Genomic DNA, 288,358 nt, shown 5'->3' with positions numbered 1-288,358 from the left:
CTTTGAAGACCCACTCCTGGGTTACCATGAGCATTACTTTGGTATGTTTGGGGTAAACTCAGATCTCTCAGAGTTATTCTAGTCAATCTTTTTTTCTTCATATAAATCTTCAGGGTTCCATATATAGACCTTATTAGTATTTTTTTAAAATGTTTTTTAAATGCTAGTATCTAGTTACAGTAATTTTTAAAAAATACTACATGTACCATGGAGTTGACAAGACTTTCTGAACTGTCACTTCCAAATTTGATATGGTTCCTGCAATTTCTGAGCTGCTCAAAGACTTATTTCTGAAACTGGGCCAAAAACTGCAGAATATTTGCTTTAGCATGTTTTTTGACAAAACATAAGCTATATGTGTGCAACCCACTATCATTCTGGACTGGCTGTTTCTTCGCAATCCCTTTGAGGATAATTTTTCCATTTCCTGTCACTACAGATTGCACTCTTGGAGGCACTTTTAAATCAGTAATGTCTTTGATGTTTTTCTTTTACCATGCCAGGAACATTCCCAGAGTGACACTGATGCTCTCCCAGGCTGTCCAAATGTGTATTCATGGCAGGCTTCTGCTAAGCTGCTGTAACACTCTCTCACTCTGTTTGCTGGCTTGCCAGATGTGAATAAGCTCCAGTTAATTGAAAATACCAGATTTTGAATAGGTTGCAGTCAATTTAAAATGCTATGGACAGATTGTATATGTGGCTAAACATTATGTTGCTAAACTTTAACCACTGCACTGCTCTTCTGTGAAAATCACATGACAGAAACTTTTCTCAAATGTTTTGAATGTTTTTGTCTCAGGCTTCCAGTGCCCATAAAGAAAAATATTCAGCAGGTCTTTCCAAAGCTAACTGATTGCATGTGACCTAACTAGAGGCCAGGTAGAGTAAAAGGACAAGCTGTTTTTAAATGACATCTGGAAATGAGGTGCTAACATCCTGAATTGTTTTCTGTCACTGCTGTGGAGTTGCATACCTGCAGATGGGAAGAATTAATTTTCTGTCTGTCACTATGAGAGCTGCTTTTCTTTTGCTTATGGTCTCCAGCATGTTAACCTGGAATTTAGAATGGAACTTATGTGATTATGACAAAAACAATTTAGAAAAAAGTTTTGTTGTCATTACTTATATGTTATATTCTTCATAGTATTTCTTTTCCATCCATCTTGAAATTGAATGAGGCTATTTGTGAAAACCAAATATGACCACTCCTTAAACTTTCTCCCAGGTATCGTAGTCCTCTGAGTAGCCTCATTGCTCAAGGCTGTTGTCAGAACAACTGCTTACAAAAAGAGAGAGAACTTCAGGTCAGCACAAGAAGAAAAATAAGTCCATTTCTTTTTAAGCAATGTGGCAAATGTGTAATTCAGAAATGTCAGTTTCCTAGTATTTTTGGAGGAAAATACTTCTTCTCCTATGTAAACCACTTTGGGACCTGCCTTCACTGTTTCTTTTCTCACCTGAAAGAGATTTGGTGGGATGGTGATACCAGATTTGTGATCTGTTTTAGGGACCAGGCAATAGGAATGTCTTCACTATTCATTTTTTATTCTTACTGTTTCTTTGTAACAGTTCCCTTATCTATCCAATCATCAGTCTGCTAGCACAACTTTTAAGCAATAGAGTCCTAGTAGCTAGCCAATGTTTAAAATGGAGACATAGAAATTATAAAAGAAAGCAACAAGAAACTTTTTGGGTAAGAAACCTGAAAAGCATTCAAATAAGAGCTCACAGGTCTACAAAATTGGAAATCTCCCATATCACTGCTGACATCGTAGAAGAATAATTAAGCAACTACTGTGCATTTTAAAACAGAAAAAGTTTTCTGTGTCTAGGATTTTGAAGTCATGCTAACATGAGGATCGCTGCATATGCTAAATTTATAGCATTTTCTGCCTTCCATGATGTTACTTAATAACACAGCTATAAATATTCAGGAAAGGATACTGTGAAGAATTTGGAAAGTGTGTGCCTTTTAATATAGATAGATGAATCTATTAATACCCTAGGGCTGACATAGAAAACCCAAATTATCTATCTGATAGCAAGTAACCTCCAGACAGGAGAATACACGCTAAGGCCATGCAAGTAGCTGGTAATGGCAATCAGAGTGACTGAAAAGTATTAGAGCAGACAGGCTGACATCAGTCCTAGACAGAAAGGTGAAAATCAGAATGCTGATATTGGATTTAATTATTTAAGATGATACTATGAGTCAACCAGCTTTTGTGACATGTGGATCCAGTTTCATTCCTCTGATAAGCTTTGTTCATTAAGGCAATTGTTTACATACCACAGGAACTGTCTTTTGTAAAGCACTGAACTGTGTTACTGTGATTAGAAGTCAACACTATCTGATATTGGTTAAGTGCAAATTAAATGGATTTAGGCACTTGGAAGCTGCTATATATCAAAGCGGTGTCATGAAAGATTTATCATTGAATAGAAATATTTCAAATGGGATTTTGCAAAGATCAGTTACAGGTCAGAGCTATTAAATACTGTTTTATAAATTACTGGAAATGTAAATACAAAAGCAGTGTGAATAAAATTTATGGATGATATAAAGTGTGTCAAAATATTGACTAAGCAATCTGGATATCTTAAACTGGTAGGAGACAAGCAAAAGCTCAATTCAGATGTTAGGGTTCCTGCCTGTAAAGTCTTGCATGGGAAAGTACATAGGTTGAGGACACAGTGCAGCTCCTGTGCTACACAGTCCTCTTCCTTGGCATGCGAGTTTGTCTGAGCAGATCGACACACAGACACTGCTTCTGGCACCCAGTCAGTATCCCTCCTTGGCTCATTCTACCTGCTGTTGGGTCTCTAGTTACACAGTTCTTCTATAACTGTGGTTACAGACTACTAGAAATAGATGCCATCAGCAAGGTTCAGTTTAGCCTGTGTCAGAACCATTCCTATTAGTAGATTATGAAAGCAATATTTTGAGGTCTCAAATTAGGTCTTCACTGTAATTTGTGATTTATATATCAGCACTAACTCTCAAGAAAAACAAGAGAACACAAATAGTCCATATTACATAAAATTAATTATGAGAAACTAAGTCTACAGAGATTACAGTAGTTGTACAGAGTGGGAGAAAATTGGGATTTTGAGCTGAAGGTTGATAAATGTTTTCCAGTATTGTTATGAACTAAAGTTGAAGTATTGTAAAAATAAGATATTTGAGACTGCCAGGGTCTATAACCTTAGTATAATTTTGTGTGTGTATACACATAATTATATGTATATGTCTATCTTCCTGTTTTTTCCCTGTCATACAACTGGTACTAAATTTTACAAAGAATTTCAGGCCAATTACTGGCTTGCACAATCATTTACATTAAGATAAATCCATACAGCTACTGAAAGGAGGGTATGTAGATCTTGCTTCCAATGCATCTTGTGTGTTGGCACCAGGATGTGTACTGCTCCATAAGGGGCAGCAGGGTAAGGAACAATTTTTTCTAAGGTAGATTCAACCAGGAAGGGTATATTCTAACTCAATCACTTCCCTGACTCATCCTGTTGTGAGGCCATTTTGGGCTCTAGTTCTGGTGTCATAAAAGCACAAGGGAGGTATTGCCTCTTCATGCTGATGCTGCAGACTTTCAGGGTCAGAGCCTGGAATTACCTCAACAGATAGTCAAATTTGGGTTTGTAACTTCTTGTCATGATCATGATTTGCTGCTGCTCTCCTTCCTTCCAGGTAGAATTTCCAAATCTGTAGGTTGCTTACCCATCCAATCCTTTTTTTTAACATCTATTCCTCTTGAGGTTGGTAGTTTTATTTCTACAGTGGAATGTAGTTTCCAAGGGACAAAAGCCATCTTATGCATTGTTAAAGATGGCATAAAAGCTTCACAGATAAAAATGGATCAGTTTCTTCATCTGTTTCATGCCATAGTTGAAACATTCCAGCATAATACAAAGAGAGATTAAACCAGAAATGGATCTGTTTTTCTTTAAGGCTATCTACACACTTTTGGATTCTCCATAACACATCTGGCAAATCAGTCAGTCAAAAGAACAAGAGTGAAAATTAATGGTTTGACTCCTCAAAGCAAATATAATCCAAGTAAATTGCTACATAGTACACAGCATGAAGCTATCGGATGAAAATTCCCCAAACTACGTGAAATAAATACCAACTTATTTTGAATATACATGACTGTCCATGGGGAAAGCCTGACTAGCAGTACCGTTGACATCTCCTTTTGTACAGGAAGGTTTACAATTCACATTTTCTGATAGCTTTAATCCAGCATTACTAACACCTATTACATACAGTAATGCCTTGCACGAGTAACAAAGGAAATATTGAGACAGGTAAAACGAAAATAATGTTTATTCAAGAGTTACTTGTCTGCCCTGTGTATGCTGGGCACAGGCTGAAGGGAGCCTGTGATAGCTGCATTTGGCTGGTGACACAGGTTGTCTCAACTATCTTGTCAGTACTTCAGTGGCTTTGACCAAGCTTCTTTCTATGTCTACAGTGAATAACTGGTTCTGTAGATGCATCCCACAGATACTAACGACTCTGTTCACAGGTAGTGTGAGACTGTTCTATGCATCGCAGTCTTAAACAGCGTCTCCTCTTTTTTATGACATTTCATTATGGGACTTGAAAGTGGCAAGTCAGTGGACAAGGAGCTACAGTGAAGATGGATCAGCCCTCTGATGGAGGAAACAACTTCTGTCAGTGGCATCTGAATGATAGTGGTCTGTTACTGTGCCACCTAAAACACATCATACTGAAATGACTCTTGTATTTAATGATACACTTCTTGTATGAAGTGTTTCTCCTCCTGTGTCTTGAGGTAGGTAGCTTTTCCCACTGCTTATATATGAATTCCATGCCCCTATTGTCACTGTGCAATTATTGGTGCTCTTGTTTATGCAGAGACATTTTCCCAACATTTAGTCCTGAACTGCTCAGGAATTGCATTGTATTTTTTATCATTTAGCCCTGTAGTTTATCCATAAAATCCAATCAGAGAATAGATATACATATAGTACATTTAAACGATATATATTTCTGATTCTGATATATAAACTATAAGTAAAACTAATTAAGCTTTAATATAGCATCTTAAGTTTTTCTACTGGTGGGAGACCAGGGTTCTGCAGTTGCACTCTATGGGAACATTTCTGCCTTTGGGAGGGGATGTATAGGATGATGCATTATACATCTGATGAATGTTTGAAGCTGTGACCTGTGAAGTCCTAGCACAATAAAAAAAATCACAGAATCATAGAATGGTAGGGGTTGGAAGAGACCTTTAGAGATCATCTAGTCCAACCCCTCTGCCAAAGCAGGTTCATCTAGATCAGGTCACTCAGGAACGCATCCAGGCGGGTCTTAAAGACCTCCAAGGAAGGAGACTCCATATCCTCCCTGGGCAGCCTGTGCCAGGGCTCCCTCACCCTCACAGTAAAATAGTTTTTTCTCATGTTTAAATAGAACTTTTTGTGTTCCAGCTTCATCCCATTACCCTTTGTCCTGTTGCCAGATACCATAGAAAAAAGGAATGTCGCAACCCCTTGACATTCACCAATTATATACTTATAAATGTTAATGAGATACCACCTCCACTTCCTCTAGACTAAACAGCCCAAATTCCCACAGCCTTTCCTCATAAGGAAGAAGTTCCAGTCCCTTGATCATCTTGGTGGTCCTGAGCTGAACTCAGGAGAGAACTTCCCCAGAAGTTCTCTGTCCCTGTTGAGCTGAGGAGCCCAGAACTGAACACAGGACTCCAGATGAGGCCTCCCCAGGGCAGAGCAGAGGGGGAGCAGAACCTCTTAACCAGCTAGCCTTCCTGATGCATCCCAGGATGCCATTGGCCTTCTTGGCCACGAGGACGCATTGCTAGCTCATGGTTAGTTTATTGTCAACCAAGAGTCCCTGGTGATATTTCAAAGGATAGGGTATCAACTGTATGTATTGAAGTAAAAATTCTGTGATTCTGTGAAAATTGTGGTAGCTGGTCACTTTGAGTTGTCTCAGCAAGAATATCTATCCAGTCTGGATGCAGATGTGATGGTCTTATATATCAAGCTTAATATGGATATATGTCTTATACATCAAGCTTAACATGGATTGCAGAACCATCTGAAAGGCTTGAAAACTAGTCCGCTCAGATTGCTGACTTGGTAAAATATAGATTTAACCATGCTGGCTTAGTTAAAAGTAGACATCTATAAGAAAGCAGATCTTCTTCACATGTACCTATTGAGTACCTGGAGTACCTACTGGAGTACCTACTGTAGGTGCTCCATAGGACTAAAACTGGACTACCTCAAACACCAACCATGAGAATGAAATGCTAGTGTGGAGATCACAGTAGCTGGTGCCAAGGACCAGATTGGTGTGGGGCCTACTCTAATGAGATCTGTGACTATTGGTCTGCAGTTCTAAAAATTATTCTTCTGCACTTGCACATCACTCAAAATATGCTCTCTTGTTTCTGCTGTTGACAGGTTTTGCTTGCATGTTAGTAATTGAGTGATTCCTACATAATTTTTCCTGTCTGAATGTGTCCTGTCAGGATATGGCTTCTTCAGTGTTCACACACTTTAGGAAAACAAAAGGTTTGTTAGAAATAGCCGATATTTCCCTTCTCTTCTTCCACCACCTGATAAGCTGCTTCATTACTGTTTTGGACTAGATTTTCCAGGATACAAATTATGTGCAGGACTGTCTCCCTCTCTTACTTTTTTATGTTATGGTTTCAAAATTCTTTTTAGTGTATTATTCACTCACATCTTTACTCATTAGACTGTGCATTTAATAACACAATTTATGCTAAAAAATAATACATTTAGGAAATGCAGTTGCATATTTATAATTTGTAGCTGATTTTCTACTGGTTTGAGGTTGTTAAATTATTAAATCTTTCCTATCCATCTTCCTCTTACAGTCAGCTAGCCTTTTTAAACAGATACTAAAAAGGCACACTTGGACTCACTGTTTAGTCTGAGACTGTGAATGTTCTTCTCTTCCCTTTCTAGTTCATGGTAGAGTGTAATCTTTATTATTATATTAAAAAAAATCCAAGTAATTTCAAAATATTATTTTTTCTTTTATGCAAATTTCTGTATGATAAACTTAAAAGAAATATTACAAATTCATGAGTCTGTTTACAAAGAATGCCTGGACATGTTCCTGTGTGACCTGATCTAGGTGGGCTTGCTTCTGCAAGGTGATTGGACTAGCTGATCTCTAAAGGTCCCTTCCAACCCCTACCATTCTGTGATTCTATGATTGTAACTCAACGCAGGTTAAAGAATTGAATAAGGTTGCTTTATTTGTGCATGCGTACTTGAATATGTCTACAGTGTAAGACAGAAACAATCTAATGCTCAAATGACCTTTTCTGTTCAATATTACAATGGGAAAACAGTGCTTCAGTGCACTTTTAACTTTTTACTGTCATATAAAATACAGTGAATGCTATTTTGTCTACTGTAATCTTTGGGAAATCTTACCTGTAGTTAGCAAAGCCTGGTTACGAACTTGGTAGATAACTCAAATCTGGAATTTCTATAGTTTACACTTTATCCAGCATAGTGCTGGTTATTCTGTATGCTTCTCAAATAAGTCAAAACCTGAGGCTGGGTCTGAGGTTTCCAAATCAAACCCTCAGAGAAATATAGGTGTCTGATGATGTAAGAGATACAGACTCACATGAAGGGCCATGCTACAGAGGCTCCTCACCGAGCTCAGCCATATAACACCAACTCCCACAGAGTCCCATGGCTTATCCGGCACAGCACTGCTGCTCTGCTTGATTAGCTCTGTTCTGGACATCCCAAGGAACAGTAAATTTGTGTTGCTGCTTGCCAACAGATTCCTCTTCAGATTGTGAGATGGGCATAACATGAATACAGACTTGATAGGTCCGTATTTGTTACCTAACAGCTGGCTTTTTCATTTGAATACAGAATCTGTCTGGAGTACAGAGTTTACTGGCAAGTAAACACTTGCCAATAAAATTTTCATTTCAGTGAAAATTTTTTGTTTCAGAGGGATATACATATTTCCATTTTCAACGAAGCAAAAAAAAGTTCCCCAGCTCAATCTATTTGCTACCTGCACTGAGCCTGAACGTTCCTTACAATCCCATCCTGACAGACAAAAATACATTATACCCTAAAACCGTATCAGATTTCTGTAGTTGCCATGTCTCACAGATGGGCTTTACATTATGTCCACCTGGTCCATGGGGTAAGGTTTATTGCAGATACACTAGGAAATGAATGTTCCACCATAAAAGGACTAAGCAGAGAAGATCCCAGTTTGTCAGAGAAGCAGCTGGAAAGCCAATCAATCCCCACAGTGGGGATATCCACACCACTCATCCTAGGCAGGTGTTCCTGGCACAAACAAACCCGCCTCTACAACTGGCAGGCGGCTGTAACAACTATTGGCAGAGAAACCAGGTGGTGAATGGCCATGGGGTCTGCAGCCCCCCCTTGCCCCTCAGCAGCCAGGCTGGCATGCTGTGCTATAGGCTGGTGTGTTTGGCACTTCCACCGATGACAGGAAAAGGAGAAGTTTCTGCCTCTGTTTTTCAGGGATCTCTTGCTATTTGCCTTTTAGGTCGCATAGTCTGGTCCAGTGAACTGTTGTCTACATTAAAAGTATGAAGGGAATAACATGGCAAACTCAGCAAAATGCTCCACTTTTTCAATGTCCTCTGTGCTTTACTGGATCTGTCAGTCTCTCCAGCAGGAAACATAGCTGTAACTCAGGAAGGGTTTCAATTATCTTCTTGTTTGCTGGAAATAAAAAGAAACCTCAAGCTGACATATTTCTGAAGAAGAATCCCTAGGGATACATACTTCATACCACAGAAACCAGAAAGATGAAAAAAAAAAGAATTCCTAACTATTTCCAAAGCCTTCACAGGCCAAACCAAGGAGGAACAGAACATGAGTAGTTTTGTTACATATTTACTAGTGTCTTACTGTCACTCATGTTTTAAAACCATAGTATCATCCATGCTGGGATACCTTACTGATGAGCTGGTCTGTCATATCTTCAGAGGCCTAAGAAGAAAAAAGTCAGAAACAAGAGTGTGTAAATATATGTACAATCTACTACAGGAACATGTGGACCTCAGGGATTTGTGCACTGTGGATGATTATACAGAGGTCAGTTTACCACCTGAGCAGTCTCCCCTGGGTTTTAACAGGGGAAATACACCTCACTAGCTGTCATTGTTACATGAATAACTACAGAAAAGTATATAACATTTTTTTTTCTGCAAGTTAGCACCACCATTCTTTGAAATCAGAGGAAGTTCTGCCTTCTCCCAGCCTTTCTGAAGGCATTGCCCAGGGATAAACAATGCTTGAGTCTAAACAATGATTGAGACTAACAGTGTCACATCCATATTTTGGGAACAAATATATCAAGATGGGTTGAGCCAAGCAACCATTTAATACATACACAATCTTCTCCAAATAAGATGAATATTGGAAAGTGTTTTCATGTTATTCCAAATAACTTTGAAAAGAAACCATGGTCCACTCTGTTGCTCTAGTGACGACTTCCCTCCTTGCTGCTGTTATTCATATGGTGTGGACAGCAAAAAAGGGCTTCTCCCTGCAATTTTTTCATTCACAGAGGTCTTTCTTTTTCAGGCTGTACTGGAAGCCATAAGGTATGGTATATGTGTCACTTGAACTCTGCAGGGGTGAAGAGAATATCAGCAGTATTGTCTCTTTTCCAAACAGTTCAGTAACATGTCAGTAAACAAACAGCTGAGGTCATCCCAGCTACCAGCACTCCAGCCCAGAGTTAACGGGTGAGCCATTGTTCCTGTTGCTGGCAAAACAGAAATTTGTTGCAGATATCTAAAAAGATAAGTGTAAGGAGCTATCTTTTGGTCTTATATCGATAAGCAGATGACACCAGACAACAAGCCTTGTATCAAAAACCCTAATGCCAGCCACCTACGCAGATAACAGCAGCTCCAGATGATGATGTAAAACAAGATCACTTAGTTACTGAAACCATTTAGGCTGTTGTACTGAGGTTGCTCCGGGGACAGTATTGCGTTGGGCCAGCTAGATACCTCACATCTCTTAACACAGAGCTGTTAACCATGGAGGTATGCTGAGAGAAGAATTGTAGAAGAGAAAGACATTAGGAAGTCCTTCTTAGAAATGAGAGATGTTACAGACCTGGGAGCACAGTGAGGTCTGGTGCAAAATTTTCTTGTGGTCTAAATACAAACCAAAGCATTATTTTTTTTAACATCCCTGATACAAAATCACATTTTCAAATGTTGCAAAGTGACTCTCCTGGTGATTTTTACTGTTGAGAAGTCTGCTATGAATTTTATTGGACATAGCCATCACATATGGTTGCCCAAATAAAGAAGTAGAAGGTGGCTGGGATGAACAAAGATGTAAGGAAAATGTCAGGCACAGAGTGGATTTATCTGAACTGGAACTTTGCTTGATATAACTGTTAATATTGCAAACCTTATAAATAATTGTAAGTAGAAGTGCTCAATGAATGTAAACTGCTAAAGCTTTGCTTACCTGTCTGCTCTAAATTAACAAGTTGCTGACACTATAGTGTCATGATACATTGTACTCTGCTGTTGATTCACTAGGAAAGCATTTCTTCATTATTAAATGACCTCAAATGGTCATACTTCATATATAAATCTGCCATTATAGGTACTTTATATAGGTACAATATAGCATGCTTCTGCTAAGCCTGTAACAGATGATGAGATCATAGCTTCCTCTATCACTAACCTTCCTATTTCAGGCTTTCAGCACAATCTGAATGAAGAATGAGGGCATTTTTTTTTTTTGTCTAAGTGCAAGTTACCTTTAAGTACAGGCCTTCCAAATGGGAGGAGACAGGCCTTTGAGACACAGCTTCTTTTGTTTGCATGTCTCTTAGTATTAAAAAAGGATAAATTTTACTAATTTTCTTTTTTTGGTGTGCCAACTGAAGTATATTCAACTACTTCAACACCAGAATTAGTTATGTTATACAAAATGAAATAAGTATTTTAAAGGCTTTATGTAAATTCCAATGCTCCATTTTGGAGTACATGTTTCAAGTAGTAAGATGTCCTATAAGCTTTTTTTAAAAAAATCAATTTTGGTGGCAAAGCATGCAGAACGCTTCTATTCTGCCACAGAAAGCTGAAAAAAACAGGTTAGGGTTTTGGGGTTTTTTTTCCTCCAGGGAATTACAGAATCACAGATCATTTAGTCCAATGCCTCTGCTAAAGTTCTCTTCACTTCTTGGCCCTTCTCATATGTACTGTTAAGCATTTGGAGTTAAACCTTCAGGTTATAAGAAACACATATTCCTTTAAACCTCCTTTCTCTCCTATTTTCTACAACCTATGAGATCCTAAAGTAATGAAAATTTCCATTTTCTTCTGTAAATGCTGTCATTCTAACATTGTTTTAAACTTAAAGCTCTCTTGTTCAAGAGAAAATGGCAGTACCTTCAACTTTTTAGAGATAGTTGGTGGTGTTTCCAAATTCATGAAAACATGTGCTGGAGCATTTTCCATTAAGGGCTGAACAATTTTGTCTGCTTCTTCCTTCAATTACACCCTTAATATTGCTGGAAGAAAGAGCAATGAGAGGTGGTTAAGCAACAGAGGGAAAAGGGAAGAAATAAAAGTAGATGTTGTTGCCAGAATAATGGAACCCCAAGGACAGTGACTACATTTTCCTAACTATAGATCAGCTTACAGTCTAAGAGTTTTCTTAATGGTTAGATTTAATTAGACTTCTTTGATGTACTTGCCATTAATTGAGTGGTTTTTTTCTGCCTTTGTGGAAAAGATGGATTATGCCAAAGTGTTTGTGCAATATTCTGTAGCCTTTTTAAGTGAGAATTTTTTAAATAATCATTCAAGCATTTCTAATTCCTTTTAGAATTAATCACAGTGTAAAGCTGAACAACAGCCACAGACCTATTTTTTTTCCACTTCTTAGAGAAGTCTAGTTAAGGAAGGACTTGTAAAAGAAAAGAAACAAACACAGAATTAAAAAATAGGTAGAAAAAAAAAAAAGATTAAAAAAAGATAACCAGCCAGTCAGCCTCTATCCATAAAATATTTACAAATATGAATATATATAGCCAAAATAACCAAATAGCCAAACTTTATTCATTAACTGTAATCTCAGCTCCTGCTAGCTCCACAGATCCTGGTGGCAGAGATCACTGGTTACAGGCTATTTAATGATTTGATTCTGTTTCTCCAGTAGCAGATGTGCTACTTTCATACTGTCTAACTATTTGCAGTAGATGCTAAGATGTTGCCAAATTTTACGGAAAAGTAAACATCCAAAGGTGGGAATCATCTGACAAAATGCCTGAGCCGGCAATCAATATTCACTTTACAGTCCTTGGAGAAAAACAGGCACTTACAGGGCATAATTCCTAAAGCAGATGCCTAAAATAGCTCAGCTAAACTGAGCCCTGGAAGTGCTGATTTCCCTCCATTGAATACAGCAGCAGCCTATGGTGCTTTGCTCAACAGTGGAGGCAGCCATACTGTGGATGTCTAGGATCTGGTAAGATGTTTCCATCTCAGGTTCTGATTTACAGAAGACACTACTATAGGGTAAGGTGGCCTTCGTATATGCAAAGCTGATTATTCTTTTGCTACTTGCAACACAGGTACCTGAGAGCAGAATTGTCAAGTGAATTTAAGCTTAATTCCAACCTGTCCCAGTGTATTGTACTAGATGTTAAATGTTTCTTGAGAGACCAAGGAGCTTGACAGGGCAATGGCTTTCCTTTGCCTTGGGTTTGTGAATGGCAGTGCAGATCCCACGTGAAGGAGCCACAACAGAAATAGCTGGAACAAAGGAGATCAGAATAATGGTAGAGTGGCCTTGTATGATAAAGTCTTCCCTCTTTCTTTCTGGGGGATCTCCTGAAGTTGCCAATTAACAGTATTTAAAAGCTATACCAGAAGAGTGTTTATGGGTAAGTGCAACAAAATCCTTGGGAAGAAAGCTCCACTTTCAGGAGGTTCACATACCACTCAGCAGCAAGCCTTGGGTGACAGGTGACAATGGATGAATGGGGGAGACATACTTCCCTTAAAGTAGACGAAAATTTTTCTGTGTTATCCTTTGTCTGCTGTTCACTGGCTAGAATCCTTCAGATAGATTATTCAGAAATAATTTTCAAACACTTAGGGAGCAGAATCATCTGAATATTTCTAGTCACTCTGGTAGAAGTTAAAACTGAATTCAGAGAGGCTATTATCATAGTTAGGGAGTCTTAAAATTACTAAGGCTTTGCGGGACTATATCCTTTCCATTATCACAAGCCAAATACTGTAAGGCGATTTTTATATGTAAAGTCCTAAACAAAGACTCAGAAGTATAGGCTGACACAAGTTATTCACTCCAGCTTCTTAGATATTCTACAAGTTTATCTACTGCACTATTTTGAGTATATTATCTAATCTCCTTCTAAGTATTTCCTCTTCTGATATCTCAGAGTTTCTCTTGGCAGACTGCTTCATTAATGAATAACTCTTATTTGGAGGTTTGTCCTCACATCTAATCTAAAGTTGTTACGTTTTAGGTGAATATTCTCCATGGTCAACCATAATCAAGTCTCTCTCTTTCATCCTGTCTTTTTTCCCAAAACTCCTTAAAAGTTCCATATTTTGTTTAAACTAGATGTCTTTTCCATCTTGTTCCTTATATCTTGCAGCTTTCTTAATGTTCTTCATCTTTCCTGCTTTCTCATCTTTGCAGTGTGAGGGTCAAAGGACATTCTAAGAGAGGCCTCAGCTGCCATGTGAATACATGATTTATCACCTGCTTATTCTTAAGTACAGTTCTTCGAATGTGTTCTTTATATATCAGTACCATTTCTGATTTTCATTTGTACAGACACAAAGTCTTAAAATGTATTTTAAGAAGTTATTTTCCCTAAGTTTTGGAACAAAAATAATTCACTATACACCGTAAGTAGTGATTGGGACAGATCATTTTTTATTAAAAACATTTGGTTTTGCAACATATACACATTCCTCCTTATGCACTATAGAGTGATATTCTTTACCTTTGTGATCTAGGAACCCGTGACAAAAGTTGTTGAATAGTCCTTCAGTGTCTAAGCCAGGTGTGTAGGCAGCCCTCTAGAACCAGTCAGGAGAGATGCACCTATCCAGTATCTGAGAAACTGTAGTGTTTGTCTTCCAGAAACTGTAGAAGAGCTTACTGTGACTGGGCTCCAATTTTCAGTACTTCACTGCCTTTGTATTTAGGTAAAGTTCACTCATTGAGAACAAATGAAGTTGCCAAGCCGCAAGTCCTCCAGAAGTGCTAGGAAAAGTGTGCCAACAAGCCATGAGTTTTATGCTGTTTTCACAACAAATAAGGGAGCGTGCAGGCCTGAACTGCCTTTCCTACACATGCATGCTCTGTACCACCTCTCTGAACTCATTCAGGATCTTCTGATTCAAATGCTTTCTTCCATCTTCTGCAGTGTTACATGGAGTGCAATACAAAAAGCCAGCTAACAGTAACTTTCATTTATAGAATCATCCTTGTAGCTCAAGATCATGTTACCTGTTTAACTAATCTGATAGTCCTGTCAGTTCAAACAGTAATGAACATTTCTAATAGCCCCATCAGTGGCTTAGTATGCTTAATATGAAAGGGTACTGCAGTTGAAGACATCTTGAAAGGACTAAAACAAAGCCTCAAGTACAGCTGGTGGGCATTAAGCATCACTGTGCTTACAATTCCCAGTGTTGCTGTTGACATGAAGATAGTTTCTGCTGTCTGGAGTGCCATGGCATTAAGAACTAAGTGTTTTCCAAATGTCTTTCTTAGTACAGGTATTCTGAGCATTTTTACCCTGGACCCACACTTCTGAAAGCTTATTTGTCTGGTTTATTTTCCGAATGCCATTTTAATCCGTCTCTAATCTTTGTTAATAACAACATTATAATTACTTCATTAACTTCTCTAGTTAAAGCATTTAAACTCTTAAGGAGAAAATAGCTTTTTGCTGATTCTTGTACTCATTGCTTCATCTAACACCACAGCCATGAGTTTTAAATGTATTTAATGAAAACATGAAGCTTTTGTTTATGGTAAGGAAGTTACTGAAACCTGAAGGACGCATGGAGCAAAGGTAAAGATAGTAACTTGTTGTATTACATGGCTTTCAATGATGCATTTCAAAACACTGATGAGAAAGAAAGCTCAATTCATTTCCCAAGAGTGAAAATAATACCCTTAGACATTAGCCTTTAACTTGTTTTACCATTTTTGTTCATGTGTAAAGGTTAAGTAATATGGTCAAATTTTATAAGTAATGCTTTATTAATGAAGTAACTTGCATTAAGGTTGTAAAATTGAACACCTGATCAGGAAATAATAAAAAGTAAAGGTTGTACCATAAAGTTAACTGATCCATGCAGCTAGTGTTCCCCAGATAAGGTACACGCTCAGCTGCCTACAGTATGTGCAACTGTGAGTTACTGCTTCTGAATACCTTATCCTTTTAGTGTTTTCTGTCTTGAATCTTTTCAATTGTCACCTGAAAGTTAAACAAATGTAAATTCTTGCCTGAATTTTTCCTTTGCATTTGTTGGAAGAGACGAGTAACATATCAAAACCTTGTGCCTTTTTTTAGCTGAGCATACAAACTACATGTTGTTCTACATTGCTCTTGGTCCCAAGTTTGTTGCTAGTATACGCGCTAACATCTTTTGTTTTCTACTGAAGTGCCTGTGTATCTATAGTTGCAGCCAGGGAATGAGAGTCTGTGAGAGAAAAACTTCAGCTGTTTCTCAGATGTGTAATTGCCATTTAGATACTTCTAGTGCATTTCAAGGCAAAGTCAAATGACTTCTGTGGGCCACTACAGAAAGTAATGTAGCATGACAGGTTTTGACTTTCCCCTGAAATGAGATGGAAGCATTTACACAGGCTATTCCAAAGTATCTTCTGGAAGACAAAAGCTGAGAGCTGATGAGTAGTAAAGAGCCATTTCCAAAACTACTTCCCTCCTGAGAGTCTCTGGATTGGGCAGTTAAATTGCTCAGCATGTGCCTGTAAATCAGGAATGACAGGATTACTCCTAGTATTTCAGATCTGCTATATTTTCATGAGGCAAGTTGACCTCAGCCAGCAGCTAAGTACCCACACAGCTCCTTACTCACTTTCTTACACCTGTCCCAGTGAAACAAGGTAAGAAAACAGAACAAAAATGAGAAAATTCATGAGTCAAGATAAAGATAGTTTAATAGGTGAGAGTGGAGGGAAGTCCAGCAAAGTAATACAATCACCACCCTCTAAGGCAGACTAATGCCCAGACAGTCTTGAAATCACAGTCACCTTGGAAGCCAATCCTTTTCTTCTTACTCTGTCTTGGATTTTATTGCAGAGTGTGATGTTATGTGCTATGGAATAGCTCTTAGGCCAATTTGAGTCAGCTGTCCTGGTGGTCTCCCTTCCTAGTTTCTTGCTCACTCTCAGTCTACTCACTGGAGTAGAGCAGAATGGGGAAAAAAGGCAACATTGCACATTGTGGTGGTTCACTGTTCAGGACTAGCTAGACATTAGTATGTTATCAACACAGCTTTAGCCACAAGGCCAACACACAGTACCATACTGATTGCTACAAAGAAAGTTAATTCCATCCTAGCGAGATCCAGTCAGCTAGGTTTCTCTAGCAGTCAGCTTGCTCTGAGAAAGCTGTATTCCGCAACAGAGCATTGCGTTCATCACTTTCTTCAGGTGCCCAAACCAAAAGTTTGAGTATTAATAAACATCTGTGCAGACTGCAACAATATTTTACAAGGCAAAGTTAGCATTCTGATTTTAATGACAGTGCAGAAGTAACACTTGAAACAGTAATATATTGAGAGTTTTAGGTTTTTAAGCTAAAGAATCTTTTGACATGGAAAGAGAGATGCAATTTGACGTTTCACATCTTTGAAGAGACTTAGAACTGAAGCTACCTTATTTGTAAATTACTCACTGCTGCCATTCTAGCTGAGCACGTTACTTGATTTGAGGACTGAGTAACGTAGCTGAGAACAAACAATGAACGATTGAATGAATGATCTTGTTGCACCCCACAAGAACAGAGCATGCATTGTGGAGTGCTCGGTGATGCACATCTCTGAAGGAAACTGAAGATGTAAAGATGAGGATACCAAGATAGGGGCATGAAATCTTGTCCATATCAAAGTGAAATGAAGTTCTCCTACTGCATGGAAAGAAATAAAACTTTGAGAATGCATTAAGAGCTTAATTCTCGAAACTCTGGGGCAACAGTGCTATGCAATGAAACTTGAGAGATCTCTGTTGCTTTAAACATACCTAGCTAAATTTAACCAATTTGTTTAGTCACTCAAGTGTGGACAATTTCAGTCTACAAAGAACTTCAGAAGCAAATCTTGTTACTGAGTAAAAGTTCAGTAAAAGAAGGCTGAATCTGCTGTGTTTCCCCCCTGAGCTTTTAATATGGAAAAAAACCTTCAGATATTTAGGCAGATATTTAGACACATGTTGCAGGACTAGTGACTAGCCTTATTTGTTTAATAGATAGAAAATGCATATTTTGGAAATGTATGCATAGGAGATACATTTCTTAGTGTACTGCACTTATCTATTCCGTTCAATCAAAATTCACCATGGAAATTTACACTGCGTTTCCATTTTTGCTACAGCAACGTAAACAATGGCAGGACTGTGTATTTAAAAAATGGGTAGGAATGTGAGAAGGAAAGTCCATCAGTCTTTTAAGAAGAGAAAATATTTCTTATAAACTGTCTTTTGAGATGAAGAAAATATGGATAGCAAGACATGCGACTTGAAGTAAAGAGAAACACAGTAACTGTCTGGGACTGTGGTTCTCAGCTCTGCTGGACAAAGGTCATTGGGCTTACAAATAGTTACTATCTAAATGACAGGAACTAAACTAACCTCAATAAACCATTTATATAAAGTGTATGTAGGAAACAAGCCAATGACACAATGAATGAGACTGTCTATTTAATGCTGAGCTTTTGCTGGAAACAACTTGGAGAACTGTAACAAAGAAAATATCACACTATCACAAATTGCATTCATTTATAATGAATCTTTTAATCCCTATTATTAAAAATAACGTATTTTAGAGGGCTGCTCAGAGCTTCTCTGCCTCCAACTGCAAGTTCAAACCTACTAGGCCTCTTCCTGAAGAACAGACGAGAATGGTTACAGGGTAATTAATGTTATCTTGGCATTACTTGCAGACAATGTATCCGTGACAGCAAAGTAAATAGAAGTAATAAGTCTAGGTTACTCTCAGTTTCAAATATTAACTGGATTGTTTCAGGATTATATAGGTTTTATACAGAAATAAAAAGGGTCTGACTATGATGTCTATTATGATAATTAACTGCTGTTAACCCTTTAGCAGACACATGCATTGAAAGTATAGATAAATTTAATTCTGGTTTATCTTTGACAAAAAAATTACTATTTATTACCAATGTTTTGTAAATAAAGGAATTTTCTCTTACATAGACAGCATATATAGGACTTGGGAAAACTTTTCATGCTTGTGCCAGTGATCTAATGAAATCATGGTTTGGGGGTGTCAACAACTAAAGCGTGAGATTTCATGCCTTGCTATATGACCCAAAGTCCCATGATTGGTTCACAATATAGTGTTTGGGTCAGGGGATGGAGGTAAGGGGAAGATGTCGGGTGTAGAATACAACACCTAGTTGAGTTTTCTTCTTGAAACTAGGGGAAATAAAGCATGTGTACAGACATTGAGGAAGCAGTAGGAAAATCTTTAAATGAGCAAATGGTTTTGGTTAAATGAATGTAATGTTTATTGTGAGCTCTGAGCTGGCTAACAGAAAAAGTTCTACCCTGAGAACAGAAAGTTAGCTGTACTTGAAGGGACATCTATTTTAGCCTAATAGCCCTTTTAAACTTCCTTTGTTGTTGCAGTTTTGGGAATCTGATGTATTTTAATTGGCTTGCTTTGTGTTAAAAAAAAAAAAAAAAGACACCCATTCAGGAACTGGTCACAAGCTGACTGGTGATAGGGGAATATATAGCTATATAGTCCCATGCAAATGGTTTGTCACAGGAGCATGAACTTGGCAAGGCCAAGATACTCTTCTTATGCAGTGAAGCCACAAGTGAGTTATGTGTCCTGAAAGAGTCCCAGAAAGACCATTATAACATGCCCCTGGCCACATATTCCTGATTTCCTATATATTGTACAGAGAGACTATTTTAGATATATTTATTGAGTGTCTTACAACTTTTATTGATGTTGTTTTCCATTTTTCTCAACTTCTAAGCCAAGCTCCTGCAGTATCGTCAGGTTGAATGTTTATGCCTCAGAGGAAGAGGAAAATTATAACTAAAGAAGTATTGAAACCATTAGGAACAGTCATTACAAATAGCTTGTCTGCACATTATGTTATTTGATGATATTTAAGTCACTACATGAGGATAAGGAAAGCTGTAGTCCACTGAATAATGATAATTCTCAGCTTTTGAGTGGTATTGTTTCTAATTCTTCATAGGTCACCAGGAAGCCACATTTGTATCTCCTGCCTGATTTGAGTTACAGGAAATACATCTGGAGGAAAGCATAAAAAAAAGCTATATGACTTAAAGGTCAATGTTTGAGGTTTGGGGTTTTTTTTAATATCAGATGGTCATCACTTGATTAAGTTTTTTAACTTTGCTCATTTTCACTTTTTTTTCCCTTTAATTTTGGCTTCTTCCATCATTTGTTACATTTGTTTTATTTGGTCTTTTTTTTTCCTTTTCTCTTTTATTTTTTTTTTCCTGTCTGTCCAGTTTGTATATTGACATTGTTTTAGCTTGTTAAAGGGCCATAATAAATAGGTGAATTCTGTCTGAAGAAAAACATATGACATGATTTTTCCTGTAAGTAATTAATTGCCTGCTGAAGTGCTTCAAGACATCTAAGTGTTCGCAGAAGGAGGTTAGTGAGTAGTGAGCTGGGAAGAGGATTTAAAAATATATGAAATATATGTGTCACTGTTTTGCAGAGTACAATATATGCTTGTCCTAGGTACTTCCTGTATCTCTGTTTTCCTCTGTTTAGATAGGGGCGTGTCTGTTAGTATATTGCAATTACACCTCTCTGACAAAGACAGATCTATCACCAGAAGCTTAACTTACATCATATAGAAAGCTTACCTCATACAAAAAGCTTACATCATATAGAAAAGAGATTGGAAAAGAATAAGTCAAGCTTTTCTTATGCCGCTGCGTTCTGTTGATATCAATATTGCCATGTTCAATTCCCAACGTTTTCACACAACACTTGGTATATAGTAGTCTCTATGTGACACCTCTGATAGTGCTGGCATTATTTTAACGCTATCAGAATGTGCACACAGGTACCTTTGCCATCTTTTCTTGGAGTAAAATGTAAGCTGAGGAAAGTGCTCTGTAATAATGTAATGCTAACATAACGTTATTATAGCTTTAAGTAATGGAATAGTTTCATAGGTGCTAAACCGCAGTAAGGAAAGTGTTGTTCCCTCCGAAGACTCTTCATAGTGCCGTGCTAGCCAACTTTAGGCGCTCAGAGCCGTTTGGTATCTGTGGAGTTAACTAAGTTAAGCTCACCGCCACTTAGCCTCGTTCACCAGGAATGCAATTGGTGTTTACCTATATAAGGAAACCTGTTAGACCTAAAGAGCTCGGCGAGGCTAGGGCGGGCTGGGAGAGGAGAGAGGGGCGAGGAGCTGATCCCACACCCCGGCTGGCGGGCGGGGCTGGACAGAGCGCGGCTCCGGCACCGGCAGCTCCCGTCCGGGAAGGACTGTGTGCTTAGCACATCCCTCTGCTTCTTCAACTTCGGGACAGAAAAAGAAAAACTTACGGGAGTGGAAAATGGAGAAGCAGGTACGTCCTCGCAGCTGGCGGGTGGCAGCGTTAGAGCGTGGAGAGACTCGGAGTGGGACTTGTTTCGAACAACTGTTGTTCCCTTCTAAAATGGCTTGCGTGGTTCAGAGGGCTGTAAAGCAAAAGCTTCTTGTGTACAGCAACATCTGTGTGCACAATTACTCCAACTTATCTGATGTTTCATGTGCTTCTAATTCGGATGCACCTTCTAACTGGAGAGTTTCTCAAACTTTCTTATATCTGAGGGAATACAGATGTGAGCACAGATTGGTGATAAGGCTGAGATGCTTTGCTTAGCTGGCTGAAGCTCCACAAGCGCACAATGTTACTATCCTACTATGTCTGGGAAAAGAATTTATTGATTGGTTAATTTATTTAACCTTAAAAAGTTTATTTTGTAAAAGGTGTGCTCCTTTAGCATTCCCAGGACTTTGATGTACTTTATTTTGATGTGTATGAATGTAGCCAGTCAGTGTTGGAGCAATGTGTTTGACAGAATACAGGCAGTTCCTGAAGTTAAAAAAGGGGCTTTTTTAATTAATTAAAAAGACATGCGGCAGGTACTGCTCTAGGAAATGTAAGCAAAACTTGTTCTTCTACAGGAAAGATTACTCTGGTTCAACACAAGGATATGTGTTTCTTAGGAAGTATTTGCATATTGTGACAATCTTTACAACAGATTCCGGTTAAAAGCCTCACAAAGATAGAGAGATTGTTCCTTGCAGAGTTTAAACAGGACATAATGAAAAACAAAGATGAAAAGTTACTTTGAACAGTTTTCTAGTTGGAAGGAACTGCTGTGCAGTCAGGACAGTTGCTATTAAATAACAGCATTTTAATTGTGGAGTCCATTCAAGTTTTATGCAGCTGTGATGTAAAAGGTAGGGATGGAAAAATACTTTCAGTTGATTTCTCAGAGTACCTTCTAAGAAAAAAAATGAAGTGCAGAGAACTACTCAAACAGGTGGAGTTCATTTTCAGAATGAATTTGCTTTTCTTATCTGGGCAACTGACAGTCACCTGATTGCTTTTTCACAGCATTTCATGGTTACTCCTACTTATGTATGCACACACGTGTGAATGTGCTAGTTATTTGAGATGTAGCTACATCTTTCCTAGTGTGAAAGTAAAATACATTTCCACACCTAAGGGTTTGGAAGCTTAGAACGAAGATGGTGATAACTTAAAAATCCTCTTCCTTCTAAATGTTTCTCGTTCTTATGAATAACTGTTTTCTTGAAATTAGTGGTATATTAGCTGTATTTTCCTTATTCCAAGTAAGGAAATCTCAGAATTAAGATTTACTTGTGTTGATATAGATTCTTGCTCACTTGTACGTAAGACTTCCAGAAACTCCTAGCTTGGCATGTTTAGGAAGGTTTTAATGGCAATGACACAAAATTACCATGGTAGTTTCAATAGAGAATATTTTAGGAACATCAACATTGCAAAACAGATAGCAAGTTCCTCAACACCGCTTCAGAGCTGAAGCTAATGTGTTCATTGTCATGAAACATGTTGGTTTTGGTGGAAGTCACTACAGCAAAGAAAGCAGGGTTGGTAAACCAGAACCAAAGATTTCACTTGTCTCGCTTCCCATCCTGGTTGTTTTGTGGATAACCTTAGCTATTGTGAATTGAGTGGGAGCACAGAGGAAAGAGTTTTAGGAGGGAGGTTAGTATTCAAAGTGTGAAATTAAAGGGCAGGAAGAAGACCCCAGGGAAATGTGTTTTTTAAAATCACCTTTTCTCAAGTCTCTCCAATAAACTGCATTGCCCCCATCAGTTTAGTGTCCAGCTATGCTGCAATCATTAATGGTCTTTTGATTTCCCAGTGCAAAGCGAGGTTGAAATCTGGTTCAAAGCGTGCACAGCATATTCTGGATTGACATAAGCTTATTCTGCCCCAGGATCTGAGCAGCCATCTGTGTGACCACACTAGTGCAGGGCTGTTCCTGGCTGCAGCCTGACCCTAGGCAAGATTTGCATATCTGACTCTTCCAGAGAAACATGGGCTGGTATAGGGTCTCACCTCTTTTCAGCCCCAGTATGTGTCTTGCACCTTCCTCTGACACTCAAAACGTATAATGGTGTGACTGCAGAGCCTGCAGCATCACAGTGGGACCTGCTAAGAAAACAGTGGCTGCCTTGTTTTTTTTACCTCTGCTCAGTGCTGTATCTGTGGTGTTGCATGAGTTTCCAATGGTCTGGATGCACAACAAGGAAATTCTTTTCAGACCAGGATACAGGTCTGGAAGATATGTCCCAGGGAAATTTTATCCCTGGTTACAGTCAGAAGAGAATTGCAAAGTTGACAAAGACATTTAAAGCATGTGTATTATCTCAAGTCACAAGAAAATCCAGTAGCTCTGACTGGGTTTTACAATGACCCTTCTCCTGCCTGGGCTCCTGAAAACCAGACTCCTTCCCTAGGCACTGGTCTCTAATCCATGTTAATAGATGATGTGTTTCATTCACTGATTAAAGCAAAAAAGCTAATGTTCATTCTAGCCCTATTTAAAGATTAATTTTTCATTCATTCAAGGATTCCTTTTATATCAGTTTTAATGACAGGGTGGTGTTCAGGATGCACTAATGGTATTGTGTTGGATTGTGTATTTTGGAAATGAATGCACTGAACCCAGGCAAAGGCACTGAGTGCACCAAATCTGCGTGTACATCTATGGTACCATCTGTAGTTGTGTAACTGAGACAAGACTGAAGTGAAACAGAAATACTTGAATTTGACATTTTGAAGTTTAATGCATGATTGAATTGGAATTTTTGCTTGTATGCCAGAGATTAGAAACACTGAAGTATTTATAGGTATGACAAAAATCCTGATTACTTGAACCAGAATTATCTTTTGTCTCCCCCTTATATTACTGTTAGGTTAATTCATAGGGACTATTTATCATTTGTCACTTTTAAATCAGAGAGTGCATGATGTATTTAGCATATAGTGTCATAAAAAAATTGTTTAGAAGTGAAAAAACATGCTAAATGTCTTTAATGTTTTTCACAGTAACTGTCTCGTCCTATAAACAAAGGGGATTTTGTATGTTTGCTTAACTTACAACCTCATACTTCCATTTTCTGATTTGCATATAATTTGAAGCTGAGTGCTCTTACACATTAGCAAAAGGCAGTTGGGCACATTATTGTTTGATATATTTTTTAATTCTGGTATCTTTTCACTTATTCAATAATTAAAAAAAAAAATTAAAAAAAAAGATTAGGCTTTCAATAAAGAGCTTGAAATAATAAAAGAACATGCTGTACTAGTTGCATGCTGCCTTTAGGGTTTTGTTAAAGGTTTTAACATTCCATTATGCTATCATTTCGTGGTGTAAGCATTTTATGTGGCATATGTGATTTCATTGCCCTTAAGTGACCTTGGTAAATTCCTTATTTCCCCTGAAGCACATGCCTAATTGAAAAATGCCATCTGCAGTTGCAGAGCTCTAAGAAAGAACTCTAAGAACAACGCAAGATGGGAGATAGGTGTCTAGAGAGTGAGGCAAGAGCACTTCTTTCATTCACTGTATTGTAGGATGTTAAGTCTTTGCTTTGAAGACAAATGATAAAGAATTATAGGAAGGGCATCTTAATCTATCTGCCCAGTTGGTCTGCCTAACGCTGTTCTCTGCTGATCATGTGATTCACAAGTGTGTGATGCTAGATTACTTTATAGTTTTTAACTTTTTTTTTTTTAGTGTGTATATGTCTCTTGTTCCACCCTTGGATAAGTGTATTTGGAATTTAAAGCTAAAAATATAATTCCAAATCTGAGCCTTGCTTTCTAGTCCAGCTGCCCTCCTCATACCACAGTGTCTTGCTTGGCTCTGCTGCAGTGCTGGGTTTGAGGATGTAGTTATGATGATCATAGTCTGCAACCACAAGCTAAAAATGAGACATTGTGTTCCCCGCTAAATGCCTGTAGCTTAGGATTGCATTACAGCTTCTGTGAACACGTGTGCTTGAAAGTCATGCAAACGAAGAAGGCAAAAAGCTGGATAGTGTAAAGCTGAGGAATGGCTTAAAAAGGCACTTTCTCAGATGAGAGGGCATTAAACTGTGTGAAAAAATAAGTCTGCAACATCTGTATATTTTTTTACTAATGTGTAATGTAATTGTTTAGGACAAGAAAAGTGCAAGTATTTTAATTAAAAAGGGTTGAGAAACATAAAGCATGAAAAATCTATAATGAAGATATGAAACTACAATTTTATCATGCCTTCTTTTATATTTATCCTGTCTGAAAAGTTCAGAAAACATCTGCGCTGAAAATTAAGCCCCCAAAGTTCTCAAGTCCTCTGTTATCTCACAAGAAGCCTTATTTATGTAAGCTTATATTTTGATTTTTTTTTTCCCCCTGTGTCAATTCAGTTATATTTCAGAACTATTTGTTAGAGCTTGAGTTTTAGAGTACACACTACTTCGAGACTCAGACAGGAAGATACTGAAGATATGCAACATGTGTTAGGATCTGTGTTTACCAGCTGCTTAGAATATATTTCCCTGCTGTTTTGGTGGTTTTTTTCTTTCATTAAAAATATTAATATTGAATCTAGGTTTTGAGGGTGTAGCACATAATTAAGGGAATACATAAACACTTGGTAAATTTTGTGTGGTTCCATATTTTTTTAATGTTAAATATATGCTCAGCAGCATAAGAATATATTAGAGTCTGAAAATCTGTACATAAGCAGATGCATGTTTCCCAATGTATCTGTGTCTAGGTTTGTAACACGTTCCATTTCATATGTGTCTCAAGTATCTGCTGAAATTGTCAATAGAAAGTTACTGTTCTCATGTCATTGCATGTGCAGAGGCTGAAACAACTGGTATTTGGTTTTAGGTAAATGAGTTAATATTCACAGGACACATTTGAAGAGTAAATTGAAAGTTGTACTTTCTTCCTTTGCTAGATTCATTCAATGCTGGTTTTAATATTGGGCCTCTTGTTGCCAGATTTAGAGAGACGGCATTAAAAAAGACAGTTGTTCTGTTAGATATTGTTATACTAAGTTCAGCTTCATTTAGGATGTGGTGATGTTCACATTCAGTGGTATGAGTGAAATGTCATTTTTGACACCTCGTGCATAGTTCCAGTCATTCCAGCAGGCTGAGAGCACTCTTCTTGGTAATGCACTGGATTACAGAGCAGAGTCACAGCTTGGAAGTGCCACGACTTGTCTACCATGTTCCTCCAATCATGCGTGTACTCCTGCTGCTGAGTTTCAACACTTCTTGTAGCTGCCTAGCCTGGAAAATTCCATATAAAACTTTTTGGGACACAATTTCACTATGAACGAAACATCAGTAGTGTTCCTGCTATGTTAATTCTGTAAAATGAACAGTTGTTTTACAATAACTTTTGTATTACTGTCTCCTTCACAAGAAATTCTACCCTATTTTAGATGAGGAGTTTAGGCATTAGCAGTTCATTTCGAATTCTTACGTTAAGTATGGCAACATACCCCAGAGTGATTTGGGATATCCCATTGGTTGTGGATTCAAAGTTATGCATCCATGCTTAACACTCCAGTGGACAATTCTGGCTAGGTTGAGTTTTGCCTTTGATACTTTGCCATATCACCACCATTAGCACAGTGTTCGGGCTGCAAACATATGTGTGCTTTTACTGCACATGTATTGCTTAAGATGCTTTGCTTTTATGTGTTGTAAGTCATTGAACTGAACCATCATGTATGGTTCATTTACCAAATAAACCTTAAATTGTGCCAGAAAAATGCATGTCCTATGAGATGACATACAGAATAGAAAACTGATGAGTTTGTGTCTGGATTCAGCAATTTAATGGTTTGAAAGGAGTCACGTAAACATCAATACAGAAGAAAAGACTACTGTGGAACTGGCATTCACACATCAAACAACGATGATGGGGACAGAGAAATGCCCTTTATATTAGTAAACAAACTGATGAAACTGTTTACTGTACCTATTCTACAGTGCTGTCATGAATGGCAGGATTACTTGGATTTTGAAGAGAGACCTAACATCCCTATTCTAATGTATATCATTTCATGTTTTTGAAATGCAGAACAGTATTGTTTTGGTTTAGATTAATGAAAATTAACTCAGTGAAATTAGTGCATATTTTAATTTTGGAGGTTAATGTAGTATGTCTTGAAGGTTTTAATTTCTATGTTTCTATTCCATGAAGAGTTCAATTTGAACCTTTTAAGTCACATGAGAACTAAAGAAACAAAATGTGAGGAGAAAATGGAAGATTATAGTCAAGCAGAATCATTAGCTGAACAGGCCTTTATTCACCCACAAATACTTTAAAGTTTCCAGTTATATGGTATTGCTGTAATATAATTAAAACAAAAATCTCTCTCTAGAAAGGCCTTACAAAACTGAAAAGTTGAATTGATGGAGTCAGTATCATCTGCCAGATTTCCAGTACATCACCCAAGCTGAGGGAGCTAGAAATAAATTTGAAGTAGTTTGACTAACTGGCAGGTTGGTCTGAAATCAAAAGGATGTAAAGGAACCAAAAAAAGCCCAGGTTTCTATAGTTAGCGAACAAAATGAAACTTATCTATAGAAAATGAGGAATAAGTCAGTCAGCAGGAGTATCTGTGGGCTACTGCAAATTAGAAAATTAAAACGAGTCATCGATGTAACTAAACACTTAAGGGAAGAAGTGATTCTGAGAGTTGCTACAGAAGGTATTTTATATAAGGGTATGAGAGGTAATTATTTTGCCGTGTTCTACTGTGATAAGACCTCAAGCCTGAATCTTTAATCCAATTTTAGATGTAATACTTTAAGAAATATACAAACAAATTGGAGAAAGACTAAGGGAAAGCAAACTAAAAATTGTAACAGGAAATTAGGCCATAGATTGCAGGAACTGAGTCTGGTTTTATTGATAACCTGATTTCCCAGTGTCCTGTACAAGGACCCCTATGAACTGTCCTGCTTCCTTCATCCAGAGGACCAAGGAGGTTGAGATTTCCCTGCTGCCCACTGCAGCCTTCACATAAGAGCAAATGGGGAATTTGCCAGAAATGGGGATGTCTACCTCTACTGGACAATTCATTGCTATTACTATTAAGGTGCTACTTGCAGAAACTCAGCTTGGTGAATTGCTGTCTAGAAAAGAAGATAAACTGTGCTGTACCACACAAGCATGATTATAAATATGACATGCATTAATTGTTTTTCACTTTTGCTGAGAATGGAACAAAAGTTCATTTGCAGGAAAGATGTTTTTGTTAGATTTTTAGGAAGAACTCTACAGCTACAATGGTAGTTAGGCACTGGAATGGGTTACCCAAATAAACTGTCAGATCCGTCTTTAGAGGCTTTTCCACAGACTGAGTACATACTTGTTAGGGGTGATCTACTTATAGTTGATACCTCCTGTGCTCAAGGAAATGACCTCACACAGAGATTCTCAGACCTGTATTTCTGTGATTGCTTCTTATAACTCTGTCTATGATTCTAGTGTGGAAACTGGAAATGTTTCCCAATTTCAGAGCTCAGCATGTTTCGTGGCCCAATCCCAGTGCTGCAACAGTGCCTAAACTGGGGTTGCATCTGTCCTTATCTCCACCATCTATTTAGTTGTAAAGCAAGCAAGAATGTAACTACTGCAAATAAATGTGGGGAAGTTACAAACTCCCTTGTGTTAGTGCAGGAGAGGAGATTGTTCCCCCAAGCACTGCACCTAAGTAGAAGGTAGATAGGAGAGTTATATAATAACAATCTCATTGGAGAGAACAGTGTGGTGTTTGTTTTGTTATATAAAATGTTAGTGATGTGCTATGGGCAGCAAATTGGTACATCTCCCATATTTATGTAGCAGTGCTGAATCATTGATTACTGTTGATCAATGCTGTACAGCATAGTCTTAATGGATCCATTAAGCTCGTCATGAGAATACAAGGCATAGCATTCGATCAGTTGGGTCTCAAATTAAAGTCAATGATCCAAGAGAAGGAGAATGTAAAAATGGAAAAAGAACAACAGGGAAATGGAAGTGAGATTAATTTCTTCTGCTTGGTACTTCCTGTAACCTCATTCTCATGACTCAGCATTTCTGAGGTCAGCTGTTTCATAAGATTGAGTAAACTGAATTCATAAATGACAGTGGATTTAATGGTTAGTGTCTAGGTCATCAAATGACAAATACTGAACTGCTGACCTTCCTAAAATTAGAAAAATTGTTAATACTATAAATTTTAAAAGATAGGTGAATATTTTTAGTAGCAGAAAACCTTTTTTTACTATCACAAGCATCCACTTAAGCTAGTCCATCTATTCACTTGTCTGTGAATAGATTATTTGCTCTAACAGTGAGGGTGCAAAAGGGTTCCATCAAAAATAGTTGTTAACAGAAGAAATTGCTTTCCAGCACACTGTTCAAAGTCCTCTCTAAGCAGCAGAGGCTGAATATGCTTGCCTCTTCCTTACTGCAGTCAGGGGCCTATACTTTAGAGTTGCTCTTGAGATCAACATTCACCCTAAGTGGTGAGACAGCCACTGGGAATTTCATAGCTTTATGGATAAGACCATGTGGTTGATGACCGGGGACCATCTTGCAGAAGGGATGCCATAGTGCATTATGCTCATTGCTGTTGAAAAATTTCTGTCTTCTGCAGTGGTCTCTGACTTAATCCAATCCTTATTCTGAGCACATAAGCAGAGAATAATGTCTTGGGCAACCAATGTGTAGCTGTTAGTAAATATTTCCTTTGTGATGGCAATCATTCTGTGACTTTCAATTACTGTCTTTGGAGATAGAAGAATATTACATTTTATATTCACAGGCAACATAACTATCTGAATCTCATTTCTGAGGTTCAGAAGTTCTTCATCTAAAAATATTTTTTGTAAAAATTAAATTGAACCAGGCTACAAGAATATTTGGTAATTGTAGGCAACTATATAGCCATATGTCTATTACCAGCTTTTAACATTTTGTCTAGAGGAAAATCCTCTTTGAAATGCTTGGACAAGCTAAATCTAAAGCAAAAAATTGCTTGAAGGATGACATTCTTCTATGCAGTTTTCAGTAATTCTTCTAGATCAGGACCACTTCAGTGGTTTTTCACGGTTTTAAATTCTGAAGATTGATATCTAAGTAAAAATCAAATGGAAATATGACAATCTCTTGTCCAGTAAAGTTCAAATATGGCACCAAAATTCAACAAAAATCAGTCTATTCTTTCTTAAGATCTGGGCCTCAGTGTTTTTCCCCACTGAAGTCTTCAAACACTAAACTGAGAAAGATATGTGTGTTAATTAGGTTTTGCTCACCTTCTAGGTGTGTGAAGTGTGATGTTAAACTTTGCTGTATCTTTCATAAATGATACCTCAGAGTAAGACCTACCTTAGAGACACTCTGGCTTATGGGCCTTACTAACAAGATTCTTCATATGGTTTATATTATGCAGATCAAATTATGTTGAGAAAAAAAATATCCTAAAGCACAGTATCAGGGACTTTTTCATCTTGTATGGAGTTTGCAAATGTTTGGGAGATGAGACAGATGGAAAACTAAGACTAAATTAAAATAGGCTTTCAATAGCTCCATGTGAAATTTAGCACCTCTGTGGCTTCTGTGTTTACATTAGTTTGGGCATCCTGAATTACAAATAGATGAAAACAGCAGTTAGGTACCAAGATATTGATATAAGTACTGAATGAGATTGGATTTTACCTTGGATTTTTAAAACCAGAATTCGTCCAAATTAATCACAATCTTTTGCAATAATTGTTTGTTATGTTCAGACTCTGAAGAAGTCAGTTTTATCATTTACAGGTGATTCCCAGTTTAAGCCACTGTCTGTTTTTCAGTATGGGGTGAACTGGATTGTATCTGTCAAATGCAGTGCTAGGAAAAGGACAATGTTACACTTTCCCAATGAAGAGAAACTGTTCTCAAGGCTTTTTCTTGCAAGCCCATGAAACTGTATGATCTAAATCCCTTGGAGGATTCTTTCTGGTGATACATGAGGCACAGTTATGGCTTTCTTTGTCTGAATAATCAACAGTTTCAAAGCAGAATATTAGTCCCCCTGCATTTCCTATGGAAGAAGTAGATAATTGATGAACTATTAGGAGCAGAGATCTCTGTTCATGGGACTAAAAGATTTCAGGACTCTGAAGGCAGAAATTAATAGGTTAGTCTGTGGAAAGGGAAGTTGCCCTCATTTTTAAAAACTGCAGATTTGTAATGAAATCTGTTATCAAAACTCATTAACAGAAACAAATACACTGAAGAGATGAGGGCAATTTTCCTATGGTTTCCTGTGTCAATCTTTAAAACCTGTCACTGCTTTCTCATACTCTCATATAGGCAGAAGTTGCTCATGTACTGTTTGTACTGAAGGCTACTGAGCATTTATGTCTGAAGCATGAATTCTCTGTTCTTTGTTGCACTGATTTAGTTTGTCTTTTAAGTTTCTGTGAAACTATAGGGAGAAAGAAGCTTTTAGATACTGTAAAAAGAGAAACGGTCTTGACTTGTTGTCATGCCTTGTTAGAAGCACACACTTGGTTTTGGACAAAGGATTCCAGACAGTTGGCCTGTCTCCAAAGTGACTAATGGCTTTTCTCTTAAAGATAGAGTTCCCAGCTGCAAGAGACTTAAATAACAAAGGATTTAATGTTAAGACTGTCATTTAAAAAATAAGTAATGTTCCCCTTTTCTCCTATAATGTAAGATAGATATAGTTCCAATCCAACAATTGTAATCATGAATGCTCTTTCCTTGCCACTCCTCAGGTGACAAATACTGCTGTGCCAAACCCTGCTGTTCATGCATCTTGCAGAACACAAGATCATTAATTTCTCTGCCTTCCCACAAAAGAGGCAAAATGTTTCTTTCTGCTTCAAGAGGTATTCTTCACCATATATGTTGCTCTAAAGTTGAGTTGCAAACTAATAAACTGAAACAATAAGATCAAGACTTCCTTTTTCAGTATGGTATAGCTTTTCCAAGGCAGTCTTTATGTGCCTAGTATTGGAAAGGGTGGGTACAAAGAATAGAACTGTCCAAAAAGGCATGAAGAAGAGGAATTGTTTACAGTGTTTCATCTCAGCATACATAACAAAGAATGTTGAATGAGTTTTACAGAAGCACTCAAATTGTACTGATTGACATACAGAAATTAATATATAGCATGTGACAATATTTGGAGAACTGTATCCAATTATAATTTCCTCTTTGGTTTATGTTATGTGGAATAGTCTTCCAAGGGAAGTGATGAAGCACTATGTACTAAACCATTGGCAAATGAGCTGTACAAAATGTTTGAAGGCTCTTCAGAAAGCTGATCTGAGAAGAGCGTCTATGTGGATGTGATAACATAATGGAGTTCCTATGTCTCAGTTCTGACTTACATTTTGACAGTTGTGAAAACCAGAACGTGTTGTCTCAGTAGCATCAAGATGCACTAAACTTACAGCACTTAGAGCATAAGAACTTCCTCCATCCCTGTTATTAGAGAACTTTCCGATTGAGCAGTTTTTTATTTGTAAAATATGTACTCATTGGAGATTCAAGAAGATGTGTTCAAGCTTAAGAATAGAATCAGTGCAAAGCACAAGTAACAAGTTCTGAAACAGCAAAATTCCCAACAATCAGATCACTAGTATGGGTTATGAGAAAGATACTCAGGTCTATCACTTTTTTCCTCTGTTTCATGAGATAGCACTAGAAGCCACTGTGGGCTTCATAGTTCACGTATAAAGAACATGTCAGCCACCAATGTTGGCTAATATCGGTGATCATGATACTCATGTTGTATTCTGAAAGTAGCTTGATTCTACTTAAGTTGCAAAGGAAAATTAGTTATTTAGCTATTTCTCATTTGTGTTTTATTTATTAATTTTGTCTTTGTTTTTGATGGAAAGTGTGAGTTGGTAAAAACACCTTTTTTTGCAGGACTGGTTAGTTTTGACTACACTGCCATTATTAAAAGGCTCTTCAGTCTTAAGAATAGCTGGTGAAAGAGGGGATGTGGAGAAGAAATGTAGAGGGTAGCTTCAAAACTGCAGATGGGTTTGTTTTCTGTTCTCTGAAATAGCCTCTCACAGAATCATATCAAGTTATTGGCAGAATGGGATCTTAATCCTGAATCTGTCATGTCTTGGACAAATGAACCCAGATCCAGGCTGCATTGGGCTGCTCCCAATAGCTCCTAATGTTCCATTTTGTATAATAACAATGATTTTGCTTCTTTTTCAAAAAGGCTCAGTGCACACACCTCAGGTAGGCATCAGAAGCACTTTATGAGAGTCTGAAATAAACGAGCCTTCCTTTCTGTCATCTTTTCTGTTTCAGAAAACCATAAATTTATTTAGTGTATAATGAAGTATTTATGAAAGGAAAACTTTTTTTTGCCTAGTTCTAACTTTGCCAATACAAAGCAATTTATTTCCATAGTATTTCTTATTCTGCCTGCATTGTTTGTAGTAACTTTAAAAAACCCAATTTGTTGGAATTGCTGAATGATGAAGCAGGCAAATATGGTCCTATAAGGAAAATGGTTCTGCTTCTGCAACAATTACTCTATAAGGGAAGTGAAAGAGACCTTGTTTTATGTCAGACTAGTGCAGCTGCCAGCTTCTTATACAATGCTGTATGTTTCTGGAACGAGTTCAAAAGGCTTCTAGTGTGGGGACATTTATCCATGTGAGCTACCAGCTTCACTTTTACAATGTACCACTCAAATGCAACTGGGTTAATAATAGGACACCAACACTTCTCATGAGGCCTGTCTCTTGAAGAAAATAGCTATCCTGATTCATCCACAATTTCATCAGCCTGTCTCCTTGTCTGGGACCCTGGGCATTTGTCCACACTGTTGCAGATGTGATTCTTGCTCAAGCTTTGATCCCTTTTTCCCAGAAACTTGATCAGTCTTTGCTGAAAGCCCATTGATTTGTTAAACTTGAGCTCTGGCTAAGCAATACTTGCAGCCTGTTAGGACCAAGGAGCTTTGAATCTAACAGCTTTACCTGTTATTTTTCAACTGTGTGACTGTATGGTCACACTGAGAAAACTAGCTTGTCATTCCCACTGTAACGGAGTGCTATAGCCTACACGAAGCATTCCCATACCAGCCATGTAAGCTATCTGAGGAATTCTTCTCTCTGGCCACTTCTACAGCAGTAAGGGATTTGTTCTATATCAGAATTAAGTGGTGTGAAGAAATTGCACATCTTGCTATGTTTCAATGTTTAAATGATTTAAAGGGGTTAATGAAAGCATAGCAGATGTGTGTATATATAGTTCTAAAAAGCACTGAAGCATCATTCCAATGGGAAACAGAAATGCAAGTAGAAGGAATTGGATTTATTGTAGATATTACTTGCTATGTTAGGACTACAAGAGGGATCTAAAGCCCTCAACCTGCAAACAGTTACACACTTGCTTAACTTTACTACATGGCATGGTCTCATGGAAGTTAGTAGGACTGCTCATGGCAATAAAACTAAATGTGTAAAAGTATTCTTAGGACTGAAGCCTCATATTTGATTCTCAATACATCAGAAAACCAGTGAAGGATTTTGTAGACTGACTTAACGGACTGTATGGGTAGCTAGAGGATTTTTTTCATCTGAATTTTGAACAGATGGCAGGGAGCCTATACCTTGTAAACTGAAAATATCAGTAATACCTCCCTGTAAGTGTAGCAGTGAGTGAAGTTTCACTGTGAGAATGCAGAAAGAGTGGAATATGAAATATTTTATAGATGCTACTTTTTTGTTCTTCTCTTCCCACAGTTGTTCTGAGATTGGCCTCAAAATGTTTTGACAGTGTGAAAAACTATTCCACTCTCTACCCATCATGATTTACTAACTGGCATTTTCATGCAAGATTTGAGGTGGAATGTTGTAAAGTTACATGCTTTTAGTCTGCAAATTTCTGGACTCTGTCCAGCAGACCATTTTTACATGGCCTGGATCCTTTTCAGACAAACAGAACCTGTATTAGGGCACAAACTTTTAGACAACTGATGCATTCTTTAAAATAACGGCAAGTTGGCTCGCCGCCTCTTATAGGAGTTAAGACTCCCCCACTGCTGCCTAGGAATACATTTGTGAAGATGTGAATTGTGAGTGTTCACAAAGTAACAAATTTAAAGGTAAGCTTTCTTTCCTCCAGCCCTCAAAATTTCCTTGTAACTTATTACCCATCTAAGCAAGACAGGTAAAAGCACTTAACACTTCTGAATCAACATTATCTGTAATGTCAGGGAATAAATATTTTTTAATTCGTAAAAGACAAAGGTATCATGTGAGGGTTTTTTTGTCTTTAGTGAAAGACTAAATTCCTGCATCCATGGTGTTATTCCCAGCAGAAATTTGTTCCTTGATATTCTGAAAAATAAGTCAAACCTTCCCCAGTAATGTTCTTCTACAGGCAGCAACTCCTGTGAGCATATCTGGGCAAAATCTACTGTCTCCTTGCTAGGGCTTATTTCACTGTTCCCACACTATTTCTCTGCTCCTTCACATTTCTTCCCTTGGTTTTGCAGCCCAGAACTTCTGGACCTTCATTATTCTCTCTCCCTTTTAGCTAATGAGATCACTTCTAATTCCTTCTATTAAGTATTTGTTCCTCCTTGTAACTATGGTGGTAGCAGATGAAGTGTCTTAACACATCTCCACTATTGGATTCAGCTGGGAGATACCTCATCAAAGGAGAAAAGGATCAGTCCTGGTGATAGGATGGACAAAAGCGGGCTGGGTGTATTCCCAAGGTAAAGGTGCAGGTCTTCCTTAGCTGATGATGAGAATGGGGAGGAAGTTCCACAGAGAAAGACCTCCTACAAGAGAAGAGAATAATAATGTTTCCGTGTTAGCAAAGAAACATGTGTTCAGATTGTCTCTTATTAACATGTATTTTTTGGACTTTGAAGGACTCCTGCCAAATTTCCCATCTAAATACAGCTGCTTCTTCAAGAAGAGCAGTTTGGCTTACCTTTCTTAATCCTCCTTGCTTAGACAGCAATCCTAGAGATGCTATCAGAGACTGAGTGAACATCCTCTAAGTGTCAGATGTTAAATATGAAAAACTATGGCTAGAAAGTGTGTCACATTTAAACTCAAAGCAATTTTTCATTCCAAACTTGCCCCACAAGTGAATTTTGTTAACACATGCAGATTTTTGTCCTCAAGTTGGCAAAGAAAAGGTCAGTCTTCAGTACTGTTAGCACTACAAGTGTCCTGCCTGCAAGTGCCATGAATGGATTGTGCCAATTACAAAGTTACAAAATTACACACCACATGTACAGGTATATGTTTTATCATTTTTTTTCCTCGCAGCTAAATGAAGTCACTTCAGACTAAGACCTCTTTGAGTTCCTTTTGATGTGCATCATAGCTCTAGAAAGAGCTCAGGCTGCTTTTAAAACCTTGGTGTGAATGGTGTAGCCAAGCTGAACCTTTGCAGAGGTTGTTAGGTACCCTGGTACCTCTGAATTCATAGAGTGCACTGTTAAAAAACTAAGAAACATAATAGCTCAGATGCTTGTCAGCGTTTGTTATGCCTCAGGAGATATTATTTTCTTTTTTCTCCTGTCCTCCTGAGTATAATCTGGCTTTGATCATAGTGAAAACACCTTTGTACTGGACCCAGCTAGGCTAGAGTAAATTTTTTGTTGTTGTTAACAGCTCATAGGGTGTAGTGATTTTGTATTTTGACTGAAATAAACAGATAACACACTAATATTCTAGCTTTTACTGAACAGCGTTTGTACAGCATCAAGGTATTCTGTTTCTTACTCTGCTACCCTAGTGAACAGACTGAGGGTGGGGGGACGTAAGTGGGCAGATGATGTGAACATCTACAAAGTGTTATTCCAAAATCTATAACTTCATGCTTGACAATAAAAAGGAAAATAGAGGGAGTGTTAGAGGATTAGCCATCTTCTGCTCCAGAACCGGCTGGACATCAGTCCACCCTGGGAGGTGCAGAGTGATTACTTTTGCATTGCATGTTTTCTTTCTTCTTCCACTTACCATTCACTTATTAAACAATTATTTGGTTTTGTTTGTTTTATCTTGACCTTCCTCCTCCTGTCTCACTGAGGGTAGTGAGGGAGGAGTGAGTAAGCAACTGTGTGGTGATTACCTGCTCACCAGAGTTAACCCAGAACAATGAGGGCTGAGCTATGCATCCTTAAAGGATTCTGGCAGCATCATTGTTTTGATGCATCTATATGTTCACTAATTTGTGCTCTTTTTCAAAAATGTGTACAAATGCAAATATGCAAGTTTGTGTGAGAAAAGGAAAACAACTGCTGAAGTAGAGCCCAACCGAACAATCTTTTAGTATTTTCAATTCTTTTCCATACATAAAAATCTTGTTTACTATCTTCAACAAAGGGAAAATTCCCTGTAGAGGTTTATCACAAAGTGAAAATGAGATGTTGCTTTATTTATGGAAGTAACTTTGGACTCTTTAAAGTCTGAAGCTGTCTTGCCTTACTAGATTGCAAGTAGGACATTTTCAAGAAATTTATTTCCATGATTTTTCCTTTTTCCTTTTCTAATTGTTATCTATTATTTTGTAAAAGTAAATATATCTTGGTTATATCTACGTTCTTTAAGTGAGATCAGTCAACTAGAGTGAGCTAAATGTAACAGTTTTTGGGGAAATTACTAGATAAGTAGATTCAGGAGGAATAGTTGTTGCTGGGTAGGCATATTTGATTTCAGCCTTTTTGCAGTGGAGTCATAAAGACAGCAAGGACAGTCTGAAAATGTTTTCTTTGGAGCTGCAGTATTAGTTGTCTTGTGAGCATTCTTTCTGAGCACTGTCAAATCAACAGTATCTTTTAAAGCTTGAAAACCAAGCTAGACAATTATTTTCACGGTTTATAGAGTTGTAGAGGAAAAATATGCTTTGAATTTTTCTTTAATAAATCTTAGAATAATTAAGTAGGGATGTGCCTGCCGTTCCTCTGAGTATAAAGAGAAGACATGCATGTGTAATGAAATACAGAATTTTCCTCTTTACAAATTCTATTTAATGAAGAAAACAAAATTTCTGCTCTTTTTTTTGGTCTTTTCTAAGCTCTGTATAACAATCATTACAGGAAGTGTTTTCCCATAGATTGACTATCCAAAAATAAAATGACACAATCAATATGAAAATCTTATGTTAATCAACTTGACAAATTTGATCGTTAACTTTTTTATTAATGTACACTCCCACATCTCCCTCAAATTGTGGAAAGTGGTGGTTTTGATTTCAACATTGAAAACAGAAATGCAGTAAGTTGTAAAAACAAATTTCTGAAAAAAAGTAAAATTATTCTTTTTCAATATTTTTTCCCTGAGCATTACCCAACATGTTAAGCAAGCAAAAATGTAGGAACATTTATTGCAGTGTTTTGGCAGGAAATACGTAGCTTTGGTTGTACAAAATGACAGTGTTCAGGAAGGTAAATGTATTGAATTACTCCATTAATAGGAAGGAGATGGTGGTACAGTAGTTTTCCTCCAGGCATAGTTTCACAGGTGTTGTAATCATGGTGGGCTACAGGATTAGTACAATCATAGTACTGTAAATGCAAAAATAACAATTTGCAATTAGATGCATTCTTGGGTGAAATTTGTCAGGTATCAATTCCATAACAGAAAGAATGTTTCTCTCAAATACAAGAACTTCACATATGAAGTCACTATTTCCTCATGTTTTCACTCAGTTCACAAGAGAAATATTAAAACACAGTTCTAGGAGGAAGCTTTTTGGTTTGTTTTTGCATTCCTTAGAAAAGATTTGTTATTTAGGCATATTTTTGGCAATATCTATACCTTCATCTGCCTACTTTCTAAAAACTGATGGCACTTACATTGGTACTGCCTGTCATTTACCCCCCAATTTGGGGTGGTGTGGTGGTTTAACCCTGTCTGAGTGCCAGGCACTCATCAAGTTGTTCTATCACCCTCCTCCTAAACTGGATAGGGGAGAGAGAAATATAATGATATGTTCATGACTTGAGATAAGGATGGGGAGATGGCTCAGCAATTACTGTTATGGGCAAAACAGACTCAACTTGGGAAGAATTGGTTTGATTTATTAATGAACAATCAAAACAGAGTAGGGGAAAATGAGAAATAAAACTGACTCTTAAAACACCTGTCCCCACCCCACCTTCTTCCTGGGACTCTCCCTCCTCCTCCACCAGCAGTGCCAGGGGATGGGAGTTGTGGTCAGTTCATTACAGATGGACTTTGCAGCTGCTTCCTTTCAGGGGGAGGCCTCCTTACACTTCCCACTGCTGCAGTGTGGGATCTCTCACATGGGAGACAGTAATCCATGAACTTCTGTAATGTGGGTCCTTCCCTCAGGCTACAGCTCTTCATGAACTGCACCAACATAGGTACTTCCCACGGAGTGCAGCTCTTCACACGCTGCTCCAACATGGGTCATCTCCCAGGAGAACAGTTCCTCAGGAACAGACTTCTCCAACATGGCTCCCTCACAGGGTCACAAATCCTGGCAGCAAACCTGCATGGGCTCCTCTCTCCATGAGTTCCCAGGAGCTTGCTCCAGTGTGGGCTTCCTGAGGAGTAACAGCCCTTTTCTGGCATCCATGCACTCCAGTATGGGGTCCTCCATGAACTGTGAGTGGATCTCTGCTCCACTATGCACCTCTATGGACTGCAGGACAGCTGCCTCATCATGGGCTGCACCACATGTCACGGGAGTCTTTCTTTCAGTACCCAGGCACTTCCTTCCTCTCCTTCTCCACTGACCTTGGTGTCTGTGGAGGTGTTCACACATTCTCACTCCCCGTTGCTGCTGTAGTTCAGCAACTATGCAGCAGCTTCTTCCCTTTCTCCAATACATTATTCACAGAGGCCTTACCTTCATCACTAATTGACTTGGCCCTAGTCAGCAGCGGGTCCATCTTAGAATTGACTGGCACAGTTCCTATCAGTTACGGGGGAAGCTCCTGACAGCTCTTTGTTTACAAAGAGGCCATCCCTGCAGCCCTTTGCTACCAAAACCTGGCCACACAAAACCACTACAAGAGGGTAGAGTTAATAGATAGTTAAAGGAGCTCTTGGGAAGAATTCTACACACCTATCACACTTAGTGAAATGTGTTTCTTTGAGAGAATTCTGGCATTAACTGCAGTATACTAGCTAGGTATCACTGAATTATCTTGGATAATGCTAGGAAATTTGTCATTCAAAAACTATCTGAGGAACTGTAACTCTGCAGTGATAAAAAAGTTACCTTACCTGTGATATAACACTGGAAATTGCAACTTTCCAGGCAATTCCACTTTGTGAATTTAAATATTGTGGGTCTTGGGTTGTTTGCTGAAGGAATATGTGTCTGTTTTAAAAAACAGAAGTAAAGTTACTGAATTATGTATGTACAGAAGTGCGATGTGAAAGACCTCCTCCAGTTTCTCTGGAGAAGTGAGGTCTGGCCTTAAGGAAGTGACAGAGGAGTGCTGTAGAATTGGAAGAGGAGAGCTGTTGCCAGGCTCTGATGATGTAGCTTTGCCTGTTACATGGTTCTGAGATATCATTCCTGCCTGTGCTGATGGTGCTGGCTGTGACATGACCCCTCAGCCCTGGGGTTAAAATCTACCCATCCTCTTCCTGGGTGCATATAGGGTCAGAGTCTACAACTATGCAAACACTGAGCTTGTTGGAGCCTCCCTGCTTAGCTCCTCTTCAGAACTGATTGAAATCCTTCAAAATGCAACTCCTCCACAGCACTTACTGGGATGTCAGATGAGCACAACTACTGGGGTAACAGGAGAGTCTGTAAGTACAGATGAGGCAGAGTGATTAGTAACAGTAATATTTTATGTTTTGCAGCATCATTATTCTTTAGAGACTGCCACATATGGGCTAAAAAGATAATCTTTTTTCTTTGGGTTTTTTTTTCTCCTTTAAAAGTGAAAGATTAAACTGCTATGGAAACTGTCAAAACACCAGACAGGGCCTCTCTCATTTTCCTTTTCTCTTCATGGAAGTGTATGAGTCATCCACCTACATAGCATTAATTTTTCTTCTCCTGATGGAGAAATTTCTGTGGATTCAGGGTTGAAGTTTAGGGTACATTCAAATCTCAGGCATAAGATTTTTGTACCTTGGGCTCCACCCAGGAAGCTTGGGCAGTAGAGGACAGGATGATGGAATTCCCCAGAGGCTGCATGATGCCAGGAGTGAGGAAACAGAGTTCAGGTCCATATCTCACTAAATACAGTGCTCTGAGTTATTTACCCCTAGGATCTGTGAGGTGTGGGACCAACCCTATGGTCTGCCTTGCAGGGAAGTTCATGGAGTAAGACCCCAGGGACAAGCAGTTTGCTTCCCCATGAGACTTTCCCAGAGACCTGGCTGTAGGAGTGGTTGACCTCGGGCCAAGGTTTACTACCCGGCATGTTCTTGTCTGAAAGTGGTTTGTTTTACTGGAGTGAAATAAAATGCTAGTGCTTGAACATAAAGTGTAGGTGAAGCAGCATGGTTAATGTGTGAAGTGTTAACCAGAGTCAGGCAACAAATGACTGCGGTGGGTGCAGGAGTCTCCTGCTAGCCTCTGCAATGGAAATAAATTTCCATTCAGTGTGACTGTGAGTGACAGCTAGGACATAAGGAAAGCAAACAGTAACTATTATCTTCCTGCGAAAGCAGCTCCAAAGTGAATTTAAACACTGATTGTTTAGAAGCAGTCAATTAAGCTAAGAAGTATTTAGAACAGGTGCAGAAGAGATAATGAATGAAAAGAGAACTTTATAGTCTTGTATGTTTAAAACAGTTTGGCTTTTTATGTTGTGTTTACTGGAAAAGGTATTGAATTAGTAGTTGGAACTTGAGGTTCATTTATGAACAGTTTTCAGGTTTATAAACACACTGCAAACATCAAGAGGGAAGGTCTAAATAATGGGAACTTCAATGCCAGAGGATGTTGTCTTTGTGACTGCAATAATATTGAAAGAACATTTGAACTTATGGGTAGAAGTTTATGGATGTTCTTGTTAACCTTTGTTTTATTCTGCAACCTTTTGGATACCTAACTCCCTAGAGGTGTCTAGAGGCATTGCTGAGAATGAGGGTTTTTCCTGTTAGCCACTTTGTATGGATGTGGTTCCTGGGAACTTGAAAAGCCATTTCAGACAAAGGGTAAGAGAAAAGGAAACATTCATTATCTTCACTTTACGGAGGAGAATTTGAGAAATAGAGGACCAAGGGACAGAGATTTTACAAAGAGGCACACTGCTTCTACCAAAAGAAAATTTAATTGGCTTTTCATAAAAGAATCCTGCACATGAAACAAGAAGCTGAACCCTCATCTCCCAGTAGCAATTGAGGATAAATGTGGATCAATGTATCTCTTTCATCTCTAATCTTGGCGGTTTTATATGTGCCTTCCTAAAGTAGATATGATTTTTTTTTTTCATTTACTTGTTTTTAACAACTCGCACCCTTTGTTCTCCCACAATTTAACTGTTATACTCTGTACTTTCACGCTGTCCACAATTTGTTTCCTCACTGAGATTTGAAGCATCTTTTAATTAGTTTCTTAACTTTTTCGGTTTCTGTTCTGAAAAGGTAGCTTTTTTATTTAGTGCTAAAGGTGGTAGAAAGAAACACTTTGAGTTTTAATCAGAAGTGTAGCCCTGGTTTACAGAATAGCCTAGGGAAAACAATTTGATCCTTTTAGCCAACTTAGTTATTAAACTGGTAAATAGAAATGTGTCTTCTCTGACCACTAGATCCTCCATCTAAGCTGAACACCCCCTTGGTAAATACATTACCATGTTAAAACTAACTGCTATTAAGAGATGTGAAGCAACTATATAAGCAGTGCCTTTGTGAGCTGCCACGGCACCTAGATCATGACTGCATCACGTGAGGATGACACCAATATCAGGGAGTGCTCTGCAGAGCAGAGGAGTGGATATGCTTTTGAGGCAGCATATGGCACAGGGATGCCAGAGCGCTGCATCACCAGGTATCACTCATGCAGGGGCATCTTCCAGCACCTCCTTCCCATCTTGTACAACTCTGCATGATGACTGAGCTGTACTGGGGAGAGTTATGGCAGAGATATTGTATGGTGCATCCTGTTTCATACATCTTGTCTTGTGAAAGCTCCCTCTGATAAGATCAGCCAATCTGCCCAGAGCAACTGAAATATGGTATTGTTCCCTATGGGAGAGAGGAGATGAGAAAAAGGAGGTTAATGTTGAGAAGCTTGAGATAGTCACATTTTTTATTTCTTGTCCCTCCATTGACAATCTCCCAGCAAAATCCCAACATGATATTGTTGAGTCTGAATTATTGAGAAGAAAGGCTTTTCAAAACTAGTAACAGGACAAAGGGTAATGGGATGAAGCTGGAACACAAAAAGTTCCACTTAAACATAAGAAAAAACTATTTCACTGTGAGGGTGAGGGAGCAGTGGCACAGGCTGCCCAGGGGGTTGTGGATTCTTCTTCCTTGGAGGTCTTCAAGACCCGCCTGGACATGTTCCTCTGGGACCTGATCTAGGTGAACCTGCTTCTGCAGGGGGGTTGGACTAGATGATTTCTAAAGGTCCCTTCCAACCCCTACCATTCTATGAAACTGGCAAGGATTTAAAAGAAATAGAGTCAACTGCTGATACGAACAATGATGCAAATGTTTCAAGTGATTTCATTCCATATCTCAGTGGGAAGAAAACAAATCCTTCATAGAGGCAGCAAGGTTACCTGAGCACCCCTGTGTTGACCAAGTGGGAAGATGAGGCTTAAGGCAAACAGAAGCTGAAGCCTCATAGAATGGTTGAATTGCTTAAGTGTCACCTTATTTGTAACACAAAAAGACATGCATAAAGACACATGGGAACATACAGTTCTTTACCATGGTTGAACATATGTCTTTACTAATGTAAAAAAGACAGAGTTCTATTTCAGTCAAGCATAATATAGTTTGCTGTTAAATTCACAGTTACACTGAACTTGTATTTGTACATTTGGTTTTAGTTTATCTCAAATTGCCTTGCCATTTGTTTTTAGTTGATCTCAAGCTGCCTTGCCATTTTTAGGCCTTAAATATTTATAAGATCTATAGAACTCCCCCTTTTTTCTTCTTTACTTAAACTAATGATTCAGTGATGCTTATCTAGTATATTTTTATAAAACACATAACATTTTTTACATAGAACTATCTCCAAACCGTCTCTCTCATCAATACAGCTGATGAAGAACCCCATAATCAAAAATCTTATGTATAAAAGGAAGAGAAATAGGAGTGATGAAACATTTAGATTTGTACTTTCAGTGTGTCATAAACAGGAGATGTGAAACTACACAAGTGAGACAATTTTTTATGTATACTGGTAGTTGCTTTGAGTTTGCTTTTGAATGTAAATATGAATTTAATTAGCTCTTGAATAAAATGTCGGATATAAATATACTATTACTGAACACCAAGGTTCCCTTTGAAGGAAAAAAGGATTTCTTGAAATTTCTACAAGGATGTGCCAGCCTAGATGGGGATTACAAATTAGCTGTATATTCTAATATAACTATATATATCTTGCTATATGAACTCACAAAACATGGTGCTAACTGCCATGAGGATATTATGCACTTCTAAAATTCGGGCATTCATTATTTTGCTTTCCAGAGTGCCAAATTATTTTTCCCCATGCAGATGTACTTTAAATCCTTAAACACTAAAACAATTAAAGAATTAATGCTAAGATTAAAATTGTCCCAAAATTAGTTTCCTGGCATGATTTTAATTAAATTACAGAGGAATTTTTAATGAATCTTCCATTGAGAAAAGTTTATTGCTCATGGTTTTTTGTGTGCCTGTCATATAACACTTCAACATTCTTTTAACTTGCATAATTAACTTAAATTTGTATTGCTTTCTCAAGACATTTTTCTAAGCCTTGAGAATTTTGGAATACAAATACCATTTTAATTTGTTTAAGCTATTAAAAACATAGGCACTCTTTCTTTTTTCTTTTCTACTCTCTTTCTCTTTATTTTTTTAACCAACCTCAGTTTAAAGTAACTGTTGAACTGGAGTGTTTTTCCCCAAGCCCTCTCCTCAAAATATGACATCAGCTGTGACGTTAGACTTGAGAAGTCATCATGTAAAGACTTTCCATCCCCGGAACTCTTGTTTATAGAAGAAAACACTGTTTTCCTGATGTATCGTTATAGTGTGTGGTGAAGCCTGTGAAAGCTATGAGCGGCAGCAGCCTGTAGGTAAATGCCACGTGCTACCACTGCCTCACAGGAGGGCTGATTTGGGGGTGGAGAGGACAACCCTGAAGCTTTAATTTTCTTCCTCTACCTATCTGTAGGTCATGGCTTGTGTCCTTTTGGGATTGAGTCACCAACAGCCAATTTGCACCCTGTAAGAGCAGAATGTACTTTTTGCCACCTGGTTTTGCTGCAGTTGCCCATTGATGGTTTTCAAAATGTCTAGACTTGGAGGACAGACTCTTCTTGACAGGAGTTGGCTTCCAGTTATTGAAAAATTCCTGCTGCAGTTGTGGCTTGACATAGATACTATGTGGACTTCTCATTTTCTTGCTGTTTAGATGTTCAAATCACACAAGGTGGTTCATTGGTTAGATGGCACTGCTTGTTTCAGTCACTCACGCTATGTTAAATTGAAAGTAATTAACTTTAAGGAGGTGTGTTTGTTATAAAAAGCAGTCTCTCCATGTGGGTATTGGTTCTTTGTCCTAAACAGACTGAGGAAAACACTTTTTTCCTCTCTTCTTTTTTTTTCTTTTTTTCCTGTTTGAATAGCAGTACTGGAAATACAAAGTAGCAGAGTGTCCATAGAGGATGCAGGTGAGAACAAAAACTGTATACACCTCTTTTTTCCCACTCTGAAATCCAAAGGGATTTTACTTTCATATAGGTGATTTAATTTGAGTACATGTGACTTGAGAAACCAAACATCTGGACAAAGTTTATTCATTATTAATGGCTGTGTTACAGCAAAAAAACCCCACCTTCTCTCCTTAAATTTGGAAGCACACAAAATTATAGAGCTGGCCATGGCTCCCAGACCTATGAAAGAGGTGTGGATAAATACCTGGTTTCTTTGTGATGGAGCTGGAACCAAGATATTACATCGACACAGCTGCTATTTGATCCATCTGTGTCATTAAAAGAGAGAGATCAAGGGAAATGGTCTTTCTTTAGCTTGGACAGAAATCTACTTCTGAACAAGAGGCCAGCAGGAAGCCAGGGCAGGTCTCTGCTAAAAGGTAAGGTCCCTTGGTGCTGGGGTGTGACTGGAAAGGTCTCAGGCATGATTTTGGCCTAGCAAACCATGACTGCCTTTTCTGTTCCCAGGCATGGTTTGGGCACTAGGATGAGCCAGGGATAACCCCTGTAAAGGGTTATTCCCTGTGGCCACCCTGTTTTGGAGGGTGGTAGAATTTAACAGCGTGAATATGAGTTATTCCATGCCTGTTGGCCTCAGTGCTGGAGAACAGTCCCAGGCTTGTTTAATGAACTCATATAATTGTAGGCACCATGTCCCAACAAAGCATTAAGCAAACAGAGGAATTTACCCTTTCTGGATTTTTCAGCCTTATAGAGGCAATGAATAGCAGTGGTGTACCTGATGGATATTTTACTAAACTGTTTTTTGAAAGTGCTAATGCTTTGGCTGCATTTACAGTGCTTGTGTAAAAAAAAAAAAAAAAAAAAAAAAAAAAAAAAAAAAAAAAAAAAAAAAAAAAGGTTGCAAAAACTAGTTAAGAAAAATAACAGCAAGTGAGATTGGAGCTCCATGTTGTATTTAACTGAGAAGATCGTACAACCTTCTAGGCCAGATTGGGGTAAGGGAGACATGGATCACTACCTGGCTACAATATTGACTCTTGATGTGACTTTGAGCTAACTACTTCCTTTTCAGTTTTCAGAAACAAGTAATGTGTTTTCCTGGTAGCTGGGCATGCTTCCTCACATGTCATAATTCAGTCCCTAAAATGGTGTCTTACCATACAGCTGAGCCTGTAATTTTTTCAGGTTTGAATCTATAACATAGGACAGATAATAACAGCATTTTTCCCTATTCTTTTTCTGTCTTTTCTAATGTAATGAAAGTTTCTTGAAGTAGAAGTGCTTCTTACTCTATGTTCCTGGTAGTGAGTAATGATCTGACACATCATTTCACAATCACACTTGCATCACAGTTTGGCTGATAGTATACTTCTTATCCTTAAAATAGTATTACTTATGTTAACAACATCATTGATTTTTATAACCTATGCATGTAAAACAACATACAAGTAATGAAAAAAAAAAGTTTGATTCTGATAAGCAATGAAAAAAACAAATGTATGTTAATAATACACTTTACACAACAATAAACTGTTAACAGTTCAGCTTTTACAAAGGATTAGAAAGGAATTCAAGCAGGTGTGGTAAATTATAGGTTAAAAGAAAAAAATTCTATAAAAATACAGACTCCTTATTGTTGAATTTCTACTGAATTTCCAAAACTTGAATTAGGGCTCAATTTACATTATCATTGCAAGCAATTTTTCAAGACCATATTAAACAACTTCAGACTATAAAGTAGTAAGTAAGCTCTATACAGATGCAATATTAATTTTGGAAATCAACTTTTAAATGAGACACTTCTCACCAGTAAAATTCTTCGTAAAATAACCACGATAAACTTTAAACAGACGAGGATTAAATTTTTTGTTGGATTTTTCCATCAGTAAAAGTGATTTTTCTATGATCTTGGCTAGAATTCAAGTGTGGTTATGCACTTTTGCAACGCATAGTAACTGCCAGACATCACATGAGTGAGAACCCTGCATGATACCCAGTGCATTAAGAGGTGGAGGGGTGGCCCTAACCTGCCCACTAGCTAGCATTTCCAGGCTACTTAGTTTCAACACTAAAAGCCTGTTGTTGGGAAACTTCAAAATTGCATGTCTATTTTTGTTTTACCCTAGTGTCATACTTAAAACCATAATGACTTATTGCATTGGCTTGTTTAGATGGAAGGTAGTTCAGCCAGAGAATTGGTCTAGTCTTCTGTAGCACTTGGTGATAAATTCAACTGCTTGTTATGAGTCTGGATGCAATGCCAATTGGTCTAATTAAGATGATCTTTATAAATATCGTTTCTCACACTTCCATGTTTGGAGCCTGATCTTGCATTCTTCCTTAAACTGAATTTCTTGAAAAACCTAACTATGCAAAGAGTAAAAAACAGAACATTTTGAGAGCAGTGGTTGCCTTATAACACCAAATAACATTTTGCATTTTTTTTCTAAATATGATATTTCTTTGCTCATGAAAAGAAAGTGAAATTTGAGAGATTCTGATACTAGACTTCATCTGTGAGGTAGCAGTTATGTGCTAAATTATATTTAACTGGAAAACAGTATCCATAGAAAAATATCAGTTTTCCCAAGTTAACATAGACTTGCTGGCTTCATTATCACTATAAGTGTCTTTCCCAAATCCTCACGTGAATTAGGAACTTCTGTTCACAACAGAAAACCAAAATTAGGAATTACGGGAAAGTAGTGAAAGAAAAGGAGGTTATGTCCATACAATGTGAGACAGACTAAAAAGTAGCCTGACACAATTTAATGAAATTTTGTCTGGATTTACCTCTCTTTCCTTTATGTGGGATAGGGAAGAAGCTCAGCATGACATAAGCCCAATAAAATTTTTCTCTATATGCTTTGCTTGCTTTTCTCATCCGAACTTAGTATGAAATGTACTATAAAATTAAAATATATATCTTGCAGATGCCAGTGACTGCTAAAATCTGTAGAAAATAGTACTATAGAAACATTATTTGATAAAAAGAATTGGAGAAATTACTCTCGGGAGCAAAGACAAATAGATAGATTTGCATATGGAAGAAAAGAAAGGAAAAACAGTATTCAAAGTTAACTCATTAAACCAAACCTTCATGTCCAGCATCCTTAAAGATTACTAGTGATTTCAAAAGGAATCTGATTTTTGTCCATGAGTTCATGAAAGAGTGGAGCCTGCTTTAAACCTGTAGAAATCAAGTGAAATGCAGGACTATGAAGAGCATGTCAGATGACAGTGGTGAAGAGAGGAGTGACAGGCGGAAAAATGTGAAGGTCATATCTACAAGAAGGATAGGAAGAGAGAAGGTTCTACAATGTCATTCAGAGTATATCCATGGAGAACCACTTAGAAATGAATAGGTAGTCAGCAGATGACCAGGACAAGAGGCAACAGCATAGGATGAGAAGGCTCTAGCACGCAATAGCTGGAAGGTGCAGAGCTCTACCTGCTAACCAGTTTTATTAGCTCTCATGCAAAGGCATCTAACGATATATCATTTGCAAAACTAATTTCCTTTGAATGGATACATATTTAACACTGGCATCAAGAACTGAAATTGAGTGATGCAGTTGTACATTTCTCTGTAGGTAAAAACAAGCAGGGGCTAGCTTTTGAAATATTATAGCATATATACACTGAAAATACTAAGAATTTTTTCCTGAAATAACTTAAAACATACTGATTTAAATCACAGGAGAGATTTTTCTTTCTTTAGAATGTGAAATATTGTCACATTATTATAACCCCTAGAATGCAGGGTACACATTGAATCTGTGCTCTTAAGCCGTGTGTGTTTGCAGGACTCCTTTTGCTGGTAAAATCCCATGTCCACATCTGATATTTCCTATAAATACAAATAAGATCAATACAGGCTTGTAAAAAAGGACAATTTTCCCCCTCTTCTATGCTACCAGGAGAGAACTTTTTCTCTAGCACTGTGACAAAAGCAGGACCTGGCCAGAAGAGTGAGCTATGGAGCTCTAAAATCCTTGTTTTCCATGACAGTGCTGTGATTGTTGTTTGGAACGTTCTTGTGAGAGTGACTGGAAGGAGCTTATTGCCCAGGGAAGGGACAGTGGGCTGGCTTTGTATGTTCAAGCCAATGATACTGCCTCAGGATTTGCACAGCCTACCCTCAGCTTAAATACATTACAGGTGTTACATTACAATTTACAGTCAAGTAAACACAAATAGAATGAAGTCAACCATGAAAGGATATTCAAGAGAGCTCTGTGATTTTTTTTTTATTGTCATCTCAATATAACTTCTGTTTATCATAAAACACTTTGACATGTTTGAAAATAATATTTTAAAAAGGTGACTAGACGTATTATGGGCTTGGGCTGTCATTTCCTTTTTATTATTGCAAGGATATTTCTCTGCCTTTCTTTATTAAGCTAGCTTAATTGAGAACCCAAATAGAACCCTTGAGATAGGCATAGAGGCTGATGGCATCATCACATTAGAGTCAAAATCATCCTGTTATCAAAAATAAATAATGGTCTTTCTTATTCACAAGCTTTCTTTCCAGTGTTTTCTTTTAATTATTATTTTTCTTCTGTATGAAGACTTGACAACTGATAATGAAAATAATTTGTAGTTCAGATTGCCTGCAGAATGAGAGGTAGACAAAGCTGGCTGCATTTTAGGAATTCAATATTTGGGAGGCTATCATGATGAAATGCCTGTATTAAATGCACACTGCACAAAATTGTGATTTTTAGAAGAACCTGTTATTGACGGTTATGTATAACATAAAAGACGGTGCCAGGTCAGAATAGCTTTTGTATAAAATAACTGATCACTACTCATGTGATCAGTAGAAATACTGAAACATTTATAAATAAGTCAAACATCACTGGAAAGCTGAGGCTTCTCTTTTTCGAAGCAGAATGAACTGATCTTATAAATCATTGATAGAGTATTTTCTCTTAAATGGCAATGTTGTGGTGTGAGGCCAGAAAATTACTCTTGTAGATAATTTATTGCCAAAGTGAGAGGTTTTTTTTCCATCTGAAATTGTTCATTACAGGAAGTAATGAGTATTATTTTTTTTACATCAGACAATGCTTAGTTTTGTAAATGAAAAATAAAAATTGGCCAGTATCAAGACCAACATGATAAATATGCAAAATATCTTTTATGTCTTTGTAAGGACTATGAATAATAGTTATGGATTATTAGGCCAAATATTGCAATTCTCTGTTCAGTACAAAAGAGAGGGAAGCCACTCACTTAAGGGGATAAAACAGTAGGTGGGAGGAAAAGCCCATGTGGTCAGAGTGTCTCTGTTGTCTTACATGCAATGTCTTGTTTCTTAGTTGAAATTCACTCTGTCCTGACTCTGTAGTTAATCTTCTGAAGATTCTGTACACTTTTGGGATGCATGTGGGTATACATGCTGCTGAAGAGTAGCTCTTTGATGCAGCAGAGAAGAGGGGAGGCCAAGCAGCACTATGTAGAAGTATGTTTGTCCTCTGAATGGCATGGAATTCAGGGAGCTGGAATCTGTTTCCTTGCACAAACTTTTGGTGTCTGCTCTTCTTCTTGCTCCTTCATGTGGCTACTGCTTTCCTCTTCTCTTTTCACTGGATTGGGATGAAACAGAATGGGATTCTGCTTTGCTTCTTCTCCATCAGCCCTGACACACCCCCACGTTAGATGTGGTACTTCACATTAGCATTCCTTTATCCTACCCTGAAGTTGCTTTCCAGGGGTGGAGAAAATGTATCAGCCACTGAGATACTGTTTGCAGAAGAGAGCCTTCTGTGTGCCTCGGTGAGACATAGTCCATATTCTGGAATCTATGACCTCTGACGTGAAAACCTGGAAAGGGTTTGATTAATCCCTGCTTCAAGTAGGAGGCTGGCCCAGATGACCTCCTGATCTAAATCCACCTATGGTCTGTAATTCCATGGTGGGTGTTGGGATGAAACAAAAAACTCTCACCAAAACCATGAAACAATAAGATAAAGATGCATGAAAGATAAGGCTACAGAATTTACAGTTGTTAAATGTTAGTGTGATGAGGCAGCATTATTGTTGCAGTACTTTCCTGGCAAATGGAAACATCACACTCCTGGGTGAAGCCTGTGGTGGGAAGCATTCTCAGCATGTCACACATTACTCTTGAGACACTGATGATTTGATTATTCTCACAATTTCAGCCACACCGCATTGCTTAATTAAATAATCTAAACATACACATGCCATGTCTGTGCTTACCATTTGGGGAAGCTTTTTCAAAGCAGATGGTGCTTGAAGTGGGAATTTTGTCAGTGCAAATTCTAAACATGAACTGGGAGGAAGGTTACATCTTTTTTGGAAACATCTGTAATCATTTGTCTGTCATGTAAGTTAATTAGCTGTGTATGGATTTTAAGTTGTTAACTCCCTTTTTGTTATGTTCAGACATATTGCGTGTTTTGCATTCCTGAAACCTTTATAGTTTTTCTAAAGTTTGAGGAAAAATAGCCCTGAAATCTTCCTAAATTATGTGCAAGATTCAATAGCATAGGCATTAGCATAGCTATATCTGCCTGCCCTTTATTTTTTTAATATGTCCCTGGTGAAAAGAGAAAAGGGGAACCAATATAGGTTAAGACCTAACTGCATGGCTTTTAGGTAATGTTATAAAAAATGCAGAAGAATATTAGTGGAAAAGCATCCTTCAATCCCCCTGCATGGTAAACAAAACTGTGTGTAGAAGTATGTAGTCCATCCAGAAAAGTAGAGCATCTGTTTTTGCTACAAAATATAAGTTTTCTGTAGGCCCTGATGTCAAATTAGGCAAAATAAAAGCCTTGGGGTACTAGGTCAAGGGTGTGTGCAAAAGGGTCTTTCTATGCCTAAACTGAAGTTAACTTAGAAATAATTCACATAAAAATTACAGATTTTGGTAAATAGGAAAAGTATCTGGGCAGAAAAATATTTTATTTTTTTAAAATACTTTCTTAGCTTATGGTCACTGGTAACAAACACGTTGTTTTCCAGGCATTAAAATACTTTCTTGCTCCTTACTCCAATTTCTTTCTCCTGCTGTTTTGCGGTGTTGTTTTCTCTGCCTATAATCCTGTGCTAACTGCAGTGAAAGACGATGTCTTCAGCTGTGCTGCTTTCATTTTCTTAAATCCTTCTTTCCCTTGAGCAGCAAGATGATTGATTCCTTCTCTTTAAATCTAAATCTTACAGCTATCCTTGTCTCAATTTAAGTGTATCTACAGTCACTTTAAATAGAATAAATGTACTCTACCTTGGTGTTGCATGTTCTCCTTCCTGGATCTCTTTATCTACATTGTAATTCAACAGTAATCTGAAACTGAACAGTCATTTGTGCATAGTATGAGTATGGGATCATATGTTCATCAGTTTATAGAATTTGGAACTTGATTGTATTCAACATCAAACTGGAAGGTACCGACAGGAAAAAAAATAACTCAACCAGTTGCCTTACGTGAAGTTAAGAACAAAACCTTCCACTGTAGGATTTTTAGTTCCTATCAAAGTAGATTGACAGCACTAATAAACTGATTCCTGTTTGGTGGCTCATGTACAATATGTAGTTATGAACATTTTACACACCATAATCTGGCAAGCTCTCAAGAAGAGTGTCATGGAAATGAAAAGGCAATGAGCTGAGGTGCTTGTCCTCAGCTGCGTCTCAGCCATGGTAGATGCAAGGTGTTAACAACCCCATGTTTCTGCTTGTCAGGCCATGTGACTTGAAGGGAGAAGTAACTTCACTGTGCTGTGTCTCTGGCCTTTTTCCTGGGTGCTTCCGTTTTTTAGAATGTCAGAATAAAGCACCTTATGGTTTTTGAAGTGTTGAACATTGGTGGATTTCGACAACATCTAAGAGAATGGCAGACTGATTCAATAGCTCTTCAGTGATTGAATTTGAGCTTTTGGTTTGGCCTGTGTTTTGTCTCTCCATCAGTTTCTGTTCTGTATGAAATCAAACTCCACCTGTCACTCAGGAGTATATTTGTAGTTTTTTTTACTGTGTGCTTTCTTGAATAATTTTTTTTTTTGCTGGGTATATTTAATGAACTTTCACATGCACTATATGTAAGAGTGATGATTAGCTGAAATCCTGATATGCTCTAAGTCCCATCTGCTGGTGAATAGCTGAAATTATGGGCAGCTGAGCTAGGTTCTCTTGCTGCCTGGTAATTGATCTGGAATATCGTATCTGCCACTGAGTGTTTGTATTCTCTGTAGTGACTGATGACTTTGTGTCTGGTAATAGGACAAAGTCAACCATCCAAAACATTTCAAACTCTCAGCTAGAATTAGTGATTAGCCTCTGCAAGAGCACAGCAATAAATTTCCTCTATTCCTCTTTGGTCTTTGTGATAGCTAGAGAGTCTCTAAATGTAACTGTTATGACTAGTGTGTGCCTGAGCCTTTTCTCTCTGCTATTTGTTCATTAAAGATGAGTGCTTTCTGTCACTAAGATTGGTTGAATGCTGCTGTTTTCAGTATCTTATTGTTTGTCTTTCTTGTGTTAGCACTTAAAAGTTTTACGCTCTGGTCCAGGTATTAGCTCCCCTCAGAGTGTACTCTCAGGTAATCCTTCGAATGCCTCCCAGAATTCATATTGCTTTCAGTTTTAATTTTGAAATTTGTTATAGAAAAACAAAATATGAGTAAGCAGCATCTGACTTTGCCCTAGACTCTCAAGTAAATGGGCATCATCACAGCTGGAACATTTCTTGATTCTCTGTCCTCTCGGATATTTTCTCTCAGATGTCATAGCTGTTTGACGTCTGCAAGAACATAGCTTTCAAAGCATTAACATTTACTTGGCAGCTTTTCTCTACTGATCGTGTGATGAGTCACAAATACAAGCAGTGTCCTGGGCCACTGGACTTTTATGCTGCTGTGCATATGCTACTTGTCAGTCCTGCATGTCATGAAGATCATCTCTGCTGGAACTGTTGTTTTTACCTTTTGATACCATGCAGAATATGTCTACCTGGAGCCCTGGGAAACCTGGGCCAAAAGAGATCAGGTCGTCTTTATATCCATAACTATAAAATGTGAAGGACAATGGGAATGCTTTCCTTTGTGAAGTACCTCAAGAGCTGTGTAGGAAGTTGGCTGAGCACTACTTCAGAGCTTCCCAGTGGTTTACTGGATTTTTATATCCTCTGTTCTTGGGAGCAAAGAGAATGATAAAGCTATAGGTCCATTGGTGTTTTAAATGGTGTAATTCCTATCCTTAACTGAAGTAGGATGACTGAAGCATGTATTGGTATATTTTCAACATTTTTTCTAAAGCATGAGGCCCTACCAAATGTATATATCTAGGAATAATTTTTGAGAAGACAAAAAATACTTAATAAACAAATGATTATTGAAATTAATTGCCTGTTTTAATAAATAATCTTTTAAAAATTACATAACTGTGCTGTGACAGACTTTTTTTTAATTTAGACTGATTACAGAGATTTAGATGCATTGGTAAAAAACAATTCTTTCCTCTCAGAGGTCAGAATTAATCGTGTATGATGTTCTGTACTGTATGTCCTAGGCAAAAGGAAGGGGTATATTATGAAACACTGAAAATAGATTTTATTTGTTTCTATTTTTAAGCTGTTTAACAACTGATATAAGGATTCCAGGACATAAAATTCCATTAGTAATACAGTGTAAATATATAATCTCTTCATTACAAATGAAAAAGATATATAAAAATAGTTTTGGTGGGTTTTTTTCCATCCTATATCATGGGAATAAAAGTCAAATCTTTTTTTGTAGGATGCTCAATAGCATCCTGGGCAGATTCTATTAGGTTTTTTTCAACTGTCTGGATTATTGTGTTAAAAGTGTTCTTTGGTGTCAAATTGTGGAAAATGAAAATTCAAGGCCATAAGTCAAAGAATCTTTATGAAATTGAGTTTCCAGAGCCAGAAACTTTGAGCAACTTACTATGTTTTCATTGGAACGGGTGTTGGCCACCAACTTCCTTGCAAAGCCTTCCATGTGCAATCCATCACAGAAAGTTCAAAGTGGCTTCAGTTTGTGCAACATTTTGAGGGATTTGTAACCTGCTTAGGAAAGGTTTAACTGCTTATTTGTAATATAGATCTTTATTACAAATAACGCATGTTATGAACATAATGTGGTTGTGTGTAATCTGCTGAATTCTCAAAGGTATGTTTTGCTTGGTCTGTGCTACTTAGGAGTCTTTATCCCTTATAATCTCAACCTGTACAGTAAGGTTAAGAAAATCCTGCTCCTCTCCTCTCTTTCACCCAAAAACTTCTAACAAACCCCAAACTTTAGCTTAGCCATTTGCTTCTGTTGGAGCAAACATGCAGTTTTTTCATGATATAAATGATTACCGAAATGCAAAATAACAGATACTTTCTATAGTGTATCTCTTTAGTGCTATCAAAAACATTATCAGAAGACGTAACCTGGAGTTATTTCCTCACAATAGTCCAATGTAATTTACAGAGCTTATTTCATGCATGTGATGATCTGCTCTTTTCAGAATGATAGTTGTTTTGGGATAGAAATGGAAGTTCTAGTCTTAAGGTTTTATATAAATACCTGTACTTGCACTGGGCTTAGTCTTATGTTTATCTAAGATTATACTTATAAAGGTATTTACATTTAGTACTCTTGGAAGAGAGACGGTCCTCTTATGATTTTAAATGACTACAGAGGAGTCAGAACTAAGATTTCTGCTCTTACAAAGATTGTTTTTGGAGGACTATTATTCATAATGTATTTATTCATAGAGAAAACCAGTTCTGCTTAAAATGCACAAACAAATAAACAGACATGCATGTGATTTTGTTGATGTATAAGTATCTGTAGGTTTTATGTAGAAATCCTACTGACTTATTAAATCACTTAACGACTTTATGGATATAAGGCAGATGTGTCTATTTAGCAGCATCTTATCACAATGCAGTTCAATATTCTGATTGAATGTTCTGGAAATGAAATGCATGGTTGGTTGACTTTTTCATTAGGAGTTTGGTGTTAGACTGGGGAAGGTGTCTGCCTTTCTTCACCGCTTTTCTACCTTCATTGTGGACACTGATCTGAATTACAGGCATATGCTTTGTAATAAAGGCTGTTTATTTTCTGAAGATTTAGTTAACCTTGTTCGGATAAGCAAAAAATGCTAGAATTGAACAGGTTAAAAATTTTGCTTTTTCCATTTCTAGACATTAGGGGAAAATCTTGCAATTAAATTAATGCCTTCTGGAATTTCTTGGGGGAAACAACTCATCTAATTTGGGTGAATACAAAGAATTTTTCTTTAGTTCATATCTCTCATTCTTTTTTATCAGTAATTAAACACACACAGTAAGAGAATAATGTTGCAACATTTTGTTTCTTTGAGACTTTTGGCAGGAGAATAGAGTGCGCATTCATGACAGCTGGATACGTGACTGACCACAATAGCTGCAAAAGAACGATTACACTATTACTTCAGTGATTTCTGCAAGCAAATATCCATTGTAGCACAGTGGATGAATAGCATGCACCAGATTCACAGCTTCAGGGGAACATCATTTTTCACGTTAGCTAATGTCCAGGAACAAGAGTTTCACTGTCCTTCTGTATAGCCTATTCTGGAAAAAGCCACTGGCATGGGATAGAGAAGTGCTGGGAAAAGACCTTCTGCAAAGGCAGCATGTAAGATGACTTTAAAGTTACCTTTCAGTGTGATGTTGCAAGGGAAAACAATGGAAGTAGCGTTATTTTTAGTTTCTAATTGTAAGGAATCTACTGTTTTTTTTTCTCTAGAGTGAAGTTGCATACATTTCTTATATGAATTTAAGTAACAGAATGTACATCTGTGTACTGGATCTGGGTAAGCTCGTATGTTACCTAATCCAGATTAATATTTGATAGGACATGGGTCAATGATTTTAAGAATCAGACTAGATGTGAGGAGGAAATTTTTCACGATGAGAGTGATGAAACACTGGAATGAGTTGCCCAGAGAAGTGATAGATGCCGCATCCTTGGAAACATTCAAGGTCAAGTTGGACAGGGCTCTGAGCAACATGATCTAGTTGAAGATGTGCTTGTTCATCGTAGGGCTTTGGACTAAAGGGACCTTTAAGGTCCCCTCCAAAGGAAACCATTCTATGAATACAACTATATGAGTGCAATTAATTTTACCAAACTGTAGCAATGTACAACTTTGGTGACTTGTTTCAACTAGTCATGTAGTGACCTATTCTAGCCAGAGAACAGATAAATACTTTTAGAGGATGCTGAAACTAGTTATAGATGCTGATGATTAAGCAGGAATGTATTAATTTAGGATGGTTGGTCACTACTCACAACTCCTGGACTGCCTACTCTTCTGCTTGTTTAGGGAGATTAAAATTTTGGGGAACAGGTAGAAGAAAGGGAGGACAGAGAGAAAAGGAATACATTTTTAATTATCTAAAATATCTGAAAATATTAGGGCAAAGGAGCTGCAGGAGCAGGGCCATCAATTCTCCTTACAATATTCCTGAAGTGCAATGAATAGAATAAATACGGAAAATAGACTTCTAAATGGAAATTTATTTTTTTATAGCTTCTTTTACAGTTGTCTGAATCTCGTAAATGTTGAAACAGCCTGCTTATTTGATGCTTGTAATGTTCAGTGTTGCCTTTTGTCCAAGGTGAAGCCCAAAGCTGGCTGTTTTCTAACAAGAACCCTATCGGTTAAAAGCTTGTAGACAAGAGTGGTGTTCTATCTGAATATCCCATCCAGCCCTTTTAGTTCTTGAATTATCAAGCTGGTACTGTTTCTCTCCCATGCTTCAGTGTCACAGAAGTTTGTCATTGATTGTAAAATAAGTATTAATGCCAGAAAATTAGTAATAGAGATGTAACTTACCACATGAGTTTGCTTGCATAACTTAAAAGCATATGAGGAATTAATAAATTCAAAGGATTTGAGGTTTCAGGACATTTTATTCTATTTAGGCATTTTTACACTTCAACTTAAAGAGAGGCCTTATCTACAGCTATTATGGTATTTTACACTCAGTAAATGACAGGCATTATTGGTACATAGAGATACGTTACATATTCTCTCACTGGAAAACCTTTGTTGCATGCCATTAGATAACAGCATGCGCTCAGTTGCTGTGGTCTCTTAGCAACTAACTCCGTCTCTTTCTTTTGAATTCTCCTTTTGTGACCCAGAGGCAGGTCTTAGACGTAAACCTCAGCCCATATTTTTGTTTCCAAGACAGTGAAAACTGGAATGTTTTGGGGTACTTGTATGAAGACTATGTAGTGCAGGAATATGTCCTTCAAATATATTGCATGTCTTGAAACGGGAGATAAAGTTGTTGATCTTAATTCATTAATTTTATAACAAGTGTATTATTAGAACCCTGCCAGCTTATAGGAATTTCTGCAGATTTGGCAGTGTTATATAGAAAATGTTTAAATGCTTCACTGATGCAGATTTTAAAGTATCTGGAAGGTTGGTTTGGTTTTGGGTTGGATTTTTTGTATCATATCTGTGTCTCAAGCAAGGATGGACAAAGAGGAGCATTTCTTCTAGGCAGGCGATGTGGGGCTATGCTTTCAAAACAAATAGAGATTTAAATTCAGATCTTTGCGTATATACTCCTAAAACTGCCTTTGGATATTTTTCTTATTGGAGAATTTAATTTCTTTTTACTGGCAATATGTACAGGAAAACCTTTAATTCATAAAGAAAACCCCAGGATCAAGAAATATTTTATTATCTATATCTTTCTACTAATTCACTACTTACTCTGGTATGGTGGTGAATTAGTGTAATGAATCATGGTCCTTCTAAACTCCAGAAGTATTTTCATGTCTCGATGGCTCTGTAGTGAAGAACATATGACTATAACAGAATATATCAGAATGCACCAAAGAGATTTTTTCATAAAAACCTTTTGGATTTTGGGTTTTGTATTTTTTAGAAATCAAAGCATGAATATTGTTTAGAAAACTTTCTGAAGTGACAATTCTATTTGACTCTTCTGTGTTAAGCTGATTAACTGTTTCTGACCTTTCAAAGTATGTCGTATATAATCCTAGAAGACCACCAAAGTGGAAACTATTCTGTTAGTTTTGACATTCCCATCAGTCTTTATGTCTGTATCACAAGCAATCCTAATTCACTTGTTTTTAGTTACTTTGACAGGTCATTGTTAACATCACTAATAGCAAACTGCTACAAGTTATATATGTTTTGACAAGAGGAGTCTTCAAGACTAATACCAGTTAATTAGAAGAGAGGGAAAGTGCTTATGTCTTTTGCCTATGAACTGGATATAATTTTAATATTTTGGGAGTAAAGAAGGGGAAGGGAGTACGTTTACTTCATAAACAAACTTATTTCTATCTGTCTGGAATCAAGAACTGAAATGGAAACTATCAACTGTCAGAAACACATTTAGAAAGTTTCTTTTTCTAGTAACTATTTGTCAAACAGATTTTGAGTGAATCATCACTCCTCTAATTAGAGCTGCTGCTATTTTATGCAGTGTGCTATGACCAATATGTACGTGCAACCAATTTTGTCATTGAATGTGAAATAAGACCTTGCCTGCAAAGCTATTTCCCTTCCTCAGGAAAAAAAGTTAAGAAGACAGAGATCCTTATCCAGTGAATACAACATAACCCAAATGTGAGTCTTTTGAGAAGGATTCAAAGACCATTCCTGAAAAGTCTTTCAGGTGAGGCACAGTTTAAGGAGTTATTTGAGTAAATGTTTCATGGCTAAGGGAGACTGACATTGATAAAGAGTAAAGAAAGAGAAAAGCATGAGATTGTGGTTTAAGTGGGAGAATATTTCAGCATGGAAGAGGGAATGCAGGATAGGAGTTTTGGAGAGAAGCTTGTGTAGATATTTATTTCTACTTCTATTCACCAAACAAGAAAGCACACAAATGTGAGACTGGTCTGAAGCCTTAAAATACAGTATCTTATCAGTAAAAATGGTCACAACCTACTCTGTTTCCTATTTTTGTGTAAAATTTATAAGTTATATGTAAAGAACAGTTTTGTTTTAAAGCAAGAACAGTGCAAATCTTCAGGAGAAGCAAGCTCACAGTTTGGTACAATACTTGGAATGAATATTTATACAAGTCAATCTTAAAGTGTCCTTATACAAGGCACTGAGTCAATGGCACATCTCAGAAGATGTTCAGCTATTCTTGACTAGGTAAAAGCATTTGAATAATTTGTGCAAGATTATAGAACCTACCTCAAGGCTGTACTTTGAGGTCTCACTTGTGGTTCTCAGCCACTGGTGATGTGAGCCAGAGGAGTGCACAGCACTACATGCCCACATGCCTGACTTGCTTTCCACTGGATATCTCTATATGTGTGGGGAAGAGAATTGATGCCTCTCATCCTAAGAGTTACAGGCAAAACTAAATGTCACTATTCTCTTCATAATAGAATGATAGGATCATTTCGGTTGGAAAAGCCCATCACTAAACTGAAGTAATTTGTACCAATGCTAACCAATAGCTCCTGTGCCTGATCCACTGTGCCTAGAGGAACTTGATGGAAATGGATATCTTGCCACAGATGTAGTGACAGGGCTAGTATAGAAAGTATCTGGAAGGGTAATTTGGAGGCAGCAGGTCCGGATATATTTACCTACAGTGATGAAACAGATTGCACTGGCCTTGGTTCTCTCTGTCCAGGGAAGAGAAAGAACAAGCCTCTTGGGTTGCAGCTGCTTTGTTTGAAAGGTCTGGCAACAAAATGTTTGTGGAAAATGCTTTTAGACAGTAGGAAAAAAAAAGGATGTTGATGGTTTCAAAACTATGTACTTCCATTCTTTGAACTGCAAGAAAATTATCCTTCTAAATCATTCATGGGGTGGATAATAACAGTGGTTTCCTTTGTTCTATGCTAGGTCATGTTTTTTCCCTTGTTTTAAGCTAGGGAGAGTTCTAACTTATTCTGCGCTCTCTCCCTTCGCCAAGCCTATTTTTGTTGCAGTATGATTGATCTCTAATCTGTTATGTCTTAATGTCATCATTTGTTTTATTCTTAATTATTTTCAAAAAAAATTGTGTTAAATTATACATCTTATTAACATTATATACCTGTTATACCCATATAGATACATATCTACTATAATATTACCCTATGATATTTTTCTTCTAAAAAGAAGAAAATGAGGAAATCAAGGTAATGATAACGTGAATAAGAACGGGGTGCAAACTTAAATAGTAGCCTAAGCTGGAAAGTGTGCTGTAGTTTGGCATTTAAAGAAAAGAATGACTCTGAAATTGTTCTCTTTAGATAGCAAAGAAAATGCCAGTGCAGCAATTTCTTTAATAACAAGGATCGACATTTACTTTGAGATTGAGCCTGCCTGTTTTTTTAATTAGCGTGGTGGAGTTGCATTGCCTTCAGCCCTGCATCTCAGTAGGCCCTTTCTGCAAGATTTACATTTCACAGGGAGAAATGGTCTCGATAATGAAATGGTGCTTTGCAGAGATAAGTGCAGGGAAGCACATCTGGATTATGTAAATATGATTTATCCGAATATGTAGGGCACAGAACTGTTGCTCAAATGCCAATCTATAAGTCACTAATGGCTCTTGTGATTTCACATATATGGGCTCAGTGATTGATATTAACTTTTAAGATCATTTATTTTTATGTATGCCATAAAAGGCTTACATCAAAGTTAATATGTACCCCCTACATCTCCCCTGACAGTGTTTTGTGATGTTTATCTTCTCAGTCAATGGTTATGTTTTGAAAGGAGAAGTATTTCTACCGTATGAATCCCATTTAGCACAAAAATTAAGTCAGAGATGATCAGGAACCAAAATGGAATGTGCAGTATCTAGTTCATTATGGTGTCCATGTTTCCCTTTCAACTGGGAGAACTTCTTATGTTTTTCTCATTATCTGGGGAAAAAGCAGAGGGATGGGATTTGTAGCTTTGGGGAAAGCTACTTTAGTACCACTGCAGTAGCTGAACTTTTTGAGCAGGCTGTGAAGTACCAGAGAGCAATCATCTTTGTTGGGATCTGCTCCTAACTCATTTGACCCATGCTTCATTCCTTGTGCTTCACCAGTTATTTGTGAAAATGAGGAGTTGGGACTTTGTGTTGCCAAATCCAGGGCAAGGGCTTGGCTTTCCATCATTTTTCTCTTTCTTCCCTTTCAATCTTGGAAGGATCAGAAGATGTTTTTAGCCTGGTTTCCTCATTAAACATTGCGTGCCTGATTTCACTCTTTGCCATTTTCCTTTTGATTAACTTAAAAATCTTCAAGCCTGCTTCAACCAGGCTTGTCAGAAAGGTGCAACCCTCTGACTGGATTAATTTCTAGGGGGTTTGTGAGGAGAATGTACTAGGTAGAGGAGAGTGACCCAGCCAAGAGGCTGATGCTGGCTGCTGCCTTCTTCTGTATGTGCAGCTCTCAGTTGGCTCTGGGCTCTGGCACAGGGATCCCCTCCCAATGTGTGCACCTGTCAGTGTGGAGGGACATCAAGGGAACAAAATGAAATCCCTGAAAAATCATCTTCGGTAACCAGCTTTTTAATTGCTGACAGAACGCAACATTCTTCCAAGAAAATTCTACTTGTTCTTTACTTGAAAAATCAATACATTAATGCAAATAATATCTCCACTCCATTAAAGTAATCTGTAAGGGAAAAACAAGAGAATCAACCCTCTGGTTTTAAGCTCATCACTTTGAGGAATTTCCTGAAAGCAATTGAATCACTAAATTCAAACAGAGAGGAAAACATGCTTTACAGCATGTTGCTTTTCTGTTCTGCTTTAGCAACTAAGAAGATTTGGGTATCTAAAATCCCCATTGTATATTAGGAATGCAAGATAGGCACAGGAATTGTAGAAAACAGGCATGGCCATTGTTAGCTGTTGACCTAGGAGCCTGTTCTGCTGATTTTTTTTTAACAAGTGGGCAGGCACTGACAAGTCATTGAAAGAAGAAATTTGTAGGTGGTTTGAAAACTTCAGCCAGAGGTAGAGAAAGTAAGGAGCTAGTGTAACTTGTAAGCATGGGAAAAAAAATGATACATGTATGCATTTTTCTTGAGGGAAAAACTAGAATACACATGGAGTCATTTAAAAAAATATGGTTTATAAACATTGTAAGTTCCGGTCTCTTTTGTTTTAAAAATATATAAAGCAGGATGGGATTTCAGCTTCTTCCACACAAAAAATCTTCAGGTTTTAATATTCACCTCCAATAGGAAAACATGCTTTGGAGACTGAAAATTGTGAGCTATGATAGTGTAACAGGGCCATAGAAATATATTAAAAATAATTAGACCAGCTCCAAATCTCCCAAATCTGACTTCACAAATAGTAACAGGAATGATAGGCATAGATTCGGTAATTGCTTCGGTTGTTCTTAGAGGGGCAGAGGCCCCAGATGTCTTCAGGACTTCTAAGTAGTTACAAGCTGATTCTGTGGGGAATCCCTGTTTATATAGTTTCAAAAGTACTTCTAAGTAGACAAATCAAGTGCTTCTCATTTTTCTTCAAACTTGAAGCACCTTTCAGTTTGAAATTCTTTCCTTCAAGAAAAACCTCAACTCAGTAAGTACTTCAGTGGTTGGTTCCTCAATTGAAAATGCCCAGAGGGCTAAACTGCAGTGATGTTTTATTGGATTGAAGGGCTGAACTCACATGGCTTATGCTACTGTAAAATCCACTTAAGACTCAAAGAAAATTGCCTATACTGCTTATTGATTACAGGACAACAGAGAAACATTTTGTTTTGCCTTCTTTCTCCTTACATTTGAGTACTGAACAGCTTTTGCAGTTCAGACATTTTGCTTCCTTGGAGGTTGTGAAAGAGCTGCTAGGCCAAGGACTTCTTGCTGCATTTTTCACATATTTTTGTGGAGGATCAGCTGCACTTAAGCATAACTATTCATAGGTATTCTCTTTCTCCTTTTGTTTTCCTCCTAGAAGAACAAAATAACTGAAAAATTAGACTTGAAGGCCTATCCTTGCCCAGTTGCAGAGGTCCTCACTTGAAAGTCTGTATCTTTATTCTAATAGAATAATGCAGTATTCAACCAAACTGATTTTTATTTACTACATACAATGTTCTTATTCTTCCCACAATACTAAAAGACTGATATTTCACAGATGATATCAATGACTATATCTTGTCCACGCTTCTCCTTTAGTGTGTTTAACTGATGTTTCCCTTTATTTCAGTTTTTTATTATATTTCTTGCTAGCAACTTATACAGCCAACAGCATACAGCTATAAGTATACATTAAAACTTGAAAGATTAATGAAATTTAGAATTATTCTGAAGTGATTCATACTGATAATTTTTCATCACTCCGGTCAATGCTTGGAGGTTAATACAGCCCACTGTGATGCTGAAAATTAGGTTCTGTGTTTTTATTTTCTGCATATATGTTTATCTAGAGGCTTTGGCTTTTTTAATCAACAAAAGAACATGGGAATATTGTAATGGTGTCTGCAAGGTATCAGTTGGATGGATCCTCATGTGCCTTCACTGCTATATGTCCATTGAAGTGATTCCCCTGCCTCTTCTTGTATTTATATAAGGTATAGACTGTGACAATGGACTAAAGCAAGTTGCCTAATGCCACACTGACTGTCTGTGGTAGAGGCAGAGACTGATCACATATTTTACTTTTCGAAATATAATTTCTCAGGTTTCTTACTATATCTGTTTTTGTATACACTTTCAGAATAATGCATCATGATGAATAATAGAAAAATAACCAAATCTGAAACATATGAATAGTTGTCCATGGTACTACTTTCTTTAGAAAGCCATTGGTATGCATATCACAGGCTCTATCCAGCTGCTACTAGAATTTCTGTTAATATTTCTGTTTATTTCATTATGGACTGGAGCAGACTTTAGGACTAAAAGTGTATCCTGTCCATTTGGAGTATCATTGCAATTTAAAGCAGACTGACATACAGTTTTTAAACAATGGAAGATGGGGGGGAATAGACAAAATACTTAGAGGAGAAAATTCTTTGACTAAATATGCACTGGTGTTTAATTTAAAATGAGGGTACAAAGCTATTGGCTAAGGAAATGAGTAAATGACATGTGAAGCCTCAGGAAAGGCAGATGTTTAAAAATATCTTCTTTCCATTTTATGTCTGTATTTCCTGCAGAGTAAAACCAAAAATATTAAATAATGTGTCTAGGATCTTCCACAAGAATGAATTCAGATGAGAACGAAGTACATGAAATTTTCAAAATTTTTAACATCTGTGAAAGTTTGTTGTGTGCTTTGGAATAGAAAGCAACATTAAACAAGAAACATCTAGTTGATACATATGTCCCTCAAGTCACTAGGACTTCAGCTAAGATGAAGCCTGGAATCCAGACATCAAAACAGATAATGTCTTACAGCCCTGTCTGATCTTGCCCAATTCTGGATCTTACTTTTGATTCCATGAAAGGGGAATGATAAAGTTCTTATTCCTGTTACTGGGAGACAGCTGAGCCCTTCTATGAAGTTGACATCTGAAATTCGATCAAGAGTATATGGACCACACTTCCTGTCATGAGGGAATTTAGGATGAAATTGAACATAGTGATTTTTCTTTGCATATGTACTATGAAGCACCAAAATATCAATCCAAATGGTTTGTAACAGTAGCTGAAAACCGTGATGCTTCTATTTGGCACAGCTGGTGCACAGAAACAATGAGTGTTGTGTTGCTCTATGATTACAGCTAGGAAGGTATCAGGACACCTCAAAAAACTTGTCTTTCTGTACACTTATTATCTTAAAAAAAAAAATACATTTAGACAATGACACTTGCTTTCACGTTGCTATAGTGACTATCTGGTAAAATACAAAACAGCCTTGCACAACTGGACAAACGGCTTCTATGCATCAAACTTCTCAGCACTGCATGCTTCCTATAGATTTAAAAGAGTTGAGCTGCAGCTTGCTGCAGTCAACCTTAACGATCTCAGCTATCTTCCTAAAATGAAACTGATTGCACTTTTATACACATTTTGTTGTGAATCTCTTCTCCAAATATTCTTAAAAACCATCTAGTAGTTGACAGTATAAAAAAAACATTTCTGGAGAACGATGTAGGGAGTAGAGCCGAAAAGCTCGTCCTTAAACTGTGTATAAACCTTCGAAATAGTGAGCATTAAGTGGCTATAGATCTTTTACTAGCTCTGGGAGAGTGTCATGGTTTGACATGACAGCCTTTTCTGGTAAGGGGGAAGGGGCTGTAAAGATGGCTTCTGTAAGAAGTTGCTCACAACTCTCCCCAGCTCTGAGCCAGACCCACTTCTGGGGCCGAGCCAACTAGATGCCTCCATGATCACTTTTTAAGAAGAAACTGGTAGAGGAGGTTTCTTCCTCCGTCTTCTTACTTCTTTTCTGTCCCTTCTTCTGGCTGGTGGTGGTGCAAGGAGTAGGAACAGTGAGAGAAACAACCATGTGTACTCCAAGGTCAGTGAGGAAAGAGAGGAGGAGGTGTGCTGTAGCAGACTCCCCTGCATTCTATGGAGAGGAATGGTGAAGCTGAGATTTATTTTCATTTCTTTAAAGTGGTAGAGACTCATTTTGCTAAAGCTGGCCCCAGACCAGGGGCAGTGATTCACTTCATTAAAGGCCCCAAGCCAGGGAGATTGACTATGGCCGGAGGAGGCTGTCCCCTGTGGGGGGGACCCAACCTCTTCACTGCAGACCCTGAGCCAAAGGCAGTGATTTTCTTCTTTAAAACTATGGCCGGAAGAGGCCGTGTCCCAAAGGAGGGACCCTTTATCACTATGGCCAGAGCAGACCGTGTCCCGAGGAAGGGACCCAATATCCACAGCTGTAACTGGGGAGGAACCCACAACAAAGCAGCTCATTAAACTTATGCCCAGAAGAGACCTTGTCCCGAGAGATGGACTCTGTAACTGTAGAAACTGCAACCATGGCAAAGAATCCACGCCTGGGATATTCACTAAGGACTGCATCCCGTGTGAGGGACCCTGTATGGGCAGAAGCTGCAGCTGCTGGGAACAACCCACACCAGAGAAGTTTGTTAAGGACTGTGTTCCGGGGCAGGAACCCCGTGTTGGAGCAGGGGAAGAATGCCAGGAGTCTTCTTCATCTGAGAAGACAGAAGTGGCAGAGCCCATCTGTGAGAGACTGACCACATCCCCCACTCCCTGCCCCACTGAGCCATTGAGGGGGAAGGAGGTAGAGATATCGGGAGCAGTGAGCTGGGCCCGGGAAGAAAGGAGGGATGGGGGAGGGAGATCTTAAAATGCTGGTTGTAATTTTCTCAACATCCTGTTCCCTTTTTGCTTTTATTCCGTTCTGTTTCTTGTAGAATAAACTTTCCTACTTTCCTCTTTAAGTCGAGTACTGGAGTCTGTTTTGTCCGAAACCATAATTGGCAGCAAGCCCTCCCTGCCCTTGTCTTAATCCACAACAACCTTGCTTATCTTTTTACTCCCATTTTGCTGGGGCCTCCACCATTCTAACGAGGGTGGGGGGAATGGGGCCACCGAGCAAGGGACTGTCATGGTGCTGCTGTGTTAGCTGGGCCAAACCACAACAGAGAAGGCAGTTGGTTTCTTTCTGAAAAGGAAGTATTCAGCCTGGAAAAGATTTTCAGAAATATAAGCATCCAACATATTGCCTGAATATTAACCAAGAGCATAGCTGTTGGTCTGGATAATTCAAGAATGTAATTTGAATTCACTAATATTGGTTACCAGCTTACTGCTAATTATCAGAAGAGATCAGTAGAAATGGCTTAATGAATAAGTTTGGGAATTGCATACAGTTGTACTGTTTCATTGTTGTTCCTCAGTGTTTTTGGACAAAAAGTAAAATTTAAGGAATCTCTTCTTCAGTGACAGGTGTCTTGTGACTTCTAGTTTTCAGATAAAATATACACAGATGTATATTATAATGCTTATAAATCAAGATCATTTGTGCCAGGGATATATTCCCTCTTGCCTGATTTAAACTGAAGCAATGATCTCATGCTGAACTCATCTGTTTCATGTTTCAGTAAGCTTGGTTCTTTGAAGCATAAGTTGTTACTTCAACCAATGTGATACTCTGGTCGCTCTGGACTCTGGACTATTTCTGTGGCACATATCTTTAATTTTTAGTTATTAAAGATGTTTACAGATATTAAAGTATTTTCCTTTCTCCTAACACTTTCCTTCAGAGTTTTCTGGGATTGTATCATTCTTGCTTTAATTAGATCATTTCAGAGCAGTGCACGCTCTGAATAACAGCCTATGTGACAGAAGACAACACTGGAAATTTTGGCATTACAACAATTTTTTTTTTTTTTTTTTTTGTCTCGGGCAAAAAAAGATGCTCAGCTGTATCTGTAGATATTCATGCCTCTCTTTTTTTTTTTTTTTTTTGAGGGAAAAGTGACCACTTTCCATAATTTCTACTTTTCATTGTTTTGGCCAAAGGAATCTTTCTCAACTGGCATCTCATTAACCCACCACAAAAGATATTTATTTTGCCTAATTTTCAAAGTCTGATAAACCACGTAAACCACAGACCTTTCCTGTTTATCTTCAGACAAGTGATGTTTTGCTCTTATCTGTGCGCTTAGCCTTACAATGAAGCTGATCAGCTCACTGAAATACAAGATTACTTGTGCATATTTCATTTTAGTACAGTCAGGACTGACATTTTTGGTGCAATTGTTTGATCTCTAAAACAGAATATTTACTAATTGATTTTACTGAAATCTAAGCTCATAAATGCTCTTAAACACATTCCTTTGCAGATTTTTTTTTTTTCTGAAGTGGTTACAAAAGTGACTTTGGTTCTTGAATAAGATAACACTACTTATCCCTGTAATCCTAAACTCATTGTCCTGACAGCTGGGAAGCTGGAGAGGAGCAGCATTCTCTTTCTTTGTGTTTCTCTTCGGCAACTCTTACTGATGCATGGTGGAAACACTGAAAGGAATATGTCTTCCAAATGACACTTTCAACTCAGCCAAAAAATAGAGAGAAAGGAAATTCAGTAGATTAAATGAAAATACTATTTATCATAACTGCAAATGATTCCATTAGAATTTTAGCAAAGTTTAGTTTTCAAAGGCGCAATAAGTGAAAGTTAATAACTTCCAGAACTGCTTTGAAAATTAGAAATATTTCTAAGACTAAGTGAATTAAGAGATCATCTAGCAGATGAGTGAAAGCTTTGCATTTTCTTCCATGCTGAGGGCTTGACATCACATTTGGAACTAAACATTTTGTATTTTCTCCATGAGATGCAGGTTCATAAAAGCATGTGTTAACCCATTTAATTACCTACAAAATTAGAACAAACTTCATTTGTAGATACGGAGTTCAGATCTTGCCTCACATCTGTTGGCAGCTGTTAAATGCCTACCAATGAAAGTATAATTTGCTAAAATGTATTAGTTTAACAAAAGTTTCTATTTGGAAAAACTAAGGCTGAAAAAAGATTCCTGATCAAAACTGAACAGAAGTCTTTCCCACGGTAGCTAGTCTCACACCTGGGTTGTGGCAGATAGTCTGGAGTCATTGCTATGCCTGATCTGCTGCACAGATGTGTAAAATCAAATTACATCCTTAGTGATGGTGAGAAATGAAAAACTTTACTTACAACTTTGAATATGTAGTGCCATTGTTAGCTTTTTCTCCATGTATCTGTCTGCATATTTACACACTCCTTATGTCTGTGTTTTTGGGGTACCTGCTATATGTATAGGGGCTTGTGGCATGAAGCCATCAGGGTTCAGATGCTATACATTGGCTGACAGTTGGTCAGAAAGCCATACTGTAACCAAGTATGCATAATGATACTTGGAGCACCAAAGAATTAAGATTAAGATAATCTCTTTCCTTTTTCTCCCCTTTTTTTTTTTTTTGATAATTTATTTCTCCATTTACAGTTTTGGAAAGGCATTTTTATGAGAGGCAAGGAGTCTGTGATGGTTCTGGGAAGAAAAGTCAGAGTTCCTGGCTACAAGTCATGTACTTTGACCACAAACTTTTTGCTTCTCAGAAAATCCAATTTTATCCTGGCTTATATCCTTGATTATTGTGTTTTTCATTGTTTTTTTAAAGAACCTTCAAATTTTTGTTTGGTTTGCATATTGCATAAACAATATGACTATTAAGAGACTATTTTAACTTTCTTCACATGTTGTGGGTTTTTTAAGCAATGACTACAGTTATATAAGATCAGACACATGATTGCTGTTTCATTTCAACAGTCATAAGTATGTGTCTTTTTTAAAGGTATGGAGGTGTTTGAGTATGACAAGAGGTCCTTCAGCTACCATTTAGACTTTTAACATGCTTGTGTAAGCAATGAAAGCTGTGAAAAAGCTCAGTAGGTCAAGAAGGCTTTAATTTAATTGGATTGTTTTGTTTTGAGGAAGATTCTATGATGCTTCTGGGCTATTATAGTTACTAAAGGTATGTCTTCCACCTCTCTTGGTGAAATACTAGGAGGAAAGTGCTTCAATATTATAGTCTTTCTGGATGCTTACCGCTGTTCTTCAGTTGAAGTTCTTAAGGTCCTAAATGCTATATTTTCAATATATAAATGCTCTCAAACCTTCATAAGGATTTTTACAGTCTGGTTTCAGTGTACAGTTCATCTGTGGAAGAATAAATAGAACCTTAAAGAAGCTGATAGTCTTCATTTACAGTTAAGCATTTAAGTACTCAAGGGGGTTAAAGAGGTATGCAGATATCCTTTAGTTTTGCATTTCAGCACTGATTTCAGGTTGTGCATGTTCTTTTTTGGAGTGTCATGCTCCATAATATCTGGAATTTGTTCTAAAATTGGAGCAATAATAACAGCACTTTGCTGTTCTGTGACATTCTCTCTTCTCAGTGCCTACTAAATACTGTTGTGACAAGTACAGCAGCACATCAGCAAAGCAGGGAACACTGTAAGTAGGATCCCAAGTCAAGACTGACAAATATCTAGTTTAAATTTCATGATCAGCGATATGGTCCCTCTTTTCTGATCTGCTATTATGTAAAATGTTTTTTCCTTTCGTTTCTATTGGGCCATTTACATAGAAATGCCAAAAGATTGACCTGAAATGTGTCTGCAGGCTTTCACATGTGAACATGTTTGAGGAATCAGCTGCGTTTGTGAGTGGAGATATGGGTGCTTAAACATTTGCAATATAGCCACTAAATAAAATATTTGAAATTGTGTTAAGTACAGAATTATTGTTCTCTCAACACCCAGGAAGTAAGTGAAAGATGGCTAGAGTGTTGGAGGTAGAGGGAGGTCATTGACTCTCTGTACTAATATAGACATCTTAAGCTGTTTAGAAAAATTATCTTGTTTCTCATATTAACTGTAATGTATGTGCATGATGTTAGAGTGTGGGGCAGGGATTCTACTCTCTGCATAGAATTCTTAAGGCTCAGCAAAATGCAGCTTCTATTGTGACTGACTTTTAGACATGAGTTCGTCATATTTATAGGTCACTGGTATTGAGTATATAATCAGAGCTCTTCCTGGGGTATGCTCACTGCTTTAGGCAGGTACTGTCCAGTAATTAAGAGAATGGGAGGACTTTCAGACTTCACACTCAAGGCAGTGTAGCATGTGCTTACTTTTAGCAGCTCATTCTGTGGAAAGCAGTGAATTGGTTAATTATTTTCTATGATGTATCTGTTCTTACACATACATGCTATTCAAAGTAAGGAGTTAAATGCAAAATGTCAAATGTAATTTGTGACCATGAACAGATCAACATGAAAAAAATAATCCCCCTGAAAAAAAATTTGGGGTAGATTCATGTGAAATGTGGAAAATAAATAAAATGTGCTTGTGAGGAAATGACCTCCATAATTCATTTGAACTGCACCTTTCTATGAGCAAATTTGTCAGAGATATTGCTCTGTATCCCCAAATCTCCAGCATACCCCTGATATAACTCTCACTTTTTTGCTTGTTTTTCTCATTCTCTTTAGCAAAAGGAGTGACAAAGGAGCAGAAAAGCAAAATATGTTTCAGATAAGCTATAGATGCAAAGTATAGGACCTGCAGCGGGGATTACAGAAGAATGTAAATTGTGCAGGACAGCAGTTCAATAGTCTCTGTGCCTGCTTGGACTGTTTATGCTTTATTCAACTTTTGTTTAATTTGACAAAACTTGCTGTAATTGTAGCATCATGTTGTTTTATTACACACACACAAGGATCAAACAAAGGCTGATATCATTCTGTTAACAATTTATTTTAAAAAAAATTTTGTCATATCTTTAACTGAGGGTAGGAAAGAAGCTGAGAAGATAGGCTCACAGAAAGAAGCTGGAAGAAGCCTCCCTGGTTGAAACATAATTTTTCTGCCTTTTCAGTGTGGTGTACAGGAAAGCATCTTCAGAAAGCTTTCCAGTGTAACATTTGCAGACAAAAAGCTACTGCATCTGAGCTTCAGTCTTCATTAAATTCCTTTCTATAGACTTGGATTATTCAAACAGGAAACTGTAATTTCATCATTATAAAGTGTTTTCTCATTCAGTGGAAAGGTTTTGTGGTTACTGTTACATTAGTTTATTAATTCCTATTCTTAGACATTAATTTTCCACAGTCATAGAATCACAGAATGGTAGGGGTTGGAAGGGACCTCTAGAGATCATGTAGTCCAACCCCCTGCTAAAGCAGGTCCACCTAGATCAGGTCACACAGGAATGTGTCCAAGTGGGTTTTGAAAACCTCCAGAGAGGGAGACTCCACACCCTCCCTGGGAAGGAAGTTTCTCCTCATGTTCAAGGGGGGCTTCCTTCATGGTCACCTGTGAGAAAAGACCAGTCTAGTCCAATAATCTAAAATCCTGCCTACAGTAAGAAATCTGTAAGTCATTTTGAGTCATCCAGACCTGCAGTATTGTGTCTTGATCACATATTCTCCAGTTTACAAACAGGTTTCTACCCCTGCTCCTATTACCCCTTTCTTTAAAAAGAAATTGGGATCACTGTGTGGTCTTTCACTGTGGCAGAAAGACTGACTGTGAAGATGCCACTGTGGAGCTCACCAGCAGTACACCAAGCTCTTGCTTGATTTGCCCAGTTATCTGAGAGCTGCAACATTGAAGACTACTGTAAGGCCAGTGCTACATTTTGGTGCTGTTGAAATGATCTCCCTTTCCCCTTCCCTTTCCCCTTCCCTTTCCCCTTCCCTTTCCCCTTCCCTTTCCCCTTCCCTTTCCCCTTCCCTTTCCCCTTCCCTTTCCCCTTCCCTTTCCCCTTCCCTTTCCCCTTCCCTTTCCCCTTCCCTTTCCCCTTCCCTTTCCCCTTCCCTTTCCCCTTCCCTTTCCCCTTCCCTTTCCCCTTCCCTTTCCCCTTCCCTTTCCCCTTCCCTTTCCCCTTCCCTTTCCCCTTCCCTTTCCCCTTCCCTTTCCCCTTCCCTTTCCCCTTCCCTTTCCCCTTCCCTTTCCCCTTCCCTTTCCCCTTCCCTTTCCCCTTCCCTTTCCCCTTCCCTTTCCCCTTCCCTTTCCCCTTCCCTTTCCCCTTCCCTTTCCCCTTCCCTTTCCCCTTCCCTTTCCCCTTCCCTTTCCCCTTCCCTTTCCCCTTCCCTTTCCCCTTCCCTTTCCCCTTCCCTTCTTTTTTTTCCTTTTCTTTTCTTTATTGTTTCATATAACCTTAGTAGTGAAACTACTTTTCATTCTTTCTAGTGGCTTTAAACTTAGTCAGTTCATAGGATCATAGGACAGTTCAAATTGGAAGGAGCTTTTTTTCCAGGTTGGAAGAGACCAATCCCTTACTTAGTTAAAAGCTACAAGCTTACATGAAAAAACAGTTATTTAAGGGGTCTTTATTTTAAAGTACATATTTTTGTTGGATCCTAACTGATGATATAAATCACCTTATTTAAGTAAGCTTACAAAACCCCTTCAGCTAACATAACCTTTCCCATGTCTATAAAAATTCAATTTGTGTGTGTGTGACTTAGCAAAGCTGACAATTGCAGATTTGTTATATGTTCATCGTTAAAGTTTCATCTGCTGCTTGATCTTTCATTCAAACTGGAATCTTTTGGTTCTCTGATAATACCATTAGAGAAAAAACACTACAATATTACTTGGAAAATAGTGTTCTATTACATGATGTTGTGGAAATGCTTATCCTAACCGTTAACTTCAGTAATGTGGTGGGATGTATATAAATTATACTTAAAGTAATGGATTTTAGAAGGCAAGATGACTGGAGGGTCATTTCTTTTGAGGTAGAATGTGTGTGTATGTCTTTAGAAGATGTGTTCTCTTTTACCTGTAATGATTTTCCATTGAATTGTGCTGCTGGTGAAACGTGTTAGGTAGTGTTCTACCTAAAAAATAGATTTCCTGTTGAAACATAAATTTGTATTTTCAGAAATGTGTATTAGTGCCTTCGGTTTTATTTTTTGTCAAGTAATAGTATGTCAATAGGACAGTTTAGGGATCTGCTGTGTTCTCTTGTATTTATCTCTAAAAACAGCGAAGCACAGATCATTACACATCTATGTTAATTACAGTATGATTAATTAATCTATCTGTTAAGTGGGTGTATGATGTGCCATGTTCCTTGATAGTCTTATAACTCCATTAGTGCCAGATGTCTGTCCTGGAGTCTGGAAGAACTCTTTTTACTGGTGATTAAAGTATCTGGTGCATCCACAATGGCATTTCATGGATCTGCTAAGTGCAGTGATTGAATCCAGCTGTTTGCATTTTGTGTCTTGCTATCGTTTGCCAGCCACTCACCATGAGAGCTGGGCAAGAAACAATTTTCCCATCTCATTAAAATTTTCAGAGATGGGGTGGTGGGTGGAAAGAGGAAGATTAGTTTAAAACTGTTCCCCAGAAGGGGGAAAAACTCTCCAAGATTCACCACCAAAATAGCTTGTCCTTACAACAGTCACTTCAGATGAGGAGACTCTGATTCACAAAATCCTAAGGGTTGGAGGAGACCTCAAAAGATCATCTAGTCCAACCTCCCTGCCAGAACAGGACCACCTAGAGTAGGTCACACAGGAACTCATCCAGGTGAGTTTTGAATGTCTCCAGAAAAGGAGACTCCACAACCCATCTGGGCAGCCTGTTCCAGTGCTCTGTCTCCCTCACAGTGAGGAAGTTTTTCCATATGTTTCTTTGGAACCTCTTATGTTCCAGCTTGTACCCATTGCCCCTTGCCCTGTCACTGGATATCACTGAGAAGAGCCTGGCTCCATCCTCCTGACACCTGCCCTTTACATATTTGTAAACATTAATGAGATCACTCTTCAATCTCCTCCAAGCTAAAGAGCCCCAGCTCCCTCAGCCTTTCACATAAGGGAGATGCTCCACTCCCCTAATCATCTTGGTGGCCCTGTGCTGAACTCTCTCCAGCAGCTCCCCATCCTTCTTGAACTGAGGGGCTCAGAACTGGACACAATATTCCAGATGTGGTCTCAAAAGGGCAGAGTAGAGGGAGAGAATAACCTCTCTCAACCTACTGCCCACACTTCTAATACACCCCAGGATGCCATTGGCCTTCTCGGCCACGAGGGCACATTGCTGGCTTATGCTCATCCTGCTGTCCAACAGGATCCCCAGGTCCCTTTCCCCTATACTACTCTCTAAGAGTTCATTCCCCAACCTGTACTACAGGTACATGGGGATATTCTTTCCCAGATTGCCCTTGCTGAATTTCAGTAGATTTCTCCCTGCCCAACCCTCCAGCCTGTCCAGGTCTCGTTGAATGCCAGCACAGCCTTCTGGTGTGTCAGCCACTCCCCTCAGTTTAGTATCATCAGCAAACTTGCTGACAGTGCCCTCTGTTTCCTCAAGGTCATTAACGAATATATTCAACAACACCAGTCCCAGCACTGACCCCTGAGGGACTCCACTAGATAGAGGCCTCCAACCAGACTCTGCCCCATTGATCACAACTCTCAGCCAGGATGCTATGGGAAGTGATGTCAAATGCTTTGCTGAAATCAAGATAAACCACATCCACTGCACTATCACCATCTGGTTACATCTTCCTAAAGGGCTATCAGGATGGTCAAACATGACTTCCCCATGGTAAAGCCATGCTGACTGCTCCTAATGACCCTCTTGTCCTTTAAATGCCTGGAGACAGCACCCAGGATAACTTGTTCCATCACATTTCCAGGGATGGGGGTGAGGCTGACTGGTCTGTAGTTACTCAGCTCCTCCTTCTTACCCTTTTTGAAGACTGGAGTGACATGTGCTTTCCCCCAGTCCTCAGGCACCTCGCCTGTTCTGCATGACTTACTGAAGATGATGGAGAGTGGTCTAGCAATGACTTCTGCCAGTTCCCTCAGCAACCAAGGGTGCATCCCATTGGGGCCCATGGATTTATGCACATCCAGATTGCTCAACTGATCCTTAACCCAGTTCTAATCAACCAAACAGAACTCCTTTAACCTGACTTCCTCTGGAGTCTGAGGACAGTCTCCAGAAGTATAGACAAAGAAGGCATTCAGATGTTTATCTTTTTGAATAAATCTTTTGGCATGATAATTTCCTGACGAAAAGCATTTCATGTCCTAAATTTCTCACTATTTCTTTGCTCCAGAGCCAATATTTGCACATAGCTCATCAGTCCTAGTTGCAAAGTGTATTCTTTTCATTTCAGTGACTGACAAGGCTTTGAGAAAAGCAGACGTGGCACTATGATTTCACTCTCAGCACTTCATATCATCCATGATTCATATAATATTATTTAAGATAGCTTCTGAGAGTATGGATGGAACTTACTGTCCTTGGTTTTTTTTGTAGTCACTGTCAGCAATACAAATCTAATAGGAATAGTAGGCATATATTTGCTCTCACAGTGCTTTTTTGAAAAATGAGAAGGGTGTACACCCATATCCACTTCCTATTGTTTACCCACCTAAATGTCAATTTGTGCTCTAATTTTAGTGCTTCATTTCATTATTCATAATTTCATACTGCGTTATACACTACTATTTTTATACTACATTGTACTTGAAAAGTACATTATTTTAAGTGTTGTACCAGCATAATAGATGACTGTTTTTCACAGCCTAAAAATAAGGATATAAGAATTTACAGTCCTACTGTATTTAACCCAAATCCCTGCTGTAGTATATGACTTAAAAGGACTACTCACTGGAAATTTTGAGCTAACACATACTCTATGGCCGTGGAGGTGTTGGCTCTTAAGGGAAAGTGGGAAAGGGAAAGAAAGGAAAGAGGAACTTGAAGTTTGTTTTTTTTTTTTTTCCCTCAGCAAAGTTGGGTATATGTTAGGGAGCAAAGGCTACAAAAATCTAGAGATCATTGGCATAGGAATGAGAAATAGCAACATCCTCATACACTAGGTAACTGTGAGTTATGCAGATTTTCACAAGGCAGTTCAGCAATTGGTTGAACACTAAGACTGCAGCAATCAACTACCCCATGACACTTCAGGCTGTCTGTGTGTGCAGAAGCAGCTTTGGTGAATGCAGCATATGCCTACTTTGGCACAGAATATGATGCTGTCCCCACTGAATGCAATAATAAGGCTTCCAGCTGTTTTTCCCATGGCTCAGATTTTATCTGTTGGCTCTTAGACATGTGCTTAGAGTGTGTGTGGCTGTTCACTCCTCCTAGACTTTTCTTTGTAGTGTTACAAAGAGTGTGTGATGTTTGTCAATAAGTTGGCAGTAATTGGCCAGTCTATACGAAAAACTGAACTGGCACATCTGGTTCTTGGGCAACTGGCATATTGAGAGGGGTTGTGCAATGCTGGTTTGCTATATTGGTACAGCTCTTTGGTGTTTAACGCATCACATTTCTCTGTTACTGCAGGCAATGTGATTTGTGGAATGTGATTTGAATGTCTTATTAAATTGAAAGTGAATCCTTTAAAAATGAGACTCTGTTTAGGCAAAATGACTAGGAAATTTCTACATACTATAAATCCCTCTTCTGATTTATGGTTATTTCTAGTCATTCTGTGAAAAGATCAGCAGTAAAAGGAACACACCAATGAACAGCTTTTTAGATATTTTCCTTGAATAGCAGTGTATAAATAATGTCTGAAAGATACTATTAATTTCCCTGGTGGGACAATAAAAATGCTAAATAATTCTAAAGACTGGAAGCAGCCCTAACCACCCATTTAATTCTTATAATACAAATAACAGAATTGATGACTTCATGAATATTTTCTTTCAATAATTAAAAAACAAACAAACAAAAAAAAATCAAGGTATAACTGTAGGATAAGATTCTCTCATATATATCTTTTATTTATAGACTCAAAGGCTCTTTTATGATACTCCTCTACAGTATAGCTGGGTATCTCATAAAGTTTAATGGCTTTTTCCTAACAATGCTTATCTTTTGAGGGAACAATATCTTCGTTGTAAGGAAAGAACAGTGAGTTCAGGATTACCCAAGGTCACGGTGGAAGCACACAATAGAAACAGAGGTGGAGTGCAAACTTCAAAACACTGTATTAATATCTAGTCTCTCTCTCCACAATATCCTTTCCACTGCCACACACTGCTTATTCATAAGGAGCATCATCACATATTGTGTGATTTAGTTTTGTGTTAATGGCAAGGCGTCTATGATTATTGCTCTTCTCCCAAAGCTCTTTGAAAATGTGCTCATCAGTACCTCAAAATGTTGCCTGTGAGCCATTCTTGTTGTCACAGTTGCTATTCAAATCATAGAAACATGCAGAGAAAAGGTTTGCCTGTCTGATCCCCACAATGGAAAGTGACCTCTGACTGTCAGACACATTGGGCTGGTTCCCTGCGTGATCCCACATAAGTAGGGCTGACTTCCAGCCTCCCAGCACAATGCATGGTGTGTGGGGTCACCATCTAGCCCCTCCAGCTCCCCTACCCCCTGCTCCCAGACCATGGGGCTGACCTCCTCCCTCGGGGAGAGTGACCCCTGCTAGCCCAGCTGAAACTGGCTCAGTGGACTCCCAGCCAGAGTGTAAGGCTCAAAGCAGGGCTTTCTGAAGCAGAAATGGTAATAGAAGAAAACATTTGTCTTTAGAAGCTACCACCAAAGAATGTATTCACTGCCATTCTTATTGAAATAGGGTGCATATTCAAGACTTCACTTGTTTTAAAAGCTCTGTGAGATCTCACAGGAGAAAAAAACAGAAGCATGCTGTCAAACTTCTCTGTCAATTAAAAGTAAAATAAAGGGACCTTTATTTTGCTGTGATTTAGAGTGTATAATTCCAGTGATGTGTATACACATATATACGTGTGCATAAAAAGTCCATGTGTGCAGAGAAAAAAACACACTGCCATAGTTCCTCATCAGAAAATGGATGTCTAAATTATTTTTTAAAGGTAACGTGTGGAATTTGAAAGTTTCTTGTGTGATTAATTTAGATTTACTCAAGTAACCTTGTTGAGTTCAATGAAACCATTTGTATTAAATGAGAGACAGCACATCTTGTCCTTGGGTTAATCTCACCAAGTGGTTACTGTGTGAGTTGAAATGATACGCAACTAAAAACCAACACATAATTTGCTTTGAGCACTCCGATATTGTTTCCATTACCCCATCATGGGGAAAACAAGTCATTTAGCTGTGTTATAGATAATTGGACATTTCCAGAGTACAATGCTTAAATTGCTTTAACTTCTTACTGTTATGGTATGCATGATACTTAAGTTTCAGTTGAATATCAGAGGAGATGTATGGTCTGAGGATTAGATTAGTTTGTCTTCCATATCCTTGAATAAGAGAGGGCATGGAAGAAGGATGGAAAAGCTTTAAAATCTGATGCAGTGTACTTATGGATATGAAGTCTTCTATCCAGCAGGTTACTTCTTGGAGTTAATGTGATCCTTGACAGTTCTGTGTAACTACCCCTTTTTCAACCTCCATTTACATGCAGGGGCCTGAGAGAATCTTTTTATTCACCAAGATTAAGAAAAAAAAAAGAGATATAGCACCTTAGAAAAGAAGAAGAAAAACGCTAAAAGAGATGACAAAGAGGTTGCAAAGGGAATATTTTTGTATCAGAGACTAGGGTAATTGGCTAGATTTCTGTATTTATCTTACCCTTTATTTTAATAACACTGTATCTTATACCTAGCCTTGAAGAAAGACACGTGATAATTTAACACAGCAATGGCAGAGTAAATCCATGGAGATGGGATGCAAAACTGTTTTACGTGCTAGATATGAAATATGAGGTGTCCTAGTTGCAATTACTTTTTAAAGCTCATTCCTCTCAAGGATTCTATAATTTATTTTTTTAATGTTCTTTAAGGCTACAGTCTTGTGATGATTCTCGTGACATAGTTGCTCATGTGTAAATAGTAAAACTATGAAATTGTGAGGGTTTCTTACAATGTGTCAGTTTTTATTTTTTGTGTCTTTCTTGTAGAATCATGAGGTGGTTGAGGTTGGAAGAAATGTCTAGAGATCACCTGGTCCAACCTCCCCTGTTCAAGCAAGGTGGCCTAGAACTGGTTGTCCTGCACTGTGTCCACAGATTTTGAATATCTCCAAAGATGGAGACTACACATCTCTGGGCAACCTGTGCCCAGTCACTGTCAGGGAAAAAGTGTTTCCTTATGTTCAGAAAGAACCTCCCGAGTTTCAGATTATGTCCATTTCCTCTGGTCCCATCATCAAGGATCACTGAAATAAGCCTGACTCCATTTTATTTGCACCTTCACTTCAGATATTTATATATACGAATGAGATCTCTCAGCCTTTTCTTCTCCAGGTTGAACAGTCCCAGCTGTTTCAGCTTTTCCTCATTCTCTTAATCATCTTTGTGGTCTTTCGCTGGATTGTTTCCAGTATGTCCCTGTCTCTCAACAATGGTGACTAGAGGGGAATAATTATTCTGTTATAATCAGGGTTTTTTCAAATTTACCTGAGAACTTGCAGTGGTCTGTGAAGGGTCTTGTCAGATATCTCAGCTGGTGTTACAGTGCTCTCCCACAGTTTTCAAAGACGCCAACTTTTGACACAGTGACAGACTGAGATGGTGAAAATTGCTCAAAAGCAAGCTGATATTACATGCGTGTTAGGTGTTTTCGCTAAACTTTCTCTTCACGTGCCAGTCTGGGGCCAGATCCTGATCCAGTACCACTGACCACATGAGAAAACGTGTTAGTGGCCCAGGGAAGACACGAGATCACCTAGTCATGATTCAGTATAGCTGACATGGAACTCAGTAAGTATCATTCTTCTGGCTTCAGAAGGAATTCATGCAGACCCTCAAATCCCTCAGAAAACCTACTGATTGTTGGCATTGGCACATCAACTCAACGTAAAGTTTAGTTGCAGATGAATTGGATGTTTATATTTAAAACTGAATTGAATATTTATTTGAAAATGAAAGCTGTCCTTTTTGGTTTTCATAAAACTGTAATTGTTTAAACTCTCTATATTTAAACAGTTAATGCACAGGATAACCAGGATTTCTTACCACATGATCAAGTTCGATTTTATATTCCCCTTTTCACTAATCTAAGATGCCTCAGAGAACTGTGTACATGTCGGGCTACATTTTATTGTAGAGCTTAATTGCTGCAAAGGATGATCTATCAGTTAGAATTTTTTGTTCTCATTAATAAACTCTCTTGGTAGTAATATAAACATTTACTGTAGCCCATTAATGAAAAGTGTGCTGGTGCAGGTGTTGAGTGTACCACAATAAAATTTTAGCAGTCAGGAGGCTGTTTATTGTACTCAGTCGCATATTGTGTTGTGCTCCCAGGTATTGAGACTGGAATGGAATAAATGCAAACCCGAGATTAGAGTTTCTTAAAATGGGAAATAAGTTAAATGAAAGCATTTTTAGCCACTGTGCCTTTTGTTTTTTAGTTGCAAAACAGTGTCTGATAATTTTGAGGAAATAATATTATTCCTTCAAGCAGACTCTCTTATTTTTTTTCATAGTAAATACTGTTGCCATAAAAACAATCGAAACCAAAAACTCTTGACAACTCATTTTAGACCAAGTAGGCTTGAATGTAAACTGAGCTGCCCAGAGAGAGTGGGTGAAAGAGTTTACTTGCTGTAATTGTAATAAAGGAAACTTAAAAACCACAATCTGTTCCAAGTCAAAAATGAACAACTGAATATTGTCTTAAACATTTCTCCTCTATTCTTGGCATGCCTATCCTCTTTTGACATGTGACACTGAGACTCAGGACACAAATGCTGTTTTCTTTTAGATATGTAAATGTTTTGTTTGTGAGCTCTTCAGTCCATTGACTCAACATTTGTACTTTCAGAGTCTTTGCTTTACAGTGTAAGAAAATAAACATACAAGCTAGGAAGAAATCTTAAGTAGGGATTTAATAATATAATCTATTTGTTTCTAGGGATCCACTTAAATTATATGCCTAATGGGTTTGATATAATGTTAAATGCATTTGGTTATATTATGCAATGTACCTTCATTATTTTTCCCTATCTAATATTTATTACAGAAAGATTAATATTTACAAATTTCTAAATAGTGGGTGTCAGGAGGTTGGGGCATCCCTTTTTTCAGTGGTATGTAGCAACAGGACAAGGGGTAATGGAATGAAGCTGGAACACAAAAAAATCCATTTAAAAGTAAGAATAAACTGTTTTACTGTGAGGCGGATGGAGCAGTGGCACAGGCTGCCCAGGGAGGATGTAGAGTCTCCTTCCTTGGAGGTCTGCAAGACCCGCCTGGACATGTTCCTCTGCAACCTGATCTAGGTGGACCTGCTTATGCAGAGGGGTTGGACTAGATGATCTTCAAAGGTCCCTTCCAACCCCTACCATTCTATGATTCTGTGTCACTTCTCTGACTGGCATGCCATTTTAGCTGTTACAATATTGCAAAGTAATAACAAAAAGTTTTTAAAAGAATTTCTGGGAAAGGTGTGAAAGTGTGTGGCTGGCATTAAGCTTTCATTTGAAAACTAAGATTAATGTCATTATTATTATAATATTATATTATCATTATAATACCATTCTTTTGATGTAAGCAAACTATGGATTTCTGGCCCAGTTACTAGATGTCATGTGTATGAGACAGAAGCATTTTAATTGTTTTCTTTCTTAAGGTGGTTTGTTGACTAGTGCATCTACCAAGTGACTTTGTAACTGAAGAATCAATGCTCAAGATGGTGCTTACAGTTTTACACGGTTTAACCATAGGAGGGAGCCTCTTCTCTTTTTAAAAGTTCCGAGGGAAGCTGCAAACATAGGCCTTTGGAGGTATCTTCCTATCAGTTTACACTTGGAAGTGTAAATGTTTCTTTTTTTCCTGCAAGGCTGATCCACTGCAGTTTCGCAGGCAGGTACAATTACATGGGAGTCAAGTCTGCTCGTTCCGGAAACATCTATGCAAAAACTATCAAACATTGCTCCCAATGGATTACAAGAATGTGTTCATCCTTGAATACAAATGGGATTCAGTCTTTAAGAGAATAGCTGGGTCCCATAGGTACCTGCCAGGATCACTAGAGCTGCTGCAGGGAAGAGTGCTTGTTTACCACCTGTGCAGCATCAGGTACTCAAGCCTTTTCCATGGCATTTCTGTCTTTGTTACAGACAATTGTTTCTGGAGAAATTAATCTTTTTGTTTTGTCCATTTGTTACAATCAAGTTAGGTTTGCACAACGTTTATGCAGTTCAAAATGAAATCTATGTTTCAATGAAGCTGATTAAGTGAAAGGAAATGTGTGAGTATTTTTAAATATGTTTGCGATTACATTTATTATATTGAACTGGATCAAGAAACTACCATGACAAAGAAAAAGAAATTAATTTGGTCAATCAAAAAACATAAAATAAAAGCAGAAGGGAAAGTTACCATTAGAGAGGAAAAAACAGAGAAGCTTGAGCAAAAGAATAATATGAAATTACTGATTATTAAAACTTAATACCCAAATTAAATTAATATTTCGCTTTTTTTTTCAGTCTATATAAATGAGATCTAAATGAAGCTATCCTTAAAGTTTTTATGTGGTCAGAAATTATTTCCCAGGTTACTTGTATCTGGTGATTCAGCTTGAGTCCCATCTTCATAGTTGGCAGATGTTTCTCTGATGGTTTAACCATCAGGACTGACATCCTGACATCTCTTCCTCACCATACAAGTTTGAGCTGGGGCACTGAGGCTGGAATGGCCTCTAAAAGAGAGATGGTGATTGTTGCTGAGATGTGCTTGCAGTGCCTGGAATGAGAGCTCACAATAGATTCAAACAAGAAAGTGGAGTCTCACTTAGGCTAACCTATTTCTCCAGCCTTACAAAATTGCTTTTCCAATTTTCTCCCCTTGATACTCTAATTCTGGGTCATATTATTGCTTTCTGAATCCCTTGCCCAATCAAAGTGTATCTTGAAATCCATTCTGTATAGCAAGAGGTTTATTTTGCATTATTCTGCACATATTTTAAAAAATCCCACATTTTCTAACAGCAAGAGCTGTGTATGGTGTTAACTCAGGCACTTCTCACACCTAATATTCTACTACTTTTCTTGTACACGTCATTGGATATTATCCAGATAAAGTCATACACTATTTTTTCTTGTCATATGAATGTGATGATAATTCCTAGTAGGAATCATAGAATCATTTAAGTTGGAAAAGACCTAAAAGATCACAGAGTCCAACCCAGCACTGTCACATTCACCATTAAACCATATTTCTAAGCACCTCATCTACACGTCTTTTAAATACCTCCAGGGACAATGACTCCATCACCTTACTGGGAAACCTGTTCCAATGCTTGATAACCTTTTTCAGTGAAGAAATTTTTCCTGATATCCAATCTAAACCTGTCCTGACACAACTTGAGGTCATTTCCTCTTGTTCTATTGCTTGTTCCTTGGGAGAAGAGACTGACCCACACTTCACTACAACTTTCTTTAATGAGGGTAGAAATCTGCAACGGGGCTGAAGTTGCACCTCAGTAATACAAATTCTTGTTTGTATAAGTAGATTTCTTGTATGGAGTATAATTAACTGTAAGACATTGAAATGTTTGTGTTCATAGTAGTTTGCAGGATGGTTTCCCATAAGCTATTTATACCGTATGTCAGTATGCCTCTTTATTCCTTACTTCTCTTCCCTCTTCTCAAATACATCCAAGCTAACTACAGTAATTTTTCTTTGTTTTGGAAAAATGGGGAAGAATACCACTACATAAATCTTTGTGTATATTTGCATTGTATTAATATCCAAAAGTTGGAATTCCAACAGTGTTGCAAACCTTTGAACTATAGAGAAAATATGTGTTTCCTCTGAAGAACTTAACGGCCTGAGGCTTCCAGCATAGGAATTTTTTATGCAGATGTTTGTCTTTAAATAATGAATGACTTACAAAAATCTTGATGATTGGGCTTTCAAAGGCCTTTCAGTCTTCTCAGTGCCTAGTTCTGTGTGACTGCCTCAGTTTGTCTGTAGTGCAATTGCAATTACAATATCTGATTATTAAAAAAATTTCAGGGAATATTGTAACATGTATGTCTCCTGAACACATGCTGCCCACTTCTCCCTAGGCTGGTGCAGAGGGCTGCAGAGGATGGGCTGGATTAGAATTTAGAAACAAAGGTGGAGAGAGTGGATTTAGACTGAGCCCATGAAGATCAAGCCCAAAGAAAACACTATTAGAAAACCCTTATCAAAATCAAACACTGACTTGAGTAATGTTCTTGCTGGAGTGACTCTCCTTGATAATCTGAGTTTCTAATTTATTTTCCTTTTACCCAGCTGTCTTTTTCTACTGTGTTCTTCTCTCATTGCTAATAGGTACCCTTCCTTCTCAATAGGTCACTCCTCTTCCAGTTTGCAGAATTGTCAGCACCTTGCTTTCTTAGAAGATAGATCCTTTGAAGCAGCTAAAGAATATCTGTGAAATTCAACATATACCTGTTATAGACTGGCTGAGCATAGGTCATTAAACAGCCTTACCATTGAATAGTAAAGTTTTAATACTAATTGAATGTGGTAAGGAGTCTGTTAAAAGGTGTGCTCTCTAGAGCATTCACTGACTATTTATGGAACTTACACTTCTTGATCAAATGCTTAAAAGACATTCAGTGCTTGTACCTCTAAAATGTGCATTTCCTTCTGTTTATAAAGATACGTTGTCTCTATTTTCTACACTGCCTTTAAGAATTACTGAGAGTTTCTTTGTAGGAGAAGGTAAACAGAAAAAAAAATAATCAAAGAACTCCAGTGGATTGCACTAATCAGTCACACCAGCAAGTCTCAAAGAGCAAAGCAACCCTTAAAGTTGAGTTTTGCTGGAGTCTTTTTCAGTGCAATTGCCTGTACCACTCTGCTTGTACAAGAGATCATTGAAAATGCACTTACCATTGCTATTAGAAACATAGGGCTATTATCCAAATGACCTTGCCTTACACTTTTTGTTAATCCATGAAACATAGAAAGGAGAAAATGCTCTGCAAAAGAAGTGCTTTTGATAGCTGATACACATGAAAGAGGACATAATCATGAGCAAGTAAAAAAAAAAAACCCAAATCTATGGAGTCTGTAGACCTGCTGCTGTTTCTTAGAGCTCAGACTTTCTTCAGGTATTTATCACAAGTTATTCTGGAAGTTACATTCTGCTACAAGAATAAGAAAAATTAACTCTTCCAATTTTTTAGTGCCCTTTTTTTTTCATATTATGCCCTATTGTGTGATATTTTTTCACCTGTGCAAACTCATTTTAGCAGCCTTTCAAGTATAAGGGTGGCTATGCTTTTCATGTTGCATTCTTTATTTTGACAGGTAGAGCTCTTTTCATTTGTGTGTATCATAGTTAACTACATGCTAGATGGTAAGAAATTTTGTTATTTGGAGGTTATTTCTTTATATGAAGTGGTCTGTAAAGATTTCTTATTGCTTCTAAAAGATTTAATGTACAATGGGAATGCTCTCATTGTTAGAGACAGAGAAACAATGACTTCAGTTTAGAAGTTGAAATTGGGATATAAATGGTTCACAAGTGCATCTCTTAAAATCCCTTTGTAAGAAGTGAAATTCATACCACATGGCTGTCACCATGCTAGAGTCCCCTCTGAATGGGGTCAACTTAACCAAATGTGTAATTCTAAGGTGGTTCTCAGAAAAATAATTTAAAAATTAGATTTAAAGTGATGAAACAAGATAACTAGAGATATTCCTCTGTTTAAATCTACCAAACTTTGCTTTTTGGGTATCAATCAATCTCTGGCCTCTGATTATCTTTCAGTATTATCACGAGTTGGGTATTACCTCACAGAAATTCTACAGAGAGAAAAGTATTCATAAACATCAAAGCACATAAATACTTTAATCTGAAACAAAGTGACTTTTTTTTAATAGTATTTTTTGAAAGAATGGAGTCTCATATTTATGAGAATTTTTTTCTGCTGGAGAGACTTTGTGCATATTTTTAGACAGAATGACAAATATCAGATCTAAAACTAGAAACAATAGCAACATAGTTTGTGTGATAATATATAATAACTTAATCTCAAACATAGGGTAGACTAGTCCTTGTTTTCAGAAATTAACTTTCAGAGCATGAGGATCACTGGAGATGGGGTTCAATAGTCCGTAACGGCAGACTTGGCTTTCTGCTCAGAGCTTCCTTGGGCCAGGTCATTTGGCCTCAGTATCCACCCATAAAATCAGAGATTTGACACCCAGTGTACTATCATAATGAACCCATGTGATCAGATGAACAAGCAGAAACAAGGACATAAAGATATTAGCAACCTGTGTTCCTCTCTAAGGAAATAAGAGGCTGACTTCAGATGTGACGATGTCTGTTAATGAGCTCAAGCCTATGGAGGTGGAGCCTTATACTTCAGAGCTCATTCACTATCTTCCTCATTCAACTTTTTCATGGAAAAGCAATTTCTTCATAGAGTTCTGTGAAATCTGTCAGGTTTTATGTTAAATATGATTATCTCATAAAAAGATTTCTGAATTCATTTTACCAGAGAATCTATATTCAAATACTGAATTTGCAGACACCATTTTTAATGTATGTGAATCCTCTGATACAATATTTTGTAGGTGACCAACGAAAGACTTCGCATGGCAATTTGCCTCAGGTTACATAATGAGAACTTCATCTGGTAAAGAATTGTCCAAGATTCCTAGCTGAGTAATTAAATTAGCATACATAAGAGACAGACCACAAAATTCACCGTGCAAGTGTTCTTTGGTCATAAATGACACAATCAGAACTCCTTTCCTGCCTTCCTGCCTTCCTTCCTTTGTTCTTTGATGCTGTTGCCATTTTCTTAAACTTATTATTTGAAGTAAACTATTGGGACTAATTCCTCTTCTTGGAGCCTCTTCCTTATCCTCTTATGCCCTAACTCCCAACAACAGTGAAAAGGAATTCCTCCAACTCCCTAATTTTGAGGTAGGAAAAAGATGTTCCAGGTATTTATTGCACACATTTTGTTCATGCTCACTGTTAAAATGTCTCTGTATTGTAGAAGATCCTCCTCTGCTCCTATCTCCTCCTTCAGCTAAGCAATAATGAGGAGACAGAGCCATGAAGTCACAACCCATATTGTGAAAAAAAGATCTCATCCATCAAGCTGTCACCTCAGTTTTCTGTCCAGGGTCACAGAGGAACAAAGTCAGCCTGTGTCAGGTTGAAATAGCATTGGTAAGTGTTAGTGTGTCTGAAGCTGGTGGTTTGAAGTCTATTTATTTTGTTTGAAAGGCTCAAACAGCATGCTGCTGAGCAGAGGAACAAGCAGGAGGAAGTCTCCTTATAAATTATTACTGGAAAGCTCACAGCCATCATTTAAGATGTGAAATTATGCCATCTGCTTTTCTAGGTCTTTGATTTACTTTGTGGCAGCTGTCTGTTTCTGAGTTTCTGCATCTCACAGAGAGGTAAAACTTGCATTAAAAACTAATATGACAACAGTATTTCTAACAAAGGTTTAATGCTTTTGTGAAAACCAGAGAATATGCAGGGGATGTTATCTCAATATCTGTGGCATGCTTTCAAGGCAAATTATATGAAAAAAATGCTGTTTCTTTTTACTGGGAATATAGAGAGAAATCTATTTTCTTTGTGAAAAATTGAATTGTTTGTTCTGATTTTAACTATCAAAAGCATTTCAGAGAGACACGGATGAGTTTTTAATCTTGCTTTTAATTTGATGATTCCTAACGCTATTGATTTCGTGTCTCTTGGGATCTTTCTTCTTATACTTTCTATTATTGATTTTCTGGGGGAACATCTTTGTTGTTGTTTTACTGTTGGAAGTATTTAAGGTTTATTTGTGTGTTCTTTGTTAAAATATGAAAATCACAGGCCCAACAACAGCTTTAGAAAACCACACAGCTAATTTTAAACTACATCAATGTGAGCTAGCCGAGATGCACGCGGGGAACTCTTGCAAGTACCCAAGGGTGTGCTCATTTCAGAAATTAGCAGCTGAGAGGGTGATGAATGGAGATGTGCACTTTTTGTGCCTTGTCCTGACATGCTGTCTGTGTATAGGGTATGTTGCCCAAATGCCAGACGAGCTTGTTTGGATACCCTCCTGGAGGATGGCTGTGCAGTGGCGGGGGGGCTGAGTGGCAGCAGCATCTCTTCCCCCACCCCCCAGGAGAATCACTTCTGCTGAAGTCATTTGGTGTGCGCTGCTTTTTCCTGTGCGAGGATTAGGGAGTAGGAGAATGGCTTTGTGAGGAGGCTCGGAGAGAGGGAGCTGAAGAGAGGCTGAACAGAGGGGCCGAAAGACTTTAGCTTTTCATAGTTCTTTCAGTCAATTCATTCTGGGAGACCAATTGCATGCGATACGGCAGCTGGGGGTTTTGTTTTCCTTTCAGCTATATACTGTAGGAGAAGCTGGTAAGGTTATTTTTTTTTTCCTTGTTCTACTGTTCCACCATGCTATTGTAATTGCTTTATGGAAGCGAGTGTTTGGTGAGGAAAGGAAGTTGGTTAATGATGCTGAGGGTCCCCTGCATTGTCCCTGCTTTGTGCAGCTGCATAGTTTGGGGAGAGGCACTGTTTACAGTAGAGGGGCTGATTTCCGTTAAACAACTTTGCTGTTATTTTTCCAAAGTTGTTTCAGCCTTTCTTTCAGCAAAGCTAGGAAAATAAGCAAATAAATGGCTGTTTAGGAAAGGGGGGAATTTATAGAGACTGCAATTTATTGAAAAAGGTGTTCTGCCTAAATCCCAGTTTCAGATGTTTTTCCTTTGATGTTATCACATTTGTAACTCTGTTAGATCAGCTCCACAACTGTTCTTATATTTTATGTGGGTTTTATGTGAGAACCTTCTCTCACAAATTTTTTCTTCACATTTTCAGCAGGGGCCAGATATGTCACTTGAATTGATAACCAAAGAAAACAAAACCAAAACATATCTGTGGAAGGTGGAAATACTTGGGGAAAGGAAAAGTCCTAGAGGAACTCTGGGATTAAAAAAAAAAAAAAAGGGGGGAGCATTAATTCTTGGCTCTAAATTTTTTTAGCAGAATGCTCCTGATCAGCATAATAGAAAGCACGGTGAGGCAGAGAATATAGATACTCTTTCAGAAGGTTCAAGACGCACAGGTGCGTTAACCTGTGAGTGCACCCTTCCAAAGAAAGAGTTATCATATTTATCCTCTGAGAGGAGAAAAAAAAGAAAAGAAAATCAGCAGATCCTGATTATTCTGTCCCTTTCTCTTCCTCTTGTTATTTCTAGAATCGTGACTGGTGTTTGTTAGAGTCTTTTACTTCCTTTCATATTATCGTGGGAAACTTTAGCTTGAATTAGTTGGACATACATGAGCGCAGCTTGGGGTATACCAGGTCTATGCCACAGGCAGGCTATGAAAATCCTGCCTGTGACTCAGATGAATTGTAAAGACCATAATTACCAACAAAAGTTTCTTTTGTGGCTATTCAAAATTCACAAACAAGATAAGGGGGAATGATTGACGACAGTTACACTACTGATTGACAGAGAACCAAAAACTTAGTCCGTGACTTAGTATGTTAGTTTTTCAAGAAGCGTTGACCTTTTTCACTATTATTCTGTCCTTTCTGGCGGACTATTCCTAACTCCCCTGTCGAGGCTAGAATTTAGATCTAATGTGTCTTTGCAATTACTGCCTACAGTCTGTACGTCTCTTTACAATGATATGCTTATTTGTTGACGTTGAAACAAAATTGAGAGATGCATTGCAATCAGACCTCCATGAAAGAACCTGTGTCTTTTATATGCCTCATATGCTTAGCTATTGATTTCAGCTACAGATTTCACTCTCATGAAGTAATGAAGTGCCACATCCAAATCCTGACAATTTGTATTCGCAGTTCTAGCTCTTAATAATGGAAGGCCCAAAGATATCAATGTGGTTACTCATGTGAGTAAAGATTTGGAGAGTCATTTCCCATTCATGAATGAAATGGTTTAGGAAGTGTGCAGTTACTATGGTTCTCTTTTGGCTTAAAAACAAAAATCTCCATTAAAACAATGACTAACGAGATATTTTAGAAGGATCCAAGGATATAGACAAATTCAATCATTTAATATAAGAATGTGTTAGACTCTTGACAGTGATATTTCAAGAAGAATGATAAAAACGTTCTCCCTCTTCAGTTTATTAAGAGTTTTAGAATCACAGGAAACGTAATTCATCTCTTTGTGCTGCACCACTAGACATGGCCATGACCTTTGAAATATCACAACTATGAGTTACTCCTCCCTGTGAGAATAAAAGTTAATTTATTGTGTTTTTTTAATCACATGCTTACCCCTACTCCTAGTAATACCTGTCAGTTCTGGCAAATTACAACAAACTTATATTTCAGGTTAGGCTTCTCCTGGTTTTCTGTAGATGAAGGTACAGTATCTCTAGCATGTAGTGTTTACTACTTTCACATACTTGGTTTCATTGCAAGCAAACAAGATAGGATGCATTCCCTGGTTATTTGTATACAAGTTAAGGCTCCTTAGTTCTCCAGTTGAGAAATTACTGTGGCTCAGTGTTTCTAGGCTGTTCAACAGCATCCTTTAGTTTACAGAGATAGAGAGGTGTATTTGCTGCTACTTCTTTCCTAGTCTTCATGAATTCTGAATTTCCAAATGTGACTTTGAAGAAAAAATGAGCATTTAACTTAAAAGAATTCACAGCTGATACTGTATCTATACGTGTGGATGGTAAAGGAACTCCGCTAACATTGTGCGAGAGCCCTAAAATTAACTGCCTGAAACAGAAAAATGTCTATCCTATCATTTTTTATAAACCAGAAATACATATTCTTTATGTGGCCATTATTGTTGGAAAAAAAAGCCTCTAATTGTAAATGAAATATCACATTTGCACATAAATAGGTAAATCTTGGCTATAAATGTCTTTTATTATGTTAAAACTGAACAAAATTAATTCCAAAGGTGGAGAGAAACACATATAAATAAACTTAACAGCCATTTACTCATAAAATTAGAGCAATCTAAACATATTCCAACAGTCATTAGCTACGAGCTATTTGTCACAACTGGAAGGTTTAGGCAGATACAAACTATAATATTGTTCCTCAAAACACATACACAATTCCGTAAAACAAATTGTAAGGTTGGATCTACCATATTCATGCCGTGCTACAATTTAGTGAACTTTTTGCAAGCTTTTTCACATTTCTTAGTCCAGACGTAATGTAAAGACCATATAGCAAAAAAATAGAGGTGTTTTCTTTACATACTTATATTCTCATATATAAATATTAATGGCAATTTATTAAAATACAGTTGTCATACAGCAGATTATTTTCAAACTGGTTTTGTTAGTATTCTTTTCCTCATACTCTTTCTTGCATGGCTGTTAAGACTTGCATCTTCTAACTAAATACTTTCTATGTTCGTTATTACACAGAGGATTCACAAAGCCTCCACTTAGAGCTCATGGCTACCCATCTTCCCAGAAATAACTACCTGAAGTGACTGTCACTGTAAATCAGGCTAAACACAGTGTAAAAGGGTTCTACTTTTCTTATCTTTAACTGGAAGAAAACACAGCTGGGCTCTCATGGGAAGCTGACATTTTACAAACAGTAAGCAGCAGGAGGTCCAGTCTGGTGGAACAGGAGAGGAATTAAAGAATACAGCTCCCACTTGACTGCCTGAAAGAACAAGAGAGTTGGATTTTTTTTTTTAAATTGCTGTGAAAGTAGTTAGATACCAATTCATTCATTTTTACTCATGAAGTAATAGAATATAGAACAGTCTGAGTAGTATTGTCAGTAGTATTGTATATTTAAATGATACATACAATTTCAAGATACATCTGTGTAATTTTCAAACCTTTTTTATGAAATTCTGTATGACTGTTGATGCATCTTTCTGCTATGCACATCCTCGAGCACCTGAGAAGCGCAGTGAGTTCCATAGCGTGGAATTTGCTTGGGTTTTAAATCCAATGTAAACAGACAGAAATTGAACTGCTGGGTAGGAGACTACCTGTAGGATGGTTTGAGTGCAAGACCTGTGGGACACTGTAACAATATGTGGTTGGGGTTTGTGAAGCACCTCATTGTCTTCCCAGAGCATGTTTCAAGGATGTATGGCCATATCCCTTAATCTGTGAAAAGCTATAATGTTTACATTCATGTTGTCCCTTCTAGTTGGGTGTAGTAGATATGTTTCATCTTCTGAACCTGTCTTATGGAACAGCAGTATCCATTTCCATCAGAAACTTTCAGTTTTTAAGAGATTGACTTGTGATCCATTGTAAGTCAAAATTCAGTCCACATGGTGTGGCTGGGCAGGATGCTGTCTGTCAAGGTCTCATAGTTGATGCAGAATGAAATTATTGAGACATGTGGTCTTACCCAATTAAAAATGACTGAAATGTTAATGGTCTTTTGGCTGACACTTTGGGAAAGATCACTAGTGATTTCCTAAGGGAAAAGAACTATTAGCTTCCAACCACACCTGAGTCTGTCCAAGCCCAGTACATTATTAGTGACATCTATGGAAATTTGTAAGAACCTTTGAAGTTTTCTGGACTGCATACAGACAGAAAAGAGATGGATTATTTTTACTTCCATGAACCAGAGTATCATACTTCACTGCTAAATAAAGGAAGCTAAGGGTCAACCTGTCAGTCAAAACTCATCTACATTACAAAAATGTGCGAAACTTTTTTCCCTGTGCTGGTCCTTCTTATCCAGTGCAATCAGCTGTACAACTGGTGTAAGCTGACACTTTGGAACTCCAAGGGTTTTCAGAGTGTTCTCAGGCAGCAAATGAAGGAACAATGAATTTTTACTGGCTCTGGACCTTTCCAAAATTAGTCCCAGTAGGTGCATTGGTGGAGATAGGGCTTTTGCTAGGATTTGAATCACAATTTAAACTTCTGGGTTTTTTTCTGTTCCGTTTAACTGTGTCAGATTTAGGCAGTTACTGATTGCCATTTATGACCTGTTTTCTTCCAAAAAGAGATGAATATACCCTGTTAATAGTAGCATAGTATCCTACAAGGAAACATCACTTCTCCATTAGAAGTTCTCTCAATGGCGATTTCACTTCTTGCAGTTTCAAGGCCAAATGTTAGACTTTACACTGGGTGCTATCCCTTTTATAAGCAAGGCTATTTCTGTACTACACAGCTTTTTGCAATCTGATTTAATAAATTGCCTAGAAAGACGTTTTTGCACTGTCAGTAGATGCTGAGAAAACCATACAGTGAAAGCCGGAAGCATGAAAAACACAACTTGGGTGGGATTCAATTCCAGCTGAAGACTAAAATTTGAGTATCTATGTGTAAAGGTCTACATATCATTCACCTGAAAGACAGCTGAAATCAAGGGTTCAATCCAGCTACCTCCACACAGGCATTTAATGCCATTACAGGTAGATTAAGGTACCTCAGACATGCATGTGGAGCTGAGAGATGACACAGAACATTGTGAACACATTGTCTTTCTGGAGAAGTGTCTCTGCCAGGGCATCTGAATGTACGCTAGGCATCTATGTATAGGCCTCTGAACAGGGAGGCTATCTTAGCTGGCCAGCACAGTAGCTCTTCTTATTCAGCTGCTCATATTGACTAGTTATTGCTAGCTACAGTGACACCTTTCACAGTAAGCTCTCCTACGGACAGCTACGTATGATTTCAGTAACTGCTGATGTTTTATGTCTTTTTATTATGTCATTACTCTTGAAGGAAAAGATCTGAGTTATTTATGGAGCAACATTAAAGTGTTCCTGTTCATTATGGTAATAAGAGGGAAGAAAGAAAGCAGGAAGGAAGGAGAAAGTGCATTTATCCAATTTTCTGAAGGCATCTTTTAATGCTTGAATTAGGACACTAGGCTGCTTTGTAATCAAGACTGGGAGACAGACTTTATCTGAATTATTCCAATTCTGTATAAATCCCTAGCCAAGGGGAGACAAAGTCTCCTTGGTCTGATTTACCAAGTGGCCTTGGTAAAATGCTGAGCTGGTAACACCTCAGACTAGTCAATTGGAAACACGAAGCTTAGGTCATCTGAATATGACATGCTTTCCTAAGGTTTTTCTAAGTTCTGTTAATATGTATTCAGACTAAAAGTGACTGTACCCAACAGTTCTTTTCATGCTATATATTATTCTATTCTATTAATCTAATTAGGTATAACTGCAATCTTTCATGATTTGAACTGACTTCTAGATGCATCTACCTCTCTTCATCAATTGTGTAGGACCGTTGCATCTGCAAAAATAATCTGAGGGGAAAAAATACTTTTTCTTATGCACAACTCAATGAAGTCCTTCAGCTGAGATACCTTTAAACTTCCACAATGTTTATGCATATCTGTAGTGTTTGTCTAATGTATTCATGTCTATTTTGAAAAAAAGTACGTATGCACCCTGCCTTACAATTCTTTCGTGCTTTCTAGAAAATAATTTCACCAACTGAACAGTATAAATTACAGGTTCAGTTATTGTCTGTTTTAAGGCACATAATTAGAGCTCAGATGGTAGGGCAATTGCAGCAGAGAGTTTACCAATTTACATGTTAATCAAACATCTACCATGATTAAGGTAGGCTCAGTCAACATCTTAATTAGCCAGAAGCACATCATAAGGGCATTGGTGCCTGCTTTCCCACTCCTGAGATTTTTTTTCCAAGCAAGTACAGGTTACTCAATAGCTGTTTTCCATAGCCTTGTTAAAGCCAAGACCGTAACAATTGCTCTAATGAAGTTAGTTAGTGAAAAACTGTTTAGCCTTGTATAGAACACCTGAGATAGCACAGCATTTTCATTAGAGGGCAGAGCCCAGCCAATTTGTAACCTGGATCAGATGTGATACTAAGTAACTGATTTGTGGCAAAATCACATAGAGTGCAGAATACGTTTTCTAAGAACGGTGGATGGTTTTATCTGATTGATTAGTTCCACATGTACACAGCCCTAGGAATCTCTCCACAGGAGCCCACATGGAATCAGGATAAGCACAATTTAAGTATGCCTTTGTAGTTGAGTAACCTGCTGGGCAGGACTTCATCCCTGCTAACAGTGTCTCTCCTGATATTTTGTTTAAAGGCCTGCTAGTCTGCAGCTAATTTATTTTACAAGTAGAAATCAACTTTCTCCATACAGATGGATTTTAAAATTCCTTGAATACTATCAAATATTGTTTTCAAAAGCTAGCCTAACTCTCAGTGGGACTAGGAGACTGGAATTTTTGCTGTACATCTTTCACTGCTGCAAAATACACACAGTGATACATAAATGTAAATGTTCAGTGTATATTTTTAAAAGAAAAATCCTGTTATGAAATCTTTTATTTTAGCGGGAAGAAGTTCTTTTCTTGATGAAACCAAAAACTCTCCTCTCTGGTATTGTATGTTCCCACTATCATAAGAGTGCAGATAACATGCACACTGTGTGCAATTTCTATCCTTGTTTTCACCATAGCTGGTGTAAAAGCCACTGCTGGTGTCAAGGAAAAATACATCTGCTGTGTTTGGAACTGATAGCTGAGCAGAACAGGGAGCGATTTATGACCTTATATTTTCTATGATGTTCAGGAATAACATTGTGATTTTCTGCTTGGTTTCTGAGGCGAGGTAAAAACTGTGTTTGGAATCAGTACCAGTCACTGCATGAGTATCAGATGCTACTCTGGCCTACCACCCAAGGGACTGGTATCACAGTCTGCCATATAGGAGGTCTTCCCTCATTACAGAAATAAAGGAAAGATTCCCTGAGATCAAAACCACTTACAAATTACAGACCTCTCTTGCCAAAACAGAGAGAATTTATTAGTGGAAAAGACACAGGAAGCTTCCTTGGTCTATTTGTCTGCCAATGCCTTGTTATTTCTTACATCCTCTCAAAACCTTCATTATGCTCAATCCATCCTTGGAGGTTTTAGTGGCAGTCTGGCCTCTTTTTTAGAGGATTATTTTCTTGGTATTAAATGTTCAATTTAACTTCATGCTTCTGTTTGTAGTACAAGTCCTCTTGCTCCTTTCAACTCAGGTCACTAGGCAAAATAAGTACTCAGTAAGTACTTACAAAAACATTGTTATTATTACATTTCTAACTACAATGTAAATTTCAGATGAATGGTAAGAATTGGTGTGGAATCCTTTTGTGAAAAACTAACCTTTTATGTTTATTTAAACCTTAATGTTTACTGTTATAAAACAAGAATTTCACGCCTTGAAATATGGAGTGTCAGAGATTGCCTTGACATATAGTAATTGAAATATCTTAGGCTACAAATGAACAATTTTAAACTTCATGGAGGCAAACATTCATTTGCTATATTGCATTAATGTAGACGCTACCAATATTTCTTACGCTAAATACAAAGGAATTGATAGGTACAATCTTTTTTTGGCCTAAACACATACTGACAGGGTACATATATACTGAAGTTACTGCAGTTTACATATGTCATGTGGTAACTGAAAATAGCTGTTTAGATGAGTAACAGGACTATATGTAGGAAAAATCAATTGGCACTACCTACTCTGAAACATCAGTGGAGGTAACTACTTAGCCTCTGTTCCATCTTTTGGTAATCCATATTATTAATATACTTTATATTATTCCTCATTATCTTTCCTTATGGTATCCATCCTGGATAACTAATTAGAAATGGGGATTTATCTGTGCTAACTTCCATGAATCAAAAAGCTAGATAGTTTCATGGTTAGTTCTAAAAGATAAGTATTTTCACCAATGCCTTCTCAGATTCATGTCTTTCTCAATTACAGCAGAAGATCACATACTTAGATATAACCCCTGCCACATTTAAAATATAAGTAAGATAATCTGTTTTTTAATGACCTAAATTTGATGTCATTATAATGTTAAAGCCTGAAGAACTCTCTTGACATTTAAAGAACACAAAATAGCATCCCTACACAAGTAGAGTGAAAAAGTTTTTAAACAGGAAAAATATCCAAAATATTGAATCACTATTTGAAATGAATGGTTAACAGCAAAAAGTACTAAATAATGTACAATCTGGTTTCCTCTAGAAAGATTTAATTGCAGGGTCTATTTTCAACAATACTAAAACATAATTTTTCTAAGGGTTTGGGGGTTTTTTGAGTTCTTAGATTAAATACTGAATTGAAGTGAATGCAATCAAGAAGCAAAGTAAAATATTTTTGAAAGGTGAAGTGATATGATCATGGTTTTCTTAGGACACTTAGTTTCAAAGACTTAAGAGTGAACAACTGTTTTCTACAGTACTGTGGGTTTCTGTTTAAGTGATTACAATGTACTAATCAGAGCAAAAGATCTAAAAAACCCATCTTGTATCATACATGTTATTCATTGTGTTGAATTGATGTATCTCCATGATCAGTTATCCTCTCAGAGTATTCAAGTAATAACACTATAATAAAACTGCATTTGCATACTGTTTTTCAGTATAAGGAAACCTGTACAAAGTACTCCCATTTTACAGAAAAGAAAACAAAGACAGCAGTTCAGCGTTTTGATCATGACTGTAGTACTTCTGAGCCAAGAAGGTCTCTAGTGTTCACAATCAGAGTATAGGACATCTTGCACAGATGATCCTGTCTCTCCTGTGAGAAGAGGTTCTGCTGGAATCAGTCCCAGGGAGATATATTGGGAGAGCAGGTGGGGATTTATTCAAAAGAAGACATGGTTATTTGAACACTATTGTAGTCGTTAACAATGCAGCTATTAAGCTAAACATAGACAGAAGGCAAATATTTATGTGACTGCTGATCTAGCTGGAAACAGTGGAAAATGGGACAAAAAAATGCCTGTTTTAATTTTGCACCAATTAGATGTCTGATGTTGTTACGCTATTTCTGTGCTGTCATCCTTTGATAGACCTGCAGGCTTGGGAAACGCTAGATCAAATTGAAAAATGTAAAAATAAATTTAAAAATTGGTTAGTTGAGTAAAAGCAAGCCAAGAAAAACCAACCAGCTGTAGTCAATACTCTTTTGTGTGAAAAATGTGGTGTTAATTCTCTCTACTTATTTTTCTATTGGAGATCATTAGAGGGTTTTATGGTCTTTCCAGATCAATACAAAAGACATTCTGTATCTTGACGAGTCTCTCTGAATTTGAAAGATATTACCTCCATAGGGGGATACTACTGTTGGTTTTACATCATTAATGTTTCCCTTCATTTATTTCTGCAGAATACCTGCACTGTCTTTTAAAGTGGGAATTGCCTGGGGTGACAAATTGAATCTTGAATCTTTGCACCTGACACCATGGGAGCCCATAAGTTAGTTACGGGCTAGGAAGATACAATCCTCAAATGTTTCTGTTTCTTATAGAAAAACTGACCCTTGGATCCAGTAACCAATGAATGAAAAACCTGGACATTTTAACAAGAAAACAATTAATTATTTATACAGACATGGGTATTTTCTATTAGCATCTAGTTCTGCTAGATTTACTTCTGCCCTTGAGACTATATTTGTTAAAAAAAAGACTTTAATTCAACCTCTTTTAATACTAGGAAACATGTACAACAGAAACTATGAGCTAACGCGGGGTTATATGTGTCCATTGCTTTTGGTCTTTCAAAGAAACCATAGATTAGGCTATCTTATTTCAAAGGCACAATAGTGTAGAATCACTAGTAGTAACTATACTGTCATCAGTATGGTGGTTTATTATTCTAATGGATTCATGGCCAGGATGAAGCAAATAAATTATTGAATGCTGTGGGTGATTTTATTTATTTATGTATGTATGATTGTATGTATATATGTATGTCATTGTTAGAGCAAACAGTAGAAAAAGACCTTGCATCCTAATACGAGCCCCAAGGGGAAATCTTAATACCATGCAGCCAGGTGAAGCTTCTCTGTGGGTTTTTCACATTCATTGCCATCTGCCTATCCATCATAATGCCCTGAGCACTTTTCATCCATGAAAACTCCTTGCTATAGCAATATATAAGCTTTGTAAATAATGTCTGGTATCCCTAAGGGGAACAAGATAGACTTCTAGGATTTCTCATATATTTAATCTGCTTTAAGGCCTGAAAAGTATATTTCTGTAATAAAATATTTTAAGACATTTTTGTCCTGGGAAATATCTTTTCCATGGCAGGTGACCTTTACAGGTCCTATCTGGCTACATAACTGCTACGGATATGAACATTTAGGGGTTTCAAATGGATACAGTATGATGCAGGCATTTTTTAAGGATTACTCCAAGGCTAAAGCACTTGCCTCGCCGCCCAACATTTGAGTAGTATGAAAGCATCAAAGTCTACGTTATCCCTGCAGATACGTGTAGAAAACCCCCAGTGGCTGCAGCTAAAGCTGCACATGTGCATCCAAAGACATTATTTTGGTGGTTCTGAAAGTTAACTAGGATATGAGAGAATAGAATTGGATTTTGGATTGCTCCTTTTATACTTGCTATAGCTCCAAGCATCTTACAAGGAAATAAATGAGATATTACCAGCACAGGGAACATGTAGGAAGAATGAGAAGATATTAGGTGCTTAGTAAAGACCACACAGTGTTTCAAAAAGCAGAGTTACTTCAAAAAGCAGTAGTGCCTAGAAATACTGATGTTATTGTTTTTTCCTTCTTCCTTCTCCCTCTCTCTCTTGCAGACAAAAAAAGATGTCACTGAATTTTTAACTTTAGAGTTTTTAACTCCATGTCTCAAAATTGTCAACTTCTTTTTCTTTGGCCTTGTCTTCTGAGCACGTAGACAGACCTGTGTTAGGTTTGAAAAACAAAATGCCTTCTCAGTCTTAGCCCTACACTGTCAAATGGTTAGTCTAGTCTTGCTGACTTCACATGCGCAGTATGTAGTTGTATACTTGCAGTTATTTATAGAAAAGTCACTCGTAAGCAGTTAAGAAAGGTAGACAGTTTTCCAGTAGCTCCTTTAGGGTAACCTGTGCTGCTAGAGCCGATACATCTGAGCTGGCTCTGTCTTTGTTCAGCACAGCACCTGAGCTGACGAATCATGTGGGAGATTAAATTCAGAAGCAATATTGTCACATTTAGCTTGCGCAAAGCATGCACTAGCAAGTGCTTCCAAAATATTGGACCCTTCCTAAGTAGTACGTTGCCATGACCAGATCAGTCTCCACTGTGCTACCCTAACTCAAGTTCTCAGTAGCCTAAGGAGTAAGCTATGAGTATTCATCTCCATGGTGCAATGAAGACCTGCCATACAGGCCCTGATCATACAGGAAATGTTGAGCCTGATTCCTCCATAAAGCTCATTCCATGACTTGGAGTAGATGGGGTGATGCAAGAGTTGATAAGACATCCAAGCTCAAATCATGTTAAGATTTGAAAGGGAAAGTCAGTTAGTGTTTTGATACACTGTATTTAGCCTGGTGTTCCTGACACTACCAGTTGTATAATTTTTAGAATTTACAGCTTTTCATTATCTGTGTCCAATGCAACATGAGAGTCACATCTGTCCAGAATTTCCCCTCTAAATTGCTCTCTGAGTAAACATGCTTGTAGTGACAGTATAGTTCTCACTGCTTGGAACAGTCTGACTTCATATTACTGACATCATAGTTGGTCTTAATTGTTTACTTTGTTAAATTAATAGAACGCTTCTGGAATTATATACTTAATATTTTCACTATAAAAATGAGCAGAAACGTGTGTATCTGTCTGCTATTGCATTTGAAATGGTAGGATTTGGTCTTGCACAGTGTCAAGAACTTTTCTGCTTTTGTAGTTTGGGTGGAATAATTTGGATGCAATCACAGAGTATTCTCTGCCTTGTAGTAAACAGGATTATGGGACATGCCTTTAAGTAATGTTTGTAATAAGTTACTATATACCTACAAGTATTCATACACACATGCATGTGTTACATTCACACTTTCTAGATGTAATTTCTTTAACAGCTCTACAGTAATTGCTTAGCTGATTTGCCTTCTTTATATCTATATATATATCTCTGTTAAGATATCCTTCCCACTGTTTCCTTTTAACTGTAAGTGAAGGCTATCAATACTGCTGTTGCAGGACCCAGGGTTTTTAACTGCTTAGTGATTAGGGCTCATTTTGCCTCCAAGGCTCCCTGTTAACCTGCAATTTTGGACTTTGGTGTTGCAGTAGAAGCTGAAGAAGATATAACATGGAGAAGTATGGTAAGAATCCCAGAGGCTTCTAAACTATAGTGATTTAGTTAGAGTTAAGGGAATATTTGCCTGCCTTTTCAGAACATGCCAGTAGAGTCACAGGCAAAAGTTACCTCATGAAGTACAAATGAAGCGGGGTCAGAGTGCTCCTCCATGGCAAACCATTGAGAGAAAGAGAAAAGCTGGAAACAGAGCCAAGGCAATACCTCTGGGAAAAGGGACTGGGTATGAAGGGCTGAGGACAAGGAGCAGCCTGCTCTGAGTGCATCTGGCCCTCTCTGTTTTCTGTGGGGCAGCCCCTGGCACTCATCACCCCTTGGCAATGCAGCCAGCCAGGCTGTTGCTGCTTTCCTGTTGCCAGCAGTCAGCTGCTTCCCTCACCTGCAACTGGAGCTGGCTGGCGTGGTTTGTGTGATCTGTGCAATACTAGTGAGAAAGGGAAAAACAGAAACCTCAGAATTGTATATACACATATGGTTACACAGAAGCATTTGCCAGTGTTTGGCTGCAGGATAAGTCTGGAGGGCAAGGTAATGTCTTAATTAAAATGCTAATAATGTTGACTGTATGAACTTTTATAAAGTTTTTTTTAAAGGGTAACATATAGATAAGTTATGTGGTTAGTGCCTTATTGATACCTGCCTTTCCAAACAGCAAACAGGTGTGGAAAACTACACAATTTGTGAGTTGTCTTCAGAAACAAAGATTTCTGTAGTCCCTTCCACTTAGAGATTACAAAGCCTGAACTAAAGCTGGTGAATGACATGGAGTCAGAAGGCTGTTTAGAACAACAGGTATTTAACCTGGAAGTCAGTGTGTCTTACACAACCTACTCTGCATCTTCTCTACAAAGGAAAGAAGCTTGCAGCAGACATTCTAGCTGTAGCGAGACACATTTCCCCTTCACAGATCAACCTGACTAGGCTGGCATGAAAATGAAAGGGAGTCTTTTCTTACCTGCAGAGGACAGTTAGCTTTCAAAAAGCATTAACCTCCACCAGGCTCCATCTCCTTCACAATCATAATATTTTAGCTTAAAAATCATAACATGTTAAAGACAATTCTGCATTCCTTTTCTCTAGCCTCTAGCTTTCAAATCATGGGGTTATATTCAGGTCAGACTGTCAGCTTTCTCTCTGCAACAGTCTAAAGGCTAAATCCCTTTTAAAAAAGAAAATAAATCTTCTGTTCTCACATAATGACTTGGTATCTGGAGCTGAGGCTTCATAGAGAAGATCAAATAGGCTGAGCCTTGTGACAGAACTGTAAGAAATGGCAGCTCATTATCCCATACAGCAATGTCTCAATCGTGGTATTAAAATAGACCAAAAGGACACTTTCAGTCTTTGAATGTTCCCTGAGACAGATGACTAAGGATATGATTCCTGTGATAGGAGCTGGTACCGCTTTCATGCTGTGTCTGTCGATGATTGTCACTTGTACTCTGGACTCTTACATTGTTACAGCTGCTCATTCAAGTGCTACATGGAGTTAAATTGGCTGGTTGTGGCATGCAAAGTGGTATCAATACCTGGGGTACTGTGCAAAAGTTAATGACTCATGGGCACAGATGGGGCCAAAAGTGGTTACGAGAGGTTGCTTGACAGTAAGCCCTGAGAAAGTTTGAGAAGAACGGAGGTAAAGGAACTATACAGAGAACAGTTCGTTCTTCCTTGCTAATCTTTCCTTTAAAAAGACAACAGGACCCTTGTACCATTCGGACCCAACCATGAGCTCATCTCAGCCTGCACACTTTTCTCCAACAGCTGCAGCTGTGTTATAGCAGCCTCTGTGGTGCTAATGGGATAAAAGCATTTCCATGTGCTCTTTTCATTCAGAGAGTGTACAACCCTTCCCACAGCCTCCAGTGTATCCTCATTCTCTCGAAATGAATTCAAATATTAAAGCTTGTTAAGTTTAATTATTGCTTAAAGTCTGGGAGGAAACAAAATCTTATAGATGCTTTAAGCTGTTTCAAGGCAGGTACGTATAAATTGCAAACATGCAATCGCTTAAGGGAAATTCAGGAGCCGTCAGAAAGCAGTAATAAATACCAAAGAGAATGATCATAACACTTACAAGGTCTTCTCAACCACATGTATCAGGTTTTGCAGTTCCTGGCCTGGTGAACGCTGTTCCTTCATGAGGGCTTCTCATGGTCAGGACCTGCATAGGTTGAACTTACAGCCAGAAGGAACAGTGTGGTACCCCCTGCCTTTCCAGACTTCTATAAACAAGCCTATGAACAGGTAGATTGCTACTGGGACAACTTTATTCCTTATCCTGAAAAAAGTTGAATCCCCATAATTCCAAATGACATGAAGGGGAAGAGCTTGCCTTCAGCCCTCTTACCAACCATGTGCAAAACAAAATCCTATTTGGAGAGATATTTTTGCTTCGGAGAGTACGGAATGAGGCAAGTGAATGGAAAGTTTTCTCCACTACATACACTCCTGCTATGCCTCTGCTATGCTTCTACCAACACAGGTCTTTTCTGATTTTGGGGAAATACTGCATTATGCATGGACAATGGTTCGGTCAGTGGATATCTACTCTTTTATTTTCATGGAACTTTCTGTATATGTGTACATACACACACATACACACTTTTAACAAGGCTGTGTCTACTCATCTCCTCTTCCCCTCCTTTTTCAAATACAAAAGCTATTGCTTTAATTAAGTTATACTGTAGCAAAACAGCATCATAACAAAAACTAGACTATTCAGGCAACATTGAGGGGCAGTGCAAAGAAAACAAAGAAGGTAGCTGTTCTTACGGAGGGGATGAAGAAATAAGTGTATTTCCTTCTTCTATTGTTAGACTGACTTCAAATTGAAGTTCACAGGAAATGTCAGTTTACAATTTAGCATCATTCTCTCTTCTCCCATTAGAGTATCCATGATGATATCTGGCAGCAATAGTAATATCAGGCAAGGTCTGCTGTCTTTTTTTTTTTTTAAGTATTTATATATTTGTGGAGAAGCAACCACCTAATCAAAATAGAAACAGTGACTTACTTTCACTTTTGCAGGTCCTACATACTTCTTAACCTTGTCTTTTTTTTATTAATGAGCGATTTCAGTTTTCTTCTGATGCATAATCACATTACTCTTTCTTCTTGTATAAAAAAATCCTCTAAAATTTTAAAGCCCTATGGAAAGGACCTGTCTTTCTGTTTCTAAAGACCTTGATTTTGGTCTTTATACCATACAGGGAAAAAAGCCATCATTAACAGATCGAGGAAGTGCTATACAGTGTTTCTTGGAAGGGGATGTAAAGAAGTATAGATCATGTTTTGTGGAGAACGCTACATCTAGTATTGTGGTTGGAAGAACTGAATCACTGTTTTTTCACATGGAGATGGGACTGTTTGCTAATGCCTCTTGACAGTGTGCATTGATGATCCTTGTCCTCTAGGCTGAGATCTAGTAAATGCTGATAAATTCCAGACTCTAATCAAATAACTTTCAGAAACATTAACGTTTGCTAAATAAACATCTTTTTCTCTTCTCTGTTGCATGTAACGGATGCTTTTAACATTGTTTACCACTCTCTCTACAAAGCATAACAGATGGCCACTGCTTCTAATTAAATAATTATATTACCTAACCTTTTCTTGGGGAGAAAAAAAAAAAAAGGCTTGAGTTTGAGCTTGATTTTTCAGTTTTACTTCTTAATTTCTATGAGGTGTCTTACATCTGTCATTAGTATTTTCTATTAATGATTCTGATGATGAACATAAGAAGAAAGTTTTTGGTTGAAAAATCTATTGCCAGTTTTAAATGAAAGAACAGCTACTTCTCTTGGTGTAAATTTTTGGGTTGGTTACCAAAAGTCTGTGAGGAAGCACAGAGCTGTTAAGAGCTGTTAGAGTAAGGTGGTAGATCTACATTGCTCTCAGAGACCTTGGGACTGCTCAGAAACACCCTCCTCTTCTTTATCTACACATAACCTGCTGACACAATTCTGTAAAGGATTTTGTGTTGATAATCTCTATGTATCTTCTTTGCATGTTCTTCGTGAAATACTAAGCTGACTGATTGAGTAGTAGTGAGATACTACACTGGCAGACATTTACACATGCAAAGAGCCATGATACGGTGGAAACTGGCCTCAAAAATACATTGTGTTCAAGCTCCCAGGTTCAGCATTTGTACAGACAGAAATGCGGCGGGGAGAACTACCTGCTGGTGAGGTTAGTCTGCTCTCTGAAACATGTTTGTCCTGCTGAGAACCTGAGCACGCTATCAAAATGAATGCACTGGGAGTGTGCAGGAGGGTACTGGCAAGATTGAATCTTTCTGCAGCAGGCTCCCGTGTGTGCATGTGAATGGCAGAGTGAGAACAGAGACTCCTCAGATTCAGAATATACTTGATTCCTAAACATTTCAAGAAACTATTTGGCCTTTGACATTGATGACATACCATACATTGCTAATAATAGCATGCCTGAACTTTTGTTAGAAAAACAAGCACATCCCACAGCAATTCCCACACTCTGGGGTTAAATCACCACAATATCTTATTAATGGCAGGGCTGATGAAATACAGAGAAGTAGTAAATCTCAGCTGAATAAAATTTGTTTTCCTTTGAGAAGTCTTTTCTATGAGATGGAAAAGAAGAACAATAAGGTGTTAGCTAGCCATTTGTCAGCACTGCTGCTCTTGGACACAGATAGGGGTGACAGGATGCTCTTCTTGTCCCACCTTCTTCACAGTGTTGAGATCTTGCACAAAGCTGCTGATATTCTACCGCATTATTATGACAAATACAGTTTCATTAACTACCCTTAAAATAAAGGACACAGGGGTAAGAGGAAGAATTTACCAAGTTAAGATAGAGGAATTCCTGGATGGAAATACTATGAATAGATGAGCATGGAGAGGAAACTCAGTCTGAAGGTTAGGTTGTATTACTTTTGTTCAGTTTTTGTAAGATGAGCGAAATCTATCTGCAAGAGAAGTTCATACTTGGATATTAAGCCTAGATCTGCATGTTTTCTTTGTTCACATCCACAAATAGCACAAAACTGATTCTTCACAATGACAGAAATAGTGGGATTTATGCCAAAATTCCCTAATATTTACTGTTCATGCATCTAGGAAGAAATGAGTACAGAAATCTGTGTGTGCAGACAGGGACAAAAGTTCATTTCATTATAAAGAGATCTGGATTTCCTGCATGAATCTTGGAGGATGTAGTAATTAAGAGAATAATATTGTTTCTACGGGGTCATTACATATAAGATAGCTGCCCTGGTATTGAACTCATTTCTCACCTGCCAGAACAGAACATTGAAAACTGTGTTGTTTGTTTGATACAGAGATTCCCTGTTTGGGTTTACTGAGTACCTCTTCTGAAGGCAAAGAAAAAGTATGCATTAAATCAAAAAAGACAAAAGAAAAATTAAAATCAGCAAGATGGATTGATGTCCACATATTTTAAGTGGAATGGTTTGAGTTATCTTGAGGTTTATTTGCTGATGTTTTTATCCCATTTATGCTGACTATGAGCATATCCTGTTGCTATAGGCTAATGTGGAATGTACTCTGCTTTTAATGGTCAGAGTTCAGTGGTTTCATTGTATTTTCACAAGCAGAAAGCTGCTCCTTAACAATTTAACTTCAATTTTTTTTTGTCCCAAGGGTCTAGGCATATGCTGGGAAGAAAATGTATCACAAATTTCAAGTATGCAGACTCTTGTGGGCTCTCAAAGACTGTAACTACATAGAAATTACAGTATCAAGACTTCATGGTGGTACTAGAGCTGGGGCAGAAAGTGTAATGTAGTGTGCCTCTGGTTATGAACCAACAGTGTATTTCCTTTGCAGTCATTCAAACCAGGAGAATAATCAGTTGCCGTTTTGAATCAATGCTGCCTTCTTGCATGTAGAAATCAGTTTTATGCACTAGAAAGGTTTAGAAGCAGAGTTCACATCTCAGGATCAGCAGGAAGCAATGGAACTGCCTGTTGTATACTGTTTTTAACATTTCTTTTTAACGTTGCTAAATTGGGACCCGAAGCTCAGTTGAAAAGCATCTGCAGAACTTCCGCTTGTCCCCGTAAAAAAGAAAGTTTTTGCCATTCCCACAGGAAGCCGCTGTCACGGCTGCCTCGAAAGGAGCCTGCCGACTGCCCCCGTCTCTTCCCGAGCCACTCGCCGCCTTGCGAGCCGCCCTCGCGGGCCGGGCCGGGCCGCGCCATGCGGAAGGGAGAGGAGGCAGCGGCCGCCAGGGGCCGCTCTGCGCCCGCAGGCTCGGATCGGTCTTCCCGCGCGCCGCGGCCTGGGCCGGCGGGCCCAGAGTCAGTGCATAGCCCTTGCGAAGCCCGTTCAAATCCTACCCAGCGCTGCTGCAGGCATCACACACACCCCCTCCCCCTGCCTCCCCCAGTAGCTGTACATGAGAAAGGTTGCTAGGCAGTTGCTTGAGCAGTGTCTCTTTGTGACCACCTGTGACCACCTTTGTGACCACCTCAGGTTTTTTGTGTGTTCCCGAGCGAGTTTATCACTGCGCCCTAAAGTCGATGTGTGTATTTGCACAAAGGGATTCCAGTTCCGATTTTTCCCACCTCTTACTGTCTCATCATTATCACTCCACCAGCTTTTCTGTGCTTATTCCAACAGTCATCTGAATGCCACAACTGAATACTTAAACCTGTGACTGAATCATTGGGATAGATGATAACTATCTTGGTGTAAACAGAGGATTAGCTGTAGGTTTGGGATCGGATTTCCTTAAAATAGCCAAGCGTTCTGACAGGTGACTTCACACCACCTGCAGACCTTGCTGGTCGGAGTTGGTATGTGCTGAGGAACGGTGAGGCAACAACAGACATTCTTACACCTTGGAAAGGAACCCAAATACAGACTGAACATGGACGGGTTATTTTGTGGGTAACAAAACTGGCGTTTGTAGGACAAACATGACAATTTTACCTCTGCTAACTACATCACAAAAAGTGCTCCTCGCTGAATGCCTATTATTGTGCTTGCAGATTGACTTCATATGTACCATATGTGCTTATTGTCGTTGCATTGTGATTTCAAGCTTTTATGACGTGATAAGCCATATATTAATAGTTTTAACAGAAGGTGCTCTAGTTGTTAACATGGTAACACCTTACAAGAACAATATGTTATGTCCATTTTTGATTCTAGAAATATGCAACATTCTATGTTTCAGAATGCATAAGGTAAGTGCCTAGTTAGTGCTTAGATCTGCTCCATATATTATCTTCCACGCTGTTGCTCAGTCCTGCTGTAAAACTTTTCTGCCTCAGACTGCAAAATAATAATTCATTTCCCAGGAATCTATTTGGGTGCAAGCTGTAAAAGCAGATCTGGAAGTTGTGAGCACATTTACTCTTGCTTAATCTTACTCAAAACTGAACTGATTACTATCACTAGTATAGTAACAGGTGTTCAAATACATCCAAGTTATCACCCTAGCTTGAAGGGATTTTTTTTTTCCTTATCGCATTCAGGTTATCAGTGACATACAGATTACATCCTAGTTACATTTAGCTCAGCAAAAATTGTGCTGTTACTCCTGTAAATGAGTTTCATAGCAGCAGGATTCCACCCAATGACTGAAAGTGATGTCAATAACTTTTTTTAAAAAACAAGGTACCAGGTATATAATGATCACAGTGGTCCAAAGCAAGCCAAACAGTGATGTTTTGATCACAGAATCATGGAATCTCAAGGGCTGAAGGGACCTCAAAAGATCATCTAATCCAAACCCCCTGCCAGAACAGGACCACCTAGAGTAGGTCACACAGGAACTCGTCCAGGTGAGTTTTCAATGTCTCTAGAGGAGGAGACTCCACAACCCATCTGGGCAGCCTGTTCCAGTGCTCCGTCATCCTCACAGTGAAGAAATTCTTCCTTGTGTTCCTTTGGAACCTCTTATGTTCCAGCTTGTACCCATTGACCCTTGTCCTATCACTGGACATCACTGAGAGGAGCCTGGCTTCATTATCCTGACACCCACCCTTTATATATTTGTAAACATTAATGAGATCACCCCTCAGCCTCCTCCAAGGTAAAGAGCCCCAGCTCCCTCAGACTTTCATCATAAGGGAGATACCCACTCCCTTCATCATCTTTGTAGCCCTGTGCTGAACTCTCTCCAGCAGCTCCCTGTCCTTCTTTACCCAAGAGGCCCAGAACTAGACTGATCTGATCATAAGAAAAATTAAGGAACTTTATATTTAGTTTACATTTTAGGTATCTTAATAAACAAGATAAAATAAAATGAAGCTGGTGTGTTAAAACTTTCCTTTAGTTGCATCATGAAGGGGACAGACAAGGGTAAAAATGCCAAAGGTAATGTCTTTACAGTAACTCATTTTAGCCTGCCCTTCTGAGTAGGCAGTGCTCAGAAGCCTTTTTCCCTTTGTAATTTCTTATTAAACTGTCATAATTTGGTATGACACAGTTTTCTCCCAAGTTGGATGCTTGATAATAGACTTCCTAAATATCACCTTCAGTTCCATTGGCAAAAGAGAAACCTGTCTGAAAGAAACGTTGGATCAAGTGTTGGTGATGGGACAATCTCAGGGTCCCATCTGAAGATAAACATAAAGAGTTCAGGGTATTAAAACCAATATGGTCTATTGCCATGCTAATGTTAAGTTCTTTGTGTAGCTTGGACTTGTTGTCTCATAGACACATTTCCATGTCTCATTAGATCCTCTGAAATAAAAGCTCTCACAATTCCTGTACAGTGGAGCAGTCATTTTTTTATTTAATTATAAACAGGCTATTTAGGAAGACAGACTAGCTGTCTCTTTTCCAGGTTAATAAAGGTGGCCCATCCACCTATGTCATGGCCAGTTCATGACTTGTAACAATTTAGTGAGACACATCATATAGATCAAACGAAATTCTGTCTTGCTACTACCACAGCCAATGGTTGAAACTTGGCATTCATAATCAAGTCTGATTTATTTAATTAAAAACACAATAAAAACATTAAAAACATAGTAAAAGAAAGTACAAAGACTACAAAAACATGAAATACAGAACTACAATAGTTTTTTTCAATTGTAAGGATCTTGTTGCCTTTTGACTGAGCTAGCAAACGTGTACAATGTCAACAGATGTAAAGAGTGCTTTCTTTGACAAGCGCTTTGCAACTCTTTCCCATCGGGAAGCAGAGAGGCCTAATTCAGTAAGTAGTTCAAAGTTACCTTCGAACCACTTACCTCTAGATCCCACAGGAAAACCTGTAAACTTAATTCTTGTAGCATTTGTCAGTTCCTTAATTTAATATTCTAGATGTTTATATTTGTTAACTTTTTCCTCTGCCACCTCTCTCAGGGTAGCTGACTTACTTTCGTATCTAATAGTTACATCCACTACCCGTGCTGTCTGATTTTTAACAAAAACCAAAACAGGTTTAAATAATTCATTGTTCTTATCCCTAAGTAATGGCTCTTGAAAAATAAGACAATCATTCCTTTTAGCCTCCTCTATAAGAATTTCACAGATATCATTATGGTGCTTAATTCTGGCTTCTTGAACTGCTGGGCAGAAGCCAATAATATGGGCAATGGATTCAATTTTAGAACCACAATGTCTACAGGTTTTGTTTAGGCTTTCTTGTCTACCTCTTGCAAGGAATTCCCTTGTAGGGTAAACATTAGCCCTAAGTTGTAGGGCAGTTATTATTTTCCTTGGAGGAATGCTCCTGTTGTTACCAATCCAACTATTACTGATCTTATCCCCCTCAAAGTTTGTAATACCATGGCTCTGGGATTGCAATTTGGTCCATCTTTGGAACTCTTGTTTTCTCCAGTTACACAGCTTAGGGTAGTATACTTTCACAGGAGATCTTCCCCATGCTGAGTACCCCTCGCTTCCCTCATTGGACATAACCATGACAGATTGCGGTTCCCAGATCGATGGTATCTTTTCTTTGTCCCCACCAGCTATAACCTCCACCAGCTATAACCCATAATTTTAGAATATTCCTTCTCAATATTTTCAGTTTTTGCACTAGATCTTATGATTTCATCAGAACACTGGGCAAATCTATGCAGTCTTCTGGCTTGCACACAGGGAATTAGTGCCACCAATCTGGTTATGCCCAGGCCTCCATCCCTGATGCTAGAATACAGTAAGGCATGACATACTAGGGGGAAGATGTAACCACCTCTTCACAGAGGATCGAATTGCCAAGTCAAGCAAATTAGTGACTTTTGCATTGGATTGGTCCGCCAAGTATATTATTCTAGGGATTGCATACCCTTTCAACCTCTTGTAACGGTTTTAAAGGCACCTTATCAATCAGATGTAGCCATTTTCCCATTTTTGATCGTAACTCCAGTTTAGATATCCCAAACCATGGGTCGATTTGCAGACCCATATTCTTTTCAGAGTTACTTGGCGTGATCAATTTAAGGGGGGTATTATTGATGACCCAGAGATTACAATCATTGCTGGTATATGAGCCTTTAGTGGGTTTTATTAAAAACTCGTGACATTTTTCCCCCTGTATTTTGAGACCTGTAAGATCACAAAAGGTCTCCAAGATTTTAATATTATTAACCTTCCATCCCAGGAACTACTTAACAAAACCAGATCATCCGCAAAAGCCATTGCTGTTATATTAGTATTGCAATGTTGGTACCCACATCCCTTATTTTCCAATTTACACAGCAGAGGGTCTAGAGATAAAGAGTAACAGTGACATAGTGACCCTATGAAACAGTGACCCTGTTTCACACCCACGTGAATTCCAATTGGGTCAGTGCTAGCTTTTTTCATGTTAATAGACGTTTCATCGTATTAGCTATCAATGTAATTAGATGATTGTCAGTTCCCTTCTGTTTTAAAACAGCAATAATATGGGAGTGATTGACAGTGTCAAAGGCTTTAGCTAAATCAGTGAATACTACACCCAAGGTATGATGTTCTCTCTTGGCATGTTGTATAAGAACCTGTAGCAGTTTTACATTTTCTGTACAGCCAACTGATTTTATAAAGCCTCTTTGCCTTGGGTTTATTGGAAATGCTTTTGTCAGCTTAGCTGTTAGAATTCTTGAGAATAATCTCAGGATGGCTGATCCAATGGTAATCAAGTGCCAGTTATTAATGTCATTATGGCGCTCAGGTAGAGCTCTTTTAGGTATTAGCACAGTTCGGCATTCTTTGACCTTGTCAGGGACTGCTGCTGATGTTAACCACAAGTTGAATACTTCTATGGTGTGTGGGTGAGGTCTGGATCAACCTTAACAAGGTCTTTCACACCCACCCTGTCAGGTCCCAGTGATGATTTCATACTCATTTCTCTAATGTTCTTTGCAATTTCCTTTGCGGTTATCAAGGCTTCAAATACCGTATTATCTGCCATGCCAGAAGACTGAAAGTCTGCCAGGCTCCTGAATGCTCCTGGTGATTCCCATCTGGACTTAAACACATTGTGTATTTCCTCCAGGGAAATATCACATTGCAGGGGTTCCTCTCTGTCCAGGATGATACCGGCAAGTTTTCCCCTATTTGGGTAGAACAGCGGCTGGAACCTCAGGATTTTACACCTTCTAGTGGCCCTTTTCTTCATCCACTCTTTTGAGGGTTTCGAAAAGGTGGCTACCTTAGGCTCCTGGAGTTTCTGGGATTGGTTGGTGTACAGCTCAGTAGTCCTAAGATATAAATGTTCATAGTATTCATTAATCGTCTCCTTGTTCAAAGTAGATAGATAGTCCTTGCCTTTCATCACTTTTTCAAATAACTTGTGAAAAAAGTCCACATCACCTGTTGTTAAATGTTCTGATAATACTTTCCGATAATGACCTTTTATTTAGTCCTTATTGTGTGACCCAGTGTCTTCAAGATGTTCCACATCTTGCTCAGCCTCTATAATGGGTTCAAGATGTTTTCCTTTAGTAGGGAAGTTATACAAGTTTCTTCTTTTATCATTGATTTGCTTTGGTGTTTTCGATGTTAATTGCTCTGAGATTAATTTGTTGATGTTTCTCCTCCCTTCAAACTGTTTATCAAGCTTCTTCAGTAATTCAGCCTCCTCTTTGGTCCAGCATTGTTTGTGCTTGCCCCTATTCGTACTTTCTTTGGGATGAGAAGCCGCAATCCGCTCTCTGTTTCGTGTAACTGGATGTGCCAATCTCTTACGTTGTCCCAAGCCAGTTTTGGTTTTAAAGGTTGCATGACATTCCTCACAGGTCCAGCCTTTAGGAGGAGGAGGAGATATCATTACTCCTTTACACTTTGGGAAGTGACAGCCAATGCTGTGTTGTTTCTCATTGGTCCTCCCACACTTAGCACATTGGTACAGGATCTTTTTCTCCCCATGTGCTCATTTCACTGGTCAGTCATGCCTGACATGTTGTTTATCCACACCCATTCCAAAAGGAATCTTTATCACTGGAGTCTCAGGGGTTTAAGCAGGGGTGTTAACTGTGCTAGAGGTAATTGCACCATATCGCCCAGGGGTGGGGTCTCTGGTTCCCCATCACTTTCCACCTCTAGAGGGTGTGGATAGTATTGTCTGGGGAGAGTGGGAGGAGCTATATCCTCAGCTGCCTCTGGCAATATAGACAGTTTGTCAAAGCAAGGATCCAAATAAAATTAACTACCTAACTTGTTTCCTTTTCTGAAGGAGAATGGTTGGTGACCTCTCATTTCTCTAAACAGCAGTAAAATCCACATTATTTGAAAGAATGGAAAGTCCTTGATGAAACAAACGGGGTGCATAAGCAAGTGCCAGCTGGGTGACTAGTATTTTACATAACAAGTGAGAATATATATTTTGTGAATCTATTTAGTATTCAGCCTACGAGAATATAGTAACCATAGCAACCCCCATCACCTGTTTGAGACACTGAAACATCTTAATGAAATGTTCGCCAAATGCCCTGCTAATATTTGTAAAATGCTGATGATATTATCTCTTGGAGAGAGCTACACTGAAAGACAAATGTTACAAAATGTTTGAGAGTTGTGACTTCCCAGTCTATTATCTGCTTTCTCCTTGCTCTTGTACTTTGTTTTTATATGTAAGTTTTATCAAAAGCAAAAGACTAATGGGTAGAAGGAGTCACTGCAGGGATCAGAATGATGGACACATCACCCTTCACCCACTAATATGCCTACAATAACCACCCTCAGTTAAGTGTTCTGAAGGCTTTAGTGGTTTGTGGCAGCCAGAGACAACATAAAGGGAAAGGTTTCCCAAAAGGATTGAACATGGGATCTCACACAAAGGCACCCAAAACTAAATGAATAACCACAGATCCCTCCCTTGAAGCAGTTATCAAGTTACAAAGGCAGTTATGCCATTACCTTTATTTGCAGATTTCTTAATCACTTAAAGCCATAACAATAATAATCTTTCTGGCTGTAGTGAAAGCTTCTGACATTTTAGACTTTGCATTTCAGGTGTTCTCCCTTTCTTTTCAGTTTACAAGCTGCAACTAGTCAGAGCTTTATGCTTCCAAAGTCTAAAACGTGGACATGGCAGGTAAATTTTTCTGCAGCATTACTTCTGTGCCCCACAGCCCTAAAGCTAAGGACACTGGGATGGACTGCAAAGATCCCTCGCTAAAGTGTGATCACCTTTTCCCAAACAACTCTGTGCTTTCTCCTTTTTTTGGTGGTGGACTTTATTTTCCCAGTCTGTAAACTACTTAAAGAGGCAGGTTGTTATCAGTTGTCTGAAGATCCCAGTGAATTCCTTTGGTAAAAGATATACAGAAACTGTGTTTAGATCATAAAAGTCTTTCATTTTAATTCCTCTCTCACTTCAGTATGAAGTGCAGTATACTGTGTATATGCTTCCATTCCTGAGTGGACCTGTAGAAGGAGGGTAGCAAAATCAACAGTTAGCAAGTGATTTAGTAACCGGGCACCGTGGCTGCACAACTGAGCCTCATTCCTCTGTCTGTGCTGAGGCATTTTCATGTCTAATTTTGGACTGCAGCACCATGTAGTACCAAGTCCTTTACTCTTAATTGTAGGTGGTAGATGAGAAGCCAAGAGCACTAAAACCGTGACTGGCTGGAACTGACAGGATTGTCAGGACATCAGTCTCCATTGCTATGGCCATAAGGAGCTTCTTTGTGCCCAAGAGGTTTGGAAAAGGTCTCTATGAAATGGGAATTAGGACCTTCACATAGCATTGCAATTTTGTAGTATATTACAGCAAAATAGGAGCTAAGGAAGATGTTGGAACAAGAGGGAGAGAATGAGCATATGTGACAAAGTTCGGCCCTAGGGATCAAAATCTATATGAAACAGCCTAGAAGGCATGCATTAACCTTCACTGTTGTCACTGTTGGGGTAATCTGTGGTAAGAGCTACTTTTGTACTTTTTTTTTTCCTGCTGTTGCAAAATAATGCTGTCAGAAAGTGTATTGCAGGCAGGGGTTAGAATGGTTGAGTCTCCTTGTAAATAAATATGTATACTCATTAAATAGGACACACTGAGGAATATCTGCAAATTTCAGCATTGAAATGACAAATGTAGACTAATAATAAACCGTGGAAGTAGGAGATGCAAAAAATTAAAGCCTCCTGGTGAGCATTTTATTTCTGTGCTGGGCTTCATATTCCACAACTCCTACCCGAATCAGATTTTCTGAGTTACTTCATCAGATTTTCTGAGTATCTTCATGAAAATGTTTAACACCAACTGTGAAAATATAGTTTTCGTAGACCAGTCAGGTTTTTTATTTTAGTACTTTTTATAAGAGTAGCTTGTAAAATAAGAATCAAAGGACGGGATTATGAAACTGGTTTGCCTGGAACTTGGAGAAGTACATTATCTTTGCAGTCATTGTCTTTTATTGCCAGTGCCATTTAACAAAAAGGGAGGCCTGAAGAGGGGACACATCTGGAAATGTGAGCTAAATAAAGTAAAAATTCTTTTGGAAACTGGTAAACCTACACTATACGTGCCTGTAATTAAAAAGAACAAGGTACAGTGGCTCGTAAAAGTACCATCTGAAAACAATTTAAAGGTTATAAAAGGGCTGTTTGGCACAGATAGAAGGGTGAGACCTGACCAGACCAGTCCTCTCAGGGCAGTCCTCCCAATGGGCCTATTTATAAGCACAGCATTTCAAACCCCTCCTTAGCTGGTGAACACATAAATAATTTTAAGCAATGTTCCTGGTGAGAAAAAGCATTAATGCAACAGGGAAGACTCTCTGAAACTGTGTCTTTATTTTACTGCTGTGACTAACGCTTTGTGGTATCTGCCCACGTCCTTGAATTACTTCATTTAAAATCCTCTGCTAAGGAGGTTCTTTGAATTTTGTTTGAAATTCTTTGCCTGTTTTTCTCATTTGAAATTAGAAGATTGTGATCTGTGTGTGTGTGTGTGTGTAAAACTTCCCACATAAATATAATGCATAGTCAGTATCAAGGGCCTCGCTGAAGCAGTGGGAAGGGATAGTAATTCAATTTTTCGTAGGTAATCTGACCTTGACAGTAACCCCAGTGAACTCCAGAAACTTATGAGTCAACGCATGAGTCACATATGTTAGCAAATTCTCAGTTGTATAAAGAGGTTTTCCTGGACAGAGTCTAAAGACTTCAGGTTTGGATTTAGGTTTTCTGTTGTCGTTCCGCAGCTCACCCCCTGCAGACCTTATCACATACAATGCAATCCATTTGTATCCTGGCTAGAGAGATACTTCATTCAGTTGTAGGGAAGATAATCTGAAAACATCTTTCTTATTTTTTTAACAGAGAAAGTCCAAGCATGCACATTTATTTTTACTTGAAGAATTTGAACGTATTTCTCTTACACATTCACATGTGTACACACACACCAAGTTCTAGAAATAACTTCCATAGTCTACTTGTTACATTGCCTGATCAATACTGTCTTTCCCACTCCGTCTACTTATATTTAGCCTAGAAACTTGTAGTCATGTCTGCAAAGAATCCTTTTTTTTCTTTCATTCTTGCTTATGGAGAAGCCTGTACTAGCATGATTATACTAATGTTTAAAGACGACTTAGTATTTTTAGATTTATTCTCTCCTTTATCCTGAAAATTAAGGCAGCTGAAAATAAAGACAGCTTCAATACACAGTTTGAGAAGTACAATGGAGGCCATGAAAGGCTTTACTCATGGATTCACAGGTAGTTCACAGGTTGCAGTTTGTATTACTATTGTTTAAGATACAGTCATGAGTCACTTCACAAAGTTTTCATGTGACCTTGTTGCTGTATAACTGACAGACAGGTAACTTTTTCATCTCCTCTTCCTAGAGGTTGCCTGTTTCACAAAGGCCCTTTTTCCTTGTGGCAGGCAGCTGGCATAGGTAGCTGGGGCACTTGAGAGAAAAGTGAAATTTCCTTACAGGAATATTCTTGAGGAGGTTCAACTGCAAAAAGATCTGAGCTGAAACGTCTGATTTCAAGTCTGTGAAATATTGGCTGTTTGTCCCTCCAGTAGCATTTCGCTTCAGGGGATTTGTAGAGAGATGTCTGAGCTCTTCTTTTACTTCAGTGTGACCAAAGCTATATAGTGTAATTCCAGGAAAATACAGCAGAATTTTAAAATAGCAAATGGTTTCTGAGAAGAAGAAAAAAGATGGTGCAGAAATCTTCCAGTTTTTCACATTAATGCCTTGCCTCAACTGTGGAGCTGAAAAGACATTAAAATGCCAGCATTTCTTCCCTCTTGGAAAGTTTTGCAACACAGAGTAATCTCTCTGTAATTCTTCCCGGACATGGCATAGACCCAACAGTGCTTAGAATTTCTCAATTCTGGCACAGACTTTCTGCATGGCATATGATATGTCTAACCTGCTGTGTGCAGGCTGTAGAAAAACTATCTTGTAGAGCAGAATGGCTTAATTGTGAGAACGTTCACATTTTTTAGGTAAACCTGTGGCACTTTCATTTGGAAAGGAAGGATTTCCATGGCTTGATGGTCTCAGTAGCTACCTGCTTGCTTTAGATGGCAACTTACTAGTTCAGGTTTTAACTAGTTTCAGTGAAATTATGGCCAGGTGACTCTTCATCGAACACATGTGATCATACGTTTAGATATAACTCCTGGAATAGCAGAACAGTATCGATTTTGACAGCTACTGTTTGGTGTTTGGCTGTAAAAGGCATATATTGTCCAACTTTTGGTATTTGCTTGAGTATTTATTTAGCTTGAGTCATTGCATGACTGACCTGCAGTACGTCACTAAATAAGTAGTTGGTACAGAATACAATGAAGTAAAGTTACTCTTTTTTTCTATGCTAGTGGTATTTACAGAAACATACAGTAATTCTTGTCTTGTTACCATTCTTGTTTTCATGGCTGCTTAAGACTGGAATATTAAGAAGAAACTGGTGTAATTTAACTAGTATCTATTACTTTTAGTGTAATGAGGTATAATTAGCACTGAAGTATCAACTCATTGTAAAACCCTAGGAAATAAAATGGAGAAAATACAGTAACCTAATTATTATTTCCATTTAGTTTGACATATATATTTTACAGAACAGATGTTTTAGAAATTGTGAATCCTTATCACATCCTTCTTTGTCAGCCTTTTTAATTTAATGATACTTGTATATCATTTTGGAATAGATGATCATAGAATCACAGAATGGTAGGGGTTGGAAGGGACCTTCAGAGATCATCTAGTCCAACGCCCCTGCAGAAGCAGGTTCACCTAGATCAAGTCACATAGGAACATGTCCTGGTGGGTCTTGAAGACCTCCAAGGAAGGAGACCCCACAACCCCTCTGGGCAGCCTGTGCCGCTGCTCCGTCACCCTCACAGTGAAATAGTTTTTTTCTTATGTTTAAGTGGAACTTTTTGTGTTCCAGCTTCATCCCATTACCCCTTGTCCTGTTACTAGCTACTATAGAAAAAAGGGATGTCCCAACCTCCTGATACCCACCCTTTAGATATTTGGAGATCTTATTAACATTTATAAATAAGATCAACGTCTTCTTATCACCAATTTATTACACATGAATGTGCACCAGCTTGTTCAGTCTAGCAGATCATGTATCTGCTTCATAGCAGATGTGGTTAAATGAAATCTAGCAGATATTATCCTTTTGATTAAAATTCCTTAATCAAAAAGTCTAGTCAGGTTTGTCATTTGCAAGTGCAGATGGATCGCTCTTTTAACCACCTTTCTGTCTGACTGAGCTGTAGATTAGATTGCATAAGTGATGGAGAAAGAAGTTATCCTGAAGACGTCTTCCCTTCTCTCTTGTCTGTGGCTGGTGCAGTCCCAAGCGCGATCAGAGCAGTTTTGGAGATGCTGCAAATAACCAAGCAAGGGCAAATGGTCATATAAGGACCAGTCTACTAAGAGGACTGGAGCTCTGATCTTTCTCATCTCTGCCTGTTTTAGTGATTCCCTGCCAAAAGGCTGAGTCATCTTGCTTGAGAGGCAACAAATTTCCCAAACATCTGCCTTACGGATATCTGTGTGTGCTGTGGCTTTCAGGTGTATATTTGTAAATTTAAGGATGTCTGATATTGTTGGTCTTGTTTTTAAACTTCTGTTGGAAAACATGTGTTGCTGTTTAAATATCCATATGTCAAACACTCTGACGGGGTAATCAGTTTATCTATATTGTATTCACTACATCGATGTTGATCAAAGCAGTTATGCACTGCTTTGTGAGATCCAGCTCTGCAAATCTATGTTTTTAAATCATTGTGTGACACTTTCACATCTTGAGAACAATTTTTCACATTAACACTATTTCAGATTTTTTTTTTCATTTTTCATACTTTCTTCTCAGAAATTTGTCTTCATCTTGAAACCTCATATTTTGTGTCAGTTCTTGTGGAGGTTATTTTTACATTCCAGCATTGCCTTCTAGTGTTATCTGAGGTTATTAAATAGTATTTTGTATTCTGGACATCCTGCTCTTCCTGCAGGTGCCAATATGAAATTGCCGAGGGAAAGACTATAAAAACCCATTAGAAATAAATAAATGTTGATTTTTCAAGCTAGGTTTGTCTCTTTCTAACCTATGTGCTAGGTCATATTTTTTTCCCTTCAGCAACTCTTTGACTCCTACCATATAATCAGATCCTGGGGTCTGATCTGTCTCTATTTGGCACAGCTCTGTAAAGAGACAGAGTGAGTCTTCTGTCTTTACAGTATATTGAATTCTCTGGGCCCAGAAGGATTTCCATGTCAGCTGAAATTCAGCTAATGAGAGAAAGTCCTTTTCTCCACTTCCTGTTCTGCACTCCTCCTGCAGCTGGTACAGTCATAGCTTGGTCTGGACTACATTAAATTGTGTTACACCAAAAAACCCCTCCAGTGACTAATTACACATTAGGCTGCTTTGCATCTGGTCCGCCAGTTCAAAAGTGTTCCCATGTTTGGTAATTTATTGGAAAGAATTAAGCTGATTAAGGAAGGTTTACTTAACAAATCAGAATAAGCAAAAGGTTCAGATTTTGAAACAGTGCAAAACTTTTATTGTCAAGATTGTCCTTGTCAGAATTTGAAACTTTCAACTTGTCCACTGCATTGACAGGCACTGAACTAAGCCTCATCCCACTAAACTCAGCTGAACTTTTCCATAATGAGTTGATGTGCCAACAAAGAACACACAATACCAAGTTTACTATGCTTTAGTAAAAATATAGTTGTACATAACATACAATTTGTAACTGGTATTACATAGTGGTGGGTTTTACTGATGTTTGTAGGTACTCACAAATCTTTTGGGCTGCTTAAGACAGCTCAGGACACATGCTAAAATTACTTCTTTATCTTAAGAAGCAACAGGAAGAAGGATTGTGAGTTAGTGCCCAACACCCATAGCTCTCACAGGTACCTGCTAACTACTTTTGTCAGGTCAGGAACAGAACAGATCCTGAACTGAAGTTCTTGATTGTCAATGCTGCTGGTAATAGAAGTCCAGATAAAGGTACTGTGCCTTGTCTCTGCTTTAGTGAATGGGGCAACATGGTGCTTGAGACATGAGGCTAGATGGAGGGCTTGTGTGTCTGCCCTTTTTGCCTGAGAGGTGCTTGGTATGTGATAAGGAGTGTGACAGGAACCTGAAGTGAGCAGCAAGGTCAGAGCTACTTTGGTCCTTCTGTGTCAGCTGAAGTCACTGCTAACTCTGATCTTTCTGGCAGGTTAAACTGAGGTTTGATAAGGGGAAGTCTGACCATTTCTACTGATAACCAGAGTTCACAGAACATAAAACTGTGAATGGTTTGGTACATTCGTGGCCAAAGAATTCTTAATTCCATAAGAATCTTCTAAAACTACCGAGCTCTCAACTGTGACTTTGGTCTCACTTATACAGATCTTTGCTCCCAGTGATGCTTGAACATATACTTGCCACCCACCTCCTCTGGCTGCAGTTCCTTCTGCAGGTTCCCATTAGACAGACTGTCAAAGTTTCCTCTTTCAGGCACAGAATCTTATTTTATTCCCCAAAGACCACATGACTGTGTCATGCATGTGCATACACTTAGGTTATAGATGTGAAAATGTGTATGCAGAGGAAGGTGTAAAAAACACTACCTATCTTTTGTTGCTTACCAAGCAACAATTCCTCTTCCTCACCTCTAGCTGTACTACCTTCAAAACCAATTTGGAAGTGGACCCTGTCTCTTCCTCTTGTGCCACTCAGAGACCTTAAGGAAGTGCAGAACTTAGTTTTCTGACTCCACCATGTGTCATAGTATTGCTGCTGTACAGGTTGATAGCAACTACATTCCTCAAAGGTGGAAAGTGAATGGTGGAATTAGAATGGGGTCTCTCTTTGTCACTATTTTTCAGTAAAAAACGAGTCTGCACCCCACCTTGAACGTGTCTCATTATTTTTTTAAAAAATATGGGGTTTTTTTCCTAACACTGAGTTTTTACTGTAAAGAACTAACTCATGTTTCGATACCACATTCTGTGCAATTCCCAATTCGTCCTGTAAGGAGCATATGTTGTATATGAAAAGCTGTGCATTTCCCAAAACATTCTGCAGCTGTTTGATCTTCATAATGTCTGAGTTCTTACTGAACTTCTTGCATGAAAACTCTGAATCTATTCTCAGAAACCCTTTCTTAAAGCACTGAAACCACATACAAAGTTTTCAGGTGAATCCTATGTAATTCTTAATGATTTTGTTAGTTTGCACCTTTTGCTAAATCACCTTCCCCAGGGATGATTATCCCTAAGGCTCCAATTACTTCAGAAAAGCATTTTTATGCTTCCTTTTGACTGCATCCTGGAGAGGATTCTCCTACATTTAACCGCAGTAAAAGGTCTTTGCATACCATGAACTCATTTCAAGTGGCACGTGTTCACTGAGCTATGTTTGGGGAACAGAGGACAAGAATTCCTCTTAAGTACTCTTAATGCACCTCACTCTGTGCATTGCAGCTGCTTGGAGCTGTTGTGCAAGTGTGCAGGACTAGACCCTGGATCCCTGGAGGATCCCTAAGTTGTCTCCACGTTTTGCTAGTGTAAATGGCTGGTGTTACCCTTATGAAATGTGCTATGCTGATCTCTGGAGATGGCTGGTTTCTGTTGTACATTAAAGCATACAACTGAATCTTTCCACCTGAGGACATGAAGCAGGCAAGAGCACAGTTGGCCCTGGATAAAGTGCAATTGTGTTTTTAAGATTTTCCTCCATGCCTTGCTTCTGAGATGGACAGTGCCAGTATTACACAAGCTCCTTTCTTGGTTGCAATCATTATTGCTATTAAATGGAAAAGTAAATTAATTACTTTTTTTCAGACCCTTTCTTCCTTTCCCCGTGACATACGTAGTGCTGGAGCTTATCATAAGTTAAAAGGAAATAGATTTTAGGAAGCCTTTAATTAAAATCCTGGCAGCACATCTTTGTAATATTTTTTTTCCCTGCAGCTCAATTCAGTAAGATTTCTTGGACTGATACGAACTTTTCTGGATAGTGACTACTTTTCGCCTTGGTAGATAAAACCCTTGCAGAAGCAAACCCATGATATTGGAGCTTTTCTTCAGACATCAGATTTGTCTGATTGTCCCTTGAGATCAAAAGACAGATTTCCATTTAGAGTGGAACAGAGAGACTATCAAGCTTCTGAACTGATATTAAGTTAGAGGCAAAGAATTTGGAGAAGAGTGGGTGGTATGAATTTGCAGGTTTGTACTTTTCTGCCTTTTTTTAAAAACCCAAGAAATGTGTCATTCAGCAATGACACTTCAGGATTTGGAACTTTTTTCTTTTTGCCTTTTGTTTGTTTCTTTTATTGAGAGCCACCAAGGGGCAGCAGACAGAAGTTCATTTCATTAAAAATAATAATAATAAATTAACATCTACTGTTTTTCCTTTTAAGCTGCATTTGGTGTCCAGTGTTATCTTGCAGAAAGAACTAAACCTCAGGAATGAGGAAATTACTCTCTGAAGAAGGGAAAGCAGGTAACACGCTTACGCTAAGGACGATTAAACATTTGTCACCGAGACAAATCAAGCTTTGCAGCAAAACATTTCCACAGCCTATGGATTCACACACGGACTTATGTTCCTTCCCCCAGACAGACACATGCTCTTGATGTGGATGGCAGACTGTATTTCACTACTTCCTGCCCATGTCATTATGTCGTTCACTTTTTAATCAGCCGCGAGGAAGTGAGTGCTTCTGGAGTGCATGTGGCTCCGGCTCGTACGCGATATATATTGCCGTTTTACCGGGCGGCTATGAAGCGTTTCTGCGTCACTCTAACGTTTCAGTAGTTTCTACTGTACGTTTACATTTGCTTGCCGAAGCCCTGGGAGCCCGCTAAGCTTTAAGTAGATCCAGAGCATTTCGATGAGAATGGGCATAATCTCTTATACCGCAAATTGACTTCCCTCTTTGTAGCCCTAGACACTGTTTCCAGCTGCTTTCAGCCTTTTAAATCCTTGAAAGCTTTCCTAATCCTCCTGTAGGCAGCCTTTATGCGCTCTGGCTCCCTCCCCTTCCTCCTGATTGGCGAGGCTATGGCATGGCCTAATGCAGCCAACTCCAGCATCTCTAGGCTGCGGTTTGAAATAAGAGCCAGGAGGACAGTTGCCTCCCCGTTCCTGACTTTTCATAGGCTGGGGAAGGAAGGTTGGGAAACTTGACATTGTCTTAAGAAGAGTTTCCTCTCCGCCGCCAGCAAAGGATTAAAAAGAAAAAAAAAAAAGGAAGAAAAAAAAAGGGGGGGGGGGGGGAGGTGGGGGGAGTAGGGTGAGGGCAAACTTGCTTACGGTGGGAAACTTGATGGATTTCTGCCCCGCCGACAGCAGCGCGGTGTGAGCAGCCCTTTGCCGGCTGGATGGATGATGGGAATCTCACCATGAGGCAGGTAAGAAGCCGCTGGCAAGTCGAGCCGGGCCAGGCGAGGCGAGCCCCGGCAGCCTGTCCCGGGCTGTCGGGGCTCGCCTCGCCTGGCCGGCCCTGGGAAGTACCGTGGGGGCATGAAAGCGGTTTGCGAGGGATGTAAATCAATTCCAGTTTTGCCATGGTTTAAATGCATTGTGTAGGCTGCCTCGCAGCCCCGTTTCTGACAAGCGAAAGGAAAGGACTCGCTGTGTTATAAACCTAAATATGCCAATAATTCAGCCCAGGGGTAATTTATTAAACAGCTCTGCATGAGTTCCTTGCCTGCTAGTACTTTAATCTTGTGATTATTTTAAAATGTAGTAGTTTCAAGCTGTCTCGCAGCTTCACAAAAGTACTTTAAAATGGGTTTTCTAGGGATTCTCCCCTCCCCCAAGATTATTTAAATGAGTTTTTTTAAGACTTCTATTCACCTGAGGAGACAAAAGGAGCTTTATTCTCATTCTCTCGGTTAAAAACCAGAGTGGCAAAATGATTTTTATTCTCGCTGTTCATAGTTTTACAACAACAATGTACATTCAGAAGAGCCTTATGGGACTAAGCAGAATTGTCTGGGCTGTATCTTAAGACCGAATCAGAGATCTGTCCCAGTTTAAAAAACCTTGCCAGTGTACTTCCGAAACTTGCACTTAGCACGTTCTTTTCTACGTAGGCAATGAGTAAATATGAAGAAGTGAGAATTCTCTAGGTTCTTTTCTGTGTGGGTGTTATTCATTCAGTTTTCCGTGGGGCTTTTATAGTACATGTCCAGGGAATGCATGTATGAGGATTTTGCACCTGTAGTGCAAATGGAGCATTTGTTTTCCGGTCACTTTCTGAAACTGTGGTGGGAAAAGTCAGCTTCGTTATAGAAAACTGGTTTAAGTTACAGGAGGTGGGGAAGGGTGAAGAGACAATATAGGTGGCGGAAAGAGAAAAGTTATTTATTTCTTGCACTAGCCAAGGAATTACTTTTTAGAAAAGCCTTAAGAGTGCAATCCTTGTCCTTGCGAAGAAAAATGAAGGGCATTTTACCTACCGGAGTTGGTCAGTTGGATGCACGTAGTCATCAGAAGTCATTATCACCACAAGAGGGTACTTTGGCACAGGGGGTTGCCAACGAGGACCGAGAAAGCAGCAGAAATGTTACAGGATGGCAATAATAAAAAGTAAAATGCTCCGTGAAACGTGCACTTTACTCTCCTGATATATTTCTATACAAAGAATAAAACTCGTAGATGGTGGAGCAAAGCAAACAGCATAGAGGGGGGCGGGGGGAACGTTAATACACACAAACCCGCCCTCCCCCTCCAAAAGCGGAGGAAAGGGAAGGAGAGACACATTCCAGCCTAAAAGGAGGTGCAGCCACGGGCGGGCTCGTTCTTGCCTGGCCCGTCCCGTCCCCGCTGCCGCCCGCCCGGCTTCCGGAGGAACGCACCTCCGCGCCCCCACCTCAGGGCCTGCCCCGCGGCTTGCCCCGCCGGAGTGTGGCCGGGGGCTGTTTAAACACCTGCCGGCCGATGCGGCTTCGCTCTCCTGTTCCAACAGAACAATTCCGGACTCGTGTCTCTCCCGGTTTAGGCTGGCTTGCTGTGCACAGATATTTTCAGTTTGGCCGCGGAAAGCCCGCGCTGCGCCCTCAGGGCCTGAGGGGCAAAGTCGGAGGGGAGGTGGGGGCCAGAGCCACTGCACACATCGGGCCCCGGCGGCAGGCTTAATGTTTTAGTGGGACCTGAAGGCTGTGATGAGCTAGGAACTAGCCGTAAAAAATACCTTGGAAATCATCAGAGCAGACACTCAGGAACAAGAAAATCACGTGCAGTGCGAGCCCTCGTTCCCACTTCAAGTTGCGGGAAGAAACAGTATGCAGAAGATGACGTTGTTGGCCCCGTCATGGTCCTCCTGTTGAGAGATTTTTACCTACTCTTTTGCTTTGCCAGCCTCTCTCCCTGCCTGTCCTGTTGCTTTCCCTGCCCTTCCCTAGTGCCCCCTTCACCGCCCTTACACTAGCTGGCAATGAGGGGTGGGTTAACTTCTTCCTCTTGTCAGGCTCAGGGAGCCAAGTGCTCTCACTTTTGAGAGGCTCCTGGTAGGAGCCATAGGTTAATTTGAGGTTTTAGAGTTAACTGTGGAGCTGGCAGTGTGTTGCTGCAGGTGTTGGAATGAGACAATGTGTTATGTTAATGACTGATCCAGCCCAAAGGCAGTCTGCAGGTATTCAATAGCACCATTGCAAGACAAATGCACTAATTTCTCCAATTGAAGTGCAGGAATTACTGTAGAAATCTAATATGCAGGCTGTTGATAAGATTCAACCTACTTTGCCACTGTACCAGGCCAATAGTCTCTAACAGGTAACAAGGGTTGGTAGAGGGATTTTGTTGAGAATTGTAAATGAGATAGTATAATGAAGCACTCATTTTTAGGTGTCTCCTTGCTGTCTTGATAGAATGACCTCGCATTTAGGCTTCAGTCACTAAAACGGGAAAATTTCTATCATATTGCTGTGTGTGTGACATCTGGGAAAGTATACTGTTCACTGTGTATCTTAAAAAGCTTAAGCATCTACTGGAAATATACACATATGGATGTGTTAGGAAGAAGTGCGATTTTGTTTCTTTTTTAAAGGTATCTAACATGGTTGCAAGACAAAAAACACAACTAACCTGACAAGAAAAAACCCTTTGCAGGTAACTAATATACTGTTTTCATAGAATGGTAGTGTTGGAAGGGACCTTTAGAGATCATCTAGTCCCCCCACCCCTGCAGAACCAGGTTCACCTAGATCAGGTCACATAGGAACATGTCCAGGAGGGTCTTGAAGACCTCCAAGGAAGGAGACTCCACAACCCCTCTGGGCAGCCTGTAAAATAGTTCAAATAGCTTTGGAGAGTATTTGATTCAGTTTATTGCTTAAAAAGATATTCTTAACTTGTAAGAGACAGAAACTCCTGAGAAGATGCTCAGCCTTCTTGTGGCAGAGCGGTGGTTTCACATGGCTGGACACAAGTTACATATCTGGATTCCCTCGAGTTTTCTGCAGAACTGGAGAGGGCACTGTGGGCTCTGTTTTAAGTTCCCTGAGCACAGAAAGTCAACGTTTGATGAATTTTAAACATTTTCAGTCACTTTTGCCCAGCTCATGGGAGCATGACTGATGACAAACACAGCTCCTTATTTTGGCCTCTTCCTATTGAAGTTCTATGGACTTGGATTGAGGCAGACTTAGGCCCTTCATCACATAAAGAGGTTCAGTAAAATGACTTGTTAACTGACAGGCCACCTAAAAATGAAAAACTGTGTTTCCAAGGCACATAAAGCTACTGCAATTACTTACTATGACTGCAGTCATACAGCTTTTAGTGTGCATACAAGTGAATAAATGCTGTTTACAGTTTCAGTGCAAAACACGTGTAAACTTCAAAACCATCCCCTTTCCTTACCACTGTTTTAAGTTCCTAGCATGTGTTCAGTTTCTATTTTCTTTTGCATACCTTTTAAAATTCTTAATGTGTTCCTCAGTAGAAAAAGCTGTATTCTTAGCCTAGAGTGCTGTAATCCTTAGTCTTGCTTTAGGAAATTCTCTATTAAAGTTCCTCCCGGGACATTTTGTTGTTTGTTTGGTCTGTTAGGGAAGAATGGGCATCTCAGAGAATGCTGCTTTTTTTGTGTGTGTGTACCATACAGAATAAAGAAAACAAGTGAACAGAGTCCACAGGCTGGGAGTGTATCAGTTAATTAGTGGCTGGGCATTGCTTGGTGGGAAGCCTGGGGAGGGGTTTTTTTTCTGTGTATATATGTATGTGTGTGTGTGTGTGTGTGTTGTCTGCTCGCTTTGATCACTTGTGTGGTAAATAGACATGCCGGGTAGCTATAGCAACATGTGCTGTAGGTTGGTGGGAACAGAGGGGACGGAATCTCTGGACAAAGGGTAGTTTGTTAGAGTGGTTGGTTCTGATTAGAAAAAGGTGGCACCAATCAGGACATTTAAAAACATCAGTTTTGCAAAACGCAAATGGATGTTATCGCTTTCAAAGTAACATTTTTTTCAGAGCACATGGAAGGCTGGGGAGGGAGGAGGAGGGGTAATAAAAAGCAGAAGCGCAATCCTGTACTGCTTCTGAATGCAAAAATGTTCATGCTGGATGTTCTTTTTCTGGTGTTGCTGCACTGTTCTCTGCATTTTGCAAGAAAGCATTGGTTGGGACTAAATTACCACAGGTGATGCTACATACTGGAGTGTTTTTAAAGTATGGCTTTAGAGATGCAAAGATGATAACCTGATGTTACATAGTATGTCTGATCTATTATCTTTTCCCAGTTTGTAGAAGTCCTGTCTACAATTTGTGGTCAAAAAACACTGTACCTATTTCAGCAGCCTACCTGTAGAGGTCAGACTTGAAGTTCTCAAAATCTTCACATTGATAGGATTTCAAGCTAAAGCTATAAAAACACAAAACCAGGCATAGCCACTTTCCTCATTAACTTTATGTGGAATACTCTTAAAATAATATTGGTTTGTCAGTATCAGGTTATTAAGTAACATCGCATTCTTCATTGATGGCAGCCTGAAATACACTGCAATTCAGCCTCAGTTCACGTCTTGAACAGAGCCCAACCTAAAGCTTTTATTAGTGCCTGAATTATTTAGATGCGCATCTCCCTCTCTCTGATCCCCACCAGGCCTCCTGCCTTTGATGAGAACTGTCTCTGTCTCTCGCCCTCCCGCCTGCTCAGCACTCTACTGTGCTGGCTGCCGGCTTCCCACTGCTGCCTCGTCCCAGGGCTTCCCGGCTGGGGAGGGACAGGGAGGCAGGCAGCGGCACGGAAGGTTTCAACAGCTTCCGAGTTCTGCAAAAAGTTATCAGACCTCAGGGTCCCTCCACAGAGTAGCACCAGAGGTAAGGGTTACGCTGGAGCCTGGGGTGGAGGAAGATGGACTGTTGGGAATGAGGTTCTCCTGGTGGTAAATGTTGAAGAGAGATATGCTGAGGCTCAGTAAGTGCTTCAGTATTTGGAGAAACAGTTTGATTTGGAAAAACAAACAATTTGATTTGGCTGAGGATGAAAACTGAGCTGAGAGAAAGTAGCAGACCCATATTCGCATACAGCCATGTGAATAGCCTTTTGAACGTGAGCTGGAGTTTGTTTGAATTTCAGACTTCTTAGGGTACTTCATTTGTGAGCCTGCTCTTGGATTCAAAGTCATTTATTGCAGTTGTGCAGCTTAGAACTTGTAATGCTTTTGCAAGCTGTAAGGAATTACTGTATATCCCTGAGATCCCTGGCTTGCAGTGCAGAATCCGCCCTGTCTGAAAGCTGGGAAGGGCTCTAAAGGGTGGGAAGCTGATTTTGATCTCTTTTCTAAACAATAAAAATAGCTCTTAATTCCTTAAAATTCCTTCCTATTTGCTGTCGTGTCAGGGTTGTTTATTATTATTATTATATATCTTCCCAGCGGGATGTGGGAGGACAGAAAAGCTGGCAAATAGATGATGTTTGTTTGGCCCTGGAGTATGATAAAACTTTTTTGATTGCATAAGTATTGAGATAACTGGGTGCTAGAATAATTTTAAGATAGCAAAACAAATAAAAGAGAGTCCAGGCTTTTACTTCTCGGTTAGTGGGACAATAAATGAGGATTTCCACGGGTCTGATAAGATTTTTCATTGCAGTGTGATTGACTGCAAAGAAAATATTTATGAAGGGCTGTGTCATGGCCCCGGAAAGGAGCTGGTGACATGCTATGACAGTCGCTCCATGTTTTGGGGGCAGGGAGTGCGATGTATTTCTCATGCCTCCGGCTGTGCCGACAGCTTCCCGTCACACTGCACCACAGCCGCCTGCCTGCTGCTGCCCGCGCACCTGTGGGCCTGCGGCACCCCCGTGTCCCAAGCAGGTGCCCATGACTAATGGCATTAACTTGGCTCTTTGGGCCTGTAGGTATTTAATTACTGAACAGCTGCAGCAGTATCTCAGAGACCCCCCACCAGAGCAGTACATTGGACTCATTTGTGATACTGGCAAGCTGACGCACTGCTTAGACTCAGGTGAAGAGTGAGCTTGGGGGTCAGATGAGACCCCTCCCCGACTATCTCTGGCATCTCCTTTTCTGTTAGTTTGGGGTTTTATTTTTGCAAGGGAAGGGGTGGTTGGTTGGCTTTTTTTGGTTTGGTTTAGTGTTTTGTTGTTTGTTTTTTTTTTCTTATAACCTTTATTTTAAGCATTAGCTGAGACTTGTGCTTTCTTCCAAAAGATACTGAGAAATCAGTATTTTAAGGCAGAATGGTTCTCAAAAAAGAATTACCTTCTTTTTTCAGTAGTTATCCCAGATGGAAACATGATCCCTCTTTTTTGTTTGTTTTTCTTTTTTTGTGTATTGGTTTATTTTGTGTATTAGTTTGTTTTTTTCCTTCCTGAGAGGTAACTGGAGACATGAAAAAGAAGAAAAAATCAGGGAAGTGAAGCACTGCACATTTATGTATCTACATATATATATATTTATAATTGGAGTTGCCAAATCCAGACACTGTATCATCAGCCAGCATCCCATTTCAAGGTACTCTTCCTCACCAAGCAAGCTTCAGAAGCATTGACTGGAGTTTTATCATTGGAACAGACTATGTTTTTCTCCCTAAGGTTATGAAGATTATGCCCTTATCGAAAAATTAATGTATTCTACAGGAAGACGTAAACTCTATTTGCGACCTGAGCTAGGTTGACCTGCTTCTGCAGGGGGGTTGGACTAGATGATCTCTAAAGGTCCCTTCCAACCCTACCATTCTATGATTCTATTAACAACTTCCGCTTTATGGACTACCAAGGTCTACCTCTGTCTCCTGCCTCAGCTTTTTCCCTCTTTCCTGACCATCTGCAGCTCTCTGGGTAGCAGAGGCTTCAAGCTGTCGGCCTGATCTCTGTTCTTATCTCAGCTCTAGAGGCAGGGATGTAGACAGATATTGCTCTCACTTAGGAAATCATAGAGTGGTTTGGGTTGGATGAGACCTTAAAGATTGTGTTGTTTCAACCTGCCTGCCATGGTCAGAGAAACCTTCCCTGCACCAAGTTGCTGCAAGCCCCATCCAACCTAACTTTGAACAATTCATGTGTTCCTGTGAGTCAAGAGGCTGTAGATGGAAACCTACACAACTCCATTTACAGTCTTGCTGAAAAATACACATGCTGTAAATCTGATGTGCAGATGAACAGCAAGATTAGGGAAAGAGAAGGCTTCCCTGAGCAAGGAAAATAACTGTCCCTTTCAAAGCACTGTATGTGGATAAAGCTCATGGGCAGGGACACGTGAATGCCAAGCATGGAACAGATATGTACATGTGATTGATGCTCAGGAGAGTCTATGTGCCTTGGGTAAAGTGGCATCAAAATTATTGTGTACTTCGCTTGCTGACAGATGTTAGCTATGCAGATTTTATTTTTGACAAATAGTATTCAACTTGAGCTTAGATGTTGACCTGTATGCAAAGTTACCCTATTCTACCAGCCTTAGTAGCACCTATAGAAACAAGTGACCGTAAAAATAGCTTCATTTCTAACTGGATAACCTCGTAAGTGTAGCATAGGCAGAGATTTCAAACTGGGAGTGAAGCAGTTCAACAGTGCACGATATTGTTTTGGTCTAATTAACATGGTGATAAGACCTTAAAGCAGAGCGACAACACTATACATTGATAACAGGGGACATTAATGCCTGCAGACACAGTCTACATTGTAAAAATCTGAAAAAAAGAGGCTTATTATGTTAGATAGGTCAATGTGATTTGACCTAGTTTTGCTTTGCTGCTTGGAAATTATGTCAGTATTCGTTATGTCATCCCCTCGGATGAGCAATTTAACATCCTTTTTGCATTGCAGTGTTGTCCTAATATTTTATATATATTTACTTTCTCTCTAAAAGGATCCTTCAGGCTAATTCTAGAGATCTGGGAAAAACTGATACAAACCAAACCTCCTGAAACTAGCTTCCCATTTATATATGTCCTCTGTGCAACAAAAAGGAGTGAATTTAGTCACAGCAAGGTTATAGCTACAAATTCTGAAAAACATCTTGTCTGTTTTGCATGTAAAACTCATTAAAATTCATGAATAGAGAATGACTGTGCTAACTCATGTGACCACGTATGCCTTTCCCATGCAGGTTTTCATAGCTAGAAAATAGCATTTTTAATTTCACCTGGCTGTTTATATAAAATAGAGTGAATTAAAGGAATCATGCCATATAGTTTCCTTGTGAAATGTAATGTCTCACGTGAAGTTCCAGTATTTCTTTTGGAAAAACTGAAGTGGTTTTTTTTTAGTCTTTGACAAAATCATAAAGACTTCCCCTCATATTTATGTTTACACTGTTGCTTTTTTTTTTTCCTCCTACCATCTGGACTTGTAAGGCAAGACTTTGTGTTTGCTAGGAAAAAAGTAGAGAATTAAATGATACTGTTTTTTGCTCAGATGGGAAAATAATCTGTAGCTGTTACAGTATTTTGGTAAATATTAGCAAAGGAAATCCCTGTCTCTTCCTTAGCTTTACCTCTCCAGCCACGTGCCCCTTAGTGGTGTGTATCCAGTGGGTATTGACAGGTTGTGGCTTTTGCTTCTTAGCCTTTCTTGATCTAAAATGGGCAGCTCTTAAGCCTGACTTTGCTTCTGTTGATGTCAGTGGAATTGCAGAAGTGGGGTAGATTGCCCCTTCAAAATATTGTATTACTGTAGTTATTCAAGTACATCTATGTGTGAATTTGCACCCTTGTGACAAATGCTGAACAAGTCGGGTGATAGTATGAGAACAAAACCAGGGTTTCTTTCCTGATGTTTTTTTAAAACCAATTTTAATTTTCAATAGTATTTTCTTGAATAATAAGAAATTTGTTCTTGAGTTTCAGCATGAGTTGTTCCTTGCAGTGTGGAAATCTTTTAATGAGGTAAGAGCTGTACAGGTTCCTCACCATTTCTTCACAAATACATCTAATCTTCGAAAGGTCCTGCTTACTCAGATTTTTCAGCTCAAGTAACATTTAAAATTGTAATAGCTATCTGAAGTCTTTGAGTATACTTCAGATGGAAATGCTTTTATATCCCTTGTTAACCAGCTTAATTGGAACAAAAGCCTGATAAGAATGAGCGTTCAGAGGTGCCTCTTCTGTGCTAAAACATTTGCTCTTGATCCCTAATTAAGCCTTGTTACTGAAGGTTGAAAAAATCCACACATAATATAATTCTCCTCGAATGTCTTGACTGCAAAAGAAACTGTCATGGGAGAAGTCTGCTGTTGCCTCCCATGCTCCTCCTCCCTTTAAAGAGTACTAAACTGCAAACTGCTTATAAAAGACTACCGATGACTGGAAATAAATATCACATATCTTGAGAGCAGCAGAAGCTTTGTGCTTGAGAGAGATGATGATTGTGGACTGGCAACACTATTCAACACTATTCATATAGCTAGCAAAGCTGTGCATGGATAGGGATTCTCAAACAATCTTGAGCATTTCCAGCACATGAGAGCCCACCACTTCCCTGGACAGCCTCTTCCAATCTCCAGCTGCTCTCAAAAGAAAGAATTTTGTTTTTGTTATATCCAGAAAGAATTTATCTCAAAGCCTCTTTTCCTGTCAGTGGACATTCCTGTGAAGACTAGCTGTGTTTTCTCTATAACTAACTTTTTTAGATATTCAAGAAGTGTGATTAGATCTCCCTTGAGCCTTCTCCAGGCTGAGTAAACCTGGTACCTCCAACCTTTCTTTATATGTCAGGTTCTCCACCCCCCTAATAATCCTGGTAGCCTCTGCTAGACCCTACCCAACGTCTCCAACTGAGGGGACCAAAACTGGTCACAGTATTCCAGGTGTGGCCTAATAAGTGCCAAGTAGAACAAGATAGCCACGTTTCTTGATTTACTGACTATGCTATGGCTGGAGCAGCCCAGGAGACTGCTGGCCACCTTCCCTACCAGGGCACACCACTTGCTCCTGTTCAGCTTGCTGCCTGCCACCACTGCCAGGTTCCCTTCAGCAGAGCTGCTCCTCAGCCCATCAATCCCCATCTTGTGCTGTTGCTTGGGATTACTTCTCTCCAGGTGCAGGACATTACATTTATCTTTGCTAAAGTTCATATTTTGGCTGTGTTGAGAAAGTTACTTTACAGCCTCCAGGAGAGCCTTCCTGGCCAACATAATAAAAAAAAACAAACCCCAAACCTTTTCCCCTGTAGCTTGATTTTATTGCATGACTGCCCACAGAAGGCTTCAGTTGTTTCTCAAGCATCATCTGTCTTTCTGGACTGGAAATCCTAGGGTATTAGATCATGAGTTCTGTCTAATTTGTCTATTTCCATGTTGGTTTGGTTTTGTTTTTTTTTTTTTTCCTGTTGTATGTTTCTATGAATTTGTATCTGTAAATATTGTAGAGGAGTTAGCTTTAGGAAGACAGATTGTGTCACTGTAGTCTAGAAAATCTGGAAGCTGTTACCAGAGAAAATAGGTTTGTGGAGAAATGTACTTTATTTCCCCATTTGTCTTGAGATGGTGAGGTAAGTATACCTCAAGAGAGACTAATAACCAATGGTGCTAATTTTTTCCCTAAGGTTCCATTGAGCCTTTCAGACTAATTCCAGTACATTCTCCTAGCCCGGTGCTTTTTGGGTTTGGGGTTTTTTTAACCTTTTTGGATCAAGCCTTGCTGTCTCCCACTCTGACTATACTGTAGGATTTTTATTGTTTCCTCCTCACTTCCCCATCCCCATGTTTTTGGCCTCTATCTTTAACCTTCTGCTCCTTCCCCAGACATTTGAGCAACCCTAGAGCTTATAGAACTGTAGGGTAAACCCAGAAAGAAGGGCCTTGCAGAAAGAGAGGAAATGCCATCACAATCTCTCTCTTTTTCAAATGTGCTTTTAACCTCAGCAGGGGGGTAGGCTTTGCCAGCCTGGGACTCCTGTCACTGTGCTGCTGGAAGTTTGAGTATGACAAAGATGAATAAAACTAGTAGCACTTCTTTTCCTTCTATGATGGAACTGGATTTAGAAATTTTCCTTGAGAATCCTAAGCCTTAAAGTATTCTTTTGTCTTTCTAAACATCTTTTGACTGATGTTTGTGCCACTGGTTGATGTTACGCCAGGGGATGACTAAATGGATTTACCTTTTTGAGGTACTTGAGAAGAGCTAAAAGAAGAAGAGAATGAGAAATAAAGGGGCAGCTCTGGCTGTTTGTATGCTATTCCTACATAACAACAGGGGAAGCAGCTCTATTTTTCTTGACAGCAGTACATTTTAAAATACCAGGGTGCATTCCTGAGACTAGACTAGGTTACTTAGAAAATAAAGTACAGAAGAGAGGGACAGAGAGAGGCCCAGAGGGAAAAAAACTATGTGGGAGAGGAGACCAGGAGGAGCTTGCAGAGAAGGAAAAGATTACCAGACTTGTCTTAAAATTGCAATAGGAAAGCAGAGGAAGCAACCTTTATACAGAAATTGTGAATGAAGCTTGTTTGGAAACCTTGAGGATTAAAATGAGACTATTCAGTGCTACAGAATCAGACATTGCCTTGGTAAGCACAGATGCAAGAAAGAGGAATAGTTCATGAACTTCAAGAGCTTGGAGGCAAAGGGAAAGAAGGCAACAGACAGAAAGGTCTGCATAGGAAGAGGATTAAATACTCATAGCATCCATTGTAGCTTCCTATTCTTTCTCCGTTAAGCTATCTGACCTTTCTCTTCTTGAAAGAGCTACTACTAATATTACCTATCTTTTACCCTCCCTTTCATATTGTAGTGTAAAGATGTAATGGGATAATCAATGGAGTTTTGTTTTATAAAGCCACTGGAAAACTTTTCCTAGCAAGATTTTTTTTTTCTAACACATATTGCAAAGACACTGCAGTATTCTGAGTTGTTGGGCTTTTAACATCTGTAAAAGGCTTAGTTTTCTGAATAAGCTGCAAGGCTTTTGGCTTTTTCAGTCTTGAGGTCATTAAATAGTGTGTATAAATAACTGTTTTCTACCAGGCACTGAAACTTTGCACATTAGGGCTAGAGGTATATATAGCCTGTTAAAATGTCAAAAGTGCTAACAATTTATGCATCTTCATTTCTATAGTTTATAAGCCAGACTTGTGCAACAGCATCAATTATAAAAGATCCTGGGAGATTTTACCATAATGTGTTGTTAAAAAAAGGGCTTCCTTTCGTTTATAAGATCCTTACTCCTGATGATCCTGTGAGTCTTCCAGTGTGTGAACAAAAATTTTGCCCCTGGAAGTAACAATCTGTCTTTTAGCAGATAGAAAACCAAACCCACATTGCTTTATTTTGCAGTGTCTTAGTCCCCAATGTTAATCTAATCCCACACAATTTCATGACTGCAGTTATATGGGAAAAGCTAGTTTTAATAATAAAGACATTTTAAATTGTGATATGTGATCTTAGTAAAAAGCAGCATGAAAGATGCAACATCGGTTAAAAGCTTATATGGACATGCTGTACAATGCTGTACTTAAGGCCAGGTAGATACTTCAGGCCAGCCACTAAAGTTGAAAGGTGACTGACTTCATTTTTCCCAGCTTTGGATTGTTTCATTTTAATTTGCTCTGCAAAGTTTTATCCATTAGAGATTTTTAAAAAGATCAAGTCATATTAATGTGCTTTGCTGTGCAGATACGCACTAAGTGGTATTAGGATGGTGTATGCACTGTAGCAAAAGAAGCAAGCTTGGGACATTCGTCATATTTACAGTACATGTTTGTTTAATTATTCTGTTCTTTTTCTTGTGTAGGGTGAAAAGGTTATGTATGTCTTCAGGTGATAATGGACAAAGTATTTAATTAATAGGGGTGATTTTGCTCCAAATCAGAAGGTCAAGAATCTTTGCCTAGTGTGTGGGAAAGAATGATACTCAGAGTGATTAACACCTAGAGGAAATTTCTCTGAGTTTATTTTGGCTGTCTATAGTTAATAACTCCCTTGGTTAACGGCATGCCCAGCTCCACGTCAATCACCATTTGCAGAGCTTAACTCAGAAGAGCAGTTATTGGTCACATATGTTGCGCTGTCAACTCTCGTTTCAGAAGCAGGATGCAAAATGGTACATGGGAAAACTGTAGCGTTTGGGTTTCTTATTTCGGTGTTCTTCTTCTTGTTGAAAGACTCTGATTTTTAAAAAAGGAAATATAGGAAGGCTCTTGGTGAAAATCTGCTTATGTGAAGTAAGAGGCTTTCCATGCCACACTGCTTGGTTTTGCAGGCACAAGTTTGAGAGAGAGAGAGGTTAGGAGAATGGGAATAATTGAACAAATTCTCATTGCTGATGCCACTTGTGCCCTAGGCTGACAGACAGGTGCTTTATGAGGAGATTCTAATGATATTAAAGATTGTATATGGATAAAAATTATGACCTAACATCATACCTTTGGTTGTTGCTGATAATGCACATGGTTGGCTAGGCTTGTTTCTGTAGGGAGTTGTAGGAGAGGATGCTTTTTTGTGTCAGTAACGTGTTAGTTCTTGTGCGGTCCAGGGCAGATAGGATTTTCTGGTGTACTGCTAAGAGAGCTGCAAGAACAGAAAATCTTTTGTTGATAACTCCACATCAGCTAGCTGAAACAGAAGAGGAGTTGGGCAATGACATACCAGAGAGCTTAGGAAAATTTTGTTGTGCCTTGGTCTTACCTGGAAATGGAGGTTATAATAATGACTTTGAAAGATGTTTTGAAATTTACTTATCGTTCTACTTACAAAAAGCAGTATGAGCTACTGATTTTAATGACTTTAAAAGGCATAGGAAGCAGTTCCTTACCATAAGATTGAGATGTATGCTGTGTCTTTGTGCAATATACTTCTCTCAAAATGGTACTGTCTTCACCATCAATATCCCATCACTTTTCTCCCCGACTCCCTCAAAAAAACCCAAACCCCTTCCAAACCAAGCAACCCACTAAAAAAGTTTCATTTTCTGATGATAAAACCCCAAACTAAAGCTAAATTATTGTGCTCTGGGGTGTATCTGGACTGAGCAGTTGTTTTGTTCAGCTTGACTGTATTAAAGCACTAAATATGCTATTCTACACACTGTAGTAAGCAAATATTTTTGATGACAAAATTATTTGAAGTAATTTTTTACATGTTCCTTAAAACATTCAAATGGACATACTCCTGTAAAATGTGTACATTTTGATGAAACAACTTCTCAACAGGGAGCCGTTCTATTAAAAAAAATATTTATTCCTGTGATCTGTGAATGAGACTGAAATACTCATGGGAATTAAAACATCTGGTGAAACTGGAGGGGAAGAATTTACAGTAGTTGAAAGCACTTAATCTGATCAGTTCTCCTGACCTCAATAATACCAAAATTGGTCTTTTTTATAATCACAGGATTACTATTATATATACTTCTATTATTACTATTTTATACTTCCAGCTGTTCTGGAAGAGAAGTCACAATATGGTGGATAAACATCGTTAGCCTAGACTACAGTTAGGATCTTGCTAGCTACCGTAACGTAGACATTGCAGGTACCTTGATTAGTCACAGGCTTTTATAAGACAACTTACATGATTATTTTTTGAACTGTTCCTCCCTTATCACATGTCTGTCCAGATAGACATGCACAAACCTTTCTAAGAAGTGAATAAAAAAGGCTTTAAAGATTGCACAAGCCAAGAGCAGGCATGAATCATCAAGAGCAGGCTATGTTCAGGTATCATTCAGTGATTGTCCTCAGGCAGAAACTGATACTAAGTTTAGTAGTGATATGTAGATAGCAAGAGACCAATTCCAATCTCAAAAATAGTTGTTTAAATACAATTCCAGCTTGATGTTCCAGTAGCTCAGAAGGGTACAAGGAACATCCATGCTTCAAATCTTGATTATACAAGTAACTAAATAAGTCATAGTATCTCATATTAATATTTAAGGGAGATGGTATAAAAGATCAAAACTCACAAAAGCCTCTAGAATGACTCAGAATGTGGGAGATAAATTACTAGTGTCCTCACACAAGCGGGAAATTGCAAATGATTGTTGGAAGTGGACTATGCTCATACAAAGAAGGACTACTCCATAAATATACTCTACGTCCGCTGATCTAACCTGGGGAATTTCTGTCTGAATTCTAGACACATTATCGCTTTAACTTTGAGCATGTAAGATATGTTGACCACATTTTCCAAATATTCAGAGCATTTTGTTTCAGTGGATGAAATAATTCACAGATGTTTTACTGTGCCAAAATTTGGCTGTGATTTAAAGCGTCATGTCAAAGATTTGGTACACAGTTGTATCTTTAATATTTTGCAGGTTTATCTTTATCTTTTAAATGCAAATGTGCTGAGACAGGAAGCCTGAACTGGGTCAGTTTGTGACTCTCTTAAAGTTTTGTATCTCCCTATGTCCATGTGCAACAGAAGAGTTACTTATTCATCTTGTCCAACTTTCCCAAACCAATGACATAAACATAGATATGAGGTAGGCCCCCAGTCCTACTCTTATGTCAGCCACTATACATCCCAATTCCCCTCAGGAGGAGGATGCAGATTAAATCAATTTATGATACTAGTTCCCTACTTCTTCTCTATGCTTCACTCCATGTACACAGAAGGTTGGGAGAAACCTTCCTACAGCTGAGGGGAAAGCAGCATGGAGTGGTTCAGCTGCAGCTGGAGGAACAACAGAAATTGCCCCAACAAATCTTAGTAACAGATACAGGAACTTCAGTTTAAAAAGTGGTGTGAAAAAACAATACCATGAAGTTAGTAACTACCTGAGTGAGCACAAGTTTACCTACATTTTTAACTGGATTTTAGGTGTCTGGGCCTAAATATATGACTTATTAGTTTTGTATACCTCTTCCCTTTCTGTATAAAAGAGAACCTGTAGAATCAGGCCTTTCCCAGCAACCTCTTGCATAACTAATACTTATCATCTGTGCAATCTAATCTTCAAACTATTTATAGATTGACATACAGACCTGAAGCCTCCTGGTGTTATGTGAGATATTCACTTTAACTTAATGAAGAAAAGTGGTAGGAAGACTTTGGATAGATTGTGGTGAAAGATAATTTTTTTAAACATAGGTTTGATCTAGGCAGAACAGTACAGAATAATTTAAATAATACTGATAATTGCTGCTGTCTGAGAAGTCAAGTTCAGTGACGGAGTGCTCTGTTAGTATTTTTGCAACAGCATGAGGAAATAGGACTGGGGAAAGAGTATCTTCATTAGGTTTGGGATTTTTAAGAAAACAATACAAAAAAAATCTCGCTAGCCTTAAATCCAATAGTACTCCTTGTTTGCCATGTTCTCCCCTTACCCTCTTTAAAAATATTAAAATAGAAGTGTTTGCTTTTAAGAGAGAAATATTATTTACATGAGACAGCAAAAGCCTATACTGCCTACAAAAACCATACCTTTTAAAACTGACTTCAACAGGAAATCCAAATGTGATGTTCTGTGAGTTTAAAAGGAACCATTTTATAAGCATTTGCATATAATTAAACATTTGCAAGAAATTTAATAATCCTTTTGATCTGCATGAGAGAAGGGATGCCATCCACAGGACTAAGAGGTAGGTCAATGTGAACCTAAAGAAGTTGGGGAAATGCCCAGTTCCAATACAGACTGGGTGCTGAATGGATTGAGAACAGTCCTGCAGAGAAGGATTTGGAGGTACTGGTGGATCAGAAGCTGAACATGAGCTGACAATATGCACTTGCAGCCCCGAAAGCCAACTATGTCCTGGACTGCCTCAGAAGAAGTGTGGCCAGCAGGTTGAACGAGGGGATTTTCTTCCTCTACTCTGCTCTCACAAGACCTCACCTACAATATTGCATCCAGCTCTGAGGCCCCCAGCACAAGCAAGACATGAACCCGTTGGAGCAGGTGCAGAAGAGTGCCACAAAAATGATCAGAGGGCTGAAACACCTCTCAAATGAAGAAAGGCTGAGAGAGTTAGGGTTGTTCTGCCTGAAGAAGAAAAGGCTCTGGGGAGACTTTATTGTGGCCTTTGAATAGTCAAAGGGAGCTTATAATAGATGGAGGGAAACTTTTTAGAAGGGCCAGTGACAGGACAAAGAACAATGGTTTTAAACTGAAAGAGGGTAGATTTAGGTTGGATATAAGGAAGACATTTTTTATTATGAGGATGGTGAGATACTTAAACAGGTTTCCCAGAGAAGTTGGGGATGCTCCATTGTCAGAAGTGTTCAAGGTCAGGCTGAATGCAGCTTAGCAGGCTGAATGCAGCCTGATCTTAGTGATATCCCTTGCCCGTGGCAGAATGGGTAGACTAAATGATTTTTAAGGTCTTTTCCATGCAAACCATACTATGATTCTTTTTTTTTTCTCTTTTTGTTTATTTAAGTCCTGTTTTAGGCAACATTATGAGGTGCTCTATTTTAATAAATCATTCTAGTCTTGATTAAATCACGCATGATTGCATTCCAGGAACTGTACTAATTTAACTGTGAATGTTCTGGATATACTATACTCCTGTGATGGGAGCCATCTGAAAATATAGTAATTTAATAACGGGGCATCTATGTCTTAGTCCATTTGCTTCAGACTTCTTTGATAGTATATGGATTTTGGTACTTCCAGAACACGATTTTTTTTTTTGTACTAAAGCCATCTAAAACTGATCATATAAATTGTTTTCTTGAAACGCCTGTTGAGTATAAAAAGATCTCGGATTAGTAGGTTCCAGTCTGTAGGCTTCTATATTATGGATACTTCTATTTCATCAAATGAATCAAAATTTAGTATCATTTGTTCTCCCCAACATCTGTTCTATCCCTTTCAAAGATGAAAAATCTTTCTCTATGTAGTCTTTCTAACCTGAAGTTAGGTGAGATGAATTTCAGCCTTTAAAGAGGATGTGACCAAGGTTAGTGGAGTGGTACTACAGTCTCTTAGCAGTCATGGATGATTTCTTCAGCACAATTCATGCTACAGTTTGCTACATAATGGTATTTAGTCACAGTGAACCAAGTGAGGGCAAAAAGTGACAATTTCAAAAATGTTGACTTTGTAAACATTTTTCACTTTGTCCTGGTTTTGGCTGCATTAATTTTCTTTCTAGTAGCTGGCACAGGGCTGTCTGTTGGGCTTACACTGAAAACAGTGTTGATAACAGAAGGATATTTTGGTTATCATCCAGCAGCACTTGCACAGGTTAAGGCCTTTTCTGCTTCCCCCCTGCCAGTGAATGGGCTTAGGGGGTACAAGAAGCTGGGAGGGAGCATAGCCAGAACACCTGACCCCAACTAGCCAAAAGTCTATTCCATACCGTAGCACATCATGCCAATTATATAAACTGGGGGGAGTTGGTGGGGAAGGGCATATCGCTACTCAGACATCAGTCATCAGGTGATGAGCAGTTGCATTGTGCATCACTTGGGTTTGTTTGGTTTTTTTTTCCTTAGGTTTTATCTCTCTTTTCATTACTATTGTTATATATTATTGTTGTTACTGTTATATTTTATTTCATTTTAGTTATTAAGCTGCTCTTAACCCACGAGTTTTATGGTTTTTTCCCCCTAGTTCTCCTCTCCATCCCACTGCAGCATGAGTATGAGCAAGCTACTGCTTAGTTGCTGGTCAGGATTAATCTTACACCTTGCAGGTCTCCAGATAGGAATCTCTTCTGTAGGCAACAAATGTTACCTGCTTCATACCACACGTTCTTATTTTTATAAACCAAGACTCCAATCATGAGTATCTCCTGTCTTTTCAGTATCTCCCCCTCTCATTCATTTCTATTCCCATGACTTCGCCTTTTCCTGTACACTGTATTTCTGAAACTCCATGTTCCCTGTTTTCCAAACTTTCCTACGCCTTAATCCTTGGACAGATTTTCCTGAAGTTGCCAAGCATTTGGCACATACTCAGTGCCTATGTCTACATTAACAAGTCATGCTGGACTAGTTAACAGCAGGTCTGTAGAGTGATCAGAGATCCCAGTACTCAGACTATGTGCATTTAACTCCCATACTGTACTCCTCCTAGTCAGGCCTAAGAACTGGAAATTCATTAGTGGCTGAAGGTCATTATTAAGTACTCATCTAGAGCTCATCATCTGGGTTATTTCGTCTGAGAGGATGAAACATAACATGCTTCAGCATCAGTCAGATGTGAACCAAAGCTTGATTAATGGAAAGGATTAGGAGATTGCCTAAAAAACACGCTTGTGACCTGAACTATAACACTAATAGGAAGACATACAGCAAGCATAGAGGCTTCTGATTTGCAAAGGCACAGATATCCTTGAATTAGCATTTGAACTCCTCATTTCCCTAATACCATTTCCAAATGAGGCACATCCTGAGCAATGATATTAACAATGCAGATACAGCTAATGAGCAAGCCACACTCAAACCACTCTTAGGGCACAATGGTCCTCAAGTGAGGAGATAAGTTATACATGAGTGAATTTAGGTATTCAGAGCATAGTAAAAAATGATGAAGGGGAGATTTAGTAGGAGGAAGATGGTTTGGGGTCAGGCTGAGAGAGAGGAGTGCTAATGGTAAACAGTGTTATAGTGCTAATCCTTTTAACTTCCTCTCTGGGCTTTGTAGCCAGACCCCTATTGGGGCCTGATTATTCAGACTTCACTCTGTCCTCCCAGGCATCCCTTTTGAGCAGAGCTACTTCTTTCCATAGTTAACAGGGAGCTGAACTGCAAAAGACAGCTAGTGTTTCTTGAAGGTGGCAGACAGCTTTTTACTGTTAAAACATTGTAATTCAACCAAAGGTAGGGAATATCTGCTGACCAAGCATATGAATGTGTTTAGGAAGCTATACTGCTCAGAAGTATGGGAGTATTGTATCTGTGTTGCATTATTTCTTATCTCTGCTAGCCGTGGAAGGATCTTTTCCATAGAAAAGCTCAGGAGTACATAAAGGCACCGTTGTTTCTTGGAGTTAGTGAAGCTATGAAACGCATGAACTTTACCCCTTGCCTCCACAAAAGATCTGCCAATTCTATGAATTTTAAATCCATGGGAAATTTTTGTTGCCCTTGGCTGTTGAGTTTCAATGACTCAAACTCTTTCTGAAGTTATGCTTGAATGCTATTTTCTTTATAGCCTCCAAAATGACACCTAATGCTTTTCCTGCATTCATAACACTGAGAAAAGGATGAACAAGTGCTCTCTGTTTAGACAGTGGTCATACATAATCTGACCTGTTTGACAATTTGAATGTAGTGAATTAATACCAATAATTCCAAGAAATACTGAAATGTGTTTAGCAGTTTTGTGTTTTAAAATCTGACCATAAAAAGGCTGATGTTAGGATCCATGAAGGAATAGCACTTACAAACCGGAGCTAGGGCATGAGAAGACTGTAACAGTTTTCTGTGTAATAAGCCATGCATGGCAAAGATTGTAAGGAATGGCTGGCAGTAAAGAGCTCTCTGTGATGATGTAGTAATTTTGTGTTCCATTTAAGTTTCTTTTTTATTTTAGGATTAAACAAAATTATGCTGCAGGATATGGATATGGAGCCTGTTGGGCAACTCTGGTGGAGAAGAAAATCTAACTTCAAAGTGTCAGTCTGACATTTAGAAGAATTACATTAATCAAATTCTGATTTTTAGCTATTTTGGGGATGAAAGGGGGGAAACTCTGATTCAGGAAGGAAATGGTGGCAGGCTGAGTATTGGAAATGTCAAGGCACATGTGGGCAAACGCAAACAGCATTTTTTGGGCTATATGATTGCAACTTCATTTTTGCTTAATAGAGATGATGGGCAGAGAGAACAGCCTGTATTTTCAAGGGTCACCAGTAACATATAAAATGGATCAGGTTTTTAAAGAGTACTGAGCACTTCTCCAAAAACTTGGATACAAGCTGGACACGTAAGAATGAAACACTTTCATATACCCTTTTGAAAATGTCAAACACAGAAGTAAGAAGGGGAGGGAAATGAAATTTACCTTCAGTTTCCCCATCTGTATTAAAAACCAATATCATAATCAAAACCATTCCAAGAATGTCCAGGCTACTGCATCAGAAAACTAAAGATCCCAATTTAACAGCTCAGATAAGTCTCAGCATCCATATTTTCTTCCATAAGGAAGACTGTGTCTTGTGTCAAACAAGTATCCACCGTTACCTCCCACTTCCCCACTGGGAATCCAGCCTTACTATTAGCTTGACTATCAGACATGCTCCTAACATACATCAGGTAAAACTCACCAATACACCTTGTGTTTTGATTGACAGATACAAAAGTATTTTCAAAGAGGCTGATGAAAAAACAATATTGTCAAACAACAGATTGGCACAATGTGAAGGAATTCTCCCTTTGCCTCCTTACAAGTTTCTTTTCCTGCCACATCATGTTTCCTTAGCCAAAGAAGTGATGGCTTGAACAACACTGTAGTTATTGGCTGTGCAGGTGGTCCAAGCAGCCTTGTCCTGCTTTAGATTTGAGACACTTAATGTGAGTTTGATCTCTGGACATTTAGCTTTCAACCTGCTAAAGGTGTGATGACTTCCACACTCAGTGGGGCTAATGCTCGCTCACGTCTCTCACTGGGTGGCTTTCAGAGGCTTGGCTTTCGTGTAGAAAAAGATGAGTTCTTGTGGCAGTGCACAAACCAAAATAAGTCAAAGTCCAGGAAGCATATAAAATATTTCTCAAATTATGTTAAATATAGTAAAATAATGACTTTGAAATAATTTTTGGAAGTCCTGTTTCTGACTTGTATGTGTGTGAGGCTAGTAATAATGAGGATCCTGCTTGCCTATAGAGCTTGTGTTTTCCTGGGCTGTGATGGGAAGAGGCGAATACCAGATCCATTCTCTGCTAATCAATTCATGAGCCACTTGTCCTAGAAAAATCAGCCTGATGCTGTGTACGATCGCACAATTCTTTTCCACTCCCCAGACACGTGAGAAAGCAGATGGGGAGCTGAACGGAGGCTTGATAATACTGGCCAAAAAAAGATACCTCTTCCACAGAATCACAGAATGGTTTGGGTTGGAAGGGACCTCTAGAGATCATCTAGTCCAATCCTCTTGCTAAAGCAGGTTCACCTCAATCAGGCTGCACAGGAATGTGTCCCCCTATATCTAACTATCTTTTTAAATATATCATTTTCCAATATAAACATCTACTTCTGAAATATATAAGTTGAAAGTGAGACTGTGGCCCTGAATCTTTAATATATGAAGCAACAGAGTAAAAATATGTATGTAAGTAAGCTTTAAAAGACTGTATTTTTAAAATATTTAGTCCTAAGAACAAGCATTACTCAATGTACTAGAGATCTTTTCCAAACAAGCAATCCATCATGAGAACTGGTATACTTCATCTGGTACAATAGAGTGATATTTATCTTCAGAGTAGACAGAACAAATCTTCTTTTTAAGCCCTTGTGGCCCCTTGAGTGCTGGTCTGACTCAAAGTGAAAAAAGGTTATTTATCAGAGAATTTGAAGTGGTTGGTGAAGTAGTATGCTTTGAATGGTTTATATTCTCCTCACTCACCCATATATTATTTTAAACTCTGTTTTGCTTTGCATCTGAAATATGATGATAAGATACTCATGTTCCTGATGCAAAATGAGGGTAGGAGTTGCATATCCATGAGGAATTTTTGTTTGACTGTTTTGGGGGAGAGATCTTACACAAATGCTGCTGAAAAATTAACAACACTCATTGATTGAAGGCTTAGATTTCATATGTCTGATTTTCACTCTTCAGACCATTAGTAGCGGCATACACGTGAATAATTCTGTTTGTAATATTGTGAGTTTCTTTTCCCTGTTATTTGGTATAAAACTTGAATAATACAATTTATTGGCTTCTAAAAGTGAAAATCATTCTAGGCATTGCGGTCAGTCACTTGAATTTGAAATTTTTCAATGTGTCGTTGAGTAATTTCAAGGATCTCTTATACAAGTGTTTTGCGTTTTTGTTGCTTTTTCCTTGAATGCACAAAGCATATTGAGGCTTCTGCACAAATAAAAGAGGTGCCATCTAAAGAAAGGCTAATAAAACCTTGTAGTTGTTTACACAGTTCATAATTATAAACCATCTTGACCACATTTGGATTGCGTATAAAGGCCCCAGTCAACCTTCCATCTAAAGACAGTTGCAAAACACAGTTTGGCTTGGTAACAGAGCACTCAAGACAAAGATAGTGTCTCACAAAATCACATTTTGGTACCTTTGTTTCCAGGATTTGCTAAGTCTTGTACCTTCGTAATCCCAAGCGCAAATATAATGCAAAGTCATAGTTTGTAATAATAAGTTTTTTTAATTTGAGTAGTACCACTTCAACATTTCAAAATAATTTACTCTAAGTGGTAAAGGGAGCAGAGTATCTCTCTAAGGGCACTCTGTGCTCCATGTGTGTGATAAAATCCCGGCATGAATGCACAGCAAAATGAAGTATTAACTTTCTTTTCTTCCTAAGAGTCCAAAATGTTTTGCTCCTGAGGGATTTAATGTAAGTGATGCTGGATGTTTTGTCTACAGTGTTCTATTCACCTTTGAAAAGCCTAGGTTGTAATCTGATTTAGGTGACAATTGAAAGAGCTCATTGGTCTCAGTTTAGCTCCTGTTTATGAAACCACTGTCACATACTTAGCAGAGTGCTGAACACAGCAATAACAGATCCATTTTGAGGCACATAGGCATAACTAGAGTAAAAGACTCATGGAGTTATAACTTGGCTTTAAAAAAAATCCAACAAATTACGTATTTTAAACAGCACAAATACCAAAATCTTGCAAAGTTGAGCCCTCCACACTGGCTGAGATACCTTTATTCTCACAGATGATAGACTATTCTGCATTACAAATGGCAAAGCTTTGGTACTGCTGGAAGATAAATCCTCAGCAGGAGGAAGTGCATTATGGTAAAAGTTGCACTGGTTCTGGACACAAAATTTGCCCAGGTGGTATATTTTTAGGTGTCCATCAAGTCAGAAAATTTGCTAGGTTAAGAAGATGCTGACAGATCAACATCTTCAATCATCTGTTTACATCTGACCCATCCTGATGTTATAACAGTCATGATAGTGTAAAACTCTGCAATAATAAGTAAATTAATTTGAATAATTTTTATTAAAATAAAATTAAAATATTAAAAGCATCAAAATAAAATCTTTTTTTCTTTTATTTTTAAAAAAGGGATGGTTTTCATCTTGCATTATTAAATTCTGAAAAGAAAGCTCTATTGTGGTTTTTGTTAATTCCATTTCTGTAACCAAGCTTGGATGAAAAGCTGTGCATCACAACCATCACTAAAGGTTTCTGAGAGATAGAGTAGACATAGCAGAAGAAAGAGCTTTGGAGTTTAGCACTTCAGGGGGCTAATGTGTGTTAAAGCTACTTCTGGAAAGGACCATAGCTTAATCCTTCTGCTGCCAGTCAAGATAGTGATTAAAAATCACCCATCCAGGGAATTGCTTCTGGATGTTGATGTGGCAGTTTGTGGGGATGGAGTTAAAGGGATGGAGAAGAAGAGGGTTTATGTATGTATGGCTGATGTTTGAGCAGCTGAATTTCAAAAAGAGGGAGGGGAAAAGGAAAAAATTTGGTCCCAAGAGGGAAAAAAAAAAGAGAGAGAACAAAGCTTCCTTCAGTAAACTCAGCCACTCACATAATCATAATTTCTGAGTTTCTCACAAGAGAGCTACCCCACTGTCACTACTCTAAAGAGCAAACAGGATTGTGAAATAAAAAACAGACTGGGGGGAAAAAAAAGAGAAGGGTATCTTGTAAATGAGGCAGGGTTCATGCTAAAATAATAACCTTAAGCAGTGATAGGAAAGCTGCTGCTGTACCACTTGGTAGACTTTTTAATCTGTCTTCTCAGATGCAGAGTGTCTGCTGTTCTTAAAGCAGGTTCTTTGTGTCAAAAGAGCTTAACATTGGTGACAGAATAACACACTCTTTAAAGTGAATATGGAGGAAAAAAATAACTTCCCCCATCTCCTCTGCTGGTAATTCTCGTATGTAGATAATAACTCTATATTACTTGCTTACTTATTTTGTAGATTTTGTTTGTATCCAATTACTACTAAGTAACTTTAAAAAATCAACATGGAGAAAATACATTTGTTTTCTGGTTAACCAAAACAAATGAAGATTTACTGAGGAATAGCGTTAAATCTTCTTTCAGCATTAAACACTGAAGTAAGTGATGTCTGTGCTGCTGTGTTTTGAATTCACGCATGGCTGCTAAAATATTTCATCTCTGGGCTTTCTTGAACGTCTCATCCATGCTAATGGGAGGAAAATGTGTTCGTTTCTGATATTTTCCATAGAATATCTCATTGAGAGGCTGGTAGGCTCAGCTCCTTGAACAGGGAGGGTAACCTCTTGCTGATTTACTTCAGATTAGCTGGAACACATAAAGTCCTTAAGGACCATGTATTTTTAATACAACAAAGCAATATGCATAGATTACTTTCCTCTGCCCTTTAGATTCATTTCCTTTGAAAGAAGGAAGCAAAATTAATATCTTGTCAAGTAGAAGACCTAAATTTCTAAGAGAAGATCATTCAGGATATAATATATAGTTAAATTAGGAATACAGATAAGAAAAACAAGTTCTATCAGTTCTGTTTCCCACAGATTTGCTCTTTCATGTTTTCTTGCTTTCCTTCCTTGTTTTCCTTGTCTTCCTTTCTTTCTCTTTTTCTGCCTCTTTGTGTCCCTCCCTTCCTTCCCTCCCTCCCTCTCATTACTGCCTGAGAAATGAGCTGCAACAGATGCAGGATATTCTGTATATTCATGAACACAAAACTTGGTGTTTTACACAAGATCTTTCTTAGAATAACACTTCAGAATCTGGTCTTCCCTCTGCTTTAGAAATTCCATTGTTTAATTCCTAAATTATAGGCACCTCCAGGTAATCTGTGCCAGGCTCTGCTGCTACCACCTCATCTTTCTTACCTTGCTTATATATTTTGGCCAGGAGGCTTGTCATGCTTCTTGCTCAGGGATTTAAACTAGTCCTTATATTCTAGAGATGTTGGTCGTTTAGGGAAGGAAAGCATTCCAGGAAATACCATAAAAATAACATTTTAACAAGTAAGATGTTGATCTGTTGCCTTTTCCCATATGCAGTGTTGCTGATTGAGTTAAAAGACAAGTGAAAAACCAGAAGTGGCTTCTACAAGGGATTTTTCTAGGTTTGGTTCTTAGGAGTTGGAAATGAGAGCTGCTATTGGCTTTAATCAGTATTTTAGATTCTGTTCAAAACTATGCTAAAGTAAGCTTCTGAAATCTTGCCCCAGATTGTGTGAGTATTTTTATATTAGTAAGATGGAGTGTCTCCTCAACACTGCATCTGGAAGTTTTCTAAGTGCATTTGCAAGAGGAAGTACACAGTGGAACAAGCTCTGCCCTTTTCTGCTTGGCATGAGTAGGTCTGGCCTTTGTGAAAATCTTGGAGGAATGCTGGATCATCCATTCCTGATGGCAATCCAGGAACCTGAGCAAGCATTGAAGGAAGTGATATAAACTGGACATCAACTATCTGTTCACTACAATTATATGCTCCCCTCTCTTCTAGAAGGGCCTGATTTCAGTGTCTGAAGGTGAGGAACTCAGAACATCCTAGCTGTACTGGCTTGCTCTGAGTTAACGGAATTGATAGTTATCTACAAAGGGATGCTCATGCTATCTATTTTGGACAGGTTTATCCCATCCTGAGGGGTCTATTTCACTGCATATTCTAGGCAGAACCTAAACAGATGTCTAAAGTTTTTACTAGCTTTTCAATGGCTAAAATTCAAGTTTTGCTCTCAGTCATGTCTAGAGAAACTTACCTATCAGTCTTTTGGCACAGGAAACCTAACTTAAGCATCATAGATGTCCTGCCCTGCCCCCTTGCCCCATTTACCCTCATATCTGTTTCTTGAGTATAATCAGCTCCATGCTCTCCAGCTCATCCTGTCCGTGGCACTAGAGACAACTGAAGGCATCTTTTCCTAACTGAAGATGAGAAAAGAAGCTGCAAGACATCTAATCACGGAGTGAATGGATGGAAGCAGAGTCACAAGGTGTGACTCTGTGGCAGGTGATGGTTCTGCCACTGCTATGGGTATGGATATCTGTGCTGATGAGGAACTTGGAAGGGGTAGAAAACACTGCAAAACAAAATTCAGGATCAGAGCCCTTAATGCACCAGTCTCCCAGGATGTAACAACTGTATTTACTCTAACTTCTAGTAGTGGCAAAAATGTTCTTTCTGGCATACTGTAGCTACTTCTTTTCTCCAGTACTTCAGGTAATACAATACCTCTTCATTATTTCTCTTGGCTGGAAGGGAGATAATAAGTGTTGATGTTCTGCTAGGGGATTTTCTTAGCGAGGAGAAATGCAAGCAGAGGACAATATTAAGCTGATCCAGCAGGAAACAAAGGTAGTGAGAAAATGTGTCGTTAACATCCTAATATCCACTTATAAAAGTGTAGTGTTAGATACAGCAAGTCTTCTATCAGTGAGATTTAGCTGCCAGGTAGATTGATTTCCCAGAAAATAAGTTCCTATAGGCTGGCTACTGTTTAATAAGTGGAATATAGCCATCATTCAAGCTTTCGAGCAGATTCTTTTTGTCTGTTGTGGGAAAAAAATGGAATTACTCTGTCATTGTAACACAAAAATCATCATGATCTTGAATTTACTGCAGATTCAAGATCATAGATACTAGTGCAGAATAAAATTAAGGTGGGTTGTTTCACTTGTCCTATCTTTGGGGTTTTTTGTTTGATTGGTTTTTTTTTCCCCCCAAGCTATGTTTGAATATTAGATGTTACTGGACCTGTTTGGTTGCTTTGTGAAATATGGATGGGCACGAACTACCACCTGGAGCAGTTACATGGAGCAGCTGCTACCATATCTGACTAGCTCACAAAGACACATTTATTCTGGTTGGCATTAATTAGATGGGGAAGGTGGGAAAGAAAAAAGGAAGAAAAGAGAAGTTATTGCATTCCTGAGCTGATTACACATACAGGATTGACAAGTGGAGAGGAAAATTGCAGAGCATAGCAGCTGTCTCTATTGGCAACTGAAACTAAGCTAAGTCAACAAATATGACTAAAGAATAACCCAATCTAGTCCACTCTTTGCACCCTGGTAACTTCATATTTTTTCAAAGTTTCAGATAACTTTATTTTTTTCTACTTTGTCTATTTGATCTTAAGAGAGACAGGTAGAATAAATTCTTGATAGCCCTGGCAAATAAATGTTGCCTGCGATGGAAAGTTGAATTTGCAATTAATATTAAAATGCTGTTGTGATGGGCTGACCCTGACTAGATTCCAGATGTCCACCAAAGCTGTTCTGTCAATCCCCTCCTCCTCTGGACAAGGGAGAGAAAAATATAATGAAAGGCTTCTGGGTCAAGACAAGGACAGGGAGATCACTCAGCAATTGCCATCATGGGGAAAACAGACTCAGCTTGGGGAAATTAGTGTAATTTATTACTAATGACATCAGAGAAGGATAATGAGAAAACCTTCAGATCTTAAAAACACCTTCCCCCACCCCTCCCTTCTTCCCAGGCTTAACTTTACTCCCAATTTTCTCTAGTTTCTCCCCACCAGTGGCAAAGGGGGATAGGGAATGGGGGTCGTGGTCAGTGCATCACAGGTTGTCTCTGCTGTTCCTTCCTCCTCAGGGGAAGGGCTCCTCATATGCTTCCCCTGCTCTAGTGTGGGATCCCTCCCATAGGAAACAGTCCTCCACAAACTTCTCCAAAAGGAGTTCTTCCCGTGGGCTGTAGTTCTTCATGAACTGTTCCAGTGTGGGTCCCCCATGGGGTCACAAGTCGTGAGAGCAAACCTACTCCAGCATGGGCTCCTCTCTCCACTGGTCCACAGGTCCTTCCAGGAGCTTACTCCAGTGTGGGCCTCCCATGGGGTCACAGCCTCGCTTGAGCATCCACCCACTCTGGTGTGGAGTCCTCCCCAGGCTGCAGGTGGATCTGTGCTCCCCTGTGTACTCCATTGCTGCAGGGGCAGGCCCTAACTGTGGGCTGCACTGTGGGCTGCAAGGGAACCTCTGCTCTGACATCTGCAGCACCTCCCCCTCCTCTTTCTGTACTGACCCTGGTATACAGAGTTGATTCTCTCACATATTCTCATTCCTTTCTCCAGCTACAGTTGCACAGACTTGTTTTTTTTCCCTCTTCTTAAATATGTTATCCCAGAGACACTTCCACCATTGCTGATGGGCTCAGCCTTGGCCTTTGGTGGGTCCATCATGGAGCAGTTTGACATTTACTGTGTTGGACATGGACATTTTCTCTCAGAAACCACCCGTGTGTTCCCCCGCTACCAAAATGTTGTCATGCAAACTCTATACAGACATGCAGCTTCACTATGCAATGCACTACTAGGCATTACATCCAATTTTGGGGGTGAAATTATTACTAAGTAGATCCAAAGCTTAAAATTAACAGTTCATCTCATTGCCATGGGATGTTACAAAGGCACCAAGTATAAAAGGGCTCTCAAAGGAATAACTGATGGCAGATAGGCACATGGATGGTGGTCCAGATGCCTGTTGCCAGCAGTAGGGTGGGTATTCATGGGAGAGGTTCAGCCAGTAACTGATTTGTTTCTCAGTTTTCTCTTAACTCACACATCTTCTGTATGATATAGCCTGTCCATGGCAATGGTGAAGAGTAATATTTGGTTATTCTAGCGTGACTGAAAAAATATGTCTGTGTTAAATATTGAGGTTCAAGTAGATTAAATTTGATAGCTGCAATGTGTATTATTGTCAACTACTCATCTCTGTAGCATGTTCCTGTTATTCTTGTATGATCTTTAACTTTTGAAACATGTAATTGTCTGTGTGATGGCTTCTTCATCAACTGAAACTTGAAGTTTAGCACCCCTACCAATTAGGGATTTTGTCATTCCTTTGAAGCTGGAAAATTTCATGCTCTAGAATTGGAAGTCTTATAGTAATTCCTCCCAAAAGATACTGTAACTGCTTAAATAACCAGCTGGTTCTTCTCTTGAGTCACGACCGAAGCCTTTATTCTTAGGTTTACGTGCTAGACTTTGTTGTTTAAGCTATTTCCTTTTCTCTTGCTTGAAAACAAATGCACTGTTTGTCATTGGTTTTGAGCTGGGTGATTTGCTTTCAATTGTAATTTGCGTTGTAATTTGTAATAGGTTGCTATTAGAGGAGATTCTTCTAATGAAAAGCAGAAAGTAAACAGTAGTGTATGTCTTTCCTTGTCTCTTGGTCAGCATTACTTTTAGGGGAAAACTAGTGATACCCAGAGAGGCTCTGGAGAGCCCACAACTTTAGTGATAAGGTCTGCTTTGAGACTAATGGGAAAGAATATTTGTGTTAGTCCTTAATCTCTAAATTGGCAATGTTTTTTCTGTCTAGATGGAGGTGCACTACCCTGATGAAGACACTGACATGAGAATAAAGAGTAAAAAGTATGACACAAGCAGAAAGTTACCAGATAATTAGAGATGTAATAATAAGTAGAAAAAATATGATTGCTCTTATTACCCATCTTTGGTGATCAGTTAATTTCTTGCAAATCATGAGTATTTGAAGGGAGTGATTGATGAGATTAATTAGAGCTATATGTTTAACAAGTTCTCCTAGCAATAATGGTCTCATTAATTAAAACTTGAACTTTGTATGAAAGCTCTTTGCAATCCATATTGGTTTATTAATTTTCTCTCTTTTTTTATTTTTGAATGGAGGAAAAATCAGATGAACAGGTCAGTCATGAAGAAAATAATATGGAATGTGTTACAGTGATTTATATTTCTTCAGAGAATCAGAAAAACATGAATCAACACATAAATCAAGCATAATCAGCAAGGCCAGCCTTTGTGGAGATATTTTCTTTAGCAGTCTCTGGAGGTCTGTTTGAATTTGTCTTATGTGAGGTTACATGAACCAGTCTTTGAACTAAGTGTAGAAGTAGTATATCATTTTTATGTTTTAAGCAATTTGCTTTCCATAAAGAACATCAAATATCCATAATCCTCTTCTTTTACACACTTGCATTTGTAAACAGTTGCATCTCTTCATGTGACAAACTCATAGGAAAATAACATTAAGAGTGTATATATTTCTACACACATCAAAGGTCTTGATCCTGCAGTCTTTTGCAAGTGTCTATTTCACACAAGTCACTCAACAAGCCCTGACGCTTTGCTTTGTTTTGTATGAGTTCTTTATTAAATGTTATAGCTTTCTTTTACTAACACATTTCAAGGCTATACATTTCAATTTACTAATGGTCCTCATTCATTTTAAAATATACTGCTAGTACAGTGAATATAGGAATGTCACTGGAAGACCATAGATACACCCTCAGGAGTAAAGATCATTTAATTAGCGTGTACTTGCTTTGGCTCTAATCCTCTTAAGTATTTGTCTACATACTTTACTTTATTTACCATTCCCAGGAACTTCATATATCTGATACTGTCTCTTAGTGTCTGCAGATCAATTGCTACTTGTATTTGCAGTAAGAAGACGCCCCTTTTATAAAAAAGTTGTTGAACTATGGCTTTAGTTGGAAACAGAACTGAAGTTTCAACTGCAATTCACATGTGTGCATGTGAATGAGAAAGACAGAAATGTATCACATAATTGTGTAAGTAATTTGAAACAATATTTTAGTAATAGCAAATAATAGGTTCCAGCATGCAGTCCAAAGCTTGTGATTAAAGTAATAGTTTGGTAATAGAGAGCTATGTAGTTTCCAATTATTGTGCAGTTGCTTGGGAATACATTAGTTTCTGTAAGAAAATAACCTGTATGAAGTATGTATGGCAAAGAGCAATATAGCTGGGCTTGAATGTGAACATACAGTGTCTGAGTCATGAAGTGTAACATATTATGTCTTAATATCAAGTTTAATGCAGGTGTTTCATATCTTTCAATCTTGACCACTTTTCTGCATTTTTGTTCTAGAATTTTGAGTTAAACATATTTTTTTTAAAAAAACCTTAACCTAATTCATTGTTCTTTATGTTATTCAAAATTTGCATCATTTTCAGCAAAGATATTGGCTTAAAAGGAAAGAATAAAGGCAATGTGGTACTTGCTAAGACACTTGGACATGGAAATACTAATTGTTCCTCCTTGAGTATTTGCAAGAGCATTTGTTCAGAGCTCTTTGGGAAACTCATCTTTTGATTTTTAACACTAAAGTATCACTAATGCCTTTAGCAAAACTAAAAGCTGGATATGAGGCTAAAATATAATTGTAATTACTGGAAGTGTAGATTGTTAATACTACATGATCTTCCTGTGAGTCTAAGGGTTATGCTTCAATACTTAAGAATACAAATATAAATAATTTCTCTAATACAGTTCCTTGTGGCCACTGTATAAAAACATGAACAGATTCAAGCAGTGTTTTTCAAGTTTGTTAATGTGATATTCACACCCTGGGTTTCTGAATCAGAAGATCATGTAGGGGTAAAGCATAATCAGACATCCTGCTTGTAAAACACCATCACCAAAGAAACTAATCTGACTGTTATGCTAAAAAAAGATAATTAAAAAATATTAAACACTAGTGGATTTAGATATAGCCAGCAGCCTCAAAATTAAGATTGATCTCTAAACCTTCCAAAGTTTTGAGACTTCCTAGGTTTAAGAACTCATTGTCTTCTGCCCAACGTAGGATTGATTGTTTTTTCTAATACTGTAGCAGAGACTTTGACTTGAGAAGACATCTTTAGAAACTTCAGGCTTCATGTTCAGTAAATTTCAGATTGAGTTTGTTTTGGCATCATACTGCTAACAAACATCTTACAACAAAGCAAAAGAAAACAATTTTCTTACATTTTTAGTACAAAAGCTTTACCAAGTAATGGGTCTGAACAGGCAAACAATCCTTTAGGCTATGCTTCAGAAGACATAAAAAGGAACAAGTTCCTGTGGATTTAGCTGTGATAGTTTGTGTCTTTTCCCCCATTTTTAAGTGTACAGTAGAACACTGATATTCTTCAATATTTAATAATTTGATCATATTGATGTTTTCATACTCCTGCCCTGATCATCTTTCAAAGGGATAGATTAGAATTCAGTGCAGTTAATCGAACAATTGGAAACTGAGCAATTAATCTTTCTCCATCCAAAACTCAGTGCAGCACCAAGCAAACAGTTCCATTGATCACAGGGAACTGTTAAAAGCAAGTCTTGTTTAGCAGTGAAACAGGATGGGAGTAGCATTTATTTTTCCATCTCCCTACCTCACCTACTCCCCAAATAGTCATTGCTTTATATTGTAAGCAAGGAGATTTTTTTTCCTCTTTGGCTTACTTCAAAGTTTAGAAATAGACTATTATGTCTGAATAAGGGAAATCTGATATTTGATGGCACAATTAATAATCTATTCATCTGATATGACTCAAGTACTACATATTGCTCCTCCAGTGAGGCACAGAGGGTTTCAGGATCACATGCAGCTGTCAAAGTTATGGTTTGCCTTTCTCGAGAGAGCATTAATAGTAGGTCATTTATAGCACAGCTTATTAGGCCAGATTCAAATTATGTTTAAACACTGTTGTAAAATGGAGATGAAGCCTTAGAGGGGGAAATAGAATACATTTATACAGTCACCCATCATTGTAATAAGGTTTTGGTCTATGAGACAACAGAAGGGGTTTATAGCTCAAAGAGCAGTTAATATTAAATAACCATTTGAAGGAGAATTGGTGCACAGCATTCATACGAAACAGTTTCATATTAAGAAGTTGTTCATACTGTATCACGAGTTGCTCTTTGCTAGCATGAAATTTCTAATTTTTCCAAAAAGCTGGACTATTTTTTTCTTCCATGTTCTTGATGTGCACAGAGAATCACAAGGTGCAAATACTGACTAAAAGGCAGGAGCATCTATACTTTTTCCACTTGTTATATTTGGTATGGGCAGAGAATGTGACTAATCAGTAATGTACTGAAGGTATTTGCCCTGAGCAGGAGAGCCTTACATCTCTGACACGCTGTTCAGAACAGCACTGAGGCTGCCCTAACTTTGTCCCTGTTCAGCAAAAGAAAGTCACAAATCTTTGTTGGATCAGACCCTCTGTACTGACCAGTAATATGATAAGAAAGACTAGAGAGATACTATTTTTAACTAATCCAATGTTACTTTTCTTCATCAGAAAATCCTACGATCACCTCTATAACATCAGTAATTTATGTGAGTGTGCTCTCTTGTTTGTAAGAAAGCTACAAAATGCAGACATATTAGCATATTTGTTCCAATTTTTAATATTACAGTTCTTCTAGCATCCATTATACTATGCTATGGCATCTGCTTGCTGTATACAGTGGACTTATTGTTTGGAGTATCAATTGCCTGGTGTCTGGCAGTAACACCTATCAATCTAAAAATGTATGTCCCTGTTCATCAAAATAAGATAAAATAAAATTCCACAAGTAATGACCTTTTTAAAAAGTTTGTGTTTCTATTCTGCACATGGAATGAGTGGCATAGAGAATTCTCTTTTGTTGGCAGGTAGCAAAGCAGTAAACCGAAATTTGAGAATCTGCATATTAGGATTTCCAAATCAGCAAAAAGCACTTGGATGATTTTCAAGACCAACTGTTTTTACTAAGATTTTTGTTCCCGACTTGTTTGTGAGACAACAGAACCCAACAGAAAACTCTACTGGCTGCTTGTAGATCAGTGAATTCCAGTAGTTACACTGAAGTACAATTTTGTGCCCAATCTAAGTTACTTCTTTTGGTCAGTCACGGTGTTATCTTTTTCTAGGACTTTGAATGCTTTGTAGAAATAGAACTTGTAACATAATTGGACACCTGCTTGTTTCTATTCTATTGTTGATCTGTTACAGCTCCTGAAGTGCTCTGTGTCTTGATCGTGAGGAGCATTGTAACCCTAAGAATACTGGGTTACTATACAGCATAGCTATGAGGTGTGCAGAATAAGAAGCATGCTAATGGGCAGTCCTTTAAACAACAAGATTGCACTGGATAAACTCTTCCCATGCAGAGCTGGCAATGAATTCTGCAGAAACAGAAGACTGAACAGCAAGAAGAGAAATTCTTGAGATTCTGACTTCAGAAATATACAACTTAGAATTCATACATGATGAAATAATTTTACAGGGTTCAGTAAATGGATATTTGTTAAGTATTTGAGCTTTAAGCTGTGTTAAATTTAGATGCATTAACCTACCTCTCTAGTAATATATTATCTCGGAGTCTTGGACTGACTTTCTTCTCAAACTAATTGAATTAGGGACATTGACAATTGAAATCTAGTGAGTCTTTTGGATGTAGCTGAAGAAATTACTGGTACTAACTATCCATTTATTTCCCTTGCTGTAACTTACTGCAACCATATGCACCTTGAGCAATCATTTTTTAGCTTGTACTTTGCAAAGAAACTCGTGAGTTGTGGTTCAGCACATAATCTACTGATTCTGTAGTGGTAACTTTCAGCAGAAAGGGGTCATTGGTGGCTGACATATCTTGTGTTTCATCAGTAAGATTCACCAAAGCTCTTAGTGGATGCCATAAGTATGCACAGGCACAGCTGTGCAGGCTCTGAGTTCTGAAGATGTTATCTTGTTAAACTATGGTAATTTGATCATAATTTGTGTGTCTCAGTCCTTCTGCTACATGAGAATCTAACTCCATGTCCAAAGACTTGTCCAGTGGGGCTTTCAAAAATTGCAGTAGCTATTGCAGAGGGGGAAAGCTAGAAGTAATTTATTTTATGCTCAACACAAGTTCAGAAAGTAGAAAAAGGGAGATTAGTGTGACAGAGGATACGGATATTTGTCAGCTTCATTGTTTATCTTAAGATAGGTTTATTGAGTGACAACTGGAACTAGCTAGCATAGCCAGGGGCACAAGTAGAAGTTTCTGAGGCTGTAATTATCTACTTGCACGTGTGTGTGCATACTCATGTATTACTCATGTATGTGCAGTAAAAAGTGCACTGAAGCCTTTGCAGGTACAACATCATATAGAAATACTCAGATTAAGTTTTGAAAGCTTCTTCCAGTGTAGTCTATTAAAATATATGCAATGTTACCCTCAAACTGAAGAAGCATATATTGCAGAATTCAGGGAAGATATATCAGTAGAATTAAGTTTATTTGAATCATTCTGCATAACTGTTGTGAGAAGATTGAATATACAAACCTATTTATTGAAACTCTGTTTGGCTGGTTGGCAGCAAGCAAATGACATGAAGAACTCAGGCTAACTATATGTGGACAAACAAAGCAGCAGGGCAGCACCTGCTAATTATACTGGTCTTTGGACTGGTTGATTCCAAATGTGCCTGGATGAGTGTGAGCCAGCATGGCTTGGAGGGACAGTCCAAAGAAACCGCACAGTGCTGTTTAATGAAAGGTGAAGGACAGGATATGAGCTGAGAAATCTTAAAATCCTTCTGGATGAGACTTGTGCTATGGCCCCTGCTGGGCTGCTTATAACTTGACCTGACTATAGATTATGCCATAGGCATTTAATATAATGGAAAAGAGTTTGAGTAATTGTAATCCCTCCTCACATCTGTCTTGCTTTCTGCATGCTCATTTTGCCTGTTACAAGCTGTCATTCCACACACATACTAGCAGATATTGCCAGCAGAAACCTTCAAAAACCTTATGGAGAGCATGCATTTTTGAGGGCTACAGTCTATGGTTTCAAGGAAATAAAATGAATAGGAAATTAAATAATCACAACAGTTGTTTATTGTTTCAAAGAGAACAAAGTGCAAGCTGGTCCATGGAAGAAAGACCAAAGACAGTGTGGATTTGCAACCTTATGCTCAAATATCTGAGATGTGTTTTGTTTCACTTTGTTGTGTTACCACTGTATGAAAGAGGGCATTGCAACATGAAAAACAGAGAACAGGAGGAAGCAATTTTTTCCTGCTGTTTCCACTTTGCATGAATTTTTAACACCTTTGTTGGAGACCAAATGTCTGGTGTTACTTCAGTCAGGGTTCCTCCTGAGCTCTTTGCTGAAGCATTTGTAGTTTTCTGTTGCAGTTTGCTGCTTACACACAAGTTTGGCTAAAAAAGGGAAAATTTAAAAAAATAAAAAGCAACTGCTATCATCTTGTGTTTCACCTGATGAACTTCAGAAAGTGAGGTTTCCGTGGTGTTTATAGGAAGAAAAGCCTTTCCCTCAGGTGATATGTCTCCACTTTTGGCAAAGTCCTGCTGGACTTTGTGTTGTTAAGTTTTTGAGTAATATTTGGAGAAAACAGTAAAAAAAAAGGAAAAAAGGATAAATTAACTGGTTACCATGAGTCTGTTGTGCAGAGTTCTGGAGAACAGCAATTTTAGAATGGTTCGTTTTGCGTGTGACAGGTTTGTCCAGTCTGGTTCAGCCTCCTGTTACAGGCTGGGATGCTGCCAACCCTCACTCAACACTGGGTTAATTGCCCCAGGGCTGAGCTTGCCCTTAGCCTCTGTGAGAGGATCCATTTCTCCTTGTCTTCTCACCCCACCAAGGCTGGCCCTTGGGAAGGAGAGGAGATATTTTGCTGTGGGTACAGCGTGACGGGCTGGCTTTGGGAGCGTAGATCCTGGCGGAGGCAGTTAGGTGGAGCGGGTTTTCCTGCAATTGTAGGGGAGATTTTCCTGTTGTGTTTCAGCCACGACTGTCTCACAGTTGCAGACGCAGTCAGTGCTTCCACAGGATTACTGGGACTGCTGTTGCCTGTCCTGGCTGGGCTGCCGGTGCTTTCCAAGAGGGTCAGCCGTGGTCCTTGTCTCCGCAGCAATGTTTCAGCCAGAAGATACAGGGCGGGATCCAGCGGTGGGTATGCGGCTGGGTGGCTTCTTGGGAGCTGGAGCCAATGTCTATATCTAGGCTTGTCATTGCAAATAATTTAGGAAGCATTTTATAATGTGTTTAGCAGTCATAGGGGAGGAGTTGAGATTTGCTCTGTTGCTGTGATGAATTATCCTTTTGGTACTGAAAACTCAGGAAAAAGGACATTTTTTTTAGCAAGGAGTATTTTTTGTCTTCTGTTTTCAAACAAGGGCTTATTGTTGTGTTGTTAGTTGTCATAAAACTAGAAAAAGAAGGGGGCATTAGTATCTGCATACTGTTTAACAACATCTAGAACATGATAATTGTTTTAAAAATAACAGATGAAGGCTGAGATACAAGTTTACATGAGAAGAATGATAAAAACAGGGTAATTCCCTAAAACGTGCTCTACTTGTGAAAAGTGTTTCAAATCTCATTTATTTGTTTGTAAGTGATGAAGTTGTATAACCTAAAACGATGACGTGTTTAAATATGATGGCTGAGAGATGATGTTTCTTCAAAGGATGTAGGTTTTGGCACTAGTATGCTCAGAGCAATAGTCTGGTCACTACAGTTAATTTATGTGCAAATTCTGTATCCACAAAAGCCCTCAAAATGCACCATAAATTTAGAAGAATCAGAAGCATGCATAGTCCACAGGTACAGAATTTTTCATGTGATTTTCCCAGTACAATATCTCAAAACAAGCAATCGTCTGAAAAGAAGATAAGCTGACATTCAGTCAAGTTTTAAAGTATATATTCAGCAACCTCCTGAAGAAAAAAAAAAACCTTGAGGCTAGAGGTTGTACAGATGCATGCCAGTAATTCTTTCCTGAGTGCTGCTTTATTACAGTAACAGTGACCTGCTTGCTGACAGGAAACATAAAATTTATTCTAGTTTTTTGAGATAGACTTTTTACGTTGTTGATGAGGACCATCTCAAAGGGATATGATGAAGCTATTGTTTATTCTTCCCATTCTATCTTAAAAGCTACTAAGCTATTTTATGAGTGATATTGAGAGTCTTTTACTTGAGAGGCCTATCTGAGGTATCAATACAGTTATTCAGAAGCAATTGCTTATTTTAGTTGTTTTTTCCTGTCCCCTTTTAGAGTGTTCTGAAGACTATGTGCAGAAGATTTTAGGATGTCAAGTAAACTACCAAATAGTCCAACCAAATATAGCCAATAGATTATACTCATGTGTGCGTACATACACATATGTGTGTTTGGCAGAACACAGCCATAGCTAGGCAGTGAAAAAGTATTTTTTTATTCATTTCATGAGGCTACTCAATAAGGCCTTTCACAGAATCAGGTTCCCCTTGGGCACAGGAGAGAAGAGCTGTACAAACCAACCACCACCCACATCTCAGGGCTGTAGGGAACTAGGACTCTAAGCAGCAAAGTTACTGTATAGTGACAGCTAAAAAAGCCAACACTTTCACTTGACAGAGTGAGCTTAAATTTAGTACTGTATCTTCTAGCCGTTGTACAGTTTTCTGGTTGATGTCAAATGAAGCACAGTTGAATTAGGTCTTTTTTTCTTACCACTTCAACTAGCTGGATTAGAAACTAGCATTAGCTTATTTCCTTACTTAACCCATGCTATGCTCCCAGAGTATCTCTCTGGTCATCTGCTTCTAAGAAGATGCAAATTGCATTGCTGATACAATACAGCTCTTTGCTGCTCTTAATTTCTTAGCTTGAAGTAATCAAGTTTTGCCACAGTGTAGTTATTAAAAGCCTGTGAGGCAAGATTATGAGGTGATGGTTAATGACCAATTTGGTCTCAGATCTTTAAAAAGTCTTCAAAGGATAACATTTTAAAAGAATGTACATGTATATAAGAAAGTATTGGAGATCACCATAGTTTATTGTAGTATGCTTCTGTTAAGCAACACATTCTCAAGAAATAAAATACTTGTAGGTGTGCCTTGGTGAGCAATAAAGCATTACTGCCTCTTTGCAGAAAGCACCAGCTGACATGACTTAGAACAGTCCTCAAGAAAGGTTAACTGGAAACTCTCCAGCTTCTTAGGATTTAGCTTTATTAGCAAGGGATGAAGACTAAGACTTTGCATCTCAGTGTAAGTGAGGAGTGGTACGTCACTGAACAAACTGGGTTGGGGTGTCAGACCCTTGAGTGTCTTAGAGGCAGAACAACCAGCTCTTGTTAACCACCATGTACAACTCCGTACAGATGACTTTGCTGTCTTCTTTTTCTGTTGTGTTGTATTGGGGTCCAGTAGTGTCATCTGAAAACGTGTTGCTTTGGGATCATTCTCCTGCAATTCTATTCCATTGTCTGTGTATCCTCTTGGATCTTTAAACACAGAGAGTGACAGAAATGAGGCACATATTAACTATTGGAAGTACTAAAAAAGTTATTATTGATCTCATAAGAATAGCAAAGAATAGATGTAGATTCTCAATTTTCTGTTTTTTAAAGCTTACTTACTTGTTAGTTACTTGGAAATAGTTACTTGTTAGTTGATCTAGTCTTAATTTATTAGATTCTTAATTTCCTTTCATACATGGAATAAAATAAGCACATCTAGAAAGTGCAGATCACTTAAGCCTAAAGATAATCTAAAATAGCTTAAATGAGATCTCCAAAGTAGAGATGCCTATTTCTTTGTATTGACTAGCAAGGGATCCTACAGAGACTAGTTGAGATGAATACCAGCCTCTGTTTAGGAACCACTGTACAGAAAGAGAGAGCAACTGATTTCTCATATTTGTTGTACTAGTGATTTGTTATGAGGTATTTGCAGATTTCCTTTCTGATCTATGGAGGCAAAGAATGCTCCCAAAATCATTCTGCTAACAACAGGAACCTAGTAAGCCAATATGAAGGTGGCAGAAGCATGCTGATGGTGGCCCTGATGGCACAAGTAGGATGGGAAATGTGCCCAGTCCTCTTGGAGCAGGCCTTGGGGTCTGACAGGGGCCCACGTTAGGGTTCTGCTCCCCAAATGAAGGACCAGCCCTGCCGGTTCCCATTTTGTTTTTTCTGGGCCCTGGAAGCCCAAGCTGGGTGTTTCTGCACCAGTGACAGAGGTTTCTGTCAAAAGTCTAAAATAGATTACCTTCAGAGCACAGATATAATTTGTTCCTTATCCTCCACCCTCCCATGCTCCTTCTAATTACCTGATTATGATCTTGATATTTAAATACACCATTGGTCTTACGGAGTTCAGTGTACTCAGAGTACAGCAGGCATAAATTAGAGGAAACTCCTCAATGTTGGACAGTGAGGTTTTTTTGCAATTGCCAGAATCTCTTTGTAGTCTCTGCACACGTGCAGAATATAACTCTGAGAATGTGTGTGTGATCTTAAAAAAAAAAAAAGCAAAACAACCACAAAACAATCAAAAAGACTTTTTTAATGATCACATATGAGGAGCAGAGGGCAGGACAGAGAAGGAGGCTAATGTGTGTCTTGTAGTGCAATAGGGATGGCTTTATAAACACAAGGACTTTAAGTTCATCAAAAGTGTATCTTGCAGGTAATTTAAATTCAGAGTCCTGTGTGGTGGGTGGGGTCATACCTTCATACTTGTAGTTCCTGGGACATTTCTTGCTGCTATTCTAAACATTCTTTTATAAGAAATCAGACCTTTGGGTTTTTCCTTGAGAACTTATAATGTCATTATCTAGGCAGCAGAATTACGAATTTAAGTAGTATTTATGATTCCCTTTACTTAGCTGCAGGAAAAGAATTCATAGGGCAACTTGGTGGAAAGAGAATGCAATTAATTTCTTTAAGCCACCCTAAAACCTTCCCTGGAAACTTGCAGTAGCTTAAAGGCCCAAGTGTTTCCAAGTGGCACTAAATCATGTATCCATGTGTGTGAACACATATGACTAGAAGGCATGTGCTGAACTATTTCTGGCTATTTCTGTTGCTGTGTTATCTTCGCTAAAGAGCAGGGAGTACCATGTCAAGAGTGAAATTCCTAGCTGGAGAAATGAGACAGGTTTCTAGCTCTACTGTGCAACCAAAGCCCTAAGAAAACTGGTGGGTTTTGGTGTTTATTACTTGGGGAAAAGTATATTACCTTCCTTTCGCTGTAGAGTAGTATCCATCTTCTAGGAAGATCTTAGACTGAAATGAGGAAGAAAATTTGTGAAACAGATACCAGTTGGGCTCCTTCAGCAAGTTTTTGGGGTTGGTCCAATTGTTTTTTCCCCATGATGCTAGTATCCAGACCAAGATGTGAACCTGATTCCTCAATATTTCTTGTTACGTAGTTATGAAGAATCCCAGAATAAATACCAATTTCTCAAATGAAGAGTGTGAATTTAGTTCAAGAGGAGTTTGGAACAGACCCTCAGCTCTAAATTTGTTAGGTCACTGCTGATGCCAGGAGACCTATGGTGATTCACATGTGCTAAACATTGAACAGTCCTTTCCTTTTCTTCCCCTGAAGCATTTTGAGGAAATATTAAATCTTGTATCTAAAGAATGTAAAGCTGTAAGATTTGCAAGACTATAAAAAATAGAGGTCAAGAAGCATTCCAGATGTATACTAGTAGAGGTTTATTCACACGTGTAATATTGTATCTAATATATTGCTAGATAGATAATACTAAATCATTAATTTATTGATTGCTTTGGGATTTATAGGACATTATTTTTTTTTCATTTGTTGTTAGTTTTTGAGGCTCGATTATTGTTCTATCTCCCATGAGAAGGAATGTGTTATGGTGTGCCAAAGACCGTAGTTCTGTGAGATGTTCTTGTCTCACTGAATAACATACGGGAGTCAACTTTTTGAAAAGATACTCTCCTACTAGCGTACATTTCAGCCAGAGAGGGATGTTGCTTAGGCCTTGTATCAATACAAACACTATAGCAGATGTGATTTTGCTGTATTAATATCCTTTAAATGTTGCAAACAACTGTCTCAGCATCATGGAAACATTCCGTGTAACTTACTACTAGAAAAGGCAGCTGGTCATTCTTCTGTCAATGGAAATATATTAATATATTTCCATTAATATATAATATATATTATATATATAATATATATATTAAAATATATATATTTTATTTTGTATATCAGGAGCTGTTGAACAGACACTATCTTTGAATATTTATTAATTTGCACTTCTTTGATAAAACCCAGTGTGAAAACAAGTATTTGCTTTCTTCGGGATGTCTGCAGATTGTTTTCTTTAACGTTCTAGAAGTTTTTATAAAACATTTCAAAAGAAAAAAAATTGTGAGTTCTGATTATTAGTTCATTTTACACTACTTACACAAATCACAGTACTTAGATAAATATCTTACTGGATAGCTGTTGGCAATTACTAGCATCACCAGCACTCATGGACTTCAATATCTGTGCTGCAGAAAGTAAAAGCTGTAATGGACTTAGAACAACCTGGGCAATGAAGCAGTCTGTTGGCTTAACCACATTTGAAATGTTTATTGGATGTGATGTGAAACAATCACATTCACTTATTGGGAGGAAAACTGTTCCCAAGACAATTTTGTGTATATACTAGAACAGGATAGAAAATGGCAAAAAAGCATAGCATTTTCTTTTTATTTTCCTTTTTTGTTTGTGTTTGTTTTTGGAAGATAACAGAAGAAATTGCAAGTGATTTTTTTAATTGCCCATAGCAGATTTTATGACAAGAACATAAAATTAAAAGTCTCCCTTTATAGTGCACTGAATAGAAAAATATCGTTACTTTGAAAACTATGGCTGTGTACCTGATGGTAGCCTATTTAAACACTCCACAGTTTATTCAGCAATAGTGTGTATGTTGAGTATAATTCCTCTTGTACTATAAACCTAGTATACATATATATGCACATGCACACAAATGCACACACACATATGCATGCATGCATAATATATTTTATTACATTTGATACTTACCTGTTCATATATTATATAAAATTCCATTTCATATTCATAGAATGGAAATTTAGTAATTTTTATTCTCTAACTTAAAAAGCTTGCAAGTGTTTTCTACCAAAAAAAAAGAGTAATCTTAAAATGTTTGATTGTTAGTCTAGCCTGTGGCCTTGTGTCCCTTTGCGAATATTCTTATATATGAGTTTGGAGGACCAGTTCTCAAATCACCTTACTGTAGTAGGCATTTGGTAGTACCCTTAACACACACACAAAAAGGGTTAGAAACCATTATTAGAAGAAAAATGCTGTTCAAACCTACTTGTTTTTATTTTGGCCACAATTCAACAAAACGTGACAAACTGCTATTTTTCCAGAGAGATAACACATCAAGGAATTCTGGAACATGGCAAAAGCCCAGTTCTTTTTTATAGTGCTATTTCTTAGTAGATACTCAAAATTTCCAGAAAGGTCTACAGCTCCATTTCCTGCTTCAGTATCACTGAGGTCACTACAATTTACACTACAATTTAATTCATGCAGTGAGCTCCACCTTTACTAGAGTAAAGCAAAGATGTATAGGACATTATCTTCTACTGTTTTTTGACTCCTGTTAGACTCTCTTTTCACCAACCTTCCCTGAAAGTTACAGCAGCAGCTGGAATAGAAAAGGAGTATAAGGCACACGTGACACGCCACTGTTAATAGCTAGGGATTTATTCTGCATGGGGAGAATTCTGTAGTGTTTCACTGACAAAACCAACCCCTGTATACTGAAATTTTGACACTTTTTTTTTTTTTTACTTTTATATTTGTTGTGTTTGCTAGACTCTGGGTGCCCAACAAAGCCACTCTGTCACTCTCCTTCTCAACTGGACAGGGAAATATACTGAAAGACTTTAGAGTTGAGATAGGGACAAAATCTAAATCTTTAAAACACCATCCCCTCACCTCTCTTGTCTTCTAGGGTTTAACTTCACTCCTAATTTTCTTTACCTCCACCCCACTAGTGGCACAGGGGGATGGGGAATGGGGGTCACAGTCAGTCCATCACAGGTTCTCTCTGTTGCTGCTTCCTCCTCAGGGGAAGGGTTTCTCACACTTCCCCTACTCCAGCATGGCATCCCTCCCATAGGAAACAGTCCTCCACAAACTTCTCCAAAGTGGGTCCTTCCCATGGGCTGTAATTCATCATTAACAGCCCCAGCACTGATGCCTTCCATGGGTGCAGTCCTTCACGAACAGACTGTTCCAGTGTGGCTTTACCACAGAGGTCACGAGTCCTGAGAGCAAACCTACTCCAGCATGGGCTTCTCTCTCTCTATGATTTTACAGATCTTGCCAGGAGCCTGCTCTAGCATGGGCTTCCCTCAGGATCACAGTCTCCCTTGAGCATCCACCCACTCTGATGTGGAGTCCTCCCCAGGCTGCAGGTGGATCTCTGCTCCCCTGTGTCCTCCATTGCTGCAGGGTCAGGGCCTCACCATGGGCTGCACCGTGGGCTGTGAGGGAACCTCTGCTCCGGCACCTGCAACACCACCTCCTTCTCCTTCTGCACTGACCTTAGTGTCTGTGGAGACATTTGTCTCCCATTTTCATTCCTCTCTCTGGCAGCCTTTTTTCCCCTTCTTCAATCTGGTATTGCAGAGGCACTATCACCATTGCTGATAGGCTCAACCTTGGCCTGTGGCGGGTCCATCATGGAGCCGGCTGGCATCGACTCTGTTGGACATGAGGAAAGCTTCTAGCAGCTTACTACAGAAGCCACCCCGGTATTCCCTTACTACCAAAACCTTCCCACTCAAACCCAGTACAGTATTTTAGGCATTCTAACTCAGACACTATGTTAACGCTTCAGAAATATCATGTTCTAGTTTGAATGTAGTGACTTAAGGTGAAGAATATTCTTTGAGAAAACCACACTGTAATTGCTTTGTTAATACAACAAATGTAAAGAATTATCAATATTATTGATCATCTAGCTTACACCAATGGCAAACAGATAAATGTAAAGACAGTGTCAAGTCAGCCTGTCTGGTGAGCATTACTAGTTAGGTTGGAATGTCTTACCCAGATGCAACTTTAAAAATTCCTTTTAGCCCTGAAGTATTTCATTACTGTAGCATGACCAAGTTCTATGGTATTACTGCTGGATGTTTGTATTTTTCCCAAGAAGTTTAGCAGGATAGTAGTTATGGACATTAATAGCAATTTTCTGATTGTCATTTGGGTGAAGGACAAGTGCTAGCCTGTTGCACAGGAGCCATATAGGGGAATTTGCTCTGAGAACAGCTCCACATTGCCACGTGTGGTTTGCAATTTCTTTCTAATGCCGGTTGATTTCTTCAGAAAGTAAAAGTGTGTTCTTTCCTGTGATGAAGTGTTTGCAGTTCTAGTTCATGGAAGTTTCCCCCCATCAACACTTTCTGGTATTTTTATCCTACTGCTTCTATATACTGCATTCTATACTTAAAACATAGGCATCATCCATAACAATGAAACACCAGCAATGAAGTATCAGGAGTTAGCCTTCAGTCAGTCCTGGGGTGATTTCAGGGACATCAAATCACAAGATTTTCCTCTAAGTAGTATGTTTCAGAGAGTTATGAACTTCATGTTCTCCTCAGGAAATGTGGTTTGGGACTTTGGTTACATTTGATTACCACCTAATATCTGTGGTAACACTCTTCTAGACTCTGGTAGTATTTATGATGCATAATTTGTTAAATTATCAAACAAATGGAAGGTATGAGCCAGCATTTTTGCAGCATAGCACTGCATCCAATTGTGAAACAGCTTGAGAAATTCATTTAATCTGTCCAGCTCGATTGGAACTTAGCATACTGAACTTTATCTAGTTTGACTTTAGTTTTAATTTCTCTAATGTCCCCTTCTGAAAAGTTTTGAGTGCACTTCTGTGCAAGTAAAGACATTAATGCCACCTGCAAAATATGTCATGCTTAAACCAGAAAATGCAAAGATGTCGATTCCATTAGGGTTAGTGGAAGTCTTGCCATGAACTACATTGAGACTGGAATTTCATTTACTTTGTTGTTCACCACATCATGCATAACTAATCATTATGGGTTGGGGGGATGTCATAAATCCAAAGTTACCTAAGTATAATTTTTGATTTTTAAATAACACTTGTCTTTTGACAGTCTCTTTTACTTTGCTATCTGTTCTTAAACCTACCTCTTGTGGGTAGACAACACTTCTCATTTCAGTGATATTTTGGTTATACTATAATTTTCTGCCATTAATTCCATATTTTTGCAAATGTTAAATTATGTACTCAAAACCCCTTCTTTCCTGTCTGTGTCTGGAGGCTGTCTATGTGGCATTCAATTTATGAGCCATGTTGAATATGGAATATAACCCAGTGCATATATAAATCATGTGTATTGAGTTTCTGCCTAATCTTCCAGTTTATTGTAGCTATAGATTCTCTACCACTCTCAATTACAAAGACCTCAATATTGATTATGAAACCCTAAGGGAAGGATCAGTGAGTTTTAGAAGAGTTTTTTAGCTGGATTAGCAACACACTCTGTAATTGAGACAGCAACCTAAAAGTGAAAGCAGAATTGCAGTTGATTAAAGAGTAATCATGGGATTGTCCGGAAAATGCAGCCCCTCTTCAGTCCTTTTGAAAGGATTAATTATTCAGTCCCAGATGTAGTGTGTTTTGTCTTAGTGGTAACTGCAAAAGAAAACAAGGAAATGTCTTTTTTTTTGTTGGTTCTATCAGTGCATTCAGCTTTGATTAGCTCTGAAGATAAGCTCTTATTCCAAGATGTTTACAGTCTAAGATCAGATTTTGGCACCCTTGCTCACAGTGAATAGCATTAGTCAGGGCTGAGCTGCTGCTCATTCAGGTCAGATAGATCAGAATTAGTCATCAATTGAGAGGGTGGTATTTATGTAGAGCCATGATGGTGACTCAAACATCTTTCCATGAGGCAGAGATAGAAGTGCCTGATGCTTTTATCTGTTAATCAGTAACTCTTTTTCATATGAGCACCATTAAAAAAGGTGTTGGTTAAGAAAATTGCTTTAAAAAGGAAACTGAATAAACAAAACTGTACAGCACATAAAGGAGCAGGAGGAATTTTGTACAGAAAGGATAGCATGAAAGAAAGCTCTGTATTCCAAATAAAAAAAAGAAAACAGACTCAAAAGGTTGGTGGATTTTCACTGGACTGCCAATAGACGAGTAATGATTAATTTGCCTTTTTAAAGCATTGTCTCCTGCAAACCCCAAATCCCCTTCTCCCATTTCCAGCGCAGCATTCAGCCTGCAGGATAAGGGGATGATGAGGTACACAGTTGCGGTGTGGAAGAGATTCAAACAATGTGAATGAGATTTTAATCTTCTGGGGTTTTTGTGATACAGAAAGTGAAGAGGAGGAAAGACAAACTGATCTTCGTTTGCAGAAAAGGCTTTTTTCTCTTCTGTGCTGTGTGGCTGTGACTGAGGAGAGAGGAGAGTTGTGTTCCTGCTTATATCAAATTGCCAGGCCTTTAATTTTGACCAGATGCGTCATGCAATTATGGCAGCTGATGGATGCTTATAAATGAATTAGTCTTTGGCAAACTGAACTTTATTTCAAGTAAGATCAGAATCACAGAAGACACAGGAAAGCAAGTTTTGTGATGGGGTCAGTGCATCTTTTAAATGCTCAGATCTCTTGACAGAATAAAAGAACGCATTAGTGCAAGAAGGCAAAGTATCCTAATTTCTAAGCATACCCCTGGAACAGACGCCTCGCTGCTCTTCCCACAGAGCAAGGAGGACTAAATACCAATGAACAGTCTGAACCTTGCCTCTGTTTGATGAACTTTCCTTTTCGCTGTGGTTCATATTGGGGTTATAGGTAGCATTCCTGTCAGTGCCACCGAGCTCCCCACGCTAATTGTCATGAAGTACAGAAGGTTCAAGCACGCTTGGTTCCCAAGGCTGCTAATGAGCCTTGAGCTCTCCTCACCCTTAATGAACCAAGGTTTGTATGTGGGGGATTCTTGTCTGTCCCTCCTTTGCTGTGGTCAGGGAAGGAGGCAAGTTCACACAACTGAACAATGACTTTACAGTGTAAAGACGATGCAGCTGTGCCATCTGAAGCTGTCCTCAGTTATGAGCAACAAAGCTTAAATAGATTTTACTGTGAAGAGGTACAGCCCTGTGAGTGTGAAGCATAGCATTTGCTTCTGCTTCACTGACCTGTCCGCTTGCAGTAGTGATGGGCCCTTGATGGGAGCTTAGGCAGGGAGTGCTGCGCAGGGTGACTCTTTCAAAACCGCTCTCTGTAACACTGAGCATAGGAAAGGAAGAAAAATGAAGTTTCAGTTGACTTCTGATGGGAGTGTACTGCTGTGTTCTCCAGAAAATCCTATGCCCTCCATTTAGAAGTAATTGATTCCTAATACACTTCAGGTGATTAATAAGGCCACTAAAGCAAGAGGTAGTTAATAAGTTTTAGCACTAGAGAGTACTCGCACAAAAGTGGATGCATGCACACACATAAGTCACGCATTTCTCTAACTCACTGTGTTTTACCATCTTTCTCTCTAGAGGCTCTTCTTGTACCAGAGGTTAGAATCATCAGAAATTTGGGCTAAACTACTGTTTATCATTTATTTCATCCACCTTCCTTTAGATGTTTCATTTGTGACATGGTGCAATCCTGTAGCTATATTTATTGTCCTACAAACATGTATGTAATGTGGTTTTGGCCATATCTGTACAGATACACATGCAAAAAAGTAAAGGTACATATAAATACAGTTGCATATAATCTTGAACTACATAGGAGGATTACATTAGTATAAGATATATATCATGCATATATATTATGTGTATAATATCCCATACTTTTCTAGAAACATTTTTGCCTGTGTATAGTCAGATATATATTTATGCAAGTAAATACAGACATGTACTCCAAATGCTGTGCTATTACTGTAACAGCAAATGTAAATTCCAGTCTGATAAAATAAGTCTGTTAATTGTACCAGCGATTTTAAGATTATCAGTTATGGTAGTCTGGACTAATTCTTGCACAATGTTATACAAAAGTGAAGTTTTAAAAAAAAAGTTTTACTAATAGATGCCAAAAGCAGCATCTGCAGAAGAAATCTGATTTTGTTGTAATAGATTGTTTGAAGGTCATCATTTGGGGTTTTAATAATGCACAGAAACATCTGCTGTTTTCGTCAATCGCATGAGAGAGAAAAGGAAAGAGAAAGAAATGAGGAAGGAGCTTATGTTTTGCATTCCTAGGTGTGCAGAGAGAAGGAGGGAAAAATAAAGCAGTCCAGTTTTAAATACCTTGATGTCTGCATGTGCAGGTTCAAAACTTTAGATTGTTCTCCCGCCTGGCGTCATGGGTTGATAGCCTCGGGAGCAGTGGCGAAAGTTGACAACCCCCCACGGCTGACCCCTCACGTTCTCTCTCTCCTAATCGAATTTTACGTGTGTTTCCAGATAGCTGATCAGCTTCCCTGGATTTCGCTGACGCCACAGGAAAGCTTTGCCTGAAGATGGAAACACTGGAGTCGGAACTGACCTGCCCTATCTGTCTGGAGCTGTTTGAAGACCCGCTGCTGCTGCCTTGCGCTCACAGCCTCTGCTTCAACTGCGCGCACCGCATCTTGGTCTCCCACTGCGCCACCAACGAGCCAGTGGAGTCTATCACCGCCTTCCAGTGCCCGACCTGCCGCTATGTCATCACCCTCAGCCAACGCGGTCTAGACGGGCTCAAGCGCAACGTCACCCTGCAGAACATCATCGACAGGTTTCAGAAAGCCTCCGTCAGTGGGCCCAATTCTCCCAGCGAGACCCGCCGGGAGCGGGCGTTTGATAGCAACAGCATGTCGTCCTGCGAGAAGGTCCTCTGCCAGTTCTGTGACCAGGACCCTGCTCAGGAGGCGGTGAAAACCTGCGTTACCTGCGAGGTGTCCTACTGTGAGGAATGCCTGAAAGCCACTCACCCCAACAAGAAGCCGTTCACTGGCCACCGGCTCATCGAGCCCATCCCAGACTCTCACATCAGAGGATTAATGTGCTTGGAGCATGAGGATGAGAAAGTTAACATGTACTGCGTGACTGACGACCAGTTAATCTGTGCCTTGTGTAAACTGGTTGGGAGACACCGTGACCATCAGGTGGCAGCTTTAAGTGAGCGCTATGACAAGCTAAAGGTTAGTACTACCTATCCACCTTTCTAGCCAAGCTGCGTGTGGTTGGGAAGGAAAGTGCCCTTCTGTTGCATGCTAAAGTCCTCATTTGGGCAGGCGTTGCGAAAGGTAGGTGTGCGGTCTCTAATCAGACAAGATACACATACAGATCTGTGTGTGTATTTCCTAGTCACTATTGAAAAGGTCTCGGATTTTTCTTAGAGAGATTCCCTAGTTGTGCTTTGATTTCTCTGTGGCTACCATAAGGAATGTGCAGCACAGACTACTGGTTAAGTGAACTTTCTTATCTACCTACAGACTTACTTGTGGCAACTGGAAAGGTTTAGTGCTGACTGTACAGAGACTGGTACTGTTTGAAGCATCAGGCATTCTTTGCATGTGCCCTGCTGTTGATGTTTTGTTTTTTACTTGCTTGCTTTCCTGGTGAAAACTCCCTTGCATTGCCACTAACAGGTAATGCAATTATCCATGCCAGCTTCAGGGATGTCAGCTGCCTGTCAGCCATGGAAAGCGAATGGCCACTCCGCTCTTGCCGCACTGCCTCTGACTTGCACTTGCAGGCAGCACAGTCCTGGAAACAAAATTGTTTCTGAGCTTCTTGTGGCATTCCCATGGTTCAGTGAGCTCCCAGCGTATCTCATGCCAGGTACCTGGGCAGCTCGGTCAGCTCCCTGGCTTCCCATGCAGAATATCCCTGGCGTGGCAGTGGGTGGCCAGATTGCAGGGTGCTCTGGTGGTTCTCCAGGCTGCCGGTGGAGGCACAGCTCTCACTGAACAGTGAGGCCACAACGAGTGGCCTTCTATCCACCTGGGTGTGCATTCCTCTCATGCAGATTTGGTTGCTGCAGCAGAGCAAAGACAGGAATTAAGCACTGTATGCTTTCTTCCACCCATTCCCTCCAGACATTCTTCAAGTGCCTAGGGGAGTGAGATTTTTTTAAAGATGGACTACAGTCGAGAAACCACAAGTGCAAGGGGTAAAGCTTATCTATCAGCCTTCTCCCTCATAATTTTGGAGATGGAAAGAGAAACTGAATTAATAGGTTTAACTAACTAGAAGGGTTTTCTTAAATACTTTCAGACAAAAATATATGCTGCGCACATGTCTATGATAACTTTTTGTGAGCACAGGTGAAATCTGCATACACATCCTGTGTGGGTTTTGTGGCTCTAGGCATATGCAAACATGTAGATCATATTCTATGATTATTTTAACATAACGAAATACACTTCTTTACCTGGAACTCATAGATTCCTTTCATTTTTAAAGACTTTTTTATTTACCAAGGATAAGTTGTTATTTTTTCTTCATTTTTTTGTTTGTTTGCTTTGTTCCTAAACTGGTTTGTTGTTTTAATAGGTAAGAGTTTAGCCATTGATAAAATGGGGCATGGGCTATAAATGTGAATAGAAGGTACATGGATTTACAGTATTTTTCAATAATCTAATGGATTTATGTCCTTAAAAGGTGCTATTGTTTAGTAAGCTAAAAGTGATTGAACAGTTGCATTGTTTATCATCTTTATATCGGTAGAAATGCAGTACTTCACGTGAAATAATCTCAAAATTAGATATTGGACAAGTATGTGTTTTAGGATCACACAGAATGGTAGGGTTGGAAGGGACCTTTAGAGCTTATCTAGTCCAACCCACCTGCTAAAGCAGGTTCACCTAGATCAAGTCACACAGGAACATGTTCAGGTGGATTTGAAAACCTCCAAAGAAAGAGACTCCACACCCTCCCTGGGCAGTCTGTGCCAGGGCCCCCTCACAGGAAAGAAATTTTTCCTTATGTTTAAATGTAACTTTTTGTGTTCCAGCTTATTTCCCTTACCCGTTTTCCTGACAATAAGTACTAAATGTTTCACGGTGTTGCTGTTCTTAGATATGGCAAGTCTTGACAGAAGGCTTAAAAAGGCATGTGTCTTCACCGGAGAGCTTTGACTTTGTATAGGAAAAAAACCATAGGGTATTTTTGAATGATCTGTGGCTTTCCAAGCCAAGGTGCCTAAACAAACTCTAAATGGGAATCTCAGGCAGGCAAGTAACATGGACATTGCGTGTTACCCAATTTAGCTAACTTGGCAGATGCCAAGTACTTTCTGCCAGCTACCTCAAAGCATAATTCAAGTACTAATTTAATAGTTAGCATAGCCCTGGATCAAATATCTTTAGAATTTTTTTCTTTTTGTGAGATGTTGGCATTCTTCATATGAAAACTATCTAAAAGTGTTTTGTACAGATAGCTATTAATCTACATGGAATCCAGTTCCTATCCCCTTTGTCGTGAGCCTATTTCATGTTGATAATGCCAGTGATAACATCAGTTATGCCAGTAGATCTGACACATTTATACTCTGAGGCTAGGAACAGTCTAGATGTTGTCCATTGTCTGTTCTCTGTTCATAAGAAGGTAACCTGCAAAGTATTTCTTTCTTTTCCTCATTTCCAATTTGATCTCAGAAATTTGTGATGTTTTTATCTTTAAAACTCTGAGAATGAGATTTTCAGTTCCATAGAATGGCATTTCAGGTTCATTTTCATGTCCAGGCCTCTTCCTTCATAAGCTGTGATATGACCTCTGGAGTCACTGGTCATGCTGCTAATGTAAATCTTAGGTATAGACTTACAGACGGTCTTCCTTAACTTATAGATAACGTGTATGTGCCATTGGAAAATTCAATGTTCAAGTGGATCAGAAATCTCTGCCTGAAAAAACGGGTTATTCTTTGCTCTATTTTTGCTGCAGTTTTTAAAATACTTGGGGTTTGATAGATAGGCTGCTCGGGTATTAAAGACAAAATCCAAAAGAAAGAGCATGCAGCAGCCAATAGTATAGAGCATTCATTCAAAAAAATGAGTGGTTAATTGTATCTTTAAAAAAGAAAAGCAAAAGCATTTCAAGTGACACTTTCTTTCTGTGGTGTTCTTTTTAAATCAACACATTGTTGATGCTAACAACAGCAACTGGTGTTGCTCCGGGTGTCAAGCTATGCTAATTACTTGCATTCTCTTCCAGCAGTGTTACTAATTATTCAAACAATATCTCACCCTTCATTAAGCATAGGACAAAAGATGCCATTACAATCTAGCTCCTTTTGTGGCAAAAATGAAACCCCTTCATTAGGAGTTCTATACACTTGTCCAACAGAGGCGTCTATGCTGAAGTGTGTTTAACAGTCAATTTAATAGCAATTGTGGACATTTGAAAATGAGAAAGTGTTTTCCTTTGGCAACTACAGCTCTAACCCTAAAAGGTGCTTTTCTTTTGGAACTTGTACTGGGGTGGAGAGGCTTGAGAGCACTTCCAGGAACAGTCCTTTCATGCTTAGTTACATGACCATGATAGATTTTCATGCTTATAGTTGTTTTAGTGTCTATAGGTGTGGTGTTGGGGTGATTTTAAGTAGACCACAGAAAGATGCATATTAACAATAGCAAAATGATAAATCACAACTGAAAAAAAGAATAGGAAATATTGAGGTGATGTGCTAAGTTTATGCGGTGGCAGTCAAAATTGTGGTATAAATTTAAAATAATTTTTAGCTAGATAAACTATGAGAGCTTTAAAAATAGAAGGTGCAAAGACTTATGCCTAACCCATCATATTACCTCAAAGAAAATATTTATGGCTACTTTCTTTTGATAGTGATTCATTGCTTTTTTGTCTTGTTGCAATGGAAAGGAAACTACAATCGAAAAGTATGTTCAGGTTTTTTTTCAGAGAAAAATTGTAAAATTAACATTATTCTGTTGGAAATGTTAATAAAAATAGAAAAGATAAGACTTATTTTGAACAAGAGAGAATGTTTTGGGGGGAAGTTATGAGGTGTGGATGGACAGGTTACTCATTTAGTATTAGCAAAGAGCCATGAAGAGGTGTAACAAAAAGAAGATGGCCGTAGTTTTAAACAGTGAAAAGCTAGCATAACTCCATTTTAAACCAATGCCTCACCTTCCTGTTTGCTGAGAATCTGGCCACTGATGCATATATTCTTGCCAAAACATAGTTTTGGCACAATTTTTGTAGTACTTATTCAAGAAAGATCCTTTGTTGAATTGAACTGCTGTGTGTTAGCTTGGGTTCTCTGTGTTTGTGTTTGAATCTTATTAGTGTTGACATGTATTGGGCACATTTAGGAAGGCAGGACAGTCCTTTGAATGGCACTCAGTAATTCCAGGAACAAAAGAAAGCTGCTTGTTTGTGTGGTTTTCTACTGATTTTCATGGAAGAAGCCAAAAATCTCTACCTTTCCTACACTTTCAGAATGTAGGGATTCAGTGCTGTGTCAGTTCAATTACTAACTACTATTTTTTTTTTGGTGGAAAGTAGCCATAAACTGTTTCCATGTAGGGAAAATTGCATTCAACCCTTATAAGCCTACTGTGACTCTAAAGGTGAGACACTTTGTCAAGTCCACAGCTTCTACAAATAGAGTGCAAAAATATGTCTGCTTCCCTGCTATAGATATTATGAATTGAAAAACTTTTCATATGTAAATGTCTTTGCAGAGATACTGTTCATCTATATGTTGAAGCTTTCCAACTGTTTTTATTTCTTATTGTTTTGTAGTTGCAGCTTGATCATTAATTGCTATACCATGATACCATAAGAACCCAGCACTTACAAAACAAAACTGCACTTACACAAACAATAGAGTTGACAATCTGGGAACATTGATTTCTGGACTTACATATAAATATATCATGCATATATGTGTAAATATGTGTCCATATATACGTTTTATTTCTTTTATGAGCATATTTATAGTGCTTGTCTTAGTATATAAAGGCAATATTATGTGTGTTTGTATGTATGTGTCTGTAGACTTGTTTGTCTAGCATAGAAATGCATGTAATTTCTAGTAATGTCTAAGTTCACAAATATCTGGAATCAGATATCTGTTACCAGAGTAACAAAGATAGAGTTGGTTAACAGGAAAAGTTACAAACAAGAGGCCTTTCTAAGGCAGAACATTCTAGCGTAACAGTGTGTTACTGGAGAATGATATAGTTGGGGGAGTATAGCTAAAAACACTTATCATGGGCAGCAGGCTAAAACTTGCACTCTTTGACGTCATTGAGAGGTGTGTGGTTGGGTATGAATATTTAGATATGTATATTCTGAGCTTATTTTAAGGTGAAAGTGGTTAATGGTATGCTTGAAATAGGAAAAAACCCACCTCAGAACGTGGATGTAAATATCTCCCAAATAAGCACTGCAGGACGCTCAAGATTTCTCTCAAGCTTTAATTTAATACATTAAATTACTTCAAAAAGAGAAATCCAAATAACTTTAACTCTGCTCTGTAATGATACACAATCATATGAGCATGATTAAAGCATTTTAGTTCTTATCTGATGTTTAAAATTTTTCATGACCTATTATGTTTATTTAATATTGTCTGATCTTAAAACACAAATCCAGAAATGATCCCAGTACACTGTTTTCCATTTAAGACTTTACAAGTAAATATATATTATGGTTTACTTTGGCCTTCTTTTTTCAGCAAAATGTACACTTCCTAGCAAAATTATAATACGTCTGTGTACTCTCAGCACTGTGAATCTATACGTATGGATTCATACCAATCAGAAACAGTGCCTTATTTGGAAAGCCTGAGTAGTCCATGGAGAGGGAATTTCCTCCAGAAAGTCACAGACTGGAAAGCTGTGTTCAGTTTCTAAAGCACAATTTGGATTCAAAGCCTGTTAGAGGTGATAAGACTGTGTGTTCTCTTTTTCTCCCATCTTTACCTGTCCCCAAAACTATATATCCTAAACCCTCTCTCCCTTGGCATCCCTTGACTCATAACAGAGGAAGACTTTCCTTTTGCTAGGAAGAGTGTTGTTGCCCTCAAGAGCAAGCACCCACACCAAGGACATGGAGTGAGGGGATTCCTGTCCTTCACAGCTTTCACCTTGCATTTGTAACGCTCCCTTACAAATCAGACAGAGCCTGCTCTGTTTTCCAGTTATCTAAAGTGAATGAAAAGTGATGGAGGAGCAAAGAAAATGGAAAATGAGACTATTTTATTGTAGTGTAACTATACTGAGTTATTCCTAGACTTTCTGTAAATGCTTACTTAAGCATTCTTGTCCTTTTACAATATAAATGTTTAACTGAAAGTGCTTTGTCTTCATCAGTAAAATGCTAATAAATAAGTAATACATCACTGACTTTCTTGATGATGTGCCTTGGTGGTGCCAGCAGGATTGCTCTTTATATAGCCTTTTTTAATTTCAGGCTGCAGTGGAAGTATCCCTTGTTTTACAAATTTCTCCTTTTGTTTGTGGTGGTGGTGGTCCTATGCAATATCCCAATTTACAACTTTGAAAGGGGAGCACATGCAGCGCTGTAGTAATGCCTCAGACAAAAGTTCTTGGGGAACTGGAGCTCTGGGCTGCTTCTGTACCTTACAGGTCCCCCCTGGCTTGCCTTAGTGACTCGCTGCCTGCTAGCCCCTGTGAGCTTGCATGTATGCCTTGTCTCCTCTGAAAGAGCCCCGTGAGATTTTGAGTGCAGAAAACTGGAAAGGGAAGTAAAATGGACAAGCAATGATTCCACAGTTCTGCAGAAATATTTCCCTGTCCATCTCAATGACAACATTATTGCACTTCCAGCACTTTTGGGCTGTGTATTTGTATTGAATGCATGTGCAAAGTTGCATCAGGTTGACTTTGAAAGGAATAGGGTTTGGGTTTTTTTCTGTGCTCACAACATTTGCATTTTGGGAGAAATTAAAATTTCTTGCCAAACTGTAATTTCAGTCTTCTCCTAAGAAACATGGCTATTTTAGCTTCCTTACAGTATGTTGGCCATAATGACATAAAGTAGTAGCATGATCCTACAATAATAATGTACAGTATCATAGAATGGTAGGGTTGGAAGGGACCTTTAGAGATCATCTAGTCCAACCCCCCTGCAGAAGCAGGGTCACCTAGATCAGGTCGCATAGGAACATGTCCAGGTGGGTCTTGAAGACCTCCAAGGAAGGAGACTCCACAACCCCCCTGGGCAGCCTGAGTGGGATCAAAATCAATACAGATAACAAATGTAACTGGAGGGCTTATAGCTAGCTTTTTCCTTTGTGATTTATCTATTTGGTTAGTTATGATACTGAGAATGATTTTCTAAATTATGACAGACCCCCTATCTATAGTCTTTTAGTGACCCACAGAACACTGGCTGCAAAAAACAAATGCTGAAAATTCAAAAAGACAAGGATACTTTGCTGCAGTAATATATAATATACAACTTCATACCTTTACAGAAGCTGAGGGGCTTTTATGAAGAAAAAAAAAAAGGGAAATCTCTTGTGGGCATTTGTGACTTTGGAATAGACAGTATTCCACTCTATTATCATCTCTCCCAATTGCATCTGTAAAGTATAGAAATGGTTTTACTTAATTTTACTGTGGTAATTCCCAAAGGCTCAATTAAAAAAAAGCCCTGTGGTAGAAGGTCTTTTACAAGTCCATGAGATGTAATTCCAGCTTCAAGGAATATTCATTAATCTGTGCTTAGAACAAAATATGAAAGCAAGCATGACAGGTATACAGAAATTTTCTATTGTCACAATAATTATCAGGCAAGCTGTTGGCATCATGTCGTGGTTAAAATTAAATAAGAAAGTTTAAAATTAGAATTGGTTAGTTTCACCAGTCAGCAGAGGCACTACCCTTTAATTTCTTACAATTATTCTGGTTTGGAATACAATAGCTTCACTCCCCCTAGTCACTATGCTGAAAGGCCTGAATTCTTGTGCCCTCCATCTAGGAGAAGTCCCAGTGGAACTCCTGGCTCTGTATGTCCTGTCTTATGCACCAGTCTAACAATTAATTCTGATGTCCAGAGCAATCTAAGTATATTGTTATAGCACTGCTCTCTTTTGACTGGAAATTTATGCTCCCTAAATTTGAAAATATAACTGAAATATAAAAGAATCTTTGTCTCATAAGAAATGAAAGAAAGATTCTCTTCTACCTCATGTTTCATCTTTTATTTCTTAACAAAATTAAGGTTTTTGATGTCACATTTTTTTACCAAACGGTACTTTAAATGAAATTAAAATAAAAACCTAGTACAATGAGAAGAGATCTTTTGTGTAGCGTATGCAACAGCTCATATGTTGCAAAAAATAGTGATAAAATACATAGTCTTTTCTTAAAAGGCTAAAAAGTACAAAGACGCATTTTCAATACCATTACTTCCTAGTGCCATGCTGCATGAACCCATCGTTACACTATTACTTACTGTAGACTCACCAGTTGTGGGTGACAAATCATTGTTAATAACAGGACAGATGAAGATGGGAGCAGCAATCTGCTGTTAGGCTGAGTGAAGAAGTGAGAGAGGGACAGAGTACTTGGGTTCCAGGATTAATACCAGGATGGGAGTATGAATATACCTTTTGATCAGGGATATGCCTAAAATCATAATACCCAGCATTTTTTTTTCTATTTTATTTCCTGTAATTCCACCTGCAAGTCACACACACTTTGAAATACTTACTTTAAAGGTATTAAACTTCTGGATTTGCCTCATAAGATAAACACTAACCTGTTCAGCTACAAATAAGCTGGAACATCTCTGATGGCAGATAGTACTGGAAGACTTCTTAGCATGCCGAGTAATCAGAGCTGGAGGATGCAATAGCTAAATTTAAGCTAATCAATGGGGGTGGGGTGGGGGGGTGAAGGTGATTCCCTGATGAAAGTAGTTCAACTTTTGTCTTTTCTCTAAAAATATTCACATAAATGTCAACAGAACTTAGGACTTGTCAAACTGTCCTGTTTACTTCACCCAGTTTATATTGACATTTCATGCTATTTATCATTAACCATGTCAATCCAAGCTTTTAATGCGTTTGAATGCCAGAGAAATTTTCCATATTTAAGTCTAATGGATAGGTAGAATTAGTTAAAGACGACAAGACATCATCTTTTATTAACTACTAGAGAAATTAAAACATCTGTGACAAAGTAAAAGAGAAGAGCCTAAATTGCTGTATTGGTTACGTAGATTAATGTTCTCTAATGACTGGTAAGCACCCAGTCCTTTAAGACCTGCTGGCAGTTGCAGTAAGTTCCTGCATTACAGTAGCCTCCCCCATGAAATGCATCTCTTGGCTTCTGGAGATGTAGTAGCTATTTTGAAATGTGGAGCTTAACACTAAGTTTTGTTATTTGCTATGATACAGCCAAACTTTTAAAGAGATTAAAGATGGACAGCTGCTTACAACATATGTGGCTCGTGGTAGAAGCATTAAGCAGACTCGTTAGGCTATAGCTAATGACAGTGTGTGCAAACTTTATTTCCAGATTAAGCCAGCAGCATATGGAGAATATAACTCATTCAAACTGAATGTGAGCAATATCTATCTTACTATTAAGTTACTAAAGAGAAGAAACCGTATTAATCAGTGTATAGATGATGGTACATCTGAGTAGGTATTTAAAATATTTTACTTGTTGCCCAAAGACACGTACACATACATGCAAGAAATACATTCAAAAGAATAATTGAAGGAACTATAAAAAATTACAAATAATATTTGACTGACATCAACAGGTTTAAAGCATTAAAATTTGTCAATCCAAAAATAGATACTTTCAATGCCTTTCCCAGTACACTAAACCTGACTGTATCCTGTAAACTATAAAAGGGCAAAAATATATGTGTGGATATGCAAGAGACTGATGGAGGTGAATGCATGGGCAAGAAAGCCCTTGTGTTTTTCCAGTACTCATGGACCTCCAGGTCACTGAATGTTTTTTCCATGGTTCCTGCTTCCCTCATATGGAGGGCTGCTGGGTCAGTGGGCATTCCAGGATGGCACTACCAACCTTGGGGCTCTCCTGTTGCACAGTGTTCTTCAGCTCAGCAGGAGCAAGCCATGCTTGCTTTTCTGTGAGTAAGTGCTTGCTTTGGGAAGGCTGGCATTGAGGATTAAAATTCATTCGTTCTTTGAAAACTGCCATGTGAGGGAGCTCCTGCATTGAGGCCCTTCTTCATCCCAAGGGGTCATAGCTGCCCACTTAGCAAAATGACTCACTAGAGATGCCTGGTGAATTGTGAAAACTTTGGATGAATTCATATGATGATATAATCTTTTCTTTCATGTGCCTTAAGTGTGGGCAGGCGTTCTTTCCCCTATGTTTGATGACAACCTTCAACTTAAAAAATGTGCTGCAGCGTTTGGGGCAGCGAAGGGGCATTATATTAGACATACAATAATGTTTTCATCCTCTCTTGAACATTTCTTATGATCACTGGAGGAAAAGGTGACCTTTCCATTCAGATCTTCCAATTAGAGAAGCAACCATGAAGCTTTTTCTGTGGTTTTCATGCTGTCTTTCCTTCTGTTGAATTAACCTTTTATTTCAGACTTGGTGGATGTGTGCTCCGGCTCTCCTGAAATTCTGATGCACTGAAATTCTTATGCAGCCAGAGTGCTATGAATGACTGTAGTTCTTTTGGGCTAAGAATACCATCAGAGGAACCCTTTTTACCCCTTTAATTAACTTGATCACTTCCAGCTTTGTCCATGTTTATACAAATTGCAAGCCTTTATCTTACCGTATAGTGAATTACGCTAACACCACCTCTAGATTGATAATTATCTGGTAATGTCTTTTGTTGAAAGTGAGTGGGTAAAGCAAGTGGTAAGGTGATAAAATATTTTTTCAGAACATCTGAATAAACAAAGTCTGAATTTTGAGCAGTTTTAATGTGTTCTTGCTCTGCCTAAATAAGTTTGCATGTTCTCACCTGAAAGCAATGTAATTTTTGTCAGATAAATCACTGCTACTCTTTAGGAAAAATCAAACAAACAAGCAAACAAAACTGATATGGAGTTCTGCTCTTAAACCTCGTAGTGCTGAATTTCAGTACTGTTGAAGTCAGTGAAGGCTTTAGACTTTAATATGTACAGTATCAAAGTAATTTTGAATTAATTAGGAAGCTATTTCAGTATAATTGTTACCTTTATTGTGAGCAGAGTGTTTGCAGTATAGGAGTACAACTACATTGTTGGGTTACAGGTAAATGATTGTCACAAGTTAAAATTCAGATATGGGAGAGCTTATTTTGTAATGACTCTGCTTACAATTAGCAATGAAACTGTTGCTACAAGGAAAAAAACCAGTAGAAAAGTCAAGAAGAGAATGCTTGTTCTTTGTGGAGTTTTCTCCTGACATATTCTGGCATTGTAAGAACCTCAGATCACCCTGAAGTTCAAGACTGGAGTGCTTCATTGAATGACTCTGCTTGCAGAATGGGGCTCTGAATCTGCTGTCACGTGTTTTCCTTGGAGGAACTCGTTTCCTTCCTGAGGAGGTCTGCAAGGTCAGGCAAATATCCGATCTTGGAAGCTGCCTGTCTCAAGGCTGCTCTCTCTGAGTCATTATTTCCACAGAAAAATTCATTGGAAAGTCTTTCAGAAACCCTGGAGTGTGGCTAAGTGCTTCAGCAAAGGGAATCCAATTTAAACTGAGCCCACCAGGTAGAAGTGGTTTGAAGCTTCGGGGTTTTGTTCTCTTATATAATATGTACGTAATCTCAGTATTCTTGTTTAAGAGTCAGAATTAATGTAATTGGTTTCTGGTGATGTGAAGCAGTAACAGCTTGATAATGGGAGTAAAAGGCCTTCTATCAAGTCTTAAAAATTTGTCCCTATTACTGCTTTTGCTTTAGGTTATGTTTAGAGTATGTACCAAATTCTGGCCATAGACATACCAGCAGAATCTCACATTGCTTCAGCAGCTATCACTAGATTTTTTTATTCTTACTTACTAATTATTTATTTATTAGGTGCTTATTACTGACTATTTGGAGTTTATCTTATTTGTACTGCTAGAATTGAGGCTATATTGTGGGATCACTGAACTTATTCAACAAGCCTGCTGCTGCTGCTGCCAAAAAAAATGGTTCATCCCATTGTCGTTCTCCCTGTCTTTTCTGCACACTACTGTTGTCTTGCAGAAGCAGCTCTGACATTTGTGTGACCCTTTAGTGAAGTGGTTGCCTGCGTTTTCTGCTGGCAGCAAGCAGCCCTGGCAATGCAGCAGTGCAGACATGCCTGAGGTGAGACTCCTGAGTCTTATCCCTCTTTACACTCCCATCTGCCTCCACTGACCGCACAGATGTACTCTACGAAGGCTACTGAGCTAGGTGCTGCTGGTAGATGCCTAAATCAGTTGCCTAAAATGCATTTTCTTAGCAGTCAAAACAATTTAATGGCTGGTTTCTGTGTGTCCACCACCTTCCCGCTCCTGTAGCAGTATGTCCCTACCTCCTCCTCAGCATCTGTGCCATGCCTATCTGATCACACCCTGAGCTATGCCAGCTCTCAAGAATAGCAAAAAAAAAAACCCCTCTGCACTGTATTTCTGGATGTGTAGCAAGTTGAGATGACTCAGTAATGAGTTAGACATACTCTGGTTCAGGCACAAAGAAAAGATGAGGCTCTAACAGAGGAGGACAGGGAGGAAAGTGTTTGAATGGACTTTAAATATTATTCTAAGCAAGGAGGAGCAATCCCACCTACAATGTATAAAAAGGGGATATAGCAACCTCTCTATGTCCAGCATTTTTAAATGTTGTTCTCTTTATCACCACAGATTGCTGTTCCACCGTACAGGTATGACTCTTGATATTGAGTCAAATGTTCAGAATTTGAGGAAAACTGAATAAAGAAAGCTTTCTTTTTCCCTCTGTTGTTAAGTGGCCAAAAAGTATTTCTGCCAATAAAAAAAAAAGTGTGTTGATAAACAAAGCTAAATAAATTACAGAGGTACAAAAGCAGTGCTATAACTATGCCTATATAAAAGGCTTTTTTCAGTACAAAAATTCTCTGCAGAAGTTACACCCATCATATGATGTTAGCACTCTGGCAAAAGCTCCTAATGTAGCTTCTAATGTGAAGCTGGGGTGTTTGTTGAGAGTAGTGGTAGGAGGACAAGTTTGATCTTTGGAGTTTTCTATGCCCCTGCTCTGACTTTTGCCCTATGATTAAGTCTCATGTCACTCCCTAGTATGTACTTAGAACTTACTGTAAGTACTCCAGACAGTCTCAAAAAATTGAACAAATGTTTCAGAAATCTGGCTTCAAGTTTGAACTTGGAAGCAGTCAAAGATGTCATTTGGTTCAGATTTCCTTGAGAACCCTTACTGGATTTCTAGTTGGGATAAAATTTCTTTTGCGTTGAGAAAATTTAATCCATTAAAAATATGGCCAAAAATGAGGATTTATTATTTATGTGGTTATTTTGTTTTATAAATACAGTTTTTGGAGTAGTCCTGGAATATTCCTTGAAATATAGCAAATGAGTCTGTCTTAATAATTCTTTTAACCACAAACCAGCAGGACTTAATAGCTGAGCTGTAACAGGTGCAGATACATCTGATTTTTAAGAACTCCTGTCAGAGCTTTTCCTCTTTCTCACAGACTGCAGGATCAAATGTGATTGGAAGTCCAGCTATTCTAAACTAAGTAAAGAGCAAATTCCAAAGCACATCAGAGCTAATTTGCCATTGTTTTCACCATAAACCATAATGAATCCTCATCAAATGAATGCATCTGCTATGGTGCTGTATCCAAAATAATGTAATTAAATGGCTGCTTGGGGAATTTTAGAATATGAATTTGGCAGAGACTCGTCACTGGCAATTCAACAGTGAAGCATTTATAATCTTATCCAGAGAGGTGATCCTGTGTTCTGTCATTTTAAGAACAGAGAGGAGAAGTAGGACCAGGATGACAAATGGCCAGACTGAAATCTGAAACAAGAAACCACAAGAACTTAAGGCTAATCCAAGCCATGCTGGAAAGCCTATTGGGAAGGCAAGGGGAGGACAGGAGGAGAAACTTTGGATGGCTTACATTGGAAAATTTCTCCTACCACACTCTGCAGTGACACGGTCAACAAGGAAAGAGGGTCCTCCAAAGGGAGCCTTGCAGGAGCCACAGCTTTGCCAGCATCGGAATCAGAAGAGTCACGACTCCTAATCAGGCAAGGGTAGCTCTGGGGCATCATGCCTCAACCTTATTGTCTGCTCACCTAGTTCTGTGTTAAAAGTGATCTCAAAATAAATCCTAGTTTCAGGACAGACAAGTTTTCTTTGTGGCCAAATCTGGGCCTTTAAATATTTCTCTTTACTAAGTCTTAATATACCCATTCTAATTAAGCATATATGAAATACTACAGTTTAGAGCATACTTTAATGTAACAACTATGTTTCTGTTTCTTTATATGCTAAGCAAAGCTTCTGGGGTTGTATTTTGAATATGAATATAAAGTGTTATGGCTTTGGAATTGGACATGCATGAATATTTAACATTACATGTTTCCAAAAGAGTTATCAGCTCAGCGACAGATGATCAGATGAAGCCAACAAAGTCCTCCACATTATCTTCAAAGTCCTTCACGTTATCTTCTCTTTTTAGGGTTTTTTTTGTTTTATTTTTTAGTGCTTAGTTGTTGCCAGCAAAGTTGCAGAAGCAGCAACTGAGAGCAGTGCTAGCAGAAGTAATTGGAAAAGGAGGGGTGAGAAACAGGAAAAATTCAGACTTTTGATGAAAAACAAAAAAAATTCATTTGCTAAACAAAGAAAAGTGTGGAGATCAAATGTTGAGATTAGAGACTAACGTGTTCAACACTAAAGTTCACAGAACTTTGATGTGGAAAGAGCATTAAAAAATACAAAGAGCAAAGAGTTCAGAGGTAGGTAGTAATCCTCATTATACGTATGTACTTGGAGAAAAACTACATTTTGAGATTTGATATTCTTTCAACCCTAAGGTTTAAAACAAGAAGTCAAAATGAGTCTGCTGTATCCTTCTGTTGCTCAGCATTAGCCAGTAAACATTCTTTTAGATGGGAATAAAAAATTGTTATTAGAACTAACATTTGGCCTCAGGTAAATGTTCCAGCAACATAAATCTACTCTAGCAACAGATTGATGCCTCCTCAATTTGAACTGCCAGAAGAGGAAGTGAAAAGAGCAATAAGCAGGGTGGGATTTTTAGATCAGTCAGGGATTTAATGTAATTCATTTGTTTATGTAGCTTTGCAAACCCAAAGCTATGTGAGATTTGGAAAAACAAATATTCATGTCTTCTGAGAGCTTTGCCAAATGACAGAGTGCTGGCAATTTTAGTGAGAGGCTGAAATCATTTGTTGTCATGTTGTTTCAGCTCACAATAAGCTTTATAGTTATCCTGGATTTCATACGTAATACTTTCAGCATTGCTGAAGGCAATCAGGTGCCTCTACGCCGTGCCATACCCAAAAAACCAATGTTCTAACAGTTGCTTAACAACTCCGTTGTGATTTTTTTTTAGCATTACTGGATGGTGACTTTAGTCTTGGCCTGTCTGGTCAGGTTAATTGGCTGCTGTAACATTCTGCAAAGTCACGGAGAAAATGCTGGCATAATCCTGAGCTTATTAGAAGGATCAGACTGGCTTCATCCTGCGATTTAATCAATAGAGTTAGGTAATGTTTTTAGTGACTGCAAATTCATCACAAATGAGATTTTGATCCTAAAGCTGTTACCACTTTTGAGTAAAACTTTAGAAACAGTTTGAGGTGAGGAAAAAAAATAGCCTGGATATAAAGTCATGTCACTCCTCTTTTACCCACTAACTCGGGGATTATGGAATTTAATTTTTATCTCAGCGTGAAAGTCTTGGAAACCACACCTCCCTCTGCAAAAGGCCAATGTCCTCAAGGGGAAAATTAGAGGGAATTTGGAGTGGAATCTTCTTGTTCTCTGTTCACTTTCTCTCTTCTTCGTGAGGGTAGATGACAGTTCTTCCTCTGACCATTTCCTCGGTAAACCACAGTAGCATGGTTTGTTCCTGGTGTCATGCATAGTGTCTCTTGTGCCCAGATAGCCAGAGGTGCTGAGATCTCCTCGTGGTCCACAGCCTGCTCTCCCTACTGCTTTGCCTCATGAGTTCCCCTGTAGCACACAGCCTTGACACTCGGAGTTCTGCTGAAACAGCTTTAACAGCAGAGATGTCATTGGCCATGTTTGCCTTCCACCTTGGTTGTTCTAGAGCCCGGAAGTTCAGTCTCTCTTTAAAGAAAAAAGAGGGAAATCCAGATCAAGTTTGTTCTTTCCCCACCCCAGAGTGGTGACAGGACCAAAGAGACACAGCAACTTCTTTTGTTTCTAGTATTTTGGTTTGGCTACCGCCCCAGAAAATCATGGTCACAGCCCCATGTAGTTCAGAATAAGGTAATACTCAGAGTGCTTATGTCTGGCCTCTCTGGAGCAAAGGCACCTGAGGAAGCTGCTTTCAATATGCTGGTTTGTTTATCCCTTTACACTCCTTTACATTCTCCAAATGACTGTCTTCTGTGCAGGTTTATTTAAAATAGAGATGCAGTACATTAAGAGAATACTGACATTTTTCTTCTTTGTTTTTGGCACAATAGCTCTACAGACTGTTCTTAGATGAAGTTCAGCTCAGTTATATACTAACAATAGTGAGCTGATATTTCCTTTGATACAGAGACTTGGCAGAGAGGACCAGAAGGAAGTGTTTCAATCCAATATATGAGGGAACAGCAAAAGGGAAAAAAGAGACTTCCTTTTTATTATGTGAGGAGAATAATATATTACAAATAATTTCCACCCATTAAAGTGCCCTTTTGTTCTTCCAGCCTGATTTGGAATACATAGTGAGTCCAGTTTCAATCACTGTTAATATCTTTGCAGCATCTCATCTTTACTTCCTTGTATCTATAGTTTGCCTTTGCATGTGTTGTATCTGATGCCAGCTGCTTACATTCAAAGATCATTACCCAGGATGCCTATTACTAAAGAGTAGTGGTCAGAGTTTGAGCTATTCTGGCCCAGCTATTGTGGCTAGATTTTTGTGGTCCTTAAATCCAGTAATTTCTGGATACCTTCATCTTTAATCAACTGACCAGCTGTAATTTAGTGAAAGCAGTAGTAGGCCAAGTTCTCTGAGCAGGGATATTTAAATCAGCTGTCTGTAATTTTGCAAATCCCAAGGTTAAATCTCAGGTTGAGAAGCTTCCCACAAAGTCTGATGATAAAAAACTTTGGGCTGTGCTGTCAGCTCTTTCGGTGTTTGCATGAGTTATCACTCTGAATACTTAACGGTGTGTTTTTGCATTACAAATTAATAATAACTGGAGGAGGAAGAAGGAAAAATTTTGTACTGTTCTTGTCTGTACACCACCAGCAATACAGCAGTGTTTCATTAATTCCTATAAGGGAGGTTTTCTTTTCTGTAGCATGTGGCTTCTGTGGCGTGTTTGGTCCTAGCAGCGTTAGGAAACTGTCTATTAACGACTTGTCCCCACAAGCGTTACGTCAATATCAGAGTGCTGAGGGGCTGGTGTTATTTGCAAACCACACAGTGTGGAATAGCTGAATTGCTCAAAATCTTTTCCATCGGAGGCATGCCATGAAACCCAATGTGTGTCTGATTCAGAAACCCTGGGGCAGCTTGCAGTTTAACAGCAGAAAGGACTAGGAGAGACATTGCCAAGTCCTGTGGAACCCAACACCAGATTTCCCAGTGTGGCAGAAAAAGAGAGAAAGACTTCTGATGCTAAGGTTTTCAAAACAATTGAGAAATGGCAGTAAGTTCTGTGAAAGGGCTGATTTCCAGCCACTAATTTTTGATAGCTTTGGGACATAATCAAGTGATAAATGATGGAGTGCACATTCATGTTGGTTGCAGCTAAAATCAGAATCCTAGAGGCTTGTTTAACAGCCTGTGGTATATGGTCCTGGAAATTAAAATTATGCAAATAATGAGCAATATGGAGAAAGTCGTGTTTCTGGTTTGTTCAAAATTTTGGTTGATTTCTCTTCATTTAAAGTAAGTGCTATCGTAATGAACCTCTCCTGAGAAGCACTGGAATTTAATTTCTACAAGGACTCCCATTCAAAATGTTACTTTCTGTTGCTTAGTTCTCATTTAAGTAAAAATTTATAATGGCAAAGTTTCAATAACAGAATAAAGTTAGAATGGGCAACATTTATTTTTTTTCTGCAATAGTTGTTGTGTGTGAGCCAGAGGTTCATTCCCAATGAGGGATCTTCTGTTTTAAGTTTCTGCTTTTTGCAATGTACAGATACTGATACTCTAGTAGAGAGTTGATGACATTTGTCCATTTCTGGAAATAACACATAGCTAGTTTAAGTGGAATTTCTTAATGATGAACAAGCTATTGTCCTAGTTTTTACCCAGCTTTTCAGGTGAGTTTAGGTTCTATACTTATAGCTTTTCTGTGTCAACTGCGCATCAGATCAGAAGGATGTTTTCAGTTAGCCTTGTCTGTTCTGCTCAAATGGACTTCATGGGAGACATGAGTTCCTTGTTTCTGGCTACTTGAAGTTCAGCAGCATTCATTATTATGAAATATTTTTCACGTTCTTATCCCTAGTAAGTTTGTAATGAAAAGCTTCCATACACCCAGATTTTCTCGGATGGGTCCTCTCCTTCTGGATTGTGCAAATTCTAAAGACTGGAAATGAGTACTCAGAATTTCCAGATGATAAGTCTAAAAACGCTTCTAATTTGGCTCTTCTTCATCTAGAATCTTAAACATCTTTGGGATTTCCAGTTGTCACCACCCAGGCGTGTGCACTCTACCAATGCACAGGAATTCTCATGCTGCCAGGATATCCCAGCCTTCTTGAACGTGCATTGTGTTATATATTCACTTTCAGCTGCATAGTAAGCCTCCAGTTGGATGCCGGGAAGGGTTGAACGGTGCCCAGGTGGCCTTTGCAACCCCAGCAATTCTGTATGCCCTTAATACCTGAGATGCACTGAATATACAGCAAATGCTCACAGCGTTTGAATCAAGAAATCTTGTCTAATAGTAATAGAGTCCTCTTCGATGCAACCCAAGCTCCTGCCTCCCTGGATTATCCACATAATAGTAGACATAGATGAAAAAACCCCACACTAACAGCTTTCTAACTACAAAGAGGTTTTTGTAGAATGGTCCATTTTACTTTTGCTGACCTGCTTAACACTGTGTGTTAATGCTTCCCTAGAAAAAAATGGCCTTGTTAGGGAAATATCTTTAGTATTTAAATAATAAATAATTTATATAAATGCCCTGGCAGCATATTGGTTATATCAGTCTTGAAGAGGAAAGAACGACTGTGCTGTGCAGGAAAATCTGTCAGTAGGATATTGTGCATTTATCTAATTCTTTATTTCTTATTGTCGTTCTTCTTTGTTTCCTTTATTTCATTCAGTTCATTTATTTAATTAATGAACTAGTAGCCTACAAAGTTAAGGTGAAAAAAGTTGGAAAATACATCCTATCTTTCTGCTAATGATTCCAATTCCCACAACACTATTTCAGTGGAAAATTGAATTTCTGAAATGACTTTTTGTTATATCTTCCTATTTTATTTCTGGTCACAGAGTCGTAAGAGACAGAAAATAAGTTAATCTCTTCTTTTAAGAACAAAAATTAATGTCTCTTTTGAAGACTTTTTTTCCTTCTGACACATTCTTTTCTTCTGAATTAAAATAATGCTACTCAACTGCTTTTTAAAGTATAGAATTATATGTCTTTTAAGTATCCTAATGCATTTGTTGTTTTGAAACTTGATGTGAAAAGAAGATAATCACTATGTTTCTGTAAATCATGGTCCTAATATGCTTTAAGATGCTTCTGAGGTAGATATTTGGTGATCCTGTTAGTTACTCATTGGCTTATTCTCCAGGTCAGGGTTCATGGTATTATGATACCCGTTGATCTCTCTGAGCATTATAACTTGTTATTTGACTGAAGGGCTGCTTATTTTGATGACATACAAATTAATTGGTGAAAGGTCTTGTTTTAATGAAATTTAATAATATGCAAGTATTTAAAGACATCTTTTACTCAGCTAATTTGTAAAAAAGTTATAAAAGAGAGATGCAGACAAAAGAATAAAAAAACAGCATTAAAAATGTAAGAAAATAAAAGGTAAATAAAAGCTGTGTAAAGGCTCCAGTCCTGTATGTGCAGATCTTGCTGGTGATTGAAATGGGAGCAGGAGCTTTGCCCTTTAGCAGAATGACTGCTTACAAGATATGGGTCTGTCATTATGTAAAATGGTTTTGTGTATTTGCTGTGTTGTTTTACATCACAGAAAACATACAAGAGCTAAAGACCCCCAGGCTAGCATTAATGTCTAAAACAAGTTAGGTAAACCTCTTATTTTATCAGTAACCTGCAGTCTGTTACAGTTCTCATTCTACTGTCAAAAAAAGGGTCTTTAGTGAGGTAAAACGTGAGTTTTTCATGTCTGGGGACTTGGCAGAGGATGAACACTGGAGTCTCACTTCAGCATCTGATTTCACAAAGCACCTTTGCAATTTGGCAGCCTTGTTTGAAAGAGACTTCAAGATTAAATGAGCCTATAGTGAATTACTTAACATTACCCTATAGAAACCTGCCTCTGTAGGTCAAATCTGAAGTTAATTCACTAAAAGCACTACAGCTTCTTCTTCCTGTGCTGTTCTGGTCCTCAGAATACAGCCGGAAATGTCTAGCTCAATTCAGTACCTACATCAGCCTTTAGGTATTGTTGTGAAATGTATTTAAAGCTCAGAAATACACTGAAGAACTGGGTGACTATAGATGTGACATTCAATGAGAGACTTCTAAAATTTTTTTCACCTACAAAAAATTTATCCAGGATCACCAAATTAAATCTTACTGTACATACTGTGGTTATATTTACAAAATTAGAATTAATATTGCCCTGGTTCTTTCTACTCCAGTTGTACCTCCTCACAAAGTCATATCAGTTTTTATCATCCATTTTTAGATGTGTGCTTCAGTTTCTGTACCTTGCTCTTTTGAGGTTAGGGGCTGAGCTGAAGGAGGCAGTGAGAAGGCTGTGTAACATCAGGGAGGCTGAGAAGGAGAGAGATGGCTGGTTCCAAGTGCAGTCTGCAGTGGACCCATGGCAAAATGGCCAAAAACTCCACCACCAGCACACAGAGAAGGGAGAGGGGGTTGGAAATAAATCAGAGGAATGGAACCTTACAAAAGCAAGGAGCAGCTGGATGAAGAGTCTTCCCCCATGTCCTGAGGTGCCCTTGCAGAACCACTTCATTGCTCTGCAGACTGAAGAGGAAAGACTCATCACATCAGAAGAGACACTTGGAGCTGATTAAGGCAGCCTTGTCTGCTTCCTGGTCTGCAACAAAGAAAAGGCAGTGGAGTATAGTAAGTAGTAGGTGGCTCTCTTTTGGGAGGCACCTGTTTGCAAATCTGATGCACTCTGTAGAGAGGTGTGCTGCTTACCAGGGGATCATGTCATGGATGTCACAAGAGGCTACCAAGCCTTGTACAATCCACTGTTATCCACTCCTTTTGTTTCACGTGAGCATCAGTGATACAGCCAAGAGCAGTCTAAGGATTATTAAGAAGGATTACAGAACCCTGGGCATGGTAGTAAGGGACACAGGAGTAGAGGTAGTTTTTTCATTAGTCCTCTCAGCGAAAGGTAAGGGATTTGAAAAGACCAGTCTAATGTGGTTCATCAATAAATGATTACAAGACTGGTGCCACAGGCAAGGATTCAGGTCCTTGGACAATAGGACTAACTTTAAGGACTTACTTTTACTTGATCTAATGAGTACCGATGGAATCTAGAGAAGGGAAAGATCATCTTTGGTCATAGGCTTGCCAAGCTGGTAAAGATGGTTTTAAACTAAAGTTGCTAGGGGAAGGGAACCTCAATCTATCCTACTCTCAGTTTGATATTGGTGCCAGCAAGAGATGCCTAGAGCCTGGAAAGGGATCATAGGTCAGCAGGAGAGCACTTGAAAAGGAGCACAAAGGAATTCCATCCACTCCAGCCAGTAAGTCAGCTTCACCAGGGCCCAACTTAAATGCCTTTGTGCAAATGCAGGTATCATGGGAGTAAACAAGATGAGTTAGAGACATGCACTCACTTGCAGGGATGGCTCCAATGGCTGGACTGTTGGAATGAAAGGATGCAGGCTCTTGACCCTGTATGTCAATGACCAGGTGAAGTACATTCAGCTCTGCCTGGGAATGAATGAGGAGATGACAGAGCTGTAAGAGAAGATCAGATTGGAGACCATCTAAGGAACCTGAAGGTGCACAAGTCCATGGGACCCAATGACATGTATCTGTGGGTCTTGAAGGAACTAACAGATGAAGTAACTAACACACTACCCATCATATTTTAAAAGTCATGGCAGTCCACTGAAGTCCCATTGACTGGAAAAGGAGAAACATAACGCACATTTTTAAAAAGTAAAAAGAAAGACCTGAGGAAGTACAGGACAGTCTGTCTCACCTCTGTGCCTGGCAAGATCATGGAGTAGTTCCTCCTAGAAATTGTGCTAAGACACATGGGAAAAAAGGAGATGACTGGTGACAGTCAACATGGCTTCACTAAGGGCAAATTGTGCCTGACAAATTTGATGGTCTTCTACAACAGGACTACAACTTTGGTGGATAAGGGAAGAGCAGCTGATATAATCTATCTGGATTTGTGCAAAGCATTTGATGCTGTCTGACACAACATCCATGTCTCTAAATTGGAGAGACTATGGATTTGATGGATGAACCATTTGGTGGATAAGGAATTGGCTGGGTGGTCAGCCTCATACTGTTGTGTTCTGATATCCAAGTGGAGAGCAGTGGCAAGTGATGTTCCTCAGGGGTTGGTATTGAGACCAGCTGTCTTTGTCAGCAATGCAGACAATGGGATTGAGGGCTCTTAGCAGTTTTCTGACAGCAGTGAGCTGTGTGGGGCAGCCAACAGGCTGGAGGGAAGGGATGCCATCAGAGGGACTGGATAGGTTTGAGAGGAGGGCCTGTGCAAATCTCATGAAGTTCTACAAGGCCAAGTGTAGGGTCCTGCACCTGGGCTGGGGCAATCCCAAGCACATATGCAGGCTGGGCAGAGAATGGGTTGAGAGCAGCCCTGAGGAGAAGGACTTGGAGGTACTGATTGATGAGGAGCTCAATATGACCTGAAATGTGCACTTGCAGCTTGGAAAGCCAACCATAACCTCATCTACATAAAAATAATTGTGGTCAGCAGGTTGAGATATCTCTGGTCTCTTGAGACCGCACCTGCAGTATTGCATTCAGCTCTGAGGACCTAAAGCTGAAGCTTGAAGTTGATCCAGTGGAAGTTGATCCAGTGGGTCCTTGAAGCTGATCCAGTGGAGGGCCACAAAAATGATCAGAGGGCTGGAACACCTCTCCTGTGAGGACATGCTGAGGTTGTTCAGCCTGGAGAAGGCTCCAGGGAGACCTTAGAGTAGCTTTCTAGTAACTAAAGGATGACTGCAAGAAAGCTGGAGAGAAACTTTTTACAATGGCATGTGGTGATAGGATGAGGGATAATGGCTTTAAACTGGAAGATTATCGATTTAGATTAGATATTAGGAAGACATTCTTCCCTGTGACGATGATGAAGCAGTGGAACAGGCTGCCCAGAGAGGTTGTGGATGCCCCATGCCTGTAAGTGTTCAAGGGCAGGCTGGATGAGGCTTTGTGCAGCCTGATCAAGTGGAAGGTGTCCTTGCTCATGGCAGAAATGTTGGAACTCGATGAGCTTTAAGATCCATTCCAACCCAAACCATCCTGTGGTCCTATAAACATCATTCTGTGATGACAGGCCTGATTCAGGACTCCTTGTCAGCAGAAAATACCCTAGATGGCTTTGGAGGTCACTGCACAAGTGCAGCAGGAATCAATGGCTATACCCATGAAAAAAAATACTGGGATTAATTTGGGTGTTTTGTCTGCATTTTGAATAGCAAAGTCTCAAGTAAGGTCCAAAGACTCAAAGTATATAAACCACTGAAGAGCAATGAGGCAAAAAAGATGTATTTTGACCGAGTGCTTAATCAAGCAATTAAATGCCAAAATACCATGAACATTGCTGTGTGAATTAGGTATCTGACTGGTAATTATTGATTAGCTCCACTACAAGCTCTATTAATATAATTCTATAATATTTTTCTCATGTATCTCATGAAAAATATGTCTGGAAACCTTTAAAATACTGAGGTTTTCCTAAAATATTTTTTTAATGTGTGGTTTGGAGAAAAAAAATACTCTTTCAAATTACTTTGTTCTATTTGCTAGTGACTTTCATTTAAATTTTACAAAGCAGAGACCATGTCTCTTCTACTTTTGTAGGTGGAGTGTCTGATTCCAGGATTAGCTCTTCGTAGGTAAGGTTCTACAGGAGGCCTTGAAACATTATGTGTTATTAAATCCAGATATATAATTGCCTGAAGGATCTGGATCTCAAATGTGAATTTCTTAGTTCAGGCACGTTTGATAGAAATGTTGCTTCTAATTTTTAGTGCAGTTCTGTTGACGGATCTGCAATCTACACAGGAATGCAGATAAGCAGGCACTCCTTTATTTTGCAGCACTGGGAAAACACGGGGGATAGCTCCTCCATACTTCGTTGTTAGTTACCATTTTCAAGGCTTTTATACGCTTATCAGTCTCTGTTTTAGTAACAACTAAGGTAACAGCCAAGGTAACCTAACAAATACATATACCAGGGTCTTGTGGTTAAGGTAACAGCTAAGGTAACCTAACAAATTTGCCAGGGTCTCATGGCTAAGGTAACAGGTCCCTATCAGGTGTGGTATGTAACTCTTGCAGTTCGATCCTTATGTGATTCAAATAAATACTTAATCAATAGATCTTTGAGTTATTTGCAAGTGCCTAGCTAATTGATTCAACTATTGCTAGGTGATTAACAAGTGCTTAACAAGTGCTTGACTACTTATTATGATGATAAGTTGTTAACTAAAATAATTGTGTATCTGCAACAGTTCTACTTTACTTATCTACTTTACTTATCCTTGTGTTCTAACTGAGGTATAAAAGGGTCAATTGACTTTCACAAGGTTCATAGAGCTCCTTGACTCAAATCCTCAACAGCTACACTGAGTGACCTCCTTAGTTGATACTCATGTCCTTCACAAATTACAGAAGACCTCTGCTTTGAGAGATGGATGTTTACTTGCAGTATTTGTTTGAAAGGTTCATAATTATTTCACACATCATTTTATACTGCATTTGTATAACGTGGAAACCTTCACAATTATAGTTAATTCAAGACATCATTTTAAAAAGTGTGTTTTTTCAAATAAAATCAACTTTTCTAAATACATGCGTTAGATACAATGTGGCATTTAGCTGTTGGTCTGGGCTAGGGATAATTTGAAGCTGTTTATTCTGCTCCTAGGGGTAACCTGCCCCTTCAGTGTGCTTAGATCTTATGACGTGCAATAACTGTGATGGGACCTCTACCTGGAAGAGGTCATAGATTGTTTCTTGCAAGGAAAAGTTATCTGATATTTTGTGATACCATTTGGAGTGGAATTTTTGAAGACTGCATGTGCTATCTAAAAGTTTTTAAGAAGGGAGAGACCTGAACAGTAAAAAACAATATAATATATTACAGATTCACAGCATCTCAAGGGCTGGAAGGGACCTCAAAAGATCATCTAGTCCAACCTCCCTGCCAGAGCAGGACCACCTAGATTAGGTCACTTGTCCAGGAAGGTTTTGAATGTCTCCAGAGAAGGAGACTCCGCAATTCATCTGCTGTTTCAAGTCATCAAGCAGAAATTTATTAGTAAAAATCAGTAGAACTTAATGTTCAATGATATTAAAAATATTAAAATTAAGTCATTATTATGCAATGTAAAACTGAATAAAGCAGGACAAATTCACTTGAAAAAATGAAAAATAGAAGTCTTATTTTTTTTGTCCTCTAAATTTCTTGGTATTCTAGGTTTAAATTAAAAAATATTAAGTTTTAAACATTGTCTGGGCTGGGATTCATTTAAAGTATTACAACTAGCATTACTATGTCTTGTAAACCATCATTGCAAAGAAGGAGTGTAGCATGTCTCAAATGTATAAACAACTTGAAAATCAGAGATAGAATCTGTTACTACTAACTCTGACTTTTCTTATTGCTATGAGTCACCACCAAAGGTTGCAGTAGAGATCACAGATATAATGCAATTTTTATATTGTGTAGTGGACTGTACCTGAAGATCAACTCTTTAAGTCACTGGACATTACTCTTGGAGAATTTTGGAGACTGAAAATTGTTTTGGACACTATGACAGGTATAGCTATGATCTCTTGATTTTTATCTGGATTTTTTAATCTAGATTCTTTGCCTCAAATTTGGAGTTAAGGTATTAGTGGAACTTGGAGTAAGAGATGAGCTTTTTCGGAAGTTTAAAGAAAACAGTGCAAGTGGAAGCAATGTGACACTTCTTTTATCGCTTCTATTGTGCTTTTTCCTTTTCAAGCATTCCAAAACCATATCTACCCCTACACTTTCTGGGAGATATCTTCAGTTTAAAGCAAGAAGAGAAAGCAGCATGTTCATCTCAACCTTTGTTTTTTCTTCTGTCAATAGTCAAAAGTTGTGCTTGTATTCTAACTAGTAAGAAATGCTGCCTCAGGTAACTCCTGTCTAGATTTTAAATTGGCATTACCTATTTTATTCCAAATATTTCAATGTTTATTTCAAACAAAGAAGCTGAACAAATGTTTACTTTTTAATTACGTTTGACAAAAGTATCTTAAAAATCTGACAAAGCATCATGCCGTAATGAAACAAACAGAGCAACCTGAAACTTCAGGAATAATGGGTGCTGCAGTGTAACTTCCAACAGAAAACCTCAATATAGGGCATAGACAAATCATATCAGGCTTCTCTTTGATCAAGAGACCAAATAATCAGGAAATAATGACAGTCATTTTGTATTCTTTTCTTTTCACTGAGCACATGATATAAGCATTGGAAACAGTTACTATTTATGTTTACAGGGGAATTAATTATTAAATTACTTTATTTAAAACAAAGCTTAAAGAAATGAAATTGTATACTCTCCTTCCATCCTAACTCTTAATATTCAATAAATTATATTCTATCATCTGCTGCTTATATTCTGTTCCATTCTTCAATCTGCAAGAAAAAAACCCTTTAAGTATAGTTTAATGCATTGGCACAGAGCCACGTAGGCTTCTGTTCAACAGTTTTTGGTTATTTCGGAACCAGTAACTAAATCTCCCGTCACTTATACACATTATTAGTTCACGAAGATTCGACTTCCACATTGGTCTAAACTTTAAAATAGAGACACTTGTGGATTTGTTGTGGGTTTTTTTCCTAACTAAGGCATTCCAATCTGTGTTGCAAAGAGAAGAGCTAATCGAAAGGTGAACCGTATCTATCTTTATAGAATTTAAAGAGATATATAGGAATCAGAGTGATAGGATTGTGTATAGAGGATTGGGACCAGGGAGAGAGAAAAATTTCTATTGCTCTTTTTTTTAAATGCTGGTATATATAATTCTTCTTTTTTTTTTCTCCGTGAGCAATCAATTTTTAGTATGATTTCTTCAGAGAGAGATTGCTTGAGGGAAAGAGAAAAGGAAAACCATCTCAGAATAGGCTTTGTATTCTTCATGAATAATTAGGGCAAAGTCCCTGTTGGATGCTCGTAACTGTTTCTATAAGTGAATATATATATGTAAGGGGGCACTTTGTGAAAGAGGATGGTAGGAACTGCATGCTCCAGTCACAAGTAAGCTGATAACTGACATTAAAGGCAACTCATTCAAAACAATAATATCAGAAAGCAAAGTTCAAGTACGTGTTCAATATAATGTATGTTCAATATGTAACTATTTATAAACATCGATATCACAGCAGGAACACAGGCCTCTCACACTAGTATATTAATACAAGATGAGAAAATTGCTCTGCAATTCAGGAAAGAAAACATAGTTCTTTATATGTGTAGTTTCTTTGAAAGAGCCATCTTGGGGCCAAAAGGAAATGTTTTAGCTGAAGCCTTCTATTTTGCTTATCTCTTAAATTTTCTGACCAGTATATTTAGTTAATAGAGTTATCTTTCTGCCATCATTCCTACAAAGCTCTACAGTCTTCATGTTTTGCTAGAATCCATTGAGCCAGCTGTGGTTTCCCTCATACACATTTCCCTCCCGGTACTCCCACACTTCCTTTGTTCCTTATACCACGTGGACTTCCTTTCTCAATGGCAGCAACTGTTTCCTTGTCTGCATCTGTTACTGCTCTCTTTAAAAGTTTCCCTCTGAGAATATGCATCTACAAAATTAATTTCTAAAGATTTTTAACACTCTGACCTTGAATGACATTTGTGGGGCTTGACATCTTTCTCAGAGGGCCTTATCTCAGCATCTCGTATACTCAGGCAGTACTTCTCCCTAGCATGCTTGGTTTTAGCTTGTTGCAGTTGAGATCAGTCAGGAACAAGCTCTGAAAGGGAAGGAACTGGAGAGAAAGAAACACAGCTTGAAACAAAAAATTGCTGACGTCTGAAGAAAACAGCCACTTGCATGGATGAATAATGCACATTCCCAGAAGTGATTTAATTTTGTCAAAGACATTTTTGACCACTGAAAAATGTGCATATGTGTGTTTGTGTGTGTGTCTGTATATATACATACATACACAGACAGATACAGATTTTCGTATACGTATGTGTGGGTGTCTATGTATGTATTTGTCTAAAACAATGGTTTCAGACAGGCTGAAGTTTCTCATGTCTTTAGCTTCTCATTTTCCGATACAGATGCTCACTTGTTCATATCCTGGCTTGCCCATATGCTGACCATTCCCCTTACTCTTGCATCCTTGTGAATGTTGACTGCAGTCTCACTTTACTCCTCCTCATTGTCCAAGGCACTACTGTCAAAATTGTACGCCCCAGGTATTGCTTCAGTTGTATTACTTTGCCATCATTTTAGTATTCTCCTGATTTGATGTCCCCTGAATTGCAGCTTCCTGTGGTGCCTTTGAACAGACTATAAGGTAGTACTTTTGCTGCATCTCCCATGTCTTCCCTGTTCTTGTCTGAGTGATGCCATTTTCCAAATACACATCCATTTCTCAGATTCAGTCTCCTGACCTAGAACAAAACTAAATAATTCAAGCTGAGATCATTTCAGGCTCTAAGATGGTATTTCAAAGCAGCAAAGTCTGTGTTTTTGTTTGTTCAGAATGTCATATGTCAAGGAATTAAAAGCTAATGCTAGTAGAAGGTGCTATTAAATTATGTCCTTTTTTAATGCTAGGATCTTTGCTTGTAAATTTTAACTACTTTTCTGCAGGAATTAAATTTTTATCTTACATTTATAAAATAGCAGAGCAGAGTTCAGATGTGGGACAGGACTCTGCATCAGAAGAAAGAATACAATACTTGCTTCAATTGCTTATAAATCAATTGCTTTACTACAAGTATTTAAAAACTAATGACTAATTAACTTTTAATCTTGGAGCCAGTGTATAATAATATAGTAAGTTTTAAAAACTGTAGGGACAAAATTTAAATGTTAATTTTATGATTTTTTTCCTTATAAACATTTGAGACAGTTCTCTAATCATAAGTGATTGTTCTTTAAGCATACTCTGTAGTATTTATGTATAAACTTGACAAATTTGTTTCATTTTGACCAGCTATCACTCCTGAGTGGTCATCTGTAGTTTATGGATGGTTATAAGTCTTTAAGTTTTAGCCTGAATTCTCTAACATTTAAACAAGGCAGTATTTGAGTAAGTGTCCCTGGAGGGAATGTTTCAGTGTTCAGCTCTGCCTTTAATTACTACAAGTTTCTTTTAACCTCACAATTATTCACTAGTGACATTTTATTTACAGATAAATGTCTTATGCTCTAAAGAAGGAAAGAGTATCTAGCAGACTAAAAAATATCAGTGTTTTATCCTTTCCTCTTTGTTAATAATTAGTATATTAACTAATTCTCCAAATATTGATTTATTTTGTGTGCTTATATTTTTGTAATTTAAAGACTCACATCAGTCTTTGCATGTTGTAGAAATGATGTAGTTCAGATGGATTCCTAGTGCTGGGTAACTGTCTGCATAATTATAAAAACTTAAGAGTGAGCCCATACTTATGTAGCTTGATGAAACCCATCCCAAGTCCTCTGAACCATACCAAGACATGTGAAAAAGGCTCCCTTCTTCTTAAGCAGATGTAGAAATGGGGCACTATCGTTGCGAATGTCAATCTACTTACCTAGATATGATGCATTAGCTGGGTGCTTGGCATTATTATTTGGAAGGAGTTTTGGAAGTACAACTCTTTAGGATAGACCACTGCTTGAGAACTTTCTTTAAAAGTGCTTAGAGGTAATTTATTTTGATAATTTAGATCTTTCTCAGTAATTTATACACTTTTCCCAGATTTGACAAGCACAGAAATAATGCAAACATGAATGTGAAACTCTGATGATAGAACAAATGTACCAAAAATGCAAAGCTGTACTAGTTGGCTATAAACCTTTGAGGCCATAGATTATGCTTTTATTTGTCCTGTTACAGCAGTAGTAGATTGCAAGATAATATATCATGTAATAATATATAATATATAGTATCATATGTATTTTAGTATACTACATAATGATATACAGTGGTATCCTGCAGTATTGCTGGTGATATATCACTATTATTTAGCACTTTCCAGCTGAGGATGATAGCATACTTTCTGCATAAAGAGTAGTGAATGCTCAAGACTTTAGGCAAGAATTGATTATTTGCTTTTAGTTCTCCTGTGGACAGAGATTAGTTCCTATCCTGGTGTGCATAATGCAGCCCCAGTCTAGCTTGGGGATTCTAGAAAGGTGGCAAGTACATTACAAAATAGGCTGCTTGGGCAATAGAACTAACAGAGCTACAAGTAGAATGGCCTGTGCCTCAATAATCCTTCCAAACAAGCCAAATTTCCTCCCATGCTCCCTGGATTTAGTTTTTCTTCTTTGCAATACTTGAAAACTTGAGGATGTCTTCAGTACCTCTTCCCTTCCTTAGGCTACTGCCTGGGCAAGCAGCAGAACAGCAAAGGGAGTTTGTCCAGGTTGGGTGCACGCTCCAGCAGGCTCCATGGGTCAGGTCAGTTTATGCTATAGTCTTCCTCCTCAGCAGGCTCATTGACTGAATTCTCACTCCACTACTCATTGATCAATTTTAATGAATCTTGTAGGACTTCAGCATATCCAAGACTTCTGTGTCTGTTTCTTTGAAGCTAGTTGTTAATGTTGTAAGCTATTGTAGACGTGAGAGATAGCTTCTTGAAGGTATAACAGGCAGTTAGGTCAAAGTCAGAGGAGAAGAATGAATTTAAATGAAACCCTGTTGGAAACAAAACCATTTCTATCCTCAATATATTCTCGCCCTCTAGAATGCTAAAAAGCTACCCCCTGCTCTTACCCTGCTTCCCCAGTACAACTGTACACAGCTAGTTGGACCAGGTTTTTACAGGGAATGGATGTTGTATTTTCCTGTACTTACGAGTGGCCCCCATGCTTCTGTAGGTACATATTCTGAGGATACTCATCATTCTACAGCTGCAACTTGGTCATCTAGAAAGATAAGCAAACTATAATAGTATGCAGATAAAATATTTTTGATTAGATGAAATCATAGAACCATGGAATCATAGAATGGTAGGGATTGGAAGGGACCTTTAGAGATCATCTAGTCCAACCCCATTACAGAAGCAGGTCAACCTAGATCAGGTTGCATAGGAACATGTCCAGGTGGGTCTCAAAGACCTCCAAGGAAGGAGACTCCACAGCCCCTCTTGGCAGCCTGTGCCATTGCTCCGTCACCCTCACAGTGAAATAGTTTTTTCTTATATTTAAGTGAAACTTTTTTGTGTTCCAGCTTCATCCCATTACCCCTTGTCCTGTTGCTAGCTACTATAGAAAAAAAGGATGTCCCAGCCTCCTGACACCCACCATTTAGATATTTGTAAATGTTAATAAGATCTCCCCTCAGTCTCCTCTTCTCCAGACTAAACAGCCCCATCCTTTCCTCATAGAGCTAGAAGCAAGATGCTTCATGTAGATGCTACAATGGGGGATGTATATCAACTGTGTTGAGCTTATGCAAGACCTGAAAAAGTTACTAGGGAGCTAGGGTGCCCAAAATGTGTTGCTTCACGGGAACCTAATTTTTCTAGTGTTTTTGAAATCCATGCCTTGTAAACGTGTCCTTAAATCTAAGGCATCTGGAGAAACAAATCGGTAATATTTCTAAGTAAAAGTAGCCTTATTTTCAGAGCTGTAAAACTTTCAGCAGTTATAAGCCTAAAGAAAATAGTGTAGGCTCCAAAAATGTCTGAAGAAAATGTCACTTACAGAAGTTTTGTGAACAGTTTCAGCTAATTTGAGACCTCATCAGTAGAAGAGAGTGTTCTGCTTCACCACTTGTTTTGAGATAACTTGTGTCTGTTACCTCACTGGTGCTGGCTGTTGCAGTCATGCACCTCTGGTAAGAATTTGTTTTCATCAAGATAAGTATTGTGATGCGCTTGACTATATGCTTCCATGTGCTGTAGTGCTGATGAAAGGGTGAGTGCAGGAATGCCCTGTTCAACAATGGCACTTTCTAGAGTTTTAGTCACATACCATACACTGACTAATTCTTCTATTTAGAATTGCATCTACCATAAATAAAAGATGCAAGGATACCATAAACTCTGTCCGTGTAAATGCATCTAACTATGCATCTAACCAGGCCCAATCAGTTAACTGGTGCACACTGAGAATCACCTTGTACAGACTGACAGAACATTTGTAGCTGCTGCTCCCAACCCATGAAAGCCCACAAGCATCAGTACCTGGAGGGTAGCTGTAGAAGGCCTCAGGATACTGACGTGAGGCCAGTTTTGCATTGCTTCATTTAACAGAGTTAGGCCAGTATTACCTTTTTTTCTTGTACAGATGAAGGAACTGAAATACTCAGTGATGGAAAGTGGCAAAGGCCAGAGAATAAAGCTCGCTCCTGGGAATATAAGTCAAGATAAAGCATGTGTGAAAAACTTGCTCTGTAGATTTTTTCCTACCAGCCTGTGCTCAAAATAATTCTGGTCTCATAATGATTTTTTTTTTTTTTTATTTGACAGAAATTACCAGTCAGGAATGCTTTTTACTTAAGACAAATAAGAAAGTAAAATAGTAAACTTGTTACTTATTTTAAAAGCATGCTTACCAAGCACTAGAGCTATATACCATTTCGAGAATCTCTTAAAGAAATAGTAAATCTTGTTTTGCATAAGTACTTTTTTCACAAGGGAATTGGGATTTATTGGGATTTGCTGGGATATCTCTATGTGGGTTAAGTCAGACATAGGAATTTTACTTTCCAAAGCAGTTTTTCTTCCAGGCAGTGACTTATTCCTTGAACAAATAGCAATATCTAGCAGTGTAAGTGAAATGGCTAGAACTGAGCAAAACTATTGGTAGAGAACATTTCACCTTTGGCATATGGCGAGTGTTAGATGAATATTAAAAATATCTCTAAAGCAACTAACAGAGTCAGGCTGTGGCTTTCCTAAATGAACTTGTCTCTACATGTAAGAAATAGAGGCAGGTTTGGTTATTACAGTATTAGCAGCTAGCAATGTTCAGGGAGTTTTTTTGTTGTGTAATATTTTCAGCAGATTTGACCTGAGTGTAAGATACAAGGAGACAGGCTTTGGATACAGAAACACAAATGACTGAAGAGAATGAATTCTACCCTCAAATTTCATGAGTTCAGAATGGGCTTTGCATTTAGGAGACAAGTCCCTTTTAAATTAATGTGATAGATATTAACAACTTTCTTTCAGATCTGTATTCTAGATGCCTGCTTCTCTAGGCATTCATGAATATCCTACAAAGAACCTATTTGAAATTGCAGCCACTATACCTTTGAAAAACATAATTCAACACATTTAGACTGCTATAACACCAAACTGCTTCTTTACCTGGTTGCAATCCAAACTAGAGCCCAGAGCTGAATGTACACACAGAGCGCAAATCAGTGCAGTTCACTGCTGTACACAGTGGAAAGTCTTAGCGCTGGTATAGATGGGTTGCAGGGACAGGTGAGTTATAATGACATCCTTGTCTGGGTCTTATCTGGTAATAAAGATGGGATTGAAACTCAAGGCACCTCACACATTCATAATTACCTCTTTAGCATACTTTTGAAGCATTTTGATAGGCAAGACTTTCACTTCTTTTTTGGCATGAGGCAAAGTGTTGCCAGATGGCTAGACACAAGTTTTGAGTGTTGATGGTTGTAGGGCCAGATGACATACACAAGGGTAGAGTGGCTCAGTCAGGACAGTGCAGGCAATAAAGCTAACATGTGGACAAGTCCCTGCAATGTCACATATGGCTTGGTGGCAGGACAGAGCAAGATCTCTCCCACTATGACTCCAGTTGCCAAAGGGAGTTGCACCCAAGAGATGGCTATGGCCTAGTTCACTTCAACCCTAATTGATGTATATCCACTGAGCCACACATTTAAAAATACCTTCTCTACTTTTCTGATCTGTTTTCCAATTCTTATGACAAAGTTATGCCACTGCTTTGCTAAATGCTACACTTCAGGTCTGTCATATTGGTACTTGACTGTCTTATATTAGCTTGAAAACTCAGTGCTCCTCATGTTTTGAACGTAAGCTTTTACATGACTTGTATAATCTTAGGCTGGTATGTCAGAATAAGTAGCACAGCCTCAAAAGTATGATATCTATGGGAGATTTTTTGTGGTAAATATAATAAGGTATCTTATCTGTTTTTCAAAGAAAATATCAGCAGTATAGTTAGCAGGGACATATTCTCAGCTGACATAAATAACTGTCATAGTCATAATTTACGTCAACCAAGGATCTGCTCCTTCAAAGCAGATGCTTAAAATTCTAGACACTTTCCAAATCAACAAATTGCTGTATGCCAAAACTGTCACACAGTTTGCGAGAAAACTTATTTTGTGAAATAATTGTAATAGAGGAAATGAAACCATTTTAGCTTCCTCTTTGAATGACAGTGTCAAAAAAAAAAGAAGAAAAAAAAAACCCACAAACTCCACAGAGTTAATGAAAACACTAAACACTCAACCCAACTAAAGCTGATGCCAAGCTGCATTGTACTATACATTATACTTGGTAGCAGGTAGCAGGAAATAGTATTGTCCTCTAACACACTGCTGACTTGCAAAGATTAAAGAACTGATTATTAAACTGAAATATCCGTAACAAAAATGGAAATCAAACAATCACATTAACATTGCAGCCTGTTGTTAATTAAAACTGTATTAAGAGAACAAATGCTTTATATGCATTTCCTTTTCAAAGGAAGATGGGATGAAAACCTACCTAAATAAAATCAAAGCCAAAATTCATTAAAAAAAAAAAACAGGTTGGTAATTTAGAAAAGTAAAGGATACTTTGTTGTTTCCCTTTTTCAGAGTGTACAAAAGAGCAGTATTTCCAGAGGTCACCATTGATCTGATTATATTTTTTACCTCTCATGTTTTGCATATAAGCAGAATTCCCAAGGTTACCAAACAAGAATTTATGAGAAACAATTAAAACCAGACCATTGCCTCTGATGGTCTCATTTATGTGGTTCTGTTTTAATATATGATTGCATTTTTGCTGACAGATGGAAATGTTACGCTAAATGAGAAAGTATAGCTGATATCTTAGGGATCATTTGAGAATGTTAAGACAGTTGTCTGGAGCTGACTTTTTCTTTATCAATATAAGCCCACACAAAAGCTCACAAAATTATTTATCTAGAGGCCTCTCCCTCTGAGGGAGACTAATTTCTACGGATGATCTTCATTCCATAGACTCAGTCTTCCCTTTTCATGACATCCATTCTCAGTTTCCTTGCCAGTTCAAATCCTGTTCTGGTTGTAATATGCTCAACATCTATGCCTCAAGAATATCATTTCCCTGGCTCTATGTCTGTATTTATTCTGAACGTTTTCCTTTGGTCCCCAGACTGCTTGGATCTCCATGGATGCTCATCTGTTTTCGGTAAGCCCTCCTTCCCACAGACCACTGTTCTGCTCAGGGTTCTGCCCTCCCTAGTCTCTCACTCCAGTGGCTCTGCCCTGCAAGGCTTTTTTTTTCCCAGTCCCAGCTGTTTCACCATCCCTGTAACTCCCATATGCAGTTTCTCATCTAACCCATGCTGACCTTCCTCTGGTCCATTTGCTCTGCTTCTTCCTTCCCTCATCTTACCTTAAAACAATTTCTGACTCTCTTTCATTCCTATATCATTGCCAGTACCTACCCTGATATTTTACACTCTCACTTTCAGGCTCTCTTCTCTGGCTATACTTCCAGAGGGGCTTCCAGCTCACCCAAATCCCAGTCTCAGTATCCTTTGCCAAAGTCGCTTTTCCAGCTGTCCATCCCCTTTTTTTCCCAGCACCTCCTTCCAACCTAGGCTGTCCAGAAGCAATTTTTATTCATTGCTAGTCTACCAGATCATGTCTTTGTCAAACTCCTTTCTCTGTTTCTAATCAAACTATGGTGCTTGCTTCATTTCAATTTTTAATTGAACTTCTCTGCATTAGCTAGTGGGTCCTCAAAGGAGGAGAATTGAGGGCACAGGGGAAACAAACTCTGCTTTTGGATCTGTAATATGACCCTGCCTTGGGTCATCAGATGGGAGAAGTCATTAAAAACATACTGTAATTTGGCTTTAGTAGCCTTTAGCTGTACCTTGATGGTATACGCACTGTCTTGGTCAACTGGGAGTCTGGTGTTCAGTTAGCATTGACACTCTTCAGAACTTTTAGGTGCAAAACTGTGATGTACGGCTTTTTCAGATCTTGCCTGAATTTAGAAGGACTGGCAGCAAAAGGCAAAAAGGCACGTACTTGGCACAGAAGCCTCTCCTGCCAAATTTAAGTCCAGCTTTATAAGCACTAAAGTAGCAGATAAAGACTTTTTATCATTGATAGCAGCATATTTCCCCTAGCCTGTTGTTATCTGGTGATTTTGTCTGACATTTTCCTAAAAATACAAATGAAATAAAATCAAGCCGAGGAAAATTGTAACTGTAACTGAAAAATTTAATCTGGAACTGGAACTGGAAGTTTAAAACATAACTGGAAAATTTAGTCTGGAATGACTAAAGTTTGATCTTGCTGTATGGAGCAAATAATGGGAATGTCAAATGTGCGTAATCAAAGTTGAAACTACAGTCCCTGTTGATATGAGTAATAGCTTTTAAAAGTCTGAAATATGTTTTAAATAGTTGAAGATAAATTATGAACTGAGCCTTATCTCTGGAAATCATCTGATTCTTGCACTCTGCTAATGGCTGAATTTATCCTTTTGTGTAGAGCAAAACTTCTACTTTTTAAAACTTGAGGCAAGCAGACATTACAAATTCTCATCTTTTTAAGGCCAGACATGACCACAGTAATTGCAGAATCTGACCAGGTGTGCAAGAGATACTGCAAAATTTTGCATGCTAATTATTTTATTTCATCTAAAACTCACAGTTGAGTGAGAAGATAGACGTTAGTGTATCTAAATCCAGATAACAATATGCATGGATTTGGGGGGCAGGGGCAGCTTCCTGGGCTGTATTCAAGAGAAGAAGTTGAGCCTAATGGCCATAATGACATGACTGTATATTAATACAAACACACCACCAGCAAAACATTCCAATTAACAGGGGATGTACTGAGCTGAAATAAATGGTTTTAAGTGATGACCAGCCTGGTGTGAAATTATAAACTCCATTGTTAGTATCAAAGTGACTCATTACAGCTCTGATGCAGAATAACGCTCAAATTTTTAAATCTATGAGACTAAACTGAAAATGCTTTCAGTCTTTTGCAAGACCTTCAGGGAAAAAAAAAAAAGAGAGTGCAATTTTTAGCTTGCATTTTTATTTGATTGGTGCATTATTTCAGTACAAAGTATTCGGATTGTCCTAATTAGAGACCCATACTGTATACTCTCAAAAGAATTAAGGATTTCACTTCATCTAAGTGGCATTTTAGACTGTGGAAAAAAAGCACAATTTCATGGGACAGAGAAAAACAGGGCAGGCAGCCTATTCAGAGAAAACTGGGAAATAGGCACAAGTTTTGTGTAAGGATTTGTAATCCATTTAGATGGTGCTCTTTTCTTTACACTTTCTTAACACTGTGTAGTACTAATTTAGTTTGCGCTTCTACGTAAAGCAATCCACACACATTTAAGGCTTTTTCTTCCTTTTGCCCTACAGCTTTCACATCAAGCAGGCAAATGTTAAAAGCAGTTAAAAGCCGACTTGAATCTGTTCTCTCCATTGATGGGTTTTAAAATTAAACCTCTCTGAAACTTTCATGCCTATCAGGGCAGCCCTGGAGCATTAAAATGCAACTGTCTGATGCCACATGCTGACAGACCAAGTCTTGAAAAAAGAGTGTCAATTTTTTCACCTGTGCTTAGAATGCACAGGTAATGCTGAATGGAGGAAAAGAAATCAGATTTTTCTTTTTAGTAGAAATAGAAAAAGCTGAAGGTGCCTTGGAGTTCCTGTTCTGGTTTATTTATCATCCTGCACAATTGACATGAAAACCAAAAATATCTCTTAATAAATTACAATCTTTTCCTTTGTGACAGATTCCAGGTGCAGTAGAAAAGGTGTTACTTTTCTGTAATTGTGCACTACCCAGAAAGTATGTTATTCATTGAAACTTGATATCCTGCAGAAGAACTGAAATAATAGATTCAATAACACAACAGCTATGTAGCTGTGTTATTTACTTGTAGTTTACAATATACTTTAAATAGTGCAATCTAATGTACATAACAATTGGCAGCTATGTACCGTAATGATGCATGTTAGACTTCTGAGAAAGCTCACAAGCTTATAAAAATCCTAAAAGCTGATTCTCCTGAAATCGCTCTCTTTGAATACTTAAAACTAAATCTGAAATTAATAGATATTTATTAATTCCTTTTACTTTCATAAAAAGCACTTTTGCTTACCTCATATGGATATCATAGGTCTCGTGGATCTAGTGAAATACCAAATAGTGTATAAGAAAGCTTCTAAATCAATATACTTTGTTAAGATCTTCATACATCAAGTTCTTTAAGGCTCAGCTCTCTTAAGAGATCTACAGATTTTCACAGTTTTAGTAAAATTTATGACTTAAGAAAATAAGCATCTTAATTACAATACTACAGAATCATTTAGTTTGCAGGTGACCACTGGAGGTTATCTGTTCCAGCCCCCTCTGCACAATGAAGGCAGTTTAGTTAGGAACTAATATATTTGAATATATTTGAGAACATAAACCCACAGCCTCTTTGGGCAAACTCTTCCAGCATTTGAACGCTTTTGTGGTGACAAGAGCCACGTTTGCTGTGAGAGTATGTGGTCAACTTGTTACCCACCAGGATCAATGGGATCTTTACAAGCATGTGTTCCAGCACATGGCACCTTCTTCTTAACTTTAAAGCCCTCTGATGAATCTCATTCAAAGCCCACTGACTCGGTAGGGAAAAATACTATAGCCTTCAGTAGGTTTTAGATTAAAGGCATTTGATCTTAGGGAAAATGAATAATCTGTAAAATAATGATCAAAATGTTTCTCTTTTGTAAAAGTAATTGAAATTCATAGAGGGAAAGTACAATGTATGCTCTATTACCATTTTATCTCTATTAAGAATACTGTGCTTATTAATTTTTATTTAATTACTTAAATGGGTAATTTAAGGCATTTTAAGTCCTCTTGTATTTGGTGTTTAATTTGTTTCTTTCAGTTAAAAAAGGTAGTTACTATGGAAACAAAGACATTGCATGGTTTGAGTTGCTGTGAACTTTTGGAACAAATAAATTATTGCAGATGTAAAAAGATCCTGAGATATTGAACTATAAAGTAAGGTCCTTATTAATTAACAAATCCCCATAAAAGCTAGTTTTATACTGTAAGCATGTGCAATAGAAACCACTCTAGAAGAGGCAAATAACAAAAAAAAGAGAAGATCTGTCATTTCAATATTCAGTAATATTAACTAGAATATGCAGTTTCCCAGATGTAATTCCCATATCCTGCATGAACAGTTGCAATAGAATGAAAGGCTTAACAAGGCAAACTTGCTTTTCCTGTCACGGTGTAACTGCAAAATGTACACACTTCCAGAAACAGCAGAGCGATTGGGAAAATAGAGCCGCTCTCAACATCGGTTATGCAATCAATATACTCTGTCGTCCTTCTGACACCCCTTCATCTATTTGCACAATTATTTTCATGGCCATCTCACAGATTTGCATGTTTATGCATGAGACAGGCGTGCGTGCAGAAAGGAAGAATCAAAGTCTGGGAAAGCCTGATGTCCTGAAGGTTGATAAGTGTTGCCAGGCTTTGCTTTTCAGACTCCTGGAGGTATGGGAAAGAGTGGACCAGTTCCCCTCTTCTGTACATTACTCATTTTTGACTGTTAATGACCCTATAGTATTCAAAATAAGGAGAGAGGCGCATAATTGAAATCAGCTCAGACTGGGCAAATCCACTCAAGATACAAGCACAGAGCCCAGCAAGGCAGAGTAAGAGCCCGAGCTAACCTGTAGGTTGATTGCACTGGAGCATTTGCTAAAAAGCATCTATATGCATGTGCACACATGTACTTGCACACGCACACAGAGCCACACTTAGAATTATTAAATTGTAACTACAGCTCTTTCATAAAAGTATTTAATACATGAACAATTGTAGAACACTCCAGTTTAGAAGGGACCTCGAAAGGTGATCTGATTCAAAAAGAGAGCCTAGGTGAAGTTATGTAGACTGTCTTGAAGACCTCCAGTGGTGAGGACTCTACCACATCCCTGAGGAGACTGTCACAGTCCTTCTCACATTGAGATGAAATGTCACCCAGTGCAACTTGTACTTATTGCTCCCTGTCTTCTCTGTATGGCTCCTTGTGAAGAGAGACTCCTCTTTGCAGGTGCCTTTTAAGTGCAGGAATACTGTGATGAGGTACTCTGGGCCTTCTTTCCTGCAGGAAGATGAGATCTAACCCTTCAGTCAAACCTAATTCCTTCAGTTAAGGAAAAGAAAAAAGGAAATTAAAGAAGTACATTTTCATTGGGGTGTTTAAAATACTGCTGGATATATGAAATCAGGCTCAGACCCCAGTCAGTATTGTGGGACCTCAAAATGCTATTGTTGATCATGCACAGAAACATTAGAGGAGACTCTGTTCTCCCTCTACATCATTTGCACATTGCATAACTTATTTCTTCCATCTTACAGAGCATGTATGAGTACCTATGCGTGGTTGGTTGCGTATGTTTTGTATGGCTAAAGAGAAGGTATTTCTCATGAAGTCCATAAGCCAGTCTCTCAGAAACAACAGACAGAAAATACAGACCTGGAGTAGTGTATTGGGTGAATTAAGTTCATGTCTTTTCTCCAAAGAGGAAAACTTTGGCTGAGATCAAAATAAAAATTAGTTAATTGAAGGCCCCAAATGGATACTTCTATGATCTTTATAGTTTTTATATCTTCCCAAAGTGCCATGAAAAGCATATTTATATAATCAGTATTGGCTCATGTTTTCAGTGGAAAAAGTTTGCCAGCCTTGATAGTAGGGAAAACTTCAAAGACTGTGATAAATCAAATGAATAATTTGTCTGGAGGAAGTCTGTATAAATTGAGTTTGTTATCTAAATGTGTCAAATGAAATGTTAAGATCTTCCACCCTCTTTCTCCAGGGATAATTGATTTTCACATCTAAATTGCTAGTCTTTTCACCAAAACATAAGCGCATTTATTTTTCATTATTGAATGTTTGTCACGGTAAATGGTTACAGAAAATGGGCCACAGCTATATGAGAGGGTTCAGCAGGCTGATTCCTCATTTTCCTACTGTTAGTCCACCTAATATGAAGATCATCAGCAGGCCATGTAAGACTAGCTCAATTCTGCATCCCTAGTTTAGATGTGCTGGACTAGGTAAGATGAAAGAGTCAAAGATTCTTTGTAAATCATTCGAAAGTAAGTTAGAAGGCTTCATTACTCACACTTTAGTTCCTCTGCAGAACCATCATTTCAGCATTTGGTATTCTGGAGGAAGAAGAGGTAGCAAGAAAATGGAACTTTAAAATGATTTTGATTTTTCTTAAATTTATAATATTTGAAAGAAAGGATGGGTTATACCTATCACTTGTCATTCTTATGAAAAAGGAACCATGGATTCAGATGTTTTATTCTCTGTTATTCTTAATTGGGCATTTATGAGGTTCTAGTATATGTACTAAAAAAATTACTTTGCTTTTCCTATGCATTAAATGCTCTGTTTCCTGTAAATGCTCTGTTTCCTGATGCCTGGTTTACCAAATTTAATAATGCAAATTTGAATGCTCAATCTTAAGGCCAAAGATAAAGCATCTTGTCCTTATATTATTAGTAAAATATTCAAAGTCTCTTCCTATTAGAACATGTGGATCTGTTATTAATTGCTCCAGTTCTTTTATGAAAATAACACATCAATATTTCCTTAGTATTCTGCCTTTCAGTTGAGAATCTGAAATGTCAAGAAATCAGAGGGAGTTCCAACTCAGAAGCTGCAGTACAAAATAATGTCTTAGAAATTGAAACAGTGATAGATGAGCCCGTGTTTGCACAGTGCAAGTTTTAAGTCTTACAGGTGCACATATTTGGGCTTCTATTTACAATTTTTTTTTTCTGAAAATGTCCTCTGTTTTCATACAACGTGACCTACCACTTTGCCATTTTTTAATGGTATGTTTTAAATGTGTTGAGAAACCAGAGTTCTGTGATGCTACTAGGAGCATATTATCATAGTCTTACTGACTGATTCTTACTGAAAGAAGTTTTACCCTGGATATGCTTTCAAGGTGTAAGCTGAAACAAAAAAACCCCAGTAGTTTCGTAATGATGCGACCTCAAGTATTGATGAAGTAAAACCAGCTTGAGTTACGTTTATGGTTTAGCATACTACAAGTGATTTATTATCATAGGAACATAGTAAAAATAAACCACATAAGTACTTGTAAACATACTTTCTTGAGCTAAATTTCCCTACTTTGAGGTAACCTCATGCAATTGTTCATTTTAGAATGAACCATTCATTACTTCATATGAATTGATTAGTTCATGTTAGTAAAATGAAACACATCTGTGATTATCTGCAATGCTGAAATAAATGAAATAAGCAACTCCGCTGTGGCCTCCACATGGAACATTTGCTTCTGACTTGTTGTGGTTTTTAACCATTCTGTATACATTGTCAATGGCTGTTAAATAGTAATCTGTCCTTGAATTATTGCCCCCTCAAATGCTAGTTGGATTAACATTTAATTTATTATTGTGTTTTAATCTGAGTGAATGTGCACTCCAATAGGGACTGAAAACTAATAGCAGGGGAAGGAAAGGAATTATTTCTTTGAGTGCTTCCCTGGCTGTAGCAGCACATCTCTCACTCCCTTGAGAATTTTATTGAGCATCTACATTACTTTCAGACCTTCCACTCAGACACTCTTGGCACCGTACGCTATCAGCAAAGCAAGAGCCAGTAACAGGGTTCAACTCAGGTTCATAAAATGTAGCAGGAGGTGATGGGGACATCGTAAGAGTAGCTGGGCAGGTCATAGTAATATGAAAGAAAAGGAAGCAAAATACTTAAGTGTTTTGAAGGTTAGAGTGGTGAGGGAAATCAGGATGTCTGGAAATGGGGTTGGGTCCACTGCTGATTGTTGTACGTTAAACGAGGGAGGATGACACCTCTTCTTGCTGCCTATTTCCTTGCTATACTTTTCTTTCATTTAGGGAAAAATTTAATTTCATCAAGGGAAAAAGACAAGTGCTGTTTGTTGTTATTTTGCCAGTGGATCCATATATAAATTATATTCACACCTGGACCTGGTTTTCCAACAAAACTCTCCTATTTTTTTGGTGTTGATTTTGTTTAGTTACTGACCTTTTTTTGTTTGGGGTTTGTGGATTATTTTTTTATTTGTTGCTGGTTGGTCGATTTGAAATCTGCAGTTTCTCTCTGATGATGTATAAGGGTTAGGCAGGTCAGAATAGAAACTTCACCTGTGTATAACAGAAATATAAACCAAAATCTGATTCCAAATAATGGTCTGTACCTTGCAGTTTATACTCACCATTTAGTTTAAACTTGTCACCATCACATTGTTTTAATAAGTACCTAAATATTTAATTGTACTAAGATTATTTAGCACTATTGTCTGGTTTCATCCACAGCAACTTGTAAAGTCAAAAATTTAACTATATTAACAACTCTGTAGCAGAAATCTGAATCAAGAATGATTATTTCCTTAACTCATAAATTAAAAATCTAGTGCTTGATTAAAAGCTTTGTATAGAAAAATACTGTTAAATTAGTTTATCTGGACAGATTGACAAGTATTTCAGACCAATGTTTAAGCCTTTTTTTAAAAAAAGTATTTAAGCCCATGCCTAAACTTTAAAACTGAATAACTCAAGCTCACCATGCCAAACTTCTTTTGGAGCATTTCTTCAGTATGGTTGAGGCGTTCAGTATACTGAATAGGAAATTGAGCAAATGAAGAGAATAAAACACAGAAAGATTTACACTTCTGTCTAGACCAAGCTCTAAATGTGGGCAGCAAGGCAATGAGCATGTGCCAGTCTGAGCATTAAACTGGACAGATGCCAACATTTTAATACAAGTAACCTCTTGCAACTGAAGTATATTCACTGGAAGGAAAAGACAGAGCCACCAATGACTTTGGTGGCACAAAACCAGAGTGCTCCAGAGTGGAAGAACTAGCTCATGGAGCAAAATCCTGGAGAGTTTGGAAACACAACCACCTCTCCTAAAACATAATTGTAAATGGTACTTACAATGTTTAGTATCTTTGATTATTTCATTTAGTATCATTTAGTCAGAGTTGTAGCTTCGTGATTGGCTGGTTCATTGACCGTTGCCTCATGCACCATGCTGTTGGACAGTGAGATAGGCATTTTCCAAATTAAATGCTACGCTTTGGTGTCACTTGGGCTTACCGATGGCATTTAAATAGCTCCTAATATACCACCAGAGCAACAGCTGGGAATACATAGTGTTCACAGATGGGCCTGTGTCCTCTCTCTACAGAGGAACTGCACAGAAAGTTACTCCCATTTCTTGAATAAGAGATGCTACTTATCTATTTAGCCCAACTGTTTGATATTGCACTGGTAGCAGACAAAGCCAACTTGTTCCCTGGATGTCCTAGTCCTTCCAGCCGTGCAAAGAGACAGAATTCCAGCTTCATTCTCTGGTTAGACAATTAATATCCTCAAGAGGGCAATATGTAGAGGTCCTTCAAAGTACCATTTGCCATACTAAGGAACATAAATTCAGATGGGTGCAGCTGCATCAACTGTCAGCTTTGTTACAAGCCAGCAGAAGAGCTGAATTAGATTTCTGAGGGCTCCACTGGTCTGCTACCAAACACAGACCAAACCACTATGTTGACTCTCTCTACTCATCACCTATCTAGCTGTCTTTTCGAACTTGCCAGTTTTGCATAATACTGAATTGCTTTTTATACACACCTGGTTAGATAAGATGGAATTTTTCAACCGCAAAATGCATAATATGTACGGACTGATTAAAACCAGATTTTTTTCCATAATGCAACCTCTTAAATAAAATACAAACATTCAGAAATGTTTAGGCAGACATCTGTAGAAGCCAGGACTTTAATAACAGTGCATAAATTGTGGTTCTTTAGATGAGCTTTTTCTTTCTCTTCATATAAATGTCTGTCATTAGTTATGGGCAAAGCTCAGAACTTCAGGTTTTGGAATGAATACTTCCCAGATCTTGCTTGCGTAAGATTAGATTAGGCATCTCATGAGCAGGAGCTCTTGTTGATTTTAAGTACATTCCACGTCCTGGGAGACTGGAAGTGGCAGGACAGCTGTGCAACAGTTCAAATTCTCCTTAACACCCTTCACTGCACTGGATTAGCCCATGGGGAAAGAATGAGCTTAGAAATCTCTAGCTCTCCACAATAAGTCTTTAAGAACAAACTTTAAATGCAGGATGTCTGGTATTTGTTGTGCTCTTTTAACGCTTCAGCTTCCAGTTTGACTATTATATCATTTTTTTAAAAAAAAATCACACAAATATATTGCAGTCTCAAATTCACAGTTTTGTGAACCTTTATTACATCACGTATCAGAAAAAGTCTGGTTCTGGGCTTTAATTTAGTCAAATACTTCATCTAGTCTTTCTCGATCCTTGGTTCCTGATTATTATTCTAGTCCTGGTTTGTTTAACAACTCAGTAGAAATAGGACTGAGCTAAGCCTCCAGATCCCAGCCAAACCAACATTTGGATATCTTCTAATATTTTAATTAAAATAGGAGTCTCTAAAAAATTTACTTGTCCTATATAGTCAGTTTTGTCCATGTCTAAACTGGGCCAAAGTTACTGTAACATATTTGAATACCCACAGAAAACAAATTGCTTTCACTGTTTAAAAGAAAATGTTCTTTTCTTTTCATTTTTTATGTCCATTTCACATCCTAATATTGACAATAACTAAACAGTGTCAGTTCCATTAGCCTGCATTCCTGATGATAATGGTCAGAATAGTTAGAATAGGTTTTAATTCTTTCCCAAACCTAATACTGCACATCAAGGGAAAACTTTTGCTATAGCTCTCATTCTTCCTTTTTTCCTCAGACACTCCAACTTTGAAATTTCTCTTATACACTGGGGAGGGAGCAGCGAAGGAAGACTAAAGAGCTTGGCAGCAAAGCAACTCGCTAGGCAGAAGAGTGTAGTTAAAGAGCAGAGCTATGGCTGCAAATGGCAAGCACCCATAGTATATTTGAGGGCATGGCTTTGCAGAGACATGAGAGTGCAATGGTAGGTTTTCCCTAGAATGTTGTCCTCTCAGTTAATAAAGATTTTATATGGCCAAGAATCTGAAATGCTTGGTTTTCCTTTCATTTCCTCAATGTCCCTTTTCAAGTAAGGGCTATTAAAAAAATTAACAACATTGCTATGAAATATATAAATAGACACAACTTATTTAACATCATTCAAGTCATAATGGCTACAAATGCATCTATTTTTATTGCACTTTTTATAAAAATGGTCCTGAACAGTTAATTAACAGTGTAATATCTCATGGGTCTTTCCTTGTGATGTACTGTAATCATTTGAGGTAAAATCGTAGTCCCCAGGAGTGGATCAACATCATAGCTGTTATTTCTTTTCACATAGAAATGTGGAGTGCAGTTGTCAAGCTCTGCACATTTGAGACTTGAGGTCAATCATTCCTATTAACCGCAAATATTACCATTCCCTGGATGGAGAAATACAGGGTTGAGCATGTGTATCTTACGGAAGAGTAGTCATCTGTTTCAGGACAAGTACATAGACTAAAAATTAGCTAAGGTTTTGCCATGTGCACCTGGCATGACCATTTAAATAAAGAACACCAAAGGAAACATTAAACTCACATACACCCAAAATCTGGCTCAAAACCACACTTGATATTCTGACAGTTCTTCTGGAATTGATTGGCAACTCTTTTAATAGGTCAGACACAAGTCCTGGAAGCAACAGGCCTAGTTCATAGGGTATGTCACCACAATGAGGTGGAAACGTAACTGGAGCACGTGCAAGCATAACTTCAAGTTGGCAGGAAAAACAGTTACAATGAAGATGTGTTTGCATGGACTTTGTTGGTGACAGGGTGTATATTTATGATCTCTAGCTAGCCTGCATATATTAAAGACTGATTTGCCATGTCAACACCACTCTGGTTGCCCTGCTAGCTTTAGGAAATTAGGATATAATTGCACTTATGCTTTGCAGTGTTTTATTCCTCAGCTTTGTTTTACTGCAGTGTAACTGTGTGGCTTTTGGTTAAATGTTTTAACCAAGGAAATCTAAAAATATATCATCAGTTTCAGTTTGACCATTTGTAAAGAAATGATAGGAGGATAGCTGTGATTCTCATGAAAACTGCCTAAGTACTAAACCTATTTTCCACTATGCAATGCAGGGGTCTGATAAGCTCAGAACGCTCTCCAAAGTTGTTTTCTTCTTTAAACCAGGATTCTACACCAGGAGCAAAGGAAATTCAGACTGCTGACAATGTTTGCTGCCATAAGGCTTTGATCATGATGGATTTGGTGTAAATGGTGATCAAGGCTGTTGTTACAAAGTGCCGTTCCACAGTGTGTGTGAGTCTTAGCATGTGCTGCAGTTTCAGTGAAGTGATTCTCAAAGCCTTCCAGTAAGAAGTGAGTGGAAAATACAAATGCATACTTACGTTTACAAGTGGTAGGAAAACCAGTCTTTTTAGTGAGAAAAAGACAGTGACCTTACTTTAAATGGAATTTAAAATCTCATTGTGACTGACAGCCATATAGTTATTTTGTGGCCCATTGAATAGACATTTTTCATGGAGCAGAAAAAAGCCTCTGAGAAGATGATCTCAGGGATGTTGTTTTCTCTGCTGTGACGTAAGGCAGGAGCACACAACTCAGCATTTTTATCTTTAGAAGATTACATTAATCTATTCTGACAGCATTTCCAACCCGTATGGTAGCTTAAGACTATCTGTTTGTACTACCTTCCTATTTTAGACAAGCAATGCTTTGCGTGAGGCCGTTAATTTGGCAAAGGGCATGGGTTCACATTTGGTTTTCATAGACTGATAGATTTAAAGGCCAGAAGAGACCATTATGATCATCTAGTCTGACCTCCCACTTCAGTCAGGGCACAACCCTCACGCGATTGTTACTGCGACAAGATCACGACTTCAGTGTGAGCTAGACAGTGGCTTAAAGAGGCAACCAGGCCTGAGTTGCCTTCCTCTAATTTTTAGCATTAATTTTTCCAACTTCAGACTCCAGTCCCTGGATCATATCATTTTATAGGCATGCAGAGTCAAAATGAAACATCATCCTCAACTGTCCTTTTCAATTATGTGTCTGTGGTTTCATGTACTTGGATTTATCCCAAGATTATAGGAATATTTATGTTGTATAGTTGTCAGACCATGCTAAATGGACAGTAAGCATTCTTTTCACTTTATACTGGATGTTGTAAAAACAGTTGCAAAGCACGCACGGAATGTCAAGATCTTGGGCTAAGTCTGCATTGGTAAGTCAAGAAGGATTCAGCCTGATCTAGCCTCTTGAGAGCAGTTTAAATCCACTGAGTAAGCATGCATGAAGCCTGTTCACAGACTAAATGCACAGCACCTATTGTCCTTCTTTTAAAAACCCAACTCTGAATTTCTAAGATCAGTTTTTAGTAGACAGATAACACTGAAAACTGACAAGTGACAGAAAGAAAAAAAGGAAAGGCACATGCAAATGTTTAATAAATTATGTTTTTTAAACTTTTTTAAAAATACAGTTTTAATTTTGTTAATGTAAGAGAACAACAGTAGAAGATGAGGTGAGAAGAAGGAAGATAATTTGAATAAGCTCATTCTGCCACTCATTTTCACATGTACTCATCATAAAGCGAAAGCACGCTTTTTCCAGACTCAAAACCTGGCTACAGCTCACTATTCCAGGAATTCTGGTTTACAGCAATGGATCAGTTTCTCAAGATGGCCAGAGCTCCAAATCTGGTATTGAAGTTTAACATGAGCTGAGAAGTTTCAGGTGTGGGTGTGAAATGAGTTTGTGACACTTTGGAAAGGCTCTGAGCAAATTTCTGATTCTGAAATTTAAGTCTTTCAGGCCCTTTCGGGTTTCCCTTATACCCAGTAGACTGAGAGAGCAGGGCTTGGATTCTGCTGCTGGTCCCAACTATCGTGGAATTGGCAAAGCTGTACCATGGTTCTGAATTAAAGAAAGATACTGCCAAGAGAAAATCTAGGTAAACATACTGCAAGAATTGATTGCATTTTATGACCTTTAAAACTTTCAAGTCAGGCCAATTTTAAGAGCCACCATTCAATACTTGCCTAGTGAAACTGGAGAGATTGACATTAATTTCAGAAAGTAGCTGCCAGGTTCTTGCTGTCTTGTAAAGCATTAATATAAAGTGATGTTCTTCAAAAAAAGCTGAAGATACAGATCTTCAACTGTATAGTATATATGATATATAATCTGTGAGTAAATAAATTTCTGGTTTAGAGAAAAACAATTACTCTTCATGTGTTAATGGCCTTAGTTGAAGACATTTTCAGGTTATTTAAAATCACTGCAGTGTTCCATAACAGCTTTGAGAACAATTTTTTCTTCACAGTAGGTATAGATCCTGACTCTTAACATTTGTTATGTCCAATAATACGTTTTAAATGAGACAATATAAATCATAAATATACATTTTTTATTTAAAACTTTTTAGTATAAAACATTAGAACATGTATAAAATTAATACATGAGTAATAAAAAATATATAAATATAATTTCAAGAGTATTTATACATTTGGACCCCCTTAACAAACTGGTTTTTAAAGACAAAGATTATCTGATACCATAACTATATATGGGATTTTGACTTTGCACATTGCTGTCAACTCTACAAAGGGACATCTAACAGCAGAGCAAACATGCCGTTGCAATTAAATGATCATTCACAGTACAGCTTATGGAAATATAAGACACAGTTCAAACTGTTTGGTAAAGAATGTTCGTTCTTGTCACTCTTTGTTTTAATGGGCTATAAAATAAATGCAGTGTAGAAGGTATTTTTACAGCCATAGCTTGTGATACATGATATGCATGGCTGTGTTGGGAAGAAAATGCCAAAATTATGTACTTCAAACACACATCACGCTTCTTGAAGGGTAAAGTCATCAAAATCCTGTGTTATCTTTAATGGAAGAGGACTGACTGCTCTTCCAGTGTTATAGCATCAGCCCTGGTAAATGCCAAAGTACACGTGTTTCAGCAAGGAAATTGTTTGTAGTCATATGCGAGAAGGAATAAGGAAACTGCACAGCTGCAGGAAGGGAGGGCAAGGAACAAAAGTGCTTCAAAACAGCATGAAATAGGCAGGGAATAGCAGGGCCAGAAAACACACACGTGCACAGTAAATGTGTGCACGGAGGTGGTAAGGGTGGTGGGGGAAGGGTGAGGAAAGTCAGGCGAGTTAATGGTAGCTGAAGGCACTTAAGCGATGGAATAGATCCATCAGGGGGTAAAGCTGTAGTGTGAAGCCCATTAATAAAAGATGAGGAGGAGTGAAATTAATGAGAGCTCTGCAGAGATATTACAGCTCTTGTGGGGAGAGAAGCACAGGACCCAGTTCTGATATTCTTGTTCAATACTTCCTAGATACTGGGCGCTGCTCGGAGGACAAGGTACAATTAAAAGGCAGGGACTGACAGCCTGTCAGGAATACTAAGCAAGGGACTAGTCTCACACGCTTACATAGGTGAATAACTGTGAGAAACAGCTTGTCATGCCAGCAGCCCTCAGATTTTTCAAGATAAAACATATGCTTCTGAAGTTATTGAAATAAGAGTATTTATAGTCAGGACTCTTTAATGACTTGCATCTTTCTTTTTTGTCTTCTGTGTTCTTAAGTAATACTTATGGGGCTTTTTTATCTCTGTGGAAACTACATTTTATGAAAAAAAAAAAAGGAGAACCTCTTCCCCCTGAAAGGAGCACCTTTTCATGCCCATGTGCTTCTAGAAGGTGGAATTTATGTAAAAGAGCAACTGTCTTAGGATGTGTAGTAAAAAATGAGGAGTTGGTATCATAGAATCACAGAATGGTAGGGGTTGGAAGGGACCTTTAGAAATCATCTAGTCCAACCCCCCTGCAGAAGCAAGGTCACCTAGATCAGGTCGCACAGAAACACATCCAGGAAGGCTTTGAAGACCTCCCAAGGAAGGAGACTCCACACCCTCCCTGGGCAGCCTGTGCCGCCTGTGCCAGGGCTCCCTCACCCTCACAGTAAAATAGTTTTTCCTTATATTTAAATGGAACTTTTTGTGTTTAAATGGAACTTTTGTGTTTTGTGTTGCTTCTTTCCATTCCCCCTTGTCCTATTGCTAGATACAATAGAAAAATGTGGTGCCCCAACCTCTTGACTTCCACCATTTAGATATTTGTAAGTATTAATAGTAATATTGTGGTAGCCGCAAGTTGCACAGTGCATGGCAACTGTGCTCTCAAGGCAGCCAGATTAGGGAACCAGATTACAGCCATCACAGACCTCCTCCTCCTCATGTGCTGAATTTCCTTCCTCTGGATATAGAGGGGAGAAGAGAGACTGAAACATTTGTTGTTAGATCTCAGGTTTGCGCATAATTGCACAGTGGCCAGGATGTGGCCTCAGATCTGGAAGCTAGTAAGCATTTTGACCTCCTAGCAGTTGCAGATATATCACAAGTTCTCTCTTAAGAAGAAAGAAGGTACTGTGTGCGGGTAGATATGTCAGTCTTATGTGTGGAAAGGATGTTTTTCTTTAGAATTCTTTATTAACTTGCTCTTATTGTGAACTTTTCTGCTGTTTTTTCTTCTTGGACGTGATACATAGGCAAAACATCTAATGAGTCAAATATCAAAATGAAAGTCTCACATTCATAACTGTGGAAAATATATCAATTTTTCAACTGTCCACTAAAGCATTAAGTTCTTCAGAATGCTAATATGTTTTCTGGTTTTTTTGACAGCAAAATTTGGAGAGTAATCTCACCAACCTTATTAAGAGGAATACTGAACTGGAAACTCTTTTGGCGAAACTCATTCAGACCTGTCAACATGTAGAAGTGAGTACTGACCTCCACCTGAAATATTTGTAAACTAATGTTCACTTCTAGCATTCAGGAACAAATGTTTAAGGAAAAAAACAAAAGTGCAACACTAAATTAAAATAACAATACGCTGACTTGGAGCTTTACACTGAAAAAATATATTCTCAATACAGATCATCTCTTTTACGTTCCTTTCTGTTCCCTTTTAATTATGATGTGTTTGTATGACCCCCATGCCTGCTATACTTGAGCAGATTACTTGCTATCTGTAACACATTTATCTTTTTGAGTCCTTTGTGAGGCAGAGTAATATTTACAGGTGGAAAACTAAGGCAAATAAAGAATAATGATCCACAAAAATATTTAGATTTCTATCAACCACTGTTTTTGTTGGGTTTTTTAAATCAGAATTAAGTATCTGAATATACATGTGGACTCAAAAGTCACACATTACATGTATTTATCTTCAGAAGAAGAAAGATGCCTTTCAGTTGCCTGAGATGCCTTTACAAGTCTTTAAGTTGCCTCAGCTTCATATTCCAATTTGAGTATCACAAAACATCTTTAGCAGGGCTAGATCTGAATCCATATTTCCACCAAATCTTTGGAATATGTTAGATGACCTCATGGGGACAGCTGCTCTACATGCAAATTAAAATAATTGCAGAGTAATTCAGGCATGGGAACTGATATAGGAAGAGATCAGAGTCCAAAACAGACTGGGTTTTCAGCAATATTTTTCTTTTTTCACTTTTTAACACACTATAAGACCTTCTCAGCTTCTTAGAGTACATTCAAGTTAACAAAGCCAAATCAACTATTAAGAAAAAACTTCCTTATCATAAAAAACTTGAAAAAAACAACATGAATTTATGTTTTCTGACAGTAAATAATATACAGACATTCCCACTACATCAAAACTTTATCACTAGCGCTTTTCTTGTTGTCAGTCTCAGCCACAAGTCCCAGGTGACACACCAGATACAAAATATTTTGACACTTCCTCCAGGTAAACTGTGGGTAAGAAACAATGGAAGAGTAGGAAAGGCTCAACATTGTGAGGCATGTGCTTATTGATAGATATACTGGATTCATTGAGATATACCAAGTTAATAATTTGCAGTACTAGCAATTCTTGTAAGTTCTAAACTCAACTTAAGATGACATGAAAAAAGCTAATGAGGTAGGAATCAGAATTGCTGACAACATAAATACTGCTGATTTGGAGTAAAACAAGCTTTAGACCTCAATGGTAGAGAAAAGGTGTTTTCAGTTAACAGGTAATTTCTAGTCAGATTAGCAAGGAAAAGTTATTTTCACTGGGAAAAATGGCTGGGCTTTTGTTTGCATTACAGTGCTGTCTGTTGACAGACTTCTGCATAGGACCATATCACTTCTGACTGCATTGCAATTCCTGCAGCAGCCTCATTTATTTAGAGAAAGGTGCACTGTATGTTTCTAGCAGACAGGTAGCTTTAAATAATAGTAAGGTGTAGAAAAGTTATTCCACTTCGAGTATGGTTGTCTATATACATGAAAGGAAGTCAGGTTTCTCCAGCAGTATTACCTAAGTAATAGCCCTTAGAATCTGAGAAAGGGAAAAAGGAAAAAAATCCACTTTAAAACTACAAAGCAAACAAAAAAACCAAACAAAAAAAAAACCCAAAAAAACCCTCAAAGACACTTCTTCCAGAGAGATCATCATTTTTCTGTCTACCTCTGTGGAGCCTCATTGAGTTCATGGGTCTCAACAAAACCGTGAAAATTTCTCCACAGTATCAGTTCTTTGTACAGGCAGCAATGACATCAGGCAGAACTTATTGGCTGGAACTGCTGTAACAGGTAATAAGAGATGGAGACAAGGCACGATTTTTTGGTCTGTATAGGAAACTCGGAGCAAAACCCGTGAAGCAGATGGGCTCAGGACAGCATAAAGCCTAGTCTTCATCGGTGGCCTATATCCAAGATAGGCTGGAAAATTTACAGTTGCTCCTCCATCTCCTCTGCAATTCTGCAATATATTACTAACTTTAAGGTTTAGTATTACAAAAAGTCCAACTTGTTCAAATGGTAACAGATGCGCTACTGTCCCTGGAGTCTTGTTTTAGAAAATTTCTCTGTAGACATAAAGCAATAGCAGCAAAGTTGTTAATTAATTCCTACCACGTTTTATTCATCAAATTAGTCTAATTAGCATTTAAATTAGCTAAATATTAAGAAATGAGCTTCAGTCAAAACCCTGGACCTAAACTGTGCTGGAAATCGGCAAGTGGGGATGTGGAAGTAAACTTTAAAGCTATCTCTGTTTCTCAGAGGCCTGTGAAAACTTCAGATATGATGTGAATATCTCCAACATTAGAGAAGCTGAAGCTTAGATCTATTTTTTAAAAGTCAGTATGCTCTCCCTCGTTGTGCTTTGTGCTTTCTTTGTGACAGAAATTCATTCCAAACCAGGAACCTAAATGAAGCAAACAGTATATCGGTTGTAACGTTAATAATACAAATTTAACGTCATGAAATAGTAGGAGAAGTAAAACTGAAGTTTCCAATGACTCTATTAGTGTTGTCATATGAGCTCACTCAACATATTACAGATAGTGATGTGTACAATTTGTGAACACGTGAAAACATAGGGAGTGGTACACTTTAAACACTTTGATTTTCCTGACCTAATTTTAAATTGGTTTAATATTATTTTAATGTTGATTTAGACTTTGGGAGGTTTAAAACTAATTGGGGGGAAAAAAAAAGGAAAAGAAGCTTTGGGTTTCACACATCGTTTGAACTTTGAAAAACAAAGCAGTAAAAGAAATTATTCCTTGTGTTAAAGTTAGAAAGTTTTTATTAAGGGATATATAAACATAAAAAAATGTTACGCTGATTAACATTTATTTGTAGAAATGAACATTAACAATTTTTTAAAGCATTTGTTATGTCGTAAACCAAAAAAAAAAAAATCAATGTTACATGAAAAATGAAAGAGGAATGTCTTTTTTGTCTCTTGATATGGAGCAGAAGCTGATGTTTCTGAAAATGAACAAACAAGCTCTGTGTCTTTTGATAAATGAATCCTCACCAGCCAAACCAAATGCTGTTGCAAAACCACTGTTTCTCATCAACCAAGTGAGCTGTTAATAGCTTCTCAGTAACTAGCTTCACTGCAGATTGTTTACCCATACATCCTTCCCATCAGGCAACTGTAACTTCATCAATAGCAAAAGCCAAATTTCAAAGGCTCTCTGTGTTTTAAAATTAATGTTTATTCCCTTCTGAAAGAGAGCTGTTTTCACTTTTTGCTCACATGAGCAGGCAAGGACTGACCAGGGATGTTCGTTATCTGGAAGCTGGATGCCTTCCAGCCACCAGGGAGGGGGAACCTGGGGCTGCCTTTCATCACAGCAATGAAGGCATAAATCTTGGCTATTTTTAGATGGAGCTTATCAACGTATGGCGAGGTTTATCCTGATAAGGAACCCAATCTTGGTAGACTTGAAAAATCTACTTCCAGTCTTGCATTTCCTGTGAGTGGCTCTGGGCGTATCTACAGGAAAACTTTTGTGAATAAATCAAGCCAAACTTGTATTCTTTACTTATTTTAGTACAGCAAAGATATTTTTGAGATGCTTATGATGATAATAATAATTTAATATCTGAAAGTCCGATTTGATACCTAAAATGAAACCACAGTCTGTCCTAATGATAATGCTTAACTTGTAAAAATTCCCTTTTCTCAAAGGGAACACCCTGAAAAATTAATGCTTGAGGCTATAATGCTCTTCGCTCTCCCAAATCTTTCTGTTTTGTCAGGAGCACCCTGATACACTGGTTTTACTCATCTTCCATATACATCCCTAACTTGGCTTTTGTTTCACACTCATTTTTTCCATTTTTCCATCTTTCCATTTTCCCTTCCTCTGTAATCCTGTCTGTCATTGCTTGGTTTTGCAGAAGCCTTGAAGGCTGTTAATCAAGGAAGTTTTGTTTTCATTCCTTGGAGACAATGGCAGGTCTACAACCTCATGGCTTTGGCCAAGCTGCTTTCAGCAGAGCATCTCTGCTCTTGGGACAGCTTGCTGAGTTGGACCTGGTGATCCAGCTCTGCTCCTTACTCTGTTTAGGGAAGGCAGCTGTGGCTCCTTCCTCAGGGACAGCAGACTTGGCTGCCTAAAATGATAAACTGATTCATAGGATAAAATGCAGTCTTGTCCAGTAACTGAGACAATGGAATAGAAACAGCTACTAATTTAAAATACATTTATTTGCAGTCTGATTCACAGAATTCATGCATTTAAAAGTATCTGTAGAAAACTTTTTTAAAGGCATTAAAAACTTTCCTGGAGAAATTTATCATAAATTTACCATCCACCCAATGAGGGAGCCTTCTAGGATGTGACTAAATCAGAACGTGGCTCTTAAAAGTCCATAAAAACACGTTTGTGTCAGGAAAGCAGCTGCTTAGTTGTAGAAGTACTATAAGGGGAAGATGTCTGAGGGGAAAAGAAGTAATGTAGATATTTATGCTTTGGCATAAATTAATAGCCTAGGTACAAGACCTCTACCTCAGCTGAGGGAGAAGAGGCTCTAGCTGGATTCAGTCCCACTGGGTGAAACAAGGCTGCAGCAATTCACTTGTAACAAACTTGCTACACAATTTGCTCATGTGAATACGTGAAAACTTCTGTAGGAACCTTAGACAAATCTTCCAGAAAGACCATTGCAAAATTGGGATTCACAGGCCTAATGGTAAATGTAACCTACATTCACATGGTAATGTAGGTTAATCCCAGGGTGACAGCATCCCTATGGCCATACCAACCCTGCATACTGCAGCAGTGCCACCCTCCCCTGCACACCTGCCACCTGCAAGGCGATGGGGGCTGCATCCTGCTCCACTGGGCTGTGCCTTTTGCAGATGCTTCAGATTTAGCCACTTCTCGGTTGAATCAGGGAAGGATTTAATGCTGTAAACACTTAGGTTCTGCCCTTGGTTTTAGTTTCACAGTTTTGTCTGTCTGACAAAGTGCTATGTCACAGCAAATTTGCTTCTTTGTCACAGTTTCTAAGTTGCTTCTATGAATGTGTGAGACTTCTGCAAATATCTTTTAGATCATGTCATTAAGTGGAGTAAGGTACAAATTTGAGCACGAGTCTCTTGCCAGTTACTTTTTTTCTAAGCAATTTTAGCTTTGTTCCTGGACTTTATTCTTGTCTCTTCTAGGAAATATATGATTAAATGTCTGTTATATAGTCAATACCATGAAGCTTCTCTCATCTGTTAGGCAGAAACATAATCTGAACTCAGCTGGAGGAAAAATTGAAGCAATTATCTAGGGGGGAGGGGAAAGGAAATAGGTTTTGCTTGTAGACAGCTTTATAACATCTGTATCTGAATCTTTCTATTTGTTTTGTTTTGTTTTCAATTCACCAAGCGACATAGGAAGCAAATTCTGGACACCACTGCAAAATCATTTTTGGTTTTATGAAGGGAAGGCATTTTCCCTCTAACTGTGTAACCCTCAAACTTCTGCATCCTTTCTTTGCTTTCTGTTTGTAATGGAAATGCTCAGTTTCTAGCTCGCTTCTAAAGATTTGCTGCAGGCTAAATCTCAGCATAAAGTTCCCAGTCCAAAATGGCTTTTGTATGCAGCAAAGGGTGGGGTTTTTATAGCCATGTTATATAATCACCTGAAAAAAAAGTAGTAAATTGAAAGACCTTTTATTTCACTATCACAAATACTGAACACTCATACATATCAGAAACATTTTAAATCAGTGCAACAATAGTAGTGCAAAAGTGATGAAGAGAAGATGGCAGCACATGGAATATCCTGCTGTTTCTTTTTTGTGTGTGTGTGTTTCTGATAAAAAGAAACTTGCTGGGGAAGGTTAGATAATAGGAAAAAGGGAATATGCCAAATAAGTGTTTACCATCACTGTGAAATATATGTGAAATATACCCCAACCAGAAACTAAGCAACATATAGCTGCCCACCTACCTCTTCCTCCCTGCTCCCACAGGATTGTTGAAGAAATATAACAAAAAGAAATATAACAAAAAAAGAGAGAAACATAACCCAAGAAAAGACAAGTGATGCTCAATGCAATTGCTCACTATTCACTGACTAATGTCCGAACAGCAATGCACCCCTCCCAGCCAGGTCCTCCCACTTTATATACTGGGCACAGTATATAGCATGGAATAGTCCTATAGCTAGTTGGGGTCAGCTGTCCTGGCCATCCTCCCTCCCATCCTCTTGTGCCCCCAGCCCACTCTGACAGGGCAAGGGGAGAAGCAGAAAAGGCCTTGACACTGTGCAAGCACTGCTCAGCAATAACCAACACATCCCTGTGTTATCAATGCTGTGCTCAGCATAAATCCAAAACATGGCCCTTGACCAGTTACTAGGAAGAAAATTAACTCTATCCCAGCCAAAACCAGGACAGTGGGGCAGATAACTTGGAAAGTAGCTCCACTGAAAGTTGCTTTTCCTCTGCCCCAGTATCTTGCGTTTTGCAAAGATGTCTCTTTGGCAGCTACATTTATTTTTCTGTTTTCAAGTATTAGAAGTAACTGACATTTTTTTAATTTGTGAAATAGGTGGAAAAATATTACTTGAAGGAAACTGGGAGTTCTTACTCTCAGTAAAAGACTAATTAGCAAACTTCATGATGTGCATAAAACCCTAAGGAGGAGTTTACAACATATTTTTCCTAAGATGGTTTCCAGTGAGAGAGGGTACAAGAGACACTTTCTCTATTAACAATATTGAGATTAAATATATGGCATGATCTACTTTTGATTTCTGATTACAGTAGTTCTACGTTTATTTCCACTTTCATAAAAGCTCCTTTTATTCAATGAAAATCTCGGGTAACCTTTGGTGAGCGTCTTAATTTTATGTGGCATTAGAGAAAATAGGAAATTCAGTAATAAAAACTGACATAGTGCATGGCAAAAGGCAATTCGGAATGTTTATTCAGAGGTGTCCTAAGTTGCATGGCCAGTAAGCCCTAGCCTAATAATAAAAAAATATTTGCCTAAATAATTATTTAATTGCTTTGAGAAATTACTAATTAAATGTATAATTGATCCTCTGTGTATATATATAGTACTGAAGCACTTATGCATACATTTTTGTACAGATTAGGCACATGCTGGAATGCATTATTACACCTATAGCTGTTTCGTAATTTCTGGAAATTGAAGTCATAATTATGATAACAGGTGACATAGATTTTATATAAACTAATAGCAGTGCTTGCCCTTGCCTATTAAGGCAGCCAATCCCCATGTGCTTCATCTCTCCCTCTGTCTTACATCCATACACATGTATGTGTTCACATTCTTGTTGGATTGATATTCCTGCAAAACTTTGACCTTAGACTAGAAAATGGAGTTTAGTTCACTGTTAATCATTGGTTAGTTAACACAGCAGACAGTTTGTACCTACCATCAGAGAATATAATTTGTCAGTCAAAATATTGTTAGTTTTTGGAACTCTGTGTCTTTGAGACATGTACCATTATGGGAGCAAAATACTCCTGATTTATTCCTTATTCTGCCTAAGATAAATAGCTAAACAGCATTAGAGCAGCAAAGAGACCAAAGGTGTTGGTCCCATACTAAGTAGGTTAAACACTAGACTGAAGACCTCTGAGCCCTGGAGAGCTTTAAGTACTAAACTGTTTATTATAAGGGCACTAGTTTCATCTTCATCAATGGATGGGCAGTCCTTTGAACTTCAGTGATTATTTAATTGGTTTTGTTTTTCTACCCTGAATGAAACACACAAAGTGGAATATTTTGCTCAAATGTGAAACAAAGGCTTAATGTCAGAAGGAAGAACAAAACAAAAACAAAAAGTAAATATTGTTCAGTTAAAAAATATTTTCATTATTTAGATTCAAAGAAAGGACTCATATAAAGGACAAAAATAATGACTGGAAATAAATTATTAATGTAATGATTTTACTGCATCTTAAAAAAAAATCAAACCAAAACAATGCCTCTTAGAGCTTAGTTTCACAAACAGCTTAATCTCCTCTTAAACCAAAAATCTCCCCACCTCTGCTTCTGCCCTCCCCATGTGTTTGTGCAAAATCCACATGAGCTCAGCCATTTCCCCAGGTTTATCTCTCAATAAATGTCTTTTTTCCAGTATGCTTTTCTGTCCTGAGAAATGTCATCTGTAATTCCAATATAGTGCTGTGTTTGTGTTTTATAAAAACAATATGTGGTTCACTGAAGCAAGCCTAGTCATGCTTGTGCTTTACAGCTCTCAGCATAAGCATCTCTGGAGCAGCTCTTCATAAGAACTTTCCAGATCATCTACATCTAAATTTTTTTAAAATATTTTTTGATGGAATTCTTGTAAAAACAATTCGTTCATTTTCCATGAAATTTCTGATTTTGCTTGGTTTTGTGATTAGACTGTAAGTGGCACTAGATGGTTGCTAGATGTCTTGACAATTAGCTTCTCAACAATGGGTTTCAAAGCACAATGGAACAAAAAAATGCAAATTAATATTTTAATAAACAACAGGAGTACTTCAAGCTACTAAAAATGTTTACCTTTAGTCAAGATTGCGGCAGATAGTCTTATCAGCTTGACCCAAATTAAACTGTCCTGGGCCAATCAATTCTTCAGTCACAAAATTCCTAAGTAGTCAAAGTAAGTTGTGTGGTTTTGCTCTGACCTTTGTTTAACCTGCTCTGAGACTGCCTCTAAACACAGGTCCTGGTTAGAGATAGATCTGGAATGCAAACAAAAACAAAGCCTCTGGCACACTTGAAATGGGAGATGACCATTCCTTTCTCTTGCACTGATTCAGAGTAAAGGAGTTGTAGATGGTCCATTCAAATAGCAAGCTGATTAATATCAAATATTTCCAAAGGCACTGTTTGTCATAATAGATAAAATCAGTTTTACACTTAGGCTAGATAAAGACTGAAGAAGCTTTATTCCAAGAGCTGCTTTAGCTCTACAGAAGACTGAATTGAATAACCTGCAATATTAAACAAGGATACAAAATGAAAGAAGTTTGAATCCATGACTCTCATTCAGTGTAACCATCCATAAAAACAAAGGAATGTTTTCATAAATGCACATTAATCATTATCCTTTGTATTTCCTTTAAACAAGTAAATGAAACATGGATGGTGTTAAAATATAATTTTAATGTATTGTGATTCTATGAAGAAAAGTTCTGGACTTTACAACATGGAATAATAAAAAAATAAGTAGTCTTGTCTTTTACAGATGACTGTAATCCTTTAATTAGTCTAGAGACTCTAATCCCAGAAAGTGTCTTCTACATCTACAGGACAAGGAAGAAAGTTTTCCTAGAGTAAACATGTACCAACCATTATATGTCATCATTTTAGATTTTTTTTTTTCCCCCCTCAATTTCTGAGTTTGCTGCAAAGAGGAATTCAGGCTCAAAATTTAGACTGAAATATGTGTCAGTGATGCTACAGTTGGTTAGTGGGATCATTGCAATGTGCTTTTCTGATGTTTTTGTGTATTTGTGAATATGTAGTAGTTCTATAACCATGTACTCAAGCCCATACAGAAAATGTAATGCCTCTTCTTTATCTGTATGGCCACAACTGAAAATGAATTACTTATTGAGGCATTGAGACCATTTTTTAATAGTAAAGCTGAAACTCAAATTCATACCTCACTTTCCAAAAGACCAGATTTTTCTGCAGCCTACTTTGACATAACCAGCAGAGGACAGATGAATAAAAACTGCTTTGGTTTTGATGAATTTGTCACAGTCAGTGTAATCTTAAAAAAGCAGGCCACCTCTAATTTAAGGCATCTTATTTTGCTTGTCATTTAGAGATTATTGATGAAAAGACACAAGTGCATTTCCACTTGTGGACAAGATTGCCTCACCCATAAGGAGTCTCAGAGGAAGAGTTCTGCTCCTGCAAGGAAAGTTGAGACATTAAAAAATCCTTTGATTCCAGTGTATTAGTTGAGGAAGTTTTTGCGGGTATGAATCCAGCACCCTGACACTCTTTTTGCCTTTGAATTAACCATAGAAGCTCCCCTGTAACTTTGAACCTCTAGCCATGTTGTAGTTCTGTGATTTCCCAAACATCTGCTGGGGACTTGGAAACCACCACATTCATTTTCTTATGACCTAAGCTGCAATTTAACTTAGGTCTCTGAAGATGAAAGCCAAGGAAGCCTCTCCAAATAGCAGAACACTTTCCAAAGCTGTTCTCTGCTTGTGAAGCTGGGAACAGCTGGTCTGCTCTCCCCTTTGGATTGGGAGGGCTTGTTGCTTCCAATTCCCCATCAGACAGCGGAGGAACCCCTAATTTTCTCTTTTTTTCTACACTTACTCCCTGAGGCACAGTCCAGCAGACCCTATCCATCTGTCTGGAAAACCTGGAAAGAAAACCAATTTTTTTTTTGTTTTTCCAGGAACTGTTTAAGGTCTTTGGATATTACAGAAATAGGAATAAATTCCCCACAAGAGTATCAGGGCTAGAATAAGTCTTTGCTTGCTTGCTTGTAGTAGAAAAATGTCATCGTTTTTGCTAAATCATAACACAAGGCCTCCCTGTGAGTTTTAAAACCGTTTTGCTGCATGGAAGTTTATAAAATTATACCAAACGAAACACAAAGATTTAGGTTTTAAGTAGTTCTGGACGTGGATTTTTAAAGAATTTGTTGATGGCAAAACTAAGTGTATTGATATAAATGAAAATTTCTACAGAAAGGTGTCCCCAAGTCCAACATAAACTCTCAGGCAATAGATAGTTTAACGAGTCAACATTCATCTGTGATGGAGGTAGCCCAGATTTAAGTCTGATCTCTGCATGATTCAGAGCCTCCCACAACCAAAGTGAGCGATGCAGTCTCCAGACTTTTTTAGTGCAGCTCTCAGTATCTTTTAATGAACTCCTTGGAAAAAGGACTTGCTTTTAATGTGGAAAAATGTAGAATGTAAAACTTCAAATGTTTTCACCAGACAGAACTTGCATGCCTTGGCCAGTCCCAGCTGGAAGTTATTGTCAAGGTTGTTGTTCATCAAAGGACTCTAGCAAAAGGCAGATCCTTGTTCTGGCATTTCTGCAGCACCTGTACAGTGGAGCTGTTCTCCATGCCTGTGGCTCTTTGGTCTGACATATGACTCCTCAGAAACATAGGAGTAAATAATATTCAAAGGTAATCTCACAAATAGTCCCTTTAGGGTCACAGCTAATATGGTGCACTTAAAGTTAAGCTTGTGCTCAATTATGAAGTTATTAGTGAATCAGAGGCCTTGTAGTCTAAAAATTTTATTGAGGAGTATTTCAACTTGAGGAAAGCCCTCAGTTTAAATGTGAATTTTTTTCATACAAAGCTGAGACATATCAAATAATTTTGGAATATTCTTTTCACTTTTAATAGGCCTGTGCAAGCTATAAAGTTGGAAATATCTTCAAATTAAGTTTGCAAAAGAGTATACTTTTCAGATTTCAAAGAAAATGAGAAGTCTGGAATCAGTGCGTAAGAAATCAAAAAGATTTTTCTCCAAGCATTTTGTTTTTCTTAGTCTGGAGGTTTTTAAGTTAAGATTTAATTACTATGTTATTATTCAAACCAACCAGAACGTTAAATGAAACAATGTTGACTTAACCTTCTTGTAATTCTATGTTTCATGACAGTTACCCCAAAGATTAATTAGATCTGCTCCACAAAACAAATTTCTGATGTAAGTGGTGATGGAAGTAACACTTTGAGCAGAAGCTACTAAAAAATCCTGTGAAGTGTTACCATAATTAAGAGCCAAAGTCAGTTCTGGCATGAGCAGATGTCAGAAAGAGCTATGCCCACGTGCAGTGGATGTCATTGTTGCCCCTAACTGAGCTCATTTGGGATTCCCTGCTCTTTGGTGGAATTTCAGCCCACTGGTGAAACTGGAGTCAGGGCTGGGGAAACTAATGCACTAGACGGCTCATTGAAAACAGCTTTTATGAGTTTCATGCCAAAGGTACATTACAGGAGAGTGTGATGCAGTCGTGGTGACTAGATGATAAGGAGAAGGGGAATAGGAGGGACAGTGTTGATTGACTACTTCTAGGCTCCCTCAGCTGTTAGTGGAGAGACCCTGGCACTTCCAGAATATTTGAGTGAGCTGCTTCGTGGTCTATCGCTCCTCATGGACCATGATGGGAAGCCAGGCATAGCAAACAGCTATCATTAGGAGATAAACAGGCACCTAAAACTGCATGGTGGAAGTACTTTCTGTATCTTCATCTACTGTGTGTAAATCTATTCAGCACTTTCAATACCATCTGACCCCTTCTAGAAACAAATATATTTTCTCTTTAGAATTCTCATGTCTTAATTAGTAACTAACCCTGTGAAATATGCAATCAAACTTTAATTTTATGAGGGTTTGAGAAGGATAATCCAAAACCTTAATGAAAGCATGCTTTTGTAAACAAGTTGCCTCTTTGCCTGGAGGACAGAATTTATTTCACATGAGATGGTTATTTGTAAAATTGGCCCATGGCCAAATTTAGATAGATAAGCAGTTTCTTAATCTTAATGAGTTCCATAATGTGCTTACAGGTAAATGCACGTTTAAACACATTGTTGTACACAAAAAAAAAAAAAAAAGAGTGAGGCAGATCAAGAGTCTTATCAGAATGAAAGCTAACCAAGGGGAGAAATACAGTTACTTGTCAGCTGGAACTGTTCCCCATCATTATTTACCATTAAGTCTTACCAGCCCAATGGAAAAGGTGACGTGGGTTTACAAGCAATTAGCCAAGTCTGAAGTCTACTTTACCCTCTTAGCAAAGTCTGTAGCGAAACACAGCACTGAACTCACTCCTTTAATTTTTTCTTTATTCTAGATACGATTAGAACTTTTTGCCTCTTTCTCTGACTCTCTTCACATACACGTAAGCTATACATACAACTGCTGATGGGGAAGTACATTTTTCTTGTCATACAAAATGTTGACTTTTCACTTAAAAAGTCAGTCTGCCCTAGAAACAAAACATTTTCAGCTGAAAATCAAAACTTTTCCAGTTTAAGTTTTCTTAATTTTTGACAAAAGTCAACATATTCCACAGAAAGCTAATATTTTTTGTGTGTTTTTTCATTAAAAACAGCTTCACGGACTCACATATTTACACTGTAGAAAAATACATGAGCACAGCTAGTATTTTCTATCCGATTCACAGGTGAATCAAAGAGGTAATAATAAAGACAGTCAATACACATGATTTGATAATGTTGCTTGGGTCTTTGGTAATTTGAATCCTTCAAGAACCACTATATGTAAAAAAAAAATCAAACTGTATCAAAAAAGGTTTTACTATTTAAAATGATTTGCTTTGTAGGTAAATGCATCCCGCCAAGAAACCAAGCTGATGGAAGAATGTGACCAGCTCATTGAAATAATCCAGCAAAGAAGACAAATAATTGGAACCAAAATCAAGGAAGGAAAGGTAAAATCTTTTCTTCTTTAGATCACAAGTAGGTCAACACTGCCTTCTCATGCCTACAGCATTTTTGCTTCAGATACTATTAATACAAGTTTGTAAAAGTCCTTATGTAGTCCTGGGCTACTGCTACTTTCATGTAAAGAAGAAAGAAATACATCAAGATTCGTGTGCTAGACCTCAACAGTTTATCTGGCATTTCTCTTACTACATGCAATTATAACTTTTAAGGATAAACACAGAAACAATATCATGATCAGTAAATGAAAATAGAATGATGGCTAATTAATGATTCCTAAACTCTGTTACCTGTCTGAAAGTGTTTCCCCCAGAGTTTTCACCTTCACAGCATCACAACATTTGATTTTATGGCTGGTAATTATCTACCAGACTATTTTAGTCTAGGTACTTCATTTATTTATTTATTAAATACTATCACATAAAGAATTGTATTCAGTTATTCATTGTCATTCTTGATAATAGGAAATTTCACCTATTTGCAAAGAAAAAAAATTTAAAACATGCAGGAAAATCAATGATGTGTGCATTTCTAATTAATGAGGTACAATGATTATTGGTGACAAACATACTGAGCCAGAAAAAGATCTGATATTCAAGTTTCAATGAATTTTGCTAGCTACCTGTTAACTCAGAAACACATAGAGTTAAATTAACAATCTTTTTTTCTATATACATGGTGTTTACTTTTTAACTGCTTAACTAAGTCAAATATAAACCCTTCTTGTGTGGGAAAAGCTCAGGAAGCGAACAAAGTTAAGAGCAGGTTAAATGGTTCATGCAGCTGTCAAGGTATTCCAATTAACTTGAAATAAAAAGCCTGTAGGCAAGGGCTCACTTAAACACGTTGGAAACCACAGGTCCTGTACATTGTGTGACAGAACCTGAATTTCCTCATGCTGTTAACAAAATATAATTCCCTTCAAAATAGAAAAGATGGCCTTCTGCATTATTGTTTCAACCCTGTTTCTCTGTTCAGTCAGACCAGCTGTGCTTCCAATGAAGTAGAAAGCTTTCCCTTCATTTGCATTTGTGATATATACATGAGTTGCTTTTGAAAAAAATCTGTTGCTTGCGAAGATGTTTTCTATTGTCCATTAGAGCATGGAAGATTTATAATACAATTCACTCAAAATTTATTTGAATGTAGTTAATATCAGAATCTATTGCCAGTCTTTGTTCTACCTTTTTCCTCCCAAAGTTATACCAATGTAGTTCCAGTAAACATCTGGAATGCTTTGCCGAAAAAACACATATGTTGAAAGATTTCAGGGGTTCAATAGAACCATATGAAAAGCCACAGGAGATCTGCCCAATATACTTTCCTTTAAGAGGGCCTGTGTGACCTACTCTAGGTGGTCCTGCCCTGGCAGGGGGGTTGGACTAGATGATCTCTTGAGGTCCTTTCCAACCCTTAAGATTCTGTGACTCTGTGACAGGGAAAATTTGTTTGTAGGACTACATTTACAGCTACAGAGCTGGAAACATTCAGGTATAAAGTTAGTTAGCTGTTAACTGCTGGGCTGCAGACTCAGACACGAGTCTGACAATGGTACATCCTTAATCTCTCCTATCACCCAAAACCTATAAAAACCCACAGAACATGTAACAGGGAAAAGAACCCCACTTAAATATCAAAAAGATAACATAATTTTAGTGCAAACATAGTTCCTGTCACTGAGGAAGTAGATGGGAAATGGATGAAATTAAACTCTTAAAGTTTGTCATCAGTTGTCTTCTTGAAGAAGATAGAATAAAGCAAACAAAAAAGGAGTTCATATGTAGACCTCACAAATCATGACATAAGTTCTGATTGCTAAAAGCTCACAAAGTAACGTTTATTTCAGTTCATTGTTTGTTTATTAATTAATTGTTAATTAATAAGTAAATAAAGAGATGAGTTACTTGATGAAGTTAGAGACCCTTTCCCTAGTTAGACTGGTGTAGACCAAATTGTAGTCTCTGCAGATGCATTTAGAGAAAACGTGATGGCAGTAGTTCATCCTAGAAGCTGATGAGATCATTAGCATCACCAAAATCTTTATATTTTCTCAGAATTTTCTTCTCTCTATTTTTCATATCTTTAGCAGAAATACCAATGTTACAGTCACTAATCATTTGGCCAGTGCTTTATTTTGAAAGTTTTCCAAAATATTTATTTTCCTACTGGTTTCTGTGATTTGATATGTGTGCTAAGATACTCTTATTTCTGCTTAGGATGCAATTGCATCTGAAGTTCAACTCAGCAACTTCACAGCTTATACCCTAACTGCTGAGACCGAGAATGTAACTTTGTAAATTTGAGCACTTCTGTCAATCTTCCTGGTTGTTAGTTTCCTCCTTTTGCATGTCAGTAGGTCTTAATGCCTTTCTAAACTCCAGAATTATTTGATTTCCTTCCTATTTCTTACTCCTGTTCAGGAGTAATGTAATAACAATGGGAAGGACTCCCAGACCTTTCAGGAACTAGAAGTTTTGTTAGCCAACATTGTCTTTAAATGGAAGTTGACTGCACCCCTCCCTAACCTTTCAGCTAATGATTGCCGTCACATCTACAGTGTTTATCCCCAGCACACGTTTGCAGTAATAACAATCAGCTCTCCAGCACTACTATGCTTTTATCCAGTTAAAAATATCCATCAAGAAAACACCGTTTGACCAAAAACACATAATGAAAAGGGAAAGCATGTGTTGTTAGTAGAACAGAACAACCTTTTCTGTCAAGTTTTATTTTCAGACAGTTTTTTATGAAACTCACCTCAGTAACAGGAAAAAAAGTAGTTAATCTATAAGCTGCCTTTAATGCAGATTTCATCGCTTCAGGGAAACTGTTATCTAAATAGCTCTTAGTTATCCTGTAAGCAGAAAGTACCAGGAAATGACGTTTCTTCTATTGGAAAATAGGCCAGCTGTGCTTGTTTTGGCTCTCTCCTGTTGTATTCCATGTGGAAAATATTGAGATAGAAAGGCCGTGCCTGTCCCCTTGTTAAAAAAATGTTACATGGCTAGATGGAGCTCACCATCAAGCTAGTGGAAAGAAGCTCTTGTCAGCAAAACCATTCCTCTTAACTCCACTTTTGCATTCCAACTTTACCTTGGAAATGCAAATGTAATCATGATTTGTGACCTTAGAGATGTGACTCTTTCTCTTCTGCTCAAGGTGGTGAGGTTGAGAAAACTGGCTCAGCAGATCGCGAACTGCAAACAGTGCATTGAACGCTCAACATCCCTCATTTCTCAGGCTGAGCAATCGCTGAAGGAGAACGATCACGCTCGCTTCCTGCAAACTGCTAAAAATATCACTGAAAGGTAAAGAAGATGTTCCTCTCTATAAACAGTAAAAGCTCAGTTTAAGATCTATGGGTTGTCATAGTTGTCATACTGTCATGTCCCACCACAGATGTGGTCAAAAAAACCACTATGTGCTGTACCACAGTGAGCAGGACCTTACTGTAATGCTAAACCAAAACATCCCTTGTGAAAAGAGAAGCAGTCAAAAAGGGATGTGAAATAAGAGAACGGCAATAGCATGCAGAAATGAGGGAGGTAGTACAGATGCCAAGCAGATATGTGGTGCTAAACACACTAAAAATACACCAGGTTTCTGGAGGCTGAACTTCCTAGTCCATGAAAAATTCTGAGATTGAGAAAGAAATCAGGCAATGAGTACATTCCTTAGAAGAAATGTGGAATCGTCTTGCCATGGCAAAGGAATGTGCAACATGCATCTCTGAAGGAGTTTACTCAAAAAGTTGGAGATTCAACAGCATAAATGTCTAGAAGTTATGGCACCTCCTGTGTTAGGTCCCTGAGTGCAGGAAATTTCTCCTAATTTTAGTATCCTAGGTCCTTTTCGGTGTGCCAGAGAGATCAAGGACCCAAAGACAAGGCAATAAATCTTTTCAGGAAACTGTGCTGTCAGAAAATTTGGTCTGGTTTTTAGTGCAACACGGTGAATGCTGAAACATTCTCACTGAATTTTAGCAGTATTTTCCAATTCTAAAATATTCTGCTGGAATTATCAGCTGTTTAGCCATCAGTCAGAAAAACAAAGAAAGAAAGAATGTTTCTGAACAATGAAGAACAACACTATAAAAAGCTTGCTTATTCATTCAGCTCGTTTTTATCTCTGGGTTTGTATGATATCTTCACATTGTCCAGCCAAATTTCATTGAATCTGAAGCATGAATTTCCCTCTTTTTATTTTTTTTTTTAAGTCTGTCGCTTACTTTACATTGCTGTATGCAGATTCTCTGAATATCAGGCTCCAACAAAGCTATTTAATCAATTTATAAGTAAGCCAGCAACACTGGATTGCCTGTTACAGGTTCAGAGCATTGAAAATATGTTGAGAAAGGCAAGGCAGGGCAAGGCAATGGATTAGACATGATCTGTCAGACTTTGCCCCTTGTTTGTATTCTGTCACCAAGCTTCATTGTGGCTCCCAGATGAAGTCTATAGTAAAACTATCACATGAGTATTATGAGTTAAAATCTGAAGGTGAGGGTGTCAGTGTTCAGTGAAACGAGCAGTAGGGCAGAAATCTGTGGAGAAACAAAGCTTTTTAACTGACCACCACAGAATATTCAGAAAAGCCCCATTTTGAAATTGTAAACATGAACAGTTGCATCATACTGTCACAGGAGAGACACTTGGAGAACAGGAATGAGTCCAGCTGACATATGTGCCCAATCAAAGTTAATTCTTGGCTATCACAGATTGCTGTGTATAATGAGATGACTGTGAACGCCCTAAAAATCAGATAATTGTTTCAAACAGTGAATAAAACTGAGGGGAAAAAACCACCAAGTGCCTGCAGACAGATTGCAAGTGGAAAAAGAGACTAAGTCTGATTAATAAATTATTCCCCACAAGTGACTATCTCAGTTCACATGTGGTGAGCAATATTTTGTTTGCTTCTAGACTGCTCATGTAACAGTCTCACCAGGGCTCTCAGCTCCAGCAGCGAAAACAGTCTTCTAAAATTATGCTCATTGCATTTCTTCATCCACATATTTCAAAGTAATTGCAGTATGATACTCTCTGTTGTAAGCACAACAGGTAACTGTGTAAGCAAAGACATTACACACACTACAGTGATTTAGGCCATGCATTATTTACAGTGGGTGAAATGCATTTTTCTTAGAAAAAACCCTTTCCAACTAAGCACAGTGTCAGATAGATCAGGCAGATTTACAAGAGGAAATTCAATCCTCTGAACCTAATACAGTGACATGGTGTCTGAAACTGCCAACTGTTGAGCTCACTGAAAACTGGGTTTAACAAATGTACTCACTGTGCAGCCTTTGCACAGCCTCAAACAACAGTTCAAAAGGGCCTGGTAATATGGTCTTCTTCACGAAAGTTATATGCTTTATGTAAGTATTCAGAGAAGCTCTTAATTTTAGATACCTGCTTGCTGATTTATTAGCAAGGCCTTTGTTAGTTTGGTAGAGATGTGTATGACCCTGAGTTTGCCTTAAGACAGGCCCTACAAGAAATGCATGTCTTGTTTTCCTACTACATGTAGAAATACCATAGTGTAGCTGCAAATGAAGTACTGGGGGGTGGGAGAGGTACAGGAGGAAAAAAAAAAAGTTAAAGACCTCAGGGAATTTTTCCCTCTTTAGTAAATGGGGGAAAAGGCATTTCAATTATCCTCTTAAAAAAACTAGGATCTACTTTAAATTAAGTTTTACAACCACAATTGCAAGAGAGACAGTGCCATAAACTGTATAACAAGAATTATTGATTAGGAAACCTTCTCAGCTCAGTTGTTGAAAACTATTCTGAAGACAATGAGATGTGCAGCTCAATTTTTTACTTTCCTAACTGTATTGTCCTGAAATACTACACAAGAAATATATGGAAACATAGTCCTTAGTAAGCATTTGGTCTGGAGCCTTTTGGGTCCTGTCTAAAGAGATATACAGGGAAAACATTAATTGAAGTAATCAAAATATTTTGACCTGACACTTGTCATGAATGACAAGTAACTGACATACATTGTGTGCATGGTTGTATATTTACCTCCAAACAGAAACAGTTAACAAATTTATGTTTTGCAACATGAGGTTAAATAATCTCTTTGCTTAAACGGACCAAACTTTCCATAAACATATTCAGCATCCAGCTCTCCAGTCAAGCGTATTTTGAAGGATCTTAAAAGTCCATCCTGATGGGAGTTTTCTTGTGAAAGCTCATCTCTTTGTATTAGTACAGCTGGACAGACAAAAAGTGGATGTAGCTCCTCGAAGTAGGTAGGCAAGGAAACTTTACAGTTTTGGAGGAAATGTAACTATGCACACATGGTTGCAGGGAAAAACCTTTCAAAATAAACTGTGCAGACATCTGTTTGTTTTATCTCCCCCCTGTGCTTTTTGAAGTTAACAGCAGTGTGCTGTGCTGAACAGCTGAGGAGGTGTGGGGATCTGCACCAAACCCTTGAGAGAGCTGTGCCAAGGAATGCCTGAAGCAAGAAGCTGCTTGGGAAAACAAGGGTTGGGAGACGTGCAACGTCTGTCAGTATTGCTTAAAACAGATAAATATGGTGCTATTGCTACTTTGGTTCAATGAGTGACTAGAACAAATACTTCCAAGTATATTGTTGCTTAACCAGTATTTTGTTTAAAAATTGTCTGGCACTGGCTGTTAGGGAAAAGCCAAGTAAGAAGAGATTTTTACTGGAGATTTTACTTGGAAAAATAAATGTGGCAGGAGAAGCTCCTAACTTAAACCATATAAATGAAACACATAGAAAAGTTTTGTTAAGCTTTTTGAGAAGTGATAACGACCATAATAGTCAGGCCCTTCCTTGATGAGAAAGTTACTGTGTCATGTGAGCTAAAAGACTTTTTCTTTTCATTATAGGGTTTCCATGGCAACTGCATCCTCCCAGGTTCTAATTCCTGAAATTAACCTCAACGATACTTTTGATACTTTCGCACTCGATTTTACCAGAGAGAAGAAACTGTTGGAATGCCTTGATTACCTTACAGGTAATTTTTTTTTTTCTCAAGGTGCCACTATTTTGTGTTCCCTATAAAACAGTAGTGATAGGGTTCTCTTCATTCCTCTCTGTGGTCAGTTAGCTTTGGCTGACTGCCAGGTGCCCAGCAAACCACTCTCTCATTCTACCTCCTCAGCAAGACACAGAGAAAAAATAAGGTGAAATGCTCATGAGCTGAGGTAAGGACAGGACAATCACTCAACAATTACTGCTACAGGCTCAACGTGGCAAGATTCATGTTACTTATTGCAAAGCGATTTTAAGAGTAGGATACTGAGAAATAAAAACAAAACTGAAAACACTTTCCCACACTCCATCCTTCATGGGCTCAACTTCTCTCCCAACTCTTCTACCTCCTTTCTGCGAGTGGCACAGAGGGATGGGGAATGGAGGTTCCAGTCAGTTCATCATGTCATCTCTGCTGCTCTTTCCTCCTCACACTCTTCATCTGCTTCGGCATCTCATGGGATTCAATTATTCACAAACTTCTCCAATGTGGATCTTTCTCATAGGCTGTATTTCTCCAAGAACTGTTCCAGCATGGGTTTTTTACATGAGGTACACTCCTTCAGGAATTGACTGCTCTGTCACGAGTCCCTCGTGGGCCATAGTTCCTGCCAGAAACTTTACTCCTGCATGGGCTCCTCTCTTCATGCAGCAGCTTCCTTCAGGGCATATCCACCTGCTCCAGCATGGGTTCCTCCCCAGGCTGTAGTGTGAATATCTGCTTCTCCATGGCTTCCATGGCTTCAGGGTCAGGGCATGCCTCACTATGGGCTGCACCACGGGCTGCAGGGGAACCTCTGCTCTGGCACCTAGAACGCCTACTCCCCGTCCTGCACTGATCTTGGTATCTGCAGAGATGTTTCTCTCACATTTTCTCACTTCTCTCTCTCCCAATGGCTGTGCAGCCTTTTCTACTCTTTCTTAAATATTTTATCCAGATGCACTATCAGCATCAGTGATGGACTCAGCTTTGGGAAGCAGGGGATCTGTCTTAGGATGGCTGTGTCCAACAAGAGTTCAGCACTTGGTCTTTTCTCACAGAAGTCACCTCTGCAGTCAAATCACAACCAAAACCTTGCCACCTAAACACAATACATTCTCCATTATCAACAATCCCAGAGTGTCCCTGTAAGCATTAAATGCTACAGACCACAACTGTGATTCAATTCCTACCTCCTCTCCTTGCATTCCTCCCCACCAGGGTGTGGGCAAGTGGGAGTGAGAAATGGTTAAAAACTAGTGTAGCAATGTGAAATGAAAGAACAGCTGGAGCTCAGACTGGAGCTGCCAGAGGAGAGAGAACAGGCACCAAATACCATTTCCTGGGGGATGGATGCTCCACATGTTACCCTTTCCCTTGGGACTGCCTCCTCACTGCAGCAGATTGCAGCCTGGCAGATTTCCGATGAGCAGCCAGACATGGTTCAGGCAATCAGCATCAAGGACTCTGCAATGAAGGATGTTTTCTCGTGCCAGTGACACTGTATATTTTCCCCACTGCAAAACTGGAGGACCTTGCTGTGTGTAGGACTAGAGAGCCTGCAGGGTGCTGTGTGCTGGGGTGTGGGATGGTCTCTCCCAGCTTGCTTAACTGAGAGCTTTGGCCTGAAGCAAGCCTGCAGGATTAGACTCTTACTGAAGGTCTGAGTAATGTACCATCTCAGAGTATATAATGACTCACAAAGAGAAACAAATTACTGTAATTTAGGGTGTTTTGATTTCAATGCCAGAATTAGAACAATTCATTCCAGTTCAATTGAAAACAGCAGAGACACAGGGTAGGTTTTCGTTTTGCAGAGTCTGTAAGCATCTGCTGTTAACAGCGAGAATTTGCAATGAAAAGCACAAAGCACTGTCAGAAGAGCACTTGAAACCCTTCCTGGACCCATTCTCTTAACCTAGTTTGCAAGAGATACACCTCTGTTATTTCAGAAGAATGTGAAAGCATGGAGTCTCCTCATTGCCAATGACTGGATCTTTTCCATGAAGAGGGTGTCTTCTGGCTTTTCTTCATAGGAAAGTCTGAGATAGTTGAGGTTGTTCAGCCTGGAGAAGACTCTGAGGAGACGTTATTACAGCCTTTTAGTGCTAAAGGAGCTTTATAAGAAAGATGGGGACAGAATTTTTAGTAGAGCCTGTTGCAACAGGACAAGAGGTAGTGGTTGAAAACTTTAAAAAGAAGATAAATTGAGACTAGATATAAGGAAGACATTTTTTACAGTGATGGTGGTGAGACACTGGGATGGGTTGCCCAGAGAGATTGTGGATGCCCCATCACTGGAAATATTCAAAGTGAGGCTGGATGGTGCTTTGAGCAGCCCTATCTAGTCAAAGACGTCCCTGCTCATTGTAGGGGAGTTGGAGTAGCTGACCTTTAAAGGGCCCTTCCAACCCAAACTATTCTATGATTCAGTGAATAAGTGAACAAAGTAATATTAAGAAGTGCAAGGCTGTCGGTATGCACAGGTTAGCACCACTATTGCCTTATAGAGCTGTGAGGCTTTTGCCATATCTGAAAGAGAGGCTTTATCTGCAAGAAATTTCTCTATCACTATGTGTGTGGTGAATGCAACCAGTGTTTAACACATACTTAATTAAATAATATACCATAATAATGTGGTGAGAGTCGTTTTAACTTTTTATACAGTACAGGGTGAAATGTTATGGTGTCTGTCACTTCTCAGCATCTGCTGGAATTTTGCACCATGTTGAATATTCAGCCCAAAATTATAAAACTTATTTACAAAATTCTAAAAAGATGAAGGAAAAAACCAGACTCATTTTCCCTAACCTAGGAATCTATCTGTAAAATAATCAGCCTTGACTGCCTTTACAGTCAGATAAGAAAAATAACCATCTCATTTTAAGGTGGGTATATCAGGTTAGTTGACTCCATTCTGGAGGTGCCTATTTCTCCCAGTTGTCTCCAAACAGAGGCTAGAGAGATTCATTCAGATACAGACAATAGTGGTTTAGATCTTTAAAGTTATACTAGGTGAATTCTATCTAAAAGTCTGATCTTGCACTGCGCAAGTCTTCTTCACGTTGTACACCATATGTCAATATTGCCACCCAAATTGCTGTACACTGCAGAAAGTTAATGTGGTATCTGTACCAAAATGAAGGGTGGTCTTGCTCCAAAGACCCTTTCTGTGATCCATCATGTTAGCTCTGTCATTTACACAGGTTCTTTTCTGCCTTCTACCTACCTCATCCAAGTCTTGACAAAAATGCTCATAGTTCAGGGAAGGGACTTCTAAGGGAAGTTTCAAATGTATCAAGTAGTTAATTTGTTATTTCTTAAACTACCATTTTCATCCTTGCCCTTGATGCCCAGTAAAGAACAGTTTTAGCTGGCTCTGTCTTTGTATTATTTTTCTTAGCATTAATGAATAGCATATGGCTGCAATGGCAAAATCCAAAACACATGTTCTGAGCATGAAACACAACTTATGTAGACAGTTAAAATACATTTATGTAAATATATGTATATATGTAATGTATATATGTATATGTGTGCTCCCAAGAGTCAAATGCACTGGATTATTCCCTATTCTTCAGAAACTTTAGAGGAAGATTTCTTTTACCCCTTTCAGATTGGTGCATGGAATCTTCATAGATCTTAAACTGAAAACTTTACTTTTGTCATGTAAAATGAAGAACATTTATAAGTCCTAGTAGTACATCTGTGTTGCGAACTAAGTGAAGAACCATATCACATCTATTGTCTGTACTGCTTCTAAACAAAATGTCAAACCCTAAATTCCAACTTCATTCTCTCTGCAATGAGTTACTTTCAAAACAATTGTCTTTGGTTGTGTTCTAGACAGTTTCTTCTCCTTTGATTCTTCTCCGTTGTCAAATCTTTCTTCACCCACCATCTCACATCCTTCCAATTTTCTATGTGGTACATTGAAGTTTGCATCTTTCTTTCTTCCTAGGCTATTTCTTTCCCAAATGTAAATTAAACTAGTTTGTGCTTATCTTTTACGCAGCTCTCTGTCCAAAGCTTCTGCTATCCAAATGAAAATCTCTGATATATCCCTGAAAGCTGCCAGCCAAACATTGAGATGTCAAGCCCAGTATATTAAAACAATACCCTTAATCTTTCTCTGACTACTCTATTCTCTGTATATATATCCTTAATGTCTTTTGAAAGCTCTCTTATCTTGCCAGTTACTCAAGCTTTTCATCTGGAACTCATCTTTCTCTAAACATGCATCTATCTATAACTGGGCAGTGCATATGACTTGCAAACTCTGCACAATATTGCTGACATAAGGACTTTTTTATCCTCTGTGAATCAAAAATACTTGTTCTGTGTCTTAATACTTTGAAATCAACTGCAGGAACATGAGTTCTTCAACCCTGCAATTTGCCCTGCTTCAGAAATTCTATCTGAAATGATGTTTTCTTTATCCATCACTTTACCAATGACTGCGTTAAAAAAAATGTATTGTCTAGTATATGCCAGCAATTTTTCACACCACTTCATTCTGGAAACCCTTCACAACTTGTCTTTCCCTTAACTCTTTCAGTATTAAAAGATCAAAAACCACCTCCAGCAGGCTCAGTCTCATGATTAAGATGTTATCTCATCTCATTCTGTTGGTTTTGAACAGTTATGGTCTACCCAAAGACAATGTCTAGATGTTTGTATAACTGAGCTCTTGATGGCAACTCATGCATCACGCGTTACTAATAGATCAAATTTGTATCCAGATCTTATGTAACTGTGCCTTTCAAATTCCTATGTTCTGGTTCAGTCCAATGACAGCCATGATGCACCACAGGGTCAGTAATGAACAGTTGGGAGAGATTCAAAGCACCTTCCTCAACTCCTTCATGTTCATGCCAGCAATATGGATATTTCTAGTACCATGAAGTCAAGAAGGTGGCTTAGATCTTCCCTTTTACTCAGTATCAAAATCAGAAAGTAACCTTTACAAAATCAGTCACCTCATGACAGCAGGGAGGTACAGACTGAGCAAACTAAAGGAAGCTGAGGTGGCTTAGTAAATCCTTCAGACCTTAGGCTGGGAGGATTTAGGTATAGTCTCATTAGTCACACAGGAACCACCGAACTCATGCTGGTATCCACCAATGAGAGGTGGCCATTTCCCTACACCGCCTTTCAGGAGTAAGGACCATGTGAGGGCTTTCATTCTGCTGTGGCGCAAAAGCCATGCAGGTGACATTGAAAGGAAGGTGAGCTACATTAATCTGTTTGAAAGAGTAGATATGCTTACACGCTCAGTTACTTCAGGAAGCAAATTTAAGAAACTGCTTTTATAATATGTTACTGCCTTTCAGGCACTTCAGATGTGGTTCTTGACTTTTTAAGTGTGTCTGCCCAGTTTTGATTTGAAGTCATTGAGGAATGATTTCTTTCCTGTTAGTGTTGACTCATGAATGCACATGAAAGAAGGTCAGAGGAACTGAAGCAGTTACCACTCCCAGATGTTTGTCCTGGTCCTATATAGACATTGCCACCCATGACCAAGAATAACTACAGATGTTAGGAAGCAATTCCTTAAACTACTGCAGTATTCATTGTGCCTTGCTAAGTCTGCTGGCACTGATTCCAGATTTCCTCACTTCTCAAGGATGTAAAGTTTGGGTTTTCAAGAGCTGCTTCACTTTTTTTTTTTTTTAATCAGCTCTCCTTGATATTGCAGTTTTTAGACAGGACACTGCTAATAACTGAGAGTATTAACAGCATTGTTTGTCACACTTTGGTCTTGTTTGGTTGTGAGCCTGCCCTCAACCTGAAATGGATTGGAAATGCTCATGGGCAGTCACTTGTCCTCCACCAGGAAACAAGACCAAAGGGTAGATATGAAGCTTTATGGCTTCCACTGTGGTGCTGGAAGCATGCTGGCATTCACCTTCCGAATCAGTGATAGAATACATTTGAGTCAAGGCCATGTGTGTGTGGCCTTCGGTTTACTCTGGAGTTTCTGTAGAGCTTTTGTTTTGCCACCTGAGCTCTGTAAAAGTAGTAGTAAATTTGATAGGCAAATCATGCGCTATCAAATGTAATAATGAAGATAACTGATAAAGGTCAATCTCTTTAATTGGATTATGGACTTAAACTCTCCAAAGGAGTGTGTGCAGTGGAATGAAGGATTTGGCAGTCAGACTTATGCATTGTTTTGAAAGTTATAACATAAGTATTTGCATGTAGAGTTCCCCACCTGTCTGCAGGGGAAGCAGGTATGTTTTCTTTCATTCTGAGTGATTTACAAAATTAGTGTTGCGGAAGAGCTGCTTTTCATGCACTATAGTCTTGGGTGAGTGTGGATTAGTCACAAGAGCAAGGGAAAACATGTTCTCTTTAGGTCAAAACTCTTTTCAGTCATTCTTATTATATGAAGGCCTGTAAATCTCCAGCAATAAAGCCAGCCAGGTGTGCACATGAAGACAGGCTGTCATTTTCAAAGGAATTGAAGACACGTAGGTGTTATTGAAATGCAGTTTACAGTTCATTAAACCTTCAGTAATTATTGCTTTGCATAAATTAATATTTATTATCTGTGTTGTGGTAATAAAAAGTACATTTCTCAAGTAAAAGGTTTTGCTCTGTCAAATGCAAGAGATTACTGAACCAAACTTGAGTTAAATATTAGCACATACACAAAAATGGATCCACTCGTATATTTGTAAATAATAATTTTTGTAATTTTTGTTTTCCTTTGAAGGACAGGCAAAATTTGAAAATGAAAAAAAAGCTGCAGTGATTTTTCTGCTGGATACAGTTTTGAAACATTTTTTGATAGGATGAATGCAGTACTATATAACTCTCACAACAATTGATTGGCCTTAGTTAGTACACAACCTCTAAACTTCAGCATTAATCTTTCCAGAGGATTGTGGAAATCTTTTTTTTCTCCTTTTTTGTTTATATTCCCCTCCTGGGTGACTGTTTATTTTAGATCATTTCTCTCTTTCTTTATTAATACCCATCTGTCCCAAGGGTTCCTCTGCTGAGTTAAAAAATTTTACATTGGAAAGGATTTTTTGAGGCCATTATTTGTGGCTAACACAAAGTTAAAGAACTGACAGCAGAAGTATCATTCTGAATTGCCCTCTTTTTCCCTTAATACAAACATTTTTTGGTTGTTTCAGCTTGAGTGCCTTCCTTTCTCACTATGTGATAGCTGGGAAGAGCTATTAAGCACAATGATCTGTTTATCTTCTTATTTATTTATTTTACATGATGGTGGCACACAGGGAAGATGATTAGGAATGAAGTTCCCAGCAAGACAAGTAGGCAGGAAGGCCTATAAGTCTCTCAAAGAAAGACTCATTTGTTTCTTGTTTAGGTGTTTGGCTTCGTAAAGAGTGCAAACAAGGAAAATTTAGACCTAAGAAGTTTAAGTTTCACTTCTTTAAATAGGTCTTTAGAATAAAACTGTGTATTAATATGGGAGAAGAGTGTATAGCTTGCTACATAGAGGTCTTACTTCCTGACTAAGAAAAAAGAAATAGAGGGACAACTTTTTATTGAAGTATTTGGATTGTTTCCTAGAATTCTTTAATTAGCAGAATCATTAAAGATTAGGTTATAATAGTCATTCAGTCATGATGTTATGATAAGGACTCTTTATTTAAGGCTGAAAAAAAGTGAATTGTATGGCCAACAGAAATTATATGCACATGTAGTTGAATGGATAGCTAGGAAATAAATAAAAATGAACTTGGAGAGTGGAGAAAATTGAGCATGAAAGTGAGAGTGCTTGGATGCTTCCTAAAAATTATATTTTTTAAATACAATTTATGCACATCTCTGGTGATAGGCTATGCAAACACTACTTTCGAATCAACAGTGGAGTGTTAACTCTGCCTCTTGGTATATGTATTAATGAAACTTTGATAATTTTGGTGTGATGATTAGAACAGTCCTAGAATAAGTAATTCTACCCATTTAATCACAATTTAATGTGACCACTGAGACATTACTTGTGCTAGGATATCTGAAACTAAAGCTACTTTAATAAAAAACAATTTCAAAACCTGGAGTTCCTAGGTGGTTATAGAGATAGTAAGAATTCCTTTACAAGAATTTATCAAATAATAATCAAAGTTATTACTGGAATTAGCAAAATGTTGTTGAGAAGTCTGCTGGATAATATGGCTACAAATTCATACATCAGGTGAGAAGGAAAATATTTTATTAATTGTGTCAGTAAGCCTCATTTGTTGTATTTCACAGCTCCAAACCCACCTACCATTCGAGAAGAGCTCTGTACTGCTTCATATGATACCATTACTGTCCATTGGACATCAGATGATGAGTTCAGTGTGGTCTCTTATGAGCTGCAATATACCATCTTCACTGGACAAGCTAATGTTGTTAGTAAGTATAAACCTTACCTTTTCTAGTCTAATTTCTCTGTTTTTTATTAAATACCCTCTCTGATTTTAATCTGTGGCTTTCCTTGATGAACAGTTTTACTGATTATTGCTTGCATTGTCTTGTAGTTAAGTAACTATTCCTCTGAGAAAAAAAAAAATATTTCCTAATCTTTGGCCAGGAATTCAACACTTCTGGGTTCAGTGCTTAGTGATCATTGACTATAATTTTGGAGAAGTCATTTAACTTCTTCATGTTCTCTGTGTGTTTAATGGGAATACCACTAGGATGACGCATAGTTGCTTTATGCAACAAGGATTCTGGAATGAACCAGATCAATCAAAAGGTAGAATTTGCTCAGTCAACATTTACTTAAATTGAGAGGTCATTGCCACAGAAGGTTGTTGTGTTTTTGAGCTCGAGAGATGAATGACTGGACAGATCATGCAAGAAAAATCCACGGAGAACAATGAAGTGCAGACTTCTTTCTGTCTCAGGAAGTCTCAGAGCTGTTGAGGCCTGGTAGAGTATGGTGAGAAGTGATTTCTGTATGCTTTCCCTGTTCCTTACCACCTTACTATACTCTTGCTTTTGCCTACCATCAAATACACCGGTCATGCACTGAGCTCAATAGGCTTTTAGTTCTTTGCTAGGGCAGAAGTGTTTTTCTTCTTATGAAATTTGTTGAGATACTTTGATAAAAGTCAGTGGTGTGGACATGTTTACATGCTTTATATCAGTGAAAAAACAGTATGTCTATGCTAAGTTTCGATACTGAGCCAAACTCTTGCACTGACTCTTGTGTTGCTGTGTGCACCTCATTTTGCCCATCACTAAACTGAATTTTGTTTTCCAAGACATCTGAAAGGATATCTGCGATTTCGTGTGCTGGCATTTTAACACCACTTTTAAGTAGCATATTGTGAATATATTGTGGTATTCAGGACTGACAAAAAAATAAGGTAAACAGTTGAAAATTTGATGAGTTTTTTGCCAAAACCTCCATTTAGTATTCCACTAAATATCCTAGTTTTGAACAACACACTATAAAATTTAAGACTACTGGAAAGACCAAGTGAACTTTAGCGTACGCTCCTATATCTGAGTGAACTGGATTAAAAAAGGATTTATTAGTAATTTGAAACAAATTGAAGCAAAGTAGATAAGGAAGGAAAAGCTTCCCTGTTTAATTACAACTAGAGCAGATAGGACAATTATTAACACAGTACATTGCTTGCTTTCTAACCTGTTTTTATCTATAGCTTTATGCAGGTCAGTTATTGGTGTTACGTATGAACGTGACGGCACAAAGATGTGCTATTTCATTTTGCTTACTAGTGAATAAATAACAAGGTATTTAATTTTTAGACTCTATTTTGCGTTTCCATGTGGAGGTGAAAGCTTTGATCTGTAAAACGTGTATCAATTCGTCTACTCTCAGAGATGCAATGTGGTAATTTTAGGGAATAGCATGAAGTTCTCAGTGTTCAGCCTGAACTTTCATTCTATCACTTTGCAAAATGATGTCATTAAGAGTTGGGCAGAAAAAAAATTAATACTGTAAGAAACTTTGTTTACAAAATACTCTGAAGACCTTAAATGACAGTAGAAATAAATGAAAGAAGGGGCTCTTTTTCTTCTGCTTTTTTTTTTCTTTATGACAGTTAGCTCTTACACAAATAACCTGGCTATTAGTTTCAATTTAAATAAGATCTATAAAGTTAACCTGAATTAAATACATGAATATGTAAGTATAGGTGGAAGTGTTTTCTTAATATGTAAAGCTTTTAAAAATCTTATTATTTAAATATAGACTTTAACACCTTAAATGGAGATGTTCCTGCCAAGTGTAACTGCTACAGATCTGCCCTGGTTTCTAAGACGTAAGACTCTCCCAGTTCATTCCAGCATCCTGTTTTTACCCAGAGCACTGCTGGGATGTTTCTTCACTTTGTTAGATTAAATTCATTGTCCTGAAGAAGAGTGTCATATCTCAACTTTTTAAAATGATTTTCCAAGATTGTCCCTAGGATATCAGAGTGTACCTTAGTAATGTGGTTGAACACAAAGAGCTGTTTTCAATGGAAGTCACGTTAGCAGGCCCTGCACTGCAACGTTTGTGTTTTCATAAACTGAAGCTAGGTGTTAGGGGTTTTTTTTTAATCCTGTTTTACTGGAAGAGAATTTGACTTAGTACATGTTTCTTTCTATTTATGGCATTTACATACTGTTGCATGTAATTATTTTTAAAATTTATTACTCTGTCATATCTCAAAAAGCTTCTGTTGGTATTGTTTGTTGCCTGTAGCAGATAACATAAACAGGTCCATAGATTGTCTTTAGTTTTGTGTTTTTGTAGCTAGGAATTAGTCACCAGGGAGTAGCTAGAGTACTGTTTTAAACCAATAAGATTTTTTTTTCCCTTGAGACAAGAGGAATCACTTTGCATACATACCCCCCTACTGTGCTAATGGAGGCTGTTATTTTGGAATCTGTTTCTTAAAACCACATAGCCAGACTGACTGCTTTTTCCACTCCTCAGTACATTTCCCCCACCAGAGGCATATATCATTCAGAGATTGTTAAGAATTCAGTAACAAAAACAAGCAATGCTATGTTTTTCTAGTGTATTTTCTATCCAACATAATCAACTATATTCTTTTTTATTAACTGAAAAATTGGAGAGTTAACGTTTGATGGAAACAGTCCAAATAGAGTATTTCATTTTGAATCCTATTTCATACAGGAAAGATTATTTCCAAATGTGGACGGAGTGCTTGGCTATGAAACTCCTGGCAGCCCTATTCTGTGCATAAGAGCAATACAGAACTTTAAATTAAGCAGCCTTTCACTAAAGCAGTTGTGCTCAGACTTATACCATTCACACATTTGCATTTCTGAGAGGCAGCTAATCACCTGCAATTTGAATATTGTATAAGATTTTTAATATGACTCTGTCACTAGCTAACATGCATTATAATTTCATTATCCCATTTCAATAATTTTTCAAGTATTTATTGGTGATGCATTTTTTTAACACCGTGGATTTGCTTTATGCTTCTGGAAGGTTATAATTTAAATACCCAGTTCTTCAGTAGCTGTGGTACAAGATGTCTTAGTACATCTTGTACTAATCTGGTACACATCTCTTTCTTCAAGACAAAAAGCAATAAATGATTCCCTCTTTCCTGTTAGATGGAATTTGGGTTAGTTAGTTATATCAGCTAAAAATGACTATATTAAGGATACAGAGTTCTATCAGAACTTTTTCAGTGTTACATAGTTCCTATGAGATAGGATAATTTCTGTTGAAGAGTCTAAGACAATTAAGGAGCCCAAGCTTCCATGAAAACAGTTAATGACTCATCAATCAGTTTTTGAATATACCAGCTTTTGTCTGTTTCTTGAAGTTTTAATATATTTAAACTTTCTATTGAGGATTTTAGTGCCTTTTAATGGCACGAAAGCAAATTTAGGATAAAACCAAGAAAACATTTGCCTCATGAAAAGTATAAAAAGAGTGTATCTCTTTTTTAAAAAATGATGTGTTCTGCAGAAAACCTCCATATAATATCTCCTTTCACATGGGAATGCAGAATGGACTTGGAGAGCTATCTGTTACCTTCGCCTGCTGTATTTGTTCTACCTATTGGAATTGGTAATATTTTTTTTTAAATAAAGCATTTAAAAATAATTAAAATGCTCAAGAGATTAAATAACCTTCCCATGATGTTTGTGCTCCTCTTCCAGTTTTCAAGAAGGTATCTTTTATTAAAATCTACCAGTGTAAACTTTAGGAGGATTTACACCTTGGGATTTTTCCCATCTGTTTTTTAAAGTACATCAATAGCCAACACCAGGGAAATAGCTTTACAAATTATTACCTCCAGACTCTGAGAAACTTGTTTTGAAAACTCACACATCCTGTACGAACATCACTGTGCTCACTGCACCGTTCCAGGATGTAATTTAAATTCTCCACATTTTTGTAGGCTACAGTTTTAAAATACATTGTTTTACCACCTGCATAACCTTGTAAAAAGCCCTGGGTTTTTGAAACAAGAAACCTGAATGTAGCCTGGATTAGGAGTGGGTACAATAGAAGACCCTTAGCTCCTGCTGCTGAACCAGTGAGGAGAAGATGTATGCTTTTACACTGAACCTGTTGCCACTGGCAGGGAGCTGAGAGGGCAAATGCTACCCCTAGATGCCTGTTTTACCCCTGCTTGCTCATTTCCCTGACAATTCTTAATCACCTTTTGTATTCAAAGAAAGGCAGTCTTGACGGCATAACTGGAGGCAAATTCTTTTGATGTAGTGACTTAACTTGGCATCCACTAGTTACTTACTGTTCTGGATTTTGAAGGATTTTTGACTTGTAGTTTGGCATCATCAAAACTTCATTCCCAAGATCTTTGAATCAAAGTTCAATTTAAAGCCTGTAATTGAATAGCTCACAGTCAGGAAGTAAATGGACACATCACTCAATGCCTTGGTGCACAGGAAAAAGCCAATTTTGTTCTGGCAGCAACGTTTGTCAAGTAAAGTACCAATGTGTCCTGGTAAGATCACATCTGGAGTACTGTGTCCAGTTCTGGGATCTCCAGTTCAAGAGAGACAGGGAACTTCTAAGGAGTAGTGTAGGACTACCAAAATAATGAGGAGACTGGAGCACCTCTCTTTAAGGAAAGACTGTGGGACCTGGGGCTGTTTAGCCTGGAAAAGAGGAGACTGAGATGGGACTTTATCAGTGTTTATAAATACCTAAAGAGTGGATGTCAAGAGGATGGGGCAAGTCTTTTTTCTGTAATGCTCAGTGACAGGACAAGAGGTAATGGGCACAAGCTGGAACACAGGAAGTTCCACTTGAACACAAGGAGAAACTTTTCTGTGAGGATGAGGGAGTCCTGGCACAGGCTGCCCAGGGAGGATGTGGAATCTCCTTCTCTGGAGGTTTTCCAAACCCACCTGGATGCATTCCTGTGTGACCTGATCAAGGTGAGCATGCTTTAGGAGAGGGTTGGAGGTCCCTACCATACAACAGGAAAAAAAAAAAAAGAATACAACAATCAGTCACTGCACATAAAAACATTTATTATACGCTGGTAGTCTGGGATGCCTAAGACTAGAGGACAAAGGAAAGAAACTTTGGGTATCTTGTGTCATCAAAGAGGATAGAGCCTTCCCTTAGAACACAAGTCAGGTCAAATGAAGGTTTCTCGGCTGTCTCTGTTGACTGCATAGAACGTTTAGGGTAGATAAGGTCTTAACTTGGGAACTCTACTTTTTGTTCAAGGTCAGGTTGGATGATGTACATCTGCCTGACATTAACCTCAGCAGCAGAAGCCAAGATGCAGCAATGCCTAAAAATTATTGTGACTCTGCCTTCTTCACACATAAATTAACTGAATTATTTAATAACAACATAATTTACTCTATGTGGGTATTTACAGACTAGTGAGTATTGAGTGTATATAAATACACACACAGAGGAGAAGAGGACACACTGTAGAGGAGACTCATAGCAATGTAACTGTACCTTTACAGTCCTTTGTATGCCTGTTTTGATCCAAGTTTTATACTTCATTAAGGAGCAATCAGCCTCTGGAGGGTATCATAAAAAGTGTAATGCAAGCCTGAAAAATGTGTCCTCTAGAGAGTTGTGGTGACTAACATAAATCTAGTTTCAAGGTGATTTAGCAAAAATCTGTTTCCATGTAAGGATTTATTTACACGTGGCCTATATATACCATAGACCTTTGCTTTCAAGGTGTGGTTGTGGAAGGAGAAGATATTTCCAGGACCACTGTCTGGATCCATCCCACTGACTGTCATGTTATTTGATACTCTGTCAGAGGCATCTGAGTTAAGGATTCCTTGATCCTGAGCTCCCTCTAAAGCCAGTGCTTCATTTTGTTTAATTATTATCGCTTATTTTGCAATAGCACCTGTGAGTCGGGTAAGCGATGGTCTCAATGAAAAATCAACATGGTACTCCAGCTACAGAACAAGAGTACCTTTAATACCCATGGCAAATTTTGGGGGGGGGAAAATGAGGATTTCTCTGAGCAGTCTGCTAAATATTTTATGCCAGGAAATTGCTGCTTTTGTTTCCTTTCTTCCTCTTAGGAAACCCAGCCTAAAAATATAAGTATCATTCAGTATGTATGGTTCAGTGGAACAAGATATGGACTGATATTTCTACAAGCAGTTTACTACAAGTGCCAGACACAACTGAGATTTAATGAGATAAAAGACTAGGTTCTTTATTTCAGGAGGTAAACAGATGATAGCTCCATATGATCTAATTTATTCAATATTCTTGAGAAAAACAGTGCTGCAAGGTTGATTTTCTTTGCTGCTTCTGTCCACATATAGCAAACAGTTTGGGTCCCTTGTTGCTGATGTTTCAGGAGGCTACATGTAATCAGGGTGTTTACTGGTTGGAGCATCAGGAACATACCAGAATTCTTCTTTACTCACTTTACAATTTTCCCACTTTACACCTGGAAACTGCAACAAAGAAATGTTTTCATTCTGGTAAATTACAGTCAGAGGGCTGAAACCCATGTGTGAGTTCAGCCACAGGCTTAGAATTCCAGACTTCAGGATGATGGGAGTGGTTCATTTCACCTCATATTAGATACTGAAAATTAAGAGAGTGCACCTAAGCTTTCTTTGTGGCCAAGAGACTTGTGTTGGGATATTCACATCTGGAGAAGTGAAAGAGACTGCTCAGTGATTTCTGCCTCTCCTCAGAGTCCAGAAGAATAGGTTAGGCATTACAGCTCTTCATTAGATGATGAGGTGCTAATCTCACCTGAAACTGTGCCTCAGTTACTCATTTGCATAGCAGGATGAATAGCTGCCTGCCTCTCAAGGATGCTCTATGTAATGTAAGAGAACTTTGAGACAAAAGCTACATAATTCTTAGATTGAAATTTGGGGGTTAAGTTCTGTTTCTAATGATCTTTTGTTACAAAAAGCACATCCCAAATTAGGAAGGAATCTCCTAGTATGGTTATGAATTGTCTATGAGTCTGTAAACCTGTATCACAGGTATTTTTCTTTCAATTTGGTATCTGATAACCTTTTAATTTTTACTTTATACAAAGGTTTTGTATTGCCTAATATGCAGAGCTGACATTATTACTGACTTCTAAAAGAATCTGTACTAGCTGTTTTGCTGGTAAAACATGAGTTAAAAGCTGAAAGCTGTTTTTTAGAAACACAGGAGCTTTATTTTCTATGCCCTGTAGAGGTAGAGACCAAGTAATCTGTTAGGTTCCTAATCAAGCCAAACATTTTCTTTTTAAGTTTCCAACCTTAAGTACTCACGCACATACATATGCATCCATCTACATGTATCTTCTTCTAGCTGTATAACTATATAAAAGGTTGTGAACATATATATATGCTTTTTGAATGTTGAATTTGTTGTTTATGTAAACATCTATAATACGGGAGCTATCAGACTGGGGATCCATTAGACCAGGAGCTGTTCAAAGTGTACAGTAAGTAGTATGAGTGATTTACTGTCTTTGCAGTTATACCACCGTAAGAATAAATATGTAGATTAATAAATTCATTTTAATGGAGTATTTTCCCATTTTGAAGATGATATTGTTCCGCCTTTGTTTTACTTACTTCCTACACATTATACTTCTGTAGTAGGCACTAAACATATATTTAAAAGTTTGTAACTGGAAAATTATCCAGCTCTTCCCCAGATGACATCTAACCATGAGGACATAAATGAAACAGTTTCATCCATTTAATTTATTGTCTTAGAACACAACCTGGCAAAGTTTGGAGTGTAAGAGCCAGAACTTTCTCTGAAGCCCATACTCCACCCTGTTTGGCCTCACATGATTTGCTTCAGATCCTGAAGAATGCATACCTGGGGACTGTTGGCAAAGGTGCCTCCTCAGCCCTCCTAGCTTCACTGCTTACGTTAGTTTTCTGAGGCTTAAACTGAGTTCATTAATCCAAACAGTAGATTGATGGGATCTCCATAATCCTCTAGTTCTTAAGCAATAAAGAATTCCTTGTGCAGGTATATGAAAAATCTCAGACTGCTTGTGCCTCCACTGAGTTATTTCTTAAATGCTCATTTTTTATGGTTGACTTCACATAGCAAGGACTTAAAAGGTACCTTGGCTGAGGGCTGGTGAAACGAGTTAGTGACATTAAGTAGCAACTCAATAAATGTAATAGCACTTTAAAAGGTACAGAAGCAAAATTCATATTGGTCATTGGGTGCTTGGGAGTGCTCTAAATGTTTGTCTGTTGCAAACTATTTAGTATGTTATGGCTGATGTGCTCTGTTTGAAATTGCAGGTCTATGCAACTCAGCCGACAGCTGGATGATTGTTCCCAATATCAAACAAAACCACTACACAGTGCATGGGTTACAGAGTGGCACTAAGTACATCTTCATTGTTAAGGCCATTAATCAGGCAGGCAGCAGAAGCAGCGAGCCTGGCAAGCTAAAGACAAACAGTGAGTAACGTGAGAGCTGGCATGCACACATTCTTCTCCTTTCTTGCCTTCCTTTTTAGGTTTGATCTTTGGAAGATACAAGAGCACAGAGCAGTTTGACTTGTTTAAAGTGCTTCCCACAATGAAATCCATTTATTTAACTTGATTAAAGATTGCTAGAGTTTTCAGTAGTGCAGAAATTACTTCTTTTTTTGAAGGAGAGATGCATCTGTAGTTTGGTCACTGGAGATATCATTTAGGAACAGAGCCATCACATGTGAAAAGATTTGAGAGTACTCTTTTGTGGTTTTGTTTTAATGTCCTCTCTATTCTTTTTCCACTACAAAGCAAAACCTTTTCTTATTTTGCAGTAAAACGTTGTAATTTTTGTGTCGTGTTCATAAGTTAATTTGTAGTTTAATTTCATCCTCCAAAGCGATCTCTTTCTTAGGACACTGCAAAACTTCTTACCTCTATCTCCCTTAGATTTTTTTATGGAGTTCAACAAGGTGGTAGTCAGCGATCCCACTTCAAAACGTACATAGGTTAGTAGCAGATGTAGTATAGAAATGTTAAGACCGATTTTCAGCCTCTTTCTTCTTGTGACCCAGCCAGTACCTCAGCTGTGTAGTCATCACATGCAACTCTGAGCATCGGAATGGGAACACTGGGATTAGTGCACCCTCTGAAACCTGCTTATTGTAGGGAAAGGTGCTCAAAGAGGGAGGATACTGAATGTTGCAAGAAGTAGGCTTCAGAGAATGTCATGTATAGCTATAGTAGCTAGCAACAGGACAAGGGATAATGGGATGAAGCTGGAACACAAAAAGTTCCACTTAAACATAAGAAAAAACTATTTCACTGTGAGGGTGACAGAGCAGTGGCACAGGCTGCCCAGAGGGGTTGTGGAGGCTCCTTCCTTGAAGGTCTTCACTACCCTCCTGGACATGTTCCTATGTGACCTGATCTAGGTGAACCTGCTTCTGCAGGGGGGTTGGACTAGATGATCTTGAAAGGTCCCTTCCAACCCCTACCGTTCTATGATTCTGTGATTCTATGTACATGTCTCTGATTTTCTCCATTCTGTATAAAAGCTACTCCTGTGAATCCCACATCAAGTTCAAAGACTGTGTATTGTTAAACCTGATAAACTACAAGAAAATGCATTACCAGAGGATCCATCTGCATCTGGCAATTTTTTGTCCTTCTGTGTCTTTGTGACCTGGTATGGCACAAAAGCCATCTCAAGGATGACTGTGAGAAATTATATGGCCAGATACAATTCAAATTCAGTACGTAGAAACATCCTTCAGATGCACTGCTTCATCAACACAAAGCCTGCTAACCAGTTCGAGGGGCAGGCTGTACGTTTTTTATTGCTAGCTAGTGGTAAAAAAAAGTAGGTAAAATGTGCCCCTAAATACTTTCCAATATACTTTCTAAGCAGTTTATTTTATACTTGGTCATTGTGCGAAACTAAATACACATTGCAAAAGTAGATAGCTCTGAACACTTTCCATCTTATTTGAAGCACACACATCAGTGCCTCTCACAGACCTCATGAGAGTGCTCATTTCTCTTTTCTACCCATTTGCTTACATTTATTTCTCCTTGATGTGAAAGACAGTAAGAAGGGAAGGGGCTTTGCTGGACCACTTGTATAGTCATACTTTTCCAGTTGTGCCTTGGAGGAGGTAAATGATTGTTCTGCTTTTTGACACAGTGAGCAAGCCTGTCAGAATTGTGGTGGACTTTATGTATCTACAGGGTTTGATTTACCAAAAAGCTTCCTGTTATTGTCTACAAACTTTTTGCTACAGCCAAAGATATTTGCCAAGAGCAACAGCCTCAGTAATGTTTTTACACCATATTATTTGGACCAAGTTACAGTTCACTTCCTTCTTTATAATGCACAGTATCCAGCACCACATGGGCATTCTTCCAAAGTGATTCTGAGTTGTTGATTCTGCTTGTTATAAATAAACCCGTGAGTGAACAAACAGACAAGGCTATTGCTTCTTCTTATTTTCAAATTCATTTTGTGGGATTTGAAATCATACTTTTTGTAGTAAAGATGAAGATGTTATTACGGAGCTTTATCCCTAGAGAATTAGTAGAATGCAATTTATTCTAAATCTAATATGCTGTGAAAAAAGCAACCCTCAGACCTTTATTAGCATGTATATTGGTTTCAATTACATGCAAGAATTAGAGTATTCAGGTTACCTTTGGGTCAGAGATAATGGGCATGATGATTATGCGGAGCTCTTTTCAGGGATTACTAACATGGGGAAGTTAGTGCACAATGAGATTGACAGTAAACTGACAATACAAACTAGCTATTGCAGGAAGCAGAATAGGTTAGTCTATCTCAAGAACACTTCACAGGAGATTAATGTGGCTAGGTAATCTTGTGGGCTTCTTGGAGGCTCACTAATCCACTCCTTTTCAAAATCAAAGCCAAATCACCCTTGTGCCATATTTGTCTCTGCGTCTCTAGGTCAGCCATTCAAACTGGACCCCAAATCTGCTCACAGAAAATTGAAAGTATCTCATGATAACTTGACAGTGGAACGTGACGAAACATCCTCCAAAAAGAGCCACACACCAGAGCGATTCACAAGCCAAGGGAGCTATGGAGTGGCTGGCAACGTGTTCATTGACAGTGGGCGGCATTATTGGGAAGTGGTTATAAGTGGGAGCACGTGGTATGTATATGGAAATATATGTGGAAAGAATCACTGGTTCACAGTGTACAGGTCCTGGCACAGCTGTTCTGATGGAGACTAGTAGTAGAGGCATGGGGACAGGAGGAGGACAAGCATACCATTTCACGTATTTTGTCAGACTATTTTCCCAATGTCTAGCACTTTTGGACTTGGAAACTAAATCTGCCAGATAAAGCATCTTCTTTTTATTTAGTAGCCTTTACAGGACTTTTACTCCAAGTCTGGGGATGATTGTTTTTTGAACCTGCGTACAATACATTTTAAGATTTTTGTGAATTGGAAAGCTCAAAAAGTTTCATCTTAATATGACAGAGAGAATGTTGTGTGATCATTTCTTTGCTATATATGAAATATCTTAGCATCCTGCAGTAACAGAAAAAAGTTAATATGAGGACAGTGTGATGATCCAGTTTCACAGCAGTAGAGATCTGATTTGCTTCTGGGAAGGAGGTGTGGAGCAGGAGAGCTGTAGGTCTGTGCCCCCAGGGTAAAAAGCAAGGCGGAAGGAAATAGAGGAGTTAAATCCTCCCCTCCTGAATGATTCTCTGTGTCATACAGAAGTGGATTTCAGGGGCCTTATAGTCAGTGGAAGAGATGTCATCCGTTGGGATTCAAAGGCAACAGTCATGATGGAGTCTAATGGAGTGGAAAAATCAGTAAGGACTTTGGGTATGCCCACTCTCTCAAACAAGAAAAATGCTATTTGCCTGTGCCAGCGCTGAGGAATGGAAATAGAGTAATTTATGGCATGTTAATCTGTGTTGGTTGAAAGTCCAATAAATACTTCAGTGTCTCTAGAACGTGAGGAACTTTTACATTTCTGTTATGTATGAGAAATCAGGTATTTGCCCTCAGTGTCCATTAATGAGAACATTTTCACAATCTTTTTACCCTGCACATCTTGTCATAAAATATGGTTAGCACAGCAAATGTCTTCACCTACAATTGCTTCCCTTGGCCCAAAACCCAGTCTCAAAACTGCTCATTTGAATCTAAAAACCACACCAACATCTGGCAAAACATATTTGGGAATGGCAAAAATGGGGGATTTAATGTGTCCTTTGATGTTTACTCTTGCATTCCTTCTTCTGGGCCATATATTAAAGGAGCAAGGAGAGATCAGATTAGCTGACAGATAGCAGTGTATTTTAAAATCAATGAATTCCTCTGTATTCATCTGTGTAGAAGTGGAAATCTGAGTCCCAGTGATTTAAACTCTTGAGTTGCTGAGTACTCAACAATCTTCCTTTTGAATACCAGAAGTGAGTGCTCCAAAAAATTACCTTACCAGCAAAACTGCAAATGATATGAAGGACGGTAAAGTTTTCCTGACCTTTCAGACCCAAAAGAGAGACCGAGAGAAGCATTAATTAAGCCTGTGCAGTTATTGCAGTGAAACATCATTTAATTAGAACTTAACCAGCAGAAGTAAGAGGCTGAGGCATTCCACTGAGTGCCCTGGTCAGACCGAGACAACTTCAACGAGACAAACATGGCAGGAAGCGTTGGTTTTCTTGAGCAGTTTCTTGTTTTACAGGTATGCCATCGGTATTTCCTACAAGTCGGCACCAAAGCATGAGTGGATCGGTAAAAATTCTGCCTCCTGGGTTCTTTGCCGCTGCAACAACACATGGGTAGTGCGTCACAACAGCAAAGAGATGCCCATCGAGCCAGCGCCTCACCTCCGACGGGTTGGGATTTTACTAGACTATGACAACGGCTCCCTCGCTTTTTACGATGCTTTGAACTCCCTACACCTTTACACTTTTGACATTACGTTTGGGCAGCCCGTGTGTCCCACATTCACCGTGTGGAATAAGTGTTTGACCATTATTACTGGCTTGCCTATCCCTGACCACCTAGACTCCTCTGAGCAGTTGGCATGACTGCTGAAAGCCAAAAGGTAGGATGATGCGTCTTCCCAGGCAGCCAAGTGGCTGCCCACAGGAGCTTGCCTGAAGCTGGCGGACCGCATGACATCCTGGCTGTCACTGCCAAATCTGGCTGGAACTGGAAAGGGGAGAATACCTCTTTACTCTGTACTTTGTATGGAACGACAAGGAGTGGCTCTATTAATATCTTAGAACTTTCTTTTGCAGTTGGTTTTGGTTTTTGGTTTTGTATTTAGTCTCTTACTGGAAGATTTCTAAATTATTTATAAAAAAAAAAAAAAACAAAAGAAAAAAGAGAGAGAGAGAAGAAAAGCCTGGTTTGGACACCTTGAAGATGACTTATTTGTTTTGCACATTGATGGCCCTATTGGTTGAAGTTTCATCAGTCCTTTACAGCATTTTATTTTACAGTGGATAAAAGCAGGAAATTGGAAGGATGAAAACTGTGCAGTGGACAAGTCAGTATACTGCAGGTTTTGCCCATGCCAATACTAGTGCTCCCATTGCCAGTCTTATTGAGTGTGAGATCTCCTAATTTCTGCTTTGCACATGGGAGTGTGCAGACCAAAAAGAGGAAAAAGAAACATGTGAGGAAGTGGAGCTAGCCAACACAGCAAAAGAAGAAAGTTTCATTTACTTCTGTTCACAGGGCAATGCTCTCTCTGTTCATAAAAAACATGTGGAATATCTCCTAGAAATGTGAGTGGATAAATCATCTGGTGATTTATTTTATTGATGGCAACATTCCCATCTACCAGTGCTTCGTTTTCATCTTTGGGAAACATTGTAGAATCACTGAGGATGTGAAAGACTGATACCATCTATGAGAATCAGTAACACTGCAGTAGAGCAGCCAATCCAAGGTCTGACTGTAGACTAATTTGATAAAGCACAGCATCACTTAAGGATTGATTGTAATAGATGTCACGGTTCTGGTAGTAGACATGTGAATGCTTATTGCTGATTTTACAAGGTTCAACATAGCAAGCCCAGCCAACAGCTTGGAAGTGAGACATGCACCACTTTACCATTGATTTTAAATTAAATACAAATGTTTCATTGTCATACACTCTGTAGTCTCTATAACAAAGCAAGGAAATCTGTTTTACATGTGCTGTATGGAGAAATGCTGCAGCTGGATTTTGCTTGGTTATCATTGTCCTGGGTTGTTTGGAAAAGCTCTCTTTGTGAATGAGGAGTAAATAACAAGTTTTCTGCAGCAGTAGAAATCTGCACAGGTGGTCACTACATTCATCACAGTGCTGGTAGGTGAACTTCAGTGAAGGCAATAGAGGTTGTGCCTACTTTATCTCAAAGCTCAATCAAGTGCATTTTTTTCTCTCTTCTCCTTCTGCAGAATAGAAGCCCTTTGTAATTATTACATTGTTTATGTATAAATGATAATTCTGGGAGATGTTTGAGGCATATGACAATTTTATCCTACCCTGGTTTGTTGTTACTATGCAAGTGGTGAAAATCTGCCTGTGTAGAAAAAGGAGAAATTGAATATCGGCTTTAGGAAAAGATTTGCTCACTAATTTATAAGCATGCTTTAGGTGTCTTTTTAAAAGGATGCCTTAATGCACTTTGTTCATTAATGGGTCCAAAATGAAATGGCCCCAAGCTCAGCTTCAGATTTTTTAAACACTGACTCTCCAGCTACAAAGCTGTGTACTGCAGTTTGCCATATGATGATGTGGAAAACTTAGGAGCAAGATGAGGAACACACAAATGTCTATTTCATTTTTTCCTTTCTATAATAGAAAATAAATGCCTCTCTGTGTCGCTTTGATTTCCCTTTACATGGCCTGCTAACTGCTGAATTAAATAGAAAAGTCTGGAGATAGGCAAGCCAGAAGGGAGAAAAACAGTATGTTTGCTGGTACCTTGACTTTCAGCTTGGGCAGCATCCCATGGTTCACAGTAGGAGACACTGATCTTTCCAGAGTTGACATAAATAAGGGAAAATGTGTCCATACAGCAAACTGCAGTGCTTATTATAGCATCTTTAATAATAAAGACATATATACCCTCAAAAATTAAAAAGTAAATAGATCAGGAAACTTTACATTTCGTAATTGAGCACAGCGTTACCGATACACTCTGGTGTTCATTGTCCAGATGAATTGTCCTGAGGTGGTTGAGAGATGTCTGAGATGGCATGTATAATGAGTTAACAGATGATGACTGATGCAAAGCAGTGATAAAAAGGTGCAGGAGAAAAGGAGTTTTAATCTAGGATTATTGCCAAGTTTCTGCCTAAAAGGAAACTACATATAGAAAAGGTACATATTACCAAAGTACATATAGAAAAGTTGTGTTTCTTCTCTTTTTCCTGAAATATTAAATTTCCAGAAATATTAAATCTAGAAGCTGGTTTCAGCAGTGCACAAACTCAAAACACTGTTCAGTGTTTGGCCATACAATGTTGGCAGAGCTTTAAGCAGATAGAACTAATATCATGAATTTGGAAAGGTCCCAAATGATCTCACTCATTTTCCTTGTAAAGACAGACCATAAGGCTAAAGACGGATCATGTTTTTGGCCAATGGAAAAAGAATACTCTATTATCTACTGGCCTTGCTGTATAATTTTTTATTTTAACACAGAATACTTCATTTGGAACTAAACCACGTTTCTGCAGTGGTCTATTAATTCAATCAGTACTCTTTGTGCATATATGTTTGTGTATATATGTACACACATGTATGGGTACACACACACACCAGTATATGCATAAATGTAGTGTGTTATTTGTGCATATGCATACATACATATACACACACACAAACTGACAGCAATTAGTCAGGTGTTCTTTTTTTGCTTGTTTCTTGAACAATTTCATATTCTGTATGACTAAGACGAAACAAGTTTGCTATGAATGGTATTCTTCTGGATGTTTTTTTAATGAACAAAGTCTGTTTATTTTACAATACTTGATTCAATGCCTGATTAATCAATAAAAACATCCTTTTGAAAATGTAGCTCCTGTGGTCTGTGGCATTTTGCATGGTCCATAATAGTCAGCTGAAATCCTCAGTGTAAAAATATAACGTGGTACTTTAATGTAGCATGCAGCCTTAGATGAGGGGTTATCCCCGACTTTTAAAAGTTTTGTGACTAGGACTGAGGTGGCATTGTGTCATGCCACGTTTAACAAAGGCAGATTTTTGAGGAACGGTCTGCTGAGGTGCAAGGAATAAATGTAGTAGATAAAGCCTGTGTTGGTATAATGATCATTTCAAAAGTGTCTTTAAAACCCAAGTTCAGCAGATTGAAAGCAAATTATAGTGCAATCTTTTTGAAGACAGTAATATCATCTTAGAATAGCCAGAGCATGAAGTGTGGGGAACTTTTTTCTCTTTGAGGCCAGGTAAGATTTTCCACGTGTTAGGCTCCCATGTACTAATGCATGTCTAATGGGGACAAAAAAAATCATTCAGGAATGGGCTGTATGTCATAAATCATTTAGTAGATTCCTCACTGTAGATTCTTGTTGGCTTTCAGAGAGTAACAAAGTTACTGCATTTTCTGATATGAGTTTCTTCTTAGTCAGTTTTCGGTGTCTCATTTCTCATTTGCTCAGCAGAAACTCCTACTGAGCTGTGGGTCCCAAGGGTAGGAAGTGTAAAAACCTCTCAGGTGAAAAGCTGAAAATCTGCAAGTATAGGTGAAAACACATACACATTCTTAATTATGTTAACAATAGTAGGTCATTAAACAGCAGTGTGCATCATCTCTTTTAATCTTGTATCTTAGTTGCAAAGACTATATTCTTTCAGTGTGAGAAGTCAAACAACAGGACAATGTTAACAGCACAAATAAAGTATCATCTCTTTAACCAGTTCATTTTGAGATGGTCGAGAAGAACTATTGGCTGTGGTAGATTTTATTAAACTTTTATTTGTCATCAAACACAGTGGAAGTATTTCCTCCTTAATTATTCTCATAAAGCAGATGTCTTGTAGCTCCCAGATTTTGCTTTTAGTTACAGTAACACAGATTTCAGATAAGGCCTTGCACCAAAACAAGGTGAGAATTGCTAAGTGTCTCTTACCCGTATCCCTGAGACTGTTTTGGTTGGAAACACTGTCTTCTTTTCTGGTTTAGAAGTGAAGAGGTGTTGGATCTACACAGAAAGTACACACTGGGCCCTCTCAGTAACTGGCCAGGGCACATCGGGCCTGAAGGTCTTTGATGGGGCAGCTTTGGGAAGCCAGTGATAAACAAAAAACATTCACAGGTTGCTTATGTAGTGATGCATTGATACCATCTTTAGTGTCTTTTTACATACTGATCTTTTTGATAGTGGAAGAGTATATTAAGATATAGGAATGAAAAATGTGATATTTTCCTGTGTTACTGAGTTGATTGCCTATTTAGTAGTAGATTGCTTTCAACCGTGATTTTTGTCTTCTCCATGTGGAGAAAAGTCCTGGCCACTCCCAGGTGTTGATGGTGAGTGTTCTAGATTATGCTGAGCTGTTTGTTTTTATTGTGGTTTCTGAAGTGAAAGAAACTCTCTTGACATTTTAACTTTTGATGTAGCACTTGATTTTCATGTTAAAAAATTGAGAGACTAAATAGCAGTGACATTAACAGTGCTTCAATGTGGTTGAAACTCCTGGTTTGGACTGTGAGGCTTAAGGCATCTGTGTACATAAATCTCTGTGCCAGAATAGACTGATTTGTCATTCATGTGGGAGTTGAACAGTACAGGTGCAAGTGTTTTCTCCTGAGGTAGGCTTTTGCATTAACTCCATTAACTCTTGGAGTGGAATATTCTGTTTCTTTAATTTTTTTTAATTGGTTTTTTGATTCAAGTGCAAACCGTGTTAATGAGACTTTAAGTAATATAATTTTTCATCATGTTGCTTATTTTAACAAGGCCCTACTGTGTCACATGTCACTGGCAACTCACTGAACACTTCAGCTGCAACCATAAACTTTGCAATACCACCTCCTATATGTGGACTGATGTTTGTACTTAACCAGGTGGGCTTCATCTTGCTTTGAGTAAGGAATAATAGCACAAATGGTGATACCTGTTCAAGGTGAGAGGTTCATCTATTTCACAAAGATAATACAACAAAGATATGGGCTTGAATGCCATCAGCATTGAGGCAGTTTGGGTTTAGAAGCATGACAGTGTATTAGGAAAGCATGAAGTCTTCTACTACAGTGTGATCAACAGTGTGATTATTACTGCTACTGGATAGAGGGATGGAGGCAGCAGAAAAAGGAGTTCTGGAGCAGAGCTGAGACACATCATTCAGAGTGACAGCTGGAAACTTGCCACCGCCACCTGTCCTAGTGCCATGCTGCAGCTCTGCTAAGCAAGTCTGCACCTATTCTTCCTTTTGTTTCTGCTCAGCCCTAATCTACATTCCAGAATGACAGGAAAAAAAAATATTGCATTTATATATTAGACATACGAACCTGAATAGAAACAGCAGGGCAGGGATGACAGCCCCAAGCCTTGATTCTGCTGTATTTACACAGATTTTTACATCTGTTGACTTCAAAGGAGATAGTCCTGATTTACATACGAGTAGGTACAAGCCCATGAATCTTTAGTTTCCAAAGGGTCAAACATAAGTGGAGATGGAGCCCTCGTGTGAACTGCTCAGCATTCCTATTAAATCATGTCTATGGAGAAAGCACGTTATGTGCTAGCAAAACTGCAGTTTCTCATGAGCTGTTTCCCAAGGCCAGCACAGGTGTGTTTTAGAATGTATGATTCTTTAAAAATGTATGGTTCAATAACTTTCTTTTTGGGTGAATTGTTTGGGCAATGCTTTGCTGTTTCCTCCAAGCAAGGTGGGAGCAATTCTCTTAATAGGTGCTGTGTTACTTTTATAAAAATCATGAGAATGACAGATGCATAAGTTGTGTATGATATAATGCTGCAGCATAAGACTATTGTTCTTAGACTTCCATTAAAAAATGGATAATTACTAAAGAAGTGTATTTCCTCTAACTGTTTGTCCTAATTTGTATAATTATTTGAATGTATGGAGATGTTTCCTTTCAAGGAATATCACTTTTTAATACACACATAGTAATTAGGAGTATTCCTGAAAATCTGTAAGTTCATATAATAGCTTGTAATCAAGCCTTTGAAAGACAGCAAGTGGAGACTTTGTGTTTTGCTTAACATTAGTCACTGAACCGGAAAAAAAAAAGGTATAGATGTTCAGATCATGGAAACTTTTAAAAACTGACAGCCAGCTGCTACACAAATGGATGGGAAAGTTTTCAATAGCAATTTTTTATTTCTCCCTCATTTTTGTGTTCTATGGAAAACAAACTATTCCACCTGAAAATGCTTTTCTGTTACGTTTCCATTTCTTCACCTTTCTTTTCCACTTTCAGTCTCATTTTCAGATTTTAAATATTAGAGTAGCAAAAAGTATCTGTTTTTAAAAGTTTGGATTATTTTTTATTTCCTTGAAAAGTACCTTTTCGGAGGACTTACAGAAAACTAAATGAAACATGAAAATACTAACTCAATATGGCAGCTTGAAAGCAGAGATTATTTTTGAAGTAGAAGGAAGTGGAGATAAGTCTGTCACTCATCTACAGTTACTGAATTATTTGGTTTCATTATTCTGGGCTTAATAGTATTGCTTTCTAATTAAAACAGTGTTACGAGGTCTAGTTAAGCAGCACAAGCAGAGGAATAGATTATTTTAGGATAACCTTGATATAAATTCCTTTTAATATCATTATATATGTTCAACCTCATTAACATCAGCTCAGAGTTGGTTTGGTTTGTGGTTTGTTTTTTGGGTTTTTTTTTAATGAATATTATGTGTCGTCTCTAGCCTAGAAGTATGTGTTTCTTTTGAGAAACATAGGGCCTAATTCTTTCCTTGTGGAACTGGGAAATAGTCTTGGTTTGTGCATATATAATGGCCAGTACAAAATAGCACAGCGGCTGAAGTAATTGAAAACCAAGACTCTTTTCTGTAAAATTAATACTTGATATTGTTTCTCTTCTCACAATTGGGTCATAGCATTCCTACATGGAAGTAGGAACACAGGAAATGTTCACACAATATGAAGAGTTATTGAAAAAGTGCCCTGAGTTATACCACAAATTCTTACAAATGCAAGACCAACTGAGGAAATTAATTTAAATTTTTGAATGATATACACTAGAAGAACAACAGGGGAAAAAGTTATTTATTCGCAATTAATAATTCAAACAACTGTGCCCAAACTATCCTTTTTTAGAATACTGATGCTGCCTTTCTGCATCCCTCCATGAAGAGGATGAAACAGGAACACTTTGTCTTTCTGTTCTTATGAACTCAATGCTCCATATTGGTGTTACTTGGAAATCTCTCAGGATTAATAAATTTAGTAGGAACAAGTATAGAGTTCTCACCACTTTTGGAGCCTGAATAAGCCATTAACTCATTTCAAGGCTGAATTACCATCAAGTTCTGAGTGCTTTCATTTTTTTTTGAACTCTGAAAGAAGAAACATGTAGCATTAAAAAAAAAAGTGACCAATTTTATGTAGATGTGGGAATAGACGTCACTCTGTCCAGCTACAATGCTGCTATTCAGTACAGGGACTTGGAAATAGTTTTATGAATTTGGTATAAAGCACCTGCACTTCTACTGGTTCTTGTGCTCACAGAAGTGTTGTAGCCTTATATCCTGACAACCTTTTATCTCTTTGTGGAATTCAAAAGCTCTGCAAAACATGCTGGCAGAAGGGGGCGGTGGTTGATGTGTGTGGGTACAATTTTCCCTAAAAGTGCTCCCACTGGCCCATTTTTTCCCGCATCCCCAAAAGTAGAATGAGGAGCAAGCCAGCTCCCAAAGCTCTTCAGCTCTACTTTTTCACTGACCTTTCTCATAGTAGGATCAGTGAGGCCACAGGCTGGCCCTTGGCTCCACATCTTGTATGGCAACAGAACTATGCTGTGAAGCTTTAAGCGGGGTCCTCTGGCTGAGGAACCTGACCCCACAGAAAGAGAGGTTAAACTAGCTCCACTAGGAAGGTCTAGACAGTTCTCCAAAAGCTTCTTGAGGTTTTGACATAGTCGGGAAATACAAGGGAAATTTGCTGCAAGGATAGGGTGTGAAAATGAGATCTCCTGAAGACATGTCCAAAAAGCTCAGAGAGAAATTTAAGTAGCATTTCTCTTCATGGGAAGATCTACATAAGAAGACTGGGATACATTTTTCCATGTTTCCATGAAGGCATGGAAAGCTGCTTCCTTATCCTTCAGATCTGGTAGTCTTATGTGCAGGCAGGCCTCACAGTTAATTTTGAAAGATAGAAAATCAATGACCCATATTTTTCTCCCTACTATCCTAAAAGTTTGACAAGTGGGAAGAAAAAATTCTCAAATTCCACTGCATGAAGGCTCATATCACTGGTCTTCAAGGACAAAACGAAGACAATTGCAAAAAGACTGACATTTCTAACATATTTTTAATCAAAGTAAGAAAAATAAAGTAGGAAGTTTATCGTGAAGGTAACTCTGATAATGAAAGATCGAAATAGAAGTTGAAGACGAAATTAAATAACTGGGGAACGCACCTAGAAAGGTAGAACTGGAAAGGATTGCTACCATGGTGCAGTTACTAAAAGTCCATATTGGTATAAGGATAAATGCAGTCAGCCTGTTTATGGACAGTTAGATCTATAGAAATTAAGAAGATTACTTCTCAGGACATAAAGAGGAAAAAAGGAGATGAAGCTTTGTGGGTGAAACAAATCACACTTCAATCTATATGCATAAATGTTACTTAACTAGGCCTAAGTGTATTTTCTAGACATCTTTTATAATTAATGGGAAGCAAATAACATCTCAAATATTCACCCCAGATATTCTAGCAAGATTCATGACAGATCTTTCACCATTGGTCATACCAGGACTCACAGGAAGCTAGCACGTATTAGATACCTGACTTTTAGATAGCTAAAGGCAGATCAAGTGACTATTACTCTATATATTTAGCAGATGTGTTATCAACATTTTTATAGTGGTGATTATACAGTAAATCCATTTCTCTGGATATAATATAGAAATTTATAGACAGATTCTTACTTAAAATCCTTGCTGTGCTGAATTAAGCAGACAAATTTTTATTGACCTCTATGAAGCCCAGATTTTGCCTCTTAGATATGAAGAAGGTAAAATATTGTAAGTCAAAGTTATACTGAATGTAGACATCTTCCCTAACCAAAGACTGGTCTAGCCACTGAGCCCTTGCTTTTTCAAAGCGCGATATTTATAATAATGCTTCAGTTAAATGGCCATCCAGGCAAAGCCAATGAATGAAAACGCATCAGATCTCCTCTGGCATTTCCTGAATTTAACGTGTAGCTGTAAGTATCAAAACTAGAATTGCTGGACACTGATTGACATAGCTGAATCATTCATTCCTCACAATAGTAATCATATATCAGTTTGATAGACCAAGTACAAGTATTAAACTCACAGTGCCTATGCTAAATGAGTCTTGTTTATGGAATCAAGATCTCCTCAACATAATTCTCTTCTATTGGAAAAGCAGACGGCAGTTATAACTTGAAAGGAATGTGTAAGAGATAGCTGAGAAGTGTTGGCTTTTTAAGTTGAATGCTGTGGTCAAAAGTACTTATTTTACTAGGTTATTTATTTCCATTTTCTGCAAAGGAAACAGGACTGGTTCTCTGAAGAGTAACTAAGAGTCTTTTTGATATTCATGGCAGATTGTTTTGAATGGCTACCATCCAAAAAATCTTAACAGAGAGAGGAAAATATTCTGCGGATGGACATAAATATTCCTTTTTCCAAGGTTTTATCTTAGACTTGCCTCTCTGCTATAGGTTACTTTCAGAGGTTTCTTTTTATCTATTTCTAAACAACATGAGTATTTATCTAATGATAATACCTCACCACAGGGTGAGGTATGAATCATCCTTCAGGTTCCTGGAGTACACAATTGAAAAAAACCCTTCACATGCAAAGTATTGTTAACTGCTTGTTCTTTGTAAAGGGGAAGGAAATTATTCAGGCTGGAGAAATGTTACACTGAAGACTGTTGATGCTCTTCAGGATAACAGAAAAAGAGTTGCTCTAATAAAAGGCAAGAGTTTCTGCAGGAGGCACTTTCTAATGCAGAAAGGACCAGCACTCTGGGAAAGGTAACTGAGGAAGACTGAGAGAAAATCACACAGACTAGGAAAATATTTTGGAAAAGGCTTGGCAAAGAGAGTTATTGGATTCAAGTCACAGTGAAAAGTGGAATATGGACAGGACTGGGATAGTCTGGTGTGCTTTGGAGGCACCAGTCTGAAGATTTCTGTTTGCACACAGTATGGGAATAACTTGTGAAATTGCACTGGCCCATCTTACTTAGGAGACTCAAAAGTCAAAAGCAGCAGCAGATAATAAAGGTATTGAAATACAAGTCAAGAAAGAGGGATTGGGAACATATTCTTTTCTATTCATTAAAAGGAATTTTTATCCAACAGAAGGAAACAACATAACATGAAAAGCTTTTGTCAAATGACAATCTTTTTCCTTACCTTTGTGTTCTGTAACATCAATGATTATTGAAATGGAGGCAGCTTCTAAAGTGTAACCCATTTTCATGAGTCATGGCAACTTGCTTCTTTACTTTTGTTAATTTTCATTATTTGAACAAAAGTTCCCTTCATTTCTGCTGCCTAAAACTTAGTCAACCTGCAATCCAGATTCACAGATTTCCCAATCCATGCCATTGTAGACTTAATTCTATCTCCTTATAAACACTGGGCTCTTCCAATAGCACAGTGGGAATAAAGACACTTTTTTCTAGCTGTGGTTGACCCTACTTTAGATTTTTGGTAAGTGATGTAATTAGGTAGACACTTGAGTCCCTGAGGCTTCTAAGTTTGGAAGCCTGATGGGTTGCTGGGGCAGAAGTAGGGCTGATTTGTCTTTTTTTTATCAGGCACTGATTGAGTGGCTAAAAGCAATGGTTGATGGATTTGGGATGAATTGCTGGAATGGAATGTGTCTGAAGGTTGGTGAGGATGTTTGATGCTGTATGATGAGGAAGTTTTGCCAGGCATTGGTGAGGTGTCACTATCAAGGATGTTAATGAAATGTAACTACAGCCACTGTAATGCAGAAGGATTTGGACAAAATCTTTGTAAGGTTATTGTGCTCCAAACGGTGTTAAAATATGAAATTTATGTAAATGTAAATGAACTGATGTTTAGTTATTGGAATAAGATACTGCAGATGTATTGTGGGGTATATATAAATGAATGTGTAATCTAGATGATTTGGGTTATAAAAGATGGTGCTTTGACCATCTGTTGGTGATTTTGTTTTACCAGGCTAAGGAAATTGTGGCTATTAAAAGAAATAACAATTTATTAGCAAGTTTTGGATTGTATGAATGTGTTTTGATTTTTGTAATAAAGAATGTTAACTCTGCCTCTTAATTTCTGTGAAAGTAAACCTGTGACTTTCAGTAACTATTTTACTTTGGGTAGAATCAAGCTTGACAAAAGTTTAACTTTGGCAGTTTAACTTTATCTAATCTCAATTAAGGTGATGGTCAGCAGACTAGTAATGTGCTCATGAACCGTGCCTTGCTAAGGAATTCCCACTGAGAGGAAATCATAGGGCATATGCAGTTGGAGGCAGCTTTCCAGAAATTTATCCCAGTGATAGCCTTCAGGAAAACTATGAAAGCTTTAGTGAGTAAAAACATCAGATCAATGCATGAGTGGATATGCCTGACTTTTTATGACCAAGGATTGTGGCTTTCATGGCAAGAGGAAAAGACTCCCAGCCTCACAGTCCCCCATTAGATCAAGGTAATTCCCTGAAATCAAACCATTCTTCCCTGGTCACAGAAGCTTTCTCCTCAAAGTAATTTCAAAGGAACTGAAAATTACTCTGAGGTGCAGAACTATTGAAGTCATGGGTAATAAAAGCAAAACTAAATTTGGAGAGGTGCACAGGTAAGCGAGAGAACAAAGAGGGGTTTTACTGGGATTAATGAGCTGTGGGCAAGATGCATAAAACGAAATTCAGGGGATTTTTTCTCTTTCTGAATCAACATAGTCTTGGATTATCTCTGAGTCACAAATTCCAGCCAACAGTATAAAAAAAATAAGTGTAATTCCACTTTTGGCTGAAAGGCAGTTTTCCATCACATTCCCGCAGCCTTGCCTAAGAGATACCCTTCTTAAACTTGCTCAGAACTGCTCATTGATCATGAGCTCACCTAGTCACCTTTTATTACTGAAAAATTAGAAGAATATAAAGTACATGAGCCAGCTCCACTACAAGATGTATAAATTCTACATTGTTCTCCTGAAAAAGGCATTATATGATATGTAGTTAATGATTCCTTCAATTAACATGCTTTGTAATCACTGTAGTCAAAGGAAACTCTCAGTGAATTCAGAGTGCCTGCAGCTATTGCAGTCCTGTGCAGGTGTCCCATCAGCTCTCCCAAGGGTTAGGCAAGGCCCATGTGCTTGAAAATGCTGAGTATAGCAACCTTGCCCTTTTCAGGGTATGTGTTGAACCCCATTATGGTCTTGTGGCATATCCACACCAGCAAAGAGGTTTAACTGTAACACACATGAGCCTTGTGAATGAGCTTAGCTGAAGCTAATTCTGACACCAAGAGCCATAAACATCCAAATGTGGCAGTTAGGAAATGTTTCACTTGCGTTGCTTGAAGACTAATACCACATCCCCTATGGGGTTTTTTTCCTCTTGTTTTAAAAAGTCCCTAGCTGATTCAGTCCCTCCCCATAAATCATGGGTTTTTGACATCTGTCCTCGTTTGTATTGTTTCTTTTTTAACGGATCTACATAGATTTCATTACAAAGAGAGTCTCCAAAACTGGATACCAAATTCAGTTCAAGATTTTGTCGGCTCTTCAGAGCAGAAGAATGAAACCAACCATCTTTCAAGTCTTCAGACTCTAATGTAGTGCTTTTCTTTCTCACAACATCATGGCAATGTTGAATAACATACCCATCACGATTGCTACAATCCCTGTAGACTCTTCAGGAGAGCTACCTCCAATCTATCTTCACCTTGTCAGGAGCATATCTGGTTTTAATCCCACCTTGTCAGGATCATGTTTGTTTTCAGTCCTGTGCTGCAATGAATTTACAGTCCGGCTTTGCGTCAGCTGCAAATGTAATAAATATATTCTCTCTTCCTCTATTTTGGCATGTCTGGGAGCTAACCAAGAAGTGTTCAGCCTGAGACAGACCCTCCTGTCCTCTGAGGAATACCCATCGGTGCCACTATTGTGACAGTGAACGATAACTACTGAGTAGAGTTTTTCTAATGACTCTTATACCTACTTGTGGTAGTTTCAGTCTGTTCCCTTGTTTGTTTCTAAGATTTGTCACAGGAGACAGTGCCAGAAGTTTCACTAACTATGTGACAACTTCTTGTCTCTTCCCAGGTCCAGTTACCCTACTGTAGAAGGAAATAAGGTTTTTCAGAGATATTTGTTCTGGTATGTTAACTTTTACTCATTTTAAACTACTTTTTAGGTGCTTACAGATTTATTTTAGAAGACCAGGCTCATAAAGAGCTGACAATGATGACTATTATTCTTAAAAAAATATAATTATATGATTCTTGTTGAAAAACTACCAAATTTCTTCCTCCAACTTTATATATGCAGTATAAACCAATCAAACACAAAAAGATAATTTTAGAACAAACAAAAGAGAAAAAATACGTTCTATGAGTTATTTGGTTCAAAATTGAGACCCCTAAATGCCAACATGTAAATGACTAGTGTCTAAGCACAGAAATCTAGTGCCATTTGAGAAATCCCAGGGTGTTTGAGGTATCTAAGGAGGCTGGCAGATTGCCATGGGATGTATAGGAGTCGTGGCTTCTCCAGAGCAGCAGACAAGCTACTCTGGACATATAAAATGGCCCATAGTTAACAACTGGGTCATTCCTTGGTTGACCTAAATTAATTGACCTTAATTTTATCATTTTAATCTCGAATGGAATCTCTGTTCGTTCAGTTTTATGTTACTACTGAACTTGGATCCCATTTTTGGTAGGTCCTCTTGGGCATATCATATTCAGGCTCATGCTAAAAGGAAAAAGAAAACAAACTCTCTTTTTTGTTATTTCCTGCCCTTTTAGAATACAATTCTTTTTATATATAATGGGAAGGATAAGGAGAATCTTTTCTTTTTGCTATATCCTCCTCATAACAGATTTACCAGTAGCTCTATTTAACTGCCTTTACACCAGTAATTACAGTGAGTCAGAAACCATTCCCAGCACTGCTACTTGCATTTGAATTACTGGTGTTCTCTCAAGGTTTGAAAAAAGTCAGGAAGCAAAGAAAGGGATTCACATACTGGTCTGAGTTTAGAAGAGTCCTTAGTGGATACAGTAAATCACTAACCTAATCTCGGAAGAGAACACACACAAAAAAACCCTCATACCATTGGGGATCAGGATAGCACTGTGATGCAATTGGAGAATTGTAGAATCAGAAGACAATATGCATAAGGAAAAAAGAGTCAGATGGAGTTATTTTTACTTGCACAGAAGAAGCTAACAGGCTCCCTTTACCATACTTAAACAAGTATACAGCAGAAGGCACAAATTCCTCCCTCTGTCATGTGATGTATTCATTTAAGGCCAGAGTTCTCTGCTCATAGAACACTTCCTGCAATGGCTTGAGGTGCACAGGTTTGGTGCTGCCTCGTGCTGCTCTCCTCCACACGTGCTGCACATGAGTGGATGGATTTGCATTCCCTGGGGTACCAGACACTCTGCCTGAGAAAAGCAAAGTGTCCTTTCTGCACCATAATGGAGGCTGTGTAGGTGCTCAGGATGCAGTGGCCAGATCCATGTCTGCCTGGGCATCCTGCCTGCCTGCAACCTGGAGAGCCCTGAGAGGAGACTTATCTCCTGCAACAGCCCCTTGGCTCTGCCACAGTACCACTACCAGGGAGTAAGCCCTCAGCCCCAGGCTCCTGCTGACCTCTGTGCTCTCTGATGGCTTTCACACACATTTTAAGACTTGTCTCCCACCTGCCATACACATGTGGGGGCCGAAATTAATGATGGCAGCATGTTGCCTTCAACGTTAGCAGGGAGACCATCTGTGTGGCAAGAACCCATTACACACATAAATTGTGTTCTCTGTTAGATGTGTCCACTTTGGCAAATGCCCAGTTTTTAAGCTGGCAATATACAAGCCAGTTGTGGTCTGGAAGCTGTAGAGCTGTGTTAACGTTGGACTTTCCCAAGTTAACATATCATGTTAGGAGGCAAAGTGGAAGAAGTGAATGGCCGTGTTGCAACAAAATTCCCATGCTAGCAGAGCCATATACTATCCATCTCAGACAGGCTTACAAATGGTGTTCCCAGAGTATGGGTCTTCTCTATCCATGCCTCCAGCAATTAACATCTCGTCCATTGACATAAGTGAAATACAAGCCAAGTCTTCATAAAGTGGCTTAGCAAAAACATTTTTGTAAGTGACCTGGCAACAGGACTTAACAACTTTTTTCCAAATATGATTCTTTTTTAAAAGCCACAGATTTGTAGCCTCACATTTTTTCCAGATTTATATCAGTGATTTTAATCCAACTTTGCATCTGGTTTGGAGATATCATTTCTGTGCTTAAAAAAAAAAGTAACAGAAGAATTTAAGGAAAAATGCTTTCAAAAAGTTTTAAAATTATTCAATTTAAATTTAATAGTATAAACTGAAAAGGTATGTGAATGCTGCAGTCTCTATCAACAAACAGCTATAACATGACAAGCAATTTTAAATATATCCCAGTTACTGGGAATCTCATCCAATTCATTGTGAAGCCGTTTAAATTGTGGAAGATTCCTCTTCTTTTTTTAGTGTCTCCAGGCCCAGGTGCTGTCAGGTTAACATTTCACACCTTGTGAAGTGCTCAGTAGCGAGCCTCAGCTTCAACTTCCAGGACAAAGTCAGGGTAGGATGAGTCATGTCTAGTAGATGAAGGTACCTGGGGGACCTTGATGAGGATCTTAAACCGTTTAAGGAACATTTTTGTCCCAGTCTAATTGTAAATCAGGACATTTATTTAGTTAATAGATGTGCGTATATTCACACTATGTATTTCCTACCTTTAGTATTTTGCCTAAATAAATGAGTTTCATGCAGATGAGTGTCTACACAGATGATTTTAAGCAGAAGATTCGTTGCTTCTCTGTTTTTTTGTGTAGGCCGGCCCCTGGGCTAGGGACTCACCTCTCTCACACAAGCCCACTGTGAGTGTGGCAAGAAGAGGAACATGCCCTTTGGAGGACACTGGGCATGGTGTGCCAGGGTGGCAGGGCAGCCTGCAGGCTGGCTCAGGGGCAGGCAGGCCGTGCCATGG

At 38.4% G+C, this 288,358-nt stretch overlaps 1 protein-coding gene across 3 annotated transcripts; it reads left to right on the top strand.

The window, feature by feature from the left end:
- Nucleotides 1–90,495: 90,495 nt before the first annotated feature.
- MID1 (midline 1) lies at nucleotides 90,496–283,398 on the top strand. 3 transcript variants are annotated; one of them, XM_061998778.1, is made up of 10 exons: nucleotides 90,496–90,551; nucleotides 176,707–177,422; nucleotides 229,950–230,045; nucleotides 243,388–243,495; nucleotides 246,668–246,816; nucleotides 250,378–250,505; nucleotides 258,738–258,881; nucleotides 267,219–267,380; nucleotides 269,860–270,067; nucleotides 271,626–283,398. In XM_061998778.1, exons 2-10 carry the CDS (start codon nucleotides 176,763–176,765, stop codon nucleotides 271,972–271,974), a joined length of 2,004 nt encoding a protein of 667 aa, XP_061854762.1. In that variant the 5' UTR covers nucleotides 90,496–90,551; nucleotides 176,707–176,762; the 3' UTR covers nucleotides 271,975–283,398. The 3 variants fall into 3 exon arrangements, with proteins under 3 accessions (XP_061854762.1, XP_061854745.1, XP_061854753.1); XM_061998761.1 differs by lacking the exon at nucleotides 90,496–90,551 and adding an exon at nucleotides 126,468–126,555; XM_061998769.1 differs by lacking the exon at nucleotides 90,496–90,551 and adding an exon at nucleotides 164,243–164,351.
- The last annotated feature ends 4,960 nt before the right edge of the window (nucleotides 283,399–288,358 follow it).

The sequence above is a fragment of the Colius striatus genome, chromosome 1, assembly GCF_028858725.1.
Source record: "Colius striatus isolate bColStr4 chromosome 1, bColStr4.1.hap1, whole genome shotgun sequence".
Lineage (NCBI taxonomy): Eukaryota > Metazoa > Chordata > Aves > Coliiformes > Coliidae > Colius > Colius striatus.
Note: the sequence above shows the minus strand (reverse complement) of the source record. Positions and strands in the feature narration are given on the sequence as shown.

What these genes read in the sequence shown, in the direction of transcription:
- MID1 (XM_061998778.1), top strand. Translation starts at nt 176,763, where the DNA reads ATGGAAACACTGGAGTCGGAACTGACCTGCCCTATCTGTCTGGAGCTG. An exon ending in ATGCCTTGATTACCTTACAG is followed by an intron (nt 250,506 to 258,737) that starts GTAATTTTTTTT and finishes TGTATTTCACAG; the next exon opens with CTCCAAACCCACCTACCATT. An exon ending in GTTATAAGTGGGAGCACGTG is followed by an intron (nt 270,068 to 271,625) that starts GTATGTATATGG and finishes CTTGTTTTACAG; the next exon opens with GTATGCCATCGGTATTTCCT.